The following is a 276,522-nucleotide window of genomic DNA, read 5'->3' on the forward strand; positions in this document are numbered from 1 at the left end:
CGGCAGCCATTTCCGTTGGCATGAGGGTTCGGCTACGTTAGCAGAGCCTCTCGGTTGGGGAGAATGTGGACATTGTAATGTGAAGTAAAGCAGTTGAGGGATCCAGTCAAAGAGGATAAAAGAAAAATGATTGGGCAAAATCGTCAGACGTTTGGTTAGAATGATAACCTGCAGGTTCTTGGCAAAGCCAGGGCAAAGTCTCGAACATGGGTTTCCAGACCTCCTCACCTCAGGTGACACGGTATAAATGCTGACGGACAGATGTGCCAGTGGTGGAAGACGCGCTCAGATGATTTACTTAAGTTAAAGGACCAATACAACCATGTAAAACACTGTTGCAAGTAAAAGTAAAACAAAACATAAATATTTTCAGAAACCGACGAACCGAAAGGAAGAAGGTTTGGCTCGTAGATTCAGGACAGACGGGGATGTGGCTTGTGTGGTCAAAAATACATGATTCTGTGTTTCTTGTTTCTTTTTTCAGTCACTTCTTCTGCTCTAAGATTGGAGCGTATAAATGTGTCTGAAATTGCTGCTGCAGACAGACAGGGTTTAGTCACAGGGAGGACAGTTAGTAGCTAGTAGTTTGTCACACTCGGCCACATGACGACTGCAACTGCAGAATGAGGCCCTGTTGAGTGTCCTCAGTCTGCATTGCTGTCATCTCATGACCGAAGTCTATTTTCATACGTTAAGGACAGACGGAGCAGGGAAGATGCACCTTTCACACTGAAATAGAGCTGACATGTGGATGTTTGTTTGTGTTTCCCCTTCTCATTCTGTTCTTGCTGGCAGTGCAGGTTCATGTGGATGGAAAGATGCTTCCACTTCCTCATTAACCTGCGTTAGATCTTTTTTGTTTCCACCCTAAAACATCCTCCCCTCTTTCTCAGGGCTGTTTTTAGTTTGTTTTTCCACAGGTGAATTCTCCTGCGCCCTCCCTCCTTTGTCTCTCATCTACCACCCTCCCCCTCCCGCCTCTCCCTGCCTGCTGCTTTCCCAGAGAAGTCAACCTGTTATCGGCAGGGTCTATGAATAGCACAGGGTTGGAGCTGCGACCCACTCGCCCCCCTAACATAGCTCATGTCTTATGCATTGCTCCTGCATTCAGAATCCCTCAAGCCCTATTTCCACAGTTACCCGGCTGTAGTTCTGCCACAACAATTAGTTTCCAAAAAATGCTGCGCAATACCAGAATATCTTTGAGATTTACATACCTTATGATGTATTTAATAATGCTATGAATGTGCAGATTAAAGACACTATATCACAGTTCTCAAATAATGTGAACACATCTCTCAGTTCATTAACAGCAGACACAGGTGCATCATCTCTCTGCTTCTCTTGAGATGAGAAAGATGATAAATGTGTGAAACTGATAATAAATTGTTACACTCATTTGCATTCTGAACACGTTTTTTTCCCCACTTTTCCTGCACCAGACACCAGCCCGTACTGTATATTCATCCAAAGATTGCAGCTCAGCAGTCCGAGCTGCATATGTACGAAGATGAGGCGCAGAGATAAACGTCCGCTGCTGCCGCTGCCATCATTCTTCCTGCTTTGCTTCTCGAAATTTGGTTGTGGCAAGATTCTTATTTTGTCAAAATGCCGAAACGTGTTTACAAATGCAGTGAGTGGCGGCATCATCCTCCTAGTGTTTCTCCTCTATTCCACAGCTCCAATAATACACCAGGGACAAGGAGCTTAGCAGTGACAGCCCCAAATCCCTCTTTCCACAGCACTGATTTCTGGATTAAGGAGGGGAGATTTCCACACCTCTGAATTGTATTGTGTTACGGGGCTCACGCATCTTTTCATGCATCTTTTCTTCTTGCGGTGTGCAACGAAATGGGAGCATTTCCTTATTTACACAGATTTAGAGCGATTCTGGATGGGGCATGGGCGGCTATAAATGAGGTTTGAAGCAGGGAGAAGGTGGAGAATAAGAGTGATTATTGTGGTAAACCTCCTTTATGGAGGGATTTTGGAGCTTCATTATAAGCAGATCACCTAAACAGAGTGCTTGTGCATATTTTTGGTTCCTGAAAAGCATGTTCACTCAAAAGGCAGGGAGGATTTTTTTGTGTCTAGATTCAAGCTATATGCCTCAGATTTGGACTCACGGCTCTCCCACTGCTTTGACAGATTTCGACGCAACAAAATATTTTCATTCCAGCCTGATAAAAAAACAACAACTCCCCACTTCATTCCACCTCCTTCTCCTCCTCCTCCACTTCTTGGCCACTCCTTGTTTCCTCTCCCTCGCTCCTGTCCTCTTGGACCTTCCTCACGCCCTTCGTCACTTTTTCCCTCATTCCATTACCGAACGTTGTTTTGACTTTCCAAGTTCCGCATTCCTCCGCACGGCATACCGACCTGCCTGTCGGACCGCTGGAGGAATTCCTGGCCTGTGATTATCCACTCATATTTCATTTACACACTCACACACACACACACTCACACACACACACACACACACACACACACACACACACACTCACACTCACTCACTCACAGAGGACGCAATAAATTAATGGCATGGGGTGTACTCTTTTATTACCTCTGAAGAAAGGTTTATTGTTTCTTGTGGCAGGGGGTTTAATTGATTTACTGTTACATTCCAAAATGTCCAAATGCCATTGATTTGCTTTTGAGTGATCAATCTGGAGAGTTTTGGGGGGTTTTTTAACAGATGATGTATGGCAAGCGGAGCGTGTGTGTGTGTGTGTTGCTGTAATTTTCTTCTTTGTGAGCCAAATTAAACACGGCTTTATTGTGTGTTTATTTTACATTTACTGAGAAATTAACTTCCGAGGAGCAATTAATTAGAAGCTGGAAATGATGAAAATGTAAATCAATCAAACTGAAAGGTTCCTCATGGTGCATCTGCAGACATGTCTGTTCATAATTATGGCAAAACAAACGTTTTGTCGAAAAATAACTGTAATTTTTGCCTGAATGAATAAACAAATTCAACCGGTTTATGTATCTGGAGCAGACGCACGCATGCACAACACAACACACCATACACACGCACACACACTCACACACACTCACACACACAACCTACCAGTTGACGGTGGGTGTTAATTGTGTTGGGCCTCAGGGCAAAAATAACATTGCACCAAAGACGGAGAAACAGGGTGTCTTCTGTCTTTCAGCAGCCTACGCCTTTCTACCAAGACAAAAGGACACAATCATTGTACGCATTAAAACAACTGTATCTCCTTTATTCATTTTACTGATGTTACTCATTATATATTAAATACATTACGGAAAAGATATTCATACCGTTTACTTTATTTTCTCATTTACAGCCTGTATCCCCAGTGAATCCCAATAGACAGTGTTTTCATGACTATATGACTGTTAATTGCTAATTAGGCCGGTGTAGCAACAGACCCCTGTGTGAGGTGATAGCACTGTGTCGGTGTACACGGAATAATTACAATGAAAGGTGTTGCAGGAGCGTGTCAACATCTGCTCCCTGTGTGGCTGTAAGAAAAGAAATCTCTCACAAATGTGACGGGTTGTACTTATCGGCACGACGGTATTTGTGCAAATCTTTCTGGGTCATTTGCTGCCGAACAGTTGATTTCGAGATTTTAGAGCAAGAATGAGGGAATGTTTCATTGTGTGAACCTGTTCATACATACACTACTTTTCCCTCCTTTGCATAGAAGCTTGTACAAAACGGTATGATTGAATGTAAATCGCATCATTCAGCGTCTATATACACGTTTGTTTTTTAGTATTTCTGTACTTATTTTGGCCTATGTCTTTAAAGGTCAAGGTGAAACAATGAAATGTGATATTGCGGGAGGAATCTCTGAACTAATCCAATGTTTGGTGAAACCCCATGACAGCATATGTGTACACACACACACACATCCCCAGCATGTCAGCGATGCATTTTGAGTTAACAACAAACAATAGAAAGCGACAAAAATACCAGTCGGTGTCCGCTTCCGTATCTTCAGTAAATCTGATGTTCCTGGAACACAATAATATCCTTGTGCTGAAGAACTGAAACAGCTTCCCGCTAATGCACTTTGGGTGTCAGGAATTTTGAGAAGCTAAACGTCACAAGTAACCCGTAAAACAGGATTTGAAGATGAAGAACAAAACAGATCTGCTCAATTCAACGCACAGCTGTTGTATTGTAGCTCTCCTACAGCACAGACACAAACACACACACACACACACACACACACACACACACACACACACACATGTTCTTCTTTACTCGCTGTCGATATTAAAGAACGTGTGTTTGAGGTTTGGGACTGCAGCTCGCTGCAAAGCTTGTCTGCGAGTAGAACTATTCTGAAAACACATGTTGGTCTAATGGATTTAATATGGTTGTAAATTACAGTCGACAGAGTGCCGGAGCATCAGTACCACTCACATGGAAATGAGCTCTACTTGAGAGCCTTTAAACGCTGTATTCACAGCTTTATCAGCTGTGTGTGTGTGTGTGTGTGTGTGTGTGTGTGTGTGTGTGTGTGAGTGTGTGTGTGTGTGTGTGTGTGTGTGCGTGTGTGTGTGTGTGTGTGTGTGACAGCAACTTCATTTTCACGCATCTTTCAGTGGACCAAGTTGAATAGTTATGCCTTTGGTTATTTCTTTTTCTTTCACATTTTTAAGACGACTCATACAGTCCATGCCTTGCGTGGATTTCTTGTCGGTCTCTGATTAATTTAATGCTTCATTTGAATGGATTGTCTAAATATTTTAGACAACTGCTTAACAAAAATTGCTTGCACAAACTCCATCTTTAAATATGAACTGCAGTTTTATTTCTCAATTCATAAGCTACAACATTAACACACGTTCGGTTGAACTGTAATTGTCTTTTTGCAGGGCTTTGATGCCATGTGCGGTTACATGCATGTGTCCCGAGCATGCATAGGTGCTTGTGAGCGTGCGTGTGGGGAATATGTGCGTATGTGTGAGTGAGCGTGTACATATTTAAACTGTTGATCGTGTGAATGGTGGGAGCATGCAGGCGGATTTTAACCTGCGCCTTTGCCTCATTAGGCTTGCCTCCGTTGCCATGGTTGTCTATTAGAGCAGCAGAGATTAAAGACTAATTTACATGTGAAAGAGGAGAGTGGTTAGAGAGAGAGGGAGAGAGACTACACTCGATTGCACTCTACTCACTTTAGTTTATTCTGCAGAAGAGGGTCAGATAGGGCGCAGGCAAATGTTTGCAGAAGCTTTGACCAACATTTTGACCATCTATATATATATATATATATATATATATATATATATATATATATATATACGTGTGTGTGTGTGTGTGTTATCGACTTGCTTGAAGTATATCAAATTAAACATCTTGTCAGCTTTAGCATTAGTTATTCATATACTTCTGAATTCTAATGCAATTCAATACATTTGACCAGCCTCTAGCCATAGTTTGCCTGAAAACATTCATGACTGGGCGTCCTTGTGGTTCGAGACGCACACCATCTAACACAACACGTGCATGTGATCTTTACTCTCTTCCCATGTTTCCTGTCTGTCTCAGGAATCCAATAAGGCTTTTAAAAGAGTATTTAAAATCGTTTTTATTATTTACATTCAGGGGAGCACTGACAAAAACCTATTGCTTTCTATTTAAATGTATAGTTCTTCCTATTATTATGTATTGTGTGTGTGCGCACGTGTTTGTGTGAGACAGGTGAATGTTTTGCATATCGCATGTAGGCCAATATGGCGTCCTGTCACACCTGATCCTCTACGAGAGAGAAATTAGATTTAACTTGGACGTTAGTTGTGTTTCACATTTAGTGTGGGGAAATAAACTAAACGGAGGCGACCCTGAGAGGAAAGGAAATGCTGTAATATGTATGTAGACCAAGTCATTGTGGCACCTAACTGTTGTTTAGAGATCCGTAAGGTGGACTTAATGACTTTAAGCATGTTATTACTGAGGTGGATCATGGGAGGCATGAGTCACCTCCTTCTCTCTCACTGTAATGTGCATATGAACCAAAGCAGGAAAGGCAAAGTGGAGCGCTCTGTTTCACTCTGACTCACTCCACCGAGGCGGCTTTGACCAAAACAAGCCACAAGATCAACCAGTCAGTCTGTGAACTCACGCTGCAGCGCTGAACCGTGAACGTGCTATTGCTCAGCACAGGGCGACGAATTCACAACGGACCAATTATCCAAATAAAGTCTTTTACTAAAACTATAAAGATACACAAACAGATGGATGGAGTCATAACTTGGTTCGTTCCATGTGTAGCCCTTCACATTGTCAGTCCACACAGGCGGTCTATAAAAATCACAACAGCCCTTTCCAACAGAGCAGAGAGTCTGCTCGCCACATTTTGGATTTCTAATAAGCCAAGTCTGTGGGCTACAGGCGGCAACAGACAGCAAGGAGAGAATCTTCTCTATGAATATTAATGTGTGGTACGGGAGGGGGGGGGGGGGGGGGGGGGGGTTGAGGGGCGGAGAGGGTGGGGAACCAAAGCCTCCTCCAAATCCTTCGCAGATAAACTGAGAGGGGAAGAGAGATGATTACATGCATGGTTTTTCACAGGGCTCCCCCAAATCTCATTTTCTGTAGTGCATTTTAATGGGATCCTCACACACACCTCAGCCCAGTTAAGTCTCCGGATGCTGGATCAGAGGGGGCCGATAAATTCACAGCTCCCGTGAATTTTTTATGCGCGGCCGTAGCATGTGTTTCTTTTCACGGTTCTAATGCGTGCAAAAGCCGGGCCTTGTCGACCTTTTTTGTCTTTATAATGCGCCGTATGTATCACTGTCATTTAAATGCAGCCTCAGACAATGGAGAGCTGCGAGAGATGGATGAGACGAGGTGCTGAAATAGGAATCAAAGTCACTCTCGCCTGCAGATGATGGAAGAGGTCACCGCATACAGGCCCGGAGGGAAAAGGATTTGGACATGTGCGTGACTTGAAAACATGAAGGAGAATTAGTTCATATGAAGAAGAATTGACCACGTTTGATAAAGTTATATAGTATTTGTAGGTTTTTAAGATTAACGTCCCAGTATGCAAGATATCACACCAAAAAAATCCTGCCAGGGTGGACCTTAGCTCTCCATGATTTCATGTCACATGCTATGTATTCCTGTTTTGAAATCGGAGACTCAGACATTGATCTCAGTCCCCTCTCCTCTCCGTCCGTCTTGTGTTTATTGCTGATAACCATCAGGGTGACCTGAGCACACACGGGGGACTGTTTAATTACACACGCTTTCTCCACGTGTCCATCAATAATCCAACTGATGCTATCATTCATGTGGCCATTTCAATCAATACCTTCAAGGGAACTGCAGTCAAATTCTGGGTCACGTGACTGAGGCTTCACATTAGTTTTATGGCACCGTGACACCGTTCATTTTACTATCTGGAGTTTACCAGCCACTTACTATCAATCTGTTGGTCAAAGGGGCCCATTCATTAGCCTTTATGTAGCAACTGCACTTTCTGTTGGAGGGTCATTCACAAACATCGGCAGCTTTGGAAACGGGGAACAGGGTGAAACTTTGTAGAATAACTTTAATTAAAAGTAAAAACTTTACTTTATAAGCTGACAAAACAACATCATCAGTCATGATTATTCAAATATAAATTTCAGAACACGGCATTTGTCTTCGAATCTCGTCGATCCGACAAATGAGCTTAAGCTTTTTGAGGATTAATTGACTAGTTTAACTAACTAATTCTCAAACAAACTTCTACACAAAAGTGTTGCATTTCAATGTATTTCCAAGTAGGCTACCCCAGTCTGTATTTTTCCATCTCTCTGGCCCAATTGCTTTTTTAGTTTCTTGCAGTTTTCTACTCTCTTTCTAATCTCCTTCCCAGAGGCGCACCTTCCATCTCATGCTCTTTAACAGTATCGTTATTCTGAAGCAGCCACATTAAGGGGGCTTCAGGGAGCCATCTGCAGAGCTGGTATTGTCTTGAGGAGGCTGTTTCATTGAGATATTGAAACTTGGCTGGAGAGGATGTGGAAATAATTATAATGTGTGCAGAATCATTATTTCCTGTCAACTGTGAAGCATCTATTGGTTTGGTGATCGGACGCCTTTGACTTTTCGTAGAGGACTGTAGCAAATGAACAGACTTGTGTATGTGGTGCTAAACAGCCGTGTTCCTGCCTTCAGCTTCAAACATGTGTTCATAACTCATGGCGTGTGTGTGTGTGTGTGTGTGTGTCTGTGTGCTGAGCTGAGCTGAGCTGAGCTGGTATACACAACACGATCTGGCAGTTCTGCAGAAATATGAGTGAGCAGATGACAAGTAGTGTGATAGAAGAGGATGGTGCGTGTGTGTTTACTGAGAGCTGATGTCTGTGTTTGCACTTGTATGCACGATAACCAGAAAGATTGTCTTAGTGTCTGTGGTGTGTTTGCAGGGGAATAAGTGATCTAGGGCCTGTCGAGGGTCCAGACAATCTTTGGGGGCCCCCAGGCAGGCATGAAGCCTTTTTACTCCATAGCCGGCCTGGTTGTGTCTCTGTAGCTGCATCCATGGTCCAACTGGATGTGTGAGCAGTTCAGTGTGATTTTTTGCCTGGACCTTGGAGTGTTTTTGTCCTCTCTATCCAACCAGTGAGCTGAATCCAGATAGAACAAGAAGCTTGTCTCACTGTTTACATACATTTGACTCTGTAACGTTTTTTTTTCTCAACCAGCGAATGCATGTTTTGCCTCGCTGACATTATTGAAATCTAGCTTCAATTCTTTGTGATTAATGACATCCAGATCAACAAAAAAACGCTACGAACGCTACGAACGGCCCTCTATCCGCATGACCTTGGTCATGCTGGGAAGATGGAAAGGTGTGAGCTCAGCTACTGTGCTCACTCTCAAGCTCAAACGTGTTAGATTAACATCACACATCCCAGCCCTTCCTCCAGGCCCTCTCCCATCCACTGCTCTGATAGACTCAACCCAGGCAATACAGCATCTGCAGAAAAAGCCTATGAAACTGTGATCTCCTCCATAATTCACTTTTAGCCGAAACACCGCTATCTGTGTGTGTGTCTGTGGCTTTGTAGGCATCATCATAAACACACACACGGTGCATGTGTGCAGTTTCTGCAAAGGTGTGAAAATTGACACAATGCTAAACTAACACTTCAGCTCTTCATCAGCCTCTTTTTTTTTGTGTTTTTGCCTGAAGGAGGGTGAGGTTTATTTCCAGCTTATTGTTGGTGTGCAGAAATGCTTTTGTTTTTTAGCCATTTCCAGTCACACAGATCAATGAAAACATGTGGCTCATCCGGTTTGATTTCAGCGTGTTCACACTGTGAAAACTGGATCCCACTGACAGCTTGTTAATGATCCGCTCTTCTCAGGCTGCACAAACACAAAAGAGGCTCTTTGAAAGCGAGCCTCGACCCAAGGAGCTGGCGGGAGCTTCACACCGATGACGGTTCTCCAACTTGGGACACAAGGAAGACAACCTTCTCTTTGTCAGTGTGGGAGCGCGGGTAAAGCTGAGCAGTCACAAACTGTTACTTCAGCTGTCACCATATCTGGATGGGAAGTTTTACCCTCTTATTTCCCACCCACAGCATCCACCTCCTTGCATGCCCAAAGGCTAGCGGTGGTGGTGGTGGTGGTGGCGGGAATGATTAAGCAGGATTTGCTGTCGATCCTCAACACCCCCCCCCCCCCCCCCCCCCCCCCCCCCTCCCCCCCCCCAGCAAAGCCAGGTTCGCAGCACTTCAGAGAGTGGTGAGTCATTGAGGGATTGCCAGCCGTGTCAGAGATAAAGACGACAGCGGAGGCAGTGACTGACAGAATGGAAAGTGTAAACACAGAAGACCTCCAGGCGTCTTGCCTTTTGACATCTGCCTCTGCCTGGGTTTTTGTCCTTGCTGGTGGTCGGTGGAGATTTATTTCCATGTTTTTTTTCCCTCTCATCCTCTGTTTTTTTTTTGGGTGGAAACCCCTCTGCTGTGAAAAAAACCCCTCAGCATTCCTCTGTGTAACCATTCCTGTCTCCTTTGCCCAGTAGGAAACTGCTGTCCAATCCATAAGTCATGATAACAACCGTCTTCCTCCTTCCCTCCTACACACAGACACACACACACACACAGGCACACACACACACACACACACACTGGTGGAAAACCTCCTCCTCGCTCAGAGCATGATGTCAGACGTCTGCTCGCTGACAGCTCTTGCCATGGGAAAAACACGCATAAGTGTGTTTAAGTGTGTGAGCTCACACCCACCACAGGGACCTTGCAGGCACATCAGCATACTCGTCCTCACGCTCCACATGTGTGTGAGCACACACTAAATATACAGCTGTAATTGAGCAGCACGTACAAAAAAAAGAAAGAAAACCCTTATTTTAAAATGAATTCATTCCTTGATTTCAGAAGGCAAAAAAATCACCGCGTGCAGCCGGACATGTGACACGAGGATTATGGGAACTTTTGCATTCAACTCCATAAATGGCAAGAATGATTAAACATTTATTTATGTAATGTAGGTTTAAAATCCATCTATTCCTTTTTGCCAGAACTCCACTTTAATTTGGCCTCCCATCGTTCAGGCCGCTGTATGAAATGCCCACTCTCCCCGTATGGCCTGTGTTATTGATTTGCCATTATGTTGTATGTGGGAGAAAATCCATGGCTCTCCCTTTAAATAAGCATCACATGAAGACAAGAGAGATATATCATGGAGAAACCATATCGAATTTGAACACATGGGACGCCCGGTGTAAGCGAGGCAATCTTCTCTGTGTGTCTTATGTCTGACAAAGACCAAGCTGGTGAATTATGTTAAGCTTTGCTGAATCAGGCTTTTCTTGAGACCCTGATCGTGTGTGTTGTTGTTGTTGGGAGGGATTCCTCCTCACATGGAGGCTCCACCAATAAAGCTGCATGTATTCATATCACCACGTAAGTATGGAGACGTCTGATATGAAATTGTAGTTTGACAAAAAATATTCTGAATAGAAAGTGCACCTCCTGCCTTTTTTTTAGTAATCACGTTCAATTTGGCTGAAAAGTTTCTTAAATGTCCAGGTTACATTTAACTGTTGCTTTGTTGGGACCTGCTTCACTAAAGGATACATTCACATCTTTAATGGGATTTCAATGTCAGAATCTACATTTAAAAGTTCATCCAAATCTGGAATAAGGCTTCAGCAGTCTGACTTAGTCAAATGAAACTTTGGAAGATACCCATTTCATTTGTCTAACTGCTGAAGCTTTAGCTTTGGCTAAACTTCAGAATGCTTCTTTTGCACAGAATGAGGCCTGTGAGTTCTGTGAGTTAAAGCATCTCTTTGGAGCTGGTATGAAGAGAAGGACAATTACAGCAACTAATTGCTCTTTCAATGTACATGACAGCATGTGAGATTTGTTTTTAGAGATTTGAAAAAATGGTAACCTTTCCTCTAATGAAATGCTGATGAAACAAGCTGTTATATGTGAGGTAGACATCTAAGAACTAGTTTTTAAACTACAAGCATAGACGTGTTATTGACCTGATACCAATACTCACTATGTGTTGATTAGTAAAAGATTGTATTTCCTGATTGTCTAATATACGACACTGTGTGCAGAGACAACAGGACCTCAGAAACAATACAGGACATGCAGCAGACAAAGGGCTGTCTGTGCTGTTGTGTTCAGGAAGTGGCCGGTTTCACACTGATGTGGCGAGCTGCTGTACCTGCGACACACGGCGAGTTCCTGTGTTGAGTGTATGAATGCTGGTGACAGGCCGATAAGTGACACAGACACACACACACACACAGAGACACACACACACACACACAGCCAGCTCTGCCTCTGTGAGTCCTGACAGGCTTGCCGCAGGCCACCATCAGCGTGGGAGTGAGAGGTGATTATCAAGCCATGTGGGTATTATGACTTATTGTCTGGAAAGTTTTCCATAATGTGGGATATCTTTGAATTTGCAGAAGATGGGTAAACAGTCTGACTTAGTAAGACAGTTTTATTTTTGAATATGGAGCCTGAGGGAGGAAAAAAAAAAAGAAGACGGAATAAGACGCGAACTAGAAAACTATAGATAATGTTGAGCTGCAACCTCTTTGTTTATATTGTGATTTAAAACTGCTGTGGATGGCGGTTTCTGAGTGATTGTCACCTTTTTGCTGAAAATGGCAGGCGCTCCGCGGAGGCACGAAGATCTGTGTAAATTTAATACAAATGTTAAATCCCTGTTGTGCTCTTTGCTCTAGTAAAGAAAGCTTGCTTTATCTCTCAGCTCCTCCTCTGTAGTTCCTTCTCTTTGCTCTCCACGCAGCCAATCAAAACCCCAAAGTGAATTATGATAAAAAGAAGGAAAAAAAAAGCAGCAGCGGGGCGAACGCCTGCACGGCTGAATTTCCATATAGATAGACGAGCACATTAAAGTTGTCTATCTGCAAGCTCACTGTCCACCCTTCCTCTTATTACATTTTGATGGAGATATGGCCGCTTCATCTACATCATCAACTTGCAAACCCCCCCCCTCTCCCCCACCCCCCAACCCTTTCCCTGTGTCGTGTTCCTATCTGCCCCGGACACTTGATTGTTTCTGAACCCGTGTTGACCCCATAAAGAGGAACTTGTGCCTGGTTTTCCTGCCCCGGTTTGGTCATTCAAGGTTCTTATTGCTCAATCGAGCCTCTTCGTCTTCCTGTAAAAGCTACAGTTCACGATTACTCAGTGGTGAGGAAAAAGGGGGGAAGAAGAAGAAGAACGGGGGGGAAACAGAAAGGCAGCTCCTCATCATGGTGCTTCCAGGCTTACATGTAAATTAAAACGCAATTAAAAACAGGCAAATAAGCTGTTCCCGGGAGATGGGGAGGGGAGGAGGAGGGGAGGAAAGCGAGGAAAGGGGCTCTCAGGATAAGGGCCCGCGTCACTCATCATTAGCATGGCATTAGACCGAAGGGAGCTAAATCTGAACACTGGGTCACAGGCACATTTAGAGGAGCTGTGTCTGCTACTGCAAGGTCTCCATGTCGATGAAAATAGCCACCCCATCCCATGCAGAGGGAATCCTTTCTGCCTTAGATCAGACAGAAATCCACACAATTATTTAGTGGATTATTGCGCTTTTGTTCTCCGAGGCGTACCATTGTGCGCTTACTATTGTGTTTTTCATGCACAAAACTCTATCATTGACGGCAGTGAATAAATCATTTCAACATACAGTAACAAAGTGCTGCGTTCATGAGCAGAAAGAGGCAGCTGTACGCTCTCTCTCAGCAGTCAAACATCCATGCTGTCCTCCTCGCTGCAGCTCAATACCATATCGACAAGTCGTGCATTCAGCCGCATTCTGCCAGAATTCCACTGCACCACCTCCTTCCTTCCTCCGCCCCTGATCACGGCCCTCACCCCTACCACCACCCTTGAAGCCTGGTGCTCTTTGTGGGCCCCCACCCCCTTCCTCTTCTCTCTCTCCCAGGCTCCCTGCAGCCGCCCCCCCCCCCCCCCCCTCCAGCCTCCAGCCTCCTGCTCAGGCTCCTGGGTAGAGGGGGGATCAATGGGGGAAGCTTATGTTGGTGGTGGTGGGGGTGGTGGGGGTGAACCCCACACGACGGCAGCCTTGCAGGCAAGCAGGCAGCAGGGGGAAGAGGAGGGAGGGAGGGAGAGCCCACCCCTGGCAGAGGAGCACCCCCTCTCCACAGACCCTGTCGCCTCGATGCAACAATGGCCGTGACAATGACACTGGAGGAGGAATTTCCGCTGCGCCCCCCCCCCCCCCCCCCCCCCCCCCCCCCCCCCCCCGCACCCCACCCCACCACCACCACACCACACACACACACACACACACACACACACACACACCTCCCCACCCCATCTTCATAGTGCATTAAAATCTGCAGCACCAAGATGAATGGCTTCCTAATAGCTTCCATTTGTTACAATTATCATAATTAAACATATGTCGGGGGCAGACAAAGGCAACGGGAGATTTCTGTGTTAGCACCTGAAGCAGAAAAGGATAGCTATTGTTACAGCATAATTAGCCTGAACGTCATACAGCATATTTACATTAAAGAGCTTCTGTTGCGGTTATTCAGTCAGTGAGTTTCCATCTTGTTTTCAGCAACAGTGTAAACCTTAATTCTTCTGTCTTCTTGCCATTTGTGTGCATGTTTCCTCTGTATGTCCTTGCCACATCAGCCTGTTAGATAGTGGAGCTTAATGACCGCCCGCTGAGCGCCGTGAGAATGGCTGTAGGGCCCTCTCAACATTTTTGCAACAACCCCCTCCTTCGCCTCCTCTAAACCCTGTCCTTGCATTCTGTCCCTTAAACCAATCCACTCTTTTCTTTCTCGTCGCTGTGGAGGAATGAATCGGATGCTTGCCGACGCACAGGTCTATCTCTCTTTCCTCTCTCCTGTCTCCTTTTTGTCCCTTCTTTTTCCTCTTCCCACCACACCTTTTTTCTTTTCCTTTCCCTCTGCATCAATCACACTTTCCCAGCATCCCCTTCCCTTCCCTCCACTCTCCATTCCCTCAGTTGGCACTCCTGGCACCGTGGGTGGTTGGGTGCCAAGGAGGGGAGGCCTCCTGGCTTCCCCCTGAGCCACCATTTTGTGGATTTCTTCTTGAGCGAGCCAGCTGTGTGCATGCAGAGCATTCGTGGACGACAGAGAGAAGGAGAATGGCGAAAGAAATCGGTGTTGCAATAGAAAAAAAAAAAGGTCACAAGGCTGAGCTGCTTGTGGTTCCCGCTGAGACCGGACCAGAGATCAGGACTCAACCTGACCCTGGCCCTCTTACAGGCACATTTACACCCCCATGAATACTCGCCACAAACATTCTTACATGCACAATGTTTCCACTCCTTCTCTCTGTAGAAATCACTATCAGAAAGCCTCCTTTACAACTCATTTTCTGTGAGTTTAATATTAACCTATTTCCCACATGCGTTGTCTCAAAGAAATGTATTCTCAATGTCCAACATGTGATGATTGACACAAACTGAATTGACACAAACTGAAATAAAAAGGTTGTTTGAAGAGTCAGGAGATGAGAAACAGACGGGCTGACCCTGAGTTATCCTCATGTTTTAGATAACGGCTCATGTGACCTCGACGGTGCAGCAAGGACAAAATAAAAAACGAAAGTTTTTTTCTTAGTTTTTCTCCCGGAGCCTTTTAAAACAAACAAGTCTACAAATTCCAAAAAGTACAAGACAGTCACAAAGGGAATATCCGTGTTTTGTTGTTCATTTCGGGGCATTTTGACACGGCATTCAAACGGGGAGACACACATCAGAAGCGTCTGTGCGTCGTTGAATTTGGGATTGAGCCTTTTTCACAACTATTTCTCAACCAAATCACCTGATCAACGTCGGGTGATTGTGATCAGCACCTTGGTAATTTTTTTTTTTTGTCTGTGTCTATTTATTTGCCTGCAGGGTTTGCATTTAGCTGTCAGCAATCGAAGCTCTCAGAAAAAGAAAACTGGTTTGTTTCCAGTCAGCGGCTTTTATCAACACATCGAATGCCAAAGTCGCAGATGAACAAGTGCAAAAAAAAAAAGGGACACGTGGTTACCTGAGCGCATTCCTAAGAGTGCGTGCAGACCTGGGATTACCGAACACTGTATATATTCACATTTATAAAGAGGAAGATAAGATTATAATGAAGACATGTCTTAGTGCTTCAAGGGATTTGGTCTAGATATGTTAACTTCCCGAGATGATCAGTCGTTAAGGTGCTTCGGGCAGTATGGATCTCTCGGCTGCAGAGGAAAACACTCACAACTCCTCTGCGAACCAATTTAAGATAGACAAAAAAAAAATACTTTTAAAGAACGAAAGGTTTCCAATTCTTCAAACCTTCTCATGTGCAGCCTGGTCGCTTTAAATTAAGAAGCCATTCTGCGTGCTGGTGACGCTGTTTCACTTTAGTCCTGCCAAGCGCATTTCTGATAGTCTATTGATTATTTAATTTTGTTGTAAGTATAACCAAATATATTTATATTACATCGAGCTGTGATCAGAGCACAGACTCCGACAGGCTGAGTCAGAGGATTTTCTAAATGATTATCTCTGTCTTGACGCAGACTCCAGGCGTCATTCCCGTCAGTGCAAACACAAAATGATACATAATTTGTATTTTGGGTACCTGGTGAATAAACAGAGCTCACACTGAATACCTCCCAACCACACAATTTCCTCTATAATGCGCTCAGACCTTTTGAATATGCATTTCGATTCGATGAGATCTGTTCAAAGACCAAAATAATGATTGAGGAAACATCAGTTCCTTGGTGCCATTTTATCAAGAGCTCGTTTGTTTGTCACAAACTTAAATTCTCTCTCTCTCTCTCTCTCTCTCTCTCTCTCTCTCTCTCTCTCTCTCTCTCTCTCTCTCTCTCTCTGTGTTTCTCCGCGTCTCTCTCTCTCTCTCTCTCTCCTTTCATGCTGTTGCTAGGGAAGCAGGGCGTATGCGCTCCCTGGCCGCGGCTGAAGGGCACAGGAAAAACACAGGAATAAGGCGAATATACGGAGTTTTAATCGAGCACGTTTTCTATGTTTGAGTCTTAACCCCCTCCTGCACACATTTCAAGAGTGAAACTCGGGAATTAATGAGTGCAAAATGCCATATTTCGGAGCTTTTTCTCCATTGCCTTATATGGCAGGGCAGAGATATATCGTGCCTGCGTTTAATAGGCTGGCCGCTACCGCTCTGCTTAGAGGCTTCATTTTAACCCTTGTGGTGCTGAATTATTTTTGGAGTAAGAAAAGCATCGGGTTTTTAGCTTGTTTGATTCTCTTTTGACGCCATCCATGCCACACACTCAAACGAATTGCGCCCTTTCGGTGAAAATCATGCACACAGATGGCAATTTGCGCACAAAAACGAGCGTTTGATGCACGAACGTGCGTTTTCTCTTATGTTTTCAATTAAGTGCCCATAAATCCGGTGACTTAATGTTGCTGACATTTACAGCTCACAGTACATACTCACTGGTGATGTGGTTCATGCTTTTGGATTTAAATTGTCAAGAAGCAGATAGACACAATAGTAGCTTCATCCAATAACAGGCTGTAATGCTGATATTAGGGGGGAAACAAGCTGAGCTTTCTGGCACCATTAGAAAGTTGCCACAGGTAGGCTGCAGGCTGTACGGCAACCCTCTGCTGTGTGTCAAATTTATGGCAGTTGAGCCCAGAGGACAAGGCACTGGTTTGACGATCATGTTGTGTGACCTATATTTGCAGGGCGCTGTCAGCAGATCGAAGTGTAAGCCTCCGTCTGCACATCTACAAAGTGCTGCTTTAAGGGGATTGCAAATAAAAAGGGGAACTTGTCTTTCATCAGTGCCTCGGTTTGAGTGATAAACAAGCTCTGGTGACTCACTGCTGTCACCTTCAAGGCTAGAGGTCTCCTTGCTAAAACAGCGGATTGGAGGATAGAGGATTGGAGACGAAACTGTTTATTTCAGCTCCTCCAGGTGCAGTTTTGCTGCATTAAAAATGCCTGATGCAGTTATAACATCACTATTGTGTGGATTTAAATTGACGCATCTATTGAAAAGTCGTACTATTAATTAACATCCACACACCATATGTACTTGAATACAACTCAACCACTCTTAAGTATTTTTCTCATATGAATAGTAGAGTATATAATAGAGTATCGGCCGTTGGAGGAGGGGTTCCCACGAGCCTTGCTATCGAAAAGAATCGATACAACTGCGCGAGTAGATTTTATGCATTAGTGCTGTAACAGTAAGGTAGTGATTGATTTGAATTTCCAGATATCCCTCCCGCAGTCCAGCACGCACGGGATAAAACCCCAACCTCTGTGCAAGGTCTCGTCCTCCCCCTCCCCTCCTGACGTCATGCATCGAGCTGAAGCTATTGCACGAAAAGAGCTGCTCGCAGCCGCACTGTGAATATCTGTATGCTCATAGCTAGGACTGTGGATTGTGCAAAGGAGGGAGGGAGAGAGAGAGAGAGAGAGAGTGGGAGAGAGAGAGAGAGAGAGAGAGGAGGAGAGGTGGAGGGAATACAGTTGGATTTGGATACAACTGGAAAACTACCAAGCGCGCACAGCACGCACCGAGCGGAAGGCACATCGACGGTGCGTATAGCCAACATTTCACCGACTCCCCCGCGGTCGGATTCAGGCGAGAATGGAGCTCCCTGCCGCCGGAGAGCACGTCTTTGCGGTGGAGGGCATCGAAAAGAAGCGCATCCGCAAGGTAAGAGAGGGAGCATGTTTGCAAACGTTGAGCGTTGCAATGTTGCGTTTGACGCGAGCCTCACCAGATTTCCCTTCTCCACCATCACAGGGCAAGATCGAGTACCTGGTCAAGTGGCGAGGCTGGTCTCCCAAGTAAGTCTTAATGCAATTACCATTATCCCAAATATCTCCACTGCGAGGAGAAAAAAATGCATAATTTTGCATCAAAATCGAGTGTTGTTACTTAAAAATGCCATTCATCAAGGGCGTGCGCGCACAAGAGTGTGTGGTTGTTTGTGGCTGAGTGTGTCCCCGTGTGTGTGTGTGTGTGTGTGTGAGTGTGCATGCGTGCGCGTGTGTGTGCGTAAGGAGAGCGCGGTCGGTATGTGTTTCAGTGTATCCGCGGATGCCTTCACTAATTTATGCGAGGGAAGGGGGTAGGCACAGCCATGTAATCCCGTTTTAATTATTTCTGCTCTGCCAGCGAATTTACGAGACAGTGGTGCTAAAATGGCCGACTGTATGTTGGTGCTGGAGGACCGTTTGGAGAGCACATACAGACAATTCGTCTTTGACATGTTTGCTCTGCAGTTGCGTGTCCTCACGGTTGATCTGCTTTTGCGGGAATGGGACTAATAGTTGTTGCACATTTGAATTGAAATCCGCACCATTTTTCTTATGTAAAACTGGACGCCTGGCTCACCTGTCCCACTCCGCACTGACTGCACAGTCACGGTGAAGACGTGGGAATGTGTGTGACGGGACAGACGCTGAGGCCCATGTGTGTCCGTTAGAAAAAGGAAGTTTGCACGTGACAGCTCGCTGACAGTTGCTCTCTCTTCTCTACAGATACAACACATGGGAACCAGAGGAAAACATCCTTGACCCGCGCCTCCTCGTCGCGTTTCAACACAGGTGAGAGATGTGGACTTAGGACAGGCCGCGCAGGCTCCAGTTCAAGCCATGACCATATATAGGCATGGGAGGAGGGGCGCTCCAGTAACTCTAGCACTGATCCCCCCCCCAACCACCCACCCACCCCTCCTCCTCAGCACAGAACTGTCTCCTGGGAAAAGGGCTGGGGATGTGGTAGTGAGAATTCCTAAATCATACTAATGGGAAGATCGGACACGCGGAAATATACGCAGGGATGTAGGCGTAAATTGTAACAGATTATCATCTCATTATGTGATTTTGCGTCAGGAATCCGAGGGCTCAACAGCATGCCATGACAGAAAACTGAAGTAGGAGTAGCTTTGGATGATGGAGCAATGAACATGGAAAAGCAATGTTCCTCATGTGGATTAAACTACAAATATTTGGTTATAATCGTATTTCTACTAGTTTGCAACGGTAGAGTTTAGGGCAGGTGCTGAATTGGCAGCTGCGCTCCAGAGCCTGACTGTTTTTATTCCGGGTGCAGTACACAAGTGCAGCAGTTTGTTGTGGTTTTCATGTGAGGGGGCCAAGCTGCTTCCTGATGGGATTCTCACCACTACACCAATCTGAGGTCTGCCATCAGGCTGAGCTGTTCTTTACTTCTGCAGGCGGATTTCATGTAACGTTTTCCACCCGACAGAAAACCGTTCGACAACACTAGCGCTGACCGCGTGGCATGCAACTGCTGCCTTTATTTTGCTATTTAATGTTGTGGAAAGAGAATATCTCACCCCGGCTGCATAAATCATCAACCTGCTTTCAATCGTGGGTCAAGAGTAGGCTTAGCAGAGGCCTGTAGGTAATCAGAAACACATCAATGTCAATCTCAGAGGTTGAGATGCTAATGAATACAAATGATGCTGTCATTTTAGCCCTGTGGCGCGTGCACAACAACATCTTGTCTGGTTTGCTGGACTCATGAGGCCTGTGAGATTTACTCTCTCTCTCTAGGCCGCCAGGCCGCTTGTGGGACTGGGAAAAGACACGATGGCTGGGGAAAGGAATTTGAATTTCTGAAAAGGCTAATTGACACGCAGTGCTCTCCGGCGTTTCCAGTGTACGGCTCTCATATTCCCCCGCAGCCTGCCTGCCTGCCTGCCTGGCTGGCTGTGTGTGTGTGTGTGTGTGTGTGTGTGTGTGTGTGTGTGTGTGTGTGTGTGTCTGGCTCTTTGCTGATGGTCATGGAGTGCTGCCTCTGCGCCGTGTGTGTGGATTCCTCTCTGCTCCCAGAGGATGGGGGAGGGGATCCGACAAGGGAGGCTGTAATTGCCAAATCTTCTGTGAATAGGGGTCACCCCCGTTGGACGCTGTTTGAAATCGCACACATTATAGCATTAAAATGTAGACTGTTTATTGTGGCGATTTTCTGGCAGCTCTGATAGTTTCAACATCTGCAGCGAGAGGCCAACAATAGGCTGGATTTACACATGCCTGGTGAAGCCTGTGAGCAGCCGGCCTTCACCCACCGCTGGTTATTTATGAGCCAATGATGAGTCAAGGTTTATATCGGGGAGTAATATTTCACAGATAAACCCAAGTGCTCGGTCTAGTCAGTACAACAACAACACGCTTCCCTCTCTTCTCCCTTTACAAAACAGTTCCAAGAGATGTTTGTTACTTGTCAGATATTCATTCACCCTGCATTTTGAGTGTGAGAGAGTGTAGGCGGTGTTGCACAAGGGTGGTGGTTTGCATGTTCTCAACAGCAGCACGTATCCCAGAAGTTCTGTTGTATTTATTCCAGTTTATCCCTCATGACCCTAATTACAGATTCAATGTAGAAGGAAGGGGCGTGCTGCGGGAGGGAGGATGTTTGAAAGACAAGGGGAGATTTTTCCTGCTGTAGCCTTAATTGAATTTCTCCTGGATAATGAGAATATGGAATGGGCCTATTACCATGGAGAGCTATGCAAATAAGGACCATAATGCTTTGCAGCAGGTCACACGTGGGCATTCACTAGTCCTCCAAATCTAAATTCCACTTTTGACCTTGAATAGGTAGAAGAAAATGAACAAATACTCCAAATGTCAACCCTGTAATTTTCTTTGTGATATAATTTCGATTTTTTTAATGCAGAAAGGCGGAAAACTGTCATTTAAATTAGATGTTGTAATGAGAAGCTAAATATGGTGCAATAAAACGTAATTACCTTTTTGTTTTCGCAGAGAGAGGCAGGAGCAGCTGTTGGGATATCGCAAACGGGGGCCAAAACCAAAACATCTTTTACTCCAGGTAATTATCTTCTTCATCGTTTACGAGTCATCACATGATAGTTTCTGAAGAAATGTCCTGCTTTTCTAAGCCTTCCTGTTAAGTTTCGCTCTGTAAGAGGCCAAAAAGGGGGTTTGGGCCTGTCAGGTGTTTGAGAGCTGCAGTCATCATGGTCGCGGTTATTAATAGATTTCTTTGAGAGAGATGGAGTAAAGGGCAAAGAAAGGATGGGGTCCTACAGCTGGATTTGTTTGCTCACTCATCATGAAACAGGGTTTGTTGCCTGAGGTTATGCAAGCGCCACATGAGTGCACTCATTTTATCTGCATGTCTATTATAATTTTTTTATGCTAAATAGCTTCATATGCAAAGTAACAGCTTTAAAGAGAAAATAGATGGCTGAAAGTAGCACTTGTCTTGTGCTTTGACTACAATGTGATTATATATTTTGGGAGACTTGGAGCCAATTGTTATGCAGTGTCACTCCCGTAGAGGCATACCACGTTGCCAGAGTCACACGTGGCCAGCAATCAGGAATAAAGCGTGACATGTCTGGTGGCACTTCTCTGACCCGAGGTCACAGCCGGAGCGTCTTGAGCGTTCCGCTGCAGTTCCCCTTTGACAGCCCGAAGGGTCAGCCTGTACAGGGGGAGGGGGAGGGGGAGGGGACAAGATGGTGGGAGGGAGATTGTGAACTGAGCAATGATTGGAGAGTTCATTTCAATTTCCGAAAGGCTTCCGCATCTTGTAAACTCTTTCATGTTCAGCCTGTAGCTTTGCTTATTTTAGCTGCTGTTTGAACTCCCTTTGAAAAGGGCATTAAACCTTGCGCGATATGCACATTTTGTGAAAACAGTTGTGTAGAATGGCCTCCTGGGGGAGAAATATCCCTGATGATGTCATGGAGATGTCACGGGGGGTTATCTGAGCTTGGACTTGGAGACCCCAAGTTTATTACATAAAACTGCATTTCAAAATAGTGGTATAGTGTTTGAAAGACCTTTGCCAGGGAAGGTAAAACACAGCGAGGCGAGTGTTGCATTATGGGAAATATAGGATCTGGTCTTCACAGAGCTTCATATATATACTTTTGTTAATCTGTTTCTTGTGAGACTCCACCAACAAGTGCACTACTTAGTTGGCCTATTTTTTTTGTTATTACTTAAAGACATCCCAGAACTCCTCATTATTATTATTTGGCTCATTATATTCTTGAGTTTGATGAAAACAGGGGAAATGTTAAACTTGGTGTCTTGTCTCTTTCTTCAAGGTACCCTCATTTGCCAGAAGATCCTGTATCCCTGCAGGTTTTGGAGAATCATCTCAGGATGCAGAGGCTATCCTCAAGTCCGATCCCGTCCCGGTCCAGCGCCCCCAGCCTCAACAGTACCAGCTCAACAGCAAGAAGCACCATCAGTACCAGCCCAGCAGCCAGGAGGTCCCCACTGACCAGCCAACCAACGGCAAGAAGAAGTTCATCTACCAGCTCAACAGCAAAAAGCACCACCACTATGAGCCTGACCCGAGCATGTACGACGCACAGGCTTCCAGGCTCAAAGAGGTGGTCAAAGTTCAGGAACTGGCCAGTAAACCGGCAAATCCTGGCTGGAACTTACCACTGGCCCTGCAGCAGAAATGGGTTCGAGACAAAGACACAGGCTGCTTGAGCAAAGTTAAAGAGCTGGCAGTGGAGGTGAGGAAACCCGCTGTTAAAGATGCTGAGAGCGAACATGCCCTTAAACCCAATCCTAAAGACGCGACCCTACCTAGCGCTGTTAGCAGCAAAATGAAGATAATCAAGAACAAAAACAAGAATGGACGTATTGTTATTGTCATGAGCAAATATATGGACAGCAACAAGGCTCATGGAGCTAAGGGTAAACACGGGGAATCTTCAAGCGAAGTGAAACCCCAAAGCACCAAACCGTCGGAGAACAATCCTGCACATACAACCAAAATGGTGGAGCACCCTGAGAACGGTATCCCAAAAGAGCTGTGTAACGGCAGCTCCCTCCCTGCTGCAGAGCACCCTATAAAGTGTTCCCCAAAGGACAGACAATTCTCCAAACCTTCACCAAGCACAGCAGAGGAATACAACACCGAGGTGGCCCGTGGTCAGGCCGATTTACCGGATGATCTACCCCTTCAGCTGACTGCTAGCTCACCCATGACGTCATGGTCTGTTGACACCAACATCCCGACCCCAACATCCGTTGACCACATCAGGATCCCTTCTTTTCCCAACGACCGCAAGCGAAAGCTATCAGATCCCGCTGAGGACAGGAGCGTCTCCAAAACCTACGTGACTTCCAGAAGCTTCAGCGTCCCCAGCACTGTGGTTACGCCACCTCAGGACAAACCTATGGACCTCCACTGTAGCGGCCCCCGCCACAGCAGTACATTTACATATGAGGCTGTGGACTCTGGCAGCCAAGAGGAGCCGATGGATCTCAGCTGCCCAAAGAATAAGAATCAGGTGGAGACGGAGATACTGCCGGAGCCCGAGCCTGCCGTCACAAACACAACTCATGTGACAGAAGACACACAGAAATCCACAGAGAAATCTAAAGAAGCACCTCTTCAAAAGATCTCCCCTTTCATGGGAAATATCATAATCACTGACATCACAACAAACAGTCTGACTGTCACATTCAAGGAATTTGTTTCTTTCTAAGAAACCGTTTTGTAAAATAGGACTACCAGTGACCGATTGGATGAATGCTGTTAATATGTACATATGTAAAAAACATCAGAATTTTGTAAATGTTGAAATTTATAATTTATCATTCAAATTCAATATGTTTCTTAGAATGTTTTATACTGTAACTCCTCTGTGACGTTGTAGCCAAGAAAGTGCCCTCGAGAATTTGAGCGAATGCATTCAGGTGGATGTGTTCCACTTTTAAAAAACGGTTTATTTGTCATATGGAGCCGAATGGGATACTTTTGCTGTTGTTTCATACCTGCACCAAACTTATAACCTGAGATGTATGACGGCTTATACATATTTCTTATGAATAATATCACTTATTTTGGTCCCGATAGAAGGTAGAGAGGATGTTGTTGAGTATATGGTGATCAAAGATCAAATTGAAAGCACTTAATTACATTTTCACATGTTGGTTTGTGTCATTACGAGGAGAGAAACAGCTGTTCTCTTGAAGTCTTATTTCACTTTTTACTCCCGACAGGTTCCCTTAGACGGATTTGGCATATTTTGTTAGATGTTTTGTTTGTGGCTTGTTTGAGAAAACATGATTAGCTATGACATGCAAATTTACAAAGCAGGTGTGTCTGCATACAGTGGAAACGCAGTGTGGGACGCGCTCGGCTGTGTCAACAACCTTAAGGAAATGTCCCGGTCTTTTCTTCTTTTGTCAGGTTTTGATCTTGCCATTGACGGGCAACAAAGCCGTCAGTGAATATACCGCTGCAACCCGATCTATTGCTATGTTGCACATTTCACCTTTAGCAAACATCTATGGACTGACATGTGACATCTCAAAGGTCTGTTACTATTAAGAAAAAGGTGTCATTTATCAAATGTGTGACTTCCCATTAAGACGACGTATTGATTCTTACATGATTTATTAACTTATTGTTGACCTCACATATTGCTGGAGTTACTTTAAAATACAAACGCTAGTCTCATTAGGACTCTCCTAATGTCACAGAGAGTGGCGATATTCATCTCATTTTGCTTTTGGAGCTCATTGTATTATCTGGAAAACACACGTTACTGTTATTAGCTTTCGAAAAAAGCTACCAGGGTGATTAATGAGTACGTTACACAGATTAAATGTGAGTCGCGAGGCTGCCTTTGTATACTGTTACATGCGAGCCAATGAGTGCACGCTGTTTTGATTATGCTGCTGAAAATTCAAATGTCAAAGCTGTTGGATGTAACCTACATTTGAGTCTAAATTGCCTTCCACGCACGTTTGATGCAAACCAGTAAGAATGCTATAATAATAATAATACAAAATATAGCATATTTATTGACGTTTAACTTGCTGCTCTCTGCATCAGAAGCTACAATTGATTCCACTGAACAGTTGAAACGATCATTTAAGTCTGTTGGCCTCTTTTTGTGCATTGTTTTGTTCATTCTCGCACTTGGTTCGAAATCAAAATGATTGATATAAAGTATGTTCTACCAGGAGTGGGTAGACTAATCGCTGTTGGCACAGCTTATTGGATGGTATGTTTCACAATAAAGAGAAAGAAATAACCTCTTACATGTTTATGCATTTATATTTGATATCTTGTTGATAAATTGGACGTACTATTGGCAAACCTTTCTACCGTTTTTTTCGTGTTCAGTGAAAGATCTATGTGTCACTGTTCCTGCCCTGCAGTTGTTATGAAGCATTTCTGCTGATTCTACAGAGAACGAATGGAACAATAAACACAAGAAACACTAACTTGGTTGTGAACCATGAATAGAAAAACAGATCATGTTGCATAATCACAAACGATCCTGCACAAAGGGCCCTCTGTATTGCATAACTGCAACGGCCACTTGTATTATTAAAACTTTAGCCATGCATTATTTTTCTACTGCAGCTCGACCCCAAGCAGGAATGTAAACACGCAACATAACTGGAGGGAAGGCTGTTACGTAACTCTTAGGTTCCATGAAGAAGAAAGGCATCGTGGAGGGTATTTGTCCGTTGTATAATAAGTGTGTGCACACAATGCCTGTCAGGAACGTCTGTTTTATGACGTTTAATTAGCGTCTGCAACATGATCTCGGCAGGTCCAGATCATTGTGTAACCTGTTATGACTGTGTTGTCTCGTAAAACGCTGTGTCACTATGGCAGCATTTCTCCCTACATTATTATCACACAGTAAAGGACAAGTTCAGACCTATGAAGACACAGATATATGCAAAGCTTCAGATAGACGTTGGTGCATATCTCAGCTGACCTTTCATGACATTGCCAAATGCGTGGGCCTCTCTCAGTCTTGTCTTGTCAGTAAGTTACTGTAATTTTATTATGTTGGTAATTCTCTACACACTGCTTTTGTCTCCCTATTATCTTTGTTTCTTCCGAAGCGAGGGTCAAAGGACAGATGGTGCTGTACAGATTGTAGACCCCCTTTTGAGGTAAATTTGTGATATTGGGCTGATATAGTTAAAACTGACTTGACTTAAAGAGAATCATTAAAAGCCCTCTAAACAGGACTTTGATCTGAAAATGTAAGCAGAAATTGTTGTCGTTATACTGGAATCTCAAGCTTGTAAACAGATGAACTCTTTAATGTTTTGAGTGATAGAAAGGCCCAGGAATGTGTGTGTGTGTGTGTGTGTGTGTGTGTGTGTGTGTGTGTGTGTGTGTGTGTGTGTGTGTGCGTGTGTGTGTGTGTGTGTGTGTTGTGTCTTCTTTAGTTTAGTCATGGGAGTTGCCTATTAAAGAATGTGACACAAACAGAGAACCCTTTAAGAACAGAAACATATGTCCACTGCACTTAAATCAGACGGATTAGCCATTTTTTCCACCTATTTTTTAAATGACTAGTCTTTCTCTCTGAACTTCCCTGATCCTGTTCTGTTGTCAGTTAACAGTCATTTCTCACAGTGGTTTTCTGGCTTACAAGTGCATAGAAATACGCATGGATCTCATGTAGACAACCAGGGTCGAGAGGGCTAGAAGTTCCCAAGAATGACTTCAACTTCAAATTTGATCCGTTTTCGACCTATAAACACATTTTCACTTAGATTAGAATAACCAGCTGAAGTGGGAACAGTACGAGTTAATTAACTTAGAGTCCAAACATCAGATTCAAAATCTATTAATTAACAAATAAATAACGTCCGTTGTTATTTGGGCTGCGTGAGCTACTGAAGTCTAATAAGAGCGAAAATATGACAACCAATCAATTACTCCTAACAGGCCCATATGGGACCATGGCAACCAAAGACACGCATGACACATTTCTCAGTTTCGAAACTCGTATCAGTTGATATTAGCGGAGTTTCAAAACCCACGAACACACAGCTTCGCATCCCTCTGTCTCTCTCTGCAGGCTATCTCTATAGGCCGTTCATGGCTTTGAACCAGCTATGCAGTCAGTCATGCATCCGTAGGAAACTGAAACATCGTTGAGCAGGGGAACATATTTATAGACCAAGTGTGATGTTTCACATTCCCTCTTTATCATCGTACCCACCAGCAGTCTGCACAGTGTCGGTTTCATCCCCGCACAGGGCAGTCTCACTGGATCATGTCAGCAGCAGGATCGTTCGGGTAATTTAAAGCCCAGTGTGTGACCCGGAGAAGGCCTGTTGCTCAGTAAATGTAATAGATCTGAATAAAAACACGACATTTTAAAGCATACAAAATGGAAGGATCGTTCATTAATTGTGGAATCACTGTTGACTTCCTGTATTTTCTTTCCAAATGCATAAAACAATGGAGAAAAAAAGCCTTAATGAATCTTTATTTTATTTCATTTTCATCCAGAAAAAGCGGATGTAACCAGAAATGGATGTAACCTAAAAACCTAAAATAGTTATAGTGTGGGAAATGAGAGCTGGTGCTGTGGTGTGGTCTATCAGGCGGCTTCAAAGGGTGCTTTCTGCTTTCTAATTCAAAGTAGGCTATGCGCTAAAATATGGCTTTGCAGCTTCGCAGCTTCTCGCTTAGTGGTTTTTGTGTGTGAGCCACCTTCAGCAGAAAATGTCGCCCGGTGAAGTAGGACAGTCAACAGCGAGCTGTGCGCAGCAGTTGCCCAGAAACCAGAGAGCCAATAATGTTCTCACAGAGCCAGCACTGTTTATTCATGTACGGCTGTCGCCATTGCGGCTCCCGCAGACTCACTTTTCAACCGACTCACAGCCAAATATGGAGAACCGCAGCGGCGCAGCAGTCCCCGCTCTCTACACGCACCAGCCGCCTTTCTCTCCGAACACAAACCGTGCAGGCTCTATAGCCATTATAGTACCGACAGGAAATGTCGGTCTACAGGGTATGACTATCAAAATGGTGGTTCATATTTCTACGGCAGCCACAACGCATCTTTTGTCCGCGGCGCGCCCGCCTTTGTCTGCTCCACAGCGGGGATAATGTAAACAGAAAGCAGCAAATGTACACATATATACATAGCCTATAGTTCAGTATGTTGAACGTGATCGATAATGAAGACGGACAAACGACATACAGCCTCCCTGCTTATGCTGCGATTTCATTTCACACATCTGCAGTAAATGATCCCACATCTAATTAACCTCACAAATTATTACAATTAATTAAAACCCAGCCTGTTTACTTTAATGTGCAGAATGTTACGAAAATAAGAAGTCGGGATTTCAGGGTTAATAGCCTACAACATGATGAGCGCAGATCAAGAAGGAATGGAGAGCAATGCATTTGTAGGCAATGTTTCTCATTAATGCAAAGGTTTTGCACTACATTTTTGTCAAATAACTGTGAATATTTATTTTTATAATATCACATTTTAGCTGCATTCGCTTGTGAAAGCTGCAACGTCTTTTATAATCGCCACAGTGGCCAACTAATTGGTTGTCTGGCCCCCAGCATCAACAAAAAGGCGTGGATGGTACCTGATGCGGGGACTTTCGCCCTGCTATATTCATTTAATGAATAAACTCTTCTGCACAGGCTGCATAGTGTATTCATTTTAAATAGATAAACTGGAAAAGAGGTAGAAAATCGAAGTAAAAATCTGAAAATGAAAACGACCCAGTATTGTGCCCATGCTCTATTGTGTGTAGAGCATTTCTTATTAATTTGATTATTTTTTTAAAGTGCTATTTGAACTTCCGTTCAGTTCAGTTGGATGGATAATGTGCATGACCCGGAGGCCTTAGCAGGTAGAAAGACTGCACGATTAAGATACGCTGACGTGTCTCTTGGCAAAATTTAAGATTTAGGACAAATTTGTAATTATTACTCTATTTTAAATGAAAAGCTGATGAATGTAAAAGATTGCACCTGAGGCCCACAGAAAAAGAAGTTGCAGCTCCGCCCTCCCCTTTTACATGTTTGTGGTTAATTTGTGTGATTAATATTCCGAGTAAATGTTATCACCACGACCATATTAGTGGTTCAATATATTTCCGAAAAGCTGGCTGCTGGGCAAAAACCTCCAACTATAATAATAATGATAATGATGTAGTAATAATACGTTGCTACTGAGTGCAGAAATACAAACATTTTGTGTTTAATTAAATTATAAGTGCTTCGTTTTATTTGTGAGGTAACCCCAGAAATAATAGATAAGAACACAATAATAACAATACAAATAATAATTGCAATAATGTTTCTGAACTCTGTTTATAATATTACCACTGCGTCAATAACCGAAATATCAGTAACAACAGGCCCTCATGACGATATTTAGCCTATATGAAGATTAAATTAAATCATTTCTAAGATATATTTATTGTCAGTAAATGCACAAAGTATTCTTCCATTTATTGGCTCTCAATATTTTGTGGATTTTTGTTTACATGCAGAGACAGTTTAGCTGATGATGATATAATTTAAATGCAGGTAAATCACACTCTACCCTGCTGGATGGAGTCCAGTTAAGCAAGTTACACCTTGACTCAAATCTTCCCGAGTCTCAAAACTCGTCCAGGCCTTAAAAGCATGTTATTAACCGCCCTCTGAATAAAAAGGCTGAATAATCTACTTGTTTTTGAGTGAAGAAATCGGCCGTTTTGGGCCATATTTGCTCTTCATGTAATTTGGTTCGTCTTCTATCATATAATAATGATTCTAAACAAACTGACGCAGCTTCATGTTTCCATGAAATATTGAAAAAATATATAGCTTCTGGAATGATCATTAAAAACCGTTAGTCTTTTTTAAAGGGTGTTTTTTTCCCCACAGCGTGCGTAAAATCGTAATGCGCAAATGTCCAATTACGCGTGACATGGCATTACATTGTGGCACGTGGACTATTTTCTTTTGATATGCAGCACCTGCAAATCTGTGATTATAAATGAAACTGTATTGCAGCAGATTGTATAAACAAATTATTTTGTAACAATCAGTCATGAACCTTTGGATCAAAACCAAAGCTTGTCTGAGGGTTACTCGAAAGGTTTTTTATCTTAAATGGGGCTGATATCTGACCATTTATGTTCCTTTTTGGTACATTTTAATGCAGGGATTTCTATTGTAATGATATTGATTTGAATTGTATTGTTAAAATGTTAATGCTTTAACATATACAGACTAATATATACAGATAGATGTCTTGTGTAAATGTGTTCAGATTCAGATGTGTTGCGCCTGTGGATGAAACCTTGCAGTCATTCTCCTCTCTCTCTGATTTAATCTCTATTATTTTTTAAAGAAGGTGAAATTAAACTTGTTCTTCTTTTTGTTTGGGCTCTATAGACCCCTCTCGGGGATCTCAGGGGGTCCGTGGATCTGCTCCGGGAGCCTCTGATTTTGCTTGTCCCACTGTGCCAGACATTCCTGTACAGCAGCCAGAGCAGCGGGACTCCTCCCCTTCACTCAGAAACCCGGAGCACGTAGCAACAACTGAGCCAATGTGCTCCACCGCGATCCGTCCTTCCGACTGCGGTGCCTGGCAACAGAAAAAGACGTGATGACGTCCTCTCCAGATTGCGTATTATGGGATGTGCGGAATTAAAACAACCCGAAGAGGACACGGGGACGACTAAAATATTAAAAGAGACAGAAATAAACGAGGTGTGTGGTGAATCATGGAGCTCTCGGCTGTTGGTGAGAGCGTCTTCGCAGCAGAGTCCATCATTAAACGGCGAATCAGACGGGTATTTGCTTCCTTTTTCACCCACAGGCTGTCTGCACACCTATTACGCAACCATTTGTTTGTACGGCGCCAGTAGGCAATCCTAACCTGAATCTATTACGGATCTGTTTTTGCAGGGTCGCTGGGAATATCTCGTGAAATGGAAGGGCTGGTCTCAGAAGTGAGTATTGTAGCCGAGGCTGTGAAGGACAGCGCTCCACTCTGGCCGCTCGAACAACTGCACCACCTCGGTTATTCCGCTCGTGGATGTTTGTTTTTAAATCATATCATCTGTTCTGTGTGCTGTGGTGCAGTCTACCATATGTCCGGGGGCTCGTGTGCACCCGTTGAAGGGTTGTGAATGTCTGAGCTTCAGCCCACCGGGATGTAATGAAGTCCTCACTAGCGTTAGCAATGGCTGGGTTCACCATGTGTCACTGTCCGCTACGTGGTCTGTAATCGCAGCGCAAGCCGCAAGCTCGCTTTGATAAAAGTCTTCCACCGCGTGTGTGTGCGCGTTGACATGCTATTCGCCTAAACGCATGGCAACAAACACCTCTCCTCCTTGTTGTTGGGACACAGGTACAGCACTTGGGAGCCGGAGGAAAACATTCTGGATGCACGTCTCTTCGCTGCCTTCGAGGAGAGGTGAGGGTTTGACAGCGCAGCAGTAGGCCTCTATGCAGAAACGAGACAGTACCGCGCATTCGGTGCCACAGTAACGCCCATTTGAATAAGACATTAAGTCTACATTTTAATCTTTTAAATCTTTAGTTTTCGCAAAGGAAGTGGTAACAAGTGTCAGTGGAGCGAGTTAAGTCTGTTTCCATATCACATAGTTGCAATGTGTGCTGCCATTTTCTTCTCACGAGCAGGTAATATGCTGCATTCTGACACGTTATTTCATTATAACTTAACTTATTCAAATTAAAACATCGTAAAAAATAAACCAATCTCACTCCAATACAGGCAGAGTATGAGCTACTTGGAAATTTGTATTTTCTGATGTAATTATAGAATACATTTTAAAATATGTAAATGACTGATGACTCTTAATGGTTTTCATTTATCAGGGAGCGCGAAAGGGAGCTGTTCGGGCCGAAGAAGAGGGGCCCCAAACCTGAGACATTTCTCCTGAAGGTGAGTGAATCTTTTGATGCGCATATCTCGGGGTTTCATTCTATCTTCTCGCCTTACTGAGGCGATACAGATGATGAGTAATTTCCAAGACATGACAACTACACTCTGAATAATTTTTTTAAACTGTTGGACTTGAATTAAAAAAACAACAACTAGAGGAATGACAATTGTTACCCAAATGAAAACCCGTCATTTACCCAGTGTCTATATGAGGTTAAGTTTAGGACGGTGCGTGTCCATTTTTAAACATCCATAACATATTAATTGTGTCTGACATGCATTTAAATGCAAAGCAGTTTTAGGACGAAGCGTTGGCCGTTCAGTGTGACGAGTCTGATCTGCAGCTACTTCTCCTAAAACTTTACATTTTCTCTTAAGACTTCACATTTTCATCCCTGGGAAAAGAAAGCTCCTCTCATAAACGGTATTTGCTCTGTCCTCAGGCCAAAGCCAAAGAAAAGGCGTATGAATTTAGACGAGAGGCTCCGAGGAGGATCCAGGTTTCCTATCCTGTCCCGGAGCCTGTCGTAACACCGAGGGCCCGGGAGGGTTTGCGCGCCGTGGTTCCCACAATCTTCCCACCGAGCTCGGTCAACAGAGGGGAAAGTGTCCACATCCGACCGGCAGAGCTCGAGAGGAGGCCGAGGCCCACTCCACCAGCTCCTCCGACAGTCCAAGAAGCCGTTCGGTTCCCCAAAAAGAGGGGGCGCAAACCGAAGCTGCATTTGAATTATGATAACGATGACGAAGGCAGCTCAGTAGAGCCGGACACCAAACGGAGCAGGCCTCTAGAGGAGCCGGGGTCACACGGTTTGTCCAACATGCCCCGACGCTTGCTCCAGCACGGAGAGACGTCAGATCAAAGCCTCATCCAGCTGACCAGGAGGTTTCAGGAGAAGACCACGATAACACCCAAACACAGCAGCGTGCGGAGACACGCAGGTCTGTCTTACAGCTGCGCATTCAGTCCAGATGTGTGCGAAAGTGATCAGGGGATGCATAGGACTAACTGTGTGTCCAGGTTGTCTATTCCTCGGCCCAGCAGCTCCGCAGAACACCGGAAACACCAGGTGAAGGAGCGCTGTCTTCCCCGGGAACAACCCGATGTCATCTCTACACAGTCCGAGTCCATCCAGGATCAGTCCGCGCGAGCAGCCTCGAGCTGGACCCCCACTTTCACCAGTCTGGACACTGTGACCGTGACAGATGTCACCATGAACTTGTTGACAGTCACCGTCAGAGAAAGCAACACCGAGAAAGGCTTTTTCAGGGAGAAAAGATAAGTAGGCCCATGTGCTTTGGATGTAGGTCAGAGGAAGCTAATATATGCGTAAATAATTGTTTAACAAGCTACTAACTAACACGCCTCCTGTAATACTATATTTTTTTCTATGTAACTGTCAAACGTGTACATACAAATATTTAATACGCTGCTGAGAAAATAAAAAAAGTGTAAGTGAGTGTGAGGTAATGTTTTTGTTCTCAGTCCTATCGTCTTGTTTTTTTGTCTATCTTTTTTTTAAGCTTTTCAACCAGTCATTCATTATAAAAAGCCATATCCTATGATTTTTGAAATAATCCCACAATAAGACTTCACTAAAATGCATCTAACTATTACTTGTGACAGTGTTGCCTCAAGAAAAAAGTGACAAAGTTTGATCCGAGTTCCACCCAAAGTTGGTCTGTGTTTTGAAGATCATTTCATGTTTTAACTAAAAAGCCACGTGACATGGTTCTTAATTCCCAAACCTATTATTAACCATTGAAATAATAAATCTCACTTTGCAAGACGATTAAACTCCAGCTTCAACATATTTAGAGGACTTAAATAAATGATCCATACCTTTTTAGTCCCTAATCTAAAACGCTTGATTTGACGGTGGAATACAGTGTCGAAGGCTTTTTTTTTAAATAATTCCTGCTGAGCAAGCTTTAGTTTGTACGAAATACTCTTTACAAAGATTTTGGGAACATATTTGAACACGTGCAAAAGCTAAAATGTGCTAATTTGTATTTATTAAAAAATATTTTTTTTTCTAATTTTGAATGGGGAGCTTTGTGTCACACGAGACTACTGTTTCTGTGATCACGCCGAATCAAATCAAACCACGAGTGCCTGATGTCAAGTTGAAGAAGTCCTGCTATTAATTTCCATTCACGGTCATTTGAATTTCTTTTCCTTTTTTTGTTTTGCAAGTTGCAGTTGGAAAGGTATGAATCATATCTTACGAAAATATAATAGCTTACATCTTAGAACTATGAGGTGGTGGTAGACCTGATTACTAATTCAAATGTACAAGCGTATTCTTGTTTCATCATCAGCACCATCAACATCAAGATAAGATTGCAGACGGTTAGACTCCAGAGGGCGAGTTTGGCCTTACAGCTGATCGCGAGGCTATGAGTGAGTTGGTTTCGACAGTTTGATGATGTTAATAAGATTACTTATTGACATCAATGAGCCATTTGATTGCTGTATGCACAGAACAGGCTGAATCACAAGTGTTTCCCAAACTGTGACCTCGTGTCTGATTAAATGATCGGAGGTGATTTTCTAATTTATTTTTTAATGCGTTAAACTGTAATTTTAAGATCATGTATAGGCCGTAATGTTTTCAATCAATGACGATGGCTTCTGTCAGTAGACAATTCGGATCACCTTGATCCTTCAGGCCTTTACAATATATGAATGCTCCGGGATCCAGAGGCCACTTCTTCCAGGCACAAAGCCTCCATTCATTTGACTTTGCTTTGTCTCTCTGAGACACATGACCCAATCTGACCATCCGGTACTCCTGTGAGAACTGTCCGTCTGCTTTCTGTCTCACCGATGGTCATTTAAAATGTGGCTCATAGGCCAATATCTCAATTTGGTGTAGTGGTTTAATGGAAAATGTTGGTGAAGTGCAGTTTTCAGAAATGCATGTAATGCAAAATTATTTTTAAAATGTTCTGCAACGTTGCCAACTTTGCAGTGTCTAAAATGTATCACATACTCAATCATATTATGTATTCATCTCAACATGTTTTGTCGATATGCGTCGTATATTTCCAAAGTTGTGACGGATAAAAAATCACCCACACTTCAAGATTTACTTTGAGCAGCGCAGGCTTTTCCTGCAGCTGTGACAACATCTGGTCAAATTCTCCATATGAGTGTAATTTACTCAACAACATACCCATCAAGAACCTCAGCCCTTTGATCTGATGCTGCCGGGGGCCTGTAAGCTATAAGCAAACCTCGAGAGAGGCTGCAGCCATCAGCGCTCAGAGCGGCCTGCCTGGTCACGCTCCACAGACTTTACCTCCACAAGATGTCGCCACCAGCCGGACCTTGAAACGGTGCCAAATTACTTTTCGCTCAAAGAACCCTGCAAGTTAAAACGAAGTGAAACCACTCATCCATAGCGGATTAATCATTGCTGAAAGCTGGTTACGTTTGTACTCATCTACAATATTAGTGGTTGTTGAGTTACAGACTCTGCCTGCTGAAAGGCAGCAGCAGACTTTAGTCCTCCAGATGTGGGGGCTTTGTGCGTTGCATCATCCCGCCACTAGATGAAGCTCCAGCACAGATGCACACTGCATTTTGTAGTCTTTTTCTAGCTGGCCAATGCTAAATTCATGAAGATTAGATTAACTGTTCTTAAAGCAGGGTCCGTCACGTAAAGTTTGACTCGTGATTTTGGAGGAAGGGTGCAAATTAATCTCAATTTGATACATTTTTGTCATTTCAATGCCATTTAAATGTAGGCTATGAAATACGAAGTAGCCTTTAACTTGTGTAAAAATGAAATAATACGTGGACAGTCTCTCAGAAGTAAAGGAATTATTGTGCAGAAAGGTGTTCTGATGTTAACAGATGGCCCAAGGCTTTTTTTCAAACTCTCTCTCTCACTCGCGCCCTCTCTCTCTCTCTCTCTCTCTCTCTCTCTTTCTCTCTCTCTCTCTCTCTCTCTCTCTCTCTCTCTCTCTCTCTCTCTCTCTCTCTCTCTCTCAGCTTCACTATATATGCATCCAGTGAAGCTGAGAGCGCGCGTACTCTCGATGACTTACAGACAAACTCTCTAGCCATGCACTACCGTCAACTCCTGTCTGAATTTGTATCTCTATGTGGGTGAGATGTTGCCTAGAGTGATTATTTTGATCTTGGGTCTTCAGTTACGGAGCTGTGCAACTGATCTGTGCAACTGGACTGGAAGGTGAGGAGCTTATGTCATTACTGCAAGATTTTTAGCGTTAGAAGAGGGACATGTTTATAACAATTTGAAGGGCTGAAAACAATCTGGCCAACTCTTACAACTGCAGACTTGATGATAATTAGATAGTAGCAAAGGAGCATCTATTAATGAATTTACATTTATAACTGCATTATTATAAAATAGAAAGGATAGAAAGGAAATAATTAAATGTTATGCAACCTACATTTTGTTCTTATTCGTGGCGTATAACTAATCTAAATAGCATCTGTATATCATTTATTAAGAATTGATAACGCCATTAGTATTAATGTAATAGATGCCATACATAGCAGTCATTTAAACTTCGCATTGTTGAATTTTTAATTCCTCGTTTTTTCCCGCCGATCCAGCGGTTTCGCAGCTGGTGTGGACTCCAGGATTGTACTGCAGGTGCAGCTGCGCTGTACAGAGGGCTCAGTGCGCTGGATCTACCCGGGCCAGGCTCTCCGAGTGGTCCTGGAGCCCAACCTGTCCACCGCCAGGCGCACCACTGTCTGCATCAAACCATCTCCCTCTCTCCGTGGAGCCAGCGTGTTCATCGAACGGGCCGGGGAGCTGGAGCTGTTGGTCACGGAGGGCGGGCGAACCGAGCAGCAGGTCTTCTGTTTCCGGGCAGATGGTCCGCACAGGCCCGCTATCTACCTCCAGTCCAGCCCACAGAGTGTTGGATCCTGGAGCAGACGTACGATGGGCTTCAGATATGAACTGCTGAGCAACAGGAGTGCTGCACACAACGTGGGCCACACCGGGCTTCAGGGTGAGTGGACCCTCTTTAATTTAGCTTTATGAAGATCTATCCAATAAATATGAATTTATACATTCGCACCCTTGTTTAGGGTTTAGTATAACATGTTAACAAATGGCATAATTAATGTTTAGTAAATCATTAACGAGTTACAAGCCATTTATAAGAGCAACGTTTGGGTTGCCAGGTTGTGAAAATTCCCTTTTTTCTGATGGGACCATATAACCACTTACCTTTTGGAGAAGGGCTGCAGAGGATGACCAACATGTATTTATACAAAACTTACTAAGCATTTATTAATTTCACAACCTGGTAACCAAAAATATTACCATATTCATGATTTTTAGTTTTATAAAGCATCAGTGCATATACAGTTAAGCCGTTAGTTACAACTTATAGGCCAAACCTTTTATAAAGTGCCTTATTAGAAAGTGGTACCAAAAATCTCGAAGTCAATTTTAAAGCCATGTGTTGCATTACCTGTCGTTAAGTGTGAGGTACCGACCATTCCTAATTCCTATGAGAAATAGTGGTCATTTGATTACAGTCTATCATGCTGACTGGAGCATGCAGCTGCTGGTCAGTTGCGTGTTTTGTCTGGCTGTCTGGTTTCCATCGGGGAGACAAAGCAGCGAAGACAGAGCAGACCACAGGGCGGCTGAAGGGCACCGGGCCAAGGGGCCTGAATTGAGACCGCAAATACTTTGCAGATTCCACAAATGCCATTTCATTGTGCAAGTCTGTTTATTAGCATTTATCCATGTGTGAGGGCCTGTCCCCATCGTGGTGATGTCATTCTATGTCCATAATAGACAGCTGCTTATCTTTTCTGAATTGCCAGACTGGCAGAGGTGTTGGACTCCTGCTGTCTCCTGCATGGGCAAAGGGTCATTCAATTAGGCAGATACAATAAGAGTCAAACACGGGGTCAAGACTAGTGAGGGTTTCTGATCTGGAGGCGCTGTGGTGGGCAGAGCACTTCAACATAGGAGCAACATTCCTTCATTGAACCCCTGGTTTCTTCTTTCTTTGATGTGAGGAGGGAGATGAATAAAGCTGGTATGTGCGTCACATTTTAAGTCAGTGGAGTGGAAGGGAGGAGAAGGGACACCCATCGGTCAATGTCAGCCGTAGAGCTTTGGGTCATGCATGGTTGGGGAGAGGGTCAACGATTGACAGATTTGATGCAAGTTTGATCATTAAATGATATTTTCTGTGCTGTTTTCTTTATTCACAGCTTCATGCCAACCCTGCAATAATACACAACTCCTCATGGCCATCTGCAACAGTGACTTTGGTGGGTACATAATAATCTCACTCTACAAACCCTGATCTGTTACTGTACCATGTGAACACACTGACAGAACACCATTCAATGCCCACTGATATACTGGAGCTACAAAGTAATGTAATGCAAGGTTTAGCCAGAGTTACAAAGATAAACAACTGAATATAAATGAGATTTGGTCCGAGCAACCACTGTGAGATATCCAACTTGTAAATGTTGGATCTCATTAGAATTAAAATATACTGACATAAATAAGAGTGGTACCATGAAATGACTTTTCATGACATACTATTCTATGACTTTTTATTGACATACTTAAGACTTGTTTTGGACATACTATGACTAGGGGTGTAGCGATGTTGGAGGGGAGCTGCAGAATGTGAGAGACCTGTGCTTTAGAGCAGAAGTAACCGTCCCACTGGGCTTCATTTATGTTTAAGAAGAGGGTTGGATGAGCAGCTAAGGCGTAAATGGAGAAAGACAAGGATAGAAAAGAAAAAATATCACGAAGGAAACTTCTAAGAGTTCTACATCGAAAACACGCTTGTTTTTCAGATATTTCATTTCATTTCTTTTAAACATTTGTAGAAATTGTTCTGGTTTTTGTTTCAGTGGTTCGAGGCTACATCAACAAGGTCTCCCACGACTCCGAACGTCAGACGTCGCTGGTGGAGGTGTCAGCAGAGAGGGTTTACTGGCAGCGCAGTGGAGTGTTTGAGCAACAAGCGGCTGTCTCTGGATCTCCTCCCGTGCTGTCTTGGCGTGGACACATCCACACACTCATGCAGTGCCACGTGAAGCCTGGGGATGGAGAGTTTCTCTTCACAGGGTCAGAACACTTTGGGGAAGCTTGGTTAGGGTGTGCCCCGCGATACAAAGACTTCCTGTCTGTCTACCAGACCGCCTGGGCAGCGCGTCAGAATTCCTGTGACTTCCCTTTGGATTGAGGAAGTTTGGTGTTTTAGCTCTATGGGATCCCTGTAAGGTTGTCATGTGCCAGAAAGGTGGCATCTAGCATCACTAGCATGGACAAAGTAATTGAATTGCCGGTAAAAAAAAAAATCACATTTAGAGGAGCAGAGCAAGGGCAAACAGCAGGGCCTCCTGCACGGAGGCTCAGATACGGCATTCCTTTGTCTCCCTCCCATCACTGCCTTATTCCTGGGAGAGGGAGAAGGGGTTGGGTTGCTGCTCTCTCTTTGTGCTGCTCTCCACATCAACCGTTGTTCACTTTGCTGGCTCTGTGTGACAATTGCCCCCTGAACTGAGGTGGGAAGAAAGAATGAAGCACAGCCAATGCCAGTTTGTTATAGTATAGGCTTGTACATATATGTTTGTGAAGTTATTTTTATTCTGATTCATCTGTGCCTAAGTTTGAAAAGTCTATTTATTTGTGTTGTACCCTACGCATGACCTTTCAATTACAGAAAATGTTTTTGCATCTAATTCAGAATTGTTGTTGTTTATAATGCAAAATAAATTCTCAACTGTATTAGTGATCACATTTGTTTTATTTATTTGAATGAGGATTTGCAAAATTGACCAATTCAGGTAAGAATTGCATTTATTTTTAATAAGGAAAATTATTTTTAGCTTAGTTTATCATTGACCGGACATAATAATTAAATAGGTCTGTAAGTCTCAGTTTTTGTCAGTAACACTCAATATTTTAATACAAAATTTGCAAGCACGCAAGAAAAACATCAAAACAAACATTTTCCCATTTTATTAACCCATTTATCTTGAGCTCAGGCTATTTAAATAAACTATACTCAAATTTGGATATCTGCCCTACAACATGGTGATCCCTAAAATGTTTTATCATCAGTTAAAAATCTACAATTCACATCGTGTTTGTTTTGTTGCAACACAATAAATAAAAATATAAAATCTAATTTCCAACATTGTAATTTGCAGATTTGTTATTTTTATTAACAGAGAATCTGGTCAGTTTATGTAGCTGTGTGCCTGATGAAGTGTTTATAAGTGAACAGAGCTCATGAACAGTGCATAAAAATCTAAATTTCATGAGGCCCTCTGGCTCACAAGAATACGTTGGCCCCTTAAGGGACTGGGTAAAGGCTTAAATGAACTAACACCCCCATTTCCCATCATATGCTGCATAATTTCTGTTTTTTGAGGAGAGAGGGATTTAGAGCTGAAGTATCCTACAAGCTTATTTAGCCCCTTTTCCTTCTGCGTCCCATCTTTTCCGATGTAATCAGATTCTTATGATAATAGGATAGCCCTACCATAAATTGAAATACAAAATCTCCTTAGATGGCGAAAAGCTCTGAGCAGATTGAATTGGAGTTTTCTTTTGAGTTGTGTGGCCCCTCCATGGCCGAGAAGACGAATGGACAGATGTGAGGCCCCAAAGCCCGGGGATCCTCCCCCTCAGCCCCTCCCAGAAGAGGGGAACAATTAATTGACTTTAAAAGCAACTGCTTTCTTTGCCTATTCCACACTTCTCCTTGGCTGAGCAGGGCTCACAAATTGGTGTGTTGAACTTTTTATGAGGACTAAATAGCTGCCAATGAAAGTGTAAATGACTGTGTGGTGAATGGGGACCACACAATGACCCTGCAGTGACAAGGCCTCCGGCAGACATAATGACCATTGTCACAGCTGCTGTCATCTAGAAACCATCAGGGATCATGAATCCAAGAAGCTAGAGGACGAAAGATAACTCCCTTTTTTTTCCTGACTCTGCCTATTTGTCCTCTTGTATATTTCTGCTCTATATTTTTTTTCTTTTTAAATGTTACTTTCTATTGCTGTTCTTTGTATACATCTCTTTTCTTTCAGTTATTTAGACATTTTTATTTTAGAAAATCACCATATAATTACATAAAAAATATCTCAACCTTATATAAATATCTCACTTCTGACATTGATACCTCTGGCAGAGTTTCTTTTAGATCAATTTTTAAAATCACCGGTAACATTTTCGGTGTATGTAAGACATGGTAAAGATTGCAAAAACAAATAATTTTGATAAAAGTTTCCCAAAATTCAAGCTTTCCAAAACTATTTTCATCCTTCAGGAGCCCAGTTTGAAGTCTCCACCCTCACTATTTTCCCAGGGTGCCTCCATGTCAAATTCCCAATCAAAATACAGCCTCTCTGCAGGCTTTTGAGACCACACAATTCTGATCTCTGGGAATTCCAGCAGGCTCTCATGGGGAACGAGCCCAGGAGGGCTCGGCCCGGAGTTGCTGCGTGGTGTACCGGCAGGAGTCCACCCAGACTTGGGGGGTAATTGGTTTATCCCACCGCCTGGCCTGCTTTCCCATGTGGGCCACTGCTGTGGGGAGGCCATGGGGTACAATATAGAAACAGCATGATACTCTCTAGTGCCGAACAGGCATTCACTGCTCTAGCTATAGAGACCAGGGAGAGAGTTCCTGGGACACAAAGCTGTAGAAGAGATGTCTCTTGGCTTTTGAAAAGGTTGCCATTTGGTCTCCTTTTAACGTTGAGCAGCACTATTGGGTGAATATTTGAAGTAATTGAATTTTAGCACAAGCTTTTTTGTAAATCTTCTTCTGAATTCAAAAAGTAATGAGTTTGAGAGTTTTTCTAGATCTCTACATATGAAAGCCAGCACTCATGCACCTGGTTTAAAACTAGATTAACCTAATGACCTTGTCTAAAAAAGTCATGAAAGTCATGGGATAGTATGTTGAAAAAGTCATTGTACCGCATTTATAGAAAAGTGATAAAAAGTCATTAGAGTGTTAATAGAAGTCATAGTATAATGTGCCAGCAAAAGTGATAAAAAAGTGATAGCATATATGTAAAAAATCATTGGGTAGTATGTAAAAGAAAAGAGTTATGGTAAAGTATGTCAAAAAAGTGATTAAAATCATTGTATTGTATGTAAAAAATGTCAAAGTAAAGTAAGTCAAAATAATTAAAAAAAGTCATACACAATGGCAAAAAAGTAATAAAAAAGTCATAGCAGAGTATGGCGAAAAAAGTCATAGGATAGTATGTATACTATTATAGTATGTTAAATAAAAGCCATAAAAACGTCATAGTATGCTATGTCGAATACGATTAAAAAAAGGTTATAGCATAAGATGTTGGAAAAAGTAATAAATCGTAGTAAAATATGTCAAAAGTCATGGTATAGGACGTCAAAAAAAATCATAAATACGTTATTATGCTATATTGAAAAAAGGTCGTAATATAGCGAGACAAAACAATGTCATAAAATAATCATAGTGTTATATTACGAATAAAGTGAACCAAGTCATAGTACATTATATTTAAAAAGTGATTAGAATTTAGAAAGAAATTATAGAAAATATAAAAAAAAGTCACTGTATTGTATGTAGAGAAAGTCATGTATAGTTTTGTTGAACAACGTCACATGATATATCAGGTTGAAAAAAGCCATTTGATATATTACGTAGAAAAAAAATATTGATCAACCCATTATCTGTGAGCATTTATCCTGTTCAGGGTCATGGGGGTGCTGGAGACGATCCCAGCTGACAGTGGACGAAGGCGGGGTGCACCCTGGACAGGCCACCAGGCCATCACGGGGCTGACACATAGAGACGGAGAATGAGTCACGCTCACATTCACACCTTTGGGCATTTAGAGTTCTCAATTAACCTAAGCTGCATGTCTTTGGACTGTGGGAGGAAGCCGGAGAAGCTGGAGAGAAACCACGCTGACACTGGGAGAATATGCAAACTCCACACAGAAGGGCTGGCCCGCCCGGGATCGTAAAAGAATTCCAGTATAATACATTGAAAAAAGTCATAAAAAAAGTCATTGTGTAGTAAGTCTTAGAAGTAAAAAATAGTTACAGCATATAATAGAAAAAGTTATAGTATAATATGTTGAAAAAAATCATAAACATACTTACAATATAGTTATAGACATCAAAAAATTATAAATCATAAATTATAAAAGTCATTTATGTCATTAAAAACAATCATTCATAGTATAGTAATACAATACAGAGTCATGGCACTACAATGACAAAACCTGAATTCTTTTCTCTGAACTAGAGTGCAGGGATTGGGTGGATCAATACTGGGGTATTGATGCGACATCTTTAAAAAAATATCGTTGATACAATTATATAAATTAAACAGGGTTGATTGCATATATATTTAGCTGGACGTGTCACATGAAATCAATGTGAATAAAGTGCCACAAACAGCAACACAAGTTACCTCTTTTAGGAACAACACACCTTGAAAGTTGAGAGGAGGCTTATTATTTCATCATAGTATTTCTGTCAAATACTGGACTATTGTTTTTACACTTAGTGGCACATTTATTAACATTACAGTCTAGCTTGCAAGCTTTGTTTTATAACCATCAAACTCCGTCACTTGTACTTAGAGAATCAAGATTTCATCTCCATTCATCTCACACTTAACGTGGTCAAAAACAAACACAAGTATCTTTAATTATCAGCAAAGAAAGCATAATCACAGCTCAGTAGAGAAGGGGTTATGTTGTAACAGCAGATGATTAAGCCATCTCATGATTTATCCCACTAAAGTTCATGCACACGGGATCTTATTTCAGAATGAGTCGAATCTGCCTGTCTCCAAGGAGGAGTCTGCAAAAAAGAAAGAAAGTTGTACATTCAGTCAGTAATGACTCTCTGAACCAAATACAGGAACATTGGAATCCTTTAAACTATAATGTGTGAATATGTTGTGTTGCACCTACCGAACCAGTGCGGCAGCTATGAGGCCTCCTGCGATGGGCCCCACCCAGTAGACCCAGTGATAATTCCAGTAGTTGCTCACTATGGCTGGACCGAAGGCTCTGGCTGGGTTCAGGCAGGTGCCAGATACATCTCCACTGACAAAACAAACAGGTATGAGATATTCAGTTTCCCATTATTTAGAAAAATGTGAATTTGAGTCCTCATTGTATAGTTCTGCATTTGCATTACTGCTGCAGCATAAACATGACATATGTGAGATGTAGAAAAATGCAAATCAAATGGGATATCCTAAATTATCTGGACAAAACCTGTAAAACACCATGGATGCAGCCCCACGTGATGTTAAGTCATACAGAATTTTACTGCAAGATGTCCCTCATACTCTTCCACTTTATTGTAAAAATGTACTCTACTTATCTCACTTAACTCTAGATTCACAATAATTGTTCCTCTCACAAATTTTTCCTCACCCAGCCAAGATGTTGATGATAACAGTGCATCCCACCATGAATGGCACCATGGGGCTTCTGGTCTTGGCGTTGACAGCCCCCAGCAGCACCACCATGGTGACCAGGCAAGTCATGGCGACCTCTCCAAACACAGCTCTCCCTATTTCACTGTTTGGCTGCAGCAGAGCAAACGCAGCCCCGTGGGCTTTGGCGAAGTTCTCTCTTGAGGTCATTGCCTGTTGGCAACAGCAATGATTCAAGTCTACTTTATGCACACATAAGAGAGTCTGAGATGGATGTTTTCATGACACAAAAATGAGACAGGTTCACCTTCGCCATAGCAGCTCCAAGCACCCCTCCCACCAACTGACTTGCAACATACGGGGCCACCATATTCATCTCTATCCCCCCACATAGATAGATGGCTAGGGTGAATGGGGGGTTGAAATGGGATCCACTGTAGAGACAAAAGTCAAGACAAAGAAATTACGTTCTGCAGGTAAACTTCGGAGTTTTTGGCAATGCTGTCTTTAGGCTAGAAATTTTTACAGGGATACAAAGTTCATGGTTTTGTGGCATCATTTACAGAGGATAAAATAGTTTAACACAGATGGAATGAATAAATGCATGGGTATACAGGACTGATTCATTCACACAACTCTTTTCTATAACGTTACAACTTTCCTGAAATGAGCAGAAATATGTGAAAGTGTAATGTTTCAAAACAATTCATTATTAAAATAAGAATATTTGCAGTCAAAGCCAGATTACATTTTTTTAAATGCTGTTTCCGATGAAAATGTGATTAGTTGTCCATTCAGCATTCAGGAAATAATTCTATCCTAACTAAAAAAAACAGTCATTATCCAAGGTGCACAATAAACTTGATGCTCCTCACCTGATCTCAGCCATGCAAGCCACCATGACGGCTACAGCCAGACCGTGCACCAGAGCTGGCTGAAGCCTCCCTGTAGACTCCACATTCTCTATGACCGACACACACCCGATAAACACGAAGAAAGTAGTTCCCACCAGCTCGCCCAGACAGGGCTGAAATAGCCTCTCAAATGTGTTAGGAGGTCTAACTGGCTTAGACTCTGAAGACATGAGAGACGCCCTGACTTCACCCATCTCCATCTTCTCATCAGCCATGAGTCTTAAGTGAGGTCTGGTTGTAAGAGCTGAGGATGTAACACTGAGCGTGCTGACCTGAGGTGTGCATATACAAATATCTCTATGGCTGCTAATCACACAGACCTTGGTGCTTAAGGTTAGAGTCTAGGTGGAGTTGCTCCACTGACCTGCTATGACCTCACTGACTCTCTTTCTTATTAATCCAGTGTTTGTTCATCCCGTGCGCTTTTGTTACAAGAGTGCACTTGCAAAAGTGAAAATTTCATGCGTTTGCTGACAAGTTTTGGGATCTGTGTTTAAAAATCAGCTAGTTTTTGTCAATGATTGGAACTTAATAATATACTGCAAAGTTACACAAGCATGTTTCAGATGCTACATTTCCATTTCAGACATTTGCATATTATATATTTTATATATTTGGCTTGTCTGATTTCTTGGTATTTTGGTGCAGATAGAGTGGGACTACACTGTAAAAGTCAAGTTGAACGATCAAACCATGCGACCAAAACTTAAGCCTAGATAAGTATACGAGCTAAAACACTTGTTTACCCCAGAGCAAAGTCTGGTTTTAAATGAGAAAAAGATTACATAAAGTTACAACTTAAGTTAAGTATAATTTCATGATAAAGCAGATTCCACTCACTAATTAATCATTTCCTACAAGATGATCACACATTAAGTGAAGGAGTAACAGTAGAGAGCCTGCAAACAGACTCTGGAAGTACACATTATAATAAACTGTCATTCTGATGCTTTTCTGTTCTCGTATGATGGTTTATTTATATTTATAGGACGTCTATTAATACAAAACTGAACTGAAGATGTGCTTATGGTCAGACAAGGATAATTTTGCACAGTTTTTAAGATCCAATGGGTGGATATATCAGGCAAAAGATGAAGATCCTTTGGGTTGATTAAGTTTATATATCGGCTGTTATACCAACTAAAACATACAGGAGCTTGTGAGAATACAAACTTGTGTCCTACGGTGTCTCATAGAAATATCGCCCGTGCACTGACAGAAAAGGTAAAAGAGATTCTTAAGATGCAAACAGAATCCATTTAATCTTTGACACAATGTGTGAATGTTTTCGTCAGCATGTCGGCATCACCTGAGTAAGTGGGAAAGAGACTGTTTGATTTTGGAAATGTGCACCTCATACTATTTCTTAACAAGCCTGGATTCAAGTACAAAAACCTCAATTCTAAATCTAAAAGTCCTACTTTTCTAAAACTGCTTTTGAAAGCAGCCCTGAAATACAATGTGACGGAAGAGTTTGATAGCTAAACGAGGAATAGATACCAAGGAAAACAGGAACAAACTAACCCTCATTTTATACACAAATGATTTTGTGAGGCTCTGAGCTCTAACTTGACTTCACAGATGTGAAACTACGCCGCTAGTTAAACAACAAACCAGGGTTAAAGTACCCTCAGCAAAGTTAAGACTTGCACAGAGGACTGAACAGACCCCACACTTTTCCCCCCCATTTACTAGGATCATATAGTCATTATCAGTCCAATGACAAACAGTTCATAGGTCCCATGACATTGCTGCTGCTCAGATAGGAATGACTTTACCATGTATACAAGACTGACCCTCATAATATAGGCTATATAAAGGAGATAAGGCAGAGGTGTGCCCTTCGTCTGAAAAGGCAAATAATGAGCCCTGATATTGTTAACTCTATAACAGGATCCACAGAGGGAATTCACATGGGAAACATTCAATTCAGCTCCATTGTATTTGGGTGGTGGCACAACATCTCAGAGGCGGCCCATGATGAAACCAACATGATCTGTTCAGATACTAGCAGGGATGAGTGACGGAATGTATTGTGTGTGTTCTATTCTGACCGCAACATTCATTATAGTGCAACTCTGTTCAAATAAGAAATAACTGAACTGAATTGATGTTCAGAGGGGTGCCCATGTCGTGAGAGAGCCACAGCCACGTGGTGGCAGCAGAGTGCTGACCCAGTGTTCGATGACGGACCGATCAACGGTCCGGAGAAACACACCAGCCACCCCTGACGTAACAGCTGACAGCGTTTCCATGCGGAGTGGAGTGAAGCGTTAGTAGTGTGTCACGTGTCTCCAATTTGCCCAATTAGTTCAGCAATTTATTTTAAATAATCAGCCTAATTTAACACTATGACGTTGATTCTGTATAATCTACTGTAGAAAACTACTTTCTGTAGTCAACCAAAAACAATGACTGTGACTTTGCCATGACAGACCAATAGCTGAGTCTATACTTTTTTTTCTTTTTTTTTTCTTGCAAAGGTATCACATGTCACATGGGCCGTGCAGCATACAGTAGGGAAGTAAAGGCACTTCCTCCTTCCTACCGCACTGGTTGCACTCAAACCAGGCAGTTTAATAGGAAGTCGGATAACCGTGGCAATGTGGATCCAGCAGTTTCTCGGCGGTTTTTTCAACTGATTTTCTCTGCGTGTCTTGTTTACAGCCGACGCCACTGAGATTAAGCAGCTAAAAACCCATCCAGTTGTACTGCGTTAAAGTGGTGGGAGCGCAGCCCCTTTCTGCCACAATGGCTGCGACGTAGCGCAACTTTTGGATCCACGGTGGATGAACGACAGCGCTCCGAGGCGCCGCTAACTTTTACACACTTACGGGAGACGCAGAGGAGGACACGACCATGAAGAAACAGTTTAATCGCATGAGGCAGCTCGCCAATCAGACTGTTGGAAGGTGAGTGTTTGCTTTAACAACATGCATTGTTGCAAGTTGATGTCATACATTCATATTCTTGCAAGGCCAACACTGTTGCTGATTCTCATGATTTGTGAACATTCGCTTCTATCGTCATGTGTGCAGTCGGAAGGGCTGGGCTGCGTTGTCATGCGTAATAAATACCTGGATAGTTTGCAGTTGTTTAATGTCATAAGGAAGCTAACCCTTCCCACATCTGACGTGAACTTTGATTTCTAGAACAATACAAGGAATCTGATAAGCTAAATGGGTTTTAATCAAGTATTTCGCTTTCATGTTCTCCTACTATCTATGTGGGGACTGATAGTGTGTCTGTGGCAGTAATAAGTCAGTAAATTCATGACATCGTCTATTAAATATAGAAAGGAAAGTAGAAAAATGTCCATCATAGGTCCTGTGAGCCCAAGATGTCATCCTCAAATGTCTTTTTTTTTGTCTCACCAACACTCTAAAACACAAAGATATCATTTTTTAAGTTGAATCAAACTAAGAAAAGCAGCAAATTCTCTCAATTTGGATGCTAGAACTAGGAATATGTTTTGCTTGGGTGAGGAATTTAAACAATGAATTGATGATCAAAGTAGTTGACTACATGTACATATTATTAATTTGCTTTTGCTCTGAATATATCCGATTATACTTAAAGGCAGAAATTCTGGCCTCGCAGAAGAAAAGCAGCTTAGCCCCGTGGGCCCTCGTCCACTTTGGGCCCCTGTGATGTCACCACCTTCAGTAGATGTCGACACATTATAAGAACCTATTTTGGAGTTACTGATATTCTGCAGATGAAGGCTAGGGTGTGTTCACAAACACATATTTCCTGATGTGTGGTGGTACTGGAAGTCAGTGAACACACACACACACACACACACACACACACACACACACACACACACACACACAACATATCTATGCCATCTCCTCTCCCTTTATCTCCGTCCCCACAGGGGTTTCAAAGCCCTGTTCACTATCAGCCGCCACCACTGAGACGATGTCTCCAGTTATTACTGCATTAATGGTTTGTGCAGATGATGCCCTCGTAATGTCTCTTCAAAATGGCTTTCCAAGCGATAGCCTGTAGCCACTGTGCCCTCGTATTCCTCCCGTGCATTCCTCCTTATGTTGTGTAAGAGCAGTAAAACTCGACTGAGCAAAATCACAACTTGCTTACTGAGAGGCAGAAATGTTCGCAAGCTTACACACACCCACTGTGGATTACTGCTGGATACCAGGAAATCCATTGGTGCCATTGGTAGCTCTCTCTAAAGTAAGGTGGGGGAGTTAAGGCATTATATGAATACATCGTTGAGATTGTTGGTCAAGTGGAACTATGCAGTCTTAAATCACTGCAGGCAACCACTGAGGTCAAATGTCAGAATGTTTTCTTCAAGTAGAAGGAAATGCCGATTTCCCAGAGCCCCAGAGGATGTATTCAAACATCTTATTATGTTTGACCAAAAAGTCCCAAACACAAGTTTACTATGAAAAGCTACAAACGGAAGAAGCAAATCCTTCATTTCTTTTCTTGATAACTGATTACAAAAACGATTCATGGCTCATTAATATAGTTCTGATTATTTGTTTGTTGATCACGAAGGGATTAATCAACCAAATCTTGCAGCTCTACATCAGTTTAACGACACAAACTTAAAGAAAAAGTATAAAGTTCCACCAAACTGCCTTCAGAAGGATCTGATCTCCACCACAACCCCTTTACCGTGAACATAAACAGTCATGTACCTTCCTTCACACCGAAGCATTAATGAACATGGGACTTTAAACTGATTGCTTTTGTCATATCACAAACCAGTGAATTTGTGTCCCCAATGCCAGTTTGTGATGATGTCGTTCTCTGTTTGGCACAGGAAGGGCTGGGCACGGAGGGTTTTTGTGGAGTAAGCATTTCCACGGTTGTTGACAGGGACACAGTGAAGGGCTGGGGATGTCACACAGCCACAGGGGCGTTTTTATTTATAAAAGCGGAAGCAGTTTGATTTACATGTAGTTGTTGCAGTGTGGTTTAAGCTCGACGGGAAGCAATGTTTTTGAATATTATAATGCATGAAAACGAACCGGTTTTTAGAATCTGTGTGTGTCTCTGTGTGTTTTGATTCTTCGTACAAAACGCACAGTTGCTGTTTCTACTCTTTCTGCCGTTCTGTGTTGTTTTGCTCCCAAGTTTTTCTTTGTGGGGTCTGGGCTCCAGCGTTGTGGGAGTCTATTATTAGAACAATAGCTGCTGGCCAGATTTAACCTGAACTCCAGTCAAATCAATGCTGATTCAATATTGATAGCAATCTAAAGCATTGCCCACATAGTGAGCCAGTAAAGCCTAATGTGTAATGCGATCATGTGGATCGGTGTGTAGATATTCTGGCTGCAGATCATATATCATGCCATTGTGTATATATATATGACGGCATGATATATATATATATATCTCTTTGAATTTCTACTCATGGTACAAGCTCGAGACAGCGGAGTGCAGCCAAAGGTGTTTTTGAATAACGTGAGGATACTTCAGGCATAAGTGAGGTAAGCCTTTATCTGTAGGGTGTAACTTACAGCAGTATTAGGTAATAGTTCTTGTGCGGGAGAGGGTTAATTGATCCCTGCGAGATATAAATCTATAGTGTCGGCCTGCTCTGGTAGAGGATGGGGAGCGGTCTTCAGGGATTTGTGTGTGTGTGTAGACGTGATCGGTGCACACAGGGTGAGCGATGAGCTCGTTTGCTGGCCTCACTAGCTCAGCAAGATTCCAAAATGGGTGAAAATCTGTTTTGAGAGTTTGAGGTCACATAAAGAAGCAAATGCGCTTTTCTTATTTCAGGGGTGATTTGGGCATCTCGACAAATCCGAGACGTTTTGGAGTGACATCACTGTCCTGTTTTCTGCCGACTCTGCTACAATGTGCAGTGTGTTTCAGACATCAACAAGCCACTTGGCAACTCCCACCTTCCACACACACACCCACACACCTTCCCCTGTTGCCATAACAAACAAGGTGCAGATGACACAAGAGGAAGTGTGTGTTCGGACAGAGTGAAGGAATCCAACAGGTCCATCATGGAAAACAGCCACAGGCTCTGGCTGGTGCCTGCTTGCATACACATTGACTATGTGTGCACAAACGGCACCCAGCCGCTCACATATGCTTCTTGGCAATCATGTGACATTTTATTGTGGGTTTAAGCATGTTGTGCACTTTGTAACTTTGCTGCAGGCACAAACTGCAGACAGGTTGGGCTGAAAAAAGTCTTCTGCTTTAGTTTGATGGTCTCGTTTGCTGCGTGATCGTCGGTTCATCTCCGTTTTAACATCAAGTTACGTATTGTTTTGTTGAAATGCAACTTGTGTTCATCAGTACAAAGTGAGACATGTTCAAATACTTTTACTTGCATACTTTACGCATTTCATTCAAAGTCATTACTATGGGATAGGTGTGTCCCCTCAACCAAAATCCTCAGCATTGCATTGTGTTGTTCAGGTGTTGATGTGTTTTATCTCTGCACGTCAAATGTGTTTTTCTGTCTGTTTTTTTATTTCTCTATTTGTTGTCAGTATTTGACCTTTGCTTCATATTTTGTGTTTCCCTCAACAGGGCTGAGAAAACTGAGGTGCTGAGTGATGACCTCCTACAGGTGAATACAACATTCTTCTTCTCTATCAATGATAATATATATATATATATATATATATATATATATATATATGTGACAACATCTGGGATTAAACAGGATTACAGACACAGGATTTAGGGATTACTGGAGTAATGGATGACTGTTTGTAGCACAGTATTTCACACTACAAAAACACAATGGTATGCATTGTTGAGAGACTAAAAAACCTCAGTAATTGTCATTAACAGAGCAGTGTGGGAGATGGTATGTCTTTGCAATTCATCCTTTTTTTTTTTTAACGCCGCTTCACATTGTGAAATGCAACTGAACCGCAATATTCATCATATTTACTTCAGAAATGAAGTCTGAGGATATTCTCATATAGATTTGTTGATTAAACATCCAACAGAACATTAAAAATGTGATGCTCCAGCTTCTCAAATATGAAGATTTAATGAATGTATGATAGTGAACTGAATTTATTTGGGTTTTGTACAACCCAATACAAAACAAGTGATTTGAATATATCATATTGAGCGGTGGGAAATTCTAACAGGCATGTTTAGCGTGTTACAAGTGGACAAAATGATTTGTGGAGAACGAGCAGATGAAGCAATAATGAAAATAATCCTTCCTTAGAAAACGTTTCAACCAATAGGGACCTGCTTGTAAAAAAATGTTTTGAAGAAAAAATATTCGTAAAATACCAAGAAAAAGTGAAACTCTCTGTGAAACCTGTATCATACAAACCATGAGTTGACTGTATTGTTGCACCCCTAGCATCCACTGTTTTCAAGTGATAGCCTGAAGTCATTCAGTATCTCTCACCCATGAAGGCTGTTCTGTCCTGTTTGCCGTCAAACCCACTGAACTGCTGTGTCTCAGTGTAAAAACTGCAATGTAAGAAGAAGTCCCTTTCTGGAAGAATAAAATGCAGGAGTTATCAAAAGGCTTACGAGTTCTCCTCACATGCTCTGTTAAAGCCATCATGCCTGAGCATGCCTGTTGATGCCAAGTCTCGCTGCTGTCTCGGAGTACAACTGCTGGCATTAAAACTTCACCGGGGACTCTTTCATTGACTTACACCTCGCCAGCTCAGGGGTTTTTGCTCTGTAGGAAAAGTGCCTCATGGCTTTCCACTCAAGGCGAACCCTGGCAATGTTCTGTTATCTTGAAATTATACTAGATGTACGCTGTGTGTGTGTGTGTGTGTGCGTGTGTGTGTGCGTGTGTGTGTTGGGGGATGGGAGTACTCTGGCATGTGAAGCTGTGAGATCACTGCTAGGAAAAGTGTTTTGAAGAAATACAAGAGAGGCTGAAAAAGACGGAGCATGTTTACAGTAGAAAGGAGCTTTTGTGGAAGGAAAAGTGAAGTTGAAGTCTAAAGCGTCTCATTCAATCATGAAAGTCAAAGTTTTACGACATGCAGCAGTGAACTATGAACCTCGTGTGGTTTGCACACAGTCACAAACAAGACAAAGGCTAGGTGGTAGGAAAAGTGACTATTTCTTTATTTAATAAGCAGATATACACTGTTGTTTTGCTGTAATCAAGACAACTTGTATTTTTGCTTAAACAGTGGTAATAGTTAAATTTAGACATATAAATATATTTATATATATATATACACACACCATTGTCTCAAGAACACAAACCGACCCAACCCTTCCAGAGAATGCTTTCTCTGGTCTTTGGTCCTCGTTCTGAACGACAGGAGCTTTGTGCCGCGTTAGACATTCCTTCAGCTCCAGCTCTCTGTGAGGAATGTGACTGTCCAAGTGTCAGCATTGTCAAAGTGGCCTGGATGTCATCAGGCATAACAACTTGAGCTCCAAGTCAGAATCTGCAACCTGATTACGATCGTGCAGATAAAGTGTGTAGTTTGCGGTTTACTGATTCGTAGACCAGTGAATGATCAGTATTGGCATTTAAATTCAATCACACTCGCTGGGAAAATGTTTCCCTCTTTCCAAACACGAGCAGAGAAAGTCGTTTTTTTTTTCTTTCCCACTCTCCAAAACGCTCCCACACCCCCTCCTCTCAACTGTGCAACTTGAAATTTGACTCTATGATTTACTAGGTGTCGTAGTAGTCTTTTCTTTTTTCCATTTTTTTCCAATAGTCCTCTGCATTTGTCATGTTGGGACTCGTCCTGCCTCAGTGGAAGAGTTGAGGAGGCTCTCATACAGTAGAGAGAGTTCGGCTGGAACTGGTCCCATAGCTCAGTATTTCATTACAACTTTGGATACACAACGGGCTGTTGATACTGGAGCAAATTCATATCTGATTATGTTAAGCAGGTATCTGTCAGCTAACCAGCTAGTGAGCTAAACGGACAACTACAGCTTTCGTTGTCGTTGAGAACACCGGCTCGTTCTGTTAAAGGACGAGTTTGTCATTTTGGGAAATGCGCTTATTGTGCTCTCATGTCTGTGCGTTGAATATATTGCAATAGCCAGGGATTAATTATCTTAGTTTATCACTAAAAGACTGGAAATGGGGGGGCGGGACAGGTAGCTTGGCTCTCCAGCACCTCCGAAACTTACTAATTAGCATCTTATATATTGCTTGTTTAATCATCACAAAAACCGAAGCGTAACATTGAAACGTTGCAGTTTTACAGAATGTTATGTGCTGGACTATTTCAGTTAACTCGTTCGGACCCTCTAAAATGGCAAATTGTTGTTTTTACATTTTGACTTTTAAACCGATTTAAGCAAATGAGATATATATATATATATATATATATATATATATATATATATATATATATATATATATATATATAAGATATTTATTGATCTTTCAAGGAGCTGGAAGGCAGATTGTGTTACCTTCAGACTGTGCCAGGCGAGCTGTTTTCGACCTTTTCCAGTTTTTATGCTAAGCTAACCAGCTGCAGGCCGCAGCTTCATATTTAACGGACAGACACGAGAGTGGTGTCAATCTGCTCATCTGACTCAACAGAGACTGAGTGTATTTCCCAAAAAGTTTAACCATTCCTTTAAGCAAGCATGACTCTTCTGGGATCCTGTTTCTGCTCTGTCATCAGCTAACCAGACAGTTAGCCATCCTGCCAACAAGGTCAGCCAGCACATCAGTTCACCAGCTATCCAGACCACCAAAGCAACTCAAAAACAAAAAAACAAAACTGTATCCACCCTCCCGGTTCCTCTGTGACTCACTAAACATTCCACATTTTTTTGCTGTAGCAGGTCAGAGGTTGCCAGCTCGCTTTGTTCACTGTTTTCATTGCTGTATGAAGACAAAAAAAGATGGTAGTAACTGTCCTGTAAACCTTTGGACAGCTCCATAACTGCAGAGGCAGCCGGAAGGGGATCATGTGCGCTTGTCTATGATCTGGGAGTTTTCCTGCTTTTATTTTTCTACTCTGTGACTTCAGCTTGTTAGGGTGTTTCTGTGTGTCTGCTTCCAAAATTGAGTTTCTCCCCGAGGCTAGCTCTCTTCTCATGAGCTCAGTAAAGCCGGCTGCATGAGACGTTAAGAGGCAAGTTGAAAGTAAAGACTGTTGTTGTTAAAACGAGGTTGTAAGAGTAACGGCTTAATAACGCTGTAGGTAAAAAAGACGCAGACGATTCATTATTTGAGACATTTTAAATGTAAATGGTGCAAAACAGACATGATGAATATGATATTTTGGGCTTTCGGTGTGTGTCTCTTGAGGGTCTTTTGGTGTACATTCATGGAAAACTCGGCAGAGACAATGCGATCAGCCATTGTATCCAGTCAGGCCTCTTTCTTTCCCTCTTGGCTTCGAGTGGTGGAGGTCTGGATCCACTCGATCTGGCACCAGATAGAGTCAGACATCCATGCATTAATCAGAGCTGAGGATCAGCTGACTGGTGAGCGAATCAATAGGATCAGGGCAAGGAAGCCAAATCCAGCTGTGGTCTGGCATGGAGCAACAGCTGCAGGAAAGAGGGGGGAGAGAGTAAAGGGAGAGGTAGGAGGAAAAGTGTGTGCGAGAGAGAGAGAGAGACTTGCATGCCGTAGAGAGAACAGCAAATTAGTGAGGATAAAAGTAAAGGAAAAAGAGGGCTAGATGGGGATCAGACAGCAAATGAGGGGCCTTAGATGTTGTGACACAGATGGATGTTTACACTGGAAGAGGAAGTGGATACTTAAAGACACTAGTGTTTTGCGTGCTTTAGCGCACTAAATTTTGTCCACTCAACATTACTGCTGACCATTTTCCATAGCATACCGTAGTTCTCCTTCCATTTAAACATTCCATTCAGCCGCTGGCTTCAGTTCATTACAGTAACGTATAGAAATCAACCAGCAGTTGCTTGAAACTTGAGACTTGTCAGAGTTAAGTTATTATCACTTGGTATTTAAAGCTGCGAGCAGGAACTGAAAACTCTCACATGTGGTACATTCAAGGACACTCTGGCATCTGGGATCACAGAGTTGTATGCCAAAATAAAGCCTTTTCATTGCAACAAAATTCAAAACATCAGAATGTTTTGGGATTGATTTTCAATCTTTTGGATACAGTGTTTTTCAGCAGTAAACCGACTCTCTTTATTCTTATTTGTTTTATGAAGAACTTTATACATTTCGCCCACTCCTATTGTAATGCACACGTTTTTAGTTGTATTACGACGTGATGAAAATTTTACTTTCACAAATTAAATGAATTAGTTAAGAACTGTGAAGGATTAATCATCTCACCAATGTTTCAAGTATCTGCTTGATCCAATATGACCTCGATACTGACCTGATGAAGCAGGCCGTGCAAATGTGACCAATTCACATTGAATACAGTTTATAGGCGAATGACATTTATAAAAGTCAAAGTTTCTGCTGTAAGTTAAATTTGGTCACAGAAATCTCTAGTGTGTATTCTCTTGTTTTTTTCAATGAGTTCTTGCACTGAGGTACTTATTACAGAGTTTAGATTTGGTGAAAACATGTATTGGATGTGTATTCAATGTTGGCAGATGAGTGAAATGAACTCAAGCAACTGGCTGCCTGGAAGGTAGTAAATCCATATGAAAACATAAGCCATGCTCTGGAAAATGGGTTGTGGTAAAGCATATATGATTTGTAGGTAATGAGTTAAAACAGGCAAATATTCTACTTTACTGCTCATGATTATCTGTTTCCCCTGATAATATCTCTGCATGGAGTCCTCACATGTCTAGAGAGCTCTCTCTGGTCTTTCACAGTAAAGACCACAATCCATCAGTCTGTGTTACTTATCTGCCGTGATTCCCTCCATCTGGATGTCGGTGCTGCCTGTAGTAACGCTGCACGCTGCAGAATAGAGCTAGAAAAACAGCTTCGACATCCCCCATCATCTTTCAAAAACAAGAGCAGGATGGAAAGTTCAAAGATGGATGTGTGCCTGTTTTTGTTTGTTCTGATATTCTAACATTTTGTTTCTTATGTCCACGCACAGATCGAACGGCGGTTGGAGTTGGTGCGTTTTGTGTCTCACAGCACACACAAGCGGCTGGTGTCCTGTCTGCAGGGTCAACTGGGCACAGACACGGAGAAGAGACATGTAAGAAGCACTCAGTGTCTCTTCACTGTTCATTTAGCAACAGCACTTTGTAGATACCAGCAACTTTGAGCAGGCCTGCCATCACCTCATCTTATCATCTCAGCATGTTGGCAACATGCTACATAGTCAGGATCTCTATGTAAGAATCACTGTTGTTCATACAGAAATGAAATAAGGGTGAATCCCTCTGACATTGTCAGTATTAGCAAGGCCCTGCTATCTTGTGCTATGAAGACATAGCATCTCATCTTATGTAACACATTGATATGAGAGACACTCAGGAGAAAAATATTCAGCACTGGCCTCGAACCAGCTTCCCTATCAGAGAATAACAGACCTACCTCCGCCACACACACAATAACACTGGCAAAAACTCAGTGGTTTATGTTACTTTATCTTATTTTTTAATATCACTTTTTTTTCTTTTGACATGCTTGCAGCTAATAATTGGGTTATTGTTTGGGTATTTGGCTATACTAAACTTTGTTTGCTGGTCTGCTTGCAGAAAAAGTTGCCGCTGACAGCGCTGTCCCAGACCATGCAGGAGGGAGGCAGTCAGCTGGGAGACGAGAGCCTGATTGGGTGAGATGCAAAAGTTAACTACACTATGCTTTTGTTAAATTAAGAGACCAGTTTCAGCAGAATTTAAGTGTCCCATATTGTAGAAAGTGAGATTTCCATGTCTTTTTTTTGATTATAAAGCAGTTCTAGGTGCTTTATAAATACTGTGAAAGTATCAAAATGCTCAATCTTTCACCGAGCCTACAGGACTTCTGTTATCATAGATATCATAACTATACTGTCACTGCTAGAAGCACCGCTAAACTCTGTGTAGTGGACATACACGGTGAGTCCCCGGCTGGAGTGACATGTCAGCGCAGATGCGTAAGACCAGAAACACTGACCAATCACAGCAGACTGGGCTTTTTCAGTAAGGGGGGGGGTAAAGAGACAGGCGGCAAAACGGTGTTTCAGACAGAGGGTGACTACAGGTAACTTTAGACAAGACAGTATGAGAACAATAATGTGTTTTGTTAGCATTAAAAACATGTAAATATGTTCTAGTAAAAACCCCAAATGCAACTATAAACCTGGACATTAGTATGATATCTCTTTGACGGGTGTACAGCGTTCATGCTGGCACAAAATTGAAAATTGAAAAATAGATTCCATTGATCCTAATGAACTGAAATACAACATTAAAAGCAACTGTCTGTGTGTTTTCTCTAACATTGACATTTTTCTCCCTGTGAGAACAGAAGTGATAACAGCCCTATATGTATACATTCTTGTGCGTGTGTGTGTGTGAGCAGCAAGATGATGGATGTGTGTGGGGAGGCTGAGAGCAGGTTAGCTGCTGAGCTGATGCAGCATGAAGTCCAGATTGAGAGAGACATCCTGGATCCTCTCAACCAGCTGGCTGAGGTAAAAACACTGCAGCTCTCTTCATACTGTCGTGATCACTTATGACCGACATGCATGTATCTGTAATTCAGTTGTAAAGTTGCATTTTAAGACAAAGTACTCTTACCTGAAACACTCAGTACAGGATCTGTTAACATTGTGTGTTCTACTCATTCATTGTGCCAAATTCAACATGGCCTTTGGCATCTTTTTGTGTTATTCTGCATGATTCAGACAAAATGTTCCCACGGGAAAGGTGTTGGCCTCAGTGTTGACTATGTGTGTGCACTCATGCTGGTCCTCACCGTTTCTCTCACAGATTGAGATTCCCAATATACTAAAACAGAGAAAACAACTCGCCAAGCTGGTTCTGGACTATGACTCAGCCAAGACGAGGTACTCTAGCTTATCATCTCTATTTAGAGCCACTATTTTCCAATGTTAACTTTAACTTCAAATTGTAAACAAAAGGAAATGTTTAAATCAAATATGCTTATGCTTACTATAGCCATGCCTAAGTGTCTCAATAATGTCTTGGCCTGCAGGTGGTACCAGGCAACAAAGTCCAACAACCAGGCTATGGCAGCTAAGGTTGATTCACTCAAAGACGAGATGGACGAGGCTCTCAACAAAGTAGAAATATGCAAGGTAGATCTTGCTTTAAATCTTTCTTGCAATGCTCAGTTTTCTGATTTATTACTCAAAGTAGGATTTATGTTGTTGTCACACAACAGCACAATGCTTTACCAACTGTGGTTTAGGTGTGCTGTACTGTATAGACAATATTTAATCTCATGGTTATACATTCCAGTCAGGGCCTCTTCATCAAGTTAGGATCATATCTTATGAACTGGCTGAACAAAGGAAGCCTTGTCACTGGAACAAACACGCTATGCACATTATTAGGACCACGTAATTAAAGGTCATTGCTTTGTCATCTGGAGTTCATCTGCGTTTTAATGAAAAGTTTCAGCGCAAAGTAAAGCAGAAGGTTTAAGGTTGCCATATTAATTGCCATGCATGGAAATATGTATATATATTTTTTTTTTTCATCCTACAGGACCAACTCTCTGCAGACTTGTACAACTTTGCTTCCAAAGAGGGAGATTATGCACGCTATTATGTCTTGGTAGGTGCACTTCAGTTTGAATGACCTACAACTGAAATGGAAATGTGATGCAAATATGATCCCATCCAACATAACTGTGTTACTTGGTTATGCAGTGTAAACGCTCTACCTTTTGGCTCTATGCCAAAGGTTTGTATATATGACCTATGATTGTGTATTTGTACCAGTTATTAGAGGCCCAGGCAGACTACCACAGGAAGTCGCTGGCAGCTCTGGAGGCAGCTATACCGACTATCCAAATACAGCAAGGTGAACCGCACGATTTAAAACATTCATTAAATATGCTAATAAAAAAAGACTTTTGGCATTGTAACATATTCACTCTCAACTATAGACAAACTGTAGGAGAACAGCTGACCAGACACAGAACAGAAATGCATTTGAGTGTAAAGACACTTGACTTTTTCTCCTAGACTCCTGGATGGAGAAGCCGGCGTTCGGCACGGCTCTGGACGAGCACCTGAAGAGGAGTAACCGTGAGATCGCTCTGCCCATGGAGGCCTGCGTCATGATGCTGCTGGAGACCGGCATGAAGGAAGAGGTACGGATGCAGTGACGGCGGAAGAGCAGGAGAAGCTAAAATAGAGTGAAGTAGAGCAAAGTCGAGGGTTAATTAACCGGAATTTCGACATAAATTTGTACAAATAAAACTTCCCCACTCCCCTCTGTGGGTCATAAGGACTACTCTCTACAAATAATGGCACGTACAGTCTGGAAACATCTGTGGCCAACTTGTGGTCAGTTAGCCTTGAAGTTGCGGTTGTGTGTGTGCGTGCAGGCATCTGTTATGTATAAGAATGTTCACTATTGCTCTCTTAAATTGTAACCCTATCACCAGACTCCCCAAGGAGGAGATTTTTATTAACGGAAACAAAACTCTTGCTGGCCGTCTGTCTGCTACTCATCCCGAAAGAGCCACATCTCTACTTGCTTTACTTCTCCTTTCCTGATACCCAGACTCACTTCTTTAATTTTTGGGACTGAAACCAGTCACCTGTACCTGAACAAAGAGCCCTAATCAGTCGTCTTCCCTGCAGGGTCTCTTCAGAATAGCTGCCGGAGCTTCAAAACTGAAGAAGCTAAAAGCAGCGCTGGACTGCTCCACCTCGCAGCTCGAGGAGTTCTACTCTGATCCCCACGCCGTCGCCGGTACGACCTCTTTTTAAAAAAAATCCTCAAAAAGTGAGCCCATCTGGTCCAGATAATTTTCTCATAGCTTTTCTCCTCATACACAGGAGCCCTGAAGTCCTACCTCAGGGAACTTCCTGAGCCTCTAATGACTTTTGGCCTGTACGACGACTGGACACAGGCCTCCAAGTAAGAAGACACACAGACATGGCTCTTTTAATATCCTGTAAAACCAACTCCCTCTGTTTTAATAAGCATTAAACACACACCTGAAGCAGTGTGTGCTCGCACGTCGCTTTCGATAAGAGACTTGTGTAACAAGTAAATATTGTTTGTGTGTGTGTGTGTGTGTGTGTGTGTGTGTGTGTGTGTGTGTGTGGTTTCAGTGTGTCTGACCCTGACAAGAGGCTTCAGGCCTTGTGGGTGACGTGTGACCGTTTGCCAAAAACTCACAAGGCAAACCTCAGGTAAGAGCATCTTCAGCTATATTGTATTATGTTCACATGATGCAATAATACAACATGTTCGTATACAGCGGAGGTGGACGCTTCGTTTCCAAAAGTAGCCTTCATCAACAGAACTGAATGTATCAAGTTAACTTTGCTTCTGTTTTTCACTTTTATTCGTGATACTGCAGATTTTGGAAAGTACTTTGATGCCTTTATTAGACATATCGACAAACACTCACTTCTGGTTCGAACAATGATCCCCAACCTGGCGTCCAAAGAAAAACCTAAAGGGTTGAAAATGTAAAAAAAAAAATAGAAATGACGAGTAAAAGAGAAAATGTATTCTTGTCACACAAAATTATCTTTATTTTTTTCTCTCTAATTTATGCTTTTTTTTAATATGACAAAATGACTGGTTGAGATGTTTACAGCTAGTATTCACACCAAGACTTTTACTTTGCTCTGGGAACTACTGGCTTAGAATATTGGTTGCCTAATAGCCTGTAAAACATGTTTACAGTACCTTAGAGGTTTCTAAAGCAGTTTGAGTCTCTGTTTCAGGTATCTGGTGAAGTTTCTGGCTAAACTGGCTCAGGACAGCGAGGTCAATAAGATGACTGCCATTAACATCTCCATTGTCCTTGGGCCCAACCTGCTCTGGGCAAAGACTGAGGGGTAAGAACTGTGCACTGCTACCTCCATATTTATGTCCCAAGTACAAAGTGAAGCTGAGGCTGATGACGCTTCCTCCTGTCCCCGTCTGTTTGTGGCTGTGTTCAGGACGCTGGCAGAGATGGCAGCGGCAACATCTATCCATGTGGTCGCCATCATTGAGCCCATTATCCAGCATGCTGATTGGTTCTTCCCTGAAGGTAAAGCATCTCTGTTGCTGTATTTGCACCAGTGCTTCGCTCTGTCTTCCCTACAAGTGTTTAAATAGAGAAGAACAACAAAGAACACCAAACGCAACCAAAACATTTGGGGTGAAACGTACCAACCACCTGTTCGCAGGGGCCCTTTCATGTAGCTTGTTAGCATGTTAACTTTTGCAAATTAACATTAAATGCAAACATGCAATTGGTACAAATTTCTATTTTTGACCTGATGATGGCGCTAGATGAAAAATTAGAGGATTAATAACTTTACTGATCTAGGGTACATTTTATAGATAGTGTGGCGAAAACATAACTAACAATTTAATTTCTGATCATCCCACAGCTGCTGTCAATCATTAAATCTTTATCTTCATTGCAATTTTCATTCACCTCTTCTCTATTTGCTTCCCGCCGTGTTCCCTCCAGAGGTGGACTTCAATGTGTCGGGCATGTTCGCCATGCCCACCCACCCGGCGACCCCAGACCTCGACCCCGCCCTGGATAGGAAACGCCCCGGCAGCCTGGTGGGGCAGGACGGGGACAGTCACACCCCCCGTAAAGACAGGTACCTGCCTCGCCCCCACCTCAGCCTCAGCCTGCCCCTGACCCTCCCGTCCCGTCCCAAGACACTGAGCAGGCAGGAGTCTCGGGGCCCGGTCGTGTCGGCACTCTATGTAGTGGCCAACGAGTCCATCACAGTCACAGAAACACCCACTGAAGATCTGCCCAGTCCAGACTTCAAAGCTGTGCCGCAGTACAATGTAGCTCCCCTGAATCCAGTTACTGATAAGTAAAATAAGGGAATGATGCTTTGTGTGATTTTTGCACCACAGTTTTGTTATGTTTAGGTGATTTCAGCATAAGATAATCAGCTATGTTTTACTCAAGATTGGTACTGAACATGAAAAAGCAGTTCTCTTTCAGACATTTTCAATTTTCAGCCTCGTTGGGATACCATTTTGTTTAGAGCTATAATTCTGGTGTGTTGCTCTTGTGTACTCTTGTGTTGTCTTCTTTGTTTCCTAATTAAAGCTTAGGTCACTCTGTAGGTTACTGGTTTTATGTTTTGTGTGGGCTTCCTCTGTTGCATTTTGTTTGTATGGTGTGGCTTCTGTCTCTGCAGAGATGTCGCAGTTCAAAGTTCTATTTAAAAAGTTCACGCTCATGTGGTTTTGTGTTCTTTTTCGGTTCTTATATCTGAACTGGTTTCATTGAACTCAGGAAGTGGCGTCTCTTTCTGTCTCCTGCACAATCTCTCTCTCTCTCTCTGTCTGTCTCTCTCGCTCTTTTGCTCTTTCGTTCTGTCTGATGGCGTGTGGTTTGCCTTCCTGAACTCTCTCCCCTCTCCCCCCCTCCCTAGCACTGTTAACAAACAGCCGGAGCCCGCTCCACGTAGAGCCAGCACTGTTAATAGAAAGCAGCCACATCTAACCTCACCCACCTTCCAACCCCCAATACCCGCTCTGGAAGCCTGGGGTCCGGCCCAGCCTGAGCCCCAGCTTCTTTCCCCGGCTACAGAGGCTGAGCAGCCCGGCCTGAGTGGCGCTAGTACTGGTGGTGGTGGTGTTGGTGGTGGTCTGGGTGGTGGGGTCCAGGTAGCGACAGCACAACCTCAGGTTGTAACCCAGCTCAGCGCAGAGGAGAGCAGGTAAGGAGCGAGCTGAGGTAGCAACAATACTCCACCGCCTGCTCGCAGCCAATCAGCCAAATCCGGAGCTCACCCGCCCTTTATTTTGTTTGTCATGTGTTTGATCGGTCTTTGAGTTTCAGTTCCCATGTCGAATGTCCTAAAATATAAAATCATAAGAATAACAATGTCTGTTACTTCATTTTAACAAATTTAGAATGTAATGCAACACAAACATGTGATGCTTTGATTACAGGCAACTTTGATCATCCACCCTGCTTGTTGTGATAAATTACCAGTCTATTTTTAAAGATCGACTCTCTTTTAATTTTGCCTGCATGTCTGATGATTTGACTTCTTCCTGGCAATGTCTGATTTTGCATGCAACACATTACTGAACTTTTGAACAAACTGATTTTGCATCCTCCTCACTACGCTTGGTTTTGTGAAACCTTCATCTAATGTAATTAGCTTTTGAATGGAAATATGTGCAGTTTGTCTTGTATGTTGCTCGCATGAGTTCTCGCAGCGCTTCCTTGTTAAAATCTGTTAAAGTACAGATGACATGTTGATGGATTAACATTTGGATTCATTGTATTCCCACAGCCCAGCCCGTGATCTCATGTCCACCCCCCCGCCCCAGAGGAATGGTTCAGTCCATCTTACAGTAGGAACCCCCCACTCTCAGGTCGGATCCAGGGGGGCAAGTCCACACATGGTTCGCAGAGGTGGGATAATGTACTGATTTATAATTCAGATTAATGTTGTTAATATCATGTTATAACTATGTTTTCCTCTGAAGGCACCAAGAAGCAGGCCCCCGCCCCGCCCAAACAGTTCAGCCCCTTTGCCTCCCAACCCAGTAACACCCAGACACCCGGCTCAACTCATTACCCACCCATCACCCCTCGACGCCACCCCGGCAAAGACAGCCCAATCCATGCTCCGAGCCACCCGCCCCCACAGCCTCCTCAAGCCCACCAGGCCCAGGGGGAGTCGGAGCCCTCTCCACCCAGCACTCCCACTCCTCCGGACACGCCACCTCACGATGGGCCGCACTCCAACCCGCTGTCTTCCTACCACTCTGGATCTCTCCCTCGCCCCTCCAGGCCGGCCCCCAAGCCACGGCCCCGACCCAACATGCCGCCGCCCCCCCAACCTGCAGCCAATGACAACGGTAATGACATCGGCGGCTCCTCCTCCAAGATCATAACAGGTAAACAACCTTTTCCCTGTGCCTCACAAATCCTGTTTTTCATTATTTTTATTCTAATATATTATATAAGAAACCGTGTGCAGCAGCTTGAAATTAAAATAATATCAGCAATGCTTGGAAACTGTAATTAAGAAATATATTTAAAAACCTGCAAAGGCATACCAGGCAGCAGAAATCAATAAAAACAATTCTGATTGAAACTCTCGTCTAGCTCCGTAAATAGCAAGCCACCTCTGTGTCGGTGATTGAAGAAGTTTTTAGATGATATACTCCGCTAAAAGTAGCAAAAACCAAGATATAAAAGTACTCCATTACAGGTAAAATTCATGTATTCAAAATGACACTTGAGTGAAAGCACAGAAGAATTTTATTCTTTTATAATTTAAGCACCATTTCAATGTCGTAGCTGGTTGAGTTGCTGCTAATTAACACATTTGTAATCGGTTGAGTAGTTTGTCATATTTTATAAGCTTGTGTGTTTATAATACAAATTCATAATTTACAAGATAAGTATACTACAGTTGTAAAATAAATGTAGTAGAGAAGAAAGGTACATTTGCTTTTTACTCAAATGTTAAAATAAAAGTCCTGCATTTAAAGTTTTACTGAAGTAAAATTAGAAAAGTTTTGTATCAAAAAGTACCAAAAGTAAAAGGTCTCTTTATGCAGAAAGGCTCATTTCATAATATACAGTATATTATAAAACTGGATTATAATTATCGATGCAATAATGTGTTCATCACTTTTAATGTTTCAGCTGATAAAATTGAGCAAATTGTATTACTTTATATACTGTTAGGAGTGTTTAACCTATAATAATACATCGTATTTTATTAGTTGGTCGTATTTTGAATTATCAATATGGATCCGCAAAGTAACTAGTCACATATAGTATTAAACATTTAGTGGAATGAAAAGTATTTTGTGCCTGAATTGTAGTTGAGTAGAAGTATAAACTGACATGAGACGTAAATACTGCCAATAAATAAGTTTACTGTTTACGCAGCATTTTAATGAAATTCTTTTTTTATAATTTCAGATGTAATTACACATCTTTAGTGATGTTTAACGCGATTTCTTTTTCTGTGTAGACGTTGCGACGACGGAAATCACTTGCTGGTCTTCTGCTGATACTGTTTTCAGTATTGAGTGATTTCCGCTTCCTCTCAGGGCATTGCTGTATTTAGCTTTCTGGCTTTTGGTTTCACTGTGTCATAGTGCTTCACGTACTAAATGTAAATGTGGTGATCTGACGCATGACAGAAAATGTGTAAATATTACAGATGTCTGAGCTGCTGGTCTGCCTGTAAGATGAGCTTTGCAAGGCAGGTAATGGTAAGGATCTAATTGGCTGATGTGTTAGCCTTGCTTCTGTGTCCACTGCATGTGTGTGTGTAGCTGTGCACATACTGTATACATACATACATGTATGTATATTAGTATTGTCCAGCATTTTAACCCTGCTGTCCAGTGAAACTAACATGCTTGTGATTCCCACACCATTTCCGATGCTGAGGCCTTTTGTCTTAACAGTTTTCTGTGATAACTGACATGCTCTTAAACAAACTAAACACATTTTAAACTGACCGTGTGCTCTTATTCTGTACGTACATTTTCTTAGGCAGAGCTGTGTAGAAAATGTTGCATTTAACGATTAACAGACCAAGGATACTCTCCAATAACCACCTCTAAAAACGTCACTTAGCTGGTACCATAATAGCAATATTTACTAAACTTAATAGAACGATCAATCTTTGGTGTCTTACAAAGGTGGTGTGTGCGCGCTCCTCTGTTTGAAACTGTGTTTGTGTTTGTGTGTGTGGCTATTATGTTTGTTTCATTGCTTGAACTCAAGTTCAAGATTTTGTTTGCTGATACGTCCTAACTGTCCTGCACAGATGGAGGCCTGTTCCTAAAGGGGATTGGACGAGCCCTCATCCCTGAGGTGATTGCGGACCAACAAGGGGAGAGCTCTGCTGGTCAGGAGCCCGCCACCACCCCAGCCTCGCAATTAGACCCTCAAATGCAGACAGAGTTCACCGCTCTGTGAAGAATAGAGGGATCGCTGTGATCCAAGTCCTCCTTCACTCAGCCGCTCCATGTAACAGATTTGAATGTTTTTTGAATCAAATATCGGACAGATAACTCAAACACATCGGTTCACCACAGCTCCTCACGCTCCATGCACATGATGCCAGACTGCTTCCTGGGAGAAACGGCGGCCTTTTCTTCTGATTTGCTGAGACGTGCCTCAGAAAAACCTCAGAATTCTTGTCCAGCTGTTGGACTTCATATCAAACTCCCTTTGTTCTATTTCGCAGGGTATTTTAAGATTGGACTGCAGAGCCTTGCTAGCCTCGAGGCTAACGAGACTTAAATATATGTATAACCTGAACACATAGCAGCTGAACTCGGAGGGTGCTAAGCTTTCAACGTTTTCATTTGTCGCCTCTGCTTTTTTTTTTTAAATCTAGCTATTGATAACGCAGGTTCAATGCTATGAATGTTTTTGAAGACAGAAATCTGTGAATGTTGCTTTACCACCACGTAAACTTGGCAACAAGTATTTTGTATTCAGTAGAGTTGTGTGGAGCTATTTGAGTGTTAGCCAGCCACTGATCATCTATTTATCATTTTCCAATTTGTCAGTTTCAACTGGCTGAATGTGATGTTCAGCTTTAAGGGCTTTTCAATAATTGTCACACTTCACACTAAACACACAAAAGGACCAAAAAAATGGATATGGGCCAAAGGAAATTTATTGAAAATTGAGAGCTGCTCAGCTCCTATTAGGGTTGTTCATGACCAAATATTTTGTGCAATATAAAATACAGTTGTCTTCCAGTGGCGTCCTCTCCACAGTACACATGCTGTACGTTTTGGTATTTCAGAGGTTTTCAAATGGCCTGATTTGACACGCTCAAAATGGCTTTAAACCTCAGATTAGATTAGCTTTCCTCATTAAAAGGGACAAATTGATTGTGTTAATTGTATTTTTAATGCATAGCTTGTAATCGATCATGCCCACTCAAACTCAAAGCTATGACCAAATACAGCCAAATTATTTTGTGTGTACAGTATTTACCACGGCTGACAATCTTTTCCTTGTTGGGGTGTTTTTCAGCTCTTTGATTGTTTTTTTAATTTTATTTCTTCTCAGCATTTTTATGTTTGCTTTTCTGCACATAATGCGTCATACAATGCATCATTACTCTTGAAAATTAAAGGTTGTTCAACATTTTACAGTGTTGTCAGCTTCTTATCAGTTATTTGTCAAAATGTAATTGATCCTCAAACAAAGGTGGATGCAAAGCCTGAAAAAGACTTCACCTGCGTCAGTCATCGTAGTCGGTTTAAGTATATTATTCTGCTGTAATTATTTTACAAAAAGATGAGATGAGCTTTTCTCAAAATATGTGACATAAGCATTCTTTCAGGCATCAATGTTCTGAAATTGTACCAGAAATGAAACGGATTGTTAAACTTGGCAAACAGTGTGTTTTGAAGGAAATAGCATCGCTGTATGAAGATGTATACTTTTATTGTCAGTTTAGGACCAAAACTGAAAAAGAATTTCTTCTCATTCTGTTCTACCCGCCCCACATACCAAGTGTCCATTGAGAGCGTCATGATCTGCCTGTCAACCCCAGTAGCCGATGATAAAGGCAGTTACAGAGAGGCAAATGAGGAGGTTGGCGTTAACAATGAGTCTTAGTCGTGGCTTTTCCTCCAGAGAACCGATAGCCTGTGCAGGACGCGTCGCAGGATTATCAACTCCCTCCTTCCTTCTCTCCATCCCACACATCCAGTAGATGGCAGATATCAGCCTGGACTGGCTCTGGACGCTGGACACGGATGATGAGGAGTCTGGAGAGTTCAGAAGGGAGCAAGGAAACACTTGACTAGTGGGGAGAGGGTGTGTTCACCGGCAGGACTGACAAATGGAAAAATGAAAAAGTGTAATGGCAACGCAGGACGGAGACCCACCTTTCCTTTGCTGACATGCTTTTCCGTTGCTGCTCTCCTGCTCTGTTCCTGTGACTTCCATCTCATGTATCTGACCAGGGGTCACCTCTAAGCTCGTATTGCTCCGCTCCACTGAGAAGACCTGATCTTTGGGCTCCACCGGGTCAAACCTGGTGAACCAGGTGAGGCGGCTAATCTGTTCAAAGAAAAATATGCAAAAAGTGAATTTACACGGATCTAAGAATATCTGATTTATTCTCCTGCAGTCATTAGACAGGGTGTCAGTGCTCCTAAAGCTGTTTAAGTCAGGTGTGATTTACAGCAAAAATAGGCTGCAATGCTTCTCTGAAGGACCCAAATGATGATCCAGGGTACAGTTTTATTTTTTTTCGCTGTACTGTAACTAATATCAGTTTTCCTTAAAGGTATCCTGCAGCGTTATTGACCCCTTGTGGTGCAGTAGAGCGGAGTTCAAATGAGCAGTTCCTTGTGTTTTTTGTATTTTGTGCAGCAGCATTAATGGAAGAAGACTTGAAACTGATTTTTTTGAAACACATTTAAAAGAATTATGCATTTTATGTTTTTAGTTACGCACAAAATGTTTTGGGGAAAGAAGCACCGAATCTAAACCCTTTGGTCTGCTTACAATGAAAACTCAAAGTTAATTTCTACATCTGAATCAGTAGGCCAAGAAGGGTTCATTCTTTTCCCCCCCATCAAGATCAATGTGGGTGGCATATATGTGAATAGAATAATAGAGAAAATGAAAGTGAAGAAGGGACTTCACCTGCTCTGGTTTGGGCTCCTCTGTAGTCAGGCTGACGACAACCACCACAACCAGTGTGATGAAGGAGAGCAACGTGGAGAAGTACAAGTAATGGACATATTTCAACACCCCGGGCCTGTCGTCGTCCTCATAGCAGAGGGGCGCAGGATAAATGAAGTCCAACAACATGCGGGTGCAGCCCACCAACAGGCCGACAACCAGGCCCCAGAATGCACCCTAAAAAACAGAAAGGTCTGAAGACGCAAAAAAGATTTCTCACATTTCGCCTCATAAATATGAACGCATTATTTCTGATTATACATCTAATAAGTGCGGTAACTAACATTGTGTAAAGCCTGTGATTGACAGTAAATGCATTACATATAGAACCGTCTCAATGTAGAATATGACCCAACATTGATACTTATTTATTCATGCAAGAAAAATAGAACATAATATTCTTGATGTAAAATGATTTGGTCAATCTTACCATTGAGCATATAGACACAGCCTTACCTTCTCATTAGCCCTCTTCCAGAAGCAGCCTGCGAGGAAGATGATGGAGACTGGGGGCTGCAGGTAAGTGCTGATGGACTGGATGTAGATAAAAAGCTGCCCACCCTGACTGGCCTGGACGACAGGAATCCACATCACAGACACCACCACAAGCACGAGCACAAACACGCTGCAACACACACATGAAACACAAGATAATTCAGTTCTGCAAGGACGTGGTATACTGGAGATTAAATTACAGAACAGCTTGTAAGGAATAGAAAGTGTGCGTGCGTGCGTGCGTGTTGGCTAGAAAGGAAAATCTGGTTCTTATTACTTAAGAAAATGTGGAAAGAGGAGTTATGGTTTGAGTGCGCATGAGAGTAAAATGTAATGATTTAATATGCAATTTTGTGGGGGATTTCATCCAGTGCATTATAATGCCATGTGTGGTTTTATTTGTTTTTCAGCTTTTTGTTAATCAAACAGACATTAACATAAGACATATGAAACAGATGTGATGTTTGAATATTGTCCAGATTTGTGGTTGTTTTTGTTAGTGGTTGAGTGTGTTGTGTAAGTGTGTCATATATTCCTACTGTATGTGAGTAGCTGTGAGCAGAGGTAGGTGCAGAGACATTCGAGGAATAGGAGGAGAAATTAATATATAGATGCATAAATAAATGAAAATTATAATAATTGATAAGTAAGTTTAATAACTAGCTAAATAATGAGCATAAATAATTATTATAATCATTAATAATCAATAATGTTGACCTTTCTTGATATGTTAAACATCATGTTATTGTTGCAGGCTGCAGTATACAGCATACATGCGGCAACCAGGTTCATGTTTTGGGTTGCGGGATGATGCCTGCTTGTCCACAGGTGGTCACTTACCGGCCCACAATCATAAGTTCCCACTCGGATGCCCGGGATCGAAAAGTCTTCCATAGATCCATGGTGAAGATGGTGCTGGCGCTGTTGAAGATGGAGGTCAGAGAGGACATGAGGGCGGCAATCATTACCGCCATCATCAAACCTCGAAGCCCTGGGTAGGAAAACACGCAAAGATTGGCATAAAATATGTATATAGAAAGCCAAAGACAGTACCGGAGGTGTAACAAGAGAAAAGCATCTCACCTGCAGGCAGCAGCTCCATGACCAGTCTGGCGTAAGCTGTGTCTGAACAACCCACAGGGTTGCCACAAATCTGATCACACAGCTCAGGGTCTGCACACGCCACGTCATCTACACAATATCATGAAAACACACAAACAATTTTAAACATTAAAACTCTCAACACATCAACATGACCTGAATCATTACTGAACCAGTCCCGATTAAGCCTTTAGTACATTTATAACGTTAATTAACAGAAGTCATGTATAGTTTCGCATTAAGCGAGTGTCAAGAACATTTTCCCGGTTGCTGTCGTGATTAATTAAAACATACATTTTATACTGTACCTGTGTAAAGTATCCTGCTGATCATGCCTGGCAACATGATAACAAAGAAAGGCAGAATCTTTAGATAAGCAGCCATGAGTGAGCCACCTTTTGCATGGGTCAGGGTCTTAGCAGCCAAGGAGCGCTGCACGATGACCTGCAGAAAACCACAGCTGACCCTCAGTTACACAGCAGCTTTTAAGTACATTTTAATAGGGCGCGTTCTAATCAGAATGGATAAGGAAATCACATAGCTTGCAGTTGAAACTCAGTCTGGCAGGTATTAAGGGTAAGGGTTTTATGTGCACAAATAAGATCAGATTAGATTAGAAATGCTGAACTGAGGAGAAATGAAATGCTCATTAAAAACCACTCCTGTGTTTTGTTGTTTCAAGGTTGGACTGCGTGGTAAGCTATCTCTCTGATATTGTATAAAAGGAATTTTTAACTTCTCTAAGGAGCAAAACATGCCAAATTCTCATGATGGGGATTTTCAGATGAGGACTTTTAAAAACTAAACATCAGAGGATAAGCATAAACCAGAGTGAAAAGCACTAAACTACACTTTCATCTTTTATAGATGACCTTGTGAAATTTCAAAAGTAAAACAAATAACCCATTTTTTATATCCATGTTGGCAACTCTAGGCTTCTATATTCTCTAATCAGCACATGAATAAAATGAGAATTAAGACCGCTTTTATATATCCTGATTTAAATCTTTTGTATACTATTTGGACATTCTTGATTGCTGCAGTATTAATTCTTTATTCTTTCATTTGCTCTTATTTGTTAGAAAAAGTGCTACATTTGTATTTCCGTACCTGGTCAGAACACCAGTACCACATGGAGGGAATGGACATGCCTATGATGACCCCGGGCCAAGGCAGGTCAGAGTTCACCGGGTCTCTGAATATGTGGAAGGCGTCATCTCGAGGGATGCCACAGGTTGAGTTTGGCACACGTATCGAAGGGATGGCGTTGGGGTATCCATCCATCAGAGCATCCCAGCCTCCGACCTCGGCAAAGCCTCAACGGGGGGACAGCGGGGTCAGATAAAGTGGAACATAAAAGTGCTGGTGATGGGACGGTGTCACGTGTAGACAGATCTGACTTACTGAAGGCCATGAGGGTGAGAGCTCCGGCCAGCATGATGACAGTTTGAACAGCATCTGTGTAGATAACTGCAGCCAGACCGCCTAGGAAACAAACAGTGACACAACAGAACAAGCAGTAAACAGCATCATGTCGCATTCCTAAGTGAGAGGTTTTTTTTTAAAATGGCGAGGGAAGGAGAAAGGTCACCTGCTACAGTGTAGAGAGCAGTGATTGACAGCAGCATCAGCACAGCTAAGTAGATGTTCCATTGTAATGCGAGCTGAATGAACAATGCACCGGCATACATGTCCACCTGGCAAAAAACACACACGCACAGAGGAACAAGTGGTGGTTACAAGATAATACAAACACAAAAGATTTATAAGAAATATACCAATTTGTTACAGCGTAGAAACACTAGAGCATTATTGTGGATTTGTATCATACCGATATCTTTGTAAAGATGTAAATAAATAAGGACAGGACAGCTATAAACAGCTGTGTTCGTCTACCACCAAAACGCCTCTGCAAATATTCTGGCATGGTCATCACCTGGAGACGAAAGAGTTCAAAGAGGATTATATATAAAGGAATACATTAGCAAAAATAATGCATAAGCATGTGTGATGTTTAGACGCCTCACCCCAGAGGCGATATAAATGGGCAGGAAGAGCCATCCCAGCAGCAGCACCATCAGTATACCCTGTGCAACACCAAATATGTACTTTACACTCTTTAGAAACAGCTCATTTCATATTAAACTTGTATTTGTATTAAAATGGCTTGAGGGCATATATAAAATCTCTTACATTCCACTCGTATGCAATAGCCCCAATTCCTGCAGCAGCTCCTGACCCTGCCAGGCCGATGAAATGACCACTGCCAATGTTACTGGCAAACAGCGAAGCACCCACCTAAATAAAGACAAGAGCCAAAATTAGAATCGCCTCAGTAGTTCACTTTGACCAGCAGAACATTTTGCCTCTAACTTTTTAAGTGTTAATACATTCTTGAGTTAGTGTGGCTTGTCTGGCAGTCTGTGAAAACCCCAAAAAACACAGATTTGTTTGACTCACTGGCCACCAGGTCATGTTCTTCCCAGCCAAGAAGTATCCATCCACCGTGCTGCGCTTCGTCCTGCACATGGACTGGTAGGAAAAAAAAAGGAAAATATGTCTTCAAGGTATAATTCCAAGAGAACTACCAGAAAAAACACCAGGATCCCCAACAGAGAGAGAGAGGACTGCTGCATCAATGATTGTTCATGTTGACCATTCAAAACGTGCAAGAATGCTCAGTAAAAAGGTATTAGACATGTTTTTTTTTCTTCTACTTACCCAGAAGCCAACAGCCAGAACCAGCAGAAAGTAGACTACCAGCACAACTATATCCACAGTGCCCAGGGGATCTCTGCTGCTTGGAGAGGGTGATGGAGACGGTGATGGAGACGGGGGCATGTTGATCTTTTGTCGGCCTTCTGTAATGTTAAAGGTCGTTTGTGGAATCAAAGAAATTAACAAATTCTGTCCCCAGCTGTGATAGTAAGTACAGTTATCAAAAGTGAAGACTAGTTAGTCTTGAATAGGTTCCAAAGTCATGAAAAAGTATCACTCGTGTGTCCTAACTACACTAAGTGCACTTGTGTGCAGCCCTTATGTACAATTTTGAGGTACGTTCTTTCTTTTATATGCTACATTCTACCTCTCCCACACAATTATTCGACTGATAGTTGCTTTGTATGTACAGACTTGACATAACATATGGGTTTATTAAACATAATGCCTTGTTATTAATTGAAACAGGAAGATGATTTGTCCAACTCAGACTGCTCAAGTGTCAACATCAGATAAACACTTGCGTGATGACGCAATTTTATCCCCCATCATATAAAATTTTGAAGCGATTGCTTAACAGCAGGAAAGAACAGGAGGAACGTTTACACCAAGGGAAAACAGTTTAAATCTACATATGTGCACCTGACTAGTGTATGAAGATACTCGTCATCTTGAAAAATTGTGAACCAATGCTTTAAAACTGACCAGTTGAGGTTGAGACATGCTGTATCTTACTCTAAACTCAAAGCCACAATTTCAGAATACATTTATATAATATTAAAATGTCTCTGTTACTGGAGACATGTTTATTAAACTGGCTGTACTTTTATCAAAGGCAATAAACGGTTGTTTTACACTTCACATATTGAGATTTTCCAGCAATTCAGATCAATGAAAAGTTAGTCTCTTACTATCTGCAGGCGGTGTATTGGAGAGTATTACCCGATAAATAAACTCACCTCGTAGTCAGTTGTCACACAGTGTTTCCTTGAGCCGAGTTGAGACAAACATGAGGATGATCCCAGGAATCTTGTGTTTGTTTCAACAGTTTCCTTCACACACCAAAAGATCAAACTCCACTTTCACCTTGTGTGCAGGAAGGTTTACTTGAAATGTAAATGATTTATTACTAAACAGAGCAATACAAGACTAATGCTGCTGCTAATGGAAGATTAAAGTGATTGCTGAATGGGTTTTAATTTAGGCAGTAGATGTGTGCGGTGATCTCTGGATATTAATACAAGGTAAAATGTATGTTTTTGTGTGCGTTTGTGTACAGGCTTATCTCACAAAGTGTTAATCTGGGATTTTGCCACAGCAGGACAGATAAACTGGTTGCAGCAATAGCAGGTGTGTCAGCAGCAGTAAAAACATGACGAGTTGCAGACAATGTAGGAAGTGTAGTGTTGTGATTCCATTCTTAATCTTATTTATTGTCCGGTCAATAATACACTTGTGCATACAGTATTAGTTTTCTTCACGATTTCCATAGTTTTTACATCAAAAACCTTAAACTAAGACATCCAGGCAAAAGTAGATTTTATTCCATTCGTTGTAGTTGTCAGCATTGTTAGGATACAATACAAAATACAGACATAACACTTTTATAGGCCTTAAATGGACGGTAATGTTTTAGAGGTTTACATTCTGTAATTTAAGCAGAAAAAAAACAACTTGGACTATTAGAAAACAAAGCTTTTACTAGCTGCACACATTATTATCATAATAATTTGCCTTACCATTTTAAAATATCACTTGGAGACTAAATGTATGTTTCACGGAGCACTGGCACATCTCATAAGCTGTATTAATAACTGTATGTAAAATGCTGCATCTGCTACACGATACCTAATGACTTTATGGTTGTTCCATATGACACAATCAATAAAATAAATATTTGGGTAACAAAGTGCTTCATATACTGTAGCATCCGCGTCCGTTTCCTTTATATCCACTCTCATTCTGAACAATACAAACACAATATAGTTCTGTTAAAGTTTCATATAGTATCATAATATGTAGTATAATATCCAACACAGTTAAACATTGACATATTGCACACTGCCCGCTGTTAGCTCCACATAATCCCACTTCTACGACCTATACTTTGTGTGTCAAAGACTGCAGACCAGATCAAGTTGACCCTTGGAACAGTTCAAATGTATAAAAACAAGTGGTGGGGTCCAACTTCCCACTGATGTTGTCTCATATATACATGTTAATAACACTTTAAGTTAGAACAAGAAAAGAAGAAATGATATGGAAATCTGGTAACAGTGAGGAATAGATACAAAGCAGTTAATGAAATCATCCGGAAAAAGGATTTACTTGAGAAAATACGCTAAACTTAGTCAGTAGAGAACTTATGTTACATTCAGTGTGCTGGGTGGCTTAAAAAAATACAGAACACAAAAACCAGCTGCTTTTGTGGTTTTCTTCAAAACCACCAAGAGCATGTGAATGTATTTTAATTAAATATCTAGTTCAGGATACAATTTATTTTTGTAAATCTATGTCTTAATCGTGGATATATAACAAAGATTTCACTGTAGAATTGTAATAGCACATATACACTCAGGCTTAGAGAAATACATATTTAACTACAGGATGTTAATGAGAAACTGTCTTTCTAATAGTAGAGATACGATGACGGCCTGACAAGGTTGTTTTCTATGTAGCCGTTTTAGTCATTAAAGTTTTAGAATGATATGCAGTATGTACTATACCACTGGTATAAAGCTATTTTGTCCATCTTCGATGCAAAATACATTTATTCTTGCCTCGTGTCAACGCTTCTCCTTTCCTTAAATTTGACCAAAAACACATGAATACATAAAATCTATTTTTTGCCCAAAATTGTGCATTAAGGAAGTGTGTATGTGTTTGTGCATGTAAAAACAGAATATGTGAATGTGTCTGCGTCGTGTGTGTTCATGAACTATGTAGTCATCTCCATATGCGTGTGTGTGTGTGTGTGTGTGTGTGTGTGTGTGTTACCAGGCCAGAGGGGAGGCCAATCGTGGACTTCTGGGGCTCTTCTGATTTTCTGCAGCTTGCTGATCACTGAGAGCTCTCTTTGGTAAAGAAACAACAGGGTTTGTAAGCTCACATAAATGTATTGTTATTTATTTTTTTTAAATAGCTTTTGTGGAATATGCTGTTATGTTGCGTGTGTCTTTAGTTATGGTTAATTTATATATATATATATATATTATCTTTTGGGTCTTTAAGATTTAGGTATTTTAATGGTTTATTCTATGAATAAATAAATCTGATCTTGAAAGTGATATTCATTGAGGCTGCATGGAAAACATGTTGCGCTCGTGTAAACCGGAGAAAACTGAACGTGAACTGCTCTGAACGTTGTGCTCATATTGAGCTGCTGAAATCCAACTTTTTGTTTTTAAATAACTTGTTTCAAATTTGTTTCTTCAAATTCTTTATTCGGATCTGGCCTCCCGAGGGGCCTGTCAGGCTGCAGCACAGTGTCAACATAATGATCCTGCTACTGTATGAAGCTCATTATTAGCACCGCAGCCTGGCAGACTCTCTCTCTCTACATCTCTGATGAAATTCCCGCTGTGCTCATTTCTAACCACATTGCATGGGCCTTTTTCTAAAAGCAAAACATTGGCAGAGTAGAAAATCTTGGACGTAATGAGGTAATCATAAGAGTACCGTAATTTATCTGCAAGAAGTTTTATGTTTTATTGTTTGGTGGAAGGCTGAGAAAGAACTACAGAAGGAAACATGCATATAGTTTTGACTGTAACACTGTAGAGGTGGGACAGCAGGAATTATTTTAGTAAATTAATACCTGAATCTTTCTTTCTCACCTCAAATTTGTCCATGAACTCTGCAAAGATACCAAAGAAGGCCTCAGTGTTTGTGGCTTTGCTGTCTTCTCCGAAGTAAGAAGCAGTTTTGCTGAATTCCTCAATAGCTCTCTGTTGCAGGGACTCCAGAGACTGGATTGCTGGATGACTGTTTTCCAGAAAGTTCTACATATACTGGAGTAAAGGGGAACAACAGTTTCATAATCTCCTCTACTATACCCATTTCATTCTTCATCAGTGCTCCAAATAATGTAAAGGATACACTCATGACGACAGCAAAGCGGTCCTCAGCGGTCGCAGGCATCTTCTGACAAGCTGAGCGAATGTCCTGGATGGTTGTATGAAGGTCATTCAGATCCGATGTGATAGTCCTCAGGTTTACTGGAGACAGAAAATAGAAGGAGAATGAAATTAAATAAACACAACAATAACCAATATTGAGCAAGTGCTCAGCCAATTTAAAATGTTATCACTTTGGTGCAAAAAAAAATGTATCTACCTTTGACTGCAAGGGGAACCATAGTTAAATCTTTGGAAAAATCTAACACATCAGGGAAGTGGTGACATAACGACTTGACCAGAATATGTAAAAATGTCGACTTCCCGTCCACTGTTTTAGTTGTGCTCAGCTGCAGAGGACACAATGAAGTTATCAACTGTATAAACATAATACAATGAGAAAAAAAACATGGTTTGAATATGTGTTAGTATGATGTACCTCTGTAAGGAAGTTGATCTTAAAGCCGGTAGTCTTGTTGGTTTTCGGCTGGCTGTTATTCAAGTAGTTCCCCATCGCCAACACAAACTGATGAGAGACAGAATGTAGCAAGCAGAAATGAAACTCTGTCAAACAACTACTTCATATACAAATGTTTGTTACAGTTTCAATTGCAACATGTTTTTGGTCTCTCATATGAACGCATGGATAACACATTTTTCATATATTTTGTCTTGCTTCACTTCAAAGTCAAAAATCCATGAAAATGGATTAAAGTTCAAGAAAAAAGAAAAGAAAATAAGTTTGTCAATGTACTTGACTGTTTATCTGATTATAAACGTAGTTATGAGGTTGTTTGTGCGGTGTGTCTAGAAACAACATGTTCTTTTATGTACTGAACAGCAGGCTACCTCTAGTATCTTAGCGAGCTTCTTGCTCGTCTTCAGCTCTATCGAAGCCTTATAGAGACACTCGTACGCTCCCCTCAACTCCTCCGTCTTCTCCTGTAGACAGCACTTGAAGAGGAGGCACTGCAGGCGGGTCGTGTACTCTGGTACTGATAACAACTGATGGATAACACACAAAACAAGCAAAGGAGTGAGTGGCGATAAACGCAATAACCGCATATGGACAATGTAAGACACAGTAAAAACCCACCCGTCCAAACCCTGCCAGGACTATACCTGCAACACAAACTGGTCTGGCTCACTGAGTTTGCTGGGGTCCTGTCTGTAACATTCATACTTTTTGACCTCTTCTGCATCAGGGGCATACAGCAGCAGCTGTTTGATGTGGGCCGGCTCCAGCCTATCAGTGACCATGTTCATCAGCACCTGGCGCAGCTCACCGGGGGACAGCTTTAGGTGGGCTATCAGGATGGCTTAATGTTGAAAGGACAATAAACTGAAATTATGAATTCCTAATTCTGAACCATATATGAGAGCATTAATCTGGGTTAATGAATATTGGAAATATGTAATAATATACCATGTTATACTTACAGGCATTGTAGGCCTTCTTATGGGACAGGATTTCAATCACGTCTTTCTTTCTGAAAGTTTCTGTCAGCGATGGCTCTGGAACAGGCACTAAAAATGGGATCAGTGTTAGTAAAATGCCCAGATGTTAGGAAGGCACAAACAGACAGTAGAGAGATAAATGGGAATAAAGATTTTGTGAACATCTTACATTTTTTTCAGCAGGTTTGGAGCAAATTACAAGGAGTACAAGTGCAGAATAACAAACTTAGATCCCACAATTACAGTCAAAAATGAGAAAAATTATAGGAAAAGTAATTTTAAAAAAGAGCTGGGGATTCATGTGGTGTTGCTTTTTTTTAGATCAGTGAGACAGAATTCAGCGGTGAAATACTGTAGATTTAATGACTAAATAATCACACCCCAAGGAAGCAGAGATCCTAACTTGATAATGATGTGCTGCAAAGAAATAATGATGCATGCTGTCATTCTGATTAAAATACTGTATTTGTAGCACATGAGTGGGGCTTAATGATAATTCTGGAATGCTTTAATATAGTCTTATGATTTTCTGCAGTGCCTCCATTTAAAGCACTGCAGATATGCATACGGCCACTTGTACTCACAGGAGCTCTTCTGTGTCCCAAAGTGCAGCTCCAGATCCAGATACTTCACCATGTCATGCAGTTTGTCATAGTCAGAATTAGCTCCCAACTACCAAAGACATGCAAAAATGGTGAATTACAATTTCATGACTGTTAGATCATTTTTCATTTGGAATTAATGATGTATCAGCTCCCCAAGTCCAAACCCCACAAAGCTCACCTGTCCCCAGATAGTCCCCTCTGAGTGTTCCACCTGCTCCCAGCGTAACCTCTTCACACTCATGTGGTTGGAGTCCATCCTGGAGAGCGATGGCCTGGGTAACGGTGGAGGAGAGCAGGGCGGGGGCAAAGGTGGAGGCGGAGGGGGCTCCAGGTGCTCTGAAGGGTCAGATAGCGAGTGCGGGAGGGACTGGGGCTGGCCCTGGCCATGGGATTGCTTATGGTGGGACTGGGATTGGGGCTGATGTTGCTGCTGCAGCAGGTGATGTGAGGGCTGGGACTGCGAGCGGGTGGCTTGGGTGGAGGGCTGGACTTGGTGGTGTTGGGGCAGAGGCTGGAAAGAGGAGAGGGTGGGCTGGTGTGGCTGGAGCGGCTGAAAGGTGGAAAGAAGAGGCTGAGGCCTGTGGGGCTGCTGGGGAGGGTGGATTACATGAATCTGGTGTTGGTAGTCCTGCGGAGGTGGCTGTGGGGTCATATGGTGGATGTGGTGGATCTGAGGTGCGCTGGAGTGGTGATGGGTCTGCTGGTTAGAGTGGGGTCTTTGGGGAGAGGGTTTGGTGGGCTGAGGGTGATGGGTTTGGTGGATCTGCTGTTCTTGGTGTCTCCCTTGCGGTGACACTTGGGTCTGATGATGACCTTTAAGACTTTTCCGACTCTGATGGGAGTGGCTGTCCCGGTTTAGCTGAAAAGGGAGGGAGGCTGGCTCCTGCTGGGCTTCATGCAGAAGCTCTGTGGAGGAGTGGTGGGGCTTGGTTTGGTGCATCTGCTGGGCTTGGTGGAGCAGCTCTGTGGAGGAGTGGTGGGCTTGGGGTTTGTGAATTTGATGGAGCAGCTCAGTGGATGAATGGTGTGGTTGTCCCTGATGCATCTGGTGCGCTTGATGGAGAACTTCGGACGAGGAGTGGTGGGGCTGCATTTGCTGCATCTGGTGACCTTGGTTCAGAACCTCTGTTGAGGAATGATGGGCCTTGGTTTTGTGCATTTGGTGGAGCATTTCCGATGACGAGAAGTGGGCATGGGCTTGTTGCATCTGCTGGAGCATCTCAGCAGATGAATGGTGGGCCTGGGATTGTTGCAGCTGATGGAGCATCTCGGTAGAAGCGTGATGGGCTGGGGCTTGGTGCATCTGGTGAAGCATCTCCACAGAGGAATGGTGGGCCTGGGGTCTCATGCCCTGATGACTTTGGTAGATGCCCTCAGCATATTGACCTTGTTGGCTTGGGTGGGCTGTTGGTTGGGGCGATGCCTGGTGTGGAGGTGGGGCTGAACGGGACTGACGTCGGTGGTGATGACTCGGGTGGGCCTGTTGCTGCTGTGCTTGATGCATCATATATAACGGATGGTTAGCGTGCTGATGGGAGGAGTCTGGAGAGGGGAGTGGGGGTAAGGACTGGTGGAGTTGTTGGGGAGGCAGCGGTGAGTGGGCTTTCTGCTGGGTTGGCTGGTTAGGCATCGAATGGTGGCTCTGGTAAATCTGTTGCTCTTGGAATGCTTGTTGCTCCTCGTAGGCCTGACGCTCCTCATATGCTTTACGCTCTTCGTAAGCTTTTTGCTCCTGGTAGGCTTCGAGCTCCTCAAGTGCTTTTTGCTCCTTGTAGGCTTGACGCTGTTCGAGCTCCTCAAGTGCTTTTTGCTCCTTGTAGGCTTGACGCTGTTCGAACTCTTTTTGTTCCTGGTAAGCTTGGCGCTGTTCATATGCTTGTCTTTCTTGGTAAGCTTGTTGCTCCTCGTACATTTGTTGCTCTTCAAAAGCTTTTTGCTCCTCATACGCCTTCTGCTCTTCGTAAGCCTGTCTCTCCTTGAACATTTTCTCCTGGAAGGCCTGTTGTTCCTGGTAAGCCTGCTGCTCTTGGAACAGTTGTTGTTCTTCATAGGCTTTCTGCTCCTCATACGCCTGCCTCTCCTTATATGCTTGTTGTTGCTCCACATAGGCTTGTCTTTCCTGGTAGACTTGTTGCTCTTGGAAGGCTTTTAGCTCTTGTATGGTAGCATGGACCTGAAGATCCTCTCTTGGGGGCAGCACTTTATGTAAGGAGTGCCGTTTAGGTGGTGGATTATTGCGGGGCGGAGGTGGGGGAGGGGGCCCAGATTTGCGGCGGATGGGCACATATGCTCTTGGGGAGTGTTCAGGGGTGTAGCTAAGCTGTTGCTGCTGGTGCTGAGACCGAGTCTGTGCAGGTGTTGGAGGTGGAGGAGGCGGGTCATTGAACTGAACAGGCGGGGGTGGCGGAGGGGTCATCGGGGGTGGAGGGATGTGGTCGGAGGAGGAAGAGTAGGTGAGGGAGGAGGCATTCTCTTCTCCACTGCTGCTTTGAACATCACTCGGACTGCTGAGCTCTGGGGCCACGAATCCTCCATTTTCATCTTCGTCCACCCCCAACTCCTCTTCATTATCGTCATCATCCTCATCTGGGAAGCCCATCTGCACAACATCCTGGCATTAACACCAATTACACTTCATTAGCCCTTTAAGGTCAAATTGGAACTTGTGAAATTATTTTGGTACACATAAATATGAGCAGGTTCTACAGGATCAAGAGCTGTACAAACATGGTTACAACAGGAACACTTTTTGACATACACCTATTGGGCAGACTTGATGACAGCTTTAACGGCTTCTGTCATCAACTCAGTTCACTCTTTAAAGGCTTCTCACATCAAAAGTAGTGATCAAGATGTCTTGGGGCAAATCATGTGTAAAAATAACTCATTTAGTTGGTGTGTGTTTGACCTGCCAATGAATTTGTGACTGTCAGGAGATTTTAATGGTTGGGTGTGTTTTAAATTTTGAACGTTGCGCTGCTCTTTTGTTTGCATTTGGATTACAGATTGTGTATTTAATGATTCTTTGAGGTCAAAGTGATGGATCATAAAACGTAACTGAAACAAACTATACAGGACAACAGACAGGGAAATAACTCTGTTGAATCTAAGTCCGTTTACATTGCAATTTTATTTTTGCAAAAGATATATTCTCGAAACCTAGTTTTACTCTAAATCTTAAGTTTCACTTTGTCTTATTTTACAGGAGAGCATGTTCTGTACCCGTTCTGTATGTGTATGTGTGTCAAGGGGTCTGTCCTAGTTCACATTTGGACTCACAGCCTACATACCGTAGAGAATCAGTTCACCATGCAGAATTAACCCGCTATCACCAAAAACTATGGGAACATTGGTATTTTCACAAGAACTGTATAGCTGATAGATGACCCTATAAGTCTTTTTCTTTCTACACCAAACAAAACAACCTCTAAAATCATTTTCAACACACTGTTTGAGACTTCTCTACTGTTTTAGTTTCCTTTTGTAGAGTAGTAATTAAATAATCTGTAAAGTGCAGCACAAATAACGTGCAGTTAAAGATTCAGATTGTTGAACTGATAACATCCGACTACATGCACACGGTTACTAAAATAAACATCAATAGTCAAATGATCAGCTAATTATTTTTAAATGTCTCTTCATATTCATTCATAACTGTTCCTTTACCTCCTCATAGTCGTTCTCCGGAGTCAGAAAGTCATCAATGATGGCCACCCTCTGTCCCAGCTGCTCGCTCAGTGCGTCCAGAAAGCGATCTGTGTCTTCTGAGCGAGGTGGTTTGGAGAAGGTGTAACGCCGCTTGTTGCTGCGGACGCCGGGGGGAGTAGTTAGGTAGTCAGGGGGCTCTGGGGGTGATGGAGGGGGACTGTCCAGGCTGATGTAGGGGTTGGACTCCCCACTGGTCTGGCTCGTCAGACCTGATGAATAGAACTGGGATTGGGGAGGGCTGGGGAGGGGCTCTGGCCAGCATGTAGGAGGTGGGGGGCCTTTTCGACTACCTGAGATTAAAGAAGAGATATACAGTGTTATATAATGACGGCTAAATCTCTGAAGCATCATGTTAGGTGCAATGACTCTCTACTGTCTTTCAGGTGTTTAAATAGAACAAATACATAAAGACTAAAAGTAAATCAATTCAGTAAAGTTTGGTTAAATGAGTAAACTGTTAAATATTGTTGTTTTCCAACTAAATCTACAATAAACCACTAAAAATATCAACACACTTTCCCTTCTAGACAATCTTTAGAAAATGTCCCAATCCCAATAGATTTTACAGAGTAAATGTAACAAATTGTTACTTTGTGCAAGTAAGAAGAGGCTTTCTCTCTACAATCTAAAATGTGAAAGGTTCTACACAAAAAGGTCAAACTTAAAACGTCTCTCAGAGGAGCTAAACATTGCAGAAAACACTTTTGGGATTGAAGGGGGTCTTAAAATGTGTGTTTTCTAGTTCCACTTCCACCATCACCGTATCCTCTTTACTGTATGCGGTTCAATGTTGTCAATATGGATTTTATTAGACTCAACTTAAAAGTGCCTTAATTCCACCTAAAGCCTGCAACCCGAGTAGATTGAATATGAGGGTATTCCTATCGCTCCCTCATATGTGAACTCTATGTCCATATTCCATGGTTAGGCCAAATCAAGTCAAAGGTGGCAACTTGTTAAAATGTTTAAATAATGCTATATCAAGTTGTGTGATGTCAGCTCTGACCTTTCCCACACAAGTCCTAATCTAACAAACTAAACTTAAACTAATTGCAACACCCAGGCTGAGACAATCTCCTCTATTCTGTCTATTTATGTAAACAAAGTCACAAATATTCTTTCAATGCAAAATGTAAGGATATTCAGTTGAGTCAGAAATGGGTTGGCTACCTTTGGATTTTACATTTTGTTATCCTCCTTCTCTTCCATCAAAAACACAAACAGTACACACAATATATCCGCAAGGTTTTCTTTTTTTTTTATAGCGAGTTAAATATAATTCTAGGTGCTAAGAGTTTACTGTATGTATACTTTAAGCTACCTGTGTTAGCATGTATTGTAGGGGAGGCTGTGCGCGAGGGAGGCTCCAGATCCAGCAAACTCTCGGGAGTGGGAGGAGGACGACTCTTCAGAGACTTGGACCTCTTGCTTGAATACATGTTCTCCAGTTCAGCGTACACTGCTGACAGCTTGTATGGTGGAAATGTACAAAGAAACCAGAGTAAGAGTTGCCCTAATGATGAAGTGAATGGTGACTCCTACGTTGATATTTGCTGTATATTTTTTCCCATGAGGACTTTGGTACGTACATTGGTGAGGTTGTTAGGAGTCTCAGGAAGGGAAGTACCATCTCCTGACTGTCTCTCTCCTGGAGCCAACCTCATACCCGTCTCCAGCACTGTCTCTACACGGAGGCCTGTGAGAACCAGGTAACCCAGTTAGCTCTGGCTCATATACATACGGTGGCCAAGTTTGGCCAGGTGTTAGGAGGTAGGCTAGAGCTGGTTTGGGCTGACAGTTATCCCAGGCTATCTTTGGGCCACTAACCAAGCGATTTTGCGACAACTATAACTATTATTCCGTATGTAAAATCTTAAAAGCGTATGAACTAAACTAGTGTGAGCCACACTTGCTACGTAAAAGAAATTGGAAGCTGGAAACGAAAAGCAAACAGATTCTAACTAAAAACTAAAACTGTGTTTATGCTCTCAATGAGGATAATGTGAATGCTGAAAATAATAGCAATGGTGGTGATAAGAATCAAGGGCGTCATGGTGGCGCACACAATAAATCTGCATGGCGTTACTGTTGTATTAAAATGAAGATAATGAAGTTCTGTACCCATGCCCAAGTGTGTGCCAATGACCAGGTCATCAGAGCTACGTCCCCTCACACTGCTCCTGTACGTGGTCCCTGTCACCCTCATGGAGCTGCTACGTCGATGGGGCTCGGAGACAACCTCGGGCTCCGGAGGAGGGGGAGGAGGTGGTGGTGGTGGTGGTGGAACTGGAACACACACACATATTGGCAATGCAGAGGAAGAGGCAAAAGGTGTATGAAGGGCTGGAGCACCCGAGCTGATTGCACTTAAAAAATAATAACTAAAAACGTGCGCACACACCTGGCGCTTTGTATCCAAGAAAGCGTGAGATCTTGCTCTGGCAGTGCTCCTGCTCCTCATACGTCAGCAGCTGGTAAACAAACTGCCAGATCACCTGTTTGGCTGGAGTATCCAGCACCGGGAACACATCCACGATCAGAGTGTCAACATTCCTGTTGCCATGGAAACACAGGCAAGGTGACAGAGATCGCCTGGCTTTCCAATCAGAGGTCAAAATGTCGAGCTCATGGAAATGGTCTCCCACGGGTGTGGCAAACTAGACACGAGGTTAATTCTGTGAAAACAGTTGTATCATGACGTCTGTGGCTCGAGGTTCTCTTTGTTTAGGCTGAACACTTTGGACAGAAAGCCTTTGTTACAAACGTGCACCAAGCAGGGAGGTTCCATTGAAGTAACGCCATTGGTGGCATTATAAGGGAATTTAGGCTGTAGATCCAGTTTAAGCTATACCAGACACAAAAACATTTGGAAAATCTGTATCTTGCAAGTCCCCAAACTCAAATACTAAATCACTGGCGTACCCCTTTTATCATACATTTATAAACATAATTAATTTTCCTGAATTTGGGATTACTTAGATTCAGATTTTTTATTCCAATAGAAGCCCATTTTGTTTCCTAATTCCTGTGTAAAATTGTGACACTTACCCACCTTATTTTCATATATTTTTACCTCCAGAACGCATTTTTTTACTGTAATTTACATGCCAATTATGGTTGAATATAAAAGCACATACCAGCCCCAACACTACAAAAATATAAACATATTCAGTTATTCCTCTCAATGCTCTTTGTCCCCCTCCCCTTTTCCTTTTTTTGCACATCACTTCACGTCCGTCCATCTAGCTCATCCCACTCCCCCTTCTCCTCCCCCCTTTGCTCACCTGTGCTGGAAGAAGTTCTCCAGAGCCTTGCAGATGGTGTACCTCTCCTGGATGGTCAGCAGGTGTTCCAGCTGCTGTCCGAAGGTGCGGCCCTGAACCCGGATACTGGGCGGAAGGATCTCTGCCACCCACTGCAGGGAGCTGAACACAGGGGAGCGGGCACGCTCTGTGGGAATGCTGCCCCCCGCCAGGTCCTGCTCTGCTAGGGTGAAGGTAGGCGGACCATTCTCCACTACCAGAGTGGGCATGGCGCCACTGCCCTGGAGCATCGACACCACCTTCTCATGGGAGGACGTCCTACAGGCAGACACATGGTAACGCATGGAAACACATGAACACACACACTGCGATAAGCTTTTAACTGCATCTGCAAACTTTGTTTTTAGAAAGAAGCTCAATCCCCCAATTTAAATTAGTTTGGCGTTTATATTAAAAGCTTTTTGTATTTTGCAGATAACATGACATATACTGTAATATAAAGAAAGTTTTACATTCTCAGGGGAGCTTCTTTATCATTGTTTGTCTTTTCACGAAACTGGTCTACCAAATCTCTCCAAAATGAGATTTCCACTCAATTCAACAACTGCGTGAGCTCTACAAACAAAATATCTCTAACAGGGGAAACATATTACCAGATTTACCTGTAAATATAATAATTTTCTATTAAATTAGATTTAGAAACTGCACGTTATTTTATTGAACTTGTGCACAGATTTGCAAAGAATTTATAAAAAGAATGCGGGTGAGAGCTCAACCTCATGTCCAGTCCATTGAGAAACAGGATGCGGTCTCCTGGTTTAAGACCTGCCTTGTCTGCTGGGCTTCCTGCAGAACAGAAAATGAGTAAGAGATGTCTAATCTGATCATTTCCTCATTACACGGACAGTACAGTGGTAGCTTTTGAAGCTTTATGAAGGAAAAACAACTGTTAAACATATAGTTATTACAGCGTAGTAACTAAAGTACTCTGATACGACAACAGCTTGATAGTTTACACATACACACAAATAATCATAATGAGTGAAATACACACAAACCTTTTTTTTTTTTTTAAACTTACCAGGGATGACAGAGTCAATCCACACTGGAGCATGGCCTCTTAGAGTGAAGCCAAAACTGGCGTTACCCTTACACACTCTCACTGTCCTAAAGAGACAAATGTGAGCTTTGATTACTGTCAGAACAGAGGAATAAACAGAGGCTGCATAAATTAAAAGAAAAGCAGGTTTTCATAAATACACTCTCTCTATATATATATGATTAAAATATCAATAATAATTTTCCTACAGTTAAATAATACATGGGCTACCATATAAAAACCCTGCTAGACTTAAGAAATATGACACAAATGACACAAACTGTGCTTAAATAAGGGTGGTGGAATCCATTTATCACTATAGCTCATTGCACACAGTGCAGGGGCTGTGGTCTGTTCAAAAAGTTATCTGCAATGAGACAAATTATGCAGTCTAATCTGTAGTCCAACTGCAGATTTCCATATTCAGTAGACTGCTTTAAATTCCCATGCTGCATGAAAAACCAAACTTAAATATGGACAGTATATCCCAGGGGAGCTGTATAACATCCTCATAAATCAACCATAGAAGAGATAAGGGGCATTTTATTCTTACTGTTTCAAGAGATAGTGAAAGGATGTTTGTATTTATGTTGTTTACCATCATTTAATCCTGATGTGATCAGGATTTTGTTATCAGAGAACAAACTGTCATCAATTCATAAAGACACGACACGAAACAATGTCACAGCTGATGAAGAGAGCAAGAGGACAGGAATGACTGTCTAAATAGGTTTATGTTCCCATTGGCTTAATCTCTAAAGGGTCTGTTTTTCACTTAACTCCTACTCATCTTAATTCACATAAATTCCATGCTACACAGGAAGACCTGTCACAGCAGTTCTCATGTAGAATGGTTATAAATAAATAAAAAATGTGATCAGACGTAGGAAAAGAGGAGAAGCTATTTTAGGACAACGGGTTTTCTTTGAAAGCTTAAATGACATGGCACTGTGTAGCTGGTGTGAAAATGGGATGATGATGATGATGATGATGATGGGTGATAAAAGGTCAAAACACACAGGAACTAAAAAAAAAGACAGGATGAGCAAAGACAATACTGTTGAATACAAATCTGCAATATGACACTTAATACAGACCTGCAGTTGGTGGTGGTGCCACTGGAGTGACCAGCTATGAGGGAGGTGGTCTTGCGCATGCCGCGGGCGGGGGGGACCACGGCTTCCTCTGCGTGGGTGCGTGGCACTGAACTGGCGCGGGTGGACACCAAAAGGCGCTCGGAGTGATCCTCACTCCGACTGCGGCGAAGGTGGTTGCGGCTCGGGTCACTGAAGCTCCGCCCTTTGATCCGGCTCATCAGGCTCTGGGACACCACCTCATCGAAGCGCTCCCGGTGCTTCTTGGGAATGAAGATCCTGGCGAACATTGTGGGATCAGACACAAACTCAGAAATAGGCTTTACTGAAAATCAAAAATCCCACAAATTCTAAAAGCATCCATCGTCCAATGTATCCAAGAAAAAACCAGAGGGATTCTTGTTCCGACTACATATTGTTCCAGCTGCAGAATCCACTTAATTGGTTCAAAAATAGTTTCATATCGTCTCATGGGAGGGCCGAGGTAGGTAGAAGGGATTGGTCCAACATCAGTTTGTGTGTGTTTTTGTGGGTGTATGCATGTGTGTGAGAGAATGAAATAGATAAAAGATGAGCTTTGTCTGTGTGGTCCTGTCACAGCAGCAGCTGCAGGTAAGAGTGTTCAGTATCAGTGACAGCTCTCTGCTAATATGCGAGGAAAAAAAAGGAAGCTCAAAGCCAGAGCCACCTCTGTGAGAAAGTGCTCCTCTCCCCCTATCAGTGTTATTTTCCCCCTCCCATAATCGACTCCTTATGCAGTTATCCTCTTAAGGAAAAACCCACCCTCGGTTACTCTGAGATATCCGTTTTGTGAGATTTAGGGTGTTCCAGGGCTGGGTTTGTAAGCGTAATGCACCCACTTTCCTGCGGTCTGTTTTGAGTGCCGCATTAGAAAAGAAAGTGTCCAGTCAATAAAATGAAGATTGTAGTGTTGGCATCAAACTTGTCAAATAGGGCTTGTATTTAAGCTGCCTGAGACTTGGTCTAAAAATGGTATCGCTGCCTCTTCTATGACAGAACATCATCAAAACAATTTTATGACATTTACCAGTGATGTTTTGTTCTGCTTTAAATGTCTACTCCTATTAAACCCCTGTTTATATCAGGCCAATTATCTGCAAGAACAAAGATACATAACAGATATGACCCAGATATGGAAGATATCATTGCCAATAACTGTTGTGAAATATGTTTCAGGCTACGATTTTCCTACAAATATAGGGCACCTTTCCTTTTTTCTTTCTCTTTAATCTGATGGCTCTGCATACACATACACAATCAAACATCCGTCTCACACCCATGTACGCACACCTCATTTGTCCCTTTTCTATTTAGCATACCCCCCCCCCCGATCCCGCCTACAAAATGATGCTGCCTCCATCCTCAACACAAGCCTCCTTCTATCTCTCTCACTTTGTCATAAATCTCCAGGGTACTTCCACTGTGCTAAGGAAAAACGAGTGCTTTGGTTTTTCAGAGTGCACCAGTTCCAATGTGCATGCAGACACACAGCACAACTCTTCGCTCCAACGCTACTTTTGAGAATAAGGCTCAGTGGTACAGTTTGGTTTTCAAAGCTGTCACAGGTACATTTGGGAAACATTGTTAAGAGGCAAGGATTAGATGATTTGGTAGTTTCATAAAAACGTACAGAAAGTACTGGGTCTGAATTAAGAGTATCGCATAAGCTGAGCTGCGTCTTTCCAATATCTTACAATCCAAAGTTTTTACCTAAACAACGATCTAATTCACTAAAGTTCACAGCATTTGCAAGACTGCTCACACACATCAAAAAGCATGCCTGTAATTACAGCTATTAAAAAAAACCTGGGATCATATCCAAATTAAATCAGTGTGCAAGTCTAACAAAACACTAACTTTGCAACTTTCATAAACCAGGTCATAAACTCTAAAGCTGAAAATCCAACATGCTCGTCGCACATAAAGATAATTAATTAAATCAGCTACATTTAATCATATAAAGAGTAAATCACAAGGCAAATTTTCTGCTTCGCAATCAATGCATCAGAGTCTTGTGTCCAATTGATACACTTTCATCTTATTTATGGCTGTATTTTGCAAGTGACATTGTCCCAAACAGCTTTAGGTGAATAGCACTTCAGCAACAGCACAGTTTGTCCCATCCACAACTTCTCTTGGTCTGATACCTTGTGGAGTCATGCACACACATGATACCACCATAATCAAAACTGTCAATCATACCATTTTATTGGAAAGACTGTAAAAGTAACTTTGACTCCTTGGCAGTATGTTACATTGTATTAACAACTGTCTACATGTGTCAATAAAAAGTGAATCCATTATATGGTGTTCCACAGGGATCAATCGTGGGTCCCATTTTGTTTTACCTCTCTCTACAACTTTAACCCATCACACAGGCTGCATTATAATCACAATGATGATGATGTACAATCATATCTATTATGGATGATCTTGGTCCTACTAAACATGACCGCTCATCTTGAAAGGATAATCACTTCCATAGATACCATTTCATCAGATCACTATGAAACCATTCATATAAATAAAAACCAAGGGAAGTGGTGTAGATGGGTGATAAAGTGCTGCGTGTGTTTTTGCAGCAAAATGTCAAAACCAGGCTATAGCAAGGGCTAGTTTTGTGTAACAAGAGTAGAACTACAACAACTCGAGTTAGAGACATAACACAACAACATAAATTGGTACTACAATCAGTAAAATAAAAAGGTCGGAGTGAGTGACGAAGAAAGAAGTTGGTTAAAAAAGTTGAAATTCATGAGTCGATATGAAGAATGGAAGAAAAAAAATTGCAGGACACCAGGAGTGAAATATGACAAAGTTGGAAACAAGGAAAGAGAGAAAGTGGAGAACTAGAGCTCTTTCTAGGCCAGGGTCATGTTACTATTGGGAATGAAGCAGGCAAGTATGTGCTTACAGGCGATGTAGGCCACAGAACTTTCCCAAACTACACTCATACGTCACAGTTGCTCAGACAAACGGCGGACAGGGAAAACTAAACTGAATGGGGCCATTTATTATGTGTTCATGACAGTCACAAGGCCCGGCTCTATTGATTTCCAATAGCTTTATCACCTCCAACACCTCTTCGTCATGCTAAGATCTCAGCCAAAGAATATTTCATTCGTCAAATCGGCCAAAACAAGTGAACAGAAACTTTACAGATTTCCTCTGGTGAAGTTGGATGTAGGCCTTGGGATGCCCTCAATTATAAGGAGGGCGAGAGGAGTTTATAATTAGGCCTGAAGGAGGGGTGGATCAAGGACACAGTACACAGAGGGATGAATGACAATTGCAATCAGCTGGAAAACTCATTGCAAGAACCATTATTATCAGACCCACTTCTGATCAGCTAATTTCACAGCTGAGCCAGTCATTAATTTGCAAGCACAAAACATAGATATAGACAGAATTAAATTAAAAAGCCACAGACAGGCAAATCAAGAAAAACAGTATTTGTCAAACTCTGAGTTTTGCAAGAATCTTGCAGTTTTCTCACCATGTTTCACAGTTTCATATTTTTACATGCCAACGAAAAGTGTAAAATAATCACCAATACAAGCTTCAGAACAAACACACAGAAAATAGTTGCACAACAAAACTTCAGCAACTTCAGATACAAGTCAGCACAAACAACAGAAAGCACAGGGAGCGCTGCTGAGATCAAAGGAAAACTGCCATACCGAAAGTGTCGGGAAAGGCTCCTATCCCTTCCCATGGCTCTTCGGGGCTTTGAGGAAGCGCCTGTGCTCAGTTAAGCAATGCAAATGCTTCTCCTCTATCTCGGTGAGTCCCCATCTAGTCTGAACAAACAAACTCTCCCGGACAAAGGGAAAAGAAGAGAAAGATGATAAAAGGAAGGTGTCCTGGATCTCAAAAGCGTTTGCTGCAGGCTCGAAAAGCAGCCAGAGGAAGAAAGAGACAGAACGAGAATGAGGGAGTGAGCAAACTGTGAGAGTGGATGTGGTTCACATCCCTCCACACCTCCAAAACATCCTCAGGTAGCATCATCAGCTGTTTGGGGCCACACTCTTTCTTTGTGCCCATCTTTTGTCCCCTTTTTCCTCCAAAGAAGCCAGGGTCAAGCCAGGTCACCGCAGGGAAGTCTTCTCGGCCACAGTTAAAAGGATAATCCTCGTCACTGAGTCGTCCTTAATTTTGCAGTAAGAGGTAGTGAGTGACACATTTTCTCTTCCCTCAGTGGAGGAGGAAGGAAAGAATGAGATGAACAAAGGAGTAAGTGAGGAGGGAGAGATGAGAGAAGTGGAGAGGAGAGCCCCAGTGGAATTTCATAGGCAGGTCAGCACAATGGCTGTGTGGGTGTCTGTGTGTGTGTGTGTGTGTGTGTGTGTGTGTGTGTGTGTGTGTGTGTGTGTGTGTACGTACAGAAACTTTGTCACGTCTGTGCGACATCTATCAAAATGTCTCCAGACAATTCCAGCCGAAAACAACTTTACTGATTCGTAAAACATTTGTAAAAGACAGAAACATTCTGGTATTCAAATATTAATGAAAAAAAAAGAAAACACTGCACTGCTCATGGGTTGAGAATGCATCAGTCTAATAAATTCATATCTTTGTAGTCTATCTAGATTGAATATGAGGCAAAGGCCTTCAGTTCACTATAATTACATTCAATTACCATAACACAACAGGACCGCAAGAACAAAAGAGCGACTAGATGTTCCAATATTGACTCTAATTAGACACTCCAGATACATACTCTTTTGCATAGCTTTCAAGTATTCAAGCATTTGCTAACCCCTGGGTTTCAGAGCCGTTTAAATCAACACTGGCAAATGTGTCAGAAACCTAAGAGAGAATTTATTAAAAGAAGTAGGCTGCTTAAAAATAGAACACATCCTGTGGGAGGGCGAGGCAAATCGGCGAGGGGACCGAGACAGACTGAGCAGAGCACGGCCCAGCTGGTCAAGTTTTACGAGAAAATACAGACGAAATAACTCAAGTCAGCTGTTAAGCACACCTCACATCCTCCGACCTCTCATTATCGGACTGAAGTGGGGTGGGTGCAGAGTTTTCGTATGCGAGCGTGACTGTCACCAGAAGTGACAGTGATTGAGGTAGAAGGAGAGAGGCTGACAGACGGGCAGACAGAAATAGGGGGAGGAGACAGCGGATTAATGAAGGAGGGAGATTCAGCCTCAGTGGCAGACACATCGATTCTCCACACCTCAAACTACAACAGTGGCATCCAGCACATGATGAACAATTTTGGTGTCCCTTTTGTAATGTATTTATGGATGTTTGTTGTATTGCTGTAAAATAGCGCTGGCTGAAGCATTGTATTGATAATATTAGGCCATTCATTTGTAATAATCTGCCCACGGACTACAGACAAAGATTAGCTCTCTAGCCAACTCTGGCACATTTCTTTGAAATCTAAACTGAAATATTGATTAATGCGCATTGTCCCTGGTAAATAAATAAATACTGGTATTCCTGCTGGTAGGTTGGATGCACAACTGTTAGCATGGCAAAGAAGCATGCCTATCAAAAATATAATCAGCAACACATTTCCCCAACAACAGAGAACTCCAACATTACATTTCTTCCCCAGGTGTCTGAGACATTTCATTGTCAGCAGCAGCCATTAACACCAACACCACCCTGCGGCCTGGCTCATGGACAACCTGGAAGCAAAACTCCCTCAGGCTCCGACCACAGAAACATGTTCACCAGATAGAAGCGCTATTTCAAACCTGGAATATAAAAGGTATTTTTTATCCCTTTCCAGAGAAGGCTTTTCACGGCCTAATCGGCATTAAATCGAACATATTGTTGCACAAAACAGCATTGATAATGACAAACAATCACACCAGGCAGAGGAAGGGAAGATGAAAAACTTTGCATATCAAAGCATGTCAAGATTACAGTGCACCTGATCTTTACACAACAAAATGAAATGATGGGTGCTACAGCTATCTGAAGTAAATATATATATAATCTAAAGACAGACTCAGGCTCCTATTGGGAGAGTAACTGTACTTTTCTCAGTGGCTAGAGGTGAGGGAAGCAGCAAAAACAGTTGGTCCTCTAAGGATACAGCTAATGCATAATTAATGGTACCTCCTGTGCAAAACAAACATTACAAAGCATTTTCACAGGCAGCTTATTTAGGAAGGAAATGTGCTATCAAAGCTGTGATAGAGACAGCTGCGTCGGAGGAAACTGAGATGGACAACCGCTTTGTCGTTTGGCTGGAAGGAGAACAAATTACTCCCCAAAAAACATTCACCGGAAAAACTCAACGCTAGTTGATTTTTACAAGACTGATATCATAAAGCGCTTTAAAAACACTACAGGTTACTTCATGATCGATCAAACATCTCATATAAACTTGATGAGCAGTTAACATGCTACAAATTCTGCAACTGTACAATGCCAAAGTATTTCTAAGTACTCACCTGAGGCAGCAATTCATCATTTCTTCCCACATAGAGCTTCAGTGCAATGACTGCATGCATGTGTGTGTGAGAAGCAGTGCTGTGGGCACCCAGTCTAAGCATCTGCATGTTTTTCTGTTATGGTATGTGTGCATATCTCAACCAGCGGCAGCAAACTGGCTGTTGCAGCTAAGAGCTGTATGCAGAGGAGGGAATAAAGAGCATCCAATGATGTGATCCACAAAAGAAAAAATGGTGCGTGCATCAAAGAGTGTATCACAGCTGACAGGGAGAAATGGGAAAGGAAGAGACCAACAGGGAGAAAGTCGAAGTGAGAGAAAGTGAGAGGAGGTGGGGACTGAAAAAAAAAAAAAAAAACGCAAGCGCATGCAGAGGTATTGTGTTTTGGGTTTTGATTTTCAGATCAATGCTGATGAGGAAGAAATGCAATATTCTGAAGAGAATTTCTAACCATACTCTTGTGTATTGTACCTGAGAGGGGAGACACAGAACAATGCAAGAATCCAAGGGCAGCAGTCAGTGCTTGACATCAGGGCAGTTATTCATATGTGCTCCTGATCTACACCTGTTTCACAGCAAAATGCTGAGGAGGAGGAGTTCCTAAACGATTGATTTCACAAGGCAAGTAAGGAGCTTTGGCTCTTTTGTCTCTGTGCCCTTATTGTTGTGTAAAGTCTGTGCAATGAATCCTTTACACACAATAGAATAGCGGTCTCCCGAGTGCATCTTTACAAGCGTTCTCAAAAACTATAATTATGAGAAAACAACTTGAAATGTACAACACAGCTATAGGACGTTATCTGCATGGGGGTTTCAGTTAGCCTTGTTGAATATTATTTTCCACAAGCCACTAAATATAATGAATTATAGATGGCCGCTTGAAAAAAAAAAAAGTTAACCATTTATTGAGACGCACAGTTTGGATCCGTTAAAATGTCTTGCTGGGCTGTTAATAAACTGTGCTCCTATGTTTTCTTAACGTAAGTAGTTGGTCAAATCCAAGAATTTACTGAAGTTTTTAGCAAAGCCTGTTTAACAATGTAGAATGCAAACAAAACAAATCAAAGAGTTTTGGTTTTAGACAGTAACATCCCCTACAAGTTAACATCTCAGTTACTTCGCCACAAGCTAAACTACAATGCAACTCTAAAATTCATGCGCACATAACGCATACCCTTTGAGAGTTCAGACTGGAAACAGCGCAGCAGGTTAAAATAGTAATGCTTGGTCCTGGTTGCATCACTGGCAGTGACAGATATTGAAACAAGATGAAAGCCTCCTATGTAGCAGAACTTAGTTGCAGTCTGTTTTAGTGCGGGGGGTTGCAGTTTTAAGAAATTCTCTTGTGTCTGACCAGGCTTCTTTGATCACTGCATGAGAAGGACTAAAAAGACTGGATAGTCACGCAGACTCTAAACAAGACACACACACAACATGCACACAGACATGTTTGACGTTAAGTCTGTCTGAGCAACTGATACCTGACATTGTCGATCAGCTGCTGATGCTCCTCTGTGATCAAGATGTCGGGCAGGGCCTCAGCCAGACTGTCCACGTCCCTCTCGGCAGCGTACTGCTTGAGCACATCAAACAGCTGTTCCTTCACATCTGGCTCCTCTCCGAGCACTTCCTCCACCTGACGGGTAAACAGACGCATGACGACATTAATCAATGCACAGAATGCAAATGAACACAAACACAAAATCACAAACACCTATTTCAGACGCACTTTCTTATTGAACTCCATGGCCTTGTGGGCGCGACTCTCCCTGATGCTGTCCCCGCTCTGCGACAACACCCTCATGCTGCTGCTGAGTCGCTTGGGCCGCCGGGCCATACTGAGCACGCCCAGATGCAGAGGCCGACCCTGAGCCGCTTTGATCATGGCCGCTGCCGCTTCGTGATGCTTCACTGGGATGCCATTGACCTCCATGACGTAGTCCCCGGCCTTGAGGCCATTGCGACCAGCGGGACCGTTGGGCATGCAGTCCTCCACCATCAGAGGGCTGTCTCCAATGATGGTGAAGCCAAAACGGCCATCGGGGCCGGGAGTGACGTCAATCTGAGGAGGGGAAAAAGCATGGATGTTTTTATCTGAACGTTATGTGTGTTTTTAGTGTTTTCCCACCAATAAAAAAAAAGAAAAAACACTAAATATGGAGCACTGGGTGTCAGCTTACTTGTTCGATCCGTGACACCACTCCGATGCTGGGTGGCACCGTCTTGAGGGTCTGAGCCAGAGCGACCAGTGCTGGTGTGCTGAGGTTGGTCACATCCTGGCCCTCGATGTCCACCACCTGGTCCCCCGGCTGCAGGCCAGCCAGGTAGGCACTACTGCCCTCCACCACTGACAGGATGTAGCTGGGCCCAGCGCCACCCAGTCGGAAGCCGAACGCCTCCGGCCAGTTCTGATTGGTGGCTGGGAGGCCGAGGTCTGGAGGAGGGACAGAAGATGAAACTTGGGAAAAAAGGCCCAAGTACATCGGTTTAGACTTTAACAGGTTTTTAAATCGGGAGCTGAAATGTTTTACTGCTTGTAGGATACGTATGTTATATCAGCATGTAGGAACATTGCTAATCTGGTGCAAGCTGCTCATACAAAGAAGCAGGTGGTGAGCTGTAAAATGGAGGTCAAGCGGTCCGTTGGTTTAAATAGGGCATCTCAGTGATGGAGCTGTAGCAGTAGGAACACGAGTCTACATAATGAAGCCACACATATGAAGACACAGAAGTCAAGTCAAAAAGCACGTTTAGATAGATAGATTTGTTTTTCTGTACGTTGAATGACAGTAAAAGGACAGAATAGAGTGAAGCAGGTTATTTCTGACTGTTGGTATCTAGTCCACATGAACTGCTGGCCTTCCCCTGGTCACTGGCCTCATTCTACTGCAGCAGAAAATATCCCAACAGGCTCACTTTACTTCATCTCCGCTCATCTAGATATGTTAAAGATATATAATAGTATAGGGACCCACTTTATGATACGATATTGTGGATCACAAAATGAAAATCTACACATTTGTGCTTGTGGATATTTTTGTTTAGTTATTTCTTTGCATTTTTTTTTAAACATTTGTATTAAAAGGCTACTTACAGTTAAAAAGGAAACATTTGAAATTTCACCAGATACGATTTCAGTGTAAAAGCAGAAAATACCTGAATATATGTTATTTTATGAAATATTTTTGCCTCAAGTCAGGGCAGCACTGACACTCCCATCAAGAAGGATTTTAATTGAGTCTCAGCATATGACAAAATGTCTCCACGGTGCAAATTTGGAAGGGAAAATTTGACATGGGAAAATATAAAAAACAGATTTCTCTGCACATTTATTATAAAACTGTACTGTACTGTAATACACAAACAATCGCATAGAATCATCCATCAAACCACCAGCACCAAACTGCTCCGGCTCCATCTTCCTATGCCTCTGATCATTACAAAAAGAAAAACAGAGGAAAAGTGAGACAGCCGGAGAAACACTAAATTAGAGACGGGAAGAAAGAAAAGTAACAAACAAGTGGAACAAAAGTGCGGAAAAAATAAGTCTGTAGAAGACTTTGTAAAGAAATGTAGAAATGTCTGATCTGCTTCAATGCAAAAATAAAAAGACAAATGAGATTTCACTGGAGCACAGGGGTTATTATTCATGGTGAGATGTGGCGGAGTGAATAAAACATACATCACATCCAAAGACTCACAGAGAGCCACAGAATGTGGTGTCAGCTCGCTGAGAGGAAACATCAAACTGCAGCTGATTACTGATCTAAAATAGATTTGGGAAATCACTGACACGGAGCTGTGGATCATAATCTTTTCACTCAAGAGGATTGTCAAGACTTCTTTCTGCAACCCAGTTACACAATGTCAGCGTTCGCTCTTCTCTTCATCTTACCTCCAGCAGATGAAACAGTTCAGGAACATCACGTAAAAAAAAAAAAAAAACTACTATTCAGAGAAAGAAACTTACAGAAATCTTTGGAGGCACTCCGGGTTCCAGACTTGCTCTGGCGCAGGGAGAAGCGGCCCTTCCTGCTTAGGAAACGCCTCATTCTCGCCCGGCTTGCGGCAGGGCACGTTCCAGCCAGCCTCTCTTCAACCCCCGGCCTGGAGGTCGATGCAGCCAAAGAGTGGCCTCGGACACCTTTGTGCTGCTACTCAGCCGAGCTCGCCGCCACCAAAAGCCCTCTTTCCCAGCTCAGCAAATCAAGTGTACCTAAAAAGGTCACATCTGTAGGGTATCTGGGCCAATGCCTCCCTCTGTTCTCAATCAGAGAAGCAGCGGTCTGCAGCGGAGGAGAGGGAGGCCGGGGGAGAGCGTCTCAAAGTCAGGCTCTCCATCGTGGGTGAGGCGGTCCAGCCTCAGCCCAAACCCTGTGGCTGAGCGACGATCAGAAAACTGGGACACGCTCACTTGGTCCTGAAATGGTTCTTTGCAAGAAAAGGTACTGCGAAGCCCCATTTTTCTATAAATACCTTTCCCTCTCTCTCTCTCTCTCTCCCACCCTCACTCGTCCTCGGTTGCTCATGTAGATAGGGCCCTCTCAGAGGGCTGAGGAGTGACCCAGAAACCAGTGTGTGGCGTACCAGCCAGGGACACGTCTCTGATTATAGCGGCTGCGTTAACCTCAGCACTGGAGCGCCAGTGACAGAGACGTAGCCTGCAGATACGCTCAAGGTTAACCTGTGATAGTTAAGCTATGGCGGCTTTGGTGTAGGATTGCAAACGCGAATGCAAAGTTGACAGCGTGACATCGGTCAGTACAAGCCCTGTGAAGTGTAGGTGTGTCCCAGAGGATGCTCCGCTTTACTCTACAGCCACACACGTCTAAAAAACAAAGAGACAGGAAACAACACTGCCACACGGGATGATAATAATACAATGATACTGCATGATTTTAGGACATCATAGTGATCAACGCAGGCAAGAAATGGGCTGATGTTCAGGTGTTTTCTCACTAAAGTTAGGGAGACTTTGGGGAAGCACAACAACTATGAATGAGTAGACGGGAAACAAGCAGATATAAACAAGCCACTCTCAACTCTTCCTGTCATAGTAAGAGCTACAGTGGCTTGTTACCATCTAAAATGTATACATTTGGGGTTTACCAAGACAAATGTTAAGCTCCGTGTGGTCGTTTCCACTCTATGTATGTAAATATGATCACAGAAAACAATTGAACGGTCAGGCAATCTTCTCCAAGAGAAAACAGGATATCAAACGAAGATAAACGGAAGCAGAGTGTATCACAAAATAGCATTTATTTGATGTAAACTGATCACATCTTAATGTCCGGTGTATCGGTCATGCTTAAATAAGCATTATGATTAAGCACTGTACCACGGGAAGTTTATACTCTCCTTGAATGGCCTTAAACAGGCAGCCACGGTCGGTCTCCCAAGACTTCCCAAACTTTACTGTAGAGGTGGAAACTGCGATGGAATGATGCTTTAGGTAGTAAAAAAAAAAAAAAAAAAGAGTAAGAAGGAATTTCACTTTTGACTGCAGCAAAGAACCTTATGGAAATATGCATGGGGTCAGGTTAGATTGAAGTTAAGGTTGGTAATCTGTTTTTGTTATACTGGTTGAAATTATCTCTACATCCCGTCAACAGTCAATAAATCAAATACTCTGACGTAAAAAAAAAAACGCACGACTGTAATAGGCCTATCCAATCGTTTTATTCATTTGGCCTGAATGAACCGATTGGATGGCCTGCCTGCGTACCAGCGTGCAGTCATTGCATACGAGTCTTCCTCAAACGGCTAGCTTAACAACTGTGGGTAACTAACGACGGCCGTGTTCCTTGTTTATGTCCATAGTGATGATTTGGTGGGGGCTAAAGGGTCGGTGTTGCAGACTTGGTGACTTTCTCCCCAGATTCAGGGACTTTTTATAAGGCTAGGGCTGCTCGCTACATTGGAAGAGTTGGAAATACTGGGCTGGGTTTTAGTTTATAAAAACTATAATACTAGTTTATCAAGATTACCAACCCTATCTTAAAGCTGTATGCACCTAAATATTCTGAAATTAGCCAGAATACTGAATGCAGCGCTTCATTTTAGTAAAGATTCACGATGGAACTAGTCCTCATGCACACTCACTCTTTACGCTCCACACAGAAATGTCTATTTGTGGAACTATAAACCTTTTAAACACTTTGGCCTTTGTTTTGTAATCAAATCTCAGACGAGGCTCATATAAACTCCACAGTAATCAGCTACACAAAGTTCAGACCGGCAAGAATTCATCAGTCCATAGTCAGCATCCTCTTCCATCATACAATGACAGTCTGAATCTCCACCTCCTCTGGGGAGGTGATGACGTATTCCTCTTGCTGCACCATCTGTATTCCCTCCACCACCTCCTCCTCCACCTCCTCCTCCTCCACCTCCTCCTCCACCGCTTCCTCCACCGCTTCCTCCGTCGTAACCATCGTAACTGTTCCGTCCGCCGTCTCCACGGTGCCCGCCGTGGCCAGTAGCGTGCCGTCACTGATGGCGGAGGCCAGCGTCAAGGCCACCTGCTCCGTCAGGCTCTCGGGTGTAGCGATGGTGATCGTGTCGCCGCAGTCCGAGATGGACGCGCTCTCCTCGTTCATCGCCATGTTGCGCACGATGATCTGGTGGCTGCCCGTGCCGCCGGCGCCGTGCGACTGGCTGACAATTTGCTGCACCACTTTCATGATCTGGTGTCCCATCTGGCGGGGTTCAATAGAAGAAAGGGAGGAGGAGAGTCATCAACCGGCTCGCTGCACATTATCCCTTACTCATCAGATCCTTTGGTGCAGCACTTACAAATATATGTTTATCAACCCAATTTGTAGAAACAGTGAGATTCTCCCACACCGCTACTGCTCATGATTGTTCTTATTTGTGTGAGTGTGTACTGACCTCATTTTGGCTGTCTTGGATGAGTGTAACCTCTTCTTCCTGCACCTCCTCCTCCGTTTGAGTCTAGACGTGGATACGAGAGAAGCAGAGCGAATCAAAATGACAGAATCTAGCCATAAGAAACACAGTTCTACGTTGTTAACGCATGCCGTTTAAATAAAGGTTGAACTTGCTGTGCTTAAGACTTGTTATGAATGTCACCTCGATAAATCACAAGCAGTTAAGTCCTTCTAGTTTGCGCTCAAAAAAAGGTAATAAGACCACAAAATGCCAAAGGCATCAATTCTAGCCTCATCTGCAGTCAGTTACTCTTCGACAGCATGCAGTTATTGAAGCTTGGAGATAGTAGTTGAGCCTCTTTCACGATCAATAAACCTTCAACCCCATCGTTTCCTGCAGCCTTCAATCCGACCCCTTCTCCGGAACATTTATCTTTAAAGTTAAGAGTTGTTATTTTAAAAGATTTTAAGTGCTTTGTGATATTCATTTATTTCCTTCCTTCCTTTTTACTGTGGGCTAAAAATGTGCAAGAACGAGAAGCGCCTGCAAATTCAGTTGCTGCTCTCTACAGTCCGACGGCGGCTCCTAGAGATTTGTATAAGTATGTTAATCCAACGGTTTAGAAGTAGTGTAGTCTTCCGTAGGCCTTTCCAACCTTGGCCCACAGATGTTGAAATGTCTTCAAAAAGAAAAAGTTTTATAAGTTTTGCTCTCTTTAATGGTCCAGAAATGTAGCGTTCAAAGTCAGAGGTCTCCGCACTTGGCAAAGGGAAAGTGTTGAGTGATTGTTTCTAACCAGAAAATCAATCAATTTACACCGACGTACACAGTGATGCATCAGCATGTATTCTAATATTGATTGGAAATAAAAAAACAAACGCTTGCCGTGACAACATCGATTGGGACAGAGGTGCTTGAACAAGATCCCAATACAATTCTACGTGTGATTTACCCTTAAATGCACCTTGAAGCTGTGATGTAAGGTCTGTGTCTCACCTTGATGATGTACTCCTGTGTGTCCGCCACCACCGAGGAGAACTCCACCAGGACCGCATGAGGATCCTCTGAGATCATGGCCGCTGTAGCGAGGGCGTCCACCGACGCCTTCTCCTCCGTTATCACATCCGGCTGCTCGCTGGAATCATCCTTCTGGCAACCTCCTGGCCGAAATCACAGGTCATGTTAATTATGTTCATCTTCATCACTGCCGCAAATACTAGTTAATTCTTTAAGTGACGTCAATGACACAGACCTTTCGCACGCATATGCCGATTGAGAGTCCCGTGCTCAGCAAAGCCCCGCCCACACTTTGGGCACTTGAAAGGCTTCTCCCCGGTGTGATGGCGGATGTGTCGCACCAGAGAACCTTTCTCCCTGAAGCCCCTCAAGCAGAACTGACACACATACGGTTTGTCATCATCGTGGGTCCGCTGATGCACCTGCAAGGCATTCTAAGCAAGACCAAAGAGATACGTTACAGACGGCACAAACTAAACTATGAAATATAAGCTTAAACTTATACAACAAAAGACTTCTATCTCTAAAAAAAATCACCTTAGTCTTATATCCCTTGTTGCATCTGGCACAGCGGTACGGTCTCTCATCCGAGTGCGCCCTCATGTGCTCTCGTACGTGCCCGATGGTTTTGTACAGCTTGCCACACTCGCCACACTTGTACCTCCTCTCACTGACGTGGATTTCCATGTGCTTCTTCAGCAGGTAGCCAGTCAGAAACTCCTTATGGCACAGTGTGCACTTAAAGGGCTTGTAACCTGGATAAGGAGAAAGTAAACACAGAGAATAATTACATATTTATCCATGAAATTCCAACGTAATATTTTTCTAAATTCGGTCAGTGTCCCATCAACTGCTTTCTTTTGATAAAAGTCAATACAAAATGATTATAAGAGGGAAGCATAGAGCGATGCTGCGAGTCTTACCCAAGTGGCCCTTGACATGAAAGCGGAAGTAATTCAGTCCCTTGAAGGAGCGATTACAGTGTGGACATGTGTACAATTTAAATGATGTTTGAGCAAGTCCATCGCATGCTTCCTGCAAAAGAAACACAAGACAATAAGGCATCAGAGAAATAAACCTACATGTGTGCGATTAATGATTCAAATGTTTCCGGAACTGATCAGTTGATGCTGAATGTAACTGGAAGCTGAAATCTTGGCAGGAGAACAGTATGGTGTGTTCTCTGCAGCTCAGGTGCAGCAGCGTTACATCTCAAGAACAGAGCATTGCAACGACTTATCTGAGCTGAACATACACTGTAAACTCTGGTTAGAGTTTTTGAGAGTTTTTTGTCAGTTCTAGTACTTTTAGAGTAACGTCAAACGAATATTTAAAAAAGGACAAACTGTAAAACATGTCTTTCAACAGAAAGCAATACAGTAAACGTACTGGTCATTACTAATTACTGTCATCCTCACCTCCGTCTCCATCTCCACAAACTCTTCCTTCACCTGGATCTCAGCGACACTCTCATCAACGTCAGGACAGTCAGAAACCTCTTTATCCATTTCCTCAGTTTCCTCCGTGGTCTCCTCGACCACGGCTTCCTCTGTCCCCAGCGCGAGGCCAGCATTGATGATGGCCTCGCAGATGAGGTTGTCGCCTGCTGCTGCAGCAGCAGCCAGGGCTTCCGCCTGAGACTGCTCTACTACAACCTGGTCAGATTCAGAGCAACAGGAAAACAGAAAAAAGATTGCATTAGTTACAAGCAAAACCATCTCATACTGAAACTCTCAACTCCACTTTTCCTTTATCATTACAAAAATGTAGCACCCTTTCTGTACTCACCTGTTGCTCCTGTGTTGTTCCATTCACCTCCACTGTGAAGTGAACCTGATGGAGAACCTCTTGGGAACCGGCCTCCACCACGCTGACGACAGCAGTCTGAGCTTCGACCATCTCCTGCTCCTCTGGCTGTTGTTCCACAACCACAGCCTCATCTTGCTGAGCAGCCATCGCAACGCGATCCTCTAAGACTCCTGCACAATTCACACAGACCTGTCAGTGACTCAATTCCTTCCCCGCTGAAAAAAAACAACAACGCAGACACCACGTATTGCTCGGCCCGCTGAAGGGAAGGGAGTCACGAGAGAACAAGGACAGCACAGGGCAGACTGTCGGACCCCGCTACAGTAGAATGAGAGCTTTTCTAAAAAGGGACTCTTGTGCTCGGAAACACTTTATTTGTCCACAGGGACCACCAAAATCAACACAAAATGAAAGTTACTCGCAGTATCTTTAAAACTCAAGGACTTCATCAATAGCTGAAGCTGATTCGCTTTGATGGAATTCATTGTACAACACCATCAAGCTGCGCTATTCAGCACAGACACACTAGGCACAATAATAACAGCTCCTGCAGTATGAATCTGACCTTTTTGCATTCCATCTTTGCTGACCAAGATCTCCTTGTACTGAACAAAGCGGATCTTTTCTGTGCATGGCGTGAGGGCCTTGAGGTGTCGGGTGAGGGCCCCCGACTCTCTGAAGGACTGGCCACATAGGGTGCAGCGATACGGCCGCTCATCTGCAAGAGAACAGGAAGAAAGTTGTGTTATCATTGGGGTAAATGTATTTAAGAGAAGATCAATTCAAGACAACAACAAAAAAAAAACAGTGCATGTTCACGGTCTGTACCAGTGTGACGACGGTTGTGACGAATCAGGGAGCCTTTAGTGCGAAAGGAGGTCCCACATAGGTCACATGAGAAGTTCTTTTGGTCACTGTGAGTTTTCATGTGAGTTCTCAAGATGTTGGTCTGTTTGGTGAAAATAGAACATATTACAAAGACAACACTGGCAACATAGATTGTGATAAATACCCTGCCTTGTATCATTCATGAAAAGGATTTCTAACAATTAGGAAAATTCCCCTCAGTTACTCACTTATGTGAGAAAATATAACCAACATTTCCTGATAGAAGACACACACTTTATACGACTCACTGTTTTAAATGTCTTGTCACAAAGTTGGCAAACGTAGCGTCCCTCTTGGGTGACTTTGTAAGCAGGCTTGTTGTCACCGTCAGCATTGTCAGATAAGGATCCTTCAGTCCCGTCCGAGTGGTCGGTGGCTTTGACTGAAACCGTTTTCTTCCTGCGACCTCGACCCAACGGGTCTGTGTGAAAAAAAGATAAAATAACAATTCAGTCCCTCAATGTTTTCCTTTGTCTTACATGGTAGTAAACTAACTATCCCTGGGTTTGGGTCGATAGTGGGTTAAAACAAACAATTGTAATAACTTGCCTGTGGGAAATGATAATAGGCATTTTTTTAACAACAACAACTAGAACAAATATCACGATTTTGCAAATCAAATTATTTGACAAAAATAGTTGATGTTGACCCACCATGAGTAGTCTTCAGGGGTTCATCCGAAGATGCACCGTCAGCTGTTTTCACCTCTGAAGAAGAACTTCCATTGGCTGCAGTAACCTGGTAAAATGCAGATAAACATGTGTTCTCCCTATTCTGATGGTAGTGTGCACCGAATATAGACCCACACGTCCCGGTTCATACCTCCTGATCGGCCTCCTGGCTGTCCGCCTCTCGTGCCTCCACACGTTTGCAGTTGTGTTGCAGCTTGTGCTGGATGAAAGCCTCCAGCGTGGAAAACTCGGACTGACAGCGTCCGCACTTGTGCACATCTTCATCTTAACAGCACAGAGACACAACGTTGCACATTACAAAACGGGTACACCTTCATGAAGTATCGGTGCTGCCAGCTACCACCGAGCTGAAGACATCTGCAACTTTCTGAATACTGCTGACTGGCTGGATTTCGAATCTGAGTAAAAGCTGCAGCGGGGACGTAAACTAGCTAATGTTGTTGCTAAAGGCAGCTAGCTGCTAGCAACGTTTCACGATGAAGGAAGTTAGCTAGGCCCAAACGCAATATTGTATACATATTTTAGTGTTGTTTCAGCTATGAAGAGAGTTACCTTCATCTCCCAGTGTCGTCTGGATGGTGATCGTCTCGTTGCCGTTGGTCGTTTGCTCACTCTCTGTTTCTGCCGTATGATTATTTTCTACATTCATGTCGTTAGAATTCTCCGTCTCTGTCGCAACGCAGCTACGAGGAGGGAAAACATGGCGGATTTACGACCTCGTAGTCATAACAACAAAAGGGCGCGTGCGCGCGTGCCTTTAATCGACAGAGAGGAGACAACAAGAAAACTTTATTTTACCCAATTTTTCTCATAACTGACCTGAAATACATTAAAATATTTTCAAAATGTGGTCCTAAATATATTTATACAAATATATTTATACATATACATTATCTTTTTATATATGTTATAAATATTTCATTATTAAGAAAGTTTTCATTTTTTTTGACAGTGATAATGCATGTATATTATGCTGATACTGTTAAAATATTCTTGAAACATTATCTGAAGCTGTATGCAGCAGCTGTGCTGTGGATCAGGACACAGTAATATGGAAATACTTTATTAAACATGGGAAACATCCAAAACCAAGAGTGTGCGTGTGTACACAATTTTAGTTACTGTCTCTCCTTTCTTACAGGAACTCATGATAATGATCCATGAAACTATAATTTATGTGAGTCAAGAGCCTTCATTTCAACATAACCTATGTAAGTCCAGGTAGCAACTTTTCATTTACTGAACGGTTCAAAAATCAGTTTAATGTTGACACTGTTGTTTGTCTTGCAGGGTTACTTGCACAGAGAAAACATGCTGCATTCATGATGCAATTTAAAATGAATATGACATAATTGAAACAAATAGAACATTTTAAAGAGGGATACAGTTCACAGGGAAATACACTTAAAATGTAAAACTAGTCCCATTGGGTAAGAGCAATTATTGGGTGAGGGGATGTAGCAGCAATAAGCTGTAAATGTGTTGTTTTCAATATATATATTTATTTCAGGTGAACTAATTAAATCCATTCTGTAAAAGATGACAAGCACAGCAACATCTGGTTGATGAGATGACGTTTGTCTCTGCTTGAGTTGAATCAAGGTTAGCTTTCACGACACAATAGTAAACAATAAACACTTTACGGCAGTGAAAATGGCTTCTCAGTTCAGCGGTGTGCTGCAGTTGACAGATCTCGACGATTTCATCACCCCCTCTCAGGTGAACTAGTATAACAAGTTAGATCATCGGCTCCATTCAAAGAGGACCAGTTAACGCTAACGATTCATTTCACAGATAGCGAAAACGTACTGAAATAGCTCGCATGCTTCGGCTAACGTCACTAGCTAACCGTTAGCTGTCCCACTCTGTTCTGCTGTTTGAGCTACAAAATAAACGCAACCACGAACCCCTCTTGGTAAAAGCTAATGACGATGCATTGTTAACTAATTAGTGTAACTGATCTCAAAACCTGCTAACGTTTAAAACATCAAAAACGTGCTACACAGTTAGCTTGCTGCTAATGTTAGCAATGATGTAACTACAGTGAAGGAGCAATGTTGGGTAATAACAACGTATACGTTACTGCAGCACGAGTCATTGTCAGAAAGTGAAGAAAATTACTGAAGTGAATCTGTCTAGAAACGTTGGTCTAGTGTTCCCATCTATTACTGTTTTTATCTTGTATAATATTTCTTTATTTACTTATTTATTCTCTTTCCTTTGTGGTTATCAGGAGCCATTAGGTGTTGTGACCTGCTGTGTTTATCATGTTGATAAAGTTAATTAGAAGGAAATTAACCCAAGTGTCTTGCAGTTTGGTTTACACATGTGGTTTATGTTCTGCAGGAATGTGTCAAACCTGTTAAAGTAGAGAAGAAACATGGCAAATCTGTGGCCAGAATTCAAATAGAAGATGACGGCAGCTACGTCCAAGTCAATCAGGTGGGTGTCACTGCTTAATCAAAACCTGTGTGTGAAGTAAAATTGCACCACTATTTACCTTGATTTAATTTGCATTCTGTTTGCAGGACGGTGGTAAGCAGAAGCTGGAGAAAGCGAAGATCACACTGAATGACTGCTTAGCCTGCAGTGGCTGTATCACCTCAGCTGAGAGCGTCCTCATCACTCAGCAGAGCCACGAAGAGCTCCTCAAAGTGCTGCGCAACAACGAGGTAGATTTATGTTGTTGAATGCTTGTGTGTAGTATGTGCCTGGTTATGATCCCTTTTGCAGCTTTGGGAATGTCACAGCAATAACGTTGGTTGTCGCTGTATTTCGTCACTTGAACTCCCTCCACAGTCCAGCGACACAGAGCAGAAGGTGGTGGTGGTGTCGGTGTCACCGCAGTCCAGAGCCTCCATCGCGGCACGCTTTGAGCTCAGCAGTAGTGAGGCGGGCAGGAGGCTTACTTCTTTCTTCAAAGGCCTTGGTGAGTGCAAGTGTTAACCTTTTCTTTTGAGCGGTTGATTTAGGCAGACTTCTGAAGATTATTATCTTTATCGCAGGGGTTCATCATGTGTATGAAACGAGCTTTAGTCGTACCTTCAGCCTGCTGGAGTGCCAGAGAGAGTTTGTGGAGCGTTTCCAGAGGAAGGAGCAGGACGGCAAGAGTCTGCCCATGCTGACATCAGCCTGTCCAGGTATTCCTCTGAAACCCTGTTTTCTCCCCTCATTTCTTGTCAGCTCTCTACTGTACAAGCTTTCAGTGCCTTTTTTAAGTTACAGATTCTTGCAATGTGAAATTTCATGGATTAATATAATGTAAAGGTAGAATAAAAGGCTATTCATATCTATGTAGCTGACCTGATGTGCTTATTAATAAAATGCAAAAGGCAGTGTTGGTCACTTCAGTGTAATAATAATTACATGTCTTATGATATCAGTGTTTGCTCAAAGACATCCCCCACTGTGTGTGTGTGTGTGTGTGTGTGTGTGTGTGTGTGTGTGTGTGTGTGTGTGTGTGTGTGTGTGTGTGTGTGTGTGTGTGTGTGTGTGTGTGTGTGTGTGTGTGTGTGTGTGTGAGATTTGCTCAGGTTGGATTTGCTATGCAGAGAAGACCCACGGGGAGTTTATTCTTCCCTACATTAGTACCACTCGCTCCCCCCAGCAGATGATGGGTTCCCTAGTTAAAGGCTATTTTGCTGAACAACAGGTACTGGGAAACCTGTACATCAGATGTTGCATATATATCATTTTATTTTATTGAGTGTGTGTATTGTCTGTGTGTTGTTAGGGGCTTAGTCCAGAGCAGATCTACCATGTCGCAGTAATGCCCTGCTTTGACAAGAAACTTGAGGCCTCGAGGTCAGACTTCTACCTGAACGAAGCTGAGACTCGAGAAGTGGACTGTGTCATCACATCTGGTACAGAAACGACTCTTATGATGCTCTTTGTCTATATGAACGTGGTGCATCATCTCTTTTCTCGCGTCTCGCATAGGAGAGGTTCAGAAAATGCTGGAGGAGAAAAATGTGTCTCTTAATGACGTGGAACCTGCACCGCTAGATACAATGTAAGTTATGTGACATTTTGTGTTTTTTTGTTAGCCATGGCATGAATCCCCAGAAGAACAAGATGAACTCACACACACACTACATCGTTATTCTTGACCCAGGTTCAGCAGTGTGAGTGGGGATGAGTTCCTGAGCCATTCTGGGAGCGGGTCAGGGGGTTACCTCCATCATGTCTTCACCTATGCAGCCAAGCAGCTGTTTGGAGAGGAAGTGAAGGAGCTAACCTACAAGACGCTCCGGTGAGTCCGTCTCAGCTTTAAGAAGCTTGACTGCTTTGTGGTCATTTGGTGGAACAGTCAAGCTTGAGTCCAGTACAAATTGATGTTTGAGAAGCTTTATGTGTGCAGGCTGAGAGGAAGGGCCGATCATCTGTTTAAAAAATGAATTGTACCAGCTTCCTTGTCTTGTGTATAAGTATTTCCACCTTGCCCGGTTTTCCCACCTCAACCCCTCTGCCACAGGAATAAAGACTTCCAGGAAGTGACTCTAGAGAGAGATGGAGTTGTCCTGTTGTCCTTTGCTTCCACATACGGCTTCCGCAACATCCAGAACCTGGTGCAGAAACTCAAGAGGGGCAAGTCGCCGTACCACTTTGTGGAAGTTATGGCCTGTCCATCAGGTAAATGGAAATATGCAGATGTGAACTTTTCCTGTATGTGTGCCATTGCTCTGTTGCTCCATTAGTACGGCATATATTTTGAGTTGTATAAATTGAGTTTATTTTTTAAAAGTTTTTATCAGTTGGATAAATGACAAGATAAACCCAGCATGTGTCTCCTTGCCTCTTGTTAATATTCAGGCTGTCTAAACGGTGGTGGACAGGTGAAGCCCTTACCTGGTCAGAACCCCAAGGAGCTTCTCCAGAAGGTTGAGGAGCTCTACACGGCAGAGCGCCCCCTGTCGCCAGAAGAGGACACCCGCGTGGCCGAGCTGTACCAGTCCTGGCTACACAGTGTAGGCGAGGAGAGAGCCAAAGAGCTGCTGCACACTCGCTACCACACCGTAGAGAAGATGACAAACGGACTCACCATGAAGTGGTGAAGAAAGCTTTTGATACAATCCATGATTTTTTTTTTTGAGAATTTTCAGCAAACACTGACTACAGAACCGTCCAAATATATGAGACTATGTCTGTCTCTCTTCAGAGAGAAGAGAAGGGTTGTGGGCAAAGTGGAATATAAGCTGGTTTGATGAAGCCAATAACCTTTTAAACCACTTTTCTCCGTGTCTAAAAGTTGTGTGCCTGGCAAGCAGACCGAGGGCGTAGACAATAGACACAATGCTCAATCCGAACCAAGTTGTGTATATGAACTTATCATGTGCCCTTATACTGCTGATTGCCCTTTCAAATGTATAAATAGTTAATAGTTTGTGTGGCACCTGTTACTTTGAAAATGTTGGCTGAAATAACACAGCAAAATATGATCATTCCTTGATTATTTTACCTTATGTACATTGACAAATAAAATATTCTATTTAATTGTAGCCACTTGTTCTGTACATTTTTTTTAAAAGATAAGAATATGTCCAACAGAACATCAATTTAAAGTCATATCTTTTATTGAATAATCTTGACTCTGATGTTCAATCACTATGAGAAGAAAATCAGTAATTGACATTTATAGTGACGTAAACTGGTATTTCAAGTGCAACATATCCGACTCCTATTTCAAAATACTGAGTATAAAGTGCAGAATTATACACAAATTAACTTAAATGGCATTTTATGGTAAATCAATTGTGTAGATTCTAACTGCAAAAGGTAAGCAAGAGTGAAACTGTACAGCATACATACTGTATGTCCAAATTAAATTATTAAAAAGTCAATTAAAATGCTCTGGCAGTCACAAGGATATCAGACAGAAAAAAACCATCAATAAAGAGTAAAAGTGGACACAAGGAAATTACACCTACAATACAAATAAATGATAAAGAAAGTTGTCTATTTAATGAAGCTTTACACTGGCCTCTTTGTGCAGACAATGTTTTATAATGAATAAAACAACACACATGGGGGTCCACCAGGTTCCCAGCTGTATTAACTGGTTACATTTAGGGTTAAAGCAACAAACAACACTCTGTAGGGGTTGTGTCTTGCTGCATTCTGTCATTCAAACTTTCCTCCCTTATAGTTGAGTATGTCACATATTCCGATCTCTGAAACTGGATCTCAGGGCCTGAGAAGCCCCCACTCAAAAGTCAACATGGCGTGGGGAGGAAGTCTCTCCTTGGGCTTCTTAAATGTGTCGTCCTCCTTCCACAGGACCCTCAGCACCTCTATGGGGTCTGTCTTCCCAGTGAACTTCTGTACTCCTTCCCCCCTACAGCAAAGGAAGAGGATTACAAATATGTTTAACAACTGAGACAGTAACAGAAAATGATGGCAGGAAAAGTCTGGATTTGAGAAACCACTGTTTAATCACAGGAATACTCTTAATAGTCTCTCCCGTAGGATACTGCAGGGTCCACAGCCACGGCCTGTTCACTCTGCTCCTCAATCACCAGGTACATGAAGTTGTCCTCCAGGATGGAAATCACCTTTACCTTCATGGTACCCTCAAGCGCATGCGCACCACAGTGCGGGATATTTAAGGAAGTTTTATTTGTCAGTTTTACTTGCTACTACAATCAATATGCACCAGCATACCACACCTCATGGGACATTTATATTAGCAGGACCAGCGTTAAAACGACTGGGTCTGATGAAGTGACATGAAATCCTTTTTTTATGGATATTTTTTTACATTTTAACATTAAAGACAAATTAAAAAAATATATAAAAACGTTACCTCAGCTTAAATGATTCCTACGATATGGTTGTTTTATCCTTAACCGGCTGTGATGCTCTGACAATATTATTCTAAAACTCTAATCAGACGGGGAAGTTATCGCGACATCACCGAACCAACGTGTCAAGACATTTTAATCGAGCCGGAAACATTCAACGATGATCGGTGATGTTTTAGAGATCGTAGTCTTCATTTATTTATCACTTTATTATTATAATTTGTATGTTGGACTTGTTTGAAAATAAATGTACATAAATATATTTAAAAACAGTTTCCAAAAAAATCTGTGATTTTCAAATTATAAAGATTTAAATGCGGATTAAAAATACTTTAATGCAATTAAACACTCATCCATCATTACTTTACACAAGTACTACAGATAAGCACACGTTTTAGGTACTTACTTTTACTTTACTCCACTACATTTTTGACACCCAATTATTAAATATATATAAAATAGTAATATAAATAATAGGGCTATTTAGCAAAATTAGTACTTTTACTTAAAGTACTTTTTGGACGCAATACCTTTATTTCTACTGACCTAAAATGTTTTTTATTGCTTTTCTCATAGAATATCATGCAATATTATTTGTGAGACTGTACTTAATATAGTAAAGAGCATTCACAGTATCTAACATTTAATGCTGACACACCAATGCTTTGCTCACAGAATGCTTTTTATTTATTTATTAAATAGCACGTGTGCCTAATTTCAATAATAAAGAACCAAAGTAACAGCTCCCAGGCAAATATGAAAAGAATGTCATAAGGAAACATTCAACAATAAAGCACTGATGTGAATCTTTCCAGGAAAATAAATTATTTATCAATTTACAGACATTTTTACGTTTTATTACATTTGTTCCTCAAGCCGCTCCCTTTTTTGTATTCCAACACTTCATGAAATTGAATAGATTACAAAATAATCCTCAAAACTCATATTTACAGATTAATAAATGTATTTCTCATTAAAAGCATTCAATTATCGGCCGTATATTCCTTAAAACTATCACACCAGCATGATCCAAACAAACCAAATACAACTAAAACAACTTTATAGCCATATTAGATCAGACTATAAAGATAAAAGAATTTGTGCCATGACAGAGTGAATGTAGGGGATCTATTTATAGCAGCGCTGAAGATGAAATGCAGATATATATTTTGTAGCACACTAATAACAGCTTGAAGTATTGTAAGCAGTTGTTAAGAAGCATGAATGCACTGGACATCACTCCTTGGGCACTCGGAAGCCGTCCTTTTCTTTCCGGAGACTTCTCATGGTTTCAATCGAGGACGTCTGCTTTACGTGGTCTTGCACGGATTTCTCTCTGAATTAAAACATCAAAGAAATATTAGTAGTGCTGTAATCAGCTCGAAACAAAACTACACAGAGACATATTTCTGTTGTAAGTAAGTCAAATATAATTAATAACAAGTATTAAATCATGCTCTACATACTTTACTCTCATAAAGGGGTTAAACGTGAATTCCTCTGCCAAAGTGGATGGAACGGTGGGTTCTCCATCGCTGCATTTCTCCTACAGAGATGAAAACATACAGACACAACGTTTTCAGAGGCTGATCGTCTGATTGAGGCAATAATTGATTAGATGTGACACATCAGTCGAGTACCTTTGCCCATGCCAGCTTCTTCTGAATGACTTCATTGTCCGGTTCCACATGACGCGCAAATTTCAGATTGCTGACGGTGTACTCGTGCCCGCAGTAAACACGCTTAAAACACAAACACACCGTGGTTAGTCAGTCTGTAACACAATTTTAGTAACACCCTAACTGGAAAATGTATCACATATCTCCATTTCAAGCTAATCTATTTTGTCTCATCTCAATTAGATTCTATATCAAATCTTCTGTAAATTACTTCAGCGGCGTGTTTAGACTTTCAATAGTAACCCTTTACGCTGACATTACAGGGGGAGTTCATATATTCACCGTTTCAGGAGGCAGGCCTCCCAGAATATCTATCAAGGCTTTGTGCATCTGCTCGGCTGTACCCTCGAAGAATTTACCACAACCAGCCACAAACAGCGTGTCCCCTGCATGGGAACAAAAAAACGAGTGTCGTTGGGACATTTAGAGGTTCAGAGGGCTGACATGTTACAGAGGTTGCATCAAGCTTGACAGATTTAAATGAGACTTTATTTTCTCCGGTATGTCCGAATGTGATCAGACATACCTGTGAAAACAGCTGGTGGCTCTGTGCTTTTTTCCTTTGTCACATAGTAACAGATGTGACCAGTTGTGTGACATGGTGTAAACAGGCATTTGACATTGAGTGATCCAACCTGGAAAAGAATGACACCAGTGAGCGAACATCCTCGTCATTTCAGGCTTATATTTGGATGGTAGAATAGACAGTTTGATGGTCCTACTTTGATATTGTTAGAGTGAGAAACTTTCTTTGTAATAGCATCAACTCTGTCATCTCCTCCATAGACCCTCAGTCCTGGCATTAGCTTGACCATCTTCTCATTTCCACCAGCATGGTCCCTGAGGAGAGAAAATGGTCAGTGTGTAGTAATATACTCTTCATGCAGGTTTAATGGTTTCTCAGCTTACTGGCATTTTTGGCTGGTTAGAGTTTTCAGCGAGCTCTCATGATGCAGTAAACAAATGGAAGCTAGTGCACAACTAAAATAAAAACATTAACTTAATGCTTACCAGTGGTGATGAGTGGTCAAAACAGTTGTGAGTTTTACGCCATGCTTTCTCACAGCTTCCACAACCTGTTGAAAGCACAACAAGATCAAATGGAAGACATTTGTCAAGCATAACTGCATTATATTTGTTGGTTCCTTATCATATGTAAGGATTTGCTATTTTATTCTGTTTTAAGTCATCAAAAATTAGTAAAAAGTACAATATTTGTCTCTGAAATTTAGTAGAGTTGATAAAATGTTAGAACAGTACTTGAGTAAATATATTTAGTCACTTTCTGATTATAATCTAATCTAAAATATGCAATGCACACACCTTTATTGGCTCCACCGGGTCAACAATAGCTGCTTCTCTGGAGTCCACATCGATCAGCAGGTACATGTAGTTGTCACTGAGTGCTGGGAGAAGTTCAATCCTCATGTTTGCTTGTTCCACCACAGAGGACTTCCTCACTACGCTGTGAAGGAGGGCAGCTGCTTGGGCATGGACTTCCACAGGTGCTTCATGAGAAGATACAAGTCAATATTTGACAGACTGACATCAGGGGACTCTCTCTCTCTCTGTCACTCTTACACAATATTCCCTTTAACCCTTTCCACGGACATGTTTAGGACGCAAGGCATTATGCAATGGAGGCATCATAGTAGCCATTGGCAGGACAAGTATTGATCATTTAAGCTAACATGGCGACAACATAAAGTAAACAACGTTAGCTTCGATGCTAACTTCTAAATGATTACATTTTGTTCGGCTAACGTTAGCTAATTTAGCTGCCGCATAGATCTAACTGGACTGTTAAGGAGGTTATGTAATAAATGGCAGACAGGCCAGCTGTGTTCATGTGACCGTCCTTCCTCTTGAGACACAACAAAATAAAAACATGTTAGCACTCCGTAACTAGTTAACGTTCAATGTAACTACACAGGCTAACATGCTAAGATAGATGTTTGCTTACTGAAAAGTCGTGGTGACGTACCGAATTTGAAGGCTGTTGCAGCTCCAAGTAGAGTGCAGGCACTCCCCGCTAGTGACTTGAATAACATAACAACAGCAGATATAGCCTTATCACATTAGTGTAAACCAAAAAAGTTTGGTTGTGTACTTCCGCGTTCGTCCCTTCGTCATATTTAAACTGCCAGGCTCCACCAATCAAGCCTGGGGGAGTAGATCGGCCATTATCAGTTAAAATTAGCAATACATTGAGTGTTTGCTATTTTTTAACGACGAATCTATAAAGATACAATGAGGTACATGTGAGGGGTAATTATTGTATCATTTAGCCTTGATAAACATCTCAAATGTAGTAGTTATAACAGCTTTGATTTGAGTTTTGAGTTTACTGTTTGTCCTTTTAGGCTTGCCGTAGGTAAAACTTGCTTCAGTGACCTGAGCGTGGGGTCGGTCAAAGTTTAGTTAAAACTGGTGCTGACAGCTTCAGAGCGGCTGAAACCTTCACCTTTCTCCACAATGACAGCACGAAATATAACTCGATTCTGGGAATGGGGGAGGAAGATCATTTGTGTCGGGAGAAACTATGCGGACCACGCCAAAGAGCTGAACAACGCGATTCCTACAGAGCCCGTCCTGTTCCTGAAGACACCTTCCGCATATGTCAGAGAGGGCTCCTCCATCCTGGTGCCCCGGTACTCCAGCAACCTGCACCATGAAGTGGAGTTAGGAGTGGTCATCGGCAAAGGGGGCACGGCCATACCACAGTCCGCCGCTATGGAGCACGTTGCAGGCTATGCTCTGTGCTTGGACATGACAGCCCGGGACGTCCAGGACGTTTGTAAGGCCAAGGGTCTTCCCTGGACCCTGGCTAAAGCGTTCAACACCTCCTGCCCCATCAGCGAGTTCATCCCCAAAGAGCGCATCCCTGACCCAGGGAACGTGAAGCTGTGGCTGAAGGTGAACGACCAGCTGCGGCAGGACGGCTGCACCTCCCAGATGATTTTCTCCATCCCCTTTCTGATCAGCTACATCAGCGAGTTCATCACCCTGGAGGAGGGGGATCTCATCCTGACCGGGACCCCCAAAGGAGTCTCCGCCGTGCAGGAGCATGATGAGCTGCAGGCCGGGATCGAGGACGTGGTCACCATGAACTTCAAGGTGGAGAGACAACACCAGTAGTGAAAACAAAAGACACTAATGAGTCGAAGGAAATACTCAGACTCGTGCAGATATAGTGTTTTTACTGGAGGGTTGAATCTAATTATTTTACATATATGTACAAATACTACGTGGACCAGCAGATGGCAGTCTCGTGCCATCAACACCATATTTCTGACGCTATCTATATATGAGAAAACGAACAAAACACAGTTTGGTTACATTGATTGATCTCATTAGTGAACTTTTGATCGGTTTCACTGTATTATCTACTTAAACCAAATAATTCATCACCCATTGTCACTGTCTTTGTTTCCAATCATCAGTGGAAGAAGAATTCAGAACTTTTATTCAAATAAAAGATGCAATAATATGTTGTAAAACTATTTGAATAACATGCAAGTTGAAGTATTGATGTATTGCTGTATCAGCAAAAGAATAAAAGTTCTAATTATTGGAGACAGAATGGTCAATGTTTTATTATGATATGTAACATTAGATTATTAATATTATGAATGCATTAACATGTAAGAATCATTATGAAGTAACTGGTCAAGGTGGAGCTAAATGTAGCTACTTTATATGCTGTATATACTAACTTAAATGCAGTTGTGGAAGACATACAAATACAATAGAGTAGAAATGCTCTTTTACAGGTAAAAATCCTACGGTCAAAACTTTACCCAAGTAATAGTAAAACAAATATGTATATACATTATCAGCAAAATGTACTTTTGCTATCAAAAGTAAAAGTACTCACCTATTTGAGAGTAGTAGTCGTTAATTAATGTGTACATCACTTTAATGTTGCGGTAAATGTGGAGTTTATTTAAACTATTTTATAAACTGATGGGTAGCGTACACTATAATAGTGCATCAGTTTTAATTGGTAAAAAGTATAAAGCAGCATAAAATGGAAATATTTAAGTAAATGCAAGAACCTCAGAATTGCACTTCAGTACAGTACTTAAATGTATTTGTATACAACCATACAGCATTAGCCCATCAGTCATACCCAAATTGTAAGGATACAATTCATATAGACGTATGGTCAAACAATATATTGTGTTAAAGTCTAATAACAATATAAAGAACCAACATCTATAGCATTTTGAACTTTTAATACCATACTAGCTAGTGTGTGCACTTATGATAAAGATATATAGGATATTTCCTTCAGTCACATTAAGCAGTGCAGTCTGATTTAATGTGGAGTCCCCTTCAGAAGCTATAATGTGAATAGAGTTTATCCCAGATGATTTCAAGTAGAGATAATAGTCATGTTAGAGAGGGAGTTTAGAGGACTGAGGGCTTGGCTCTGGCTTCGTGTGGTTATTTGTAAAGTTGGAACACATTTAGCTGCTTTGTTGGATGAGCTGAGACGTGTTTTCTTCAGAGAGTTTGATGGACCACGTTTTGATATTCCTTTGTAACTGCATACTGAACCCTGTTGCCTCTTCAGTGAATGCTGTCTGGTTAGCCTTCAACATTCTAACGTTCTACACCGAAAAGACTCCCAAAACTCCAATACCATTTAATGAAACTGTGGTGTTTCTGTTCACCCAGTGTAATTTGGACTTTCGGGCTGCGTACCTTCATCATTACCACATTCTTCCTGGACTGTTTAACATCTGTTCCAGGTTCAATTACAATTCTCCCACAGGCTTCTCTGTTTTCAGGATCAATCAGAGCCCCCATCAACCTGTCCCAGGCCAGTCTGCTGAAACCCGAGTCTGTGTACATCATCTTCCACACACCTGTAGGGCATGTTATCTCCAAGACTCACAGGGCCCAAGCCCTGGCCCTCAGGGGACTCCGGGGTCATATGTGTCCATCATCAGAACAGTTATGACAGATTCAATTAGATCTGGGATCTGGGAAATGTAGTCGTGGCCCGTTTCTTAGAACAGGGTTAGAGCAGGTGTCGTCTTTTATAAGATATGAATCATACTGTTCATTGTCCCCGTGTGACTGACGGTATTATTCCCTCAAAAGTTTCTAACAATGGCTTCAAAGCTCTCGCTCAGCTCTGGTTTAGCGTTCACCACATGAAGCGGTATGTTGTCATGGAGCGGGAGTCTGAGGAGGTGTATTTGACGCGTTTTAAGGGAGAGGGGATTACGTAGAGACCACGGTCTTCTGATTCTAACGCGCACCAACAATGATGTCACCTGTGACATGAAATCAAGCCAGGTGGCAAATGTGCAGCAGAGAGATTTTGAGGGAATTCAAAGTCGATGTTCTACCGCAGCCCACCTTGAGATATTTGAATAGATTGGCACAAACTTTGGCACAGACATTGATGATTCCCAGATGATAAATCCCAATGACTTTGGTGATCTCCAGATTTTTTTTATCTGGGGACACAATGAGGTTGATAATGTTGCTTTAAGTGAAATTAAACTGTCCTCTTGGACAGATTGAAATGAAATTTGTTGAACACGTTTATGTCACCCTGAGGATCCGTTGACTTTTCATCCATCAGGTCAAAATTTAAAGTCGTCCAATACTTTGGTTTATGAGTTCTTGCTAAACGGATGGCTTTTCGATGATAAGACAGGATATACGAGCGGTTAAATTTGAGACTACACCTATACTGTAACACACCACATGTGACATATTACTACAGACGTGTTAAAACATCTGAGGGTAACCATCAGGTCATCGGTGGGTTTAGTGCAGAGGTGTCTATCCTGCTGGAGGTCATCAGGTCAAATCTCTTAGGTTCACACGAAAAACAACCTGTGCATAAATACGTGCTTGAACATGTATCCGTGGTTCATATGGATCCTGAAGTGAAGACACACAACAGTACACAACTGCAACAATATACCATCCTTAGACGAGTGGAAGGCATCTGAAGATTAAAGCACCAGCTCTTGAAATGAAATGTATGGAGAGAAGGTTCAACATGTGAAAATGATTTACAATTTGACAGTGTGTGTGTGTGTGATTCAGAAAATGACCATCCTCGCCTCACTTTGCGTGCTGCACTGTACGCACCAGACAGTGCTGCGGTGTGGCCATTCTTAGAAAGAAAACCACCAACACACACAACGATCGGAAGGACTGAGTCAGACAGGATGCATATGACATCGCATCAAAAAGACACACTCTCACATGTCCAGGAAATTTATTTTATTTCATTTTTGGAGAGGCGAAAGGGCCACTGTGTATGTATTTTTGTCTACATACTTGAATGTCAACCCAGTGCGTGCAGTGAGCGCATCTTTGTCTTTAGCCAACCTTGGACTGGTTCTTCTGCATGTAAAGAATTACAGCGCATTTCATTAATCAGTCTCATATTGAATGAACAACTGGGTGGCTGGGGACTAATAATGCCATGGAGCAAATCCAGGTATTTATTATAAGCCAAACTTAAGGGCTGTAATTCTTTTTTGTAGAATAATGAATGGGGTCTTTGGCAAATGAAAAGAAATCATGCATGAAGGCCAGGTGCGAGCCTCTTTCATTCAGAGTGATTGACTGCACATAGTGTGTTAACGTTTTGTTTGAAGATGCAGGTGGAAGGCAAAGTGGGTAGTGTACCATGAAACATACTGTAGGTTTAACAGCAAAACACAGCATTTCATTCAAACATGCTTCTTCCATACAGATGTGTGTAAATTTCCCAAAATAGAAAGATGTTGTATTTTTTGTTGAAGAATTCTGCTTCAATTCTTCTTGGTGTGAATGGTTTCCATCCATTTAGCAACGATGCAACCTTCTCTATAAACTTTGATTGTTAAAGTTTTCCAATCAAGGCCCAATAAGTAGACTGGAGCTGGTATTGTGTTGGCTAAAATGGCAACAGAAGTCTGTACTGAAATGTGTCCAGAAAAACAATGTTATAAAATCCTATTGTAAAAGTTCATAATTCCATATCCCTAAAACGTTCCCCAATTTGAGTTGAGCTACATTGACCATTTGAAAATCCCTCTCCCCCCAAATTACGCTCTCATCAATTAAAGCTGGAGTCAGAATTTAACCAGATTCTGTGAGGCCTAAACCACAGGGAAGAGAGAAAATCCCCAAACATCTCTACCCTGAATTGAAGGAGACTGCGGTATGGGTGGAAAATGTGTGGAGTCCTCAATATGAACCGTCTTCATTTGTGGTTCCTTAAAGGGAAACCACTTTTACACTCTAATCCTACTTTTATCTGCAGAAATCGGGCCCTCTTTCCTTCAACGCAGCCTTCAGAGTGCTTCATCCCTTGGGTGTTTCTGATTAGTCTGCCATGTGCCCGTTATTCCCAAATAAGAGTCACCGCTCAAAATATATACATCCCTCATCACGCTTAATCTCAACTGGTCACAGCGGCAAGTAACTCAATCCACATTGGGCGATTTTCACTCATGCAAACAAATCCACAATGGTAGGAATTGATGGCATGCATTAAATTGTGGGCTCAAATCCTTGGAAGCTGCATGCCAGCCGAAGCTAAACAAATTACTGTTCCCATGAGAAGGGAAGATTTTGAGTTTTGCAGACCTGTAATTTGCCTTTTAGTTGTTTTGCGCAATTGTAATCCAGAATATCCTGTATTTCAAACAAACACAGAGACAAATACATTGTCGTTCTATCATCTGAGTGTTGAGTCCGACATCTCTTTTTGACTTTAAATGGTTGCATACAGGCTCAGAGTGAAAACTAATTCATGTGAAACTTAAAGGACAAATCATATTCATTCATTCATACTTTATTTTTGCCTTTTCTTATACTTTAAGCGGAATTTTTTTTTCCAACGTTAATGCCCAGTGCAAAATGTAAAAAATAAAAGCCTCTGATAAACACTCAAAATGATTAGTTATTGTTTCATCCTATCACTCAAATATTATACTTGAAAAGTTGAATCCTCAAATAAATGCCTAATGGAAATGTAAAAGACATTCAGACAGCTAGTGAGAATGCGTAGAACTGTGACAATACCATACTCTGTTGAATCAAATAAAATCATGAATCTTGTTAATTGCCTTTGACGACAGGGTCATAAAACACGACAGAGCGCTGGTGGTTGTGTACCGATTCTTGTGGGAGCCACAATTGCACTGTTCATACAGTACAGAGCAATATTTACAGACAGACCAGAGGGATTTACTGTAAGGCTCGTTTGTGCAGTAGCTCAATTTGATGAACACCAACGTACATCTTCATGTCTCGCTTTCAGTTTCAGGGAACGCATTCGCACTCATTCCTCCATTTTTTTTGCACTTTCTTTCTTCACCTCAATTGGATTTTCTCACATCATTACCAGTGTTTAGTGACAACCGTAGATGCTAATTTAATGAAACTTAATGACTGGGCTAGCCCTGCGAACACAGACTAATGTCTTTAGCAGATGGCAGAATGGGAAATCAGTTATCTTTAATGCCTACTGCTGGGCTGGCACAGCACAAAAAGCAGCTATCACTACGACTGGTAATAAAAATTGGCACAGATGAAGTGAGGCAAGAACATTTACATTTTAGCGAGGCCCACTAAAAACTAATGCCAGACATATAAAACAGAGGGGGAATGTGACAGAAATACTGACTGGATATAGAGGAGGCAAAATGTATGGAAAGAGCCAAAGCAATGGGTGTGTGTGCATGCAAACTTGCTTGAATACACGCACTAGCATGCTAATGCAAGCAGCCACTGACATTTCCACAAACAAAGCTCAATGTTAATAGTTTTAATTGACTATTTTTGGTTTTAACCATTGAACGCAGGCATGTTTCCATGCATTGTTAAAAAAAGAAAGCTCGGTGTATTTTTCAGATCTTGTCAAGTGGTCGGTTCCTTTTTTGGTTGTTCCACCAGAGCAGATGTTTTTTTTTCTCTTCTTCTTTTTTCCCCCCTTCCATACAGGACAGTGTACAATGAAAGAGACAAGCTCTGCTGCTAATTCTGAGCCCAGAGAGGAAGGAGGGGGACCTTCTGAGTGAGCTGCCATCTTTTATAATTAAAGGCCACGGCAGCACGCAGGCCCTCAGACTGCACATGTGGTCTCACTGTGTGGAAGTGACGAGCGGGAAAAGCAATGTGAGAGAGGAGAGAGAGATTTCTCTCCGGGGGCTGAAGTTTTACAGCATAAATAACGAGCGCTGTTCTTATATCGCAGCGTAGAGCTAGTTAGTCGTAGTATTATAAGTATAAAGAAAAGTAAAAGATCAGAGTGTCATTTTATTCTAATCCTGTTTGACTGTTCAGCTTACATACTTTAAACTGTATGTTTTAACTTTTAAAAGTTCCCTCCTTTTCTTTTGACTTATAGGGACTAACCAATGTTTTTTGACAAACTAGAAGGTTCTTCTTAAGAACCCATAACCCTACAATATAAAATAGTTATTTCATGATGTGCTCCTTGGCCTCGAAAGACGGTTACTGAAGGTATCTAATTAGCAGACAAGCTAAAACCTGTTTCATCAATTTCTTACACTTTGCCTCTTCTTGCGTTGTTTTGTTTTTGCAAAGGCTAAAAAAGTCACTAGCATTCATACTGTACGTGCAGTATCTCTATTACTTCAACCGCATGCATGCACACTGCTTCAGCATGTGGAGGAATCCAAAGCTTGACAGGCCTGCCATGCTAGTTGCGTTTGCTAAGCTATGTTTAGAGGAAGGGTTTATCGGTGGCTGATCCTTCAACAAATAGGGGATACGAATAGGCATAGGTTTCAGCTCCATGTATTAGATTAGGATTACTTTTTGAGGGGCAAATATGTAACATTCTTCAAGCAATCTTTTTACAAACATCCTCAGTATGCTTGGTTACATTTACAGTAAAAATAAATAAAAAGGGGATGGACCATTGTGGCCTACAGCCTGTCGTGTCAGATAAAACTTCACCTCACAACACAAAGAGTCAGAACAAAGGTTTTATACACACCACTGTGCTTTGTGTACTTTACATATGGAATTTGAAATGGTTCAAAGTAATCACAGATCAAAACAGTAATTTATTTTAAGTGAGTAACAGTCGATACAGTTGGTACTGTCCAAGGCAATTAAAACATGTGTGGCTTTGAGAGGATAAATATCTACAAATGCCTACAAATGAAAATGTGTGTATGTGTGGTTTATGATCATTGTAACATTTCATATTTACAGATGAGGTATCATTGGCATATCAACTGCAATGTGCAGAGAAATATCCCGTGACATTAAACTGAGATATGTAGAATTTCAAAGGACATTTGGAAACAGTAAATGTAATGAAAATATAAATGCAGTCAAAGTAACACTGCTTATAATCAATAAGACATAGTGGTTTATCGTGGAGTCTGACATTTTCTCCAATGTCCTGTCAATAAAAACATATTCAGTTTTATGTCTTGTCGTGTAATAAATACATTTCTTTCATAAAAGAAATATGTAACTGTTGTATTTCAAATCAACAGAAACTATAAATATCAGCTTATTTTATAAACAGAAGTCAAATATTATATTCAAAGGCAATGATTCTAACGTTCCCATTGGTACGGTCTTTGCTTCTAACGTCTGTAAAACATTAACATACAAGTAAGGTAAGGAAATGGTTTAATAACTAAGCCATTAACTATGTGTGTCACTTGCATATTGCAGCACTGTGTCATGTCGGCTTCTATCCTCCAACAAAACGGTGGCAGTTCTCCTGCTGCATGTCATGATGAGTCCACTGTGGCAGGATTCAGTTTGTGGACTTTGTATTCCTCTACCCCGTCCCTGAGACGATAGTCCTGTGGAGCATTTAAACAGTCAAACTGGCTTTTATCTGGGCTACGACAGGGATCTCCTCTATCAGTCCCAGCCAAAGTCCTGTCCACTCATCTGGTAGAAACGGTGGTTGAAGGGCCTGTAGAAGTCTCTGAGCCTCTGCAGGACCTCAGAGGGGATTTGGGGATGGGGTCTGCCCTTAGACTTTCCAAGGCAGCGAGGTCTGCTGCTCCCCTCGGGCTTCTTCAAGCATGGAAAACCTTTGGTCTGGTTGAAGTAGAAGTGTTTGTCTGAAACAACCCTTTTCAGTCCCAGGAAGTCCTGAACTCGGCCCATCTCCCCAGCCGGATCGGACACCAGCCGCTCGCCGCTAACAAACAGAAAATGAGACAATGGGAAGTGCTGAAGCCAGTTCTCCAGATGTTTGGCGTAGAGGCCGATGCGCACAGCGCTCCACGTGGTGTCAATCAGACCCGTAGAGGAGTTTTTTAAAGCCAGGCTCTGGAAGGATGGAAGGCCTGGGTTCTTGGACAGTGTCTGGGTGTAGTCGGATACAGCCCGCGTCACAGGATCCCTGACCACCACAATGAGCTTGGCTTGGCAGTTCATAGTGCAGACTCGGCTAGGAGCCTCCTTTGTGACGAAGTAGCTGGGGGTCTTCTCCATGGTGATCTGGCCGTCCAGAGTCCGAGGCATCAGGTTCCTGAATAAAAAGGAGAAACTGGTCAGACGCTGAATTCTGATTCAACTCTCAAAGCCATAATGGTGCAGAATGTTTCACACAATATATCTCGATGATTTAAAAGCTTGATTGGTTGTGCTCTTCTAAAGCAGTATTCACTTTTAACTCGGGGGCAGCGGAACAAGCTGTAAACACAACACTGTCTTATTAACACCGCCATTTAAAGCCAACATATATGGCTGAAGTGTTGGCAGAGAGTTACCTATACACATCCAACAGACACACAGCAAAGTGAAAATCCATTTTCAGTTGCAAATTGAAATGTAAATCAAATAGTAACTCTTTTGGTCTCCACCAACTCCTGACACATAGACGTTTGTATTTGTTAACATAAAGATATTGATTAAAGTGACAGTAGCATTATTGCTTTATATTTTGTGAAATGGCACCAGTAGGGTATGCTAATGTAATCACATGTGGGGTACAAAGAGACTTCAGGGAAATTACATCAAGAGTTAACGTACACACATTATATACGCGAAACATTAAAGCACCCCAAATCATGTGGGATTAAAGGTCCATACGCTGTAGTGTGTTTATGTACCAGGGCCTCAGACAGCCCATTTGAGCCTCGCTGAAAGGCCTGCACACCAGGACCATCCACTCAACATGGGCCTGATGAGACAAAACCACAAAGCCTCAAGAACCACTTAACAGCAATTTCCTACAGATTTCCACCCCCCCTCCTTTCTTCCTGCAAGAGCAAAGTGGCCCCCCCCCCCCACCCCTCCCCTCCCCCCCTCCCCTACGGGTTCCTACAAGGACCCGAACAGACCAAACAGACCAAAGTCAGGAAGTGCAACCAGGATGGTAAGCTGCTGAGCTCAGCTAGTGTGTTAAACATATGTGTGCAATGAGGAGAGATGTTGTGAATAATATGGCAGTGAAAAGGCTCGGATGCTACTATATCGCAGCGATACATTTTGCATCGTGACACCATCTATATCAATATAACCTCAAAACAATAATCTATTGATACATCTTCTTACGTTGTTTAAACTTATGTTTGTCTCCTTTCTACTCTACTGACTGCGCGCATCTGCTATCTCATAAACTTTCAGTACTATCTGGCAAACAGGCACTGTGGGGGACATGGTATTCGACTGATCCGGTGTTTGTTTGACGTTGACGGACTGCGTGAGGCAAAATTGTGGTAGATTTGGATTTCACAGACAAATTGTTTTGCTTGACAAACGAATGATGAGTTTAAAACAGCAGATGAAATGTCTGCACATCTTATTTGTTACTGGAAACAGAGATTTCTTGTGGCTTCTATTAAAATAAACAAGTAATGGAGCCTGTGTGCTTTATTTGTTTCAGATTTGAAGCCTTCATAGAGTCCAAATGTTAATGACAAGAGGCCATTCAGAAAGGAAGTTTAATGATGGAAGTCCAAGGGAAATGGATTTCCATTTTGGCAGTTGTTCTAGCGAGATTGACTGTGGTCAAACACTGATTTGATGATTAATAAAAAGAAACCATAGAATTGTAAGTATTGGTCCATTAGACTTGCTGATTTATATTTTCTTTATCTTCCATCTGAGAGACATAGAGACAGGCAATGCTTTAATGTGTGAGCAAAACAGGGCTGATGAAACTCTAATAAAAAGTACACGAGGCAGCGATTGACTGTGGTTAGAAGCAGCATCAGTCTACGGGTTGCACTGACATCACTCTTGCTCTGTGGTCAAATGCAGCACAGTAACCCCTCAACAAGCAGCAGGCTGCTCAGTCATCACAAGCTCTTAACGTTGGAGATAACCCACAGAACTTTATTTTCAATTGTAAGAGAGGTCTTAAAGGAATAGTTTGACCTTTTGGAAAAAACATACTTATTCACTTCCTGTACAAGAGAGTTAGATGCATAGAAATGGATTATTTCATTTTCGATGATTGGATGCGAAGATTGATAGCACTCACATGTCTGTAACTATACGGCAGATATGAAGCTTCCACCAGCATGCCTGGCTCTGTCCAAAGGTAACAACATCCACCTCCACAGCAGGTGGAAAAGCGCACTAATTAACACCTTGTATCTGGTTTGTTTAGTCTGTACAAAAACAAAAGTGTAAAAGCAACATGTTGTGGTTTTAGGGGGATTGCCTGTCGGACTATTTCTTGGCCCAGTTCAGCTACTTCCTGCGCCCCATAAAAAAACCAACACATGTTGTTTTTATAGTTTGGTTTTTGTAATGATTAAACAAAACAAGACAAAGAGCTTTAGAGGTGCTGGTAGGAAAATGTTGCAACCTTTGGACAGAGCAAAGCTTTCCAGTCTTTGTGCTAAGCTAAGCTAACTAACTGCTGGGTGTAGCTTCATACAAGTAGCACACAGACATCAAAGTAGTATCGATCTTCTCATCTAACTTTTGGCCAATAAGCCTATTTCCCTATATTTCAAGCTATTCATATAAAGTTTGCAAAGAGGACGACGAAGATAACATAAATATGATACTGTCCGACAGTGTGGAATAAAAAAGAGCTATACCAAAGGGAGACAAAAGGTAAAACGGCATGTTAAATAGCTACAACTGTCTGTAATTATGTAATTATGAAAAAGTATTTGTTGTCACATGTTGTGAGTGTGAAGGAGGGAAAATATGCCTCGTTCCTGTGTAAGTTTTGAGTTTCCCCCTTTTCTTAAAGTTGAGCCATTTCAATCCACCCCCATTAAATGATCCCCCTAATAAAAGACCATTAATTGATTATTATCCAACTACAAGAGCTGCAAATGGCCTATCGCTGCCTGTCTGTCCCCTGTTTATCTGTGTCTAATCAATACGTCTGTCTCTACGACAGATTGTTCACTGTGTGCGCTGTGTGTGTGTGTGTGTGTGTGTGTGCACGTATACTCATGTGAGCGTGGAGGTGAGAGCGTTCACTGATGAGAAACTGAGCGCACGTCTCCCTCTCTGTCCTCTCCTCTTTCATCCATACTCCTCTCGATTTGTCCTTCACTCCTTCACATAAGTGTCACTTCAGTAATTGACCATAAGTTGTCTTTCCATACTCATGAATAGTTAATGATTTGTGGCTTCCCCCCCCCCCCCCCCCCCCCTCTGTCCTCGGGTCTCTATCTCCCTCATCACAAGCTGTCTCATTATCAGACAATCAATAAAAGCCGTTTTCTATCATAAATCCGCTCCTGTACGTGGTGTCAGGAGAGATCAGGTCAGGGATGATTCATTCAGTTTTCTCATGCATTTTAATGTGTTGTTATGTTATATATGTTTTACATATATCAGGTAAATGCCTTTCAGTAACTCTTGGGCAGAAAGAGTAACTCTGAGCACGGGTCCAGTAGTGGCTGACTAGCCACATTAGTCTGGAACTCCCTGCTGCTTAGAGGATGTAGCACTTTTCCTCCCAGAAGTGCTACACCGCTGATTACACTACTGATATGTTCGAGGCAGTCTGGATCAGAAGATTAAATACTAACCCTGGCAACAAGGATGTGGCCAAGAGACTTCCTGCCCCCGAGATTATGGGTTCTCCCGCTGTACCAATCTGCTGCAGCGCCCTAACAAACGGCATTCTGCACACAAAGCAGAACTGATTGCAGACAAAAAGATCCCCAAAAAAATCTAATTATCATGTCATTTTCTAAAAACAAAACCTGATCTAAATTTCAATGGGTTATTATTTTTGTTTACTGGACCATCTATGCTAAACACTATCTTGGCAGACATCTCAACGTCCAGACGCTTTAAAATTAAATTAACGAGGCTGCGGAAAATCAAGGCAGTAAAAATGAGGAGCGCAAACAACAAACTGAAGGAAAACATTTCCCAGCAGTGCTGCTGTGCTCAGAGGGTGACAGAAGAAGCCTCAAGGCCACGAACGGCCCGTCAGGCTGCCAGGATGAGTGTGGGAACCTCGGTTTACGCCTTCATGCCTGGAGGAAACATATGCTACTATTCTCCTCTGACCAGAAATATTTAAATTAAACACGGAGCAAATAGAGAGGTTTAAAAGAACAGTTTGACATTTTGGGTAATAAGCTTATTTGTTTTCTTGCTGGGAGTTAGATGAGAAGATTGATACCGATCTCAAATGTCGTATCGACCTTCACATCTAACCCTCCGCAAGGAAGTGTATAATTGTATTTCCCAAAATACCAAACCAGTGCTTTAAGCATAACCTGGGTGCACTGCAGGGAAAAAGCATGCCGGTTTACATGAGACCCCTTCAACACGCCGCTGACACTGCCTGTGTGATACTACCCAAGACCCCGCACACACACACACACACACACACAAGAGGAGTCATCATTGTCTGTGGGATACTCAGGGCGAATGCCGCCATTCTGTCTGTGATCTTTGTCTAAATAGAAACCTGAGCAAGTCACGAGGCCTAAAAGTGCCACGGAAGTCGGAAAGAAACAACGAACGTGTGTAAATGCCAAACGTAGCCTGAGGACGGGCTTGACACTGTGCAACATAATAAACAGTATTTCACAACAGCTCGTGACACAGTCTGCATAAGAGCTAAAGAAATGCTCAACATAAACACTTAAAACCTGGAGGTGAATTTCCGGCGCTTTTGCAGACACCCATCGACTCTCTCCATAGGCAGAGAGAGGAAGTGATCCCTCTGGGGAACCACATGACTGGCAGAAAGACTTTTGCCACCCACAGATTTTAAATACATTGCTGTCAGATGATTTTATGGCAGTAGAGGAGGGCTTTCTCAACAGGAGGTTAGCTGAAGTGCTATACACCCACGGAGTACAGTGTTTTACATTCTCATCTTTGGTGATTTACTGCAGGATGCCGTTGCAGTGGATTTGACTGTGTGTGTGTGGGTGGTTGGTTGGGCAGGGGGTAAAATCATACACACGTGTGTGTGTGGGCTTTTCTATAAAGAAATGAAATACCTTTTGTCGGTCCAATCATAATTAGGAGGATGTCAGTGATACTTTTCTGGGGAAATCAGTAATGGCTTCAGCATTTGACACATTAAAGCTTTTTTTTAAAGCTTTTTCTACAAAACAGTTTTTTTTAATTTAATAAATGAAGTCAGTCCACCTCTTAAGTGAATATCTCAACAAATACTGAATGGATGTCCATGCAATTTAGTACACATGTCCCCTCATGATAAACTGTAATAACTAAAGTGCTCCCTTATCTTTTCGTGTATCGCTGCTGTGAATCGACAGTACGTGACAGTTTTTAAGACTAGCATGCAAGGGACACAATTTGTGCCCAAAAAGTATTAACGCAGTCCTCATACTCATATCAGTCTGATGCTAAACAGAATAATATGATTGCAGCTGTATTGGTCATTTATTACAGTTATGAGAATCATACTTGCTCTTTAGATGTGGATCCATTCAAACCATGTAATTTCCCTGGGGTAATATCATTGTATACCCATATCAATGTATTTTCTACAGGTTACTCCAATCTGTGCAACTGAGCAGGACTACCACACATCTGAAACATCTGAAACAGATCACTTTGGCCAACTGACACAAAGTATTTTCTTCACTGCAGTCCGGAGCTAAAACGGCACAACGGAAAGCTTTTACAGGCGCCCCGAAATGCACCACAATGCGCCTCAAATTATTATAATTCCCACCATATGGGGTGTGAGTGTGGGCCCATTCAAACCCTATAACGCCATCTAGACCCAACTCCAGCCAAAACCCAGCACCATTAAAACACAATACAACTCAACACTACAGAGACCACTTCCTGGTCTGTTACACCAATCAGTCGTGTTCAGCCTCTATCACTTATGGCCTCGAGGCTGCACACAGAATGAGGTGTCGGGAAAATCACCCTCGCTCTGGGAAACGCTGTCCCATGCGCATTGGAGTCCACTTTTACCATTTCAACTGTCAAATATCTAGAGTGACATGGTAAGTGTTTGAATCTGAGGAATGCAGCGTTGAGATGACTTATAAACAAATCGCATAAGCTCTTAAAGGAGGTAAAACAATACATTATATTCCATAACTACTTTAATTAAAGTAATATTGATGTAAAAAATGAATACATTAAGACAATTTTAATATTAAATTGTCCATTCTCCATAATGCTGTCATATTTTGTAACAGATTCCAAACGCTATTGAAAAAAATGGTGAAGAAGATTTTGTGGCTTTATTTTGGAAGATCATCATTTTTTCTCCCCTGATAAAATCGATCTAACAAACTGTATATTGAGCAGCTATAAACGACCCATACGTTATACCAAAGACCGGCATAATTCACCTGTTGTCATCTCTTCTTATCCTTATTTACAAAAATCTATGTCTTTTTAAGGACCAACGTAATTTTCAGCAGCGCAGTCATTTCTCTCTGCCCTTGTGCTGCTGCCCCTAAAGGATTTATACTACATTTTAATAGCAATCCGATCGGGCATGGCCTTTGGTGTCAAGACTGTAGGTCAGCCAATTGACAAGCTTTCAAAATATCGATGGTGCTTCTGGGCTGGTGTTTTCTTTCTCAAATGGAAATACAGAAATGCTTGTTTCCATAAATTAAATACATGGAGAATAGTTATTTGTGTTCTTGGATGTTAATTTGGATCCAAGGGCACACTGTTCATCTCTTTTTTTAAATAACAACTGCTTGTTCTTCTGCAAGACAAAAACAACAAATGTTTTCATTTTAACGTCATCAAGCAAAAAAAAAAGACAGAATTACTCATTCCAGCCCACATCATGGTGACAAAGCCGTGAGAATCACAACTATTGTGCCATGAAAAGCTGAGGTTTTTAAATTTTCTGCGGTGGCTCTCAAGTCCCATATGAAACCCATCACTCCATGAAGTCCCCTTAAAGCCATAAAACAACACTGAAATTCATTAAATCTCTGCTTGATTCTGAATGCACTATTTGAGGCTTTTCCATTCTTGTAATGGGCTCATGTGCGCACATGCAAAGGAGCGAAGAGGATGGAGAGATGGGCTCGGTGGAAAGAGAGTGAGAGATCACTCAAGATTAAAGCAATGGAAAACACGCATGAATGATGCTTAAGTTTCTCTCAAAGAAGACAATGTTGTTGGAGCAACATGCACGGGACGGCATTGCTTCGTCTGTGAAGTGTCTCCAGCATGGAGATCGCCAATATCTGACAGCAATTTATGACCATGCACGACTTTCATCCGTCTGATAAAGTCGCCTACATTTTCTGCTTATTTCTCCGTCCAAGACATGTGGCCACACAATGCACAAATTGTTCTAAGATATGTTGATGTGAAATCATGTGTCTTTGGCAAAGGTTACATTTTTATTACTGAAATGACTCGTCTACAAAATGTTCAACAAATTTATGATTTTGATGCATTTTCATGCGTCTTATTTTTATTAATTATGGCTGAAGTACGAGCGTGCAGAGGTCATAAGTGTCTGAAGCGGACTGTCGATAAAGTAATAAGAAGATGTATGTTAATTGGTGCTATACTAAGATTAAATTAATGATCCAGTGACGTATTTGTCTGCATATCGTTGGATATGACCCTTTTGACCTCAGAGCTGCAGATGAAGCAGGGAACTTCAACAAAAGAAAATGTACAAAGCTCAGGGTTGGTTTTTTAGAGCCTGTCAAACAGAGCAGCCTCGTACCGAATCAGAGGAGAAAGTATGTACGTGTGCGTATGTGTGTGTGTGTGTGTGTGTGTGTCTGTGTGTGCAATGTTAGCTTCCAGATGTGACAGTGAGTTGACCCGCTGTTCACTGACAAGTCAGTTGACGAGGACTTGATTGTTCCACGTGGATGAGCTCTTGCTGTCACTGACACACACAGCAGAGCTCCATGACTTCCAACGGAATCACTCTGGATCATTGCAGATGACAGCAAACAGATTTCCCCCAATTTCTGGGATTCAGTGACCAACAACGGAATCATCTTTCCGTGATTTCACCCGGGAACACGTTGCTGCTGTCGCCATTGTTGTGCTAATCCCTCCGACTCTTCTCAACCTTCTCCAGCTAAGTTTACTTAAAACAGAAAACAGACTATATAAAAAATACCAGTATTTTTAGAAGATCACACCCGTCAGAAATGATTTAACTGGACCACCTGCCCTGCAGTCAAACCTGTCATTTGTCACATCTTTAGAAATGCTTCAGGAAATTTGGCATCACAACTACATTTTATATCGCACATTTTTCTTCTATTTTGCTTTTGGAGATATATATCATTAGAACTGAAACAATTACTTGATTAATAGTTGGATTATTCCATTAACAGAAAATAAACTACGAAAGCAAATTTTGACAATCAATTCATCTTTTATTCATTTTTATTTAAGTAAATGTCAAACTGTTGCTGGTTCCAGCTAAAGATGAGTTACTTTTCTTTGTCATACATGATTGTAAACTGAATATCTTTGGGTTTTATGCTGCCAATTAAACAAAACAAGCTATTCTAATATGTCACCTTGGGCTCACATTTTTAGTTGCAGCCCTTATAATGACTGATCTTACTTTCACGGACCATGTTGGCGTCGCTGCCGCGTTACAGCACCAATCAAACTGCAATATTAAAGCATAAGAGCTTTACAACATCAGTCGGGCTAATTAAAACACACAAAAACACTCCTAAAACATGCCCTGGAAACACCAGGTCTGTCACAGGTATTTCCAAATAAAGACATCCTCTACACTAAAAGAAGAGCAAGGATGAGTGAAGCTATACGAGAGGGGGGAAAAGAGGGAAAGAAAGCAGTGAGAGAGTTGATAAAAGAAGAGAGAAGGATGTATTACAGCAGAGCAGAGAAGTGTGAAAGATTAATAAAGGGAGCAAAGTGCCAACCTGCATGTGCGTGTGTGCGTGCGTGATGCGTGTGTGTGTTTATGTCCACTGAGAAGAACAGAGAGGAAGCTTACAAGCATGCTGAAATTATCAGTTGTGAAAGTGTTTCCATGTGTCCTCATGTTCTCAGTTAAAACTAAGAGGGATGAAAAAGCCAAGAGAAGATTAAATTACACCTTAGAGTTTCATGCGCCATCATGCTATCAAAGTGGTTGTTTATCAGGGCTCTTCACCCTGTCAAACCTAGCCCTCTCCTTATGGCTCCTTTAGTACTATACAGTATGCTCACAGCAGGTCAGTGATAATATTCTGACACTGGTGAGTGTTTGAGCTAAACTGGGATGTTCTCCGGGAGCTTGTAGAACATCTGGAGATGATCAGAATCAGCTTAATCCAGACCCAAATCCTTCTTTAGGGCCTTAAGTACACCCAAATTATAGCTCTGGTCAACCTGGTCACCCCAAATCAGCTGCTGTCGCTGCAACAGTAGCCGATGAACATTTTATGTGCAACGTCATTGTGGCATGCAGCCAAGACCTACACTTCAAGTATATCAATCAGGCGTATATCCTTTATATGAGGAAAACCTTATTAGAGCCATCACTATGCTGTTTGCATGACTCCCACTCAGAACAGGGTGAAAGTGTTGATACTGGATGTCCCGGTGACGGGTATAAATGGTGTTTAGATGACTGTCAAGATGATGAATTGCTCCCCAGAGAACCCACCAGACTTTTGGATTTACAGTGCCAGCATGCGGGGAGAATATTGGCTCCCTGAAATGCTTATATGGTGATCCGAATACATCGGTCTATTGACAGGAGACATCAGCACTCCTGCACAAGTGAAACCACTTCATCTGACCCTTCACCCTGCCATACATCATCTCTGTCTGGGATGGTATCCAAAGATTTATTGTAAAGAGTAAAAAAAACTTTTTTTGAGACACAATGCACTTCGAGTCTAGTCAGTCTGTGTGTTTACAACAGATACATGCTATTGACCCTGTGTGCCTTTATTTTGAGTTATTTTATTACAATTATACATAGGAGAGGTGTAAAAAAAAAGTATTTGCAACTGTCTTTCAGTTTTTAATTCGCTGCCAAAAATGAGCTAAAAGGCAACTTGCGTCTGCATGTGTTTGTTTGTGTGTTGCCTACCTGTACCACTCCAGTCCTTTATCATAAAACCTGTCGAAGAAGTGAGGCTCGGCACCGACCGCCCTCACGTCTGGGTGGATGCGGAGAAACTCCAGCAGGGCGCGGGTTCCTCCTTTCTTCACGCCGATTATAATCGCCTGCGGAAACCTCTTAGTCCCGAAAGTGTTGGACACGGGGATGCCGTTGCTCTCGGCGTTCTCCTTCGCGCTGTCCGGCATGTGGAGATGCAGCTGCTGTCCCGGCGCCTCCACCTGCGCCGCGTCCTCGGAGGCTGTGCGGTTCCGGTGAAGCGGCGCGTCCGGCAGGAGACGCGGCGAGGGACGCTGCTCGTCCGAAAGTCGGCGGGGATCGTCCAGAATGTCATAGTCGGAAGCTTGCTGGCTGTATAAAGTTCTCGGAGCCGAATCGCAGAATCCGGTGAGGCAGTAGAAGAAGTAGGTGAAGATCAGGACCATGGTAAAAAACACCGAGACTTTGGAGAGCACCTTGCCAAAGTTGAACCTGACTCTGCATCCACTACATCCCATGAGTTGATCTCCTGCTCGGTGCCAAAGGGCCAAAACGTGGACAGCATGCTTCTTCTTACTACATTAAATGTATCTCCCAGAACCTGTTGCGCAAAAGTGAGGTTTCACATGGAGACTGGAGAGCTTCAGTGGGATGATGGTTTTGTCAAAAAATATCCTCATAATCGTTGTCTCTTTTGTCAGAAAAGACAGAATATAATCCTCGTTGATGAAGGAAGTTTTGGGCATTTAATAGGACTCGTTGATTTGCAGTCAGATGAGACTTCCAGCCTTCTGTGTCTGTGCGCACTGAGGTCTCCAGATTCTCTCATTCAAGGTCTCTCCTCTGCCTTTCCTACGCCCTTTATTACACGTCTCCACCCCTCCCTCCTCCATGCTATAGATAAACATGCTTCATGGGGACATAGAGGCTCCTTCATTTCTATATGGCAAACACATTCAAATATATGTTTTCATTCATAACATAAATTAAATTTAAGCATTATTAGCATATAAATCATTTCAAAGAAACCACTTGATGCCCACTACAAACCCATTGGGAGATTTTATTTATGGTCGGTCTGTGAGTTAAATATGTCTAAAATTATTTATATATTTTCGCGGAACTTTGTAAGATGAAAAACACATCTTGAGTACTTTTGTATGAGCTACAGGCGCATCAATGTTTTACAAATGTAAGATGACCCTGCAGAGGAAAATCCTCCTTGCCGCTTTGAACCCATATGATAGATGTCTCTGTGAATAAGAGAAGCCCCGAGGATGTCTATCCAAAACCTCTTCTCCCTGCACTGAAGCAACACATAGTCGACATAGTGACAAGTCCAAAACAATAGGCCCGATGCAAGGAGGGGGGGGGGGCCCTGCGCCTGCTCTGTCCCATAAATACAGTATCTGAGGCTGAGTGTGGCACCTTAGGGGCTGCACAGGAAAGATCAGCACCAGGATGTTCCCTCGACTCTGTGAAGCCGGAGCAGGTATAGAGTTTCTTCTGGCAAAAAAAATGGAGGTTGAACCTGAGATGGAGTTCAGACTTTGAACCTGACTAACACACCAAGCAGCTGTTTGAATGGACGAGGGGATGGAAAGAGAGTGAGGAGAGGTAGAGGGGAACTGAGGTAGATAATCTGTCTGAGAAAGAGGCGCACACACACTCACACACACACACACACACTTACACACTCAGCCCTGGGGCGCAGTATGTTTCAGACAGAGATAGTAAATTAGTTTGGCAAAGTTACTGTGTTTGCTAATTGGGAATTTTAAAGTTTAAAGTAAAGAGTTTATTCAGCTCTCTTGATTTATGTCCTCAGAGAGAGAGAGAAAAAAAGGTTGTTTAAAAATAATTGAAGAAAATTGATGTCTGTATCAATATATGAAGCTACCACCAAGACTGGAAACACGGGGAAACAGCTAGCCTGGCTCTGTCCAAAGGTAACAACATCTATACCAGCACCTCTAAAGCTCACTTATTAACACGTTGTGTAAGTGGAACATTGATATGAAGGGCTCATTCTAGAAAACACAATGATTCTTAGTTTCAGGTGATTATACACTAATGAGAACATTATTTTAATTTGTGCCAATAAGTCCCCCTAAACCCTACACACTGTTCTTTTAAGGAATATACGAACTCTTCAAAGTTAAGCATTTTGAAGATTGCAATTTTGCTCTTCAGAGATGTAAAACCAGTTTTGAAAAAAGAAAAAGTGCCCAAACAAAGGTCTCTGCGGATTCTGACATGACCCAAGCAAATATAGAATAATGATATGTTTTGAAGCACAAACAGCCATTGTAAATCCATCCAAAGCGAGGCCAGCCTGGCACTGAGGAATTCACAGCTTTGGAAATGACTGTCTGCTGGCTAGAGGCAGATTCAGTCAGAATGAGGTCAGGATCCAGGCTTTGCTTTCATCAGACATTTTATTTGCTTTTCCCTCGCGCTAATTGCTCTAGTTGGAGTCGTCCTGACAGGTTTGGACCCAGAAATATAAACAACGAGATTAAAGAAACAAACAGGCGGCAGCAGTGTTGAGGAAACAAATACGACATACAAGTTGTGAACTGTGCCTGTATGTACAGGATTGAGGTTGTGTAATAAGTCTCTCTGTCGATGTGTACGTGTGCGTATCTTTCTTCATCTTTGTGTACATTGATATGCGCTCTCCTTCATGTGTAGGCTTTTATGCACGCATGTGTGTGTTTGTGCAGTCCAGACTACATCTCCAACCGTGGCGCCTTCAGGTGTGTGCTGCTGCATCCCTGTGTGTACCATTGATACAGATTTCCATAGCCAGAGGCCCGCTGATGGCGTGTACATGTGTCAGCCATTACAGCAAATTAGAAATCCTCCTCAGCAAAAGCAGAATGTTCCACTCTCATTTAGTAATTTCCAGTATGAGGAAGAAGCTGTCGGCCATTTGCAATAGCCACAAGATACCCGGCAGACTCTCCTTAAAGCCATCATGACAGATCTTTGAAACCACCGCCCAGGAGATACGCATTTAGCGGTGCAGATGTATGGCTGTAGTTTCCTACAAATGGAACCCTTTATTGTGTCTGGAATGAGATTTAATGAAGTCCAGATTGAGGATGTCGGCTACTTTGGCTATGTCAGAGGACATTCCCACTGTTGGATCTACTGTTCTACGCGGGGATGTGGTTATTATCCCCAAATCAATCCAGTTTAATGCTCACAGTGGTGTCTGAAGTGCAGCTACTTTGAAGAAATAAAGGATGTCACACACACTCTCTGTTATGTTAGATGCTCAATGGCTGAGCCCTCAGGTAGGGAGGCTCACTGAATACAAAAGCCAACAACAAAGCGTCTGCGATGCCCCACCTTCTCCTGGAGCCTTCCCTAACTTTCATCTGCAAACCTAAGCAAAGTCAGTTAGAATGATGAATGGACGACGAGACGGAGGGCTGAACAAAAAACAACAACAACACTCTGATCTCTCCATCCAATGTTCTCCCCCCACATCTTCCTCTTCTCCTCCCACCCTTCATCCCTCGCGTCACGTCCCACCACCTTCGCACAGGTGCATTGATCTTTTTCGCCTCCAAGAGAACTTCCAGACTCCCAGACTTGCCCTGTAGCTTTACAGAGACATCACTGAAAGGATGACTGTACTAAAGATCTGAGAGGAGGGGTGTTTGGAGCTTACGCAACAACTTTCAACGGCCTTGAAAGCATTAAACAGTGTTAGACCTGCATAACGCCTCGAGGTCAACATGGGAGTAATTTATAGAGGAGGAAAAGTTTTCTGCGATTCATTCCAACTTGAGGGTTCGATTTGGGAAGCACCCAAAGCCAGGAGGTTCAATACTGTAATTGATATACACGTATAGAGAGACAAGCCCACAGATATTCTTCAAATAAACAAAAATGCATGCAAGCAGCTCCTCAACCGCCACACCAGCTGCACAGAACAATTTTCAATGCGTCTTTCATCTTGGCAATAAAAAACAAAATGCCTTTCCGGGGAGCAAGTCTGCGCAGGAGCCTCATGTTTTTTGAAACTGTTATTTACCTTCTCTTTGCTTGATTTTAGCAGTGGAATCGGGAGAGTGAGGATTTAAAGAGAATTAAACTGAATGACAATCATGTCATCGCGCAGGCCGCAGACCATTTGGGAAATGCCTTCTTCTCTAATCCGCAGCTCTGCGGTGAAAAGTGGGATCGTGGTTGGCTCCTAAGTGATTGTGGGTGTGTTGGGAAGGGCGGAGGCACAAGGAGAGGAGGGAGGTGAGGGGAACTTGCGTGTGCTTGTATGTGTCTGTGTCTTCATGACAGAAGACGAGTGTGAGCGAGAGATAAACGGAGTGAGAAAGAGGTTAAAAAGGAGACAACCGTGATTAGTTCAGTGTACAGTTTCATGCCTCCCAGCTCACTTCGGGGGATTCACCGAGACATGTGGCTGCAAATCTGACAGAGCCGTGAAGGTGAACCATTTTGAGCTGCAGTGTGTGTGTCTTGACTGTATTTGTGAAGTCTGTCAATATGCGTGCAGAGACTTTTATTCCTTCGGGGTGTTATGCATGCTTCGATGTGCCTATTGTTCCAGTCTGCGTGCACATGTTCCGCTTGTGGTACCCAATCCCAGACTGTTACTTACTGAAATGCTTGTGGGCTGCTCCATGTGGCTTTCCTTCATTGAAAGGCCTCGTCGTCTTGAACGTTGATTGCCATGACGTCAGCTCCAAACCACAGCACTGCCTTTTATGTGTCACTGTCACCATCTATTTCCGCCCCGTGTGTGGAAAACAACTTTCTTTCCATCTTTGCACTCCACTGACACGGACGGTTGGATCGAACACTGTGTTACTGTTGCCGGGCCAGAACCGCCACCCAAATGGAAGTGCTCGTTAATTGTCACACTCGTCTTATGCGAAACAATCAGACGGGTGATGCGTGTGAACTGGGCAACTGGGTGACTGTCTCATTAGTTAACTGCGAGCTGTGTGTTCATTTACGTAAACAAGTCAAACCTGGACGATCTCTGTAAATAAAAAACATTCATCAGATGGGTGTTAACTGACTGTAATTACTGGTGTAAAACCACAGCAGTTTGTCTCTCCACTCCCTGGAGTTTCCCATGTTTTTCGAATTCCAACTTGTCACATCGACTGTGAGAAAAAGAGAGCTGTCATCCCCCAAAAAAAAAACAGAAAATAAACTGCTCTGTCCATTGCCTCTCCGTTGAGTCAGGTCTGCTAAAATAGTATCACCTGTCCTGTGAGATCCTGCAGGCCAGTGTGTGTGTGTGTGTGTGTGTGTGTGTGTGTGTGTGTGTGTGTGTGTGTGTGTGTGTGTCTGTGTGTGTCAAACTGTTTCATGCTGCAGAAACAGGAGATGGGCTTCTACCCTGTGGGGCCAGTCTGCATTTCACAGGAATGCAAAATCATGTGCGACTCAAACAAGCAAACCATCAGTGAGGGTGCTGCTGACGGTTGTTTTGGCCAAAGGGGACAGGAGTGGAGCAAATATGTGACCCACCAGGAAAAAAAACATGCCTGGTGGGAGATAAATGAACTTTAAAATTGGATATTTCACTTTAGGGATTGATGTTTTTCAGGTTCAATCATTTAAGTTTGGTTCAAATATCTTCCTGTGTAAAATGGTCACATTGCTTGGACAAATACGGTATTATGTGCGTTTTATCGTCGTCCAAAGATCCATTTAAACCCAATACAGTAACAAGAACTGGCATGATTGGAGGTAATCTCAAACAATTCAAAGACATTGGGTGATTTAGTTCGTTTTCTTGCCGAGAGGTAACTGAGCAGATCGACACCACACACGTCTGTATGCTAAATATGTAGCCACAGCTAGCAGCAACTTAGCTTAGCTAAAGCAGAGGGCACAGCGCGCCCAGCTCTGCACAGAGGAAACAAAATCTGTCTTACAACACTAATTAACACATTATATGACAATTGTACAAATAATTAGTTGTAAAGACAGTTTTTTTCATTGCAGTTTTGCAGGGGATTATTTGCCAGCCTATTTATTGGTTGGAAAACGGTGAATTGTTACTTTTAAACTTGGTGGTGGTGTACTTTTAAAACACCACCACCACACCCTCACTGTCGTAGCTAATAATCACATTGGGTTGTGTGTGAGTCTCATTCCTGTGGGAATGTATTCTGAGTCTTTGACCTCTTCGGTTTTCACCCCTTTACCAACACACACACACACGTCACGCACACTCAAACACAAATCTTCCTCTCCTTCCTGTAGCTCTCATCTGGTCTCACTTTGGGTTTTGAGGCTTGTGTTTTTAAAAGACACAACAGAGCTGCTGGTCCAAATGATAGCAGCGAGGCTTTTCCGTGGACTTCCCCAAAATACATTCAAAATTAATTTGGATTCTGTCTTGACCAAGAGATCACTCACTTCCTGAGATATGGAGTAAATTACACAAAGTGCACTCTTTATCTTCACTGTCTTTAGTGTTTGGCGTAACATGGTGTTCTCCGCACAAATCCGGGACTCTGACGAGCCAAAAGGAAGAGTTTGAGGGATCGAGAGAAACAATTACTTCAGAGTGACTGACAGGCGAGATTAGAGGGTATTTGCTTTTCTGGCACAAAAGTAAAAGAATAAAGTGCAAATGTGGAGCGTTAGAGATTGTCTGAGCCAAATGTTGATGCTGAAGATATATTAATCATGCTTTCAAGGATTATTTTTGATATATAAAAGCGGGTAGTAAATGCTAACTCTAGAAAGATGGCTCTAATGTTGACTACCTCAAGGAGTTAAGATGAAAAAGATAATGCGCATCTGTGTGTGTTGCACAATAGGTGCTGAGGGGCATAAAGCTGGAGAGGTATGTGGAATTCCCCTCATTCATACAACAAGGGGGATCCAGATGTGATCACACAAACCAACACGCACACACACACATTAAATGCTTTATTTGAATCCGGTAATTATTGTTCTTTGGTTAAAATGCGAGGCTAGATGTGCTTTAAAGGCATAGATAGACATTTTCGGTGGATACGGTGCAGATGTTTAGCATAGGCAGAGCCGTGCTAGCTGTTTCCCCCTGTTTCCAGTCTTTATGCTCAGCTAAGCTAACCTGCTGCTGGCTGTAGCTTCATAATTAACGAGCAAATATAACAATGGAATCAATTTTCTCATCAAACAGAAAGTGAACAAATGTGTTTCCCAAAATGTCAAACTATTGTTTTAAGGGCACGTTGGGATACAACGCATGCACACAAACACACACGATTCACAAAAGCACAAATAGAGGCCTTTCCCCATTCACCCTTTCTTCTTCCCCCACCACTTGATGGTGTTTGGTAAAAAAAAAAAATGCAAATGTGACGTTCTGTCGATCTTTCACAACAGCTGCAGAGAAAAACTTGAGTCAGAACACCTTCGTAAATGTCTCATAATGTTGGTTATGATTATAGGTTCCTGATTGGGTTATAATCACTGAGGAGAATAAAGAGCTCAGGCACTTCTGAACATTTTCTGCACAGAAGTTAACAATCAGCATGACCAAAGCAGCAATTTTGACTATTAAGACCACCCATCTGGGGCCTCTGGGGAGTTCACAAAATGTTTTACAGACATGTACATATATGTTGCAAACACACATAGGAAAAAGAGCATGAATGAAAATACTTGCAGTTGTCTCCTATGGAACACACTGGGATTACTAACCAAGATGACAGAGGATGAGCAGCCGTAAATAGCAGGGAGCTGGGGTTAGCAGGGTGAGTGGGTGCATGGGTGGGCAGTGGGAAGACGCTCTGTGGCACCGTACCCAGGGAAAGACTGAGGTAATTACGTTCTTCTACTTATTAGTGTTCAGTCTCTGTCAGATGTTTTTTTTTTTTTTTTGGCGTGCCATAAACCTCTCCATACGTCAAAGGCCTCTGACATTTGTGGACACACAAAAACGGCATTTTCCACAGTCCATCACCGCCCAGACTATCTGTGAGCCGAGCCCCCTTTTAAATCATTTGGCCAAAATCTAAAACCGTTCTGATACTTCCATACTCTCTGAAGACGGGGCGTTTGATAAACGCTTCCTTGCTTCCTTGCACACTTTTACCTGAGGCTCTATTTGATCTCTCTGAAACTCACACAGGAAACACAAAAGTAGAAGAGAGCAGTTGTTTGACAGTATGCACACAGCTTGTCCGCAGTTTGCCCACCTTTGAGGCCTCTCAAACCTCTGTGATCAAGGCGGGATCAATGTTGACATGTGGGCACACAATCAGCCTGTCTTCTTCTCCTGTTTTGAACCATCTCTCTTATCCCTCAGTCCCAGAGAATAAGGACCACCCCCCCCCCCCCCCCCTCTCTCTCCCTGATCTGCGTGAACAATACCAGTGCCACACACCTCAAGTATTCCTTTGAAGCTTTCAGACCAACCTGCGCTGCTGTCTCTGGCTCTATCTCTTAAGTAGATCACAGTGCAGATAGCGAGTGATGTTTGCAAATACACATGTTCAAAATCCCCTCCGTGTTATTGAAGCTGGTGGCGTTCAGAAACAGGAATGTGATCATGTGATAAAGGTAACAATAAAGCGGCAGAAGCCGTTGAAGATAATCTTTGAAAGTTCTCATTGTTTATATTCTTTACTGGGAGCCCTCATACTTGGGATTTCACGGGGCGCTTTTTGGCTTTGCTGCGCAGTCCCTCCCATGTTCAAACTGTTGACATTTTTTTGGACTGAACAGAAAAATTGTGGCTTTTCATTGTTTCTTCCTCAGTGTAATTGCATTTTTATTACTCCCCATTCCACATTTACGGCGTTTATAACCAACACAGGCTGTCAAGATATGCATTTCATATACCCACACTGCATAAAATCTGTTTATATGCTCAGTAAACTACACATTTCCCGGTTGCGGTTCACTGCTGGGCCTTTCGGGGAGGACGAGCTAATTCTATTCTATTCTATTTGGGTTGTCATGAGCTCCATCTCCTTCAAACACATGTTGTCCTGACGGAATTACAACAATCCCCAACTGGAGTGCCTTGAGTTTCCAGAACTTTCCTTTCCATCCAGAACACGTATCAAATTCCAGTGTCAAAGTATAAAAGCTTTGTTTATCCTTTTAATCATTACACAGGCAGATGTGTTTGGCCAACATATGTGGTCTTTAACATGTGGAGGGTAGCCCCACCATGTATGGAGATGGAGACGTGACATTATAGCGGGGCAACTCACATTACTCACTGATGAAAGAAGCTTTCTCTATTTCTGTTACAGTCACGCATTCAGGAGTGTAATTCTTCCCACAACGCAATCACAGCTTCTGTAGTGAGTGGATCAGAGCCACTGGATGGCAGATGTTTTTAGGGGATACTAACCTTGATGAAACTGGATATAATGTCATGGCGTGTGCACACGGAATGGGACACTTTTCTCTGTGGCTCAAAACAGAAGCAGGTGCAGTGCCCGTAAACATCCACATCTAAGCAACAGGCCTCATATACGTTGTAATTAAAACAAGATGTCTCTGCGAATGAGTCAGTGGCACCCACACGCACACACACACACACACATGTTTAAGTTGTACCCTGAGGCTCGGCCTGTGGGACTGGGGAAGGCTTTGGAGTAGTAGCGGTTTAATTTAATTAAGGATTTGCTTTTGAGCAGGATGGGCCCGAGAGGTCAGTGGAAGGAAAAGTGTGGTTACGAGTCTGTCTCGTGATTCTATCAGAGGATTACCACTTCCTCCTTCCTGTTTGCTTCCTCTTGGCCATACAGCTGTGCTCAGATGCCGGACAGAAAGGGTGTTCTCACAGATAGCAAACTCTAATTACGGTCCCGTGTTTTTGCCAATTTCCTTTTCCGCTTCATCTCTCATTCTCACATCTGGTTTATCTTTGTGTGGTGGTCCCTGTCTGTTGTTGAGTTTGTCGCTGGGCCCCCTCCTTCACCCTCTTTGCCTCTCCCAGACGTCCCCCCCCCTGAGGACAGGTCAGTCTGTGTGCCAGCTGTGTGCCAGCTGTGTGCGGCGTTACAACTGAGAATCCACGACAAAGACATCCTAGTCAGTAAAACCCTCCTTGTGCAGGTATTACTCCATCATCACTTTAGGCAAAGTGAAATTTGAAACAATACTTTTGCAACAGCTGCTCCCTCTGAGTTTTGATCTTACAGACCAAATCATCACATCAAAATGCACAAAACAGTCTTTGCTTTAAATGTTGTACGACTACACATCATTACAACCTATGAATGTTTGCACTTCCTTTCTTAAGCCTCGGCCTCGGACTGCAGCTTTCATCTCCCCCTCTGATCTTCCAGCCTTTGAAAACAGGCAGATCCACACCTGCTCTTACCCAGACATTTAAACAGCACAAGAGCTGTTGAACGCAGCCCCACATCCTCGCTTTGTTTATAATTCCACCACTCCACAAGCCAAGAAGCAGCTTTACCGAGTTATCTGGAAAACATTTCCAAGTGAGCACTCTTAGGTCTGGAACGCGTGAACACATTTTACCAAGTAAAGTTATCCGCTTACATCCAGGATCTACTTCCTGACGTGACGAGAGAAGACGGCAAGTGGACACGACAGCACTGCAGCGGAGACATGCTTTTCAGACATTTACTGTACTTGTAATCAGTGGATTTTTAGCAAGAATGTCAACAAAATGCCATTAACAAACTAGGCCTTTTATGACAAATCAAAAGCATGGTTACATGTGAAACATTATTCGTTTTTTTGCAGGCAGGATTTAGGAATCCTCTACAATTACTCGAGCACATTTAATTGAAAGGGGGAAAATATTCCAAGTGAATCGAGAGCATCATTAAAAAAGGCACCGTGAAGTAATGTCGTTTGTGCTCTGAATACGTGGAGCTCTCATAGCGGGAAAGTCTTCTTTATTAACTCTGGAGAGAGCTAAATATGTCCACAAAGTAATACTTAGGTGAGTTGCGGTTCATTTAAGATGTGTTTTTCGGGCACATAGCACCATCAACTGATGGGATTATGCAACTACACTTTTGAAGAGGGATATGAAGTGCAGTGTGTCCAACATACTTTCACAGATCCAGAGTGGTGCAGTGAAGCGTGCAAACAATGTGACTGACCCTGTGATACTTTTAACTCATAAATGAACCGTAAACTCTTTTTAAGGGAGCTACGATGAAGATTAGTGTTTCTGTACAGCAAAACTTAATGTGGTTGAATTTGGATCGTAGTTGCGTTTTTTGTGTTTGTCTCTGTGCTCCTGGTTTAAAAAAAAAAAAAAAAAAGTGGTTGAGACCGGTCTGTTCTTGCTGCCCAGTGAGGCCACCGTCACATCAGAGCCCCGGAGCTCCATTAGGCTTCGCCCCGCAGCACTTCATCCACTGTCCTCACCTCAAGCAGCAGAATAACGTCCTGCTCTTTCACAGCTCACCTTTCTGTACATCAACCTTTTCTGTGGAAGAGGCCCAAAACAAAAAAAGTGGGTCAAAAAAAGGTGCATGATAAGTGTGCAGTACACTGTATGTGAGAAACATAGACTCACTCTTAGGGATGAACGTGAGTGAGCTGCTGAATATTCAGAAGCGCGACAGCCCTTCTGTCGGTCCGTCGTGCAAGAACTCGTGGCCCAATCCATTGCCACACTTCCCACAACAGACCTGGGATATTTAAACACAGAAAGTTTGAATCAGTGATCTAAACCTATAGATCACATGATTACCTACAGGTACAGTGTTGAAGTAAATCCCATTTAGTCCAGCTTGACGTGCCAGAGCCTATAACAGCATACATACACAGGTAACCTACCTTCAGCGGTCCCCATGCTTCAGGGTGTTTGGAGACGCTGTGCTTGTGGATTGTCTCCGAGAAGGCTGGCCAAGGAGAAGAGTGCTCAAACTTTGACATGCTGGAAAATAACTCGTGCCCACATTCAGAGCACACATATATACCTGAGAGGGGGGGGAAGGTATCAATGAATGGACTCTTATTTTCACTACAGTGGGACTTCATGCTTCTTTACTCACCGGCTTGGAAGTGATTTTTAAATTCTTCTCCACCAGAGAAAGAGCAATATGACATTTCATCCATTTCAAATGTCTTTGTGTCCTCAAAACCAACGTGATTTCTCTGTGGTTTGACACGTATGTTTACAAAGAGTCACTCGGCTCCAGCCGGGAACAAACCAGCAGGTGCAGATCTCAAGTGTCAGCAGCTCTGCCCTCCTTGTGTACGGGTCTCGTCTTGTTCTCATTGCTTCCACTTGATGGCAGTGTTTAGATGACTGAGAGCCAGCGTCGATGCACTGTTTAGTCAGCCAAAATGTGTTTTAAACTTAAAAACAATATGGATAACAATAACTTATATGACGTGGGTAAAGAAAGCAGGTGATCAGTGTGGAAGTGAACAGTACTCTGTAAGTTCAAACGCAACAGTTTTAGAGCCACGTGGTTAAACCTGAGACCTCAGTCCAGAAAAGGTGTCTCCATCTGTCCTACTTGTCTCATTAGTGACTGACATTACGGACTAAAACTACTCACACGGTAGAAAAAAAAGAGAGAGCATTGTGTTATTTTATTTTCAAATAGATTTATTTTAGTTTGCATATCGGTCATTGAAGGTAAATAAACAGACGTGTTTCATCTCTTAGTAATAAATAGCTTATAGCTTCATAAGAAAGCTAATCTCACCGTGAGACAATCCTCAATCATTCTAAATTAATCTTAAACTGGTGATTGTGTAATAATCAGTGAGGCGTTCCTGAGATGGTGATGATTGCTTATTTAAAAAAAAAAGGTGTTGAGACCAGTCTTCTGTTCTTGCCGTCCAGTGTGGCCATCATTCATCAGAGCCCTGGAGCTCCCAGATGGGCTTTATCCCAGAACGCTTCATCCGCTGTCCACACCTTCAGCAGCACAGAGAGACTTCTACGAGTCCAGCAGCGATTCCTTCGAACAGCTCACCTTACTGTCCATCAACCTTATCTGTGGAGGGACGAGAGAACGGAACCATTTAGCTGGTTGTACAAACATATAGTTTACTCTCCTTCACCCAGCTGTATTAAAGCAGTCCAGCAGAAATCTAACAGCAACATAAATTACATTTAGATACTCACATTAACACAAAATCCTATTTTTTAAGGGTGAGAACATCATAAAATATGACCAATGAAATATGAAGTTTCATGCGAAAACATCAATAGAAGTTTTGAATGGGGGACATGCTGCTCCTCCACAAACGGGGCGCAGACTCTCCAGATTATTTTAATAACATGTTAGTTCTCACATGTTTCCCAACAGACATTTTGGCTGTTGATAATTTCATCTGCCGGAAAATCTACATCTGATACTTGCAAAAAACCCTGATGCTGATACTGCTCCGTAAATATGACAATAAGCAAATATTGTATGATATATTGGCCCAGTTGATTTATTGGTCACATGGTATCTGCTGTAAAATATGTAAATGCACATTCCTAGGGCCTACATGACACAAAGTCAGTGACATAGGGCACAAACCGTGCTTGTAACCTGGTGTGGTGATGTAATCGGACTATCGTACCTTTAGGGACGAACTTCAGTGAGCTGCTGAATATTCAGAAGCGAGACGAGCCTTTGGCTGGCCCATCGTTCACAAACTCATGGCCTAGACCATTTCCACACTTCCCACATCGCACCTGGAACAACATATCTGACATCAGAATCAGGAATTCATGCATTTCGATATATACGGTCAGCAGTTGATGCATTAAACAATCACTAGTCTCTCAAAGGTTGTACCGTGTTTACCTACAGCTAGTTCCTTTAAACAGGAATATAGTGCACTTACAATAGGCCTCCTCTGATAGGTTTATGAAATGTATTTCCTTTTGATTGTACCTTATATGCCCCAGGTCTCTCCTGGTGTTTGGACACACTGTCTTCGTGGATGGTCTCGGTGAAGGCTGGCCAGGGAGACGAGTGCTCGTACTTGGAGCGGCTGGTAAACAGCTGGTGATCACACTTGGAGCATACATAAACCCCTGAGGAGTAAAGGATGGGAGATGAGGATTGGAGGGCAACATGAGGAGAGAACTATTTAAAAGGTTATTTTATTCAGGACCTCACACCTGACATCAAGGTAGTACCAACTAGGGATCATTTGTTGGGTTTCTTTTTAACATTGATAGCTGTGACCATGTTTTGTTACTATTGTATTGTAACGGATATGTTGTATTCATATTTAACATGTTGGTAGTAATGATGTGTGTAGATAATGTTGCATTTGTTTAAGGGTGTGTTTTTAAGAGGAAGTCAACTTCTCATTTGATGGAAACAAAAACCGGTTTTGTAACAGAGTTGTTGTGTAACCTGAGCATAGGTTACAAAACACTTTTTTTCTTTTACATTCCATGCCAAACAAAGTGTCTCCTGTTATGTGACTAGACAAACTGTGTCAACCCGTTCTTAAACTTCTTCCTGGTGGCTACAGCCTACATGGACAGGAGTCGATACTTTACTCCGAACCAAAGTTATTTAACATTACAATGAATAGTTAGCAAACAGAGGCTAGCTATGGCTAACTCTGGTTAACAGTCTCTAAACAGCACAAGAACATTAGGCAGACATTTTGAATGAAGTACAAAAAGTTAAAGTAATGAAGGTACCTGGTTTAAAATGGTCTTTGTAGACCTCTCCACCGAAAAAACTACAAAACGACATCCCTGTGCTCCACAGACAGTTTGTACCGGTTCCTCCCTGACGTAGTGAAAAGTTGTCTGGACCATCAGAAACATTCCAACTGACAACAATCATACATCCGGTTTAAGAGTCCGGCCTTCGAAATAAAACGGCTATAAGTGAAAAGGGTGGTAGTTTTTGCCATTTATGTGGCGTACATTGGCTCCTTGATGAAGCACATAAAAACACATGAAAACTATTTTATTTGTAATTTAAATAAGTTCTGTTCAGTTGACCTTGTTTATGGGCCCGGTATAGTGTTCTTAATTTTGTAAACTGTGTTTCTTTTTGGTTAAATAAACCCTTCTTTAAACCCACCTGTGACTCTTGATGTCTACCAGCCTGGTCCCTCTCATGGAGCCTCAGCTGTTTGAAGTTAACGTTCAGTTCCAAAGTTATAACAAATAAAAAGTTGTTAAACTTGCACCGCTAATGTCCAGCATATTACCATGTAATCAATGTATGTATACCGTATTTAGAGTTACAATATAGTCCCACATTTTAGTTCAGTATATAATTAGTTACAATAAATTTAGATTATGTTTTTGTTATTGTATTTCTAATATCCATCCTTCAGTGTCCTTATGTTGTTGTGGTTGATGTGGCTTGGCTTGCTGTAAAGTACCTTTCAACTCTAGTTGGAATTTACTCTTTTATTCTGAATGATTAAAAACCGGAAGTCCTATATTGGCTGCCAGCGGATCACAAGCTCTAGCATTGAGCTAGGTTAGCTGACTGTATCTTCTTGCCAGCCCAGCTACTAGACGTTAATGGTTTAGTTCTGTAATTCTCTCCAGGAGACATGGACGCCACGATGTTTCAGCTGAGGTCGTTTGTTCACCAGCGGCTGTACGCAGCGGCGGAGGAGATCCTCGGAGAGGTGTCGAAAACCATCACGTTAACTATGTACGAAGCAGAAGTTAGTCGGTCTAAAGAGGAGGTTGAAAGTCTGCGACACCAGCTCGAGTTCCTGCGAAAGAAATCAGGTTTGAGACACTGGCTGAATGTGTTGTTTTAGTAGCGGGTTGGCCCTCGCATTGCCGTACCGATCTCCACATATAGCTAGCAGTGTAGCGCCAGAAGAAGTAACGTTAGCCAAGTAACGTTAGCCAAGTAACGTTAGCCATGTAACGTTAGCTATGTAACGTTAGCTACAGATGTTGCGCCCCTCTTGTTCGCTGTTCCTGATTGTAACTAAATTTGAGTTTTTGTTGTACTGTGTGTATCTTTTTAGAAAATGACTTACTTACCAGAAAGGTTGTGGGTTAACATTTGCTCCTTTTGCTCCTTTTTTTTGGGAGCTACAGAGCCTTCATTGACCAGCAGCACAGTTAAAAGTGGAGACCAATGTTATGCAACACAGCTGCAGGAGAACCCAGGACCCTCAACACCAGAAGAGTCTAACTCCAGTCTGGGTGCCGAGGTCCCGGGAGCCTCTCAAACCAGTGCAGAGCCGGACCACGATACCTGGAACTACTGCTTGGTTCAGACAGACTTCCTGATGTCGGACATAAAAGAGGAGCAGGAGGAACTTGGGGGTGACAGTCAAACACAGGAGATGGGTTTTCCCTGTCCTGAAGTTGTGAAAAGTCAGCAAGATCAGCCAGAGATGCGAGTATCGTATGAAATGCGGCCAGTTTCCTCAGACGGGTCTGCGGCTCAGAGTGAGAACAATGACAGCGATGAGGAGTTGGTGAATAACAAAGGAGAACAGACCAAAACAACGAAGAGGAAAGGAAAGACATTGCAAGGGCAGAGTGGCAGCGTCAATGAGAACAAAGGAACATTACCCAATGACAAAAGTTCACCTAAAAGTGACAAGGGTCGCAGTTTTTGCCATTTTTGTGGCAAGGGATTCCAGTACATCGGCTCTTTGATGAAGCACATAAAAACACACGAGAACAATTTTGATTGCTCTGTTTGTGGGAGGACGTGCCTGTCTTCAAATGAGCTGATAACTCACGTGACAGGTTGCCACAACAAAACATGTTTTTGTGACATTTGTGGCAAGACTTTCGCCAACGTCCGTTGTCTCCGGCTACATGAGAGAATACACACGGGCAAAAAGGAGTTTGTGTGTCAAGAATGCGGCAAGACATTCTACCGAAGAGAGCACCTGATCGTGCACGTGAGGACCCATTCTGGGGAGAAACCGTATCACTGCGACATCTGTGGGAAAGCGTTCAGCCAGAGCCAGAACCTTACGATTCATAAAAGAAGCCATTCCGGGGAGAAACCGTATCAATGTGGCCTGTGTGGCAAACTTTTTAACACCAGCAGTCATCTCAAAACACACACGAGGTACCATTCGGGAGAAAAACCGTACCCGTGTGACATTTGCGGTAAACGGTTCAGCCAAAGCGGACAGATGACCAGACATAGGACCACACATACAGGAGAGAGGCCATATAGCTGCCGTATTTGTGGCATGAGGTACAGGTTTGCGCCTAATCTGAAGGTGCACCTGCAAACTCATGAAAAGCCCGTCACTGAGTGAACACACGATCTCAGAGCTCAATTACAAATCATAGATACCGGTGAGTTAGATTGATTTTGAGGAATAATTGAAAGCGCTCCTTTAGTTGTTGTCAGGAAGAAAAAACAACACAATCTAAATATGTTTGTGAATACCTTTTAGGTTTGGGTTTGGGTTGATATGTGTTAGCCCGCTGAGATATGTTAGCACTTATTAAGAGGGTTAAATGAGTCCCACAGGTAAAAACAGGTATCACTGAGACCAGTGATTCTCAACTGGTGGGTCGCGACCCAAAAGTGGGTCGCGGGCCACTGCCTGGCAAAAAAAAAAGTAAAATCCTGTGCTTTTATTTTGAAGGTGATTTTTTTTTTTTATGCAGCGGAGTGACGTCTATTCACACTCCTTAACAATATTTGGCGTTAATGCCTTGTAATGCTAATATCAGCAGAGGATAAACTGAAAACTATACCTCTGTCAAATTAAACTATAAGTAGACGAGTTGAAGACATGTAGGATGACGTCAAACAACAGACCACAGCTCAAATTAAGGCAAGTGGTCATTTTGCATTACAAATCTACAGACATAACAAACAAAGCAGTTTTACTCGTTTACGTGAACCATGTGTGGGACGGGGACTCACAGGAACAATTTCTCTGCACAAGAGAGCTCCCTACACTACGACTGCAGAGGACATTTTCAGCTCAGGTTCAAACTGCACCATCTTTTCATTAAATACATTTGAGGAAGTTGAACATTTTCCTCGATTTGGCTCGCAGCTTGTCATTAAGGGGTGATGGTGGGTCCCGCAGCCAGACCAGTTGAGGACCACTGACTTAGACCGTCAGAGTGAAGAGCAGCATCTCTGGAGCTGCTTTCTTTCACATTTCATGTTTGTGTTCTTGCATACTGTTCTGTGTAATGGCTTCCTATGGTGAAACCAAATTTCCACATGGAGGACAATAAAGTTGAATACCCTGTCATATCACATTGCATTAGTCTGTTTACTTTTAGTCTATTTACACCAGCATTATTCATCAGTCAGTCCAAACATCTAATTCTCATACAGTATAAAGCTACCTCTATGGTATTAAATTCAAATAACAATATGTGTATTATTACTTGTGAGTTGGAAGAGAGTGACGTTTTTTAATTTTCTAGTTTATTATATGACCCCTATTAGCAGTGTCCTACAGCACAGCTGGTCTTCCTGGCTTCTTGAGTTTTACTATAGGATCCAAACATGTGCACTGATCACGTTAAATACATTTCGAGGGAATTCAATTTTAATCGCCACAGTCTGGGGAATTTCCAAAGCATAATACAAAGAAGTTTGCTCCCCATGCCATATTGTTTACATCTGCAATATGATAAATGTGAGCAGCATTTTCAACCCATTTCCCAAGTTCACCATATTCGACTGTTGCTATTAGCATTTAAGGATGTATAGAGACACAGTGTGTTAATAATACAGTAAATCTGTGGACGCTTACTCCTAATGAAGTACAGGTGGCTGCATCACCCTGCTGCTCTAAAAGATGTGTTCTTCTGCAGCTTGGCCAACAGGTGGCAGCAGACACGCCAAAGTTACTCTTCACGAGGCAGTATTTTGGTTTATTACAACACTATATTTTTCATAATTTGCTCTAAAGAACCCATAGCTCAAATACATGCGACTGTCAGACAGCACAATCAATCTCTGTTTTTAGCTTGAACTCTGACTTGTAGAGTACAACCGCAACATGTTTTAATACTACTAGTAATGCAAGTGTACTAACCCGTCCATGAAATTGTGTGCAGCCAGCAGGTAAATGTCAGGTCACACACGGTCTGTGTCTGGGCCGCTCCCCTGCAGCTCTGCTGGTTGAGAGGACACAACAATAATCCACACAGATCCTAAAAGCCAAAAGCCAGCTGTTGTCCCCTCTTTACCTCTATTCTCTCTCACTCTGTTCTTTTCAACCCCAATGTAACGACTAAGATCAGAGATATTTCCCATATTTAAACACAACTTAGCCCCAATAGTGAGATACACGATGAAGATTCAACAAGAAGGGGTGAAATAAATTGATTTAGTGGGGAATTCTCACATGTACAGATCTCTGCATCCCTCACAACAATAACAAAAAAAACATTCTGTCTTTTAAATAATAGGCTTATGAGCAGCAACTTTGAGCATGGATGATTTTTTTTCTCCAGGTCTTGCAATTACATAAGTCTGCAGCGTTCAGGACTGCGGTGTCAGAGGCGGAGAGATGAGCTCCGTCTGTGTTTTGACGCTGAGCGCGGCAGCAGAGAAAGAGTCGCCGCTCCGTCAACTGTTGGCCTCTCCGGTCTAATCTGGATTAGTCGTCCGGTCTGCAGACGGGACTCCCAATAATCACATTATTCTGTGTTGGGTTGACTCCTCCTGAAGCGGAAAGGGAAGAAGCGATGTGAAACGGCGCTGACGCGAGTATTTTACAAGCTGTGTGTTTAGATTTAAAAAAAATCTTCTACGTAGTTGTGACGTTTTTTGTGCAACGAAGATTGGCTACAATCCTCGTAAAGTTGAGTGAGTATATTTGTTGCCGGTGCATGGTGCGCGTCCCCGCGCTCTGCAGCATACACACTGAGCACTGCAGCCTGCACTTGAAGCAACAAACCCCTGCCACTGATATCACGAGAGCAAACATGCCACATTCAGGTAAGAAGCTCTGTTTTGGTTTTTACCGGTAGCAGCACACGCATGCTTCTGTCATCGGTGCTGTAGAATAGCTGCCTTTAAATCTGAAATAGAAACACTTGCGACATTTTCTACAGGTGAGGACAGAAAGAGTACAGACGGATGACGGCGTTCCGCATCTGTTGGAAAGTTTAAAACGGGACAAACGGGACTCATCTGACTGTCTGAGTGATGGTTTGGCTGGCATTGTCCATGAACCTTTTTAGCCCCGGAGATACTGTCTGAATGATGTCTTAATGAGATGAAGTACAGCTGTGCTAACACTGACCATGTGATACCCAGACAAACACAGAGTCCTGTGCCAAATGTGCCAGTCGTCAGGGTCAAGTGGTAGTTTGAGGAAAGCGTTAAGCCGTTTGACAGCGTGTGTGTTGCCAGACTGCAAAGACATGTCTCGTCTCGTTTACTCACACATCACTCCAACTGGGTTTTCATGAAGTTCCTCACAGAAAGAAAACAACGTATAGCTTTAATTGGATCCAATTGTCCTGGTGTGACTAGAATAGAAAGGCCAAGAAGAGGACAGAGTGATGCGATTCAATCCCATGCAGACGTCAGGGATCAAAGCGGGATTTTCTGATGGTCACGTCATTTCTTCCTTTTAATCCATTTAGAATAATCCACTATACTGTCGACTCATTGATACTCTCGAACAACCTGATATCGCTTTGCCATGTGTCAGTAGTTTGCATGTTTTAGGACAGCCCATGAGGCTCACTACCGTTCCCTTATTATTTTGCCTCTAATTCCTGCAGTTATTAAAACTTCCTGATAGCATTACCTTGTTTTAAAAAAATGTCAGACTCCATTGAACTTCATTAACTTTTTCCTCCACACTGAGTTGCCCTCAATCACTTGGGGCTTCTCTATTCAGACGTTGAGTTGATTAGTTGGTTTGTTGATTGACAGAAAATGATTCAGCAATTCTTTTTGATAAACCATCAATCGTTTTTAAGCAAACATACCAAATATTCTTTGATCCCTGCTTTTCAAAAGTGAGAGTTTGCTGCTTTTCTTTGTATATAATTGAAAACTGAATTTCTTTGGGTTTTTATTCTTGGGTTGAACAAAACAAGACATTTAAAGACATCCACTTTGATCAAATTGTGATAGACATCCTCTCACAATTCTTTTACCTTTCATCAACAATTAATATATTGATAGAGAAAATAATCAGTAAACTAATAACAGAAACACTCATTAAAATCTCTATGTGACCTTTCTTCTGGAAAATGTTAATTAAGTACATTTCATTTAGACCAGATTAAGACTTCGCCCTCTGACCTCAATTAGGGGCATCGGACCATTTTAAAATGCCTTTCAGTCATTAACATTAAACTACAATCAATACATTTTCCTTTAGAAAATGAAATAGCTAAATCTGCTCCACTTTCCTCTCTTAAGGGACAAACCAAAAACGGTGGTTCCAGACTTCGGTCCTCGGATGTTTTTTCTTCCTTCCTGCAGAGATTCATCCACAGTCCTGACTGGAAAGCTGCCAAATCCCTGCTGACTCCGTACTCCACAGAGCAGCAACGGGTTTTCCTCTCCCTGTCAGCAACAACTGATCCAAATTAACTCCGAAGCAGAAATTGATTAGGGTAATGCAGGACTGTCTGGAGCAGCTTAGGCGCTGGCAGAGCAGCACTTTTGGTTAATTAGATTTCATAAAGAGCGCATCAGGTTGGTGCTGAAAATGTAACATTGCTCCACATAAACAAGTGTGCAGAGAAGGGAACAGATAAGATGGGATCCAATGAGAAAGTTAAAGATGGTAACAGATTATAATCTGCAGCCTTTCATCAAGGTCAGGGCTAGAATCTACAATACATGGCAATGGCGAATCGCTGAAGTGTCTTACTACTGTTGCATTTTCTCCTTCTGTGGTTATGTAAAAATGTGCACTCTAAAAGGTCAAGAAATATGAGTTTGTGTCTGCACGATCACCCTCGTTATGCAAGGATCTGGCTGCAGCGTTTGCTCTGAACAAGAAGATTAAACATGACCTCACTTAATAGCACAGGGACACAAAAGTAGAACGAGAAAATTGTCACAAGAGTCCACTTAATAGCTTCTTAGGGACGAATAAGTGCATGAATTTGTCTCAGTTGGAGAGCAGGGGAAGGACTCAAATGCAGACGGGTGCAGTTCAATGACTATTACAATTATAACAAAAGGGTAGGCTGGTATACCAGGTAACACAACTCCAAACAGCAATGAATACAAACCAACAAAGAACATTAAGGAACTGAGGTTGTATAAATAGTGACTGAGCGCACAGGTAAGCAGCAGGTGGAGTGAATGTAGGACTAATGAGGGACAGGTGAAAGTGATCAGGGCGGGGCAGGCAAATTTATCTGGAATTGAAAAGACACACTGATTACCCATTCATCAGATTCAATTCATGTCCCAAGTGCTGTCGTCAAAGTATGGAGGATTACAGTTAAACCACTCTCTGTGTGGATCATAGCGTAGCTGTTGAGTGTGGGTTTTGGCTCTGCCATAACACATGACAGTCGCTGTCAAATAGACACAAGCTATGAAGGGCTTGTTATAGATCCATAAACTGTGATTTCCCCAAGGCAGAGTCTAATTGTTATAATTTCGAAGGCCTAATGGACAGCAGCTAGGGTGGGGTTGAAAAAAAGGAAGCTCGTGTTCCCAGTTATAGTCATGACATGCTGAAGCTTAAGCCTTCCTAATAATAACTGAAACTGAGCTCTTACTCGGAGTCGTAACAGATTATTTGTTATCTTAGTTACGACAACTGGACTCTGTGAGAGAGTCCGGGGTGTAAATATCAGTTACAAAAATACATTTATTCATCTTGAGGGGTGCGTCGGTTTGTTTGCCTCTGCATCAGATGTGTTCACTTTCATCGAGCAGATGCTGTCCCAGATGATGTTGTTGTCTCCTGTTGTTTTATTTAAATCACACGTCAGCCATGAGCTCAGAGACGTTATCTTGTGATTGTAGAGTTGCTGTTTCGAATCCATGAACCATCTGAAAGAATCTTGTCCGAGGATGTAAATAAGAAAACAGTCTTCAACGTCTTGCATCATGAGAGAAAAGATCATTGTACTGCTCCTCGGATAGGACAAATGGACAAATGTGTCAATTAGGCACAAACAAGGATGATCACTGCATCTAATTTGGGATTATCTCTAACTGTGGGATTAAAGTCTTTGTGCTAATGACTCCTTGTGGATGATTCCAGAAACAAAGCACTCCTCCATCCTTACCCTAGTAGGAACAATAAAAAGGACAAAGGAGAAAGGACGAGGGAGATTAGAGTCAAAGGTTGAGAGAAAATTAGAAAAAAAATGGAGAGGGCGGAAATAGGAATGTAAAATGCGCTGTCCTTTAAAAAGTAATTTAGTTGCTGAATTAACCACCATATTTGTTCTTCTTTCTCACCACATATCCAGCATTCAACATGAACTATAAGCTACCAAAGGAGGTTGTTACATGTCTACATGCAGTTAAAGACTCCCAGTGCTAGCACCATGCGCCATGCCTTCAGGGACTCCGTTTGGTCGACCACATCCTCCCAGTAGCTCCTGATTGAGGGCCAGCATGGAAGAGAGCAAGCTCATCTTCAACCTGGACGGCCACGATGAAGGTCCCACCGTGGCCTTCAGCAGAGACAAACAACGCAAAATGGACAGCCAGCCTGACCTCAGCCTGGGGATGGATTTGGACCTGAGCCTAAGTCACCGCTCCCAGCCTCCCTTTCTGCCTCACTCCCCCTCATCCCCAGGCTCTTTAGCGGATCTATCGGCATCATCGGCAGACCTGCTTGTCACCACCAACCTTGTCAAATCTTCCTCGACAGACCTGGAGCCGAGGGAGAGCAGCTCCCTGCGAGGCAGACCTCTGCTCAGCCTGGTCAAGTCCCTGAGCACCGAGATTTCCCGCCGGGTCGAGCCAGAGGTCAACCTCTCCAAATCAGACTCCAAGCTGCATTTGCACCCCTGGAAGCAGCTAACCCATCCAAAAATCCCAGAGGCCAGGTCTGTAGCAGATGGGCTGAACGAGAATGATGACTGGGTGTCGCCTCCTGCTGAGCCCCGGGGCAGCTCGCTGATTGCTGAGCTGGAGGACACGCGGAGGAAGTTCTCTGAGGCCATGCAGGATCCGCTGAGCATGCTGAGTAAGATCATGGGGGACGAGAGCTCCGGCAGCCCAAAGCAGGGGAGGGCTTCTGGTGCCGGAGACTCACCGTCCTCCCAAGGCAGCTGTGGAAGAGACGGTGGCAGTGAAGATGCAGACCTCAAGTGCCGAAAGAGAGCTGAAAGTGAGCCCAGAGGTGTGTGTGACACGTCTCTGAGAAGACTCCAAAAGAGCTCCTTAACAAAATCCTCCGTCTCCCCAGAACACCACAGCAGTGACAGCCATTTAGAAATCTGCACTTATGGAGATGTGATTCAGGTGGTGGAGCTCCAGAATGGATCCAAGGGGACACATCATAGAACTTACGCCCAGTCTAGAGTCACAGTGCCAGGCTCATCGCTGCCTCTTCACTGGCTCTTCCCTGTGGGTCTTCTGGCTTATGGTTTCTTTGTGTTGCCCCTGCCCTCCTATGTGACGGGTCTGTCCGTGGGGGTTGCATGTGGCTTCATGTTGGGCCTGGTGGTTGTGTTCATGTTTGCTCCGCGACACTCGTCTGCCAGAAGCAACAAGGGTTTGAGCAGATCCAGAACCCTGAACATGGAGCCACCGGATGGAGAGCTCACAGATCCAGAAATCCTAGAGGTAACACAACAAAGAGAGGCGTAAACATGACAGTGACACGGTGACATTTCATCTGTGTCTACTTTTATCCAAACTTCCCTGTTTCTTTTGAGTGTGTTACACATGTGACTGTAGCGCAGAGCAAGAAGCCTCTTTCTGGTTTCCTGATTTGGCTACATGGAAATGAGCTTCAAGCTCTAAGCTCTGAGCAACAGCAGCCATGTGAGCTGTCAGTGGTGCTTATATGGATTAGTTTTTAGGTAATTACTTTATAGAAAACTGTCCTCAGGCACCGCAGGTTCGGCATCTAAGGGGCACGCTATTTTCATAATAGCTTTCTCAAAGCACTTCTTGACAGCTCTGCTGAGAGAGTGGGGCTGGCCGCCTCGCTAAATGCAGAGTTAGCAGGTTCATATAAGGTAAATATTACGAGGACAGAGGAGTTACTAGCAGCAGGCTATTTCAAAGACTCGTCCACAGTGTTAAATGAGACAGATGTCTCATGTTTCCCCTCCTGCTGAGCTGTATTGTCGCAGATTGCACCACTCGCTGTGAATTACATTCGCCTTAGTAGAGTTTTTGCAAGATTTACATATTCTTTTGATATATATACACGTATATAAACACATCTTCAGTTAAACACATCTCAATGTAGCCTGCTCTTAATATCAATTCTGAAAGGAAAAAGGTGATTTGTGACTGTGTTTGGGGTAAACACCCTCATCATTTTCTTCCAGGGCTGGATGAATGAGACACACAGCTACGACCCTGAGACCTTCCACCCCTCCATCACACACTCCGTCTACGTCACCCTGGAGGGCAGCCAGCTGTGCCTGGCATACCCACGTAACAACATCCCCCGGTGGGCAGCGTTCGACGAGACGTCCCACGAGGCCGTGTTTCTGCGTTCACGTACTTACACGCTGGCTAACTGTAAGGTCAGTACGTTATATATATATATACAATATTCTAATTTCTGGGCCCTCACGTTCCTCAGAGGGGAGTAAAAGAGAAGGTGACCTCTCGCCTGAACTCTCATCTCTCTGCACCCACATTGTCATTCAACACGGAGGTGAAAGACCAGAAGGATTACAACCGAAGTGATGATGCTCTGAATAAACTTGACCCGGCTGCTGTCCCAGTAGCACATTGAAGCAGGCTACAGTAGCTTCCAATAGGGCGGTAGAATAAAGCTAACACGCAATCTAATCAATGTGGGGAGCTCTTTGGCAATGACAAACTATCAACATCATTTCTGGCTTTCAGAAATAATTTTCGTAATAAGAAGAAAATTACACTTGTCCTTTATCATTTCTTTCTGCTACTTTTCATCCCAGGTGTCTCTGTTGCCGCCCGGTTTGGCTCGCAAGAGGATCTGGAACAAGAAGTACCCCGTCTGCGTTACTTTGGCTGAGGGGGAGGTCGGGGAGGAGAGCGTGGTCGAAGGGAAGGAGGAGGAAGAAAGGGCAGAGAGACACACGGTCCCGGACCACCAGCTTCCTGTCACCTTGTACCTGTTTGGCCGCACGGGAAGAGAGAAGGAGGACTGGTTCCAGCACTTCCTGTCTGCCTCCCGGGCTGGAGCCCAGAGCAGCGTGAGCAGGGAGGAGAGTGCAGGTAAGATGGTGGTTGGGAGCGACATCACTTCCTTGTTTTAAACACTTACGCAGTCGTTGTTGAATCACGTTCAGGACAGATTGATGAACATGCAGAATTGTACTGTTTCTGTTGAGTCCTGGCGTTCAATTCACCGGCTCATTCCGCCCACTCGCCCTCTCTGTCACTCAGAAACACCATGTGCTGGAGACGCTGCCAGAGAAGGCCCAGAGGAGCTGCATGATTTGCCGGGAGCTCTGAAAACAAGAACGCTATTGGAGTACAGCATCTACATGACTCAACTGTGTGGAACGCCGAGCTGCAATCCCACCCCCAGCCCCTGCCATAGTGACAAGGGAAGCCCCACAGCCCACAAGAAGGTCAATGAGCAACACATTTATGTATTTGTAAGCCGTAGTATCAGATATAGCATCACAGTGCTGGATGTTGTGAAGGCATGTAAGCTCTCCGTAGGTTTCATTTACAGCCTCTACTGACCCTCTGCTTGTCATGCTAATACTCTACATACCTCCCATTGATCACAGCAGGTCAATATCGGCTACTGTTCCTCTGTTCTGCTCTGCGCTTAAACCAGCCTTGTGTAGGATGCTGGCTCAGCCAAACACATCCCTGCTGACTAGACCAAATGTCAATGTGCAGAAATATCAGGTGTCACCTGGCTGGAAGGAGATTAATTGGAACAGAGTGCAGAGCTGCTAATCCTGGTTTGGGTTGGTCGGGATTGGCACCCCACATAGAGACAGTCTGTGCTGGTATTTAGAGGAGGAAAAGGGTCGGTGTAAATGGGGCTTGAGGATGGATTAGCATAGAAATGGCGAGAAATTGTACCGTGCATCTCGGTACCCTCTGAAAAATGCTTTCACTGCAGACACACAATGAAGAGCATGGATCTGGAGGTCAAGCAGGAGATGAGCCCAGCACAGGTTCAGTGGCAGAGGGACACTCGGCAGAGGGCCAGCCCACCTGGGTGAACTCCCTGGTGGGACGGATCTTCTGGGACTTCCTGCGGGAGAAGTACTGGACCGATCAGGTGGCGCACAAGATCCAGAAGAAACTCAGCAAAATCAAGGTGAGAGTGGATGAGGACGGCGATTTTGTTTTTCAAGGTTAGTCAGAAGTCCTTGGTGTACAAAATGCTGGGTTCAGCTGATGCTCGTCGTTTTTTTATTATACGCACATTCATCTTCATATTCACACCATCAGCAGCAGCAGCATCATCAGTGTCATGTTGACTAATGACGTGGCCAGGCAACAGTGAGTGTACTACAGGTCAGAGCTCTGCAAAGTGGGTCACTCGATGATACAGCCTGACCAATAGCGCTGGTTTGTGCCCGAGCTCAAAAGATGTGACGTTAGGCACATCTACAAAGCCGCAGCTCTCTTTTCTGTGTGTGTGAGTGTGTGTGTGTGTGTGTGTGTGTGTGTGTGTGTGTGTGTGTGTGTGTGTGTGTGTCTGCTGATAATGCACTCCCTCTGGTTGCAAAGGTGGGAGGTGGGAGTGAGTAGTGGAGCAGGGATGGCACTGCAGCATCTCATTTCTCATTTCCTGCTCTCGTCTTTGACACACACCATCCTTTTACTATATTGCTCCTGTCTCCTTCAGACACACACACACACCACTGCAGATTTCCCACTGCTCGCTCATTAGTTTGAAGTAATTATCTTCCTCTGTGGAGCCTCTCTATTTGCTTTACTCTGATTTCATAAGGTTTTTTTGATTTTTTATGTCTGACACGAACGCAGCATGTCTACTAACTGAAAGTGTTGTTTGTCTCATTACAAGTTGCCATACTTCATGAATGAGCTGACGCTGGCAGATCTGGACATGGGCACTTGTCTACCTCAAGTCCTCAGCACATCCACACCAACACTTGACCGCAGAGGTACAGTTGTGTGTACTTACACTCATACGTGTTGCATTGGATAAGAACACATTCATACACAAACTTGCTTTTTTGATTGTTAGCCGTTTTAGAGGTGTGGCATAAAGCATCGCTGTGCCTAAGTAAAGCCCCACGAACCCACTAGCGTGGCTGTAAACTCTCTAGCCTTGCCTTTTTCTTTTCTGCACTTGGTATGTGGAGGAGTCAACCAATAAAGTCAACCCAACAGTCTCTACCTGGATTTCCTCTCTCAGACACAAACCTGCAGTCAGCTCAGGCCATGATCACATTTGTTTTATTAGTTTATCGCACTAACCCTAAAAGCCTTCCATTGAGATTAGCAATCCCGTTGGCCTTGACTAATCTCAAGTAACAAACATGCCCGAGCTATCCTCTGTTGATCTAATGTCCCTTCTGCAACAACACTGTGCCAGGCCAGATCTAGACGCGACGCTTGTTAAGAGATCTGATCTTACCTGCTACCTGTTTTTTTTATCTCAAAGGCCTGTGGCTGGAGCTGGAGGTGGTGTACACAGGCTGCCTTCAGATGACCCTGGAGACTAAGATGAACCTGTGTAAACTGGGTAAAGATGGAGAGGACGAGGCTCACAGCGTTCTAGAGACCCAGCAAGTGGGGTGAGGCCCATCTCCGTTTCATATTCCTCGATAGATGACGCTCGAGGAGGAATCGGTCTCCTCAGCTCAGTGGTTTGCATTAACAGGTACCACTGGTGTGTTTTTCAGCTCCAAGCCCCGGCTGTGTGTACTGGCCGATAGTGACGAAGAGTCGTCCAGCGCAGGCTCGTCTGATGAAGAGGAAGCCCCCCCCTTTGAGCCGCAGGCGTCTCTAGGGGAGAAGAGCACAGTGGTAGCAGCTGAAGGGTAAACTATCACACAGATGAAATACACCATGGATTATAGGTCACAGTCCGCACCACTGTAAGCATGCTGCACTTGCAGTCGCATCCTATTTAGGGATGTGCAGGTGTTAAAAGGGTAAAAAAAATGCCACTTTTTCAAACACAGGTGTAACCAATAATGTTTTCATTCAATCTTTTATTGGTGATCCAATATAGATGCTAATAGATGCGAAAAGGCACAGGTGGACTTAATGACCTTAACGATGCAGCACTGCATTGCCATAATTGCAGTGCTGCATCGTTAAGGTCATTAAGTCCACCTGTGCGGGACATTTTTCAGGTCTTCAAAGGCAGGAATGACAAAAAACACAAAACATAACTTACATATTGCCTATTTGAATATATTGTAAAATAAAACTTCACAGTTGTAACAAACACTTGCATGTTGACATGAATAGTAATTTACAAGCCAAGAAATTGTTGTAAATAAGGTGATTTCCGTATGATGTGGCACCACTAATTTCAATGTCCCAATCCTAGCAGTTTTCTAATTCACAGCCTTACACTGCATTTGTGCCCTTGTCCTAATCCTTCATCCAGGCACACTGGTAGCAGCACAAGTAGGAAGATCTTGAGATTTGTGGACAAGATAGCGAAGTCCAAGTACTTCCAGAAAGCCACCGAGAACGAGTACATCAGGAAGAAGATAGCTGAGGTGTCTAACATGCCTCTGATGCTCAGCGTTGAGGTCCTGGAGCTCTCTGGCACTCTGGCCATCAACATCCCACCTCCCCCTACTGACAGGATATGGTACTGACTTTACAACATCATTTCATGCCATGAATTCAAAGGTTTCTTTCTTTCTTTCTCACACAGTCGTTTTCTCTCATTCTCCCCTCTCAGGTACAGTTTCCGGGTGCCTCCCAAGTTAGACCTTCATGTGCGACCCACGCTCGGGGAGAGGGAGGTCACCCTCACTCATGTCACTGAGTGGATCGAGAGAAAGCTGCAGTGTGAGTTCCAGGTCAGTCCATCAGTGAATCTGTCGATGTGCAGAAAAATATTAAAAGACTTACTTTGTGACAGTACAGGAGTATGAGAAGTACCATTTCCCATATCATTAAAAACATATTGCACTAATTATTAAATATGGTTTTGGTTGTCCTTTGCCCCTCAACAGAAAGTGCTTGTGATGCCCAATATGGATGATCTGTATCTGCCCCTGATGACATCCGGCCTGGAAAACTCACCTGCATCCCACCAGTCCTCAATCCATTCCTCATCCCACCAGTCCTCCATGGAGTCCCAGGACTACCTGTCAGAGTAGTGCCCCTTTGAGGCCACAGATGAGATTATGTCGATGTAAAAAAAAAAAAAATGCCACTGTGCAGCTATTGCCATGACTCTAATGGATTCCGAGGCTGCTGCAGCTGTTTATCCTGCGCGTGTTGGTTGTAACCAGTGCAGGATGAATGCTGCTGAGCAGGGGCAGCGACCTCGGGACTGTGAGAATGGTGCTAAAGTGCCCTTTACTGTGAAGATGATTGAACTGTATACCAGTTAGAGCACTTTTTTATTTATTTGATGCCAACACTGATAAAAGATGTAAATACCGGATGCACGTCAAAACAAGGTGCTGTAGATGACCACTGGTAAAGAATGTTGAATTAACAAACTATCCATTCAATCATTTTCTAATCCACTGATGAAAAACATGGAGATGATAATGATGATCAAGCTTCCATGGTGCATGTTGTTTTTGAACAATGTAAATAAGCTCATGGATTATCAGCGAATAAAAACCTGTTAAATCTATGGTAATTGTTCAATTTAAATGTATAATGAATCCAGTTAAAACAAATACACATCAATTATGCAACACCAACGTTAATTTACATGACACGATCACACACAGTGTATTTGAAACTTTTGTGTTTCTGGGTTTTATTACTGTATGAAAATTGAGAATTTCTTTCAGGCCTCCTCGGCCTGAGGCTCCGTCGCTTTTTTCAGGACATCCATCTTCAGCGGACCCTGCAGGTAAAGCAGAGGACGGTGTTAAAGCAGTGAAGAAGGAGTCCGCTGTGATTATGTTACCCTGCAGAATTTCCTGTTAATCACATTTGTGTGTGCATCAAACTTTTCACCATGCTTTTCACAAGCTCACCATGAATGCCTTCTTCTCATAGGCAGTCTGGAAGCGGCCGTGGCCGAATTTTGATGTGGTGTCGATGAACTTGAGCTCGATGGTCTCCTTGGACTTGCGAGACGTGTGCACGACCAAAGACTGGGGGGAGGGAGGGCAGACACACAAAGATGTACACACGCGGTACATGTCCTGCAATAATGCACTAGGAATCTTGCGTTTAACTGTGAGAGTAAATTAGATGCTACAACTGTGTACTTCTACTGCAAGCTGCCTGTGAGATCTAAAAGTTGACTTTCTTGATCACACTGTACCTTTCTGAGGGTGAGGATGCGTTTCTTACACCCGACCACGCAGCCCTTCACCATGACAAAGTCATTATTCACTTCACCATAGTGAGGGAAGCCTCCCTACAGGAATACAAAAGAATGGAGAGTAAATGAGGGGCGTTCAGGAAGAAATTTGCTATCATTTTCTATGAAGCCCTAATAGGATATGCACTAAATGAGAGCACCATGTTGTCCATAACACCTTTCATGCAAAATTAATAGAACTTATCAAATATTATCATACCAGCAATGATACATCATGATGCTTTATAAAGCTATGTGCAGAGCTGCAGTGTGATGTGCAGGTGTGGTTATTATATCATAGATACAGGATCTTAGAAAGCCCTTTTTAGTGCATATTATAGTCTTGAGATATGAGAGTACCATGGGCGTGATGGCCTTCTGGCTGGTGTCGTAGCTAGTGGAGGCATTGTTCCGGATCACCTTTCCGTCCTGGATGTGCACTGCCTTACCAATACGGTAGATCTGAGGACACATGAGGAAATGAGGAGCTCAAGCATGACAACATATGGTAAACCGAAATATATACTCACAATAATGTTGCTTATAATTATCCAACAAAAGCTTATTTACAAAAGAACAGATGAAGATGAAGTCTTATGGGTGAAATTATCAGTGAGCTAACCTTCTTGTTGATCTCAGTCCGGTGGTGATAGCCCTTCTGGCCTGCACGAGCTATAGTGTACGACACTCGGGACGGATGCCAGGCTCCAATACAGGCCACCTTCCTCAGACCCTTGTGAGTCTTCCTGGGAAGCTTCTTTGTGCCCCAGCGGCTTGTCACACCTATCAGCACAAAGAGCCAGAAATAAATATATATATATTACTTAGTGCGTTTATCTTACAAGCCATTGGACCGGCACAAATAGTCACAGCATGTTGCTGACCTTTAAAGCCATGACCCTTGGTGACTCCAATGATGTCAATCATCTCATCCTGGTAGAAGACGGCGGAGACAGGCACAGCTTGCTCCAGGTGCTCCTTAGCCCAGTCCACCTTGTCCGCGATGCTTCCCCCGTTCAGCTGCACCTCCGTGATGTGGGCCTTTTTCTGCTTTACGGCCAGCAATCGCACCTGGAAATGGAGAAGCACGTAACTGCAACTGAAAGGAGTCCTACAATCTAGAAAAAGCTTTTCTAATAAGAAAGTCTTTTTATTATTAGATTTATTATTTAGCACAGGATCATGTTCAAAGTCGTTTTCAGGGCGATTACCACAGCCCTGATATTCAAGGGCACATTCTGATCTTATTCTCACTTCTGAAGCTGAAACCTGCACAGACAAAGATCCCAGCAGCTTTCGGTAAAGCCTGGGTGAGCAGCCAGGTTCTGCCCAGAGAATTATTTTTAAACTGCTATTTGAAACGGCACCCTCCAGCGCTCCCCTCAATGTGTCGTAGTCAGAGTTGGCTCTTAGCAGCACGGGGGATTTGGGATGTGGCAACTTTTCTTGTCATTGCACGTGGTCGGGTGGACAACTCTGGCACCTCTGCCCTTTTGCATGGGTGGATTCAGTAGCAGCCAATAGGTGAATAGCATCCAATCATTAGACCAGTGGAGTCTGACTGACATGGGATGGGACAGTGTGTCTCTAAAACTGGATTGTGCTTTGAATTTAGGTGTAAACTGGCTGGCCTACCTGAGAATGAACAATAACCCTGATTACTGAACAGTATTTCTTCATCCGAGCGAAATCCTTGTCCAGCTGTTTCTTTCCTGTCTCATCCTGCCACTTCTTACTGTACTTGGTGAAGGCCTTCTTCTTGCTTTTGTACCTGAAATACAAAAAAAGCCCAGTAAATAAAGAAAAAAACAATGGTGTCAGCAAGGCAATAACTGCTCAATGCACACACACAAGGGAACAATGTGTAATCACACACCAGTTTTTATAAAATCTGCGCTTGCACTCGTCACTGAGATGCTCCGCAAAGATGGTTTTGAGGGAACGCAAGCCACGGATAGTCTCAATGTATCCCACTACCCCCACCACAATGACTGGAGGAGTCTCAATGATGGTAACCGCCTCCACTTGCTCTCGCTTTGATTGCTCTGTGGGAGAAACATGGTATATATTAATCTGCCGGGATATTTTAACTGTCAGTATTCAGTAAAGCTCAATCGAGCATAGCATTTTAACAGTTGATACATGTATAAACAGTATATAACCCACTGATTACATCCTGTAACAATGTAATAATGTTTCATGCTTCCAGAAGCTATACTGTATTAAAGATGTAAAGAACACTGTAGTGTTCCATGCAACACCTGATCTTATCAGCCCATTATCCTCTCAAACAAACAGCGAACATCACTCAAAGATAATGTTTTTTTTCTAAATCCTCCCATGCATCCATGTTGCAGTAAGTCCACATACTGAGGCCAGTGCGGTGCACATCCCTCAGCGTGTGGGTCATCCCGGCTTTGTATCCCAGGAAGGCTGTGAGGTGGACGGGGTGGCTGGGGTCGTCTTTGGGCCACGTGCGCACCTTGCCCCTATGCTTCTTGCTACGCTTGTGGGGCAGGAACCCCATGTGTCCATGGCGGGGTGCATGGAATTTGCGATGAGACTGTAAAGGCATAAGTCACATAGAGTCATTCTTTAATAATGTGAAACATTATTGAAATGTAACCCGAATATACTGCAATGATTTTTTAAATAATAACACAAGAACTACAGTTGTAGATTAAGAAGAGACACATTCATGCTTGCCTGTAGTCCCAATTTCCCAAAATTCTTCAGATATTAAAATCCTATATTAAGTGCCTCCAAACGTTAATAAATAAAATGAAACAGTACCTCAAAGGAATATACTGTAATAGAGTCAAGTCCCTTAATCTCAATGTGTCAGGCCATGTGTTTGTTCTTTCTACATATGTCACACTGAATGTGATTCAGAAATCCAGCAAAGGCCGAACAATAAACAAAACTCAAACAATGGGATGCCACAAACAAAGAAAGTCACCATTTCAGTATTCCACGTGGTCTCCTCAAAGGCAGCCATTACAAGATTACATTTCAATATGCCTCATCTTCTCTCATAAACCCAGATGGCCACACAAAGTGATAAACCACACACACATGCACACATGTAGACAATAAAACTGTAAATCAATGTAGCCTTTACAGTAAAAAAAGAGCCAAGAATTATGAGGAGCACTAACCATGTCCGCGCACTGTCCGGTCGAGGAATAGAAAGAGAAAGGGACCTGCTGATGTAAGGGTCATACATAAGACGATACGGAGTGTAAGGGCTCTAATTTGGGGTTTGGCCCAGCTGAGGAGATGTATTCGCTTTCAAACAAGGCGATCTCTGCCAAGTTCTGACATGAGAAGTTGGGAGGAGGGAAGAGGGTAATCTCTGTGGTTTTAGGTGGTGAGGAGGCCAAGTGGACAGGAACCACATGACCATGAAAGGAGAGAGAAATGAAGAAGAAAGTTTTGCATTCTCACAAGGCCAACGTCCACCTGGTCTGCTTTAGGACGGATACAGTTTCTTTAAAAAGCAATAAATCGGTTGTTGAGACTCCTGGCTTGGCTGTCACATGTTGCTAAATAATTACACTCTTCTTTGTGTTAATATCTCAACATTTTACTTTCCAGAACTTCTCTGGTGAGTGTGTACTAGTTGAGTGTATTTAAGAAGGTTTATAGTCAGCCATGCACCACCACCTGCTGCATTTCCATGGTACAACAGCTCCACCTGTCACCTTTACCCTATGACCTTTATGTCTTAAAAATGCTGTAAATTAACTTGTGCTGAGTTCCTCGTTTGCTATAATATTCGTAAAGAATAATGCTTTTTGGAATAATCCGAGTAAAACGTATCTAGAAAACATTGCGGTTTTACATTTGTTGACCTCTATTTCGCCATTATGTTGCGTCTTCTGCGCATGCGCCACCTCGAAAGGAGAATTGCCGAGGTCGAATTGTAGGATTTCTTTGGTCCTGGTCGTTTTTAGGCAAAATGCCGACAGACTATGATAAAGGAGCATACCCGGAGCCTCCCCGGCAGACTCCGGCTGTGGACAAACAGACAGCACTGCCAAACCCGGCCGTGATTCTGTCTAAACTCTTCTATTACTCCGTGGACCTGCCTGTCACCACATTTAGAGGTAACCGAAGCTAACAGAGCTAACTGTGCTCACAGGATAACACGGCTTTGGGGAGACATATTGTTGGGATATTTCTACTTAATATCGCTGCTATCATTGTTGTATGCTTGCAAAATATCCCACCAAGTAAACTACAAGGCTGTGATTTGTGTCAATAATGGACAGCGTTAGCTAGCTATGTATGCACCTTAAGCTAACCTGGGTGTTATGCTAGCTAGCTTCATTCACAGACTCGTATCACAGTTAAACCCACACGGCCTTGTCTGCCGTTAGGTTTAACTATGACTATGTTTATATAATTATGTTTTCTCTCTCTCATCTAGATGCTATTGACAGTATTCGGTCTAAAAACAAGCCGGTCTACTTCCACCAGAAGTTCCGCCGTGTTCCTGACCTGACTGAGTGCCAGCAGGGAGATTACCTCTGCTACTACGAGGCTGAGATGCAGTGGAGGAGAGACTAGTGAGTAAAGGGTTAAATCATCCAGATGGACATTTGTGTACCCAACACCTAGGTCATTAAAAACAGGCTTTATTACCAACTGTACAAAGTGGCAAATCCACTTATCTTTGGTTAAAACTACAGCACAGATATACATTTAGATCATGGCAGCTTAACCTAATCGTGAGGCCCCGTTCTGTGGAATCCTTCTGTATGCATTCATAATATTGAGACCGATCCATATGCAGAGGTCTCACCTAGACCCCATCCAACACACCTGGGATGAACTGGATGCATTAGAGTGGAGGCTGTAATAGAAGCGTATTAATGCCCATGGCTTTGAAATGAGATGCTCAACAATCACATACACTATAGGTGTAATGTTGGGCAGCCCACAGATTTTTGGCCTTTTTAATAGTTCTTTCATTATGAGACAATGGTGGGCTTAAAAAAATGTATCTTATTACAAGGACTTGATACTGAATTCATGCACATGTAAGGTTGCTGTAGTGGTCAGGGTGCCTCTATCAAAGTGTCACCGTGTGTTGATGTCTTCACCCCACAGCAAAGTGGACCAGGAGATTGTGAAGGTGGTCCAGGAGCGTATGAGGGCCTGCCAGCAGAGAGAAGGATCCAGCTACCAGCAGAACTGTGCCAATGAAATACAGCAGTTCACCGAGTCGACCCACAACTTCCAGTCCCGCTGTAAGTATTGTGCAGTTCGGAGCCTGGACGTGTGTGGTGTAGAAAGACAGTGGAAGCAATCAGGAAACCAATGTCAAATGCTGTCATAGTTCAAGGGCTGATTTACCCATAATGCATTATTGTACATACGTGCTGAAACAATTGGCAGAAATCTGAATTTTCAGTTTTTGTATTTATTGGACAAAAAAAATAATTATGAAGTTATTTTTGACATTGGCATGTCTTTTTTTTGTCACTTAACTTTGGCTACCACGTTTTAAATCCCTAACCTCTTTCCAGATGGAGACCTGGGAGCGTACGCCAGCGGAAGGAAATGTCTGATGAAGCAAAAAGAACGGATGATCGCTGCTCAGGCCCAGACTGCTTAAGAACAGTTCCCTACTATCTGTCCCATGTAATAATTGTATAATAAACTTTATGTGATAATCAAGTGTCTCTCCATTATTCACAAAGTGCAGCACAGCTAGCCATCTGTGCGCATGATTATTAGTTATAATTCACTGGAAGTTGATGCAGGAACTTTACTTTAAAGTTACCTTCTTGTTTTAAACCTACCAGATACTATTGAGCACGAGTAGCTTTCAGTAACAGTTTGCACTTCTGTCCATGCTGCGAGAGGGATCCCTCTATTGCGCTCCCTAAGGCTTCTTCCTCTTTTCTCCCAGTTAAAGGTTTCTTCCTGTTCCGATGCAAGAGTCCTGGGACTGAGGATGTCTCGTGTACAGATTGTAAAGCCTTGAGGCAAATTTGTGATTTTGGGCTACACAAATTAAATTCTAAAATGGATCACACATTAATTTCTATGATGCATTAGACCAATGACGATAGAGGCAGGCTTGTTAAGACTATGGACTTTTAAATCCAAATTACTTCTTAGGAATTTAATTTGCCAGAAACACCCGTCTGTTTTACTACAACATTGGCAATTTCTTCCATCATAACACTAATATTGTGATATTACATAATGCAGTTAAACATTCCTGTACACGTCCAACCCTACCTAATAGTGTCCATGGTAAAAAAGTACTTTTGTCTCACCCCTGTTTTGTCATGAGTTCAGCACAAGTAAAACAAACATTGCATTTTGTTTCAGAACGTTTATTCAACGATTCCCTGTACAAAAACTTTAGGCAGTGGGGACTGGGTCGACCTGTCCACCTCTCTGCACAGACACCCTGGTGTGAGTCTTGGCCAGATGGTCAGTGAACTCCTGGTAGGGAGACTTTGTAAAGACAGTCTCCTTCCACAGGTCAGGGGTCAGGTAGCTGTAAGTCTTGGAGATGGCATCGAAGGTGGCCTTGGCTGATGAGGAAATGAAAAGAAACAATGAGGAGATGCTCAAGATGGAGCTCCACGCATAATACAGCTGCAGTATTTTTGGTAACAATGTTGAGCACTGAAAAGGGGAACAGAGGAGATCACTAAAACAGTCTCTCTGCCGTGCATTACAATACTCATTTCTTTCTCTCCTGATAACGACAACTACACCACTGCATGGGTGAAGCTGGGCAGAGCGAGGAGAAAACACAGCACCACAGATAAAGACACAAAACCATCGGAAGACTTACCGAAATTGCCGAGGGTGGCGGTGCAGCCCCTGGCCGAGGTGTAGCAATCGTCGATACCGGCCATCGTGAGCAGCTTCTTGGGCACGGGGGCGGACACGATGCCGGTACCACGGGGTGCAGGGATGAGACGCACCAGGACAGAGCCGCAGCGGCCGGTCACCTTGCAGGGCACGGTGTGGGGCTTGCCGATCTTGTTACCCCAATAACCTCTCCTGACGGGGACAATGGACAGCTTGGCCAGGATGATGGCACCACGGATGGCCGTAGCCACCTCTTTGGAGCACTTCACCCCCAGACCCACGTGACCATTGTAGTCGCCAATTGCGACAAAGGCCTGTAAACAAAAGCCAACAATGTCACATTTGGAAAGGGATAACACCACCAATAGAATAAGACCGTCTCCACAAGATTTAATGACTCACCTTGAACCTGGTGCGCTGACCAGCACGGGTCTGCTTCTGGACGGGCATAATCTTGAGCACCTCGTCCTTCAGACCTGAACCCAGGAAGAAGTCGATGATCTCAGACTCCTGCAGGAAAAAGTAAAAAAAAAAAAAAAAACAGGTTTAATGATGCATCAGGATGCCACATCCGACATTAGGTGTTACATGCGCCTTATTGAAATACAACGGCATGATATGCATAAATACTTTTCATAATGTAATTATGGCACAAACGACACACAATGTATTTGGCAACAACTTTAAGCAAGCATCCTTTCAAGATCAGTAATGCACTTTGAATGCAATAGACCTACAGAACACCCTTGCTATCCGGTTAGCGTCAAGAACACATCCATCTAAACGTTAGCAGTCTGTCACTGAATCCACCCTCTCACTGCTTACCTTGATGGGCAGAGAGTAAAGGTAGATCTCCTCCAGGGATTTGATCTTCAGGTCCTTCACCAGGCGGCCCAGCTTGGTGACTGGCACCCACTGGCAAAAGACAGAGCATCTCAGTGAACAACAGTTCGTGGTGTTGTGAATTATATTGTTTCATTCAGACGTTAGTGAGCGTTCATCTTACTTCCTTGTCCTCGGACTTGCCGCCGCGGGCCCCGCGGCCCCTGCCGCGGCCTCTACCGCGTCCACGGCCCCGGCCGCCACCGCGACCACGGTCCCCGAAACCGCCACGGTCCCCAAAACCTCCACGAAACCCTCCTCTACCACCGGCGTCGTCCGCCATTTGCTGCAGAACAGAAAAAGATACTTTAGTATTTCGTATACCCTCTTAAAAGCAAGAGAGCGCGCAAGTTAGCAAGCGTCCAGCTAGCCAGAGCATCGCCGCCATGTTCAACGTTGAGATCGTTCGTTCAATAATATTAAGAATTTCTCAATCTCTGACACGTTCTCCTCGTAAATACTAGCAGTGTTTAGAAGGAACATATTCAAATGTCATTTATTAGCTTCGATGATTGTGTTTAGCAGAAGGATGTGTGAGATAAAGCACGATTTCGGTCGGGAAGGATTCTTCTGCGTTCAACTTACGTGATTGTTATAACAGGAAGAAGACCGAGATGAAGTCTCGTCAGGTTTTATATGAAAGACGTTATCGCGATATTACCTCTTTCACAAAATATGCTCACTGCTGCTCCTAGCGGCCGTTGATTCAGAGCTGACCAATTCTATAATGATAGGAGTTATATCGACTTTATGTTATATTGTTCGTTCTTTGAAGCAAAAGCACACAAAAGAAGACAAGAGGTTCCTGAGATACATTTAAAATAAAATAATAAATAATAATAAATCCGCCATTATCAGATATGCTTCCTCACAGTAAAAGACTCATAACATAAACAACATAAAAACAGTTTAAGGACATTATTCAATTCTGCTTTGTCCCTGATAGGCCAACATTGTATATTTTGTTATGCTTTTATGTATTTATTCTGTATGCAGTCACATGCTTATGCTAATTGATATAGTCCCTTGGTTTGCATTATTCAGTAAAATTGTTGAAAAATAAAACCTGACCATACCTCATTAAAAAAATATTGTTGGAGAGATGCATCACATGTCAACAAAGACTCTTCAAAAACTCTACAAAAAAGATGAAGCTACAGCACAAGATTGTTAATTCACTCTTTTTATTCTAAAAACACACACCTTGAAAGAAATGAATACATGCGCAAATTACACACAGCAGCAGCCAATTAGCAGCAGTAACTGTCCCTCAGTTGCTGTTGTTGCTACCTGGAGTCACACTAGAGCTGCCACTGCTCTCTCCAAGGTCCTCTTCCACCTCGTGCAGATCGTCCATCACTTCCAGGCTTTCACAGATCAGCCCTATCTGCCTCTTCATGTGGGCCATGGTGCTCTGCATCTTCCTCATCTTCCTCTGCAGGGCAGTTGCGATGGCCCTGTGGTTCCTCTGTCTGGCTTCATACTCCTGCCTCAGTAGCTTGTAGCAGTTGTGTTGGGCCTGGGTGCGGTGGGAGAGAGTCACCCCGCAGCCCATGTGGCAGGGCTGACGCCAGTGTTCGCAGTGCCGTGCATGGGTGTCCAGGTCCCTGCGGAGGAGCTGTGCCCGGCAGCCCTGGTACGGACAGGAGATGAGCTCGTACAGACAGCTCATGCTGTGGCAGTATTGCTCCGAGAGAGGGAAGGTCTCTTCACAACCCCGGATCTCATTCTTACACTGTAAGAGGCGAGATACAGAGAAACACAAAGATATCAGTACAAAACACATGGTTTATATGCCTGAAGCATGACATAACTTCTCAACCACTGTTTGTTGACTTTGTTATGCAAGCAGAGGTGAGATTACAAGTGGTGGAGAAATGTTTCACATCCTTCACTGAAGTAAAAGTAACAATACTGGAATATGAAAATACTCCATAACAAGTAAAAATCTTTCATTCAAAATATCACTGAAGTAAAACTAAGTATAATTTGTAAAAAGGGGGATCGTATCAAAAGTTTTAAAAAAAATCATAATGTACTAAAAAATGCTCCCAGTGGGATTCAGAATGTATCATTGTCCTGTTATTGAGATATTATTACTGATACATGAATGTGTGTAGCATTTCATTGCAGCTGGTGGAAATTATTTTATCTTATAAACCGTTGAGAAGTCAAACAAGCTCATCATTTATTTTGTGTGTAAAAAGTAACTAAAGCGGTCGAAAATGTAACTATGTGAAAAGGATATCATTTTGTTCTGTGAACTGTGCTGAAGTAATTTATAGACATTTTATAGACTGATTGATTAAGTGAAAAAAGAATGTATATTAATTGAAAATAATGTTAGTCACACCCCTATAATAAAAGATATTATCATTAAAAGACCATAGTCACATTTTGACACAGCAAATATTCAACATGAATAAGCCCTATAAATTAATTTAAAAGGCTAGAAAAACACCCAGGGTATTAATTTACTCTGTATCTCTTGACCAATCCCCCTCCCCAGAGCTTCAAGACGAGATAATGTAAGGCGTGGTGTGGTCCAATAACATGGCCTTTCTCCTAAAGAACTAATGTAGCCATTCAATTACTAAAATGAGCATTATCATAATTACAGTACATACGTTTTACTACACTATTTACAATTCATGTAATGCAACTTCTACTTTCCATTTCCTACCTTGATCTTCGTGCGTCCAATAGATTTGCTCAGCTTGAACATGACAAAGATCAAGCTCGGGTTTATGGACTTCCTGCAGCAGGGGCAGGTCTGCTGCCTACAGGGGATAAACAACAGTTAGTCCTAATCCTTTGCATGGACATGAATAACAATCTAATGCAGTACACATGTACACTGTTCTCATTCAGTTGTATTGATCGATGTTATGTTCAGTACCTCTTCAGCCACTGTAAGATGCATTTCTTGCAGAAGATGTGGTGGCATGCAGCTCTTACTGGACACCTGAGGACCCCCTGGCATATAGTGCAGATTAGATCATAGTCTGGAGTGTCCACAAACAGCTCCACATCATAGCCCCCACTCTGTGTTGACACATCTGGGTCCGCCTGGATGTGACCAAAATAAATACAACTTTATTCGGAGTTATCATAATGTGTTATTAATATTATCAGGGAGACATTAAAGGGTAGAGTTGTGCCAGCTGAGGACTGAAAGACTGTGACCCCTGATGTACCAATAGGTGAGTATTTTCTGTAAAACTGTTTGCTGTAAAACATGGCTCCACAGCTGCCCACAACCCGTCCACAGTGTTTTCAACATAAAGGCAAGAGAAGACAATACAGAATGGTTCTGGAAAGTCATATGACTGATTACATGATAACAAAAAGCAAGTTTAATCCTTCAAAAAGATGATTAAAAAATGCTTACAACACATGATGTTTGGCATTATTACATTTTTAGTTAATAAAACTATCTAATAATAAAAACTAACATGACGCTCACCATGTATTTCAAAGGAAAGCAAATGTCACAGTTCACTGAAGATATTAGGCTCTGTGCCCGTATTAAGGATTTAACCCTAATAGTAATTAAGTATAGTGTCCTAAACCGACAAATTCATAAATAAACAAAAGCGGTTGTGTACTCACCATGACAATCTTCTTTCTTCACCGTGTTTACATTCCCGGCGCTGGTTTACTCCGTATCTGTCCACTCACATGTCACACGCGAGACACACACCCGCGTTATCAATACAACACACACATGAACATTCCTGACAAAACGCGACCCTGTGCGTGTGAGTTTGTGTGGACAAATGAAAGCAGTAAATTACGAAAACGAAGGGAGATAATGGCGCTCATCATGGAGCGCGTCCTTTCCCTGCTGTTCTAGCACCAAAGCTCTGCCTCCACGCGTCAAAACAGGAACTTGTGAACATGAATAAACCCAGGTGACTCTATTGTTAGGACCCCCGGGGACTACATCTAAAAGTCACTGTTTCTGTTAAGACTACAATGATCACATAACATTCACCCATATAACTTATAAACGTATTTATTCCACACACAAACTTATAGTGTACATGTGTTTTTCTTTCATAGAATTCATGTTTGTTTACATGTTGCCAATAGATGCTGTGTTATGAGCAAAAAGCGTCTGGCCAATCACAGCGCAGTGCGCACGGATGACGTACATTGAGTGCGACTCGGGTACCAACCACCAACATGCGGAATGTGTTGACTTCAGCCAACGTGTGAAGTGAGAAATAAGTAAATAACCAGCTGTAGCTGACAAAAATATTTAAGTTTGGGGATTCAACGTGAGCAAGATGGCAAACACCAACCTTCAATTCAAAACGAAGTGAGTTTGTGATGTATCGCACGTGCAGGCTGCAAACCTTGCTAGCTGGCTAACACAAGCTAGGCTATAGTGTCATTTGAAGTTGGTACAGCATATATTTATATTAATGTTTTCCCTTACAGTTATGTCGTTGACAGCAAGATTGAGCCGTTTTACAAAGGAGGAAAAGTACAGGTTAGTTGTCTGCCTTGTGTTTGGTGTCTAAAGTGTCTGTGTTGCTAAAACCAGTGTATAATACATGTTGTACATGTTGTACTTGTCTCTGATGGTCCTTAACCTCATTGTCTGTTTGTTTTCCAGATCAGCAAAGATGAACAGTACATCTTTTGCACGTGTGAATCTCGTGTCAACGTTTTGGAGATCAGCACAGGGAAGATTGTCCACAGTGTTCAGCATGTGAGTACAGAGTGGATGGTTACCTTTGAAGGACAGAGTCATAGATCTTTAATATTTGCAACAGCAGAAGCCCGATCTTAAATAAGTACTGTCATAGAACAATGCCCAGCAGAATAGAGCGTGTGTTGCCTGCCTACATAAGTACTTGATCCTTTATTTACCGTGATGCCAAAAAGTAAAGTATGTCCTTTATTCTGACTAATCAGACTTTTGCTTTTTGACTTTGAATTTATTCATGATGAATTAAATATACATAGCATTGGTAATATGATTTGAGCTAAACTGATTAATTGATCATTTGACCAACAGAAAGTCAATTACCACGAACTTTCATTTAAGTGATTTAGTAAGCAAAGCATGTCAAACATTTTTTTGGTACCAGCTTCTCAAATGTAAAGATTAGATTTGTTTTGTATCATATGGTTAATTGAACAATCCTGACGGTCCATATTTTAATTGCAGGATGATCAAGAGGACATCACATCCTTTGCACTCAGCTGTGACGATGAGGTAAAGCCAACACTTCGAGCGCCTGTCATCACTTCAGTCGCACTTCATCGTGTGAATTTGGATGTTTTAGCTGGATGTTCTTCTCTCAGTCTGTGAGAAAGTATTCAGTACACATGTGTGTCTCTGTTCGGCTTTCCACCACAGATGCTGGTAACAGCTAGTAGAGCTCTGCTGCTGAAGCAGTGGGACTGGAGGCAAGCTCAGTGTACTCGCTCCTGGAGGGCCATTCACACGGTTCCTGTGGCCAGTATGACCTTTGACTCCACCTCTACACTCGTGGCCACAGGTCAGCAATTATAACAATAAGTTGTGTCTTTTGTGTACCGTGTTTCTGCCTGATCTCTGCTACATAGACGTTGTGCGGTTTTCAGTGTTTGTCTTCTTGTGGTCTTGCAGGTGGCTGTGATGGCACCATAAAGCTTTGGGATGTGGTGAAGCAGTACTGCACACACAACCTTAAAGGCTCATCTGGCGTTGTTCAGTAAGTTGAAATATCTCTGAACAAGAAATGCTTTGAATAATATGTAGGAACAGAAGTTGTTTCTTCATTCAAATACTTGTATACTCAAGATCAGTATGTCATTCCTCCTTTTTTCTCCTTTTATCTTACTTTGAGATACATAAACATGTTTTTCTACAAAATCTTAATTTTTTCCCCCGTAAAGATGTCATCAGTAAATAAATCATTAAATAATTAGAATTGCTTTAAGTATTATCTTAAAATATTGTTTTTTGTCTGCCATGAGTCTGTATAAGTAACTAATAGGATTGAGCAATGTATTTTTTGTCAAAAGAGATTAAAAAAATTAAATATATAAAATTAATTGTATGTGCACACACACACACACACACACACACACACACACACACACACACACACACACACTGGCTCAATAACGGTGATTCGGATGTACTTTGTTTGCTGGTGTTGAAGGCCAGTAAAGATCTGACTTTCAGATTCAGATATATATATATTGAAAAATACAGTGTTTTTAATATTGGTGTCTTTGAATTTTTCTTTAATAATGTATAGTAAACATATACATTAACATATGTACCATAAAAGGTTTGAAAGTTACATGTTTTAGCTTTAGTGTATAACTAAATTCAGTTACATACTCGTGTGTATCTTTGCAGCCTGGTCCAGTTCCACCCAGACATCAGCAGGCTGCAGCTCTTCTCCTCCTCTCTGGACTGTGGCATTCGGCTGTGGGACCTGCGCTCCAGTCAGTGTGTGTGTGTGCTGCAGAGCCACTACAGCACGGTCACCTCCCTCAGCTTCAGTCCCGACGGCTGCACCATGGTCAGGTACGGTACGCTCAGCCCACCCGATGGATGGGCTGTTACTCACAACATCTAAAGTTTTGTGGGCTTTCTTTCTTCTTCTTCTTGCTGTGATTGTGTGTCGATCTTTATTTGTAGTTCTGGCAGAGACAAGATCTGCACAGTGTGGGACCTGAAGACTCAGAAAGCCAAGAGAACTGTGCCGGTCTACGAGGTAAGACAACTGGGAGACATTCATGTATTATTTGATGAAGAAAGAATCAATATTTTTGTACTCTTCATGTTGGAAAAAGACTGCAGCTTCATTCTCTGTGTGTGTTGTCTTTGTCGTCAGGCCGTGGAGGGTGTTGTGCTGCTGCCTGAGGATGAGGACTTGTCTCAGATTGGAGTGACGAGCAAAGACTTGCATTTCATCACAGCAGGCAGCAAAGGTTCCCCTCTTGAGTTGTCCCGAACATCTAATCTGTGCTGCCGTGCATGAATCCATATTTTGTGCGACCTCAATTCCTCAGAGCTTTTCTTTGAATGTCTCTGTCGCTCACCCCGTCTCCCGTCTTCACCTGTAGGTGTATTGCGAGTGTGGGAAGCCAGCACGGCGCGTTGTGTCTACGCCCAGACCCTCACGGCCGTCTCTGAGGAAGAGGAAGCGAAGGACGACGACCCCCGCGGTCTAACGTACCTCCTTCCCCTGCCTGCCTCCTCCAGACTGGCCACAGTCACAGCAGAGCACAACATTGTGCTCTACCAGCTGCCTGGTCTCACCACACAGCAGCAGGTGTGTACTGAGGTGGAGGTTGAAATATTTGTCAAATTGTTCTGGACAACTTGATCATCAAACTAGAGACTCCGGCCATCCAGGGCTTCTTTAATAATTATTCATACATAATTAATGGTCACCCTCGCTCATCTTCTGTTGTTCCCTCTGTCCACTCTCTCACAGTTTGTGGGATACAATGACGAAGTGCTGGACGTGAAGTTTTTGGGTAAAGGGGACAGCCACATTGTGGTGGCCACCAACAGCTGCCAGCTGAAGGTGTTTGAGCTGCTCACCAACAGCTGCCAGATCCTCTACGGACACACAGGTCAGTAACCAGCAGAGGGCAGCATGTGTAAACAAGTACCAATGTGAAATGCAAAGCAGTACGTTTATATTAATCACCAGAGGGCAGAAGGTTTAAAAATATATATATTATGAATTTATCATTCTTGAAAACATTTCCACACAATGTTTCTGTGTTGTACACTGTAAGAACAATGCATGAAGGTAAAACAGTCATTCTTCAGTCTATTTTTGCAAGTTTTTCTGTAGTTTCTAAAAACTGCAATAGCTGCATGACTTGGAGAAACGTGGATGACTGAGAATGAAAACAATGCAGCAGTGGCAGATATATTACCACACTGGTAATACGATACGATAAGATAAGATAAGATAAGATAAGATAATCCTTTAATAGTCTCACAGTGGGGAAATTCACAGGATCTCAGCAGCAAAGTGGACAGTGCAACAAGATACAGAGTAAAAACAGCAACAAGTAATATAAATAAGAAATAAACAGTAAGAATATCAACTGAGTAAAAAAGTACAAAATCCACAGTAACTAAAATACTAAAATATAGAATAATGATTAGTCTCTAAGAAAAAGTTTGATAAAGTTTGCTTTATAATGAGGCTGATCTGTATTGATCTCATCAAATACATTTTATTTGTAGAGTGCAACAAGTGTGAGTGTAGTAAGTGTAACAAACTTGCAAAGTGCTTTACATGCAATAGCAAATTCAACAGAAAATACATTACATTAAATGAGGAATAATACAATAATCAAGCACACAGGCTTTATTAATCTTAGCGGGTTTAGTGAAAATGATTGCTGTCTTTAGAGGAACCAGAATTCAGATCTGATACGATCAGGTTATCTCAGCTTCATGGTGTTAAAAAGTGACTTGCTGAGCAGGTTGGAGAGGAGATCATCTATTATACATTCACTGCTATTTTTATCTGTTCATTGTCCACAGATACTGTCCTCTCGCTGGACGTGTTCAAAAAGGGCTTTCTCTTTGCGAGCTGTGCGAAGGTGAGCTCACACCGCAACACCTTCCAGCCCTTGAAACTAAGGGAACAATGAGTGTGAACACTCATTGTGTGAGTGTGAACACTCATTGTTCTCAGAGTTCTCAGTGTGTGTTAGAGGATCAGTGTGTAGGATTAAGAGGGATTTATTGACAGATGTGTAATTTAATATTCATAACTATGTTTAGATTAGTTTATAATTACCTGAAACTATGAATTGTTGTCCACCACATAACACCGCCATGTTTCTACAGTAATTAAAAACAAAAAAAATTATTTATTTACCTGGGACAGCGCACATTAATCAACATTTCAGTTTCCACCTCAATGCTAATGAGCTAATTAGTTACAAGTTAGTGGCCTGATGTTTCCAGTTTGTAATAGCGATGTCTGAGATCATTACTCATGGTTGTGAGTTTATGTTTAACGGTGAGGTAATTGGTGCGCGTTGTGTCTTCGTCTTTAGGACAGGTCAGTGCGTGTGTGGCAGATGGACAGTGACACTGGTCGGGTGCACTGTGTGGCTCACGGCTCCAACCACGCTAACGCGGTGGGCTCCATCACCTGCTCCAGGTAACACTCCTGCACACACACACACACACACACACACGTGTTTCTTGTCACGTGTCCCGGCAGGAATTGGTCGTAAAGTGAAGGACATCAATGAGTCCGTGTGACGGTAATGATTCTCCGTCTTTGTGTCCAGGATGAAAGCGTCTTTCGTAGTGTCTGGCAGTCAGGACTGTACCCTGAAGGTTTGGGATCTCCCAGCAGACTTGTCTACTACAGGAGAGGACATACACCAGCTGACCCCCCGCGCCACGGAGAAGGCACACGACAAGGTACGAGCACAAAACTCTACGCAGGAAGAAGAAAAGAGCAACATTTAAACATCCTGCTAAATATTATTTCCAATGCATTTATCCTTCATAAGATGCCACGAGAATACAGATCAAAACTATCCGGTGGGCTTTTGCATGATCGTTTCAAAAGAAACAAGTTGAGTAGAAGGAAACATCACTTGCCAAAAAAAAGGTATAAATGACACAGGCCATACCTGGCTCCTACAGTGGGGAAGGGAATCGATTCCCCGGAATATCTAATTCCAAAGCAAAAAGTACATTCCAGCACCTTTTTATCACGCCTGCAACTGGATATAAGATATGAACGGCCACACTTTTGAAGTTGGCTGCAAATAGAAGTAGAACAGTGCTCTTAGTAGAGTGCAGGCTCAAACGCCACGAGCATCAGACGTTTTCCGTCCGCATGTCGCGAACAACCGATACACTCATTTTTTATCTATGCCGCTGTCGGTACCGGCTCTGTTCAGCTTCCAAATAAACCTGGCGGAGATAATGACAATCGAAACCAAATCTTGAGATGATAAACTAAGTACATAAACAACACATTTTATGAATGACATATGTTTGGCAAGCTGTGAACATTTGTGCATTCATGTAGTTGTTCTGGAACCGGAGCATTCGTTATTGTGATTGTCTCTGCTGAAATACAAACGGGTGATATTGAAAGTCCGAGGTGACGACCAAGTATCGGTTCAAATCTTGCATCCTTTATCAATCAAAACTAGAGGAAGAGAATTCTTTTTGTAATAATTTTTTTTTTTTTTAAGATTTCCTGTTTCCTGCATAATGAATGTGCTGAAGAGAGAAAGGGTATCGTCACGTCTCACCATTGTCATAAGTTCTTTCTTTCTACTCGTGTAGTGACGTGCTCCTCTGCTGATCTCCCCTTTTTCTGGGAAACAGTGGAGGAAAGTCATTGTTATCATTTATTCACGGAAAACAAGATCCAATCAGGTTACGGCTGACTTTTAGAGCATTTTGATGCATGGAGAGAACAGACTGTAATGAGAGTGCACAGTTTTTCCTCCCAGTGCAAGTGTGTCTGAATGTCACTGGTAGTCTGACTGTTCAGCAACGACTGCTCCTAGAAGCTGTTATCCTTTATTTTTAGTCTGTAGCTTCATGGCTTCTTCCTGCTGCACAGCCGACAACACACGTCCCTCGTCTGAAACCTGTAGTTCAAATGCTCACGTAGTTATAATCCAGTGAGGACTTGCTGGTTTTCCTTGTCTTAAATTACAGTAAACTGAATAATTTTGAGGTTTTATACAATCGGTTGGTGTCTCTCTGAACTCTGGATAATTGTGATTTCTCTCTATTTCTATACTTTTTATAAACCAAACAATAAATGCATTAAACACATTTCACCTGAACCAAATACAAGAGTGAAATTCTTCTTAAACATTAATAATAATCCACTGATATACTCTATAATGGTATATACCGGTGTATCATTAGATAAACTCACACTCACCGGGGCCATTTCACTTCATTGAATACTTATTTTTGATACTTAATGTACATTTTCCTCATAATACTTCAATGGAGTATTTTCACTGTGGTGTGTGTACTTTTACTGAACTCCAGTAGAAGAACTGTGTCTGTATTAAATACAGTTTAACCATTACGGAAGATGTTTTTGTTTTGTTGTAATGACATTTAATGTATCAGGTTACTGCAGAAAGACTACATTAATGGTTACTTAAATATGTACACACACGCAGATGCACACACACACACACACACACTCACACACACAGGTGAGTCAGTCTTCAGCAATGTCTTTGTAAACAGTCCCTTGCATGGCGACTCTTAACATAAGGAAGTGCAGAAAAACGTTCTCACCAGTTCTCACCAGTGGAACTGATTACAGCTAGGAATGTCCAGTTTTAACACACTATCATTTCCTGCTAGTCGAGATGTACGATACAACACTCGACAATCTGTCCATCAGCAGCACTTGGTTCCATAACGTGTCTTTTGTTGTCATGTAAAACCTTCAGGCAGTGTTGTGAGAGGAATTCAGAGATTTGTTAGAAATGTCACTTTAGGTTATGCCTTCACATGGCTTTTTTTCCATAATAAATTTGCACATTGGAGACATTTGCCTTCATGGCTTTCTGCAGGAAAGTGTTTCTTTCAGCCCCACATGATATTGTCTTTAACCGGACAAAGTGTGTTTGTCGCCTAAACCGAAGGAGAGTTCTGGTAGAAAGCCCTAAAGGCAAACTTCTCCCATGTCCAATAAAGTTACTTCCCTCAAATTTGCATTTACAAAAAACTGTTTTAACTTGAAAAAGAATATTGAGTTAGTGAGTCCTCGTCTCCTCATCTCCCGCCCTTGCTTCCTTCAGGATGTGAACAGCGTGGCGGTGTCTCCCAACGACAAGCTGCTGGCTTCGGGGTCCCAGGACCGCACGGCCAAGCTGTGGTCGCTGGCGGCGGAGGGGATCGTGGGCATGCTGGGGGTTTTTAGGGGCCACCGGCGCGGCGTCTGGGCCGTCTGCTTCTCTCCCGTCGACCAGGTGCTGGCCACGTCCTCCGCAGACGGCGTCACCAAACTGTGGAGCCTGCAAGACTTCAGCTGCCTCAAGGTGGGCCACGAGAAGTGTGACATCATATCTCTCACTCTAAATTCAACAGGGGGATTGTTTGTTAGAGTTCTGAATGAGTTATTTCCCCATAGATGACTGCAATTGTGATATTTTTGTGGCTTTAAAGTAAATACGATGTGATATTTCTTTGTCGTTCTTTAGACATTTGAGGGTCACGATGCGTCGGTTTTGAAGGTGATCTTTGTGAGCCGAGGCACTCAGCTGCTCACCAGGTAACCACACACACACATGCAAAGCTTTTCTCCAGAACAATGTTATCTTCAAACTTTTAGAAAATTATATTAAGTCACCAGCTCGGTAGGAAAACACTTAAACCGTAGCTGTGTCCCATTCCCACACTACATTATTGTTTTTATACTGGATTGAATCATCTTTATAGTTATTGTTATTGCAGTTAGTATACAAGAAACATACTTTATTGTTTTTTACTAACAGGAAATTATATACAATATGTTTACTCAGTAATCACTACCTATACAGTAAAATATATAGTTATATTAACTTATTTTTTGTTCCTGGAGCTGATTCACCAGCATTCAAAAGGTTTTTTCCAACTGTGAGTAGCTCCTCCAGTGCTTTGTGTGAGAATACACACTCAAACATCTGTTTCATTGTTTTCTGTATGCTGACTGTTTTAAGTTGAAGGCTGCGACTAACGGTTCTTTTCTGTTTAAATGAATATGCCAGTTCGTAATTTGATTGATTTAATCGTACGGTGAACGAAAAGTTCTGAAAATCCATGAGAACTATTTTTCAAATTCTTTGTGTTGTCCAACGACATTCTGTTTAAAATGATTAGATTTGAGAGGCTTAAACCAGAAAATATCTTCCATTTTTGCTTTATTAAACAACTGTAACGTAAAAGATATATCAAAATATAATATACACATATGCTGTTGATCACTTAATTGTCTTTCTTTATTAACTTTCTCTTCACCTCACTAGAATTAGCATAGATTGTAGTATAGACTTGTGTTTTATCTGCATCATTGCGGATCCCCCCCCCTCACACAGTTGTAACTCAACTCTCCTAACTGATCTGTTCTGTCCTTAGTGGCTCGGACGGTTTAGTAAAGCTGTGGACCATAAAGACCAACGAGTGTGTGAAGACGCTGGACGCCCACCAGGACAAAGTGTGGGGTCTCCACTCCAGCCGCAACGATGACAAGATGGTGACGGGCTCAGCCGACTCCAACATCACCGTGTGGGTGGTAAGTGTGATGTGATTGATCGTCACCTGTTGAACAGAGGACGCAGAGAGAATGAAGCTGCATCGATTAGCAGTCAGACTTTATAACTCACAACTGTCCTTTGGGTAATAAATCACTCAATAAATTGCAAGAAAATGAAATACAAATGCAAGAGTTATTATTTAACAAGATTTTGGTCTTTGGTTATTTTTTAGCTTTCCTTTTACTCCTAACTGGGAGTTCCCCCACAGTTTTCAATGTGTGACCACGAACATTTTGTCTTTTGTCCACTGCTAGGATGTGACTGAGGTGGAGCTGGCAGAGGAGCAGGCCAAGCAGGAGGATCAGATACTTAAGTAAGCAACACACGTCATTAACTTACAGTTGATCGGATGCGACAGAACAGGTGCGTGTCATTCAGCCCCACATCCTCTCCTTGACGGAGCGCTCACACTGAAGTGGTGCACAAACAAAGTCTGGTCGTCTTTTCACACATCCTGGAGGAATCACTCAGCATCAGACCCGGCTTTGGTTTCCATCATGTCGCCTGATAATTAAACAAAGACTGTGTTAGGTTGAGGTCACAGGTCAGGTCAGGTCGTGCGTGCGTGCGTGCACGTGTTCTGAAAAGAAGGAGGGAACTTCACAGACAATTAGTTATGTGTTTAATGAATGTTTACTCACTGATGCATGCCAACAAGCACTCAGACATAAGTGTTCCCATTGACGTCATCCCGGGTAACAAATCAATTATTATCAGGCAGGATTTTTCAGAGTAAAAGATGCTTAAACACTTTATTGTAGTGAAAGAAATTGATTTAGTCGAGACATTGTTATGTGAAAAGTACAAGTTTTTGACTTTGTGTATTTTATGGGAAAGTTGTCGCGTACCACAGCTGAACCCACACAGAGGGCTTAAACCTACAGTTAATATGATTTATATATTCATCTGTCAAACCTTTTAAATGCGTTAGTATACCGTTTCTATCCATAGTCGAGGAACTGCATTTTAGTTTTTTTGGTATTTCTTTTCTGTGGACATTCACTGCTTGAACTAATTTGCCGTAAACATTGAGGAACAAATATTTTTGCATGTGCCCGTTAATGAACCTGTGTGTGTGTGTTTCTTGTGTCTGAAGGCAGCAGGAGTTGTCCAACCTGCTCCATGAGAAGAAGTACCTGAAGGCCCTTGGTCTCGCCATCTCCCTGGACCAGCCTCGCACTGTGCTCACTGTGATTAAAGGTACTTTAGCTATTAACTATTTTTTGGGGCAATTATGGTGACACTTAAGAGCTGAGAGGAAAGAGAGACACTTTAACCCTTTAGGCTACCAGGATGCGTCTACTCAGACATTTACTGGTTGTTTGCGGCGTACACAATGGTTTTAAATGTGTTCTGTAGCTTTTGTCCCACATTATATCTCCTCTGTACTCACTGCATCTCGGTCTCTCATCGCTTCACCTGCGGTTGTCTCATCAATCCTGTCGTCGCTCATTGTGGACGGCTGCTCCCCTTTTAAGAGTTGATTCATGGAGCATTGATGCATACCCAGCAGGACGCCCTGTCAAAGATTAAGCCTCTATACATAAAAACAATACGTGGGTTTAGACTCTTTTGTTCTGTCCCATGACAGACTCATTTATCAAAACTAAAATGTGCAGTGACGTTTTGTTAAGCTGAATAGTCATCATGTCCCTCAACACATTATGTGACACAATTATATAATCTTATATTTAGTGTTAGGACTGTTGCTAACCCTTTTGAACTTCTTTTTTATGTAAATTGACGAATGGGATTTCAATAAAGCCGACACTTTGCCATTGGAAAGTGAAAGGCAGTTTAAATTGTATTATAGTTAACGCAACTTTTTACCATCAGTCCAGAATCTTTACTTTTAAATACATACATACAAGCAATAATAAAAGACATTGAGCTATGCGTGTAGGACATCATGTGCAGTCCTGCAGAGGGTGGATCAGTATTTCATTCAGTAGCTGTCAAACAAAAGGCGGACACATTCTTAGTTCTCTTTGATAATCCATGTGTTGCATCACATCTAGTCGTGCGAGGATGTGAGTTGAGCCAATCTCAGCTGTGCACCTGTGGGGTTTCCTAAAAGTATTCATACAACAGTTTCCAGTCACCAATGTTAATTTGTATAATTATATATAATTCAAAATTTTCCCTGTTTTGAAAGGAAGATGTTCCAGTAACACAGGATGAGACACGTGTCATTGCTCATCCGAAGGCTCTTAAATGATTAATGTGTCATCACAAACTAATGACACACAAAAAATTAGCCACACAATTCTGTGTCGTTTAGAAATTCTTCATTTATTCTACATGGACAGGATTCATAATGTATCAACCAAAACGTGACCCAATACACGTGTGGACATTAAACCCAGACACCATTACAAAGGTTTGATGAACAAACAGCCGATGTCTCTGACGTGTTGTTCTCTTTTGCTTCCAGCGATCCGTCAGGTGGAGAATAGCCACACGCTGTTGGAGAAGACGGTACTGAAGCTACGAGTCGATCAGAAAGGTAACAGATCGACGATGTCCGGCAACCTTTCTAATGATGGAATACATACACGACAAGAACAAAAAATGTCTAAAAGTAAAGAAGGAGAAGTTAAAATACAATAAAGCTAATAAAGTCTGTCTCTTTCGATTCCTTCCTTCCCTTTCCACCTTCACCACTGGCTGCTGTCACAACGCGACCCCGTTATGACTTCACCCCCCCACTCAGAGTCGCTCCTGCGCTACTGTGCCGTGTGGAACACCAACGCCAGAAACTGTCAGGATGCCCAGGCCGTCCTGCAGGTGCTCCTCACACACCTGCCGCCTGAGGAGCTGCTGCAGTACCAGGGCGCCCGAACCCACCTCGAGGGACTTATCCCATACACAGGTCAGTGGAGTGTGTGTGCGTGTCTTAACTGAGACAAATTGATTGTAAAATACACACAGTATGGATGTGCATATGAACACAGTTCCTCTCCAGACAAAAGCAAAATGAGACTAAATAACTGTCCCTGCCAAGAAGGAGAGACATGCAGTTGATGTCAGATAATATATGAAATACACTAATGATACAAAATAATAAAGTGGGATCCAGGACATAATAACAACAACTGCGTCATCTTAGTTGCAAAAGCAATAACAAGTACCAAATAAACCACAAACCTGTTTCAAGGCGTCTGCCACATTGCAGGATGTGTCGTGATTCGGAGGCGCAAAGTGACACACTTCAGTAAAATATGAAAAATGCAATGGTGCATGCCCATGTTACATGACTATAAGATTAATTTAGAGGATCTGGCAGCAGGGTTTTGGACTGTAGCGTGTGGTAAACTGTAGAGACAGGAAGAGGAGGTATTTGTTCAAGAGTGACTCCTTCGCCTTATTTTCTGTGGGACGGTCAAAACAAAACCACAATTTACAAGACACACTGAGTATAGTGTAGTTTATACACGCAAAGTGGATGTAAACGTGAAAGTATTGCATGGAAGCGGTCAAGCCCAAGTTTCCGAATTACCCTCTAGCTCTGGTTCCTGATTCAAATGTGAGCTGAAATGAATAACCGCTTTACTCTTCTCGCTCACGCACAGAAAGACACATGCAGAGGATCGGCAATCTGCTGCAGGCGTCCATGTTCTTGAACTACATGTGGCAGAAGATGAGAGTGGCCGGAGCACCGTCCAGGTGAGAGATTGGCGAAACGAAAACAGCCCTGCGTTAAAACGGCTGCGTTGATGTTGTTTATTGTACCAGTGATGCAATACAATGTGATCCAGGAAGTTCAGTTGGAGTAACAGATTAATTCACTCAAAAGAACTTTCAGACACTCAAACACTGCGCAGCCGTGTGTGCAATGAGACGCTGCCTTGCACCAGACAGTCCGTCTCCGTTTAGAGTTTCACGCACTTTTAACTTTTAACATCTCAGACTAAAGCTCAGTAACTTCCTCCACTGAGTACAGCAAAAAGGTCTTAAGTTCAGCACACCTGTGTGACCTCGGCTCAGTAACAAAATATTGGCACTATGTGGGTCAAACACGACATGTATGTAGTTGAGCCAGTCGAGGTTTCCAGCAAACACACAAAGCCTGTTGTCTTGCCGTGTTGCTTTCTCACGTGAATACGGAAACAGGTGGCAGAGCAGCATTCTCCGAGTTAAACCGGGCGTGCTGTTGTATTTTTCCTTTTCTTAATGACGTGAAGGTGAAGCCGATCCCGAGATACTTTCTGTAAACGATGCAGGGAAATGGAAAAGTTCTGAATGCATGTATTCAGTTTATGACTCTAATCCCTGTTGGTGTTTCCTGTCTAGCATGGGCCAAGATGAAGAAGAAATGGATACCACTCCTCTTGCACAGCCTTTCTTTATGGTTGACAAGGAGAAAGGAATGGAAAGCGGTGATGAGGAGAAACAGGACGGCGATGACAGTGATGGCGGACAAGATGAAGATCCAAACTGCCCAGTTAAAGAGCAGGAGGAGGAGGAGGAGGAGGACGATGAGGTCAGTGCCTCAAAGAAAGCCTCCGCCAACAACGTGTTAGTAGAAAACGGAGGCAGCACCAAAACAAATGGCGACCACCACTCTGAAAGTGAGGAGAGCTCAGAAGAGGAAGACCTGGAAGATCAAACCACAGTAAAAGTGATGAAATGTCTCCCAGTGTCCTCCACTCTACAATGCCAGACATTCGCCAGCTGACGGATGACTCGGACCACGGAGTGGAGTGACTCACGGAATGGGTGTGGCAGTTTAGGGAGAGACAGGTGTGGAGTGATGACGATGAAACCGATAATAGATGTGCATTCCCCGTCTCAGCAGCTCGTAAAGATGTTCTGTCATGTGCCAGTAAAGATTGTGCATGAGAGTTTGAGCAGAATTTAAAAAATTTAAAAAAACGTAACCAGCCTGATTTCCTCAAACAAAGGAAAGAAAAGAGGAGACTGAAGGAAGACTGAGTTGCATAAACATTCTGGCATTGAGCGATGCTCACCTTCCCCCACTGCAGATACCAGCAGCACCCTTTGTCTCGTCCTGCTATGTTGCGTAGTCCTGATCTACCGGTTCCACCACAGCACACAAGGTTCCTTTCATAACCACAATTATTTTTTTTTTATTCAATGACTAAAAATGTTTATATAATAAATAAAATCTGTTCTTTGTGATTTAACAAGCGTTTCATTTTTTTTCCAAATGCACCATATTATTTAAGAGCGTTCTGTGCAGTCAGTTGCATGCAACGTGACTTCCTTGCAACTTAGTTGCTTAGTGGAAACAAGGTGATAATCTCTGCACCAATCAAAGAAACAGTTGCACTAAATGATGAGAGTCAATGACAGACTTTATGGCCCATTATCCAAAACTGTACTGAGAGATCTGACTGGAGTCACATTTCAAACCACCTCCAAATGTAGTCTGATTCCAATTTGCAAAATCTAGATACAATCTGCTTATGCAAAATAAATTACAAATGTTTTTGAGCTTGCAGTGTGAAGAAGTTTGGATAATGTATGTAAAGATTATTATAACACAAACTTGACAATTTTCTTCTGGTTTTAACCGTTCATCTGCTCTTAACTGAACACTAGTGTTGAGGTGAAACAGTTGATCTATTTGAAAATTAACAAAATTACCAAGTCGCCGCTTCTCACTTGTGTAGCGACTGAAAATAATAAATACAAATTTAAATCAAAGACAACTGAAGATGAAATCAAGTTATCCAAAAATACTTTATTTGTTCCAAGCTCTTCAGTAACACGTGAACACACACAGAATGTACATGGTCAGACTGTAGAGTGTATATTTACACACATCCCATTCGTCAAGTTGCTTTTAACAGGCTTTAGCAGGAAATAGAACTACCTGCGCACTCTGGTATTTCAAACAAACATTTACTTTTGCATGAAAACAAATCAATCAAGTACAGTCAAAAATGCGTATAAGGCACAACACAAGGTTTCCAGTATGGAAAATAAATGTTCATTCACGAGTGTTTAATGTTTCCTTATTAATCTTGTTTATATACATATACAAACACACACACACTCTGGTTTTGCTAAAGGCCAATATAGATATTGCTTCTGGTGTGACGCCTCTTAATTCTTAGATAAAGTACCTTGATAATAAAGATGAAGCTACCCATCAGTATAAACTTCAGCAGCTTATTATCTCTATTTGAGTCGGTGACGGGCTGCCTCTGGTTGCGTTCTTGCGGGTGACGGTGGTACACCGGGTGAGGATATCTTGGGCCCGCGGCCTGGGCGGCACCTTAGGTGTTTTCGGGCCCTTGTAGAGGGCGGGATCAGAGACGCTGGGGTTCATTCTCCCCTCCGCGATGCTCGGCGGGCTCAGGCGGTTGTTTGCCATAGGGGGAGGCGTACGGCTGAAACGCAGCTGTCCCTCGGTGTAGCTTTGGCTCAGGTCGAAGGACGAGGAGCTCGCCCAGGAAGAATTGAGCTCGTCGCTGTAGTCGCTGTCGCTCGAAAGGCTTTCCCCGCTATCTGCTCTCGGGCTCATCTCACGCTTCTCCTGTTTTCCGTCCATCTCCACCATGATCGTGGGCGGAGGGACGTACTTTGCAGTCGAGGGTGAGGTGGCAGCCGGAGGCTGAAAGTGAGGTTCCTCAGACAGGATGTCGAGAGAGTTCGATCTCTGCTGCCCGCGTGGTGGGAGCAGGTTGGGTGTGGAAGACCTGATGGGTGGAAGTTGCAGGTTGGGTGAGGAAGACCTGACGGATGGAAGTTGCAGGTTGGGTGAGGAAGACCTGACGGGTGGGAGTTGCAGGTTGGGTGAGGGAGACCTGACGGTTGGAAGTTGCAGGTTGGGTGAGGGAGACCTGACGGTTGGAAGTTGCAGCAGGTTTCCTTGCGAGAGGCTGAGCTGGTTGGACAGCAGTTCTGGGTTCGGGGCGGAGGCGCGGCGACCCTGATGGTGGGCTGTCATGCGGATTTGAGGGAAGTTGTAGGGCTGCAGGTACATGGTGGGGATGTAGCCCGCTTTGTCTTTGTACCTGTTAAAAGACAAGAATGTGGGGTTCAAGTCTGGAGGAGTTTAAAGCGGTGAGAATTTGGCTACGACAAGATAATCTGCAATGCCGCTGGAAGGATGTTTTCAAAGTTCAGCCAAAGGGTTAAATACCTGATGAGCCACCAGCCGTTGTCCGACTTCTGCAGGACCTCCACCACCGAACCGATGGACACGGTTATCTCGTCACCTTTGGTGGCCTTGTAGCTCTTGATTGCAGTGTACAGCTCTCCTGAGAGTGAAAGACACAACGTTAATACACAACATCGTCGCAACTCGACCGACATTAACCCGCGGAGGTATTTTAAAACCGCGTCCACTGTGTATGCAAACAAGCCAAGCGTGGATAGTCTGATGCTTGAGGTACAACTGAAAGTGTATCTATGCACATACCTCTCTTAGGGCTCCCATCAATGTCATCTTCATCCCCATCATCAGACTCATCATCATCAAGGCTCGCCAGGTAGGGGGCAGGGAACCAGGCCATCCGCTTGTCTTCATTCTCCACAAGCCACCACCCTGAACCAACACAACCACATATATTTAACATGTGTCCGTGCAATTGGGTTGATGAGGTTCCAACCATTGACGGGACACTTGACTTGAGCAGTGAAGCTCGCTCACCTGCTTGGTCTTTGATGAGCACGTCGACTTTTTCGTCCAACGCCACTTTGAAAGGTTTGTTCTTGGTGTCTTTGGTCTCGTAAAGGGCCACGCATCTGTAGGTCTCTGTGACGAACGGCTGGGTCACGTTGCCACCTTTGACCTGTCCCCCATTGTCCCTGACTTCATCCTCCGATGGCAAGATCATGATGCTGAGGAGGACAGTCGCAGGTTAGTTTGGAGCTAGATTTCTCTCCAGGAAAACACAGAGCAGCTCATTGCACAAGTCCAATCCCAAAGTCTGCGTTTAATCACCCAAATTTGTTGAGCAGGAATTCAGACTTATCCCGGTGCTGATACTTCCTTTTACATGCTTCTATATTTTTATGCTAAAATACATTTTGTACTAAACACATTTTTTTTTACCAGTGTTACCAGGGAAAACAAGGATGAAGAAGTAGATTTAAGAATAATTGTTTCCTTATTTCCATGCATGTTTTATAGAATGCGCTTTAATGGATTATTTGGGTATTTTAAAATATAACTGCTCATCTCGGTAGAGCTTTATGCATCTCAAAGTCTTCAGGCTTTGCTCTGAGTTCTATGGCCACAAAAAAAGGCTAAAGGTGGTGTTCTAATTTACTATAAATATGTTCAGCCTACCTGTTCTTGGCGAACTCGGGCTGCAGGTCCTGGTCTTTGGGGTGGAAGAACTGGATGAGGTCTGCCGACTGAGAGACCTGCTCGTCGCAGCTCAGCAGCTTATTGCAGTATTTCTGCAAGAACTTGAGGCGCAGGAGTGACTTGGTTGGACCTTTCTTCTGGGCGCCGCCGTTCACCTTTTTGTCTAAAAGCACACAGGAATGTTGAAGTCAGAATCCAAACAGCCCGTAAACGCACTTTGTAACCCGCATAAACTGCAGCTGTAATACCTTGAAATTTGGGGATGATTCTGTCGGATTTTTTCATTTTGTTTGCCGGTGGGAATGCCTTCTTCAGTTGTTTCTGTCGGAAAGAAATAGGTAACAGAACCGTTAGTAATAGGTAACAGAACCGTTATTAATTAACCGACAACCACATGCACGCGCGACACGCAGAGAGGAGATGTAGCCTTTTATACTCACGTGCATTGTCTTGAAATCCTGAAAAGTCCTGTAAACTACAATCTCATTCTCGTCCGACCAAAGCACGGAGGTCATGTACATCTGGAAAAGGGAAAATGCAAAATGAATCACTGAGAAGTGCAGATTTTTAAAAATGTAAATGTGGCATCTTTTTAAAAAATCAGAAAAAGAGGAAACATCTCCATATGCGCTTACTTTGCACTTCTCCTTGTGCATCACTCCGATTAATCCGATACTGATGGGATACCTGTGGCCCTCCATGATGAACCGACAGAGACTACGTGTGTTGAATGCAGGTGTGTGAGCTGCAACAGAAGCCTCTCAGCCTCGCTCTGGTTTTCGGGACTGGCGCGGAGATGCTCTCCAGGTGCGTTTATATTTCCTCCACCGGTGTTGCGTCAGACACGCAGACAATACATCCTCGTCACTGGGAGGACGGTCCAAAAGCAACAACAACAACAAAAAAACTCTCAGGAAAGTCCAACTTGTATCCGTGACGGGAAGAGTGAATTAAACTTGTTCTCCTGGTTAGGGAATTCGGATGAGAGAGGCGTGACAAGAATGTGGAGCAGGTGCATTTAACAACAGTCCTGTTCTCAGTCCATCAACAAGCACGAGAGACGATTATGATGATGATGAGTTTCCATTTATTATTCCTATTATTCATCCGCCCATTTTATTCAGACCAATCACATCAGGAAATGTCAGTTTTGACTTTATTGGTTCATTCTGTGTAGAATACATATATCTCCTGGCTAGACAGATGTGACGCAGAAAATAATAATATAATTATGTATATATATATATATATATATATATATATATGTTAAAGTTCATTTTGTGTCATGGTAGAAAATAACTGCTTTTATTGTTTCTGTTTTTACCATGTAAAGTGCCTTTGAGTACCTTTTAAAGCGCTATAATAAAAAAAGATATATTAGATGGATAAAGTCAGTTAAAAAGTGCTTTATATGCAACAACATCAGATGCACATTGAGAAGGACAATAAAGAAAAGTAGAATATGCAGCCAGCGAGGCAGCATATAAGATAAGAACTGCATTTCTAATGAGGTTGATCCCTTTATCTGAACTGCACTCTTCTAACAACTCACGCACAAACTTCTGTCTCTCGTCTCATTAAGTCTTGTTATTTGTTATTGATCAAGCTAGCATTGTTAAAGCCAGATAAGGAAGTTACTGCCTATATTGTTCTTTCACATTTCTTTCTGCTTGCAGAAAAACACGTTTCCTCCTCTCCGTTACCTGCAGCACGTACACCAAACGTGACTCATAATCAGCCTGACGGCAAAGGAACTCCCAAAAACAAACATTACTCTTCACCTTTAGAAAACCAAACTATGTCATAGGGGCCATCTTTAAATGTAATACTAAGTATTTTGGAGCAAAGCTGCACATGAAACTATTTTGTGTAAATTCGACCTGCTAATAAAGGAGGTGACTGATATTTATGAGGAATACACTTCAGAGATTTGGATCACTTCCTCAATGGGTTGTAAGGTCAGAGGGATTTTCACACCACTTGTTGATTTACTCATCTGCTGCTACACTTTGTCAGAGACAACACAAAGCTGGCCACACATTACGTGACCTTAACTGCTGCAGAAGTGTGTTAGAGGTTTGAAAAGTTCGGAGCCTGGCGCGTGCTTGAACCCGTTAGCTGTCCGCTACTGACATCTAGTGCTGGCCGCTGTGATCTCTGCAGTTCTGAACTCCTGCACAGGTTCACCTGTAGCGTCACAGGTGGTACTGTAGTGCCAATACACGTTTAGCTTGATGTTCAATGCAGATTATCACTTTGTAGACTCCTGATCCTTCTTTGCATAAATGATGGATGCACTGTGTACATGGTCGGTTCTGCTAATATACAGCCTAGTCTTTGACTGCACTTTGTATCCGACTGTACTGTTTGTATTATTCTGACTGTAGTTTCGTATGCATTATGTTTTGTCCTTTCTGTGGAGCCCAGGAAGATTAGCGGCCGCTAAGGCGTCAGCCAACGGGGATCCAGTTAATAAACAATAAACAATCAGTAATATAAAATAACAACAACAAAACATATGAAACAATCCACTCTTTATTTCTCCTCACACAATGAGGCTGACTCAGCATACATCATCTTCTTTAGATAAAGTGTATTCAGTCGAGACTTGTAATAACACTCACAAATAAACATCTGTTTCTTAAATTGCACATTTTCATTCGGTTATATGATTGATTAAAAAAAGAAAAGAAAAAAAAGAAGCAATTTCTTTTTTATTAAATCCATCAGATTGCAACACTTTCAATCCACATACTTAAAAAAAAAAAAGAAAAGATTATTCCCACAGCCCATCGTCATGCAGCAGGCGAGCGAGCCAGCTGAAAGCCAATCAGCAACGCAGAGGCCGGCGGAGTACATGCACGCTCCAACACATGACGCCCACATCAACCCGATGGAGGTTCCCCTCAACCTCAGAAATATACTTTCATGATTTTGTTCAAATAAAAACATTACAAACCTAATAATTTGTCCTTTAAAAAAAAAAAAAAAGGAGATTTACGGACATTTCAAATGTTAAGGCAGCAGGTTTTTCCTTAAGCATCAAAGGAGATTATATTCCTTTTAGACTTTTCTCTCCAGGAGTCACAGAAGGTGCTTTTTTTTTTCACACATAATATTTTCCACTGAGGACAGAACAGTAACACATGGCAGACATTACGTTCAACTGTTTCCTGTTTCCTCATTCAGCCACATTTCACTGCTTCTGAAGATGGAAATAATATCAAAAGGACGAATGTGACTGAAAGAAAACTAAGATTTGATCCACAGACTGTGTTGAAGATTAACATTCAAATCACTGCATTGTTTTCTCATCAGTCTAACTCCACACAATAAGTGTTTGTCGACACCTAATAAAATTAAATTGTACATTTTTAAACTGAGTTGGAATGTACTGTCACATGTCTGAGCTTCACATGCTGGTAATTGTTATTAAATCTATTTATTTTTCCCCACTCAGTCTTATTTTCCCTCTGCAGTTTTACTCAGACATTTACGATAAAAACAAATAAAAGGAAGATAAATCATCTGTAAATAAAACAAGTTATGCGCTCTTAGAAAGCCTACCTACTTGTGACCTTTGGCTTGCATAGAGACATTTTGACGTGAAGCCATTTGAAGACTTCTCGGTGCGTTTGTAAAAGCAGCAGCGTGTAAATGATCGGTTATTGATTATTAACGACCCGTTGGAGATCATCGTCGCTGTCATCTTAACTCGGCCGACTCTCAACATTCAGCTGTTGGTCTCAATACGTATTGCCCCAAAAAACACCATCCCTGAACGCCAGATCACAACTTTACGGTCTTGAAGACCTTGCATAATAAGTAGACCACTGCTCATCATTGCTACTTTCTGTTTTGCAACCTTTTTGGCAACAACCCCACGACCATCGTACTTATGCACTACGGGAGGTGTCAAAGTGATGTTAGATGATTTAAATTAAATACTCTTCTCACAAACATACACCCTTTATACTCTTTTCTTTTGCGACTCTTAGCTGAAAAGGCAGTTATGTTTCTCCGCTGAAGGAAAACAGGAAGACGGATCCTTTGCGAGCGCAAAGAAATCAGGTGGCACGGAAATGAAAACAGACCAAAATACAATTTTAAAAAAAAATGAAATCTGAGGTAAACGTGAGCTCCACAGTGACTGCAAGAGCCGTCCGTCCTCCACTGATCGTTACCTTCCTTTAAACTCGTCCTTCTCTGTGCCTGCTTTCTGTCGGTCCACCACAGGAGAGGCTGACCACGGTTTACGTCCCTGCAGGAAGGGAAACGGGTCAGCTCCCATCTCGGCACTAAAGGACTCTCCGGTGTTCCCGTCCACGTTGAACCACAGCGCAGTCGGAACTGTCCCCTCCTTGACTCGGTACTCGTGTGTGCATTCGTCACCGAAACTCATAAATAGGCATACTGTGCTCTCGGACATGGTTTAGGTTTAAAGACTGATACCTGCAGGGGGGCGAGTAGAACAGGAGGAGTCAAATATGGCAAAAGAAACATGTAGTAATGTGGCAGAAGATGTTTGGTAGTTACCATTCTGAGCTCCTATGGTAATAATAACCCTCGATAGTGGCTGTGGACTTCTGGAAACAGATGTAATAGAAGCCAGCGAAGGAGGCGCCGCTAATGTCTTTGATCGTGTGGTCGGGGACTAAAAACTGCTCCTGAGGGAGCAGAAAAACAAAACAAGAGTGGAGGTTAGAGCTCAAAGCTAAAACAAGGACAGAGAGAGATTATGTAAGACTATGTACTAACCTTCCACCTCATGAAGACATAATCACTGTTGTCCAGCACTTCATAGTCAAAGTCATCCGAGTTGAAGCTTTTGGCATATTTGTAAAAAGGCTGGAACTTGCCCTGGAAAGAGTTCATGAAGTTCTGGTAAGAGAACAGAAGCTACGGAGGTGATGACAAGACAACAACTCGGGATGCAAAGTCAATCATCATCATTATTAATCATTACATGCTTATGAAATACAGAGATGTCCGTTGTTGCTGAATATAAACTTCAGTTTAACAGGTGCCATGGGATTCTCTCACAACACAGTGATGTGAGAGGCAGCCAAACAAAAAAGACAAAACATAATTTTTTTTTTGTTGCAATTTATGGGCTTTTCTGGAAGACATAAGATTACAAAGTGTGCGCGAACTTGTTAGATGAAGAGCTGTCGGCTCAAATTAAAAAAAAAAGTCAAACCGAACATACCCAGTGCTTTCTGTCCACGTCCTCATCTGCGTCCCACTTCCTGGTTAAAAAAGGTCTTTTTCCACTGATAATTTCACCAGCAAAGAATGTCGTGAGAGTTGGATACTCCTGTCACACAGAGAGACAAAGTGGATCCATTAACTGTGGTTCAACTTTGCAGCAGAAATTACAGTAAGTGATGCAACAAATAGGATTTAGTGGCGGTTTCCCCTCGTTTTGAATATCTAGATATTAGGATATACTTGTCACAGCTTCAACTAGCTTGTTGCATCTTGACTTACTACAGATATGCGAGAGAGTTTGTTCTCCTGGCTTCATTTTCTCACACACAACTTGCCAGTTTAAACAGGATTCTGCGTTTGTAATGGGGTATACAGTTGACACACTTAAACTGAGGACTAGAGTGCAAACCTGAATAAAGAGATTAAATCTAGTTGCATCCCAATTGTCCACCTCAAAGCTTCAGTCTGCCTCAAGCAAATAGAAACCAGTTCCCACTCGCTCCAATGTAGAAACCAGTTAGTGCTCAGAATAAAAGGTCAGTCTTACTACATCTGACCTACTTTCACAGCTCACCTCAGTCAGGCCTTTGATCTTCAGGTATCCACACAAATAGGAGTCCTCCACAGTCACGTGCTGCAAACACATTTAGGGAATAATACATAATTATGTATCTCAAGTGGCCTGGAATCACAGGTGCAACAATATATATATATATATATATATTTTTTTTTTAAATGCAGGAGGGGTGCTGTGAACAGAGACAAACCGTACAAAGTGGGTTTGCAGTCAGGCATTACATTTTCTGTCAGTAAAGCTGCTGACACTGCTGTCAAAAGTCAATCCTAGCAGATTATTACTCATTTAGGGCGCTAGTTGCACAAGATGCTAACGTGTATGTTTGGGTAGTGTGTGTAACATTACTGCAGAATAGGTGTCTATTACGTTAATTAATGACATGAGGTCCAAATGCTAAATGTCACAGTAGAAATACAGTGAAGTAGCAATAATTAGGTCAGCGTACTGGATGACAAGCTAACGTCAGCTAAGTTAGCAACTACTGCTACAAATATGCTGACTTTGCAATGTGGCAATAAACAAACTAATGTTTTTAAAAAAAAGACCAAACAGGACAGGTGCATGTGAGTAACAACATACCTGTAACACAACCTCAACGTCGTAGGAGTTGCCTTTGCTCTTCTGATAACCCCGAAACTGTGAGCCGCTGTACAGCAGCGACGTGGCCACCCCCGGCTGGAAGGTGTTGATCGGGGCAGGGGGAACAAGCGAGGCCGAGGATGTGCAGGCCGAGCCGGTGGTACTGAGGCACTCTGCTCGGACAGGCATGTTGAGCGCTAAGGTGTCACCGTCAGCAACCGTCATTAACTTTACGACTGTGAACACCAGAGCCGGACAGACAAGGGGTCCTGACAGAGGCTCTGCCAGCGGCACAAAATCCCCGACGTCCCAAAACTGTCCATGGACCGACTACCGAGGAGGGACACTGCAACGTTTCATGTCAGACTCCAGCTTCCTGGAATTGCATTGGCTGGAAAACTAGTGCTTGGCATGGGCTAGACTCTTATTGGATAGTGTACCCAAAATGCATTCTGGGAGTTGTATTAAATTTTCCTGACACACCACAACCAGAGCCGTAGAGAGGGGGAGTCGCGTCAACGTCAAAGTTCAAAAACCCTTGATGAGTGATTCACGAAGAAAATCGGTACAAACAGAGAGACAGAATTTACTATATTTATATTGAGCAACGACATACGTATTTAGATACAACAAATTGTATTTTTTTAAAGTAAAATTTGCTAATATTTGAGGATCAGTAAGTGTAACAGCTACAGTTACCTGCCTTGTTGACGTATTTTAGGCTAAAGTTCCCTTGTTTAATGGAACAGAGTGAGATTTAGTGACATCTAGTGGTGAGGTTGCAGATTGCAGGCAACATCACTCTCCGTTCACTCTTCCGTTTAAAATGTCAGAGAACTACGGTGGCCCTCTGGTAGGGGGACGTATCTTTAGGATTTTATTACTACAAGGAGAATTATTCTAAAAACAAGTAAATTCAGAACAGAAAAATGCTTTTGGCCAAGCTTTCTGTTGTGCTTCTGATGAGAGACTGCGGACAGAGCCACTTTAATTAGGGGTTGCTTTCGTTTACCTGTTCATGCTCGTTAAACAGATGTATTGATAAAGTATCTGCTTTTTACTCGCAAATGTTTTATTGCAACAGTAACAAGCGAAGGCACGTGTAGCTGAGAGAGCTTGTCCTGCAGCAGAGACGGGATGGTGGTGTTGAAGGCAGAGCTGATGTACACAAACAGGATCCTGACGTAGGTTCCTGAAGAGACCAGATGCTGGAGGATGAAGTGGAGGGCCATGTTGACTGCTTCGTCTACAGACCTGTTGGCTCTGTAAGCGAAGTGCAAGGGGTGCAGGAGTGGGTCAGTGAGGGTTTTTAGGTGGGTCAGGACAAGGCGGTCATAAGGCTTCATAACCACAGAGGTCAGGGCGACGGGCCTGTAGTCATTCAGTCCTGTGATCCTTGTTTCTTGTTGGACGGGGGTGATGGTGGAGGTCTTGAAGCAGGCTGGACAGCTGATCAGCACAGTGCTTCAGGGTGGAGGGAGAGACAGAGTTTGAGCAAAGTCTTATTTTGCTTATTTTATCATTTCAGTTAAAAAAAACACATTAGTTTTGTACTGTTGCTTTTCTTGTGATGTTATTCTTCTTAAGTAGAGATGTACACCACGTTGATGTATGTGGTCGCAGCGGGGACCAAGAGAAGACGCTGAAACGGTATTAAAATGTTTTAAAACCTCAAAATAGGCAGCAAGTAACAGATAAACAATTGGATTTATTTCTTATTTTTTTATTGTGTTCAGATGAAATATAGAAATTCTAAAAGGCAAATATTTTGCACTTGTTTACAGTGAAATGTATTAAAGTTGTCAAGTATATTTCCATTTATATTTTGTAACACTTTGAGGTACGAATCGTTTCTGAGATGAACTTATTTGCTCCAACAAATGGTCCGCATATTTGTAGATGTCTGAGAGTCGCGTGCGGTGCTGCATAAGTTCTTTGTCTTGAATCTGTAATAACCCATGAAGACAAAAAGCAAACAATATCAAGACAGTGAGATACAGGAGAGAGTTGTGTCATCCATAAGAACATATAAATTGAGGTGTTTGTTTTAATGTAATTTCAGCTCTCTACCCTTTCAACGAGAGCAACTTTCCAGGCATCAGCACGTGAAATCAACAAAGTCTCTCGGTCCTTGATCTTCCACAGGTGGTTATCGTGGCTGTAGTCCAGTGCATCCATCACTGTGTCTTTGTCCAGAAACAGCTACACAGACACAACACAGCTGTGAAAGGCGGAGGGCACTGACGATGGTAATCAACCCATGTCCCAACCCTGTTCAGGTTAATCTCTGTCATCTGATGTCAGGTTAATCTCTTCACACGATACTGTTATTATTCTGCTATATCTGCAATAATATATAAACTTCATTACATGAAAATAATTCTACATTCCGTCCTATATTTGGGATTAGCCAGTTTGGTCTAAAAGGGATAACACTCACCATTTCAACACACTCTGGGATGTCCTCATCCTCGTTGTTCTCGGCCACACTCCCCAGAGTTGCTGCAATCGCCTGCACCTTCTCATGATATTCATTCTCCAGATCTTGACATTGCGCAAACGTACGACTGTGTTATGGAAAGTCTTAACTCATTTTTCACCGGAACTGTGCGTGCGCGTGTGTGCGCGTGTGTGCGCGTGTGTGTGTGTCATTGTGTGATTCAAACAATGACATCTAAACATGACTCGATTACTGACCTCTCCAATTGGATTGGGAGCAAGTTGCTTCCCCAAATGAGGAAGTGCAGTACCTCAATAGCTTTACCCCGAGAACAGTAATGAACCAGTGTTAACGGAAATGATTCAAAGCTCTTAAGATGATGCATGAAGAGAAAGGATATGTCCCTTGAGCAGTTTTAATGAAGTCGCCAAGCATGTCCGTGATGTTGATGTCAAACCTTTTGATGATATCCTGAAAAACACAGAAGGTGTCATTATGTTTTTGACATGTAGGTGTAAGGGAATGTTTTCAATCTGTAGAACACACACACACACACACACACACACACACACACACACACACACACACACACACACACACACACACACACACACACACACATACACACACACACACACACACCTACACACACACACACACACACACACACACACACACACACACACACACACACACACACACACACACACACACCAACCTCCAGCTGGCTGATGAGCTGACTCTCCAGTGCCAGGAGGCTTTTATAGAATTGGTCGATTTCCTCTTTGCATTGGTTGATCTTGACCGTCACGAGGTCTTTGTCTAATAACTTCTGCAACTCCACCATCCACTAAAAGTGTGAACATAACAGATACCCTAAATCACTCAAAGCAGGTTGACTGACTTAGCTAAATCAAGTACAGTGCAGGTCTTTCGAAAACATTGTGGTCCAAACAGCTCACCCCTTTGTGTTGCTGCTCCAAATCTTCCATTATCTGCGATGTTTCTCGCTGATGGCGTGTCACAGCCTCGTTCTGACCACTGAAGAAGCAGTTCACCTCCGCCTCTCTTCGCTGATGTTCAGCCAAACCTGTCTGCACTAACTGCATACACAGCTTCACCATTTGGTGTTCAAATGTAAGTGTCGGGGTTAAGGAATATAAGTTATCACTAATTCACCTGCAATAGATTAGAAAGTCAAGACAACACAGGATATGTTTGAAGCAGAGGAGCCACTTCAGGCAGACGTTGCAGTGTCTCTGTCTCTGGGTCCTCTTTGAGCATGCTCTGAAACAGGTGGGAGCCATTCAGGAGCTCCACAAAGGCATCCTGTAGGGGAAGAATAACTGAACTCACACACAGGATGTATACAGAATGATGAGCGCTCAGTGGAACATAATGTTGAGGATGACCAAATGTGTGCATTATGCTACCATGTGTAATTTGACTTCAGCTTCCTGGCTTTGCTTGACCTCATCAGCTTGTTGCACCTCCAGCACCGCATTTTCCAACTCATCAATGACATCGCGGTGTTTTAAAGATGCTTCATTTTTCTGTACATAGACACACGTGATTTGGTTATTATCAACTCTGCAAATTGTACATAGCCAGGTGGAATTTCCGAACAAACCTGGGCATTGTCATGTTGTAAAAGAGAATGATTTATTTAAAAAATGCTTAAACGGGGAAGACACCAGATTGTAATTTGGTTTTGAGTCTAAACACACCACCGCCTATGCTTACTGTCTTGTCGTTGAGTACGCTGTAGTCCAGGCACACCAGGTTTGGAAGGTATGCTGCGACGGAAGATTTATAACCGTCTTCCTTAGAGACAGGATTTCCATGTAGGTTGACGGTGAAGAGGTTCTTCAACTTCCTGAGATGGAGCACCTTTGAAATGCATTCAAGTTGTATTAGATGTCAACATTATGCCATGTTGTATTCTGAAAATGCAAAACACTACTCGATACTTGCAACACAGCGTGATACGACATGTGAAAGATGCATGCAAGACAATCTTGTTACGTTGTCCAGCTGTCCAAGAAGGTTGTTTCCGAGAAAGAAATGAGTGAGTTTCTCGAGTGCGTCCATGTTTTCAATAACAGAGATTCTGTTGTTGCCCAAATTCAGCACTTCAAGCTTCCGCAGATACCCCAGCCCCTCGATTTTCTTTATTCTGTTGAATGACAGATCTGAAAGACACATTCACGAGATTATTAAAGATAGTTTAGGATGTTCTCTACATCAATACATGTACAATTATTATTGAAAGCATGAGCAGAATATAGATATAAAGCTTCATTTTACTTAGCCATGTCAGATTAATCAGACAATCCAGGCCCTCGATCTTCTCTATGATGTTGTTGTTCATATCCAGTCTGGCCAAAGATGTGAAATCCCATAAATTGGCAATCGTCCGGATTTCTGTGAACAAACAAGCTTTCATACACCAAAACCCATACACATTCATTATTATATTTTCATTTATTTTTCTACTCACTTCTGAATTCCAGTCGTAGTGTAAAGGTTTCATTGAAGTAGACTTCATCCGCCTTGATAATAAACCCAACGTGATCTTCAATGGATTGCTCCGCTATTACATTCCGAAGAGTCTGCACATCCATCTAAAGTAATACACAGATTATATTTTGTGGATTTGTAGCTTAGTTTGAGGATGCTAAACAACAACAACCCTTAAACACATTTGATGATGTAACAGCTAAGATTATTTTAACTAGATAAATGAGTTTACCAGACCCACAGTAACTAGGTTAACTACTTACGACAGTCACAAATTCATCCAACTTCTTAACGTTACCTCTGTTGTTTACACACTGTTACATAGCAACCGGCTGACTTTAAGCTGCGTTCAAGTACTCAAGAGAGAATCCGTTAAAATAATCGTTTAACTTAAAACATATTCATAAAAACACAAAATAAAATAATATAATGGTTTGCCGTGATGGCAATATGATTTGCTGAACCGTTGTTGTTTTTTTTGGTTAAACTTGTAGATTTTCAAAAGTACAATGTAGGCTCTATCCAGTTAATCGTATTTTAATGTTCTATATATTCAGAGGATGATGCTGGAGTACATTTTGTCATCGTGTTTTTAAATTATTACGGTGCACTATCAAAATAAAATACACGTTCCTATATATAAAAGGGTTTGTTGAACATAACTTCAGTTGCTAAATCTGACCGACATTGATTTCAACCAATTGTGAAAACGCTCCCTTTTATGGACCAATAGCGTTCCTCTGTGGGCGGGACTTAGCACCACCTCTGGGCCCTTAAGCTCCGTCATTATCCCGAGCGGATTGTTTGTTGTCAAAATGGAGTTCTTACTTGGAAATCCGTACAGCACTCCCGTGGGCCAATGTATAGGTACGTTCGCCTTGAAATGATTTATTAGAGATGTGATACTTTCTCCACCGTACATAATATGAACGTGGGCAGACATTTGGTGTGTTACTACTAGAGTTTACGGTACGAAAATAGCGAGCTAGCAAGCATCATCGAAGCAGACGTCATCTACTTGGCATTAGCGTTTCGGCTAATGTTAGCCAGAGCTAACCTAACTTCGTCCGCTATAAGCACAAGTGCGTTAACGGCATGTCACTCTCCATGTATGTAGCCAAATGCAATGCACTTCTCAAGGAAATTAAATGACAGGGAATGGCGTGGTTAGTGGCTCAAAGTGGCTGGCAGAGCCTCAGCCAAGTTCAATATTTCCTTAGTTCATGAACAATAGTTGACCACTCTGCTCGGTCAGCCGGGTTGGTTTTCGGTTTAAACCGTAAGGCTGTGAGCTGCGGTGCTGCAGAGGAGAAGAGAGGCATGTGGTCCACCACATCCCTTTGGTGTGGCTGCTGTGGTTGTATTCATCTTTGTCATCAAGGCTTCTCTGTGCGTTTATCGCTACAGAATGATATAAATGATTAGATGTGTTTGGTCTGATAATGTGAACTTGTAGTCTAGGTGCAACAATTTACTTTTCTTTTTGTTGTTGTTGTTTACATATCAGTTTTAATTAAAATGTAATTCGGCTCATTGATGAGAAACTCTCTAGATTGCATGAGTATCACCCACCCCAGTACACTTTGACATCATTACTGAGTCTCTTTCCTCTTCTTTGGTTCTCATAGATCCTTTCCTATTGACTTAACTTAGTCTTTGCTCGACTATAATAACACGCACCCTCTTTATTTGTAAATCAGTGTTGAATTGATTTCCAACGCCAGTGTTTACACAGTTGTGTAAATGACCCGAAAGACTTTAAGCGGCATTTCCTGTTTAGTTCATGTTTAGTCACGTCCCTGCAGAACAGATGTGGAACAAACATTCATTTGTCACAATGTTGAGTTGTGTTTACCTTCACAGAAGCAGTCATTACTGCTCTTTTATAAATAAGGGGCCTGTCTATCTCGATGACACACTTTCTCATGCTGTTCCCTAATCTGTTTTTCAGTTCCTTAATGATAGAAAGTAGATAACCAATGCGATGCTTTAATCAAGCTTCTGGATAGAAGGGTTGGAGGACAGACGTCCATGGGAGTTGGAGGGCCTTTGAATGAACCACCGGCCTTTTGTGAGTGTTGTCCTTCACCCACTGGTCCTCTGCTTTGTGCCACGTCATTCACACCGGCCCTCCGCTACCGACTGTGAGCGTCGCCTCAAGCGTTTGGTTTCTATAGAGGTCTTTCTAGGCCACGTCCATGGGTTTGTTTTCTCTTCTCGGGTTTCACAGAGATGTGCTGTATCTCCCGCTTGATCTCTGCGGTCGAGTTGCTGCACTGCGCTGAGTTGTACAGCCGGGCTGTCTGTTTTGGCTGTTGCGGTAGTATCTTATGCCACAGCAGCAGGAACATGAAACATTCAGAGAGAGATCAACATAACAGATGCTGAGGGATGCTAGTGAGGAACTTCGTAGAGCTATTTCATTTAATCAGTGACTGAGAAGGCGGTGGAGGGGTTTAGAGGTGGTGATTGAATTCTCCTCTTCATTGCAGTCCGTCAGTCGGTGAGTGGTATTTGCAATGCAATAGTTCATTCATTTCTTCCACTATTTGACCGGACAAAGTCCCTCTGAGTGCTGGTTAATGCTGTGTCTCGGGAGTTCTGTACATCACCAGAGGCGACCAAGTATTGTCAAACTTCTGCTATAGCTGAGGTACGTAGTGGAGGAATAAATGAGCAAAGACGGAAGACAAATTTGAAAATGTTTAAGTCTTAAAAAAAAAAAGGACAGAAACGTGTCGAGGTGGGGCCAGGACGAGGGAAAGATTTGTGGCTTTGTTGTCGGCGGATGGCACAGCCTGCCACCGTTAAAGCCATGTGATCGACTGGCTTCACTGGTCGATTCCCAGGACCGAGGAGGAGGAGGAGGAGGAGGAGGGGGGGGGGGGGTCGACACAACACCATGAATGCACTCAGAGGGCATTTAACTTAATTAGCAAGGCTCCGATTGTTCAGCATCCTTCCAGCTCATTTCACATGGAGAGATTAGTTTTCTCTCTTCCCTCCTCTGCCACCTCGTGCTCTGCCCTGTCCTGACCTGACAATCCATTAAGGAGATTACATGGGATGTCCCAGTGGCACTCGCTGGTTTAGTCCCCCAGACGTATGCTTTATGTGCAGACAAGAAAAAAAAACATGAATAAGTGTGTTTGTAGATGGGAACTCTGGGTTCTTACCCAGTCTGTGACAGGTTGACTAGAGCTGGGAGATGGAGCATGAGTAAGTCATGGCTGCCTGGCTTGTCCAATGTTGGGCCTCCCAAAAGGAAGGCACAAGGCCCAGTGAGAGGCTCTTGGCCTGGGCATGACAGCCTGCTCGGGGGGCCCTCTGGGCTTCGGGGGGGGGGGGGGGGGGGGAAGTTCCTCCTGTCCGAGCTCAAGAAGCGTCTAATGAGAATCCATCGAGTGTCAGTCACGGGAACTCGGCCACAGCTCACTCCGGTAGAAAACGGTGAGATTCTTCACCCGAGATGACGAGCGATCCTGAGAGATATCAGCTTTCACTGACATGATGGATGGATTCAGGGGACGGCCGAGGAAGGAGGAGACAGAGCGAGGAGACGCAGCGATGACTGCGCTGCCAGTTCATCGCTGTAGCTCCTCACGGTCTGGAACGCATTATTTCCTGGCTGTTGCCAAAATGATAATAAATCGGGTGGAGTTTAAAAAAAGCCTCTCTAGCTGACTGTTGAGCAACAGGTGGTGAACGATATTTTATTTCATGAGTTTTCTTGACAAAACCAGAACAAAATACATCCCAGCAAAACCCGAAAACATGTCTTCTTCTTCATCGTCTTCATACTGTGAGTGAGGGGATGCTGCATGAGCACAGTATTTTCTGAAGGATTTGTTTTTTCAAAGTTGATTTCTGTATTTCTTTTTTGCTCACTAGTTTGAAGTGGGCGTGTCTCTTGTCAGTAAAAGGTGATGTCACGTACCGCGCACCAATTAGAATTCAGCAACACCTGTCTGATGACGGGTGGTGGGTTGTTTGGTCGCTGTCAATCAAACCACATTCACCGTGGATGAGGTCTAAAAACAAAAAATGTACTTCGGTGCCGGCCGCCCTCAAGTTTTTGTCGTCGAGAAGTCAAGATTTATGAATCATGTGTATGTCGTGTGTATTATTGTCTGTATTTTAAGTGACATTATGTCGGGTTGTTAACAGGTCTGTGTGAAAAGCCATCAGCTTCCTGTCTCACAGCACATGTTACTGTAGATCAAATAAAAACTGATGTTTTCTTCATTTGTGTGTTGTTGTTGTTGTTGTTGTTGTTGTTGTTGTTGTTGTAGATTAATCTACAGTGAAGACTATAATGACGTAAACCCGGGGCTCTATGTTTACATTTACTTCTCGGGGCACTGGCACCCCTGAATGAAACACAAAATGTAGAGGCACTGACAAAATGAGAGGCAACTGTTATAAAAATTAAGTACAATTATATAATGGTCTGTTTTTGTGTGTTTTCCTGCAGAGAGGGCCACAGATGGAGGCCTACAGAACGAGGACTGGACCCTCAACATCGAGATCTGCGATATCGTAAACGAGACAGAAGAAGGGTGAGCTCATCATTGTTGGGTTATAATTTGCTTCGTCAGCATTTTGTAGGAAAATACCTCTGGTCCCCGAACTGTTCAGTCATTGTTTGGTGCCACTGGCTGACTGAGTGACTCTCTGACTACCACTGCGCTTCACCAGCAGACACCACACCACAGACGGCCTGTTGTTCTCTGTAGGTGTCACTGACTGAATGAATCCATTAAGCCTCCTGCAGTAACACTGGTATAAGTCGAACCATAAGCTACAACAGAAACGCATACATGAACTGGTTTGCTGCTCCTATCAGTGTTGAAAATCATTATGCATCCTAGAACAAGTTTTTGGTTCACCTACAGTAAGGCATTTTAATGTTTTGTAACCCTAAATAAATATAATCCTCAAAGGACCCCGGCCAATATCTACGTTATGCAGAGAGCTTTTTTTTTTTTCCCCAAGAGGAATAATGGAATCGGTCTTTTTCCATTTTCCCTTTTCTCCCCTGCTTTTCACATTCTTCATGCCTACACGCACTCATTGTCTTGGCATGCAACATGGTTCCCTCTCTGTCACACTCAGACACACACACACACACGGAGGGAGGACAGCTTCACAGAACACAGAACGTCTTGTCTTAAAGACGTTACGTTATAGTGTCTGGTTAGCTCTCGGAGTTAAACTGGAGGTTTGGCAAGTAAAAATGACTTTTTTAAGAACATATGGTGTCTTAACACTTGCTTCTTAAGGAACAAGATATATTAAAACAGCTGCACCATCCAAAAACAACTAACACTGAATCAGAAACATACACACACATACAGAGTGCTGTTTGAGGACGCTATCAGACTTTACGCGCCATCTTTATCCATTTCTGTCTACTTCAGTTCCCTCATTAAAAAAACATATTCCAAAGCTCATGAAGGAGTTCGTAACAGCTTATTTCGCCTCATCTGCAGTGAAGAGACGGGCAGTGTGAGGCAGAGAGCCAACCTCAAGTCTTATCACATGGACCGCTTTGATCTTGCCTTTTGGGAGAAAACAGTCACTCAGAAAGAAGAGAGGGAAACAGATGGCGTGACAGCACTTCTCTGTCTCAGTCAAACCGCTATGCCGACAGACTGACTGGCATCTGCTATTGTGGCACGGAAAATAATTCATTCCAACAAAGTCAAAGATGTTATGCCTACTCTCAGCTGGGGCGCTTCATCCAGCTGTGTCTCCGCTGCTGTTTTTCCCCTCCAGGCCTAAAGACGCCATGCGAGCACTGAAGAAGAGACTCGGGGGCAACAAGAACTACAGAGAAGTGATGCTGGCGCTGACGGTGAGGAGTTAAATTGGCATCGCATTCACCAGAACAAGTTGCTTTTCAGTGTGTAGGGCACATTAAAGGATTTGTGTGTGTGTGTGGGATGAAAGCACTCTTGCCATGCTTCTGTCTCCGTTTAATCTTCTTCTCCCTCCCTGCAGGTTTTGGAGACATGTGTGAAGAACTGCGGCCACAGGTTTCACGTCCAGGTGGCCAACAGAGACTTCATCGATGGTGTGTTGGTCAAAATCATCTCCCCGAAAACCAATCCTCCAACCATCGTACAAGACAAAGTGCTGTCGCTTATACAGGTATTGGGGCTTTTTCTGCTGTATTTAGCTTCCTCTTTTACTGACTACTACGCTCAGTGTGATGGTAACGGGCATCAAGTAGGTCAGTGCTGCATTTTCCACCTCCCAGGTGTTTCACTACCGACTGCAGCCTCTTAACTCTAACCTGAGGTCACCTCGGCCAACAGGCTTGTGAAGAATTTGCCTATAAAAACCTTCTTGTACTGATATTGTTATGTAAAACAGACTATTTATGTTTATTGTAAGTCACAATGTTGTCTGTGTGGCAGGCCTGGGCTGATGCCTTCAGGAGTTGCCCCGATCTAACTGGCGTGGTCCACATCTATGAGGAGCTGAAGAGGAAAGGCATTGAGTTCCCGATGGCCGACCTGGATGCATTGTCTCCCATCCACACACCGCAGAGGGTGAGAAGAAAGAAACGCAGCGTAAACACGTATGTATATTTACAACGCGATGTCCTTAGGGGTATTTTTTTTTTGCTTCTAGGGTACAGCAGAGGTGGACCCCGCCATGATCAAGTACCTACCAGCCTCACCCGCCGCCAGGACCCCTAGACCTGCCCCGACCCCGATCCCGACCCTAGCCCTGACCCCTGCCTCTACCACGCAGGCCTCCCTCGTGCCGAGCCCCATCACAGCTACCCCTGAACAGGTGAGGGGCTTCAACAGCAACCTATGACCCCCCCAAAAAAATGTACTTTCTGCTGATCTATTTCACCAGAGTCTGTCAATACAGCAGATTTATCCCGTGTTTAGCAATTAAACTGTGAAGTGCGTAGATTAAAGCGGATTACAAGATTTCAACTGGACATCGTGACCAACTCTATCGACCGCCTTCGAGAACATCTGCAGCACTGCTGGTACCCGAACTGGTGTCCACGTGACCCCTGACCTGCTGTGCTTTCAGATCGCCCGGCTGCGCAGTGAGCTGGACGTAGTGAGAGGAAACACCAAAGTCATGTCGGAAATGCTGACAGAGATGGTCCCCGGGCAGGAAGACGCCTCTGACCTGGAACTGCTTCAGGTAAGAGTCGCATGAATACATAATGAGGTCTACTGTATTCTAACCAATGATGCCATGACGCAACATTTTTCATCAAAGTTAATTATTACGGAAATAAATCTGACTGGATTTTGAGTTGAACATGAAGGTAAAATCCAGATTTAGAAGACTATTTTGAGCAAGCGAATTTGTTCGGGTCTCTCAAGCTGTATAAATGAATATGGGCTCATGTAAGCTAATTAACGATAAGAGTTCCCAACACACTGTAAAATATGTTCATTCTGAAAGCTTTTCCAACATGGCACGTCAACTGTAAAGTGTTGGAATTATGTTCAACCACCAGGGGGCGTACTGCCTTCAGTTTTTAGTGGAAACGCATCAAGAGCACAGAGAAAGTCATGCAGAGTTTAATCTCCTAAAGGCAAAGCCACTCCGGTATTTGTGTCAGTTTTAAGGATCTGGCCCAGTTGTAATTGTCAGGTGCAACTTTTTTTTTTCTTTCTTTTACACATTTGAGCAAATTGAGCAAATTGATCAAAATTGAATGCCTTTTTAAAAAAACACATATACGTACATTATATTTATTGTACAGTTAATTTCCCCATATTGAGATGTATAGTGTGTATGTGTCTGACACAACGATTTGATCCTCTATAGTCTATACATTTTCTCCGTTTTGTTTCTCTCCATTCATTCATCAATGAAATCTATTGATCAATCTCTGCAGGAGCTGAACAGAACATGCAGGGCTATGCAGCAGAGAGTGGTCGAGCTGATCTCACGGGTCTCTAACGAGGAAGTGACCGAGGAGCTGCTCCACGTCAACGACGACCTCAACAACATCTTCCTCCGATATGAGAGGTACGGTTCGATCAGAATTTATTTTTTAAAGCACAACAAGGGCTTCAGAAGAGGTGTGCGCAATAATGTAACAGAACTAGATGTTTTTGTCAGGCCCAATGCGTGAGATCAAGGCTGGGTCCAGTATGTTAGATTAATGCATATTTGGTTCTTACTAGAACTAGAACCTTAATTCATGCTTTTAAATAGGAGGCTCCAGCTTTTTTTGAACACAAATTTTTTTTTTTTTGGGCAATTTCAAACACCACAAAGTTCCAGAGCTCGTGTGAAGACTCGATCCTTTTAAACATTCCGCGCCTTCAAACTGGTAAAACGTCTCTTTCATGAGGGCTCTGAAGATGAAAGAAGCATCTGAACCCCACAAAGTGGTGAAACACTCAAAAGGTTTTTCTTTCTGCTCACAGGTACGAGAGGTACAGGTCGGGTAGAGCCGCGCAGAACAACGGGGTGAGTACCATCAACACGCAGTCTGTGTTCAAAGAGCAGAAATCAAACGCACAAATGCTCTCTTAGGATCGCTTGTTTTTCTTACATGTTATGTAAATCTGTCCACACACGGCCATTTTAGTACGTGAATTATTTATTCCTATTAATTAATAGCATACACAATCCACCGCAGCATTAACACTTCGTGCAAGTCGATTGCATTTTTTTAGCTTCAGCAAAACTGGAAGAGCAAAGCAGAACAAGTCCCAATCTGCTATTCAGAGTGTGCGTTTGCCAGCGTCAGTGAGTTGCCAGAGGGGTCGGGGGGCATCTCTCGCTACATCCCGCATTTTGTGTTCGCATTCTGTTGATCTTTCTGTGTGCTCTTGTCTGTTTGTGTTGTGGCCAGCTGATGGAGGCAAGTAATGGTGCCCAGTACCAGGTTCAATCCTTGCCAATGTGCCGTGATGAATGTTAACACGTCTGCTGTATGGAGCTAAAGCTTAGACCCCTCGGTAGCACTGTGTGAAACCAGACACACTAAATGTCCTCCCCGTCCCTTCCGTCTTGACGTCTTGTGCAGATGTTTATGCAACAAACCTCTGTACGGTTCCCGTGCCTCCCGACCCACAACTACTCACCCTCAATGTTGTCTCAAATTGTGTAAATAGTCAATCCTGTAGCATTTCAGTAGATAAAATGTATTCTCTCTGTATAAGGCAAACACCCAGTAATGTCATGTTCCTCCTGTGCTTCCTTCATCTCAGTTTTCTGCTTGAACTGAATTGTTGACGGCCATCTTTTTTCCTCTCTGTGCTCCCTTTCAGATGTTGAATGAGGCCACAGAGGACAACCTGATAGACCTGGGCCCAGGCTCCCCTGCTGTGGTCTCGCCCAGGATCAGCTGTAGCCCTGCGTCCAAATCCACCGCCGGGGCCGCCGCCTCCCCGGCCCCGAACCCCACCACGGCCTCTCTTTCGTCTGCACTAGCTAGTATTGGTAAGAACAAAAAAAAAAGGGCATCCAGTCTATTATACGCATACACTCTTTTACCAGAGCTATACCGTCCCTCCTCCCTCAGTCTCTGCAGACCTTAGCTGTTCTGTTCTGCGTCTTTCTTCATAATCCTCCATCTCTGCTTTCTCCGTCCTCTCCTCGCTCCGCCCCCTTTTCTGCTCTCCTCTCTTCGGCGTTCCCTCTCCAAGATGTAGCTTCCGACAGCGTGAGCGGGACCCTGTCCTCTCTGCCCGGCCGCAACCCGGATGACTTTGACATGTTCGCCCAGACCAGGACCAGCTCTTTGGCAGAGCAGCGCAAAAAGTAGGTTCACAATTTCCTTTTGCTTCTGGGGGCAGCCCAGATACAGTTTATATTCAGGGTGTCATTTAAAAAAAAATGGAATGGCTTTTCATCACCACCTTTTATACGTATCTAAAGTAAAATATACCCATGTGCACTTTGTGTGATGAAGTTTAAACTTTTTGATGGGCCCTTGCTTATCGTGAATTATTACCTCGTACATTTGCTAAAATGGCTTTGGAATAACTCCAGCGTATGGATGTTGATCTGGTATTTTCTCTTCAAACAACTTGTTGCCTTCAGCTGTTAAATTGAACATTAAGGTGGAGCAATAAAAGTGCTGAAGTAAGGGCAAGGCACACAAGTTTCCCATTTGAGAATAATGCGTAAAGTGATATTTTATCATCCTTGCTGCGTCACTTTATTGTCGATTTAGTCGATTTACTTTTCCGTCTCCAGTGCTTTGGATTTGTTCCTGTTCTTGATGAATGCTGCAAAATTGCAAAAAGGGTATTTTGGGGAATCTTGTGTCAGCAATCTTTTGCCACATAATGGCAACATCCCTGTTGGCCAGAGAGCATTGTTGCATTTCATTTTCCTCTCTCTGTCTTTCTCCACTGTGCTGCGTCATGAAGGCAAAATGACCAAATATAATATAATAACTCCTACCATTGTCCTGTTCCTTAAAAATCTCACATAATGTTGGCATTTGACCAGATATTCACGGAAATAAAATACATTATAATCTGAGTATGAACTGTTTTACTGTGTTTTTTTCGTTATTATCTTAACTATGCTGTGTATGTTTTGTGCACAGTGTAAAGTACGAGGACCCTCAGGCTCTGGGTAGCCTGGCCTCGGCTTTGGATGTGAGACAACAGAACACAGGAGGGGTGAGTACACTGATGCATGTAGTGTGATACAGCGTTCACCCACATATGGAGCGTGGGTGTTATTTACATGGCTGATGAGCCTTTCCTGTACCAGTCTGCCCTCGGTCTCTCCCTGCATGTGATGGTCTGTGATACTGTTCTACAGTCCGCTGCAGTGCTACTTGAACTTTGATCAAACAAAAGGCCGTAGGGTTGCTATTACAAAATAGCTAAAATAAATATCTTGCAACGTGGTAACTGTTCCAAGTGTTAAGCGTGCCTATAAGCGAGCACTCAAAAGATTATTTAAACATGAGTTCTAGCTGTCTTGTCGTTACTTAAAATTTATTTTTTTAAATTTTCAAACCAGATATCAGTGGTTTTTGTGTTGAGTTAAATGTAAAGAGAACTCCACCCCAATCGCTTTGTACACAAAATCAAACTTCGATTTTTGTAGTCGTTCCTCCTGTCCGAGCACACATTGCAATATATTTGCATGTCTGCACTATGTACACACAGACGATTCTGAACACACACACACACACACACACACACACACACACACACACACACACACACACACACACACACACACACACACACACACACACACACACACACACACACACACACACACACACACACACACACACACACACACACACACACACACACTGCGCATACCATCTCTTTTTTTTAGTCACGTCAGGTGCCCTCTGCCTCGCACTGTGCTTTTACTTTACCTTTTTATTTTCCTCATTTTCATCTTTATGGAATCAACCTTCTCACCTCTTTTTCTTCCTCTTTTTTTTTTTTTTTTTTTAAATGACAGTCTCTCCTCTTGCATATTTGACTCCTTCCCTTTCTCTCTCTCTGCACTGTGTGCTCTGCTGTGGTGGGGCCTGCTACCTTTCTTCTCTTGTGTAAGGTGTTGTTCTGTTGTTGATTCAGCCGAGTGTAAAAGGGGATGATAACCCAGCCGATCAGGAGCTGCCCATAGACAGCTGGCTTATTACCCAAGGAATGGTGAGGACTCCATCCTCAGTGTGTCCTCCTACCCCCCCCCCCCCCCCCCCCCTCCCCCCTCCTCCCCCGTGTCCACCGTCACCCCTGCTCTCATCCCCCATAACCCTCATGAGCTGCTCTCATTTTTTTAGCCTCATCTCATTGCTCTGTCCTGGAAGGCCCGAACAAGCCCGTACCAGGAAACCATTACCGAAGCTTTTCCACCGGAGAACGTCCAACCTCCATGTCGGTACAGATGTTGTACTCTAGTGTTGGGCAATATGACGATACCTTTTTAAAGGGATAGTTTGGATCTTTTGAAGTGGGGTTGTTTGAGGTACTTATCCGTAGTCGGCACGCGGCCAGTTTTGAGAAACCGACACAGGAGCAATGTACTGCTGTGGGCGGTGGCAACAGCTAAAGGTTAAATATTTAACCAAATATAAATCAATATCAGTTTTAGCATGTGCTATATTTAGGATATGTTCACCGCTGTAACCTTGCTGTCAGACGGCCCTTTCAGACGGGGAACTGAAGCCGTTATTTATGCTCGCTTCAAAGCCACCGGCCTCCCTTGACAAAAACTGTTATTTCTACCTCGCAGAGCACAGATGTTACTAGTACACCGCTGCCTCGACCAGTTAGTTAGTGTTATTGTGTGACTTTGGTGTTTTTAAAGGGTTAGTTAGGATTCAATAAAGTCAATAACATAACCTCGTACAACCCCGCTTCAAAATATCCAAATGATCCTTTTCACACGTTAGCAGTTTGTCAACCACCGCTGACCTGCTTCTGCTGAGGTAGCCATCGCTTTAATATTGGTTGTATTAGGTCATGCAGGCATCTTGCAAATCAATAATGCATAATGAAGCAAGCTTGATTAGTTCAGTATTAAGTATTTAATTCATCGGATTAACCAAAAACATATGTTCTCCAGTATTTTATTGATGCAACCAGTTTATTTATTTAATTTCCAGAAAACCATTATTGCTGCAGTGATATAAAGTTACTTGTATAAGAGTTTAGGGTATTATCAATATTGCCCACCTTCATTGCCCTCCACTGACACGGGCGCTAAACACTAAACCCATTACTGATGCGTTCCTCTTTAATGCCGCCCCTTTATAGACGGGTTAATGAGCTTGACGGGTCACCGGGGAGCTTCCATCAGCCCGATTCATCTCTTCTTAACAGTCACACACTCAAACAGCAGCGAAGTACTGATACTTCTGCTACACAGCACGGCTAAATCAACAATGACGAGCATTGTTAAAAGTGCTGATAACACATCACCCAAGCAAAGGGATGGTTGATTTGCTGTGTAGTGGACAGTATTTGTCAGCTGTCCTCTAACTGTCTTTGGATCTTAAATAACACACTAGATGTGACTAACATCTCACCCTAACCAGAACTAGATCAACTAACATATGGATCAGTAGTTGTAATATTAACACTAACATATTAAGTTAACATTGTGATTGAATATTTGAGTATAAACGATTGTTATTTATCAGTGTTGATAAGAACAGACTTCTTATTGCACACTTTTCTACAGTATTTTCTCTCCTGTTCACACAGCTGCATGTGTTTTTTGTTTTTATTCACTGCCCTGGCCTTTTAATTTAATAAAGCTCCTTCATTGCGTTAACTGTTCTCTCACGAGGAAACCCCAGCCGTGTTCCTGTCGTCTGTAGCACGGTCTCAGGGAAAGGTTTTTGTTTTCTCTATTCAAGTTTGATATCAGTTCGACGTCAAATGTGGACTTTTCCTTTCATCGCAGGCAAAACGATGTGGAAGAAGTATAGAAACAAAAAGCCAGCTAGCAACTTTAGCCACTTCCCTGAATGCTGCTCATCCTGGAAGGACTGTGAAAAGTTTCCTTTTTCAACGGCAAATAACGCAACAAACTTTCCTCGCAGTCCTGATTTACCGCCATCGTTTGGTGTCCAAACGAACATAAACACAAACGCACGCCCTCCACTTTGACACGGCGTCATCACATCATCAGTCACTGCACGCCATGCAGCGCTCGTGTGTGTGTGTGTGTGTGTGTGTGTGTGTGTGTGTGTGTGCTCCATGTATGTGTATGCCGTGGGATCGCTCCCGCCTCTCGACGGTCCCTGTGCTTTCAGCTTTTCCCAGCCAATCAATCTCTTAATCACGTTCAAGCGATTTGCTAATTAACTAACGATGTGGAATAATTAACGCTGCTGTGTGACATTAGTCGGCAGCTGTTAAGCCATGTCAGCACTACAGAACTAATGAGAACAATACACAACCTGGGAACTCCTGAACCCATTGAAGACGGCTGAGATTAAACAATAGGAGCACAGACTTGAGAGGGATCGACTGAGTCTTTTGAGCAAATCTTCTTTTTGTTCTCATTAATCATCTTCCTCTCCGAGCCTTTGGTGACTCCTATTCTTGTGATTTGATTTTTTGTTTTGGTTTGTGTGTGTATGTTATAATTTCTCTTTTTGTTGTCGGGGTTGGGTGTCTTTCCGTTGTGTGGCTTTGGTGCTGCCCCTGGGTTTGTCCGTGGCTTTGCTCCGTAGATCCCCGTATCGCAGTCCTCTGTCATGGATGACATAGAGGAGTGGCTCTGTGCTGACGTGGTGAGACTTCTTTACCTTGATTTGTATCCTTTTCTCTTCTTTCTCTCACTCTCTCTCTCTCTCCCTTCTCCCCTCGGTTTGGTTCTGTTTTTCTTCGATAGCGCATTTCATCCGTTCTCATTTAACTAAATACATTTGACTCTAGTTTCCTTTCACGTCACATCCTCTCATTCACTGTAAACTAATGTATCTACACCAATGACTTGGGTTTGCCTTATGAATGCTAACATAGTGCTAATGGTGGTCACGTTAAGATGGCTTCCTTAACGTGCATGTGGAGGTCGTGGAGTCCGGCTCAGGAAGGCTCCTTGTTGTGGACGGATGAATGATTGACGGATTCTTCGTGAGCGACTTTGAATGAAATTTGTGGAACTTGTGTGATGCTTTTGAGTATCAACTTAATGTGTCGCTGACTGTCCTGTCCACTAAGGTTTATTCCTCTCTTTTGAAACAAAGACAACTCCATTAATGATGCCAGTGTGTGTACATTATCTTATGACTTTTTTTTTTTCTCAATAGAAAGGGGATGCTGCCGAGGACGGGGTGACCAGTGAAGGTACAGACCGATCACGGCTGCATATGTTCTACTCGCTCTGTGTGTGAAGCCTTGTTGATTTTTCACCTCTTTCATCTGTTTCTCTCAGAGTTTGACAAGTTCCTAGAGGAGCGAGCGAAGGCACCGGACTCTCTGCCGTCTCCCCCCGGCGCTCACCCCGCTCACCCCGCTCGTGCCGCTGGTGGCTCCCACAAGAAGGCTGAGCGGACGGAGGACGCCCTCTTTGCCTTATAGACTCTTCTCGGAGAACCTCGGGTCGCTCTCCAGGGCCATCTAAAGGTCCTCGCCCCGAAATGATTCCGCCCTAACAGTCCCTCCGGGTCCCATTTCGTCGCTGACTGGCAGTGGTGTAGCAAGTGATCTCCACCTCCTTGTTGTTCTCTTGCCACGCTGTTGCTTTAACATGTTTACTGCGCACAGCTGTGTTGCGTTTTTACGATATATATATATATATATGGATGTATTAATCTGTCAGCGTGGGATGTACTACTCGCAGCTCTGCATCTCATTTATAACGCACCACCAAAGGAAGACGAGCTAACTAGTCTGATGTGGTTTAAAAATGTGGTATATTACTGCGAGGTCAATGGGAAAAGATTCACTGCAGGTCAATGCTTTGAGTCAGTATGAAGGCATACAATTAGGGTTACATTGTGTTTGACTACATTCAGCTAATTGCTAATTTATGCATTTATTGTTTTAATGGTTTGTTCTGTACTAGCACTGTGGTTATGGTCCATCCACAAAATACTCCAGTTAGAGCTCTCGTCTTGCTTTTAATGCTGAGATATGTGTGGAATGGCAACAGGCTTTATGACCCAATTTGCCTGAAGCAGTGGGGACAAGAGGCTTATGTTAGCAGGCTAATTCTGCTAATAGCTAAATGTATAACAGCTACTCTTGATGAGTGTACGCCCGCAGTCCTTTGACCAAAGGGAAGATAAAAAAAACAAAAATCTAAAAACGCACTAGTTAGGATTCTTTATGTATTTTAAATGGCTAAGGGGAAGGAATGTGCCCATGGAGTATTTCCCATGAGTCTTTTCAGTCCTCTGAAAAGCTACAACAAATTAGCCGCCCTTGGAACAATTGCAAACACTTTAAGCCATTCCAAAGAACGTTGAGGCTTTAATGACCAGCCAGTATTGAGTTGTACCTGTTGAACAACGATCGTCTTCATGTGTTATAGATGTTAAGGGATCGTGAGCATTTTCCTTCCCCTGCTATATTGATGTCTGTGCACTTTGAAGCAAAAACAAGTCTGTATTTTTTTTCCCTTTTGTGTTTACAAGATGGTTACTATTTTTCTAGGGGATGGGAAATGGTCATTAGATTGACTTTGTTTTGCACTTAACTTTTGTCACTGTGTTATTGCAGAGCTTGTTCACAAATAAGTGGATTGATGGACATTTAAAAAAAATAACATACAGCTGCAAGACAGAAAATGGCATTTAAAGGATCAGCATGTCTTAGCGCTGGCACCATAATCGACTAACAGACAAAAAGTAAAGCTTACAATAATGCGCTGTATTAATATAGGTACATCTTCACTTACTCTCAACTATGTCATCTATATACCTCAAAATACAGGATTCTAGTTTCTGTATCTGGTTAAACATATTTAGACTCGTAGTAACATCCAGAGGGCAGAGAGGTTTATGTATCGTTTGAGTCCCTGATTGTATTTTCATAGTTCATGTTAAAAAAAAAAAAAGAAACCCTTTTTTATCATTTATCTTTTTGTGGTTGAGGCTGAAACATGCAGCAAACAATCACGACTGTACTTTCTTTGATTTGTGCAGTCAAAGCCGTACTTTCATTCTTGATGTATTTTCATTCTGTTGTGATTCATCTGCTCCTGTTGGAGCCGCTGCCAAGCATTTCTGTGATTGGCTGATTTCAACAAAGTGGCTCTGACTGGCGTTTTGTCTTTGAGGCAAAAAGCAATCCTGTCTCCATTCCAGCTCTTTAGCTTTCTTTTCTTTTTTTTTGTTTTAACGTTGAAGATTGTTTTAGTCCATTTAAGACCAAAAGCCTTGTCAATCAAGGCATCCCAAGATGTAAAAGCCTAATTCATGCATCAACGTTACATGTCGTCGCTTATAGACCTTCCACTAAAGGGAAATATTCATGATTTGTTATACTTTAACATAATTGTAACTTTGTGTCTGCGTAATCATGATTGCATATATAAATGTATTTTAGTTTAGGAAAGTTAATGATTAATGAGCTTTAACTTTTTTTTTTTAATGCTGTATGGTTGCATATGGTTTAATATGGTTGCCACGTAACTGAGATAATAGCGTTAAATTTACAATCAACCATTGTGTTCACTTTAATAAAATAATGTACGATGCAGGCCGAACAAAGAGGATTACTAAAGATGTAACAGGAGATCCTTTAAAAAGGGAACTTGAGTAATTTTCTGTTTGTATGTTACGTATCTCTGGATCTGTAACAGTGTATTGTGTTACTCGCTTTTATGAAGCTTAAGTCCTGATTGCAACATGCTATCTCAAAAATGGTTATTGAATGTCTTTTAATACTGAAGAAGCAGAACATTGAGCGAGTGTTTGGTGGACATGAAGAGAGGCTTGTTTTCCGTCGGTGGGTGTCCCATGTCTGTGGCTGTGCCGTCTTCTGCCGTTACTAATGGTCAGATTTTTGTTTGACCTAATGCACGTATATATAACTGCCCAATAAAACACTAGCAATGTGTGACCTCTACCTCACAACTGTTTGTGGTTATTTTACAATTAAGGGCCCGTGTGACAATCTCTTGCTTCTTCTTTGTACTTTGTACATACTGATGCAACCCATTCTCAATCTTGCACTGGTCACATGATGAGCCTCTCACCCCCACCCCCCATGTGTGGGTTCATGGACATTTCATCCACTCTGCTGCAAAAGATCAGCACATAAAGTGTCAACAAATCATAACACATATAGTTTTTATATATACGTTTGCTTCCTTCAGTTGCCTGTGAGCAAGTGAATAAGACACGCTTGTTTATACAAACTAACCCCATCACCAACAATAACCGGTTTGCTGACTGGCTGTTAATATCACTACCATCGTACTGACAACTTTGCAGTGCTACTCTAGGTCACTGACCTGATTTCCCACCATGCTTTTGTGGGGTTCCCCCTTTGTGTTCATGTGGCAGCGTGTTCACATTTTAGTTTTAATTTAAATGTAAATAAAGCATGCCTTGCCAATTGTTTACATTGTTAATAATGTAAGTATTTTTTTTTACTGGAAGACGCCATACTTTGCAGACTAAATTAGATATATAACTGTACTGAGGGGTACAGAGTTGGTATTTATTATTAATTTCTTTGGCCCAAAAATTACAATTTAATTGTATAAATCATATTTCTGTACGGTCACCTGTGTCCCTTCAGGTCACTTCCCTGCCGCTACTGTTCTAAGATAGAAACACATGATGTAATCACTAGACCCATAGATGTGACGTCAGATCACCCCACTCGGCTCCTGAGCATCCCATTGGTCGATCTGCCTGGTTCTACAGGAGGAGCTGCTGCTTCGAGTCAAACAAACTTGTCTGTCATCAGCTCACGCCCCCTCGGCTCTCATTGGCTGTTGGGGGCAAACCCATAATAAACACATCCATGCTGTTTCCCTCACAATACACAGTTTAGTGAAACATATGCCTGATATTAATGCGTATGTACAGAACTGGGATGAATAGCACGGGTTGATTTATTATATATAAAACACATTACATTTATACGCCGCAGATAATCCTTTTGTAATCCTTTTAAATTAAATTAAATAGGTGTTTTGAAGCCAATACACCAGTTCGTTGAGCACATTAATAGTCATGTTTCCATGTACGTTGTTGTATTATAAAATGATGGCACATGCTCCATATTTTGTCAATTCTTCAGTCAAATAATCAAAACAACCCTGAGAAACAGGGTACGTGGGAATCCAGGACAAAGGCGGTGATTGGTCGGCGAGCCTGTCAATCACCGTCGACTGGGTGGGTTCGCCGTAAGCACGTTAGTACTGAATGAGCTCCAGTGTTTGGCTTGGGTTAACAAGTTTCCCTGGACCATCATGGGGGTAGGAGTGAGTGGTTAGTTTGACACATCAATACAAAGTTGCAGCTCGGGATCTGACGCTTTTGGCAAATGTAGGGACGCGAGAAGTTTCCCCATTTTTTCGTCTCTGAGCGACTCCACAGCCAGTCAAGTGTACATCGGAGAGCCCAGACACAACAGTAAAGATGAACAGCCTGTCTTTTGACGATCCTTCGTTGGATAATCTGGACCCAACGTTGTCGCTAAATGACCCCAGCGAGATTGACACGGCCCTCTTAAGCGACATTGATGGTAAGACAATATAACATTGTGTGTTAGCTCATCCAGTTACGTTTTAACATGAGCTAAACTGCATCAACACTGGTTGTAGCTTAACGCCAACGTTGCCTCCTGTATGCCATGTGTTTAGTTTGACTTGCCTCCTGTGTTTCGCATCTAATGTTCAGTCTAAAATACTTATTTATGCCAACATTAAGCACCACCGGTGACCAGTTTAAAGGGCTTCAGCTCACGTCGTAACGTTAGCTTAAGAGTAGCTAGCTAACGTTAACCGTTAACCGTTTGACTCGCTAGTATTCTACGTTAGCTGAGGTTGATAACAGGCGGTCTTGTCTACGGAGTCGTGTCTTGCACACACTATTCAGAACTCGCCATCATAATCTTTTTTCGTACTAACCGATTAATAGTGCGTGCTAGTTAAGCTAGTAGGTTATGTTAAGCTAGTAGGGTAGGCTAACGTGAGTGTGCCCCGCCCCCAGCCTGCTCCACAGACACAGGTTACTGTCGTTCATTCCTCAGTTGACCGACTTAACAAATATATATTTATTTATGTCAACAAATAAATAACATATGCTATTTATATTACTATATGCGCTATTGCCTTTTTTTCTTATGTTTTTTGTAAACACGTTCTTGTTTACGTTTGCAGTAACGTTAAAATGTAAAACAGCGTGTGCCTATTAAGCTAAATACTGGCATAGCAATCCAAATGTGTATGTTTGTGTTATGGTGACATTATCATCACCGGTTTAATGTAATGTATATGGAGTAAATAAAACATTATTTTATTATACATATATGAGGAGTGTACTATTTTCATTTCCCCACAAAGACTTTAATAGCTAATGTGTATACTATTTTCATGATAATGGTCAAAGGATATTAGTGCAAAGCACCACTGCGTAATGCGCATCCTGCAGACGTGCTCGCGTCTTCCCAAATGTGACCGACAGTAACCCTCAGTGGTGCTGCTCGATGGTAACCTCGCGCGGAGCCACAGACCGCGCGCTCACTCTCTTCCCTGTCTTGGGCTGATCGGCATAGCAAGTCTCTGAGACGCGCTCTGATTGGCCAAGAGCGATCACCTCATACAAAACACTGGACTATAAAAGCAGGCTGCTGCGTTTCCACTGCAGACACAACATGCACTCAAGAGTGTCCGGGTTTGTTTTTGCGATGTAGCCTGTCTGAGCTTCATCAGGTCAAATTAGAGACTAAAAATATACTAAAAATAAGAGCAGGATATATGTATATTAGAGTACCCTGAATACACTTTGAACATGATATTTTTCTTATAGTTATAAAAGCATTTCCCATTAAACATCAGCAGTTTGTATGTGAAAAAAGATAATGTTCAGACATGTTCATGCTAAAGAGACCATAATCAAATTAGTTTTACAACTCTTTCATACTTTTGTCGAGCAATGCAGTACATTTGACAAGTTTCCTGCTCGTCTTTTGCAATACTTTGTATGTCAACACACATTCTGAATAGGATTCAGTTATTTATCCATTCATATCAAATGTAGGTTATGATTGAACCCTGGTCCTAATTCATGATATATTTGATTGAGTATGAATAGCAACCAAAATGTTTTCAAGGTAAACACTTCCTTTATTTGATTCAAGCTGCCCCAGCTGTCATTTTTCTTAATCAAACTATTTGGTGGTTCTCTTAACACATGGTTATTTTTTTTTTAGCAATGCACTATTTACATTTCTTTTGAATGTTTTTTACTTTTTTGTATTAGAGTTTTGCATTCTGGCATTGGCATGGTCTTGGGCGAAATGGTGCATTCTTATCCTACGCTGCACTGCAATACAAGTTTTGTTAGATGTACTGTACTTCTTTCATCCACAGTGATTGTTTGAAGCATAACTATTGTATTCTTTAGCTCATTTTTGTGGGCTCTCTCTGATTGGTTATATCATAAACAACATACATGTGGGTTAATGAATGGTTAACCAGCAGCGTAGATGGAAATGAAGGAGATCTAGTTTACGACTGAGGAGATGTTTTCAGTACTCAATAAACCAAACTGACATTCATGTTTCTGTACAAATGTCTTATCAATTTTAAACGGGCTCCAATTGCAGATTTCCCGTGTCTGTGCACCAGAGTTCTCTTGGATGATTCTGATATATATTTCTACTTTTTCAGTAGCAGTGACGGTGCTTCTGATTTCTCTCCCTCTTCAGACATGCTACAGCTCATCAGCAACCAGGACATGGAGTTTGGAGGACTGTTTGATAACCCTCCATACACAGGGCCTCCTCCCACCCAGGAGCCTCCTGGTTTGTCCCAGTCCATCACCACACCTCTAGCTCCAGCTCCAACCACCACCACCACCACACCTCCACCTCCGTCGTCCTCTTCCATCCTAAGCAGTAGCCCACACCTGGATGCACTCCTGGGCCCTCCCATCACCCGTAGCTCCTCCACCCCAGACAAGGCCTTCCAGCCTCCCACCTTCCAGCAGTCCCCTCTGGCCCAGGTTCCCAGCTCCACACAGAGGCAGCAGCCAGCCTCCCCGCCGCAGGCTCAGAGCCTCAGACAGCCCCAGGTGGAGCAGCCCCAACCCATTCTCAGCCCGCCTGCCCCGGCCCGGGCAGCTTCACCTCACGGCTCACCCGCACCAAACCCACCTTTCAGCTCCACAGCCCAGGTCCTCTTCACCTCGCCTGCACCCCAGCCTCTGCCTCAACCCCAGGCGCAGGCACCACTTCAGATCCAGGTGCAGTCTCAACAGGTCCGGGCCACCTACTGCAACCAGAACAGCTACACAAGTAAGCGCTCTTTGATGGCGATGAGGGTTTATTCTATTGCTTATTAGTACAGGATATCTACAGGTCCTTGAGGTTTTTTATTTTAGCCAACAGGAGCTATATTGTTTGGTTTTGAAGCACAGGACACGCAAACCAACCCACGAACCCAAAGCACTATCTCACGACCGTACAATCACTGAACTTACCCCAGTGCAGCCACAGTGCCCAGCAAGGTGGCTCTTCATGTGTATTGCATTCACCGAGCTAGGACACGAGGTTATTCAACCTCAGCTGAACTCGGATCCCAGTCCAAGTCTATCAGACTTTGCTCAACGGCATGAGAGCCTGTGAGCTAAGTGAAAATGCTCTGTTTGGGCAACACCTATTGTATATGTACATAGTGCGGCATATCTGAAGTAGCCATGTTGACATTAACACCTGATTGTGTCTGGTATTAGTTTAGTTAATATGGACATCGCAGTAGCTTAACATAAATGTATGCACAGGCACCATATGCACTGTGTTTAGTGTCTGTAGCAAAACGCTAATTTACAACCGTGGGAGAAAAGTAGTAAAAAAAACGTTGCTTCTTGGATGCAATAAATGTTTATTACTCCTGTAAAACTCCCGATCCTGGTACTGACAGGTGGTTGCGAGGTGGTCGGAGGTGACACACTGAACGTTGCTATCACTTATCTCCAGTGAGATTGTATTTCACCTATTGGCCTACAGACCCATAGACAAAGGCTTGCACAGTGTCAGTGTTGCATTAATAACAATAATTACCAATAATAAGTTTAAACCAATACCACAACATTGTTCACAAGCAGTGAAAAGAACACTGGTCCTATTTCACTTTGCTTTTTAAAGCTTATATTGGCTGATACCATATACTGTTACAATGTATTGGTTAATCTATAATTTCTTCTTTTATAATATTCAACTCCAAAATTGCAGTCGAGATTTGTTGTTTTGACTGCTCGAGTCCCGAAATGTTCAAATGATTTGTGTATCAAGGATACAGGGGTATTGTTTTGTTGCTGCAATAATTAGGTGAAAGCAATTTAGCAGTTGCTTCATGCTCTGTATTACTTTAGTGTGCAGTTGCTTTAAAAGCAGGTAATGAGGTGGAGAAAAATCTTTTGCTCAACTATTTTCCAGCTGTCAGTCCCAGCAGCGTGAGCCAACCCACCGCCACCATCTTGTCATCCTCACCTCCAAGCGTTCAGCCAGTGACCATCCAGGCTCAGCTCCAAGGCCTGACCACCACGTCGACGAGTCCCTCGGTTCAAAGCATCGCACCCCACGTGCAGCATGTACCCGTGAGTACCTAAACGTACTTGTACATACAAGACGCATGCAGTGTGTACTCGTTGTATAAATGTATATCTTTACTGTACTTGTGTACTTCTCTTCGCAGTTGTTGCTGCAACCCCAGTTCATCAAGGCGGAGTCTCTGTTGCTGACCACTCTGAAGCACGACCCCTGCATTGTCACTACCATGTCCTCCGCATCCCTGGCCACCACCACCCCAGTACAGAGCGCTTCACTGCAGGTAGGCACGTCATGTGCAACACAATGCTGAGCTCAAACGATGAGCAAATATGAGCATTCCTTAGGTAACTGTCTTCCTTTTTTCTTTCTTCTGGCTACCTATTCTACCTCTTTAGGCCTTTATGGGCGGTGGCACCATCCTGACCACGATGCCGCTCATGATGGACACTGATAAGCTGCCTATCAACCGCATCGCCATCAGCGGTAAGCCGTTCGGCCAGCCGCACAAGGGAGAGAAGCGCACGGCCCACAACGCCATCGAGAAGCGCTACCGCTCCTCCATTAATGACAAAATCCTGGAGCTCAAAGATCTGGTGGCTGGTTCTGAGGCCAAGGTAGGAAAGAGTTTCATTTAAATACATTGCGAGAAAAATCTGGCAATCTGCAACATTGAGAAGAGGATGAAGCTAATGTTTTATATTTTTCCTTGTAGCTCAACAAGTCTGCAGTGCTGAGGAAAGCCCTCGACTACATCCGTTACCTGCAGCAGACCAACCAGAAGCTCAAACAGGAGAACATGGCTTTTAAAATGGCAGCCCAGAAAAACAGTACGTGCTTAAAAAAACCCCCATCTTTGTTATTCCATAACAGCTTCTCTGCAATTTCTTTTCTTTTCATTGAAAGCAAGTCATTCAATTGACCTTTTGTGATGAGGTCTATTGATAGCTACGGTTATCCTGAAATGATCGAAGTGAAATTGAAGGCTGAAGATGTCTTTACTTTTGTACCACTGATTGACCTCCTAGCGCCTCTCTTCGTCTTTCCTTTTTTCTTTCTCCAGAGTCTCTCAAGGACCTGGTTGCCATGGAGGTGGATGCGCCGGCTGATGTGAAGAACGAGCTGCCGACCCCGCCGGCTTCAGACGTGGGCTCCCCCACCTCCTTCTCCCACTGTGGCAGTGACTCAGAGCCTGACAGTCCAATGGGGGAGGACACTAAGGTATGCATGATTTAAAAATAGTATCTAGCATTTGTGTCCGTAACAGATCAAATCCTCAGTCAACCAGCACCGTTCTTCATCCGAATGAAGTATGCAGCCACTGTCTGCGTCTCCACCTTTGTCACATTAGCCGTATCTCTGTGGTCTCTTTTTATTTAGCAGCCGAGTGTGGCCGCGCTAGACGGACCGGCGGCAGGAAGCAGTGCCGGCGGCATGTTGGACCGCTCCCGCATGGCTTTGTGCACCTTCACCTTCCTCTTCCTCTCCCTCAACCCTCTGGCCGCCCTGCTCTGCTCGTCCGGCAGCAGTTCAGCCGGAAGCGCAGCAGCCTCCGCCACCCATCACGCAGGACGGAGCGTCCTGGGTGTGGATATCGCAGGTAACGTGTAGCCACTTTCGGTAGGAGTGTCACAGAAATGAGCTGGTTTTGAAATTGTGTAAGAATCTGATTTCGTGGAATGTATTACGATGATGAATTAAATGTGTTTTCTGTAGCGGACTCGTGGGGCTGGATGGACTGGATGCTGCCAACTATACTGGTGTGGCTACTGAACGGTATTCTGGTGTCAGGGGTTCTGATCCGTCTGTTGGTGTATGGAGAGCCTGTAACCAGACCCCACTCTGGATCTTCTGTCTTGTTCTGGAGGCACCGCAAGCAGGCTGATCTGGACCTAGCTAGAGTATGTATAGATATAAGATCTGTGTCCCTATATCTTTTTTTTTTTATACCTTTTTTCCGTTCTTCTTCATCATCATCATCCCTGATCTCTTTCCCCCTCCCCCAGGGAGATTTTGCCCAGGCCAGTCAGAACCTGTGGACCTGTCTGAAGGCTCTTGGTCGTCCCTTACCCATCTCTCAGTTGGACCTGGGCTGTGCTGCACTATGGTCCCTGCTACGGTTCTGCCTCCAGCGCCTCTGGGTGGGCCGCTGGCTGGCTGCCAGGGCTGGAGGGCTGCGATCGGACCGCCCCCTGAAGGACGACGCCTGCAAAAGCAGCCGCGACGCCGCCCTGGTTTACCACCGCCTGCACCAGCTACACATGACGGGTCAGTTGGTGGCGAAAAAAACTGTTTCTAAATAAATCAGTGTAAGACTGCAGCGTGGCATATTGAAGTGACAGAATCCCAGTCGATTAAAGAGGAACTTTTTTCTCTGTAAAGCAATATTTTCTTGTCTCATATCTGTGCATACAGGTAAGCTGAATGGTAGCCACCTGTCAGCAGTGCACATGGCTCTAAGTGCGGTGAACCTGGCAGAGTGTGCTGGCTCCTGTCTGCCTGTAGCCAGTCTGGCTGAGGTCTACGTCTCTGCAGCTCTCCGGGTCAAAGCCAGCATGCCCAGGATCCTTCATTTCACCTCCGTAAGTCCCCCATTTATATTGTGCAAATGCAATATTTTATTTTAATTGTTGTTGAGTGACGCTGAAGTACTTGCACATTATCCTGTTAGAAACATAGTTGTTAATGACCCCGGGACTTGATTCTGTCCACTTTCGACTTATTTAAGACGTGAGAGTGAAGAACTTATCTTAACTTTTTTTTTACTCCGATAGCGAGTGTTCCTGAGCAGCGCCCGCCAGGCGTGCCTGTCTTCCAGTGGCAGTGTGCCTCCAGCTATGCAGTGGCTGTGTCACCCACTAGGTCACCGCTTCTTCGTGGATGGGGATTGGGCTATTCGCAGCACTCCTAAAGAAAGCATCTACAGCCAGGCTGGCAATACTGGTCAGTGCAGACGAAACGTAGCACAACACGCCATGTGGCCCAAAACCCCTGTGTGTGTGGTAGATGCACATTGAGAGGCAGTAGTATGTTAATGGTCTGTTAATGGTCCTCTTACAGTGGATCCGCTGGCCCAGGTGACTCAGGCATTCAGGGAGCATCTCCTGGAGAAGGCTCTGTACTGTGTGGCCCAGCCTCACGAAGAGAAAAGCTGCAGCCAGGGAGAGGGGTGAGGGGAACAAAACACACTTCCAAAATGAACTGTTTGATACTGCTCACCCCGCTGGAATTTGTCTAACGACAAACGGATTGATTTGAAAATGTCATTGTGTGTTGATGTGGCGGCAAAGTAACCGTTCAGTGGGTGTCTCTCCTCAGGGAGTATGCTGATGCCCTGGAGTACCTCCAGCTGTTGATTAGTGCATCAGATGCAGCTGGTGCCACCTCCCAGTCCTTTGCTATTGGCTCCAACATGGCCACCGTGACAGGTACGTTGTCCTTTCTGTCACCAACTCATTTCTTTGTCTGAGAAGAAAGAAACCAACCACTGTAAAGACACTTTATCTTGAACATTAGGGAAAACTCGAGGCACTTTTTTTAATGATAGAACATCAAAAGCATTAATGCCAATTAAAGGCAGCAGTTTTTGAACCCTACGCCAATAGCAGCTTCTACGTCAACACATTCAAATGTAGGTTTGGGCTCCTTACTTTATTACTAGGTTTCTTTTGAGAGAATTGCCTTCGCCTTCTCCCGCATCATTCAGTCACCTGCCCTCGACTCTTTGATTTCCTCAATGTGAAGCACTGAGATAAAGTTCCATTTTTTATACTTTTGAGATTGGGTGGCTTGATTTCCACTGGGTTGACTTTCACCCTCCCACCACTTTCCTTTTGTCCTCACTGATCACAGATCTGAGCGAAAGGGGTTTAGGTGAAAGGGAGGCATCCACTAGATTGCTTCATCTATCTTCAGCGCTGTCAAATCGGTGATCACCTTGAGAGGAGGGAGGGAGGGAGGGAGGGAGACTGTGCGGGGATTTTAATAAGAGACTTTTCTTGGCAGAGCCTCAGGTTGCTCACAGTATTAGAAGTGTGTGTATGTGTGTGTGTGTGTGTGTGTGTGTGTGTGTGTGTGTGTGTGTGTGTGTGTGTGTGTGTGTGTGTGTGTGTGTGTGTGTGTGTGTGTGTGTGTGTGTGTGTGTGTGTGTGTGTGTGTGTGTGTGTGTGTGTGTTGCCCAACGTTAAATGGAGTAGTTTTCCCTCATGGGGGAGTCGTCAAAATGGCTGCTGTCTCTCAGCATGTTGCGACTATGCCAGAGGGGAGAAACGGATTGATTCAGAGGTCAAAATACTGACAACAGCTGTGTGTGTGTGTCAGTGTGTACACTCTCATGCATGTGAAAGTGGGCAGTGGGGGATTCAAATATTTGCATGTTTGTTTGTCTGCGGGTGTCTCGCCTTTGACTGTTTTTGTTCCAACTTCCAGGCTGTGACCCTCACTCCAAGTGGTGGTCCTCCGTCACTGTGGTGATCATCAACTGGCTCCAAGGAGATGACGCCGCGGCCGAGAGACTGTATCCGACTGTCGAGCACCTGCCCCGCAGTCTGCAGAACGCAGAGTAAGTTGGACAGACACACACACACACACACTGGAACATCTGCAGTCAGACTAAGACTGTCTCATAACCTTTTGTCTGCAGAGGACAGACACACATTTCCACTTCTTTAACCTGTGTCCTCTGTCTCTTTTTTTCCCGCCCTCGCTCTGTCAGGAGTCTTCTGCCCAAGACGTGTCTGAACACATTCAGGGCTGTGCGGGCTCTGCTGTCCAAGCCAGAAAACTGCCAGCTGAGTCTGAGCTACAGCGACAAGGCCAGCGCCCTGCTTCGAGACAGCCTCAACCTGGGACCACACTGCCACAGCTCCAGTTTAGACAAGGTACACACACACAGACACAAGAACTTGCAGATTTGTGCGCATTAAAGTCAAGTTTTGTGAGAGCGACAGCATCTGCATTAAAAATTTGAAAAGATTGCGTACGCACAAATGCACACAGTGACAGATGTTCTCACACATGTGCGTGTATGGAATAGTAAACACAGTAAATTGCCCCACACACACACACACACTTTACCACAGACTGTGAATCCCCCTGTAGCAGTTCCTCTCTGTGATACAGCGGTGTCCTACCCTCTGGCGTTCAGCAGATGGTGATGCTGGTGGATAGGTAGCCTCACAGTGTGTGCATGTCTACGGCCAGAGCTGTGGTGCATTGTAGTTGCATTGCATGTGTGTCTCAGCCGAGTGCAATGTTCCTGCAGTGCAACACAGAGCTGGGCCACTAACAGCAGAACACACACACACACACACACATGGATTGAGTAGAGCTCTGTTGTAGTTGGTGCTGGGTAATATCTCTGTATGTTAATTTGTTTGCTATCATTCTAATCACTGAATGTTTGTTTTTATTAATGACACATAGACTTACTGTGTAACACTATGATGTAATTACCCAGTCAGATTTCACCAAGGAATATGTGAGAATGGCAGCTGAAGTTTGATGTAGAACAAACCCTTTTTCTTTCTCATCTTGTGTATTTCTCTCTCTCTCTAGGTTGTCCAGTTGCTCTTGTGTGATCTCCTGTTGGTGATGAGAACCAATGTGTGGCGCCTGCAGCAGCAGGGGGCCGGTCCTGCTGGGTCAGGGCCGGTGGGTACCAGTGGCCCGGTGGGGGTCCACCAGGCGTCCCCACCGGAGCTCCAAGGCTTTCAGCAAGACCTCAGTTCCCTACGCAAGCTGGCACATAGCTTCAGGCCTGCGATGCGAAGGGTACGTACAACAGTACTATTAATCCCTACGGTTTAGTTGTTTAGCTCATCCAAGTTTTGGGGCTTTCATTGTTTTGCTTACGTACATTCAATCCTGTTCTCTAATCTTATTTCCTCTCAGTCTTAACACACAAACAGACGTCCAGGTCAAAGTCATTGACAGACACTCTGGGGATGATTAAAACAAGATGAACACACCTAAGCAGCTCTTGTATTTGTCTGTTTACATTGTCAGGCATTTAAAACCATGACTCATCAAAACAATCCTCACTTGGAGGAGATCGACTCACAGGCATCAAGACAGATTATTTCGTGCAGCACATTACCTGGAAGGGTCAGACACAAGGGCAACACATTAAGGGAAGCACATAGCATATATACATCCATACTTTTTGTGCACATAATTGCAGGCAGTCCATGATACAATTATCTGTTGCAACACACATGCATATATACGCACAGACACACACACAGACACACACACACACACACACACAGACACCCCTGAGGCAAGTGTTTAGCAGCGTTGTTCGCAAGGCTTCAAAGTCTCTCTGAGGTGGAGCTGAATGTTATGTATGAGTCATCACCCCTCCTTCTCCTCCTCGTCTTCCTCCTCATTACTCTTCCCTCCATCTCTTTCCAGTTGTTCCTTCATGAAGCTACAGCCAGGCTGATGGCGGGAGCCAGTCCCACCCGCACGCATCAGCTCCTGGATCGCTCGCTGCGACGCAGGGCAACGCCCGGAGCCAAGACAGGTGTGTTTGGACGCACTTATGTTGATTTTTGTATTTATTTATTTATTTATTACAAGTAATTCTGTCTGCAGGCAGAATGGTTTGATAAGCTCTTTGCTTTTTGTTATTTTGGAATTTCTGTTTATTTTTATTTTTATAGAGCAAACCATAATTTCCTCAGTTGTGATATTTTCTAGTAATTGTCGTATTTTGCTGTTAATGCTTTACCTATTAAACCTAATGGATGTGGCTACATCGTTTCTCACTGATGAGATGAGTTTATGTTTTCCGTGTCTGTTGTTTCTTCTCTAGGTATTGTAGGCAGTACGAGAGGCTCTTATAACATAATCATAACCGTTGTTTTTATGAGTTAGATTAGCCGGGTATCATGCTATAATCCGGTAGCTTTAAAGTAAATTTCCAATTCACAGAGAAACTTCAACTGTGGATTCTGCATCATGCTTTAGAAGTGTGTTTTCTTGCAACTTTTAAAATAGAAGTTGTAGAGAGCTGAGAGACACCGAATGGCTGTAATCAGTAGCTCTAATCGGCTTCTCATTTGTTTTGCCCAATTGTTCTCAACACTTAATCCCATCGGTAATTAAATAAGAAGCCGCTGCAGTCTGATAGGCCGTGGCTGGCCGAGGACATCGCAAAGCTTACCCGAAATACCGCGCTAATGACATTATTTGTGTATTTTGTGTGTGCAGAGGAGTGCGAGACGCGGCCCGGCCAGCGGGAGCAGGCAGAGGCCGTGATGTTGGCGTGCCGCTACCTTCCCCCCTCCTTTCTGTCGGCTCCCGGCCAAAGGGTGGGCATGCTGGCGGACGCAGCCCGCACCCTGGAGAAGCTGGGAGACAAGAGGACCCTCCACGACTGCCAGCAAATGATCATCAAGCTGGGCAGCGGCACCACCGTCACCAACAGCTAGAGGGAAGGAAGGACGGTGGGGAGGGGTTGCTGAGAGACGTGCATTGACACTGTATATAAAGACATCTCTGAAATACACAAACACACAGAAAAGAAATCCCCACAGAGACGCTACCAGACCACTCTCTGGCTTTCTAAACTATCCAGATTCATATCAAACTAAAATCATTTTCTCTATGGACTGTCCATCAGGAAGCACTTGTTGAGTTCACATTCTTGTTGCAATGGATTATTACAAGAATAAAGGAAGCGTACTTAGCCAATCCCCTTGAGAGACTGCGTTGCAGTGCCACAGTTTAACCACAGAGAGGAGCCATCACGTCCTCTTAGTGTGTGTGTGTGTGTGTGTGTGTGTGTGTGTGTGTGTGTGTGTGTGTGTGTGTGTGTGTGTGTGTGTGTGTGTGTGTGTGTGTGTGTGTGTGTGTGTGTGTGTGTGTGTGTGTGTGTGTGTGTGTGTGTGTGTGTGTGTGTGTGTGTGTGTGTGTGTGGCATGACAGAGAGATACTTGCCCTGCACTTATTCAGTATAGTCCCACCCACGATATTTTTGACATGGATGCACCTTTTACGGCACGAGTGCTCAGTGGGTTGGAGCGGCGGTCTCCCCTGATTGGCTGCAGAGTGAGCGGGGGGGGGGGGGTCTCTTGTTCGTGGGAGGAAAAGGACCGAACTGTGATCGGTCCGACCGTGGGCCTGTTCAGTGTGACGCCGCTCCGCAGGTTGTTCAAATAGTGTTAAAAGTATGAATCATGTTTTTACCGGCGATAATCTGAGGAGAGGTGACCCCCTGAACAAGCTCCGTGTTCTCCATCTGCACTAGCCCTGCGCGGCTGATTTCAATGAGATAAGTAATAATATGGCTTTATGAAGTTATTTTCATATAGAGGTCATTTTTTTTGTTTTGCAGTGTACATATTTTAAAATGTATTTATAATCTGTATGACATTTTGATTAAGCAGTATTTTGCATAAGCAGAGTGATAAATGCTTATTTTCTTCTTCTAAAACCTGTTTTCTTTGGTAGCTTTTGAACGGGCCCAAATCATACGGTTACTGTACTGTGACGGTGAAAATGGAGACGGTATCATGTTATTTGTGTCACGTCGTCTGACTCAATTGACCTTTTGCACTGTTGCACACGTATGCAACTATGATATCAAAATGATTTGGCAGACAACTGGAACTATCACGTTAACCTTTGGCACTTTTGCAACAAGTTCCATGATGCAGACAATTTCAAAAATAATTCATTTTCTTTTTTTTCCCAAAGAGGGCCTGTGGTGAATCTTCTGGTTTTCCTTTGTAGCTCCAACATAAAGAGCAATACTTGCTCCGTCAGTCATTATGGCTTCATGCTCCTAGAGAACCATCGATTGTTGATTTTTAGAGATGTAAAATAAAATCAAAGAACTTTGGCATGTGTTGGTGTCCCAGAACCAGTGTGTTTTTTTTTTATAGTGTGTCACTAATGTGAAAGACTGAAAGATTGAGATGAATGAGACGCAACCGTGTCTAAAGGTGTTATTCATGTGTGCTGTAACTGGCATATTTATATCTCTCGTTCTTTGGTTTCATCCTTTTATGATGTAAATATTAAAGCATTTTGTAAAGAAGACTATAATGTTTCCTGTGGTGCTTTCCATTTGAATGGTAAATGGTTTAATACCTCTTGATGATGATGATAAAGGTAATAATTACAAGTCTCCCTCCACTAAACTCAGATTTATGCAAGTAGGTCATGTGGTTACATGTGAAATGGGATTAAACTTTTGAAAAGTTTTTTTTTCAAAAGAATAAATGAATGATTAATGATAATTCTGTAATTTATCTCGAACAGTGTTTTTTGTAAGCAAAGGCCAACGTTAATTGTTATCCGTCATAGTTGCTCTTCGGTGCGTTTCATGTTTCTAATTTGAATACTTAACATTGTATTAATATGAAACTGGAATCTTTGAAATATGACTATAATGATGGGATGTGATGATGTGGCTTTGATAATGGAAATTTGATTTTTTTTTTTTACTAATCGTCCCTTTTTCCAAAAAAAATAGGCCGGTCCAAATTGTGTCTCCGTGTGTGTTAATGTCAGTGCACGTTCAGTAAAGACAAAAAGAGCAGGCATTGGTCATAGCAGCATTGAAAGGTGCTGGTATATTTAACATTGGCGTTACAAAAAACATTTCAAACAAAGTGATGCTGTGTCATCGATTCCAAACAAATAGACATGAAAATCAATAAAACGGCATGCTCCAACTTATGACAAGTGACATTCCCAAAAAAGGTCTTCATTTTTTTTCATCAATGGATTCTTTTAATAACATTTTATAAGCAATAACATATTCCATTTTATAGAAAATAAACATCTCTAGGAAATACTATACACAATTATATTAGTACATCACATCTTACATTTAAACTGCATCAAATACTTATATACACCATTAAATAATGAGCTTCATAAAAGGGAACGTTTGGTGTGGCGTTTTTGCACTTTCTTTTATGCTCTAATACTTAAATATGTCTCCTTTTTGATATGACCAGTATTTAAACTGACACCCTGTACGGGGCATTGTTACATAGCGTGGAAGAGCGAAAGAGGCTACATTTGAGATACACGAACAGACTGGTGTGTTGTGAAATCTGTATTGAATGTATATCTTTCTGCGTTGCTGTGGTAGGTGAAATAATGGTACATCATGGCAATGTTTAACAGTAATACTTCTGAACTGTACATAGATGTGAGGTGAGATGACCTGACCCCCGGTTGGACCCTTGGAGCCCTGATCTGCAACCTGTCGGGTGGTGATGGCGGCGTCTTCTGTACATATTGAATGTGCACACAGTTGAAATGGAGTAACACTCTGAAACAGAGTTTTTTTTTTTTTGTCCTTTTTAAAGTTTTTCTTTTTTAATTTCTGAATTACAACAAAGCCTGACATATACCAAGGGTGACGCAATGATGTCGTATAGTCATAATGCACATCAAAATACATCTCCGAAGATAAGAGCGTTATATTAAAATACTGCGTCCATTTTTTTCTTAACTCTTCAATATCAGAATATTTAGAACCTGTAAAGCACGTCATCATGTACAGTTTCCTTTTTTTGTTTCATTTTGTCTCTTGTTTTAAACACAAACGCACACATTGAGATAGTACATCCAGTGGTTGGCTGCTGCTTTTTTGATGCAATGACATCATGAATTAGAGATGAGCTTCTTCACTCGCACAGACACATGAGGCACAAACACACTGATGATGTGGCTGCAGAATGACATTGTGGTTATCACACATGCACGCACGCGCATACACACCTCTTGGCCCACAGACAAGGTGGCCAGAGGGATGCTCCCGTCCAATCAGTGTCCGCCAGGTGTCTGAATATGATAGCAACCCATCCGAAGGCAGAACACACGCACACACGCACATTCCTCACTCTGCATTTCAAACAGCCCCCCTGTGCACTGGGCTCTAGGCACACAGTCTCTGAAGCGCCGTCTATCCTCCTGTTAAACAGTGCCGCTGCCTTCTGCCTTCCAGTACGGGGCTCAGTTGGGGAAAACACATTTCCAGGCCGAGTTCAGGGAGCAGCTATTCTCTGCGGAGCCATCCTCCGGGGCTTGTAGCTCCTCATCGCAGCCTTTTATCCTCCCCCAGCCCCACTGGCCGAACGCGCCTGTCCGTCATCACTCATCACCGTGTCTTCTAGGTGTAGGTGGCTGTTAGGACAGCATCTTTGTTTGCCTTGCTGGATAGGGTGATGCTTGCTTGTCTGAGAGGTGGTGTTGGTGGTGGAGATGGTGAACTGGAATATCTTACAGGTCCTGTAGACGAAGGGAAGAGAGACCGACGTGAATTCAAGTCACAAACACACAGAGAGCGAAAAAAGTACGAGCTGTGCCAGAGGTTTTGAGGTATTCCCACAGTGACTGCTACACACGGCAATGCAGAACGTGAGCCTTTATGTTTTGTTGTTATGTCTAAACCATGATAGAAACTGTGCAGTACTTGTTTTTATGGAAAAAAGCTTTAATAGATGTACATTCAGGTACACCGCAAGTGGGAGCTCACATGTGTGTGCTGTACATGCACTGCAGTCGGGGCCTCTGTGCAGGGCTGCAGACACGTAAGTGAGCTGGCTGCAGTGTGCAGGAGCTGGGAGATGGATGCAGCTGGCCAGTCAACCAGCTCCACTGTGAAAGACACAGCGGGAACGCCTACTAATTGAGCTGGTGTGGTGGTGGAGCGCTTTCTTTCCCCTTATCCGCCTCCGCAGCCCCCCAGTATCTCTCGTTCACCCTTCCTGTCTTCTCTCTGAACTGCCAGTTGCCCATCCTTATGGCCTGGACTCAAACCAGCAGCTTTCGCTCTCTCTGTCTTTCTTTTTATCTCTCCCTCTTTCTGTTTCTCTCTGGAGTAACTCATTCTTTTAAACCTTCAACCTTTTTCTCAATTTCTCCATCCCCGAGTGCTGCCTGTCTCTCTTGTTGCCCTCCCGTTCTCTTCTTCTTTCCATCCCTGTCTCTTTCATTCTTTCGCTCTCTGATCTAACTGCCCCCATTCGTCTTTTGTTCCCACTCAGCCGCAGCACAAAACAGTTTTTTCTTCTCCCGGCTTGTCTCTCTGTGTAGTCGTGTGTGAGCTTACAGGTAACACGTTAATGAACCTGTGTGGACGCACACAGTGTGTGTCCCTCAGCTCTAGAGAAGCCACAGCTGAAGGCAACATGTGTGTGTGTGTGTGTGATTTCATCGATATATGTGTTCCAGCCCTGAACACAGGCAGAGGGAGAATTTCAGAGGGGGACCCATGGGTGGGGGTGGTTTGTGTGCGTGTGTGTGTGTGTGTGTGTGCGTGTACGTATGTGTCTGCTCTTCCCTTTGATTAGGCTGCTCAGCGTAAATTGGCGCTGCACAGACCCGCACACAGACCTTCAGATCCCTCAGCTGATGACAGCTCTGCCTCAGCCCGCTAACAACAATCTCTCTCTCTCTCTTGCTCTCCTTTTTCTCTCTGTTTCACATACTCTATTTCTGCCGCTTAGACGTGGGAGTTGAGGTGAGGCGGGGAGAGGAGATGAGAGAGAAAGATGGAGGAAGGGATGAGGCGGGATGAAGGGAGGATGACTGAAAGAGTGGAAAAAAAGGGAGCTCGCAGGAGATGAGGGGTGAACAGAGTGAGGGAGCTGGAACAGCAGGGAATCGCACCAGCAAAATAAGGAGGGGGGGGGGGATAACAAGAGGAGGAGGGAGAGAGAAAGGGTGGAGAGAGCATGTGGGGAGGATAGCAGGCAGTGATGCTGGGTGGGGTGTTTTGATCAGCAGCCAGCTTTTCATCCCCGTCAGTCTGCACAGAAGAGAACAGGAAAGGAAGAGGGAGGGAAGGAGAGATGCAGAGAGAGGGAGGGAGGGAGGAAGGAAAGGAGGCTACTGCCACTGCTGCCTCAATGCACCGCTGCTCCCCGCTGAATGTCAGCATCTCTCCCTCTCTACTTCCCTCCCCCCCCCATCCCTCAGCATTTGACCTTCCTCTTTGTGCTGCAGTGTAAACACGCCACCACCAGATGGCGTCTGTCTTGCAGGAGGGCTGACTGTGGAGTGGGGCCGTCCATATTAACACAATAACGGTGACCCATTGCAATTGCAGTGGTCTGCAGCCATAACAGTGGGCGTTGAGTGACAGCACTACACGGAGGGCACATGAGCGTTTGCACAGCTACTGGTGGTTGATGGGTTAAGCTTGCCAAGATCATTGGGTACATATTGATTTGGTTTCAAAATATATTTCAGTCCAGGATGAGATCCTGCCGGTCTTGGCATGGGAATGGATAGGGTACTTGATACAGGTGTACAACGAGCACCAGCGTGAACCCTCGTGTTCCTTAATTTGAATCTGACTCTGTTCTACAAGAGCTGACGATTGTGTTTTCTGCTCTGCACTGTATCATCTATCCAGCCATGGTGCTGCTGCTTGTGACAGCAATGTGTGAATTCATTCTTTATGTTTTTGGCGAGACGGGGGAAAAGAAAACAAATCGAAATGCACAGCTTGGAGGAGAGAGGCTGTAAATGTTCTAATGGACACATCTGAAAACAGAGTCTGAGAGGTTGTTACCCACTTCATTCTTTCTTCTATGCATGACTCACTGTTAAAGCAGGATGCAGCAATAATTGGGTCAAAGATTTTAAACCCTAAAAACTAAACTAAAAAAACGAAATGTATTCACTCGTTTAAAGTTTTGTATTATCTTACCTCATGTTTAGGACATTTTATGGAGAAATCATCCTCGTGGAATGTGCAGCCTAGGCAGGGAGAGAGAAAGAAAAGAAAAGGAATAAGCTAGAGTGTTAGACAATAACAATGAATGAAACAAATAGCATGAGGCGAATGCACACAACAACCCAGCACACACACCCCCCCCCCCCGGGAAAAATAAGGATAAATGATAAAGAGGTAGGGTTAAATGTAAAATGAGCAAGAAAGAGGCAGAGCCAGGGGGAGAGAGAGATAGAGAGACAGCGAGAGAGAGAGAGAGAGAGAGAGCAACAGAAGAAAGACAGACACTGAGTGAATAAGTTGCGATGCAGGCAGACAGTCAGATATGGCCGGTGTACTCAGCAGGATTAAAAAGGGCCTCGCTCTGCTCCCTGTGCTCGCTAAAGGCAGACGTGGCAGGCCTTCTAATCCTCGCACCGTACTTCCTTGGCATGAGGTAATGTAAGGGGAAGCCATACAACAACACACATGTGCTGCTGACACACAGACACTCACTTATATTGACAACAACGACCAGGGACACAGGGAGCGTGGTTGTAAGACGCACTATAGAGTAGCATTAGAGCCAACATTCAGGTTGGAGGCAGGGGGGCACATGTGCAAACACACACACACACACACGCACGCATGCACGCACGCACGCACGCACACACATGCACATCCAGTCCCCAGACAGCAGAATGGATGGACGGAGCCACAGGGGTTGTGGTCAATAATGCACACATACACACCCTCCACCCTCTATCTCTTTCCCCCCTCTCCCTCTTCCACACTCCAGGATCCCACTTTCCCCTCATCATCCCCTTTATTCAAGGCTCCCTACCTCTTTTCCCTCCCTCCTTCCCTCTTTTGCTCTCTCTTAGCACTCTCAGACATCTCTTCTCACACTCAATAATGTTACTTCCTGATGCATTTTCCTTCTCTCATTTTACCCACATCCACTTTTCCTCCCCACGCTTTCTTCCCTCTCCTTTCATTTCTACCTGCCTTATTTCTTCCTTCCCCACAACCCACTAAACCCACGTTCAATTTCCCCTTCCCAATTTCCCTCCTCATTTCTCCTCTCTCTAGCTTTTCTCCCCTTTTCATCCCTTGTTGCGCTCTTCCTTCTCTCGCTGCGGTCTCTTACCTATCTCTTTGGCGCAGACATAGTGGTATTTATGAGAGCAGCCTCTCCAACAGCAGCTGAGGGACGCCCCCACAATCTGGCACTTGTAGCAGCTCTGGGGTTAGTCAGACAAACGGACATATGGACCGAAAATCAACAAAGAAACAAACAAATTGACCGATGGAGGGACATCGGGGTAGAGAGGGAAAAGAGAGGAAAAAATGTCAAAATGTTAATGTCAATTTCTCAAAGAAACTGCATATTACTCCATTTAATTTTTAACTTAACTTAAGCATGCATACATTTCAGAATAGATAGTTTATTGCTATCGTACCGTTTGGACTGAGTTGTTGGCCGCCTCCCTCAGTCCGTATAGCCTCCCAGCTACCATAATTACCCCCTTGGTCCAGATGGCACAGTTTTCATGGGCCCAGTGCTCTTTAGCCTCTGCCTCCACTTGTAGCCTTTTGAACATGCTGTCACCACCCTCTTGGTCACTTGAGGCCCCTGTGCTGAAGGCCTGGAGCTGCTTCATCCTCCTGAACCTCTCTCGGAGAGTTAATCTTCGAGGACCACCCTCCTGACCCGTCCTCTCCGTTCTTTCTGCTCGCCGGTAGCGCCAATGGTGCCTGCTACTACTGCCCTCTTGAGTGGAACCCTCTGTATTGCCCTCCTTTTCTGTGCTGCCCTCGCCCTCGTTCTTTGAGGAGCTTGGCTCTTCACTGTTGCTACTGTTGTTGTCATCGGTTTCCTGTGACTCTTCCTTGACGGATTCTGTGTGCTCGATCGTCAACATTTTCCGTGGAACGCTATCCTCTGTGTAGTAGGGTCCGCACAAATCACCAAGGTCTCTGTAATTTGCTGGCTTTCCACACAGGCAACATGTGAGACACCTGTCAATTAGATTTCTTTTCACCAAGGGTCCTTGTAGCATGGCAGCAGTGTGTGGCACTACTTTTGCAACTGTGAAAGGATTCCTCATTCTGAGTATGCCCTTTTTTCTACGTCTCTGAAATACCACCGCATCCTCAGGCTTGTTGACTATGGCACACCAAGAAGAAAAGTCTCTGGAGTTGTTAATCCGTACGTAAGGACAGAAAGACAGTTTAGAACTTTGATGGACTGGTTTGCGCCTGATTCTTTTCACAGAAATGATCTCAGTCTGCTTTTCTGATATTGTTACTACGGGACCCACGATACATGTTTCTGCTTCTTCCTTATTTTCTATTTCCCTTCTTTCCATTTCTTCCTTTTCTCTTTCCTCTTTTTCGGCCCATTCACATCCTGCAGCCCGTACTACTGCCTCAATAACCTCCATGGCGTCTTTCATCCCAGGTTTTGGCCCAGGCTTTTTGTGGACCTTCATTGGCTTGCCAGGAATCTGCTCTGCTGAGGCTTTGCCTCGTTTCCTCGGAGTTGGATTTGCAGATGGTTTCCTGCCTCTCCTAGGTTTCTGAATGAGTTCTGTGCTGGTTACCTGGGGGGCTTCTGTGATCTCATCTGCGCTGATTGGCAGAGCTATTGTGGACTCTGTTGGGGTTACCGTCTCTTCTACCCTCTCCTGTTGTTGTTCTACTGTTTCAATATTTTTCTCCTCAACTGTCTCTGTTTCTCCCAGAGGAGCTTGGCCCTTTCTTTTCTTTCTCCTCTGTTTTAGATGCATCTCATGGTTGTTTTTAATGGCCCTCTGCTTGGCTAGCCTTGGTGTTGTAACTATTAGGCTCCCTGCTTCCAAGGCTACGACTGAGGCATCTGTGCTCTCCACCATGGCCCATCTCTTCCTTTTAGTTCTGGCGGACTTAGTGGGAGCAGATGATACACCTTTTGAGGCCTGTTGTGTCCACTCTCCTAGAGACCTGACTTCAACTGGGGCCTCTAATGAGCTCCAAACCTGGTCAGCTCTGACACTATGCTGTATCCCTGGTTTAATGTGATCTTGTCTTGTTTCCTCTTTATTCACAATCTCTTCTTCCATCCCTTGTCTCACCTGCTCTGCCATTGATGCCTCCTGACTCAACTCATGCTTTTCTCTTTCTTGTGCCATCTCCTTTTTTCTCAGTGCTCCTTCACGTTGTTTCAGTACTTCCTGTCTAGAATCTATGCTTTTCACTTCTCCTTCTATCACCTCAATGTTATTTATGAGCATAGAGGGCTCACCTTCCTTTAAGACAAGTTGAGGCAAAGCCCTAACTGTCACATCATCCCTTAGATTGCTGTCCATCTGGGGAATTGGGAGGTGTTTCTTTGAGCTTGGAGATGTAATTTTCTGCACCATGGCCTCATATTTCTGTCCTCTGCCTTTGCGTGGTGGGAGAACTTTTGTTTTAGTGGGGCATTGAGGAGGAACCACAGGCACATCGCTAGGGATGTCCGTCTCACTGAGGTTTGAAGGAGTGTCTTTGGGTGGGGAAGTGACCACAGAGACTTTCTTGGGTGGCCCTCGCTTTCTCCTGGGGCCACGGACACCCTTCCCTTTAGGTGTAGAGACAACCTGTTCCACTAGAGGTGGTAAGGGTTTTGGTTTGGGCTTTGGACCCCTCTTTTTCTTTACCGGTGTTGTAGAAAGTTCTGGGCTAGGTTTCCGTTTTATTGGAAGTAATGTCTTTTCTTCAGATTGTTCTGTTAGGACAGGTGAGGCAAGTGGTGCAGGTGGGTCTGCTAGAACATTTGTGGTTTTGACTGCATTAGGAATGGAAGTTGGAGTTTTTTCCAGAGTAACAGGTTCTTCTACTTTTGGAGAATCATCAGTAGCTTTAATTTCTGTTAGTGTCTGGGGAAGAATATCTTCCCCTGTGACCTTTTCTTTTGACAGTTTTTCTTGTGAGGGCTTTCTGGATCTTAAGACCATGTTCTTACCCTCTTTCTCTGGAGCCTTCACTTCGTGTGTTGCTTCTTTTTCGTCCTGGTTTACTGGTTTAACATCCTGGGTTACTTGTGATATTGAAGCTTTTGGGCTCTTCTTGGCCCCGCTTTGCTGTTCTGTCAAAGGTTGAATGGTTTCTTCTTGTTGTACCTGCTTTGCCTTAGAAATGGAGCCTTTAGGGCGACCCACTGAGGCCTTGATGTGTGCAGTGTCATCTGGGGGCAAAATATCTGCAGGCTTGGGTCCAGGCTTAGGTCCTGGTTTTGGACCTGGCTTTAGAGCTGGTTTTGGACCAGGTTTTGGCCCAGTTTTTGAACCTGGTTTGGGTCCTGGTTTTCGTTTCACAGGTGTCTCAATTTTCTGTGGCAGCTCTGATTCATTTGGCACAGGTTTAGGTCCAGGTTTTGGCCCGGGCTTTGGTCCAGACTTAAGACCAGGTTTAGGCCCTGGTTTTGGACCTGGCTTTGCTCCAGTTTTTGGCCCTGGTTTTGACCCTGGTTTGAGCCCAGGCTTTGAACCTGGTTTTGGACCTGGTTTTCTCTTCACATGAGGCTCAACTTTAGGTGGCAAGTCTGGTGCATTGAATGAGCGAGTGCACATTCTCGAACGAAAACCATCAGTTAGCATTTTGGGAGTCTGGCTCACAATAGATTCTTGATGAGCTAGGTCCATTGGATCCGAGAATAACACAGTTTTGCTTGGAGTCATGCAGGGTTTCTGTGTCGGCGAGGGGGCTCCTTCCTCTTCCTTTCCCCCCTCTCTCTCTAAGCTTAGTTGTTGCCTGATTCCCACACCTGAATGCATGATTCTTCTTCTGCCCCTTGCATGCTTACGTCCAAATGCCCTCGGCTGAGCAGATGGGGCCACAGGTTCTGGCTTGGCCAAGGGGGTCACTGCACTGGCGCAGCTGATGCCCGGCTCCATGTCTTCATCGCCTTTTTTGGGGGAGGGAGGAGTGTCTGCCCAGGAGGGGGCTGAGGGAAGTATCGACTTCCCTGGCAGCTGCGGAGAGTCTGGCTCCAGCACTTTAGCATCACTGTGATCAATATGATCCCTGGCCTGAGCTGGAGGTGTTGTCTTGTCATTGAGAGCTGAGAAGACTGGCATAGCAGACTGAGGCTGAGGAGCAGTGTCACCAATGGCTGACTCCCTTGCAGAAGCATCTGCTGCTGCTACATTTGGATGGGCAGGCGCCCCTGCAGGCTCGTTGTCAGTATGGAGCTCTGTACTCTGACACTCTGTCCTGCTGCAGAGATCCCCAGATGACTTCTCTTGCCCATCTCTGTTAATGTGATCCTCAGTCGATGACACTTTCTCCCCCTCCTCCAGTTCCTCACTAACCTCTACAGACAGTGGAGAGGACAGAGATTGTTGTTTATTTATTTCTCCTTCTCCCTCTTCATCCGCCTCATACTGTGCACCCTCATCCTCCTCCCCCTCCTCTTCATCCTCCTCATCTCGGCTCTCTCTCTTGTCTGAGTTGCTCTCGTCCAAGGCCTCAACTTGGGGGGTTGGAGAGGTGTTCTCTGAGCTGTCCTCCTTCTCTGTGGAATATTGATCCTGTTCAAGGTCCCCCCTAGAAATGAAAGGCAATGTTTTTACTGAGCTCTCAGATGCAGTTGGAGACTCAGATTTGAACGCCTCTGATTTCATCTCATGGCCAAAGTGTTCCTTGTGGCTGGAGTCAGAGAGAGCTGCTGGGGACTGTTCAACTGAGTCTCTTGTATCAGGGTCATATTTGCTCTGGACAGTTTGGTACACTGTCTCCTTGTAGCAATAGCTTTTTTCTGTCATTCCTGTGTTAACTTTGCTGTAGAGAGCAGGACATTTCTCTTCATCTGACCATTTCTCCAGATTCTCTGTAGATTTAGTTGTGTCTGAATCTCTCTCACTGTCAGGAGACTTATCTGTTGACACCTCCTCTTTGTCAGCTGATTTTTCTGTCCAGGCTAATTCTTCAAAGTTCTCTTTGACAGGCTCGTTGATATGCTGTATATCTGAAGGGGAGTCCCTTTCTTGTTTCATTGGACTGGGGATTGTAATGCTTGTAGGAGACCTCTCATCGCCAATGCTCTTCACTGGAGTATTCATGCCATCCCCTCCCTGTCCTGACTGACATCTAGTAGGGTCAGGGGTAAGGTTGTGCAGACCTGAGTCTCCAGACCTGGTGGACATATCATCTGGAGATGTCATGGAGCATGAAGAGGCTGTGTCCAGGTTGAGTTGTGTGTTATTGGGAGCCTGTGCTGGACTTCTGCCCTGGCCACAGTAGTAGTAACCCCTCTCCAGTTGTTCATCACTACTGCTCGAGTAGCCTCCCTCATGGAGTTCCATGGGCATTGGCTGGTGTTGTGGGGTAGAGTAAGGGTCCTGCATGGGGCCTCCACCAACACTACCACCACCACCATCTGGATATGGAGGACTTTTGTACTCCTCACCCTTTTTGATGGATGCTCCGCTTCCAGCACTGCTGTTGCTACCTCCACTGCTGCGCTTACCACTTTTCTTGTTGGCCACCAGGGCCTCTGAAAGCAGCAACTGCTGGACATTATTAGAGATGTTCTCTACCTGAGAGGTGAGGGCATTCAGGCTCCACAAGCTGGGGTTTGACAACAGCTTCTCTGAGAAGCGTTCTTTCATGGTGGGGACCTGCGGTGTGGTGGTGTAGCTGTGGGGAGCTGCATGGGGCACATTGGGTGAGGGGTGTGAGCGAGGGGGCATCAACATGGTATTGGTACTGGCTTGCTCCTGCATGCCAGCTGAAGAGGATGAAGAGGAGGAGGCTGCCCCAGGGGTCATGGGAGGTTGGCCGTACTGGAATGACTCTGGATTGGTCATTAGTGGTGAAGGTGTGGAGCTGTACGAGGGGGAGCGTCCTACAGAGCGTGCTGGAGAGTGGCTTGAGGAGGGGCTACAAGTCTGATAATACTGTTCTGGTGATCTGACAGACAGCTCTGAGAGACAGTAGTTTTGTTGGGGTTGGCTGTAGTGTTGGTATTTAGGGTGGGGCTCCTGGGGGTTGGTCATGGCCTGTAAAGGGGGCTGCTGCTCATAACTTCTGGAGGGAGGCTGCTGGTAGCCATAACTGTTCTGGGTCGACCTGTAACCCCCCTGCTTCAGATTGCTGTGGCTGCTCATTTGTCTGCCATACTGGGAATTTGGGGGAATGTTGTAACCTTTATAGCAGTGGGGCATAGGGCTGCACTTTTCCATGTATGGCGAAGGAGAGGGTGAGTGCTGGGGGTAGTGAAGGTGACTCTGGGGGTACATGAGAGGGGAGGGGGCAGGGTTAGGGGGGTGGGGCTGATGGTGGGGGCTAGTATAGGCAGGGGTGGAGGGCTGGATGCACTGGGTCTGGGTGTGGCCCAGCATGTTCTGGTCCATGTACTGGGAGGAGCCAGGTGCAGGGGTACCACCAGCCTCTATACGCCCCACCATCTCTTGGTCATACTGTGCTAACTGGGCAGAGTCCTCCCATTTCTGCTGGAGGTGGCCCTCACTTATATACGGGGCTGAGTAACTCCCAGGGCCCATGTGGTTACTGTAGCCCCCAGGACCCTGTAGGTGCTGACTGGGGTTTGGTGTGGGCACTTTGCTTCCTCTGTAGGCTTTCTTGGCCTGCGAGGGTGCTGAGCCCCCATTTCCACTCCCATTCCCTCCACCATTGCCTGGGTAACCAGGGTAGGCTTGCTGGCTGTAACAGTCCTTGGGTCCTCCTCCAGTTACCGGTCCTCCAGCTGGAGTCATACTCGTGGGGTTCGCCAGTGAATGAGCCTCATAGCCGGTTCTGCTGAGCCCGGGGCCTGGGTCCGGATGTGGACCGGGGCCTGGGTGCGGATGCTGGGGGTGGGGATGATGCGGGTGTTGTCGGTAGGTCTCCAGGCGGGATAATTCATGGGGCTCCTGCTGGTAGCAGGGTTGGTTGCTGTGGTAACCACCGCTGCGCTCACGGAAGGACTGCATAACTCCCTCCGTCTGCAGCCGGAGCTGGGAGGGGGAGGTGAGGTGAGACAGGAAAGGGGGAAGGGGGGTTAGGGGTTCTGAAGGCAGGGAGAGAGGGGGCGAGAGAAAAGAGAGACAAATTGTGAGGGTTAGTGCTGTTGAGCCGGAGGTTAATCTATCTTTCATTTTCTCCTCTCATGTTCAATGTCTAATTCTACTTTAACATCCACCTGATGTCAAAGCTAAATTATTTCCCTCTTTGAGAACAATTGAAGACAACGTTTTTTTACACAAACATTCAAACACACACAAGTATGCACATCCCGTTGATACAGTATTATCTGGCTTTTTTTTTTTTTACCAGATTTGAAGAAATTTGGCACGTGTATGTGTGAATCTGCATTCTTCAGTGTGTGTGTGTGTGTGTGTGTGTGTGTGTGTGTGTGTGTAGAAAATGGCCCCTAAATGGTGCCGGCTCCTAAATCGGTTTCAGCCTCTCAAGATGGAGGAGCAGACAAGTGATGCAGTCTCTGATGCAATGATTGACATGTCTGAGAGGAAGGAGAAAGAGAGAGTGGTGTGTGAAACTTAATTACTTATCGGTAATGAATAAGTAATCATAACAACCGCAGTGTGTGTGTGTGTGTGTGTATGTGTGTGTGTGTTAATATTTAAGAGCGCATGATTGAGACCAGGCAAATGTTCAAACACAGCCGGCCGCAGCAATAAGATGACATCTGAAGAGCATCCGTGTTGGTTCATAACACTCTGGCTCTGAGTCTCAACTGAACTCACATACAGAGCCTCTGTGGCTATTTAGCTTTCCAGCTGACTTTGCATGATGCATTATTCATTGTTATTGTTTTGGATCAAATATGATCCCCAGACTTAGCCCCTTTTTTCTGAAACACTCTAAGATATTAAAATGTATTTCCTGAACAAACAATGTAAAGCGACATTATCTGGTTTGTTTCATAAAAGGTTAAACTGAGCCCTCTTTTTCTTCTTCCCTCTCCTCCCGGTCTTTTCCTGCACAGATGCAGACTCCAATTCCCTCCAAGAGGAAGTGGGAAGTGTGTTTATGTGCATGCTTTCAGTATACCAGTAGGGGTGTCATAGAGTGTGTTTGGTGTGTTTCTTCCAGTGTATAAGTGCACGTGGCAATATTTGTAATCTTTTGCCTGCTTATGTGTGTGTTTGTGAGTGTGTGTTTATGCATTCATACAAAAGAGAAAGGAAGAGAGGAGGTGGGAGAGTGCTCTGCTCTATAAAAGGAACAGAGTCACCTGGAGACAGAGCACTGAGTTTGTGTGCGTGTCCGCGTGTGTTTTTGTGTGTATGTGTGTGTGTGTGTGTGTGTGTGTGTCAGCCGGTTCCAGCACAATATCCCGGCATCCAACCCACCCCAGGGACAATGGTGCATCCCACCAGACGCACAGTAGCATTATTCATCTCTGAAACACACTGTGTGTGTGTGTGTGTGTGTGTGTGTGTGTGTGTGTTCATGTGCGAGGAGGCAAAGCAGTGTGTGATTATTTCGTGCATTCATTCTTGCGTGTGGGTGAATGCGAGTGTGTGAGTGAGTGTAGGTCTCTTTGTGTTTATGTATGCAGGCCCACAGCTTTTGGCTGTCCCGTGAATACACACACATACACACCAAAACACACACCTATAGATTCCCCCGGAGATTCTCTGTCCTCCCTACTACCTTTCTATCTCCCCTGCCTGAAGCCTCCTTCACCCGTGGTGATGTGTGTGTGTGTGTGTGTGAATGTGTGTGTGAGGACACTTGTTTACACAATGACCTAAATAAGATGCTTATAGGGTACAAGGGGTGGAATTCTGCCAGACCAAGCTTGCCGAGCACAGCAGAGAGGATGGACTGAGGCGCACGTCACTTTTGGGATCCAGTGTTGCGATGCCACGCGTCTTTGCATTTGTGTGTGTTTCTGACACATCCGCTCTTCTCCACAATAGCCTATTATAAAGAATAATTCATTGGATTTTTCCCTGTTTGTGTGTCTCTCACTAAAAAACAAAGCAAACAAGCCACGTAAGCCCTCTTCCCAATCAATTTACCTCACTTCTCCTTCTGTCCTTTCCCTCAAACACACAGATGTGAAAGGCGTCTACATTCCTATCACGTCTCCTCTCCACCTCCACGCTGCACCACCTCCTTCCACTTCTATCTTCCACAGAGAGCCCCGGCATTGTGGAGCCGGCCCGACTGCTGTATTTGTGGATGCACCACGTCATGTCACGCTGCTCCCTGCCTCAGTAGGGGTCAGAGAGGAGAGAGAGGACGATGGATACATGCTGAGATCGCTGAATCCTCTCTGTTGATCGGTCTATCTATCAGTCGGTCTGTCTGTCCATTTATTAGGTAGCATTGATTTTGCTGCTGCTTGAGCACAGAGAAGGAGGGATGAAGAAGAAGCAAACACGCATCGCTCACCGTCTGTCCTTCGTGTGCACATAGTACAAACACACACACACACACACACACACACACACACACACACACAGTAAGACACCCACATTGGTTGCCTGTTGTCGTTTTCTGTCTATGTGTGTGTGTATTTTATGCTTTTCCTTCCGTCTCTCAACACAATGTTATCTGTGTCGAGAGGTATACCTTTATCTCATCTCTACTTCTGTTTAAACCTCCTCTATCTTTCTTTTCCACTCTCAGATCTCCTCTTCTGGCCCCATGCCGTGACTGGAGAGGAGAATGGCAACGGGAGGGGGGGAAAACAACAAGGCGTTGGGTCTTATAGGAGGCGAGAGAGAGAGAGTCATTTGAGGCTGGGGGAGAGATTGAGGATGGGGGGGATGCTAGATGGAAGTGATAGAATGATAAGTTTGAAGAGGAGGATGATGGAGAAGGGGGTACAGAGGACAGAGGAGGATAGATGATTTACTGAGTGGGCTTTACAACCTGGGCTCCTGGGAAATATGAGCTGCAGCAGCAATCGCCCCACGCGCACACTTTACCCGCACAGAGGCACATGCAAAATGGTAGATTGTGCGCAAGCTTACAAGGCAGTGGGGTCCATAATTAGTCAAATGCTTCACCACAACAGGCAAACATGAGCTGCTAGACATGTGATTGATTGTGTTGGGCTCTGCCCACTTCAAATCTCATCAAGGCAGCTGCCTTCATAACCAGCTTCATTGTTAGCGTAGATTTGTAAACCTTAAAGTGGCATCAGAGTTTGAATGTTTCGACCGTCAGATCTCCAGCATCAGAATGTGTCCGTCTGTGAATCTAATATTGTCAGGAAGGAAGGACAGCAGGGAAGGAGTGTAAGGGAGGAGAATGGAAGGAAGGGTGAAGGAAGAGAGGAGGGTGAATCTGATTGTTCCGCTGGATGGTTCATAATGCGCAGAGCTGCGACTGGTTACTGGCCCCCCCCCCCTTCATTCTTTTTTTATCCTCTCTCCCTCTCTTTCATCGCATCATCTTCAGAGGCAGCTTGAGATGGGATTTATCTTCTTTCTCTCCACACACTCACACACACACACACACACACACAGACACGCACACACATAAGCAACATGGATGCGCACACACACACACACACACACAAGCCACATTAATGCACACACACAGACACAGACAGCTCTCTCGCATCAACGCTGGCTCTGAATTACTTTCGCTTCAAATCTTTTTCCTGCTCTCTGTCTATCTGACACAAACAAACACACACATGCAAACGCACAAACCCAGACACACACACACACGCATAAATGGAGGCATACAGTGGAAGGATGGAACGTCTCCCTGTGTACGTTTTCACCTCCCCAGTCATCCTGGTTAATTATGCATGCAGAGGCAGTTTGCTGGGGAGGTGGAGCGGCCTGGGAGGAAACAGACACGCGCACACACTCACCCCATCACACATATTCTCAAAACAGCCGCACTTCACCACCACCTCCGGAATCATCACAGCACCACGCGCACCAAAGCTCAGCTCGCATGCTCCTCGACAACCCGACGACGCACTTGAAAATAACCCAAACATGCCACTCTTCCTGCCCCACCTCATCAGACACACTCACGTCTAACACATCTGCCTTTAACACCCTGGTTAACACAGCACGCTCCAAAATAACACAGCAACCCGCCCTGCTGCTGTTCCCAATCAGCACGCTGCTATCCCCCCATCCTAATTACACACACTTCAATAAGGCAGCATTCAGATGCGTCCAATCTTGGTCCCCCGTTCGCATCCTCCCGTCTCGGTGGACACTGTGCCCTTTTCCTTTATAACCGCAGGTTCAACACACTGGGAAAGCAGACAGACAGACAGACACACATCTCCCCTCGGTCTCTCTCCTCCTCTCTTCTGCAGTGTCTGGCCAGGCTGTGTGGGTGGGTTCCTACCCAAGGGAGAGGCTTAGGAGATGGAGGAAGCCAATATCTGCTCTGACATTTGTCAGTGTCCCGTTGTCATGACACGCAGCTGGAGGTCACGGGGGGTCACCGGCAGCCAGTCTCATAGATTATAGGAAGAGACATAGAGGGGGGCGGAGACCGGCTGTTGACACTCACAGACAGACAGACAGACAGACAGAAAGAGGGACATATGGCACTTTGAGGCTACTGGAAAAGCAGCAAATGAACTTGATTGGAGGGCTGATGGTGAGGGAATATTGTGCTCATACGTTTCTAATTAATGGTATAAGCAGTTTGATCTTATTGAGCATGTTGCTCATACATTAAATCAGACAAATGTAACGATTTCAATCAAATAACATCAAAAACAATAATGGGTATCCATCGTTTCCATCTGTTTGCCTGTTTTCGTCCCTCAGTCCAACTCCATGTGATACACTGGCGCCAACAGTTTAAAAAAACAAACAATATTGCCAAAAGCATTTCAATGGAAATTAACACGTTTCTGTATTGTCCTACCAAGTCATCTTCTACCCTTGATTATATCCAGCTCTAGGTTTTTTTTTTTAATCTGACTGAGCTGTGAGGCTGAAACGGCTCAATGGCATCTGAAACTGAGGGAAATGAGCCTTACCGTGGCCGATCTGGGAGACCATTTTGGTTCTGTGAGTGAGGATAGTTAATGTGATGCAGGGTCTGTGTGTATATGTGTGTGTGTGTGTGTGCATGTGTGCGTGTGTCTGTGTGTGTGTGTGTGAGGTACAACTGTCTGATCTCTGGGGTTTAGGATGACTCATCGACATTCACAGGCATGGCACATCAACACCAACCACACACTCTATGCAGACATTACTCAAATGTATGAACCTGGAAGAAGAGAAGAGGGGAGTCTTGACTGCACAAAGGCAGACACACGCAGACACACACTGCTGCAGCTTCAGCATGTAAGAATAAATAAAGGTCAGAGAGAGAGAGAGAGAGAGAGAGAGAGAGAGAGAGAGGCAGATGTATGTGTCTGTGAGCGAGATCAGCCACTACAGTTATCTACTTTGTGGTTTAGGTACAGAAATCCTATTTGGCTCTGAAAGCAGAATGCAGAGGCGATGTTATCCGTCTATATACTGTCGAACGACATCCTCTCTTTTTGCTCTCTTGGTCTCTGGGGTGAAAATAAAAGAATGGACATGTATCTACTGTATATCTTTCTATCGACTGACAGGTTGGTGTAGTCCAATGACCTTTCTCAGTGGAAACAACCCTCACACTGGGATGTGTTATGCCTTAAAGACAACAACAACAACAACAACAAAAAAAACCCAAACAGGGTCTGCTGTCACCATGGCAACGACAGAGCCACGCAGTCAAGTGGAAAACCTTGTGGATGCATGTGGCACGAAGAAAGCACGCAAGTAAACCCGGTGAATATGTTGAGGAGGCTGAGTCTGAGCGAGTGTATATAGAAGTGCTATTTTAGGCCAAGATGCCACATAATACAAACACTCATTTATGTAGCATGCTGGAAATCAGAAAGTCTCACACACACAGACACACACACATGCCTGCAAACACACACAAACACACACACACACACAATTAGATTGTAATGTTTTTTGACAGATTTTCAAAATAAAATTTGGATTATGACGCTGACGAGGTTAATGTTACGCAAGTCATTAAACTGAGTTAATTGAATATAATCTAACAAAGGAGTCTCTTAATTGATTGTTTAAAAGCTGACATTTCAGGGATACATTATTTGCTGTGCGTTATTTGACGTGTTTTCTGCCACAGAAGACTCACTGTGGGAATATCGCCCATTGGAAAGCCCTGCTGGAGGCCGAGGTATCGTTCCGCTTTTCCTCATCGCTGCATCTTTGAGAACTACATATTGATCAGTTTGTCCAACACCAAAAAAAGGAGAAAGAAAGAGACTAGTATGTGTTCAGTGATACGCAATGCAGACTCAAACCAGCAGCATGAAGATGGCAATGTATGCTCTTTTGAAAGACAAGCTTTGCTCCATCTACATATATCACTTTATATGCGTTGTAGGGCATAACACTGACTCACTTTCCCACTCAGCATTGGGCAAAAAAAATAAGCATGTGGGCTGTGAAAGGACAAATCCTGCAGACCTATTTCTTTGAATATCTTTTTCTCTCTTTTCCAGACTTCTGGCCTTGACCCAAAATCATTCATCCCTCCCTTGCTCTGCTCCTCCGCACAACTCTCCTTTATCTCTTTTTCTATCCATCTTCCCCTTCCTGTGTCTCCCTCTGTCTTTCAGCGCGGTCACCTCCAGAGGGCACAGCTGCCGCGCGTTGCCCTTTGAAGGACTAAACCTGGCTTTGTTTACATGGAAACAGAGCGCCGAGACGGGTGGGAATGGAGAGGGAGAGAGCGGGATGAGTGAGATAAACATGACAATGGCAATCAAGCACACGCGCACATACACGTCACATAGGCTCTGCTTGTTCCTAGCAAAGGACTTCGTGGATGCCTGGCATGTGACAAAAATCAAGCGAAAAGAAAACTGATTGCTCATTACCTGCTGTTTGTCTGTGTGCTTATGTGCCAAGTGAGTAAATGTGAAGGTAGATGACTACAAGCATGAATCATTTTCAGCTTGTGCAAGCGTTTGATAATGTGCTCATACGTGCAAGCATTTAGCGTGAACATGCTTGATGAGAGCCTTCATGATCAAGCTTGACTGCCTGCAATGCCCCCGCAGTGTGTGTGCGCGCGTGTGTGTGTGTGTGTGTGTGTGTGCGAGGGCATTGGCGTATTCCTGCTAACCTTCCAGAGTGAAGAGGGAGACGTACAGACAGAAGAAGAAGAAGAAGAACAAAGAGAGGAAGAGAGAAAGAGAGAAAGAGATGCTCTGTGGGTTTATGTTCTCATAGTATTGATAACCTCATCCGTGCCCACACATTTATTCTGCTTTTTTCCCTAAAGGTCTCTCTTTCTCCATCTCTCTCTCTTCCTGACACACACACACACACACACACACACACACACACACAAACACACGGGAGTTGAGGTCCTGTAAAGTGGGCCGCAGAGCTACTTGGTATTCCATCAGAATCCTCCAGCAAGGGAGACTGTGGAGCACAAGAAAGAAACAATGCAGGAGGAAGATGGGACGAGAGAGGAAGACAAAAGCACAGCATTCGGAAGCGAGTGTGTGTCTAGTGAAGTTTGTGAAATCCAATGTGAATGCTTATTCTAAACTTATTTCAAAAGCAGATGCAGAGAGGTACGTTATCAACAAAGGTGCCGAGTTTTGAGGTTGGGAAAACAGACGGGAAATGGCTCATATCTCGCAGTGACCCATTTTGGTTTGGTCCAGCAAAGCTTCCTGCCACACAAACACACACAACACACACATACACACTCATCTGCCCTTTGCAGGTAATGGGGTAGAGCGCTCCACTGAAGCAGAGGGAGCGGTGTTGGAGCAGGTTTGGTGTAACATCCCTGCTGGGGCTCATGGTGTTCCACTCCCATGTATTCGATCCCTCCACTCATTTACACGTACACACACTTACTCACACGTCTGCACAAATTCACTCACACACACATACACACACACACACTGATTTGCACCTGCTCCCTCTTTGTGCCACTTCGGTTCATCTAATTGATGATGCTGTGTCTCTCTCTAACACACACACATATCCTACCTCCTCCTCTCTGCTCTCCTTCTCTCTGTGTCCTTTAAGTTGTACCCTGTCCTCCAATGTCCTCTATCTTTCATACCCTTTCCTTGCTCTGTAGCCACAGTGCAGCTGCTGGCAGTAGTGCGCGTGTGTCTGTCTGCATATGCGTGTCTGTGACCTTGTCTTAGGTTAGATAGGGCAGGCGGCTCGTTGGTCTGGCACATTGAACCCATGGCCTGAAGGAGAGATTTGCAGTGGCGATGAGCAGCCTCAGATATTGCCCTCTGCAGCGTGTTTGTCTAAAAATAAGAATGTGTGTCTTTGTGTGTGAGGTTGCCTCCATATTATGCAAAAAGACGAGTTGTAACAAATGAATGCTTTGCTTTGAGGGACAGAAGGGATTACATTGCTTATGCATTCACCGGTGACTCATGTCTCTGACTTGCTCATATAATTATATCATTTGAATATTGAAGAAGCCTTGCATGTCGACATCAGGTTCGGTTTGTCTCTGTGTATGCGTGGTTATCTCACCCTGGCACACACATGCAGACACACAAATACAAAGTTTTAACAGCTCACTAAGGTTTAGTTTTATGTGCTTACACCAGTATTCATATTCTCTTGAGAAAGTCTACTCTGATCAAAGAGAGAGAAAGAAAGTGCCTGCAACAGTGCCATTAAAGGAGAAGGTGTAGAAGTTCCCATAATGCTTTGGGGGATATAAACAGGAAGTATGATGGTGCCATGGAGTCAGTTCAAAACAAGTGCTCTACAACCATCCGTTGCTGCAACTTGAGCCCCATATTTTTAGCCCATATTTGTTAACATTTTGGCTGATTTGCACCATTAGGAGTATGCCGAATTGACTATAAGCAGTTCCTGTTTGCAATGTGCCGATGGAGGTACGGACAACTACCACTGGGCTACTTTTGACACTGAAGAACAACTTAAAATGTGATGATTCGAAGGCAAGTTCTGGTTTTGTAAGGAGCATCTTTTTTTCCACGATTTCTAAGCGGATTTACGAACGTTTATTTGCGATAGACGCACCGATTCTAAAAATATGTGTATCGTGTATGTGTGTTCATAGTTGACTGAACTATCTGAAACATAAATTGAGGGTATTCGGGCGCTTATCCTCTGCGACTTGTGTGACGGTGAGCTGTTGGTGAGAGGGTCAAATGACGGCCAGCCTACAATAACTAACTAACCTACTGTTGTTTGCAGAGCACCTGCTTGCACACAAGGTGTAGACGGTGGGAAATAAAAGCCCCACACACTGCTTTTAGGTGTGTATGCATGCAAGTGCATGTGTTTATCTTTGCCTTTGTGTGCACTTGATAACAGTCATTCTCCTTGGATTCTTTCAAAAATAAAAAAGAGCTGCGTCTGTATTTGTGCCTCCAAGCATCTTCCCAGAAGGTGTCCTTGATGGTCTGCTCTCTCCTCTATACTCTCCTCTCCTCTCAGCTGTTACCTGAGAGCCAGACTGGGGAATACTTTACTCCATCTGCAGACGCAGACAGACCGACACTAAAAGGAGGCTAGCCACAGATACACTGATGGCAGATAGCTGAAATGAGAGGAGGACAGCAAGAAGAGATCGAGGAGAAGGCGACACATGATCCGATAGGGCCGAAAAGAGTAGGAGTATGGAGGGCAAATATGGAGGAGAGGAAGAAGCAGATATGGGGAGATTGGGAATAGATGGAAAAGACTGATGGGATATAGGTGAGAGAAAGTGGAGTGACGAGAGACGGAAATATGAGAGGGTTAAGAAAAAGTGGCGAGAAGTGAAGGAGGGTGAAGAGTATAGCCTACAAGAGAGGCGATGAAAAGGCAAGAGTGAGGGAGAGATGCTGCGAGATCAAGGGAGCTGGGGGAGAAAAAGACAGGGAGTGAGAAAGGGAGATGTAGAGAAAAGGAGAGGAGAGGATGTGAGATAGAGGGCACGGAGACAGGGAGAGGAAGAGTGGGAGGGAGAGATAGATTGACGCTGTAAGATCAAGGCAGATGTGAGGGAGGATGGAGGAGGGGGAGGGGAGGGGGGGGGGGGGCACGGGCACAGCGGTAAGGCGAATGGAGAGATGCAGGGAGGAGAGGAGAAACGGAGATCGTTATCGCGGGGCCGTGCTGCCTATTGATTTGCGTTAGTGTCTCGAGCCGGTGAAATAACAGCGGTGCTGGGATGCAGACTCCCTCGTCATTAGCAAACACGGCTCTCAGGACGCCAGAGTGTGCAGCGGGCGCGTGCGCGCATCCTCGTTGGTGTGCGACCATATGGCACGTTTGATGTCCACATGATTAAGACCATAAGAGAGTAGTAAAAACAAAAAAAAAAACAAAGTAGAGAGACAGATGACAAAGTCATAACACTTCATAGAAGAAAGAGACAGATTGGAGGAAGGGGAAAAACAGATTGAGGGAGTGACCAGCAGACTGTTGGAGAGAATGATTTGGAGAAAAAAAAGATGCTGCAAAAAAAAAAAAAAGCGATCATGCCATGATTTCTCAGGTGATACATCTCTCACTTCAGGTGACAGATCCATCGGTCACTTCTCACAGGTAGATCAAGAGAGACAAACTTAGCTTGTCTTTTTTTCTTCATTTTTCTCTCTCCCTCCCTTCACTCTCTTTTCCGCATGTGGCGCAGTGTGGTGGCAGCAGTGGAGGTGATGTGTGAGGGAGTGTGTCTCGCCAGGGACCAGGGAAGTGTGAATATGGCTGTGGAGCTCTGCCAAACTGAGCCGAGGAGCCAGGGGGGGAGGGAAGGAGGAGGAAGGAGGAGAAGAAAAGAGAGAGACGGAAAGGAATGGAGAGAAGGAGGAGGAAGAGGGGGAGATGAAGAGGAGAGGGGGAAGAAAAAACTCCATCCTTTGTTCTTCGTTGATGAAAGGAGGAATTGGATCCTCTACTCCCACTCCCGCTTTCTCTCTTGGTGATGAGCCTTGATGTGTTAGGGTGAGTGAGCGAGCAAGAGACACACACACACACACACACACATTCACACTGCTGCCTTATTCCACTCAACTAAAACCCAAATGACTCCTCGCTCACTAATTAAACTTTAATCTCCAATAGCGCGCAAATTACCTGCCACGCAACTGAGCGCTGAACTTCAGGGATACAGGGAGAGAGGGAAGGAGGGAGGGAGGGATGGACGGATGAAGGAAAGGAGAGTTGGAGTGAAGGTCACACTACACCTGCAGGAGACAAAAGTCTTTCTCTCCCTCTGTTTCTTCTCCATATCCTCCTTATTTACGCCTACATCTGTGCCGTTATGTCCGTGTGTTCCAGGCACTGTAGCTGTAAATGGAGCAGACGGCCGAGGCCTCACTCTCTGAGGCAGTCAATGTTCCCTCTCTCACCTGAATGTTATCACTCACACACACACACACACGCACACACACATGCACAAAGTTGATGCTAGCCAAGTCCTCGCATCATCCTCTGCCTGGCCTCGTTCCCATCTCTGTCTCACAGACACAGCCTTTGCTAGGACGCACACGTACGCACACACTCCGCCATTTTGTGCCACACAGCAGAGGGCATCACAGCGTGTGTGTGTGTGTGTGTCACTTGGTTAATCACAAAGAACTAACGATAATTACCTCCATTTTCCTACCTGCATCCTTTCCAAGCCTGACACTCAGGTTGTGTGCATGCATTTGGGTCTGTTGGTAGGTGTGTGTGTGTGTGTGTGTGTGTGTGTGTGTGGCATAAATGAGTCACTGGCAAGCAAAAGTACAAAATCCTAAAACAACCCCAACACGTCACATTTACCAGCTACTACGATGCATGTCTGCTTATCAACAGCAGAGAGGAAGACTGTTGAGACAACAACAACTGAGGTCGTTGAGGACAATGAAATGAAGTCCAGTGGAATACATTAAAACTATAGACATAACAAATAGGTGGCAATTATGGCACTTTATATGCTGTCTGGAGCTCTTTGTAATTTTCAGTTTGGATGATTTAATGCACAAAGGCCTTTTGTATTTTTGTAATCTACTGTTTTTGCTAAATTTGGCCATTTGTCAGATGAAACCCTGAGAACCCCGGGATAAAAGTACTACTTCTGTTTAAAAAGTTGAAATCCCCCTTTCAAATACAATATTATACAGACCATCATTCTGTCATGTCCACAACCTTGCTGGAGAGAAAGTGCTATATTTTCAGTGCTTCCCAGAGTGGCTTCTCAGAAAATGTGCCTGTTGCGTTCAGCACACGTAAGAGAGAACAATGACCACATTCTTTCCGGTTGAGTTTCCATTAATGCCTCGTTTGCGACGGAAATCTCACAGTGTGATTGATGAATGTCAGTGAAAATGTTCTAGAAAGTGGAGCTTCGTCTTTGCTTTTCTTTGTCTGGCACCAAAACCGGATGTACGGAGCAGTGTTGTAGAGTATTAATGCCGAACGTTTCCTTTAATCCACACACACAGGTGGAGAGCGGTGAAGGACAGCCACCAAATTAGCCATCATAGAGGTCCCATTTTGTAGATTAACTGCTGCCGCCGCTGCTCCAATATCCCAGGATGTTATTATTGAGTAAATACTGCAGTGCTAATGCAGGACCAGGGAGCTAAGCATACGCTATGTGCTGAACACTTTTATCTTAACTACTTTATGATAACAGTGAGTGTACATATTTTTAGCCTGGCTGGTTTTCGAATGGGAATCAAAACCTCTGTCATCTGAGCAGTTAAGTCACAAGCCAGAACAAAAGACGGAGTGACACCACCCGGCGCAGTTACGGTAAAGACTGCTCTTGCTACAGTGAAGGGTGTCTTCACAGTGCGTATTACCCACAGTTGGTGGTGAGGTGCGCAGCGGGGAACATCAGGGGACAATCAAGGATATGCCCGTCATGCAAGGTTGGCGGTGTGTGTTTTAGTATGTGCGTAGGTGTGTCTGTCCTGCCTTGTTGGTGTGTGCGCACTGCCCGCCATGCGTGACTAGACACAGAGTCAGGTGCTCTGGGAGGGGCGTTGGCACAACCATGCGCCCATATGCTTGTGACTGAGTGGTGGGCACAGGGAGGGCACGGCGAGCGGAGAGGGATCTGCACTACGCCTACGGTGCATGACTTCATCCCTCCTGCAGGCAGAAGGGGCGCTGGGACTAAGAGAGGCTGACGGACTTAGAGGGTGTGAAATGATGCTGCTAGACGGAGAGAAGCGAGAGAAAAGAGGGGTGGATGCTCGGCGAACGATACGCAACGTACAGAAACAAACATGACAGAATGACAGGATTTAAGATGAACCACCGCATTTCTACATAAAAAAAAATCTGCATGTAGTTCTTCCAGTATCCTACATGGAGACATTTACAGGCTTCACTAATTTGGCCTGTCAGCACTGCTGCCTTTCCCAGTTCCCGTGTTAAGGGGACAGCAGATATGTACTTTTATGATTATCTCGTGTCACATTGGCACAACTGTGATCCATCAAATGCATGTTTTTGCTTAAGTAGCCAAAATCTTTCGCATTAAGCAAGTGTGTGTTCGTGGTGTGTGTGTGTGTGTGCTGGGGAGCCTGCAGGGTTGACGCTTTGCCACAAGGCAGCTCGGTCCGTGGATGCAGCGACAGCTCCGTGTGCTCTGAACACAAATACATCGACCCACACACACACACACACACACAGAAACACACTCATGTAGACTCGTACACACATTTCTGATGGGCGGATAATACTACGAGACACACACACACACTCTCCCTCTGTCATTTTCTAAATCCGTCAGAGACCGCATCTGGATCATGATGTGTGCTTGCTGCTTGCGATGCATCTGTATACACACACATTCAAGTAACACACACACACACACACACACAGCCAGTTAAGCGTGGCAAGCAAATAATGCTGTTGCTGCTTCTCAAGTCCCTCAGCAGAAGGGCCCCACAAACACACAGCGCAGCAGAGGGACAGACACACACACGCACACAAACACACACACACACACACAGGAAGTCAGACAGGGGAGGGCTGTGGTGCCGGTATCGGCTCTGATGACTGGGCTGGTAATAGGATAGACGGTGGTTTGACATTGAGAGACGGAGAATATGTTTATCCAGAAGCCAATTACGCTAAACTTTCCATCCATCTATCGGCACAACTTAGCTAGCTTATCTGCTGCACCCAGCACCTAGCAACCAACCTATAGCCAATTAGGGCCAAGCCATCCCTGTTTCCTTGGCAACACACCATTGGCCTCCTCCTAATGTATATCTATTTAGTGACCCAAACACCTACAGCAGAACGGCTTGTGCCATCTAGCACCAGCCAGTTGGACAGCCAGGCGTCTAGCGTCTAGCGTTTTAATATCAATAAATCATTCCAAGATTAATCTTGAGACACTGGTTATAAACAAACCGATTAGACGATTGGCTGCAGTTTTCAATGTGTGCGACGGGGGTTTGTTTTCACGAAAAAAAAAAGAAATGCTGGACCGTTTTTCCGTCACAAAAACTGAGAGCTGCTCCTCTTCCAGCAAAAGCAGAGCTGAAGATTTCAGAATGTCTCGCCATGGCAGATGGTGGAAGGAGAGAAAGGCCGATAGAAAAAAAAGATGCCTTCCAAGATGTTTATCCTTTTCAGTAAAACGAAAGAGAAAACAAATGCATATGGAGGGAGGGTTAGGTGGGATAAGTTCTTCTTTGTGACAGGAAGCAGTGGGGTTTGTGGAAAACATGGCTGTCATTTTTAAAAACACTGTTGGCAGGAGACAAAGGCCACCGATCATAGTATTTGTTCATGTGGAGGATTTGACAGCGAATCATAAATGCGTGAATTATATATATATAGAGATGTTTCAAGTCTCAAAATGCTCCATTAAACTCCTTCAGGTATCTTAAATATGTAATTTATGCACCAAAAGTTAGGAGAAACGTTGAGTGGCAGTCAGAACTCACTATCGCAGATTGTAACCTTAGAGCGGTGAACCGCCTGCATCACTTCCTCCTCCATCTCTTCTTCTATCCTCCATTGCCCCTGTCCTCACCCCGCCTCTCTCCAAACCCATTTCTTCTCCCACTCCACCGCCGGTCCCCTACCTGTCTCATTTGCATAGGATGCCTTATTTGCATACATATGAGCTAAAGAGAAAGGGGATTTGTGTGCGGGAGAAAAAGAGGAGGAGAGGTGAGATACGCAGGCAGGCGGTGGCTGATGAAAAGAAATGAAAAAGAGCCCTTTCAGGAAGAAAACTGTGACTGCAACCTCCCTGTCTCTTTCTCTCACTCCCCCCCTCTCTCTTTCCCCCCTTCTCTCTCTCTCTCCCTCTCTCTCAATTCTGTTCTTGCCCTTTAGGTCACACCTTAGAGAGCTCCCGCAAAGGCCCCATTAACGTGAAATATCTGAGAGAGAGAGCGAGAGACAGGGAGAGTAAAGAAGGCAAAAGAGAACAGATAACTGATAAAAGTATGAATTCAACATGGGCCAAATGGGAGAAAGAAACATCAGGAAAAAAACGGGAAAAAACAAAGATAAATAAAACAAAGGAGCTTGTACACATCGCACATCTATCCCCTGCAGCAGCCTGGCTCTGTGTTCCTGCGGTGTTGTTGTTGCCGTGGTGGCGATGGATGGTTGCCTCAGCAGAGCAAAACTGATTGGCTGTGAAGTAAACCCCCCCCCTTCCCTCTAGGAAGGACGGTACACAGCAGGCCCCTCACCCATGCGCACACACACACACACACACACACACACACACACACACACACACACACACACACACACACACACACACACACACACACACACACACACACACACTTTAAATATGTACAAAGACACTGAAGGTACAACAACACTTCCCCACACATCCACATGTCTTGAGGACCTCTACACTGGTAAAAGAAGTGCACAGCGATGACCTCACAAACACACACACACACACAACCCTCACCCCCCTACCCCCCACCTTGTCTCCAAATCAGGCCAACGCAGATGCATCCCTTACAATCTGTCCCTGATTGCACAAATACTCCAACCCCCTGAACACACACACACACACACACACACACGCACACATAAACAGGCATATTTATCCTGCTCGAGCTCGCTAATTGCATATGTCTAATAACCTGGTGCAGATAGAAAACAGAGCAGTGCTCTCTCTCGTGTCTCTGTGGACAGAGTCCAGACGTGAGGCAACTGCAGAAGCCAGGGAAATGAAAAGGCAGCAAGATATTGGGGGAGATGTGTGTCTGTTTGTGTGTGTGTGTGTGTGTGTGTTTGTGCGCGTGTTCGTCCACTAGTCTTTGTATGATCTTTTCATCCGGGTCTGAAATTATTTCAGGAATAGTAACTTTCACACCTGCATGTGCACCCACACACATGCGTCATAGTGGATACATGCGCAAACACAAAACACACACGCACATGCACATACACACACGCACACACGCACACACATGTTCACTTGCTGACAATAGTCTTTCTATGTATATGTGTGTGTGTGTGTCTGCGTGTGCACACCCACGTATGCGATCACTCACGCGTGAGCCATCTCCTGTGTATCATCAGGACCGGGTGGAGAGGACAGAAGGGGGGAAAGGAGGGAGAAAGTGATGAAAGGTGGCAGGGGGTAAGAAGAGGAGATGAAAGCATGGTGGGGGAGGAGGAGGAGGAGGAGGAGGGGGAGGAGGAGGGCCGGGGGTGTGAGGGTAAAAGGGCAAAAGAGAGATATGAGCGGGAGAAGGGGAAGGGAGAAACAAAGGGGAGAGGATGAGCAAAATTGGGTTGAGGGAAAGAGGGAAGGACAGATGTGCTGACTGCTGATTGGATGGAAAACAAGAGGAGAGAGAGAGAGAGAGAGAGAAAGAGGGAGGGGAGAGAGAGGGAGAGGTAGAAGGAGAAGGAGAGAGAGAGCTTGTCACCTCCAGTCAGTGGCTATTAGCGGCAGCAGCAGCTCTGAGACACCATCCCTCATTCTGCTCGGGCAGCACTGGCACAATTAGACACACACACATGCACACACCTTCATGCACACGCTCGTCCATCCGTCTTTTTCCTTCACGTGTGTGTGTGTGTCTGAGACTAATTGAGTGTGTGCGTGCGTCGGGCTTGTGTCTGAGCTCAATGTTTTTCTCTCCGTCTCTGTCTGCTGTGTGTGTGTGTGTGTGTGTGTGTAATAGAGAGACTTAGAGAAAAAGCGAATGTCCTTGTGTTTGATCTGCTTGTGTTCACATACATCTTTGTGTGTGTGTGTGTGTGTGTGTGTTTCTGCCACAGAGGGCCTTGTGCCCAGGCCTGAGAGTGAGTGATAGAGTCAATGCCAACTTGAGCTGCATGCCACAGTCTCCACGCCTGCACCCGTGTCCTGCCACTGCCAGCGCCACCCTCCTCCTCCTCCCAGTCGTCTCCGTCTCTGCTCCCTCTGTATCAGTCCGTTTGCCTCCCCCTCCTGCTCCCCTCTCATCCCCTTTTCAGTTTTTATCTCTCCGCTCACGCTCTTTTCCCATCTCTCTTTTTCTCTGTTTTGGCTAAATTGCTCCATCTTTAGCTCTGTCTCCCCAGTGTGCAGCTTTTTTTTTCTTCTTTCCTCTCATTTAATGGCTGTGACCACTCCGCCCAGCCCTCTCATCCTCACATCTTTTTAATAGTTGAAGCTCCACCTGCCCTCCTCCTCTAATACCTCACATCCCTGACCACGGACCACGTCTCCTGTGGTTCATTCATCTTATTGAAAGCACATTTCCTCGCAGTCTTTCTGTTGTTTTCCCTGCTCACCGTTTTTGCCTTCACCTTAGAATAAACCTTTTTCTCTCTGTTCACTTTGCTATCCTCCTTTCATCTCCTCCCTCCTCCTTCCTCTTCGTCCATTATTTATTTCCACAGCCGCCACTAGTGGCAGCTGTTTCCCATTTTCCTGTCCATTCATAACCCCTCTCCACCACTCTGTCTTCCTCCTCTTTTTTGTTTTTTTACAATCTCCATATCTCTATTCATGGCTCTCCATCCTTCTCATCAGAGTGCTCATTATCCAACTCCCTTCCACCGCTCTCCTCTTCTTCATTCCTTACTTCCCTTCCCTCTTCCCTCTCCTCCCCCTGTCTCTTCCATCACCTGCTTCTCAGCGGTGTTTCTCCTAATTTCCATACAGCCCAGATGCCTGCAGGCCTGCCTGGCTCATATCTTCACCTACTAAGAGGAAAACACACACACGCACACATACACACACACACACACACACACACACACACACACACACTTGGGTTTTAAAGCAAATACACCTTCAAACACAGGCATGCACATACATTCCTGGATACAGAAACATACAGGTCAAGCAAGATAAGCACATGAAGGATTCATACGGTTGCTGTCTCAAACAATCACACTGACGCAAACACGCATTCATCCAGGGTATAATGAGATTGTGTCCCTACTGTATTCTTCTCTCCATCTTCTGAGCAATATCTCCACAAATGTGCTTACAATCCTTATTTATATAAGCAATAAAAACCATTTTAGTGACAAATTAGACACCGCTAAGTCCTTAAAACCATTTGCCGCTTTTCATTTATTCACTCTTTCCAGTTTTGGCACTGCATGTATTTCCGCATCGTTTCATACACGCGGAGAGCTATTAATTGAGGGAATGAGGCCCATTCTCTCGCAGCCTCCCCTGCACATGCTAGTGAGACAGAGCTGAGGGATCTGAGCTGCTGAGGCGCAGAGGCTGATAAAAATTAGAGCTTGTTGGATAGATGGGCTTTGGGCTGCTGACCGCTGCCTTTTTCCAGGCCAGGTAGCCTGAGGAGAGCTCATTAAGCTTAGCTGGAGGTGGTATGCCTTGTTAGGATGTGTGTGTGTGTGTGTGTGTGTGTGTGTCTAATATAGTTTGTTTGCGGGGCTTATCTTTGTTATATTCAGTATCGTGTGAACAGCAGAACGATGGAAACGCAACGAGAGAAAAGTTGCGAAAATAAAATCCTTGCTTATTAGGCCACCACTGACTATGTGTGTGATTCATGGCGAGTGAGAGAGATAAAGACGTGAAGTGAAAGTGAGAGAGACAGAAGGAGAAAGAGGGAGATGGATTGAGCAGTGAACTGGGGCGGCCCAGGATCAGGCAGCTTGCAGGATGGTTGTCTGCTGTCCTGAGGGAAAGGCCCAGCTTGTTATTTTAAGGAGAGTGACTCTGGCGCTCACCTCGCAGAGGAAAAAGAAATAGGGACACGCGCACACAGAGGCACACGCCTACAAAAGGTTGTCTCAAATGTGCAAATGTAGCTGACAGCGTGAGCCTTAGAGGTCTATCCGTCTCAGGTAATGGGCGAGCTCAACACCCAACAACCAATAGTGTATGTGACGGTGTGAGTGTGCTATAGTGTGCAATAATGTACTTTTGTTTTTTGTGTGTTAAAATATGCAGAAGCAATCCCATACGCTGCAATTTCATGAGCATGTAAGCAGCCTCTGTGGGTGCGTCTGCGCGTGACTTTGTGTGCGTGCGAGGGACTGGCGGCGGTGCAGCCTTGTGACTTTGTGTCTGTGGCATTTGACATACTACACAGCCTGCAGTGTCTTGCTTTATAGGACCGCGGCTGCTCTCTGCTAACATGGCAGCACGCCTCGTCTTGCACTCGTCGCTTCGCATCTCTTCACATCTCTTCACATCAGTCATCTCATCACGTCATATTTCCCCTCTCTTATTCTGATGTTTTCTTTTTTCTATCGTCTTCTCGGTGTCTTGTGGTTTCCATCTGGTTTTTCTTGGCTTCTCTCGCCATCGGTATTCCTTCGTATTTCTGTCTCATTCACTTTCTCTCTAATGCTTCTGTTTCTTCACAATGCTATCATTTTCTCATTGCTCGCATTGCTCTTTCTCTGAGCTTCTGCCTCTTTCTTTCTCTCGCTTACCTGTTTTTTCCACTCATCTAATTTCCTCTCTGACTTTTCTCCACCTCATCCTCTGTGTCACATCTCATTCTCTCTGCCTTGTTTATCTCCAACTTTTTACCTCGTTCTGTTCTCATTTCCTTTCCCTCCTCTCTGTCCAACACGCGGCAGTTTCTCTCTCCCTTCTTCCTTTTGTCTGTTTCTATCTTCCACTCCCCTTGTTTCTCTTTTTCTCTCTCTTCTCTGCTCTTCTGCTGGTGCTCAGCTCACACCAGGCCAATTAGGTTGCATCAGTCCACTCCTGTTGCCTCAATAATACCGAGTAGGTAAGCTGGAGTTCTATTAAGGAGGTGTGTGTTTGTGTGCACGTATTTGTTTACAAAGAAAGGCGCGGAGGGTTTCCGTTTATGAGTCCTGGTGTTCGTCACACACACACACACACACACACACACACACACACACACACTGATAAACACACGTGTACGCACAAACACGCACACACACACATCTGCTCAGCTGAGAGGGCCCGCTGCGCACGCTCCCTCGGCCGAGAGATAAACAAGTGTGCTCGCATCTCCCGGGAAGTAACCGTGGCAACCGTCTCTCCCATACTCTCTCTCCGCCTCTCTCTCTCTCTCTCTGCCTCTCTCTCTCCGCCTCTCTCTCTCTGACTGAGCTGCCTGGTTGGCTGGCTGTCCTGGAGGCAAGACAATAGCAGGTTTCAAGGCCAATGTCACTTTTCTCTCCCTCCCTCCCTCTTTGCCAAAGAAGGAAAGAAAAAAAAAAAAAGAAAGAACAGCTTCCTGTATTGATAGATGTGATGTCACAGGTGGGGCGGCAGCCATGCAGAGCAGCGCGGGGGAAACATAAAAACAACAACGACGGATTCAGTGAGATTTTTTGCAATCCTCCTCCATCTCTCCCCCATCTCTCCCCCTCCCCCCCCCTCCCCTGCTAAATGCTCACCAGCTAGTCGCTAACCGTGTCTCTCTGCTGTTTGGTCCTCAGCAGTTAGTGTGCAGTGGGTTTGTAGAGCTTTTTCTTTTTTTGCTGGAAATAACGCCGCGAGAGTGAACCAAAACGGTAAAATTGCGACCCCGTACAACCAAAACAATGAGCCGGGAAAAGTTAAAATGCTTTAAAATGCTTTAGATTTCAGAGAGCTGAGAGGAACTGCAGAGTCGGGTAATATTTCTTTGGATTCCTCATAACGAGCGACCCCTTTCACACGTCGCACAAGTAGTCATGTTGATGATTAAATATTGATGGCAGCATTAATGTATCACAGTAGCCTACTTGAGCAAATGTAGTCAGGTACAACGTGGAGTGGCGTTTTCTAAAAGGAGACGTGAGAGAGTCCTTTGGTGCAAGGCTCCTGCTGTGTCTCCCTGTCTCACCTGCTCTGAATGACAGCAAAAGCTTCAGACAATCATTTTGTCCTGCATGTGTGCAAGAAGGCGAGCGAGAGAGAGATAGAGAGAGAGAGAGAGAGAGAGAGAGAGAGAGAGAGAGAGAGAGAGATAGCTGTCAGCCACTCTGGCTAACCATCTAATAGGTTGCCATACTGAACTGACATTTGAAGGCTACAGGAGCATTAGTCCTGAAATGAAAAAGAGAGATGAGAGACGGAGGGAGAGGGACAGGGGGAGAGAGATTGGATATGCAGCAAGCGTGCTGTGGAGTCGGCAGCCCTTATCAATGCATCTGTCTATCCATTCGCACCACACGGCCTCATCTCCTCTATGATCTGCACCCCCCCATTCCTCCGCCTCCTCGCGCCATCCCTCACCCTCTCTCTCTCTCTCTCTCTCTCTCTCTCTCTTTCTCTCTTTCTCTCATTCTCTCTTGCCCAGCGAGAAGAGAGGGGAAGGACGGAGATGAAAGGAGGAAGAAGAAATACAGTCGGGGGCGAGCCAGGGAGGGCTGAGTGAGCGCACAAGACAGGGGAGGAGGGTGAGAGGAACAGAGCAAAGGGATAAGAGCCAAGGACAGAGGGAGAGAGAGAATCTTAGATGTTTAATTTACAGTCTTTCCTGCTGCAGACAGATGTGTGCCATCGGAGAG

The 276,522-nt window shown here is 43.5% G+C and overlaps 26 protein-coding genes and 1 pseudogene across 32 annotated transcripts; 12 read left to right on the forward strand and 15 right to left on the reverse strand.

Moving 5' to 3' along the window:
- Positions 1-17,948: 17,948 nt before the first annotated feature.
- Positions 17,949-25,557, forward strand: cbx4 (chromobox homolog 4 (Pc class homolog, Drosophila)). Its single transcript, XM_079177165.1, has 5 exons — positions 17,949-18,210; positions 18,301-18,344; positions 19,041-19,106; positions 21,297-21,363; positions 22,613-25,557. Exons 1-5 carry the CDS (start codon positions 18,142-18,144, stop codon positions 24,014-24,016), a joined length of 1,650 nt encoding a protein of 549 aa, XP_079033291.1. The 5' UTR covers positions 17,949-18,141; the 3' UTR covers positions 24,017-25,557.
- Positions 25,558-30,880: 5,323 nt separating this feature from the next.
- cbx8a (chromobox homolog 8a (Pc class homolog, Drosophila)) lies at positions 30,881-33,683 on the forward strand. Its single transcript, XM_079178204.1, has 5 exons — positions 30,881-31,118; positions 31,234-31,277; positions 31,679-31,744; positions 32,170-32,236; positions 32,680-33,683. Exons 1-5 carry the CDS (start codon positions 31,050-31,052, stop codon positions 33,517-33,519), a joined length of 1,086 nt encoding a protein of 361 aa, XP_079034330.1. The 5' UTR covers positions 30,881-31,049; the 3' UTR covers positions 33,520-33,683.
- A 2,675-nt stretch (positions 33,684-36,358) lies between these two features.
- On the forward strand, positions 36,359-39,457 carry LOC306709161 (meteorin-like protein; the record flags this gene model as incomplete). Its single annotated transcript, XM_079177213.1, has 4 exons — positions 36,359-36,438; positions 36,828-37,234; positions 38,460-38,519; positions 39,123-39,457. 4 exons carry the CDS (start codon positions 36,359-36,361, stop codon positions 39,455-39,457), a joined length of 882 nt encoding a protein of 293 aa, XP_079033339.1.
- Positions 39,458-44,057: 4,600 nt separating this feature from the next.
- Positions 44,058-45,815, reverse strand: aqp8b (aquaporin 8b; the record flags this gene model as incomplete). The annotated part of the gene is made up of 5 exons (XM_079177052.1): positions 44,058-44,100; positions 44,214-44,348; positions 44,685-44,899; positions 44,994-45,120; positions 45,562-45,815. The coding sequence occupies 5 exons, from the start codon at positions 45,813-45,815 to the stop codon at positions 44,058-44,060; spliced, it is 774 nt and encodes a 257-aa protein (XP_079033178.1).
- A 2,343-nt stretch (positions 45,816-48,158) lies between these two features.
- On the forward strand, positions 48,159-68,754 carry arhgap17b (Rho GTPase activating protein 17b). 4 transcript variants are annotated; one of them, XM_079177704.1, is made up of 21 exons: positions 48,159-48,512; positions 52,135-52,174; positions 57,579-57,683; positions 58,189-58,265; positions 58,997-59,108; positions 59,407-59,483; positions 59,633-59,735; positions 60,148-60,216; positions 60,384-60,465; positions 60,630-60,757; positions 61,254-61,365; positions 61,452-61,533; positions 61,731-61,811; positions 62,355-62,468; positions 62,574-62,665; positions 63,095-63,233; positions 64,029-64,316; positions 64,902-65,023; positions 65,098-65,511; positions 66,795-66,846; positions 67,410-67,549. In XM_079177704.1, exons 1-20 carry the CDS (start codon positions 48,460-48,462, stop codon positions 66,800-66,802), a joined length of 2,298 nt encoding a protein of 765 aa, XP_079033830.1. In that variant the 5' UTR covers positions 48,159-48,459; the 3' UTR covers positions 66,803-66,846; positions 67,410-67,549. The 4 variants fall into 4 exon arrangements, with proteins under 4 accessions (XP_079033830.1, XP_079033831.1, XP_079033829.1 ...); XM_079177705.1 differs by having other exon boundaries at positions 66,795-66,840; positions 67,410-67,544; XM_079177703.1 differs by lacking the exon at positions 66,795-66,846 and having other exon boundaries at positions 67,410-68,754.
- A 38-nt stretch (positions 68,755-68,792) lies between these two features.
- slc5a11 (solute carrier family 5 member 11) lies at positions 68,793-75,670 on the reverse strand. Its single transcript, XM_079177707.1, has 16 exons — positions 75,577-75,670; positions 74,621-74,760; positions 74,360-74,431; positions 74,093-74,197; positions 73,927-73,986; positions 73,731-73,835; positions 73,491-73,596; positions 73,304-73,384; positions 73,010-73,215; positions 72,208-72,343; positions 71,882-71,989; positions 71,639-71,789; positions 70,760-70,928; positions 70,265-70,480; positions 69,499-69,673; positions 68,793-69,378 (listed from the first exon to the last, which is right to left on the reverse strand). Exons 2-16 carry the CDS (start codon positions 74,738-74,740, stop codon positions 69,152-69,154), a joined length of 2,037 nt encoding a protein of 678 aa, XP_079033833.1. The 5' UTR covers positions 74,741-74,760; positions 75,577-75,670; the 3' UTR covers positions 68,793-69,151.
- Positions 75,671-77,610: 1,940 nt separating this feature from the next.
- Positions 77,611-100,454, reverse strand: grid2ipa (glutamate receptor, ionotropic, delta 2 (Grid2) interacting protein, a; the record flags this gene model as incomplete). Its single annotated transcript, XM_079178257.1, has 23 exons — positions 77,611-77,691; positions 78,454-78,618; positions 78,716-78,834; positions 78,953-79,082; positions 79,172-79,258; positions 79,582-79,737; positions 79,855-80,051; positions 80,173-80,259; positions 80,775-80,862; positions 80,974-83,406; positions 84,462-84,793; positions 85,825-85,972; positions 86,093-86,199; positions 86,625-86,789; positions 86,905-87,056; positions 87,788-88,084; positions 88,543-88,612; positions 88,848-88,933; positions 89,963-90,238; positions 97,884-98,038; positions 98,132-98,464; positions 98,583-98,836; positions 100,373-100,454. 23 exons carry the CDS (start codon positions 100,452-100,454, stop codon positions 77,611-77,613), a joined length of 6,000 nt encoding a protein of 1,999 aa, XP_079034383.1.
- Positions 100,455-101,701: 1,247 nt separating this feature from the next.
- Positions 101,702-108,354, reverse strand: e4f1 (E4F transcription factor 1). The gene is made up of 14 exons (XM_079178123.1): positions 108,255-108,354; positions 107,833-107,966; positions 107,664-107,748; positions 107,259-107,431; positions 106,951-107,071; positions 106,688-106,840; positions 106,102-106,292; positions 105,732-105,968; positions 105,237-105,348; positions 104,851-105,068; positions 104,549-104,747; positions 104,293-104,456; positions 103,297-103,359; positions 101,702-103,103 (listed from the first exon to the last, which is right to left on the reverse strand). Exons 1-14 carry the CDS (start codon positions 108,349-108,351, stop codon positions 102,681-102,683), a joined length of 2,370 nt encoding a protein of 789 aa, XP_079034249.1. The 5' UTR covers positions 108,352-108,354; the 3' UTR covers positions 101,702-102,680.
- A 998-nt stretch (positions 108,355-109,352) lies between these two features.
- Positions 109,353-113,200, forward strand: narfl (nuclear prelamin A recognition factor-like). Its single transcript, XM_079178060.1, has 11 exons — positions 109,353-109,421; positions 110,049-110,144; positions 110,231-110,374; positions 110,502-110,631; positions 110,708-110,842; positions 111,236-111,354; positions 111,436-111,565; positions 111,642-111,714; positions 111,817-111,954; positions 112,177-112,334; positions 112,515-113,200. The coding sequence occupies exons 1-11, from the start codon at positions 109,356-109,358 to the stop codon at positions 112,754-112,756; spliced, it is 1,431 nt and encodes a 476-aa protein (XP_079034186.1). The 5' UTR covers positions 109,353-109,355; the 3' UTR covers positions 112,757-113,200.
- Positions 113,201-113,885: 685 nt separating this feature from the next.
- On the reverse strand, positions 113,886-118,301 carry hagh (hydroxyacylglutathione hydrolase; the record flags this gene model as incomplete). 3 transcript variants are annotated; one of them, XM_079176884.1, is made up of 9 exons in its annotated part: positions 118,166-118,301; positions 117,505-117,689; positions 117,193-117,257; positions 116,904-117,021; positions 116,708-116,816; positions 116,464-116,567; positions 116,143-116,244; positions 115,969-116,048; positions 113,886-114,036 (listed from the first exon to the last, which is right to left on the reverse strand). In XM_079176884.1, the coding sequence occupies exons 1-9, from the start codon at positions 118,230-118,232 to the stop codon at positions 113,886-113,888; spliced, it is 981 nt and encodes a 326-aa protein (XP_079033010.1). In that variant the 5' UTR covers positions 118,233-118,301. The 3 variants fall into 3 exon arrangements, with proteins under 3 accessions (XP_079033010.1, XP_079033012.1, XP_079033011.1); XM_079176886.1 differs by lacking the exon at positions 113,886-114,036 and adding an exon at positions 115,173-115,838; XM_079176885.1 differs by lacking the exon at positions 113,886-114,036 and adding an exon at positions 115,173-115,838 and having other exon boundaries at positions 118,145-118,270.
- An 89-nt stretch (positions 118,302-118,390) lies between these two features.
- fahd1 (fumarylacetoacetate hydrolase domain containing 1) lies at positions 118,391-119,757 on the forward strand. Its single transcript, XM_079176827.1, has 2 exons — positions 118,391-118,436; positions 118,545-119,757. The coding sequence occupies exon 2, from the start codon at positions 118,657-118,659 to the stop codon at positions 119,317-119,319; it is 663 nt and encodes a 220-aa protein (XP_079032953.1). The 5' UTR covers positions 118,391-118,436; positions 118,545-118,656; the 3' UTR covers positions 119,320-119,757.
- Positions 119,758-126,353: 6,596 nt separating this feature from the next.
- Positions 126,354-138,403, reverse strand: LOC306709162 (heparan sulfate glucosamine 3-O-sulfotransferase 6-like). Its single transcript, XM_079177214.1, has 2 exons — positions 137,645-138,403; positions 126,354-127,681 (listed from the first exon to the last, which is right to left on the reverse strand). Exons 1-2 carry the CDS (start codon positions 138,169-138,171, stop codon positions 127,063-127,065), a joined length of 1,146 nt encoding a protein of 381 aa, XP_079033340.1. The 5' UTR covers positions 138,172-138,403; the 3' UTR covers positions 126,354-127,062.
- Positions 138,404-148,963: 10,560 nt separating this feature from the next.
- LOC306709743 (methionine-R-sulfoxide reductase B1-A-like) lies at positions 148,964-149,762 on the reverse strand (annotated as a pseudogene). Its single transcript, XR_013767718.1, has 4 exons — positions 149,641-149,762; positions 149,423-149,565; positions 149,160-149,274; positions 148,964-149,069 (listed from the first exon to the last, which is right to left on the reverse strand). The product of XR_013767718.1 is annotated as a methionine-R-sulfoxide reductase B1-A-like (transcript).
- A 430-nt stretch (positions 149,763-150,192) lies between these two features.
- On the reverse strand, positions 150,193-152,382 carry LOC306708932 (methionine-R-sulfoxide reductase B1-A-like). The gene is made up of 4 exons (XM_079176906.1): positions 152,259-152,382; positions 151,492-151,634; positions 151,175-151,289; positions 150,193-150,597 (listed from the first exon to the last, which is right to left on the reverse strand). The coding sequence occupies exons 1-4, from the start codon at positions 152,311-152,313 to the stop codon at positions 150,578-150,580; spliced, it is 333 nt and encodes a 110-aa protein (XP_079033032.1). The 5' UTR covers positions 152,314-152,382; the 3' UTR covers positions 150,193-150,577.
- A 685-nt stretch (positions 152,383-153,067) lies between these two features.
- On the forward strand, positions 153,068-155,790 carry LOC306708875 (uncharacterized protein). Its single transcript, XM_079176835.1, has 2 exons — positions 153,068-153,317; positions 153,639-155,790. The coding sequence occupies exons 1-2, from the start codon at positions 153,134-153,136 to the stop codon at positions 154,826-154,828; spliced, it is 1,374 nt and encodes a 457-aa protein (XP_079032961.1). The 5' UTR covers positions 153,068-153,133; the 3' UTR covers positions 154,829-155,790.
- Positions 155,791-161,106: 5,316 nt separating this feature from the next.
- Positions 161,107-168,403, forward strand: LOC306709811 (testis-expressed protein 2-like; the record flags this gene model as incomplete). Its single annotated transcript, XM_079178099.1, has 11 exons — positions 161,107-162,285; positions 163,002-163,202; positions 163,602-163,881; positions 164,053-164,240; positions 164,750-164,950; positions 165,665-165,764; positions 166,268-166,400; positions 166,509-166,646; positions 167,225-167,434; positions 167,528-167,648; positions 167,805-168,403. The coding sequence occupies 11 exons, from the start codon at positions 161,107-161,109 to the stop codon at positions 167,949-167,951; spliced, it is 2,898 nt and encodes a 965-aa protein (XP_079034225.1). The 3' UTR covers positions 167,952-168,403.
- Positions 168,404-168,539: 136 nt separating this feature from the next.
- Positions 168,540-172,345, reverse strand: LOC306709812 (large ribosomal subunit protein uL3-like; the record flags this gene model as incomplete). Its single annotated transcript, XM_079178100.1, is given in 11 exon segments — positions 168,540-168,658; positions 168,792-168,911; positions 169,085-169,180; positions 169,484-169,585; positions 169,746-169,906; positions 170,008-170,194; positions 170,759-170,894; positions 171,000-171,168; positions 171,494-171,686; positions 172,282-172,327; positions 172,329-172,345. Coding segments are annotated over 11 exon segments (1,287 nt in total). The 3' UTR covers positions 168,540-168,598.
- Positions 172,346-173,011: 666 nt separating this feature from the next.
- Positions 173,012-174,804, forward strand: ndufb10 (NADH:ubiquinone oxidoreductase subunit B10). The gene is made up of 4 exons (XM_079178227.1): positions 173,012-173,232; positions 173,556-173,694; positions 174,239-174,378; positions 174,658-174,804. Exons 1-4 carry the CDS (start codon positions 173,085-173,087, stop codon positions 174,744-174,746), a joined length of 516 nt encoding a protein of 171 aa, XP_079034353.1. The 5' UTR covers positions 173,012-173,084; the 3' UTR covers positions 174,747-174,804.
- A 656-nt stretch (positions 174,805-175,460) lies between these two features.
- Positions 175,461-177,462, reverse strand: rps2 (ribosomal protein S2). Its single transcript, XM_079177177.1, has 6 exons — positions 177,434-177,462; positions 176,973-177,134; positions 176,792-176,881; positions 176,369-176,476; positions 175,947-176,280; positions 175,461-175,680 (listed from the first exon to the last, which is right to left on the reverse strand). Exons 2-6 carry the CDS (start codon positions 177,129-177,131, stop codon positions 175,505-175,507), a joined length of 867 nt encoding a protein of 288 aa, XP_079033303.1. The 5' UTR covers positions 177,132-177,134; positions 177,434-177,462; the 3' UTR covers positions 175,461-175,504.
- A 656-nt stretch (positions 177,463-178,118) lies between these two features.
- Positions 178,119-181,038, reverse strand: rnf151 (ring finger protein 151; the record flags this gene model as incomplete). The annotated part of the gene is made up of 4 exons (XM_079177308.1): positions 178,119-178,583; positions 179,532-179,628; positions 179,748-179,917; positions 181,006-181,038. 4 exons carry the CDS (start codon positions 181,036-181,038, stop codon positions 178,119-178,121), a joined length of 765 nt encoding a protein of 254 aa, XP_079033434.1.
- On the forward strand, positions 181,032-195,285 carry tbl3 (transducin beta like 3). Its single transcript, XM_079177223.1, has 23 exons — positions 181,032-181,172; positions 181,295-181,346; positions 181,473-181,568; positions 182,031-182,078; positions 182,223-182,364; positions 182,475-182,559; positions 183,216-183,386; positions 183,501-183,576; positions 183,697-183,793; positions 183,929-184,137; positions 184,303-184,444; positions 185,376-185,434; positions 185,897-186,003; positions 186,137-186,272; positions 188,648-188,887; positions 189,050-189,120; positions 189,963-190,119; positions 190,396-190,454; positions 191,238-191,341; positions 192,576-192,647; positions 192,855-193,013; positions 193,714-193,807; positions 194,435-195,285. The coding sequence occupies exons 1-23, from the start codon at positions 181,141-181,143 to the stop codon at positions 194,817-194,819; spliced, it is 2,793 nt and encodes a 930-aa protein (XP_079033349.1). The 5' UTR covers positions 181,032-181,140; the 3' UTR covers positions 194,820-195,285.
- A 574-nt stretch (positions 195,286-195,859) lies between these two features.
- On the reverse strand, positions 195,860-199,204 carry noxo1a (NADPH oxidase organizer 1a). Its single transcript, XM_079178240.1, has 8 exons — positions 199,064-199,204; positions 198,869-198,949; positions 198,677-198,749; positions 198,408-198,591; positions 197,766-197,956; positions 197,535-197,660; positions 197,256-197,373; positions 195,860-197,127 (listed from the first exon to the last, which is right to left on the reverse strand). The coding sequence occupies exons 1-8, from the start codon at positions 199,127-199,129 to the stop codon at positions 196,272-196,274; spliced, it is 1,695 nt and encodes a 564-aa protein (XP_079034366.1). The 5' UTR covers positions 199,130-199,204; the 3' UTR covers positions 195,860-196,271.
- Positions 199,205-200,945: 1,741 nt separating this feature from the next.
- gid4 (GID complex subunit 4 homolog) lies at positions 200,946-205,135 on the reverse strand. Its single transcript, XM_079176797.1, has 6 exons — positions 204,796-205,135; positions 204,214-204,273; positions 203,638-203,745; positions 203,187-203,288; positions 202,965-203,095; positions 200,946-202,880 (listed from the first exon to the last, which is right to left on the reverse strand). Exons 1-6 carry the CDS (start codon positions 205,018-205,020, stop codon positions 202,817-202,819), a joined length of 690 nt encoding a protein of 229 aa, XP_079032923.1. The 5' UTR covers positions 205,021-205,135; the 3' UTR covers positions 200,946-202,816.
- A 1,718-nt stretch (positions 205,136-206,853) lies between these two features.
- On the reverse strand, positions 206,854-210,542 carry drc3 (dynein regulatory complex subunit 3; the record flags this gene model as incomplete). The annotated part of the gene is given in 12 exon segments (XM_079177309.1): positions 206,854-206,997; positions 207,236-207,362; positions 207,693-207,706; positions 207,954-208,085; positions 208,198-208,386; positions 208,389-208,405; positions 208,483-208,564; positions 208,669-208,788; positions 208,979-209,125; positions 209,261-209,427; positions 209,543-209,659; positions 210,509-210,542. Coding segments are annotated over 12 exon segments (1,290 nt in total).
- A 16-nt stretch (positions 210,543-210,558) lies between these two features.
- On the forward strand, positions 210,559-227,271 carry tom1l2a (target of myb1 like 2 membrane trafficking protein a). The gene is made up of 15 exons (XM_079177597.1): positions 210,559-210,622; positions 214,230-214,314; positions 215,534-215,612; positions 215,759-215,908; positions 216,178-216,312; positions 216,395-216,559; positions 216,815-216,931; positions 217,638-217,771; positions 218,176-218,218; positions 219,025-219,196; positions 219,403-219,517; positions 220,314-220,389; positions 223,929-223,988; positions 224,508-224,544; positions 224,633-227,271. Exons 1-15 carry the CDS (start codon positions 210,571-210,573, stop codon positions 224,776-224,778), a joined length of 1,566 nt encoding a protein of 521 aa, XP_079033723.1. The 5' UTR covers positions 210,559-210,570; the 3' UTR covers positions 224,779-227,271.
- Positions 227,272-228,634: 1,363 nt separating this feature from the next.
- srebf1 (sterol regulatory element binding transcription factor 1) lies at positions 228,635-241,975 on the forward strand. The gene is made up of 19 exons (XM_079178433.1): positions 228,635-228,903; positions 231,091-231,678; positions 232,819-232,979; positions 233,078-233,212; positions 233,328-233,546; positions 233,645-233,759; positions 233,993-234,150; positions 234,310-234,529; positions 234,646-234,830; positions 234,936-235,197; positions 235,345-235,511; positions 235,704-235,872; positions 235,990-236,098; positions 236,248-236,357; positions 237,358-237,490; positions 237,644-237,809; positions 238,486-238,701; positions 239,344-239,455; positions 240,145-241,975. The coding sequence occupies exons 1-19, from the start codon at positions 228,798-228,800 to the stop codon at positions 240,363-240,365; spliced, it is 3,552 nt and encodes a 1,183-aa protein (XP_079034559.1). The 5' UTR covers positions 228,635-228,797; the 3' UTR covers positions 240,366-241,975.
- Positions 241,976-246,604: 4,629 nt separating this feature from the next.
- rai1 (retinoic acid induced 1) lies at positions 246,605-254,571 on the reverse strand (the record flags this gene model as incomplete). The annotated part of the gene is made up of 3 exons (XM_079178213.1): positions 246,605-246,663; positions 247,767-247,860; positions 248,080-254,571. 3 exons carry the CDS (start codon positions 254,569-254,571, stop codon positions 246,605-246,607), a joined length of 6,645 nt encoding a protein of 2,214 aa, XP_079034339.1.
- Positions 254,572-276,522: the final 21,951 nt, after the last annotated feature.

The sequence above is a fragment of the Pholis gunnellus genome, assembly GCF_910591455.1.
Source record: "Pholis gunnellus genome assembly, chromosome: 17".
In the NCBI taxonomy this organism is placed as follows: Eukaryota; Metazoa; Chordata; class Actinopteri; order Perciformes; family Pholidae; genus Pholis; species Pholis gunnellus.

What these genes read in the sequence shown, in the direction of transcription:
- rps2 (XM_079177177.1), bottom strand. Translation starts at nt 177,131, where the DNA reads ATGGCGGACGACGCCGGTGGTAGAGGAGGGTTTCGTGGAGGTTTTGGG. An exon ending in GCAAGTCCGAGGACAAGGAA is followed by an intron (nt 176,882 to 176,972) that starts GTAAGATGAACG and finishes GTCTTTTGCCAG; the next exon opens with TGGGTGCCAGTCACCAAGCT. An exon ending in CGCCACCCTCGGCAATTTCG is followed by an intron (nt 175,681 to 175,946) that starts GTAAGTCTTCCG and finishes TTTCCTCATCAG; the next exon opens with CCAAGGCCACCTTCGATGCC.
- e4f1 (XM_079178123.1), bottom strand. Translation starts at nt 108,351, where the DNA reads ATGAATGTAGAAAATAATCATACGGCAGAAACAGAGAGTGAGCAAACG. An exon ending in GTGACAAGACATTTAAAACA is followed by an intron (nt 107,072 to 107,258) that starts GTGAGTCGTATA and finishes TTCACCAAACAG; the next exon opens with ACCAACATCTTGAGAACTCA. An exon ending in GAACAACACAGGAGCAACAG is followed by an intron (nt 105,969 to 106,101) that starts GTGAGTACAGAA and finishes GAATCTGACCAG; the next exon opens with GTTGTAGTAGAGCAGTCTCA.
- srebf1 (XM_079178433.1), top strand. Translation starts at nt 228,798, where the DNA reads ATGAACAGCCTGTCTTTTGACGATCCTTCGTTGGATAATCTGGACCCA. An exon ending in CCTCTTAAGCGACATTGATG is followed by an intron (nt 228,904 to 231,090) that starts GTAAGACAATAT and finishes CTCCCTCTTCAG; the next exon opens with ACATGCTACAGCTCATCAGC. An exon ending in CAACCAGAACAGCTACACAA is followed by an intron (nt 231,679 to 232,818) that starts GTAAGCGCTCTT and finishes ACTATTTTCCAG; the next exon opens with CTGTCAGTCCCAGCAGCGTG.
- tbl3 (XM_079177223.1), top strand. Translation starts at nt 181,141, where the DNA reads ATGGCAAACACCAACCTTCAATTCAAAACGAA. An exon ending in CTCTACACTCGTGGCCACAG is followed by an intron (nt 182,365 to 182,474) that starts GTCAGCAATTAT and finishes GTGGTCTTGCAG; the next exon opens with GTGGCTGTGATGGCACCATA. An exon ending in TGTGCTCACTGTGATTAAAG is followed by an intron (nt 191,342 to 192,575) that starts GTACTTTAGCTA and finishes TTTTGCTTCCAG; the next exon opens with CGATCCGTCAGGTGGAGAAT.
- gid4 (XM_079176797.1), bottom strand. Translation starts at nt 205,020, where the DNA reads ATGACGGTTGCTGACGGTGACACCTTAGCGCTCAACATGCCTGTCCGA. An exon ending in ACGTTGAGGTTGTGTTACAG is followed by an intron (nt 204,274 to 204,795) that starts GTATGTTGTTAC and finishes ATGTGTTTGCAG; the next exon opens with CACGTGACTGTGGAGGACTC. An exon ending in ATGTCTTCATGAGGTGGAAG is followed by an intron (nt 203,096 to 203,186) that starts GTTAGTACATAG and finishes CTGCTCCCTCAG; the next exon opens with GAGCAGTTTTTAGTCCCCGA.
- noxo1a (XM_079178240.1), bottom strand. Translation starts at nt 199,129, where the DNA reads ATGGAGGGCCACAGGTATCCCATCAGTATCGGATTAATCGGAGTGATG. An exon ending in AGGATTTCAAGACAATGCAC is followed by an intron (nt 198,750 to 198,868) that starts GTGAGTATAAAA and finishes TCTTTCCGACAG; the next exon opens with AAACAACTGAAGAAGGCATT. An exon ending in CCCGAGTTCGCCAAGAACAG is followed by an intron (nt 197,957 to 198,407) that starts GTAGGCTGAACA and finishes TGTCCTCCTCAG; the next exon opens with CATCATGATCTTGCCATCGG.
- cbx8a (XM_079178204.1), top strand. Translation starts at nt 31,050, where the DNA reads ATGGAGCTCTCGGCTGTTGGTGAGAGCGTCTTCGCAGCAGAGTCCATC. An exon ending in TGGAAGGGCTGGTCTCAGAA is followed by an intron (nt 31,278 to 31,678) that starts GTGAGTATTGTA and finishes GTTGGGACACAG; the next exon opens with GTACAGCACTTGGGAGCCGG. An exon ending in TTCGCTGCCTTCGAGGAGAG is followed by an intron (nt 31,745 to 32,169) that starts GTGAGGGTTTGA and finishes TTCATTTATCAG; the next exon opens with GGAGCGCGAAAGGGAGCTGT.
- narfl (XM_079178060.1), top strand. Translation starts at nt 109,356, where the DNA reads ATGGCTTCTCAGTTCAGCGGTGTGCTGCAGTTGACAGATCTCGACGAT. An exon ending in GCTACGTCCAAGTCAATCAG is followed by an intron (nt 110,145 to 110,230) that starts GTGGGTGTCACT and finishes TTCTGTTTGCAG; the next exon opens with GACGGTGGTAAGCAGAAGCT. An exon ending in GGACTGTGTCATCACATCTG is followed by an intron (nt 111,566 to 111,641) that starts GTACAGAAACGA and finishes CGTCTCGCATAG; the next exon opens with GAGAGGTTCAGAAAATGCTG.
- fahd1 (XM_079176827.1), top strand. Translation starts at nt 118,657, where the DNA reads ATGACAGCACGAAATATAACTCGATTCTGGGAATGGGGGAGGAAGATC.
- cbx4 (XM_079177165.1), top strand. Translation starts at nt 18,142, where the DNA reads ATGGAGCTCCCTGCCGCCGGAGAGCACGTCTTTGCGGTGGAGGGCATC. An exon ending in AAAAGAAGCGCATCCGCAAG is followed by an intron (nt 18,211 to 18,300) that starts GTAAGAGAGGGA and finishes CCACCATCACAG; the next exon opens with GGCAAGATCGAGTACCTGGT. An exon ending in TGGCGAGGCTGGTCTCCCAA is followed by an intron (nt 18,345 to 19,040) that starts GTAAGTCTTAAT and finishes TCTTCTCTACAG; the next exon opens with ATACAACACATGGGAACCAG.
- slc5a11 (XM_079177707.1), bottom strand. Translation starts at nt 74,740, where the DNA reads ATGCCCCCGTCTCCATCACCGTCTCCATCACCCTCTCCAAGCAGCAGA. An exon ending in ACATCTTTACAAAGATATCG is followed by an intron (nt 73,597 to 73,730) that starts GTATGATACAAA and finishes GTTTTTTGCCAG; the next exon opens with GTGGACATGTATGCCGGTGC. An exon ending in GGTACTGGTGTTCTGACCAG is followed by an intron (nt 72,344 to 73,009) that starts GTACGGAAATAC and finishes GGTTTTCTGCAG; the next exon opens with GTCATCGTGCAGCGCTCCTT.
- tom1l2a (XM_079177597.1), top strand. Translation starts at nt 210,571, where the DNA reads ATGGAGTTCTTACTTGGAAATCCGTACAGCACTCCCGTGGGCCAATGT. An exon ending in TCCCGTGGGCCAATGTATAG is followed by an intron (nt 210,623 to 214,229) that starts GTACGTTCGCCT and finishes GTTTTCCTGCAG; the next exon opens with AGAGGGCCACAGATGGAGGC. An exon ending in GACAACAGAACACAGGAGGG is followed by an intron (nt 220,390 to 223,928) that starts GTGAGTACACTG and finishes TTTGCTCCGTAG; the next exon opens with ATCCCCGTATCGCAGTCCTC.
- LOC306708875 (XM_079176835.1), top strand. Translation starts at nt 153,134, where the DNA reads ATGGACGCCACGATGTTTCAGCTGAGGTCGTTTGTTCACCAGCGGCTG. An exon ending in GTTCCTGCGAAAGAAATCAG is followed by an intron (nt 153,318 to 153,638) that starts GTTTGAGACACT and finishes TGGGAGCTACAG; the next exon opens with AGCCTTCATTGACCAGCAGC.
- arhgap17b (XM_079177703.1), top strand. Translation starts at nt 48,460, where the DNA reads ATGAAGAAACAGTTTAATCGCATGAGGCAGCTCGCCAATCAGACTGTT. An exon ending in CTCAGCGCAGAGGAGAGCAG is followed by an intron (nt 64,317 to 64,901) that starts GTAAGGAGCGAG and finishes GTATTCCCACAG; the next exon opens with CCCAGCCCGTGATCTCATGT. An exon ending in TCCACACATGGTTCGCAGAG is followed by an intron (nt 65,024 to 65,097) that starts GTGGGATAATGT and finishes TTTCCTCTGAAG; the next exon opens with GCACCAAGAAGCAGGCCCCC.
- ndufb10 (XM_079178227.1), top strand. Translation starts at nt 173,085, where the DNA reads ATGCCGACAGACTATGATAAAGGAGCATACCCGGAGCCTCCCCGGCAG. An exon ending in GCCTGTCACCACATTTAGAG is followed by an intron (nt 173,233 to 173,555) that starts GTAACCGAAGCT and finishes TCTCTCATCTAG; the next exon opens with ATGCTATTGACAGTATTCGG. An exon ending in ATGCAGTGGAGGAGAGACTA is followed by an intron (nt 173,695 to 174,238) that starts GTGAGTAAAGGG and finishes TTCACCCCACAG; the next exon opens with CAAAGTGGACCAGGAGATTG.
- LOC306709162 (XM_079177214.1), bottom strand. Translation starts at nt 138,171, where the DNA reads ATGGGATGTAGTGGATGCAGAGTCAGGTTCAACTTTGGCAAGGTGCTC. An exon ending in AAAGGACTGGAGTGGTACAG is followed by an intron (nt 127,682 to 137,644) that starts GTAGGCAACACA and finishes CTTTTTATTCAG; the next exon opens with GAACCTGATGCCTCGGACTC.